General features: G+C 40.4%; 11 protein-coding genes and 4 long non-coding RNA genes across 28 annotated transcripts in view; 6 read left to right on the top strand and 9 right to left on the bottom strand.

The window, feature by feature from the left end:
• Positions 1-34,304, bottom strand: part of HDAC7 (histone deacetylase 7) — a 229,515-nt gene extending 195,211 nt beyond the window's left edge. The window contains exons 1-2 of one of the 6 annotated variants that reach the window (XM_087886649.1): positions 34,107-34,304; positions 33,708-33,842 (exon numbers count right to left, since the gene is read on the bottom strand). In XM_087886649.1, coding sequence (XP_087742775.1) covers positions 33,708-33,726 — 19 coding nt within the window. In that variant the 5' untranslated portion in view covers positions 33,727-33,842; positions 34,107-34,304. The other 5 variants (XM_034419318.3, XM_034419321.3, XM_087886650.1 and 2 more) reach the window with 5 other exon arrangements.
• A 36,454-nt stretch (positions 34,305-70,758) lies between these two features.
• Positions 70,759-83,404, bottom strand: LOC117666569 (uncharacterized). The gene is made up of 3 exons (XR_015732372.1): positions 83,351-83,404; positions 74,759-74,835; positions 70,759-71,027 (listed from the first exon to the last, which is right to left on the bottom strand). It is a non-coding gene; the product is annotated as an uncharacterized LOC117666569 (long non-coding RNA).
• Positions 83,395-86,565, bottom strand: LOC117666568 (histone H2B 5). The gene is made up of 2 exons (XM_087886648.1): positions 85,104-86,565; positions 83,395-83,446 (listed from the first exon to the last, which is right to left on the bottom strand). The coding sequence occupies exon 1, from the start codon at positions 86,491-86,493 to the stop codon at positions 86,113-86,115; it is 381 nt and encodes a 126-aa protein (XP_087742774.1). The 5' UTR covers positions 86,494-86,565; the 3' UTR covers positions 83,395-83,446; positions 85,104-86,112.
• A 299-nt stretch (positions 86,566-86,864) lies between these two features.
• Positions 86,865-87,393, top strand: LOC117666570 (histone H2A type 2-C-like). Its single transcript, XM_034419323.3, has one exon. The coding sequence runs from the start codon at positions 86,934-86,936 to the stop codon at positions 87,321-87,323; it is 390 nt and encodes a 129-aa protein (XP_034275214.1). The 5' UTR covers positions 86,865-86,933; the 3' UTR covers positions 87,324-87,393.
• Positions 87,394-87,572: 179 nt separating this feature from the next.
• LOC117666578 (histone H4) lies at positions 87,573-87,964 on the bottom strand. The gene has a single exon (XM_034419333.3). It carries the CDS (start codon positions 87,893-87,895, stop codon positions 87,584-87,586), a length of 312 nt encoding a protein of 103 aa, XP_034275224.1. The 5' UTR covers positions 87,896-87,964; the 3' UTR covers positions 87,573-87,583.
• A 1,409-nt stretch (positions 87,965-89,373) lies between these two features.
• LOC117666575 (histone H2A type 2-C-like) lies at positions 89,374-93,482 on the top strand. Its single transcript, XM_087886647.1, has one exon. It carries the CDS (start codon positions 89,452-89,454, stop codon positions 89,833-89,835), a length of 384 nt encoding a protein of 127 aa, XP_087742773.1. The 5' UTR covers positions 89,374-89,451; the 3' UTR covers positions 89,836-93,482.
• Positions 93,483-95,914: 2,432 nt separating this feature from the next.
• Positions 95,915-97,489, bottom strand: LOC117666573 (histone H3). The gene has a single exon (XM_034419327.2). It carries the CDS (start codon positions 96,556-96,558, stop codon positions 96,148-96,150), a length of 411 nt encoding a protein of 136 aa, XP_034275218.1. The 5' UTR covers positions 96,559-97,489; the 3' UTR covers positions 95,915-96,147.
• Positions 97,490-97,804: 315 nt separating this feature from the next.
• LOC117666574 (histone H2A type 2-C) lies at positions 97,805-98,689 on the bottom strand. Its single transcript, XM_034419328.3, has one exon. It carries the CDS (start codon positions 98,632-98,634, stop codon positions 98,245-98,247), a length of 390 nt encoding a protein of 129 aa, XP_034275219.1. The 5' UTR covers positions 98,635-98,689; the 3' UTR covers positions 97,805-98,244.
• Positions 98,690-98,998: 309 nt separating this feature from the next.
• On the top strand, positions 98,999-101,717 carry LOC117666576 (histone H2B 8). The gene has a single exon (XM_034419331.3). The coding sequence runs from the start codon at positions 99,106-99,108 to the stop codon at positions 99,484-99,486; it is 381 nt and encodes a 126-aa protein (XP_034275222.1). The 5' UTR covers positions 98,999-99,105; the 3' UTR covers positions 99,487-101,717.
• A 1,850-nt stretch (positions 101,718-103,567) lies between these two features.
• On the top strand, positions 103,568-103,963 carry LOC117666577 (histone H4). The gene has a single exon (XM_034419332.3). It carries the CDS (start codon positions 103,601-103,603, stop codon positions 103,910-103,912), a length of 312 nt encoding a protein of 103 aa, XP_034275223.1. The 5' UTR covers positions 103,568-103,600; the 3' UTR covers positions 103,913-103,963.
• Positions 103,964-106,474: 2,511 nt separating this feature from the next.
• On the bottom strand, positions 106,475-123,979 carry RDH8 (retinol dehydrogenase 8). 2 transcript variants are annotated; one of them, XM_034419325.3, is made up of 6 exons: positions 123,752-123,979; positions 119,446-119,607; positions 115,017-115,196; positions 113,945-114,038; positions 108,012-108,195; positions 106,475-107,215 (listed from the first exon to the last, which is right to left on the bottom strand). In XM_034419325.3, exons 1-6 carry the CDS (start codon positions 123,855-123,857, stop codon positions 106,991-106,993), a joined length of 951 nt encoding a protein of 316 aa, XP_034275216.2. In that variant the 5' UTR covers positions 123,858-123,979; the 3' UTR covers positions 106,475-106,990. The 2 variants fall into 2 exon arrangements, with proteins under 2 accessions (XP_034275216.2, XP_034275217.2); XM_034419326.3 differs by lacking the exon at positions 123,752-123,979 and adding an exon at positions 123,150-123,240.
• LOC117666579 (uncharacterized) lies at positions 113,878-121,990 on the top strand. Its single transcript, XR_015732377.1, has 2 exons — positions 113,878-114,073; positions 116,266-121,990. It is a non-coding gene; the product is annotated as an uncharacterized LOC117666579 (long non-coding RNA).
• Positions 123,980-141,523: 17,544 nt separating the features above from the next.
• COL5A3 (collagen type V alpha 3 chain) lies at positions 141,524-287,899 on the top strand. 8 transcript variants are annotated; one of them, XR_015732374.1, is made up of 67 exons: positions 141,532-141,823; positions 170,950-171,117; positions 171,533-171,746; positions 174,438-174,600; positions 182,457-182,579; positions 185,478-185,609; positions 191,909-192,040; positions 194,726-194,911; positions 197,324-197,374; positions 198,134-198,175; positions 201,864-201,926; positions 202,150-202,224; positions 203,461-203,544; positions 211,859-211,915; positions 213,910-213,963; positions 217,751-217,804; positions 217,899-217,952; positions 219,521-219,574; positions 219,656-219,709; positions 223,402-223,446; positions 223,642-223,695; positions 224,808-224,852; positions 228,311-228,364; positions 231,348-231,392; positions 231,846-231,899; positions 232,200-232,244; positions 232,604-232,657; positions 235,059-235,103; positions 236,006-236,059; positions 245,470-245,577; positions 245,861-245,914; positions 246,003-246,056; positions 247,034-247,078; positions 248,560-248,613; positions 249,487-249,531; positions 249,912-249,965; positions 253,899-253,952; positions 254,490-254,543; positions 255,570-255,677; positions 256,989-257,078; positions 257,494-257,547; positions 257,819-257,926; positions 259,249-259,356; positions 259,611-259,664; positions 259,860-259,913; positions 260,297-260,404; positions 261,355-261,408; positions 261,508-261,561; positions 262,887-262,940; positions 264,565-264,618; positions 264,827-264,934; positions 265,813-265,866; positions 266,763-266,816; positions 270,044-270,097; positions 274,779-274,832; positions 275,452-275,559; positions 278,095-278,148; positions 279,704-279,757; positions 280,568-280,675; positions 280,753-280,806; positions 281,129-281,204; positions 281,950-282,003; positions 282,582-282,840; positions 283,049-283,161; positions 283,308-283,376; positions 284,552-284,788; positions 285,315-287,899. XR_015732374.1 is itself a non-coding variant. In XM_034419334.2 (67 exons), the coding sequence occupies exons 1-67, from the start codon at positions 141,739-141,741 to the stop codon at positions 285,459-285,461; spliced, it is 5,379 nt and encodes a 1,792-aa protein (XP_034275225.2). In that variant the 5' UTR covers positions 141,532-141,738; the 3' UTR covers positions 285,462-287,899. The 8 variants fall into 8 exon arrangements, 6 of the variants coding, with proteins under 6 accessions (XP_034275226.2, XP_034275225.2, XP_087742786.1 ...); XM_034419334.2 differs by having other exon boundaries at positions 281,169-281,204; XM_087886660.1 differs by having other exon boundaries at positions 141,603-141,823; positions 197,327-197,374; positions 281,169-281,204.
• LOC148115309 (uncharacterized) lies at positions 196,058-228,193 on the bottom strand. The gene is made up of 2 exons (XR_015732376.1): positions 228,107-228,193; positions 196,058-197,600 (listed from the first exon to the last, which is right to left on the bottom strand). It is a non-coding gene; the product is annotated as an uncharacterized LOC148115309 (long non-coding RNA).
• LOC117666582 (uncharacterized) lies at positions 246,742-257,064 on the bottom strand. The gene is made up of 3 exons (XR_004591847.2): positions 256,983-257,064; positions 249,325-249,517; positions 246,742-248,279 (listed from the first exon to the last, which is right to left on the bottom strand). It is a non-coding gene; the product is annotated as an uncharacterized LOC117666582 (long non-coding RNA).
• Positions 287,900-288,358: the final 459 nt, after the last annotated feature.

The following is a 288,358-nucleotide window of genomic DNA, read 5'->3' as shown; positions in this document are numbered from 1 at the left end:
ACCAAGAATACTCCAATTAAGATCCGCAGGTAAGCAATGCATTTATTATTTGACACTTTGCTATTACCTCCATCACATCTTACTGGTTTTGTGGTAGGTTTCAAGTGCACTTGAATACAGTAATGTGGTGGGGAGCAATTAGAGGCAATGCACAAACCCCATTGGGGAAAAAAAAACCCACCTGCCAGCACACCATGATCTTCTGTATTTGCACATATGGAACTTTTACAATGTTTTAAGTAAGCGATGATTTTCTTTTTCCTTGCAAGACTGAAAGAGCCACTCTGCGTAAGGCAGCCCACATTGCAAAACCTTATCTACAACTAGGTTAGATGAGTGCAATATCACAGACTAATTTAGGAATAAGCCCTTTCGAAGTAGGTGGAACATTTTAGTAGACGTATGCAGAACACACTGTTATTCACAAGGACTGTTTAAGTTACACGGGGACATACTGTACCAAAATAAGGCATGAACCACTTTTGACTGTACTCAGGTGTCTGGGTCAGTGTGTGCATTGATTATTCATCCCAAGTATGCTGAATAAAGAAAATGAAAAAAAAAGTATTCAAAAGTATACACATTCCTTCCCTGATCCTGTCCTTTCAGTGATGCAAAGAGGAACAAAGATCCTGCATTAATAATCGTATACAAAAGCAAATTTCCTAGATAAAAATTCTGATCCTGCCTCTTTTTCTGCTTCTGGCTATTCATCTCTCTCCATTCACTTTGCTGGTGATTTCTCTAAGGTAACCTCTCTTACCCACCTGTTGTACAATTAATTCTGGTAGCATCAAGGTCAGGTCCAAAGAGCATTAGTATTTCTGGCTCCATCATGGCAATTTCATAAGTTAATCAAGGTGAAGGGATCAAGGCAGACCTTGGTATCTCAGGGCAATCAGGTGGCTGATCCATGATAACGAGACATTCCTCAGTAATAAGATAGAATCGTTTTTCACAGTCATAATTCACAATAGAGGCTATCAGTAACTGTCAGGCACACAGAAACATGTACCAACCACAAAATCAGGTTTGGACCCTGATTCAAAAACAGAGCAATATGATTCAGCCTCTATCTCTTTGAAGATCATAGCACCCAATGAAAAAAAAGAGAGACAGAGTAAAACAGTCTTTATAATATCTAATTAAAAGCCCTATCTGTAAGCAATAATAGACACAAGGGACCTACGCCAGATGGCAAACCTTTAACACTCTGTTCATGGTTCCACACCTGATCTAAATGAGTCCTCATCTCGCGAGAGAGGGGGTGTGGCCAGCATCGCAGCAAGACGAGTTCCTCCGCTCTTGGGGGAACCGTTAATATCTCAGCTGTTTGGGGGTCTTTATTGACCTAAGCCGACTCGTAGGGTTGGCGAACAAGAGAGGCAAGGGCAGACTAACACAGAGATTCCGCAAAGTCCCTGGTTAGTCGGATACAGCCTCTCACACCGAGCGACTGAGAAAGCAGCCATACTGTTCCGCTAAGAATCTGGGGCGGCCACAACTGGAGAAAGGAGCTAAAGACAAAGTGCATCATCTGGATGAGAAATTGGCTCTTTATACTAAAGTTTCTTTTCATACCCACTTGGAATAAATAGAAAGTGAAAAAGTGAAACGGAGCAAAGAGGGGAGGTATTAGAGCAGCAAGGAAAGCAAGGAAATCTAAAGAAAAGAATGAATTACAGAATGAACTGAAAGAAAGGATTTGATTTGAAAATAAGAGAAGATAGAGAACCCGATTGAGTATTTTTTTTTTTTTGTATGAAGTCCTCATCTCGCCTCTATCTCCACTGCAAGAAAAGCTCTAATTTTAATAAATGGATTCTCCCCCCCCCACCGTCCCCCATATTGTATGAAGCAGGGTGGTGTACATGTGGTGATTTTGGTTATAACAGCTAACGTTCTCCTATCACGCTCTCAAGGATCCTAATCCAGATCAGAGTTTCTGCTTTGGCTCTCATTTGTACACAATACAGGAAGTCCTCATTTAGCAACCATTCACAGTTACGATGGTGATGAAAAAGTAACTTTACAACCAAGCCTCATATTTTTCTTCACAGATCTGTAAGGGAAAGGAAAAACTGAAATGACATTATAAGGACACTCAGAGTTTCACTTAATGACCAAAGTTGCAAGTCCCATTTAAGGTTGCTAAACAAGGACAGCTTGTACAAAGAAATGATTAAAGTTAGACCTCCTAGATCTGGGCTGCAAAAAATTTGGACAACCATTAGATGGCAACAAAGTGAAACAGAAAAATGTTACCTCTTTGCTGCCCTCTGGTGATCATATAGATTTCTGAAGGTCATTTTTGATTATCCTAATTAACGGAAGCATGCCGTGTACGGGTCAGACTCAGCAGCTTTCAAACTATTTTTTAAGGAACTTTGGGGGTTCCTCAAAGCAAGGCTGACCTTGAAATGAAGTTCAAAGGGAACCCCATTTTTTTATTTTATTATTTTATTTTTTTGCAAAGCAGCTCTTTCAAAGTCATGCTGCCTTTCTTTAACCCTGCCTTCTGTTCTGGGCCAGCAGCACCCTCTATGCCACACCCTGCCCCAGGAAGCTAGTTTGTACAGCTTAGCTCTGGGAGTCTCTTCTCATTCATGTTTATTTAGTTTTTGTTCTGCTGGAGTTATTTTTAGGCAGTGGTGCCTAGGGTATTTTGATGAAGGATATCCGGTCTAAGCCACTTTCTGGGAAGTCCATGTACTTTAATTACTAACAGCCTCATTCAGTTGTTGCAAACAAACACAGAGAGAGGCCTTTTCGGTGGGCTTGTTGAGTCAAACAGGAAGCCTCTTTACTGCAGCAAAGAGGGAAAGAGGCTAAGTAAAGAACATACATGCCCAGGCAACTGTTATAGCACTGGATCTGTTAAATGCTAGAGGGCAAATACTGTCCAATAATCTGTCAGGAGATACTTTGGAGACTTGGAAGAAAATGATTTAAAACTCGCTGGGACATACTGGCCTAATTCGGTTTTAAATCATGCGGGTCTCCTACAGGCAAACAACATCCATGAGTGTATTGTCAGCTCATATGGCTTCCAAAGCTGACATGTATGTTCTCACAACCTGCCTATCGAGATCAGATCGACGCTTGATCTATACCAGAGGGAGGAACCTGTTTTCTGTTTAGAAAATAATGTTAAGTTGGAATGTAGCAATTGTGGCTTATTCTGGAAACCATGGTTAAAACAACACATGGTTTAGGGCAGGGGTCTGCAAACTTGCAACTTTATGACTTGTGGACTTCAACTCCCAGTGCATGCTGGCTGAGGAATTCTGGGAGATGAAGTCCACAAGTTGTAAAGTTGCCAAAGTTGCAGACCCCTGGTTTAGGGTGACATGTGAAAATATTCAATGCCTTTGAACATATGGGGGCTATTTTCCCTCACTCTTGCCTGTTTAGGTAAGAGTTTCCCAACCCTGAACCTCTGAACAATTCCCAGAATTCCTCAGCAAAATAATTGTTGCTGAGAATTCTAGAGCTTGAAATCCATACATCTACAAGTTGCCATGATTGGGGAAACACTGGTTTAAATGAAGGTGGGGAACCCGAGATTTTACGGATGTTGCTGAATTCTAAATACTCTTCATGTCTCTCCATTGCACTGGTGGGTTGCCCCCGGTTCACACCGGTTCTATAGAACCGATAGTAAAACCGGCGGGAGGCTCCGCCCACCAACCCTGACGTCACCAAAACACTTCTGCACATATGCAGAAGAGCGCGCACACACACGAGCTAAGCTAGTGCGCGCACACGGCTCTGCTGCAAATTGGTAGTAAAGTTAAGTATAACCCACCCCTGCTCCATTGGTTATGCTGGTGGAGTTGTAGTTTGGCTACAAGTCCCTCAATGGATATTGAATATCCACACAAAATAATCTTCTTACCCTATAAAACATGTGTGGGATTCATTGTTAATTTCAGAGGAAGGGGGAAAAAAAAGCAGTGGTGGGATTTATAGCACTTAGGTGATTTAAAATGGCAGGACAGAAAATTGGTCCTGATGAATGACCAAATGCAAAATCAGATGAGGCTCCTGTATGCCTTATCTAAAATGCAGACCTGTTTAAAAAAATTCTCTTCTGTCCACTAGTGAAAAGGACAAAGATCTCAACATACCTCTCCATCACTTTATCCACGGGGTATAATCTTCCTCCACAGGCCCACTGAAATACACAGGAGCTCTACCCCAGCATGATATCAATATACCTTGCTCAGGGGAAGGGGGACAAGGCGCCTCTGACACATTATGACCCTTAAAAATATATATTTTTAGGCTCCCATAAGCCTGGCTCATAACGAAATGACTATAGTACCGCTGTGTCCCAAGACTGAAACACAACACGTAGGCAAGCACACAATTACGCTCTCCACTAATCTGACTAATTTCTGTGTCTCTGGGGGGAACTGCTGGGACTGATAAACAGCGCTCTGTTTTCCCTCCTCCACATTTGCTAACGGGGGAAAAAAAAAAGAAATTTAAAGATCTGGCGTCTATTTTTAACCCTCAAACGCCCACGCTATGGTGCGCCTTGCGGTGGAGAATACAGGCTGGTTACCTTCTCTGCCCTCTCTTGGGAACCTGCCAGTCTCCCAGCTACAGCTGGCACAGTCCAGGAGAACTTGTAAGCAAAGTGGAACAGGATGGGTGGTGAAGGTGAAACTGCAGCCAGATAGGAGTATCCCAAGTGTTTGGAGCCTCAGTACTCTTCCTTCCTTCCCATCACCCAAGAGCTTCCACATGTTCCTCAAGGATATTACTGTAAATGGATGAGTGAATGATCATAATTTTGGTCATGTTCACAGACTTAACCCGGTTATAGAATTGACTGGTGTGTGTGTGTGTGTGTGTGTGTGTGTGTGTTTTCACTTATTGTTCTGGGTTTGCCCATTGGATTAATGCACACAAAAATTTACCAATTCAGTATGTTTGCAAAAATGCAACTGCTAGGTTTGTAAGTGACCTGCTATCTATCGACAGGCAAGAAAACAGGGACACTCTGAGCAGCACTGGGTTTCTAAGTCTATTTACCATTTCAGTTTCTCAGTGTAATGGGCAGAACAAGGGATAACCTTCGGGAACAGGAGGAACAGCTACAATCAAGGCAATGTCAGATAAAAGAAACCTGGGTCCAGGAAAGAAATGTAATTTGAAAAAGCCTCTCAAATGTGACAGTCTCTAGTTCTCATGAAGATAAAAGGAGGGAGAAGGCAAGCCCATTCAAACTTGCATGATTCTGCTTCTATTAATTTATAATAAAAATAGAATTAGCCTGCGTGTCTTTGGTTTCCAAGTTTAGTCTACCTTGGAGGGCCGACACTCAGCCAAGGTAGCCCAACCATTAGGTAGAAGAAGATAATAACTAAGGTTGCAGATGCCTATAGTAGAGATAGCTTCCTTGTATCCCAAATCCACTTTTGAATCTCAGCTGCAGTGGGCAAGGCTTTTGCTCTTTGCACTGAGATCCACACCAGGACTCCCATCTGTTTTTGGACAAGGACTAAGAGGAAGGGTGCCATCTTCTCTTTTGCTTCAATTGACAACATGTCCGGAGCTGTCTCTGCTGCCTTTCCAACATCCTTGCCAGGACTTTCTTGAAAAACATCCCATATCCCATCTTTGGATGGCAATGGGATTTGAGTCAGGGGAGGGGAAGAATGCTAGGGATGCAGGAGAGGGGGGCATTGCAATGAACTCTGAGGAATGCTGCCTAATTTATGCTTAAATACCTGGTTTATTTTAATCTGACAGTGAGACGAAAAACATGCTATAAAACTAGCTGATAATTTTTATGATGCTACAATCTGTGTAGATCATGTACTACTCATGGAAATATGAGTGTGTTATCCAAGCGAACCCTTAATTTTAAAGGGTTTTAAAGGTTTTAAAGAGGTAACTGAGTTACGAATAGTGTTATTTGTTGGGACCACAAGTCTTTTTCTTTCTGTTAACGTTAGACTTTATTGGAAGGGAAATGCCATAAAGCCAATGACAATGAACAGTCCCCTGGAATGCTCTGGATTTTCCAGATGACTTCTTAGAATACATTGGGATCATCTACAATTCTGCATTCTCTTCCAAAGCTCTACACAGCAAAACCAAATCAATAACTTTGAGTTCAGATACGGAAATTCTGATCCTGAATCCTGACCTGCATTATCCACAGCAGTTCTGCATACGGCCATCGAAACGGAGGGATACAATTCTGTTCATATAGTTGACACGCTGGTCATAGGTTTGCTTACCTAGAAACCCCACATTTCAAAGGGGTTAATTTCTGTTAAATCTGTGCTGGAAGCTGGAAGCACAAGAAGTTTTCCTTCCTTTTACTGGGTGCCTCACAAGAAGTCTACAAAGACAGAAGACCGAGGTCTCAGAGAAGTAGCTCAAATGAGCTCTGCATTGTTTTATCCACCGAAGACCTTCTGCTTGAAATCTCCATACTTCAGCTAATGTCCTTGGTCAACTTCTTACTATCTGAGGTGCTTGAACAGAACAGAACACATCCTTCCCAGATATAATGGTGGGTGGGGTGAGGGAAGCAGGAAATCTTTCCTTTGAAATAAAAGCAAAAAGTCTTATCATCATTTGTTGATGATGAAATCTTCAGACTACCCCAGCCTAACCTTTTTATTACAAGCAAGAGGATTGGCCCGTGATAAGACAGTCTGAAAGGACTTTCCTGGGTTGTACTGCTGGAGGGACAATAAAAGCAGGAGAAATACCTTATAGAAAAGGTCCAGGCCAGCTTGCACCCAGACGAGAGAAGAGATTCACATCATCCAGATATTCTTAGGTTATTAACCATGGCTACTGGCTCTGTCGGCTGGAGCTTTTGGAACATTTGGAAAATGCTTTGATTTCCCATCTTCATCTAAAGATTTCATACCAACTAGCCATCTGCTAAGTAAAGGAAAAACAATGGCATCTGTTTACTGATGCCTGGATTTGTAAAACAAAGACTGACCTTGATCAACAAGGGCAGCAAGAACATACAGCATGTTACTGTGTCATACAGAAGGGTCAACATGATGGTTAAGTCTATGTGCTATCAAGCTCTTGGGCATCTGCCTGAAGTGAAAACAACTCATTTCCGAACACGAGTCTCGCTGAATCTCTTCAGCAAGATTTCTTAGAGAATTTAGGCAACTGAACTGTTTTCTATATATATATATAAAAAATCAAGACGTCTATATTTTCTAACTAACTCTCTTCCTGTGAACTGATAGGTCTCTGATAACAGAAAAGCTTGTCACTAATTGTTTACAAAATCATTTCCTGAAACTTTACTAGTCTGAGAAATAACCATGAGATCACAATGGCATCCTGCCTGAGCTCAAGTGCCGTCTAAATGTGTGCATTCCCACTTCTAGAATTACCTAGTCTTCATGGCCACTGTTGAGAATTATGGAATTGCTACCTGGGGAAGGCTGTGTAAGAGAAGGGACCCATCTCTATGGGCTGATTAACTTCAAAGAACATCATCTCCATGATGTGTAGACATGGCCTATGGCAGTGATGGCTAACCTTTTTGCCATTGCATGCCAAAAGCGAGGGGAACGCGGGGAGGGGTGTGTGTCACATGCACATGTTCCCACATCCATAATTCTATGCGCCCCACACCCCCTCCGTGCATGCGATGGCACGGTCGGCCCGGTAGGCCCATTTTTCGCTCTTCCCAGGCTCCAGAGCCTTTCTAGGAGCCTGGGGAGGGCAAAAACAGCCTTCCCCACCCTCCCCTAGAGGCCCTCCGGAGGCGGGAAACTGCGTGTTTCCTGATTTCTGGTGGGCCCAGAAGGCCCGAAAATCAACTGGCCGGCGCACACATGCGTGCCGGAGCTGAGCTCGCGTGCCCACCAATATGGCTCCACGTGCCACCTGTGGCACGTGTGCCATAGGTTCACCATCATGGGCCTATGGCAATGGTTCTCAACCTATGGTCCACGGACCACTGGGGGACTGCAATATCATTATGTAAGGTATTCAAAGGCTTGATGAAATGTTATGATTTAAATCTTGAGTTAAGTCTTGGGGGTCCGTGCCCATGGTCCATGGCCAAAAAAGGGTTAGGGTTAGGGTTAGGGTAGATGGCCATGAGTCCTGTCCAGATGGTGCTACTGATCCTATCCAGTGTGACACAGATGTCTCTGTCTTCACAGGATCTACTTAGGAACAATTACTGTCCTGCCCACTTTTGGACGCAGCATTCAGGTGCTTTGTAAAGTATTCACTGAGTAGCAAGGAGGTGCCAGAAAACAAACTGTGTGCTTTACAAACTATCCAGAGCCATCAAAATTATATTTTTGTTGCTAAGAACAGAGGAAAATACACCTCAGGGTAAGAGTCAATCACCACAAAAATAACAGGAGACAGAAATAAATATCAATAAATTAGAAAGCTTGAGAAGTGTTGCTACAAAACCTGGAAATGGTGGTTCCTTAGCCAAGAAATTTCCAAGCCAAAAGGATTATTGGGTCCTTCTGGACAGGAAGAAGTATAAAGAGTTTTTTTTTTCTTCTATTCAATCACGTCTGATTCTCACAGACAGCCTGGAGAAGTCCCTGCAGTTTTTTTGGCCAGGTTTTTCAGAAGTAGCCATTGCCTCCTTCCTAGGGCTGAGAGAAAGTGACCGTCCCAAAGACACGAAGCTGACTACGTAGCTAAGGTGGGAATAGAATTAATTCTCCCAGTTTCTAGCCTGATGCCTTAACCACTACACCAAAGCGGCCTAACTGATATCCCAGTTAATTTTAGGTAGCACTGCTCACTGGATCCACATTTTTAGTTCTCCATCTCTTGGTCCAGCTCTGATATCTGCTTGTCTCTATCTCTGAATTCTCCCGCTTTCCCCCATCTCTCTCACCTGGAAGCTTTTTTTTTTTTTTTCAGTTATATGCAGTGGTGGGTTTCAAAATTTTTTACTACCGGTTCTGTGGGCATGGCTTGGTGGGTGTGGTGTGGCTTGGTGGGCATGGCTTGGTGGGTGTGGCTTGGTGGGCGTGGCAGGGGAAGGATACTATAAAATCTCCATTCCCACTCCACTCCAGGGGAAGGATACTGCAAAATCCCCATTTCCTCCCGATCAGCTGGGACTTGGGAGGCAGAGAATAGATGGGGGTGGAGCCAGTCAGAATTTTTACTACCGGTTCTTCAAACTACACAAAATTTCCGTTACCGATTCTCCAGAACTGGTCAGAACCTGCTGAAACCCACCTTTGGTTATATGAATAGCATGCAGGGACACTGTTAACATTCATTTCTACCTGGCTCAGAATATCATTTTGTTCAGTTCATAAAGCTTCACTGCATTACAAGTCATGCACCATTTCTCATAAGATTTCATGTTTGGCTTGAAATCTAAACTCTTTTCTTTTGCACACATTTCTGAATGTTGCAGGGACTTTGGGAAATGCCATTTCACAGAGCACTCAAGTTCTCCATGCTTCCAAGTCTCCTTTGTACCACAGCGCCGCCGAGTATGGTATACGGTGTGATTAGAATCATTGGGAATATAATAGGATAGGATAGGATAGGATAGGATAGGATAGGATAGGATAGGATAAGATAGAATAGAATAGAATAGAATAGAATAGAATAGAATAGAATAGAATAGAATAGAATAGAATAGAATAGAACAGAACAGAATAGAACAGAATAGAATAGAATTTTTTATTGGCCAAGTGTGATTGGACACACAAGGAATTTGTCTTGGTGCATATGCTCTCAATGTACATAAAAGAAAAGATACATTCATCAAGAATCATAAGGTACAACACTTAATGATAGTCATAGGGTACAAATAAGCAATCAGGAAACAATATCAATATAAATCATAGGATACTTGCAACAAAGTTACAGTCATACAGTCATAAGTGGAAGGAGATGGGTGATGGGAATGATGAGAAGATGAGAAAATGAATATTAGCGCAGACTTAGGACATAGTTTGACAGTGTTGAGGGAAATATTTGTTTAGCAGAGTGATGGCGTTCGGGGAAAAACTGTCCTTGTGTCTAGTTGTTCTGGTGTGCAGTGCTCTATAGCATCATTTTGAGGGTAGGAGTTGAAACAGTTTATGTCCAGGATGCGAGGGATCCAAATAGCAGAGAACAAAAGGTGTGTTTTGTTGTTTTGGAAGGCACAGCTGGATCTGCAGAGCCAAATGTCAAATGAAACTACTTGGGAAAGTCACCTATCCCCAGAGCCATAAACTCAAGTTCAGGGACTCAGAAACATGCCACAAATATTTAGCTCACATGTCCCTTATGGGAGTCCTGGGGTCTGTCACATTCCAACCTTGACATGCCATAGCTTCATGCTCCAACTTTAACTTTACGCTGTCAGAAAACACTCTATAGAGAAACTTTCTTTTTTGTGTGTGCTTTTGAAGTGAACTCCAGAGCACGGCTATCACTGGGGGCTCCATTTGATCCACTGCAAGGGGAGATTCAGAAATGAGCGCTGAGGGATGAGAGCAAGAAAGGGATCAGACTTTCCCTGAAAATGTCACAAGCATGAAAAAATGCAATGTGGGAGTTATCTTTCCCCCCTCCCTTTGGACAGCTTGAACATGGGGGGAGCCCAGGCCCCATATCCTGCTCAGGCGAAAAAAATAAAAAATCACCCGGACTCTTGGTGAGACAGGTTCCAGCAATTCAAAGCAGAGATGATGCAAAACATCTCAGGTTTCAGGTTTCAAGGCTCTTGACTCATGGCGATTACAACGAGTCAGCGGAATTTGCTCTCAACCTCACATTTGGCTCTGGAGCATCTTGCCTGGGGAGGGGAGGGGGGCGGGACACACCTCTATTTCCACTGAAAAGTAAAGATCCTGGTTTAGATCTGAAGCTTTCACTCATGCCGGAGTTTGGCAGAGAACCTTCTTGTCTAACTCTGTAGGAAGAAAGTCGTGGGAGGGGAGAATCTCATTCTTGTAGGCAATACAGAAGGATGAGGAAATGTTTGCTATTGCAGGGAGTGGGGTGGGGTGGGGGAGAAGAAATTAAGAAGGCTTAATTTAAAAATATATGTGTGTCCATGTGGTCAGTAAGAGTTGGCACCAACTTGAGGGCATGCAACCCATCAAAAATATCCATCAACGTATCTCAAACATGCAAACCGGCATTTACTTGGTCATATGCAGGATAGGAGAATAGTTTTAAAGTACAAGAAAGATTTATACAAAATGGTTCTTCCCCCACCCCACCTACCAGCTCTCGTGCCACAAATGTCTAATGTGAATATTTGGGGGGCAGACAAGGAAGTTATTTATCTGTTCTGGTGCACTAGCAATTTTGCAGAGTTATTTTTAAGCATCGCTCTGTTGAAAATCCACCTATGTGAAATGCAAAAGGAAATGTTACTCTAGTCTTTGGGACTGAATTCTCTGGGTTGACAATCAATTAAATCACGTTTATCCTTAAACAAGTATTTTTCTTTTATAGGTTTGCACAATCAAAGTGGAGGCACCATCAAAGTTTGCTCTGGGTGTCCTCATTTTAATTGTGTGAGCATACAGTAGGCAGTTGCCGAATTGCAAACTCCCTCCTATTTTTTTCTTTCTTCACAGCATTTTCTGCTTTTATGGATGATGTTGTGGGCTAAAAGAGGGTGACTGTGATATATATAAATTAATCTGTAATCTGTAGCTATTTTATTTCTTGCCCATTTCTAAAACCAAAGAAATTAAGAAATTACTACTTTCATTAACAGTGAGATCACATAAATTGATTGAGCATTTTAGAGACTGCAAAGTTTGAGAATCACTGTCTTGTCCTTCTTTTTCTTGTGTAGAAACACTGACCAGGATTTACAAATTTGCTATTAATGCTTCAGAAATGCTAGCCTCAAACTATATTCACATAAACATACCCTAATGATTCAACATTATATAAGAGCTGAAGAAGCTTCTTGAATGAGAAGCGAAACATCTTCAAAGAAAAACCAGAAAGTCCAGTTGCCTCTTTGGGACAACCATGGCCTAGATGACTGAGAATATCCATAGACATTAAATAAGAAGTTTATTCAGATTGTTTTCAACTATGATTGTTTGCTTAGTGACCATCTGAAGTTACAATGGTTGCTTTTCCCCATGGTCATGTGACCAAACTTTGGGTACTCAGCAAACTGGGCCACATTTACGGCTATTTGCAGTATCCCACAGTTACATGACTGTATTTTGCGATGGTTTTGACAAACTGGCATTTATTTCTGAGTTTTGGCAAACTATGCCCATAGCAAGCCATTGGTTTATTATTTATTATTTATTTATTAATCAAATTTCTATACCGCCCTACTCCCGAAGGACTCAGGGTGGTGAACAGCCAAGATAAAATACAGATAATACAAATATTAAAAATCCCTTAAAATTATTAAATATTTTGGCCGAAACACAGATTAAAACACTCAATTTATAAAATCACGAATTAAAAATTTAAAAGAGGAGAGTTAGGCCAGGCCAGCCTGCTGAAATAGAGAAGTTTTGAGAGCACGGCGAAACGTGCGCAGGTCCGGGATCCTCCGTATCTCTGGGGGGAGCTCGTTCCAGATGGTAGGTGCCCCCACAGAGAAGGCTCTCCCCCTGGGGGCCGCCAGTCGACACTGTTTGGCCGACGGCACCCTGGGGAGCCCCTTCTATGGGAGCGTACTGGTCGGTGAGAGGCTATTGGTAGCAGAAGGCGGTCTCGTAAATACCCCGGTCCGATGCCATGGAGCACTCTAAAGGTGGTAACCAAAACCTTGAAGCGCACCCGGAAGACCACCGGGAGCCAGTGCAGCTCGCGCAGGAGGGGGGGTCACATGGGAGCGCCACGTCGCTCCCATAACCACCCGCGCGGCCGCATTCTGGACCAGCTGGAGCCTCCGGGTGCTCCTCAAGGGGAGCCCCATGTAGAGAGCATTGCAGTAGTCCAAGCGGGAAGTAATGAGAGCATGAGTGACCGTATTTAACGAGTCCTGATCCAGAAAGGGACGCAACTGGAGAATCAGGCGGACCTGATAAAAAGTCCCCCTGGCCACGGCCGTCATATGCTCTTCTAAAGACAGCCGTGAGTTCAGGAGGACACCCAAGTTGCGAACCCTCTCCGTAGTGGCCAATGACTCGCCCCCAATAGTCAGTGATGGCACCAACTGACTATATCGGGATGTCGGAAACCACAGCCACTCGGTCTTGGATGGGTTGAGCCTGAGTCTGTTCTCTTAATGACCACTGCAAAAAGGCTGTAAAAGCAGGTGGGTCATGTGACCAATCTATTTTATGACCATCACGACTGACAATCGTGATGGGCACGTTTCCTTACAGTCATAAATCAGGGATTACCTGTATCTGCAAAAGACCAATTGCAACTCAAATAGTGCCACACTGAATTAATTCTGTGAAACAGACTACATATTCAAACTGAAGGCCAGCAATTTGAGCAACCAAGAAACTGAGAACATAAGCAAAGGGCTTGATAGACCCCTTACACAATTATTATACAAATTCCCCCCAGAAACAGAAGTTTAGTTTCACAACTGGCTCCAGTTAGAAGCTGATATTTTGATTAACCTCCCAAATGGCAGTGGTGCCTTCAAGGTAAATTGAAAATAATATCTACTTCAGTGGTGGGTTGCCCCCGGTTCAGACCGGTTTGCAAGAACCGATAATAAAACTGGTGGGAGACTCTGCCCACCACCCCGGATGTCTTCATAGATGATCTGCGCAACGCGCAATCCCGTTGCGAACCGGTAGTAAAGGTAAGTAGAACCCACCCCTGATCTACTTGCTCAAAGGCAATCTTTTAAATTTCATGTACTGCTGGCATTAAAAACTATTCTCAAGGCATGCTCCTCTGGCTCCATTGCATAAGATGGTCTGTACTCTGGAAATTTGATGCTGAAAAATATTGCCTGGGCCATTTCATCAAGAAAAAGTGAGCGCCCCAGCTACACAGGTAATTCAAGTCAGGACTGTGATCTGTAACAGACTTCGCAAAACCCTAAAGTCAAACACAACACTATCTGTCCATGTAAAAGAATCACTCACTTTTCACTGAAAATCTACAGATCCATCAAGTAGGGATTTCCCAATTTGCATGCAATCACTTTGACAATATTGTGTTACAATAAATTGAGACAATGTTCCATCAATATTCTATTCCCAAACTTAGGCCAGCAGGTGCTTGAGACTTGAGCATCTGAAATCATTCAATGTCTCCATCTGCTGCAAATGGCTGTTCTGGAACAGGCTGCCTCTGATGACAGAGCCTTAGGACTGAAAACATGGCACCTTCCACCCCCCCCCCCAAAAAAAAACCTCCCTAGAAATCTCCTTTTTTCAAAGGAGTGTATTGGTTGTGAATAACAAACTTGTTGGGTTTTTTTCCCCTGCGCTTTTGTGGAATTGCATGATTTACTTAGCAGGTATGACACTCGCAGCCTGAGTATCATTAAAACCTGCCTTTAGTGAGTCCAAATATTACTTACTTTCTGCCAATCTAGTTTTATTTTAATTCATCAAGGCCACAATGCAGAGATATTGGATGTGGCGGCAAGGGGACCTGGAGAGGAAGAGGCCATTACAAATTTGAGACCTCTTGCCTTTCCTGACTGCCAGACACATAAATCTCAGGTGGATGTTTCCAGAGGGACAGTAAATATTGGGAGGGGGTGTTTATGACCCCCTGAAGACTCTTGAATGCCATTTGGTTGCTGTCACTAGCTGCTTATCATCCCCTGAGGGAGCCTAACAATGCAAAATCAAGTTCATGGTGCACCAAAGAGAAAACAAAACATCTTATATACAAACAGAAAGAGCTTTTTTTCTGAAGAGGAGAGGTGGGGTTTATTTGAAAAGTGAACACTCAGCACTGCCCTGGCTTCCTGCAAAGGGAAGAGTGGACAGGAAGTCCCTGTTTCCTGCCTGTACAGCTTGGCTCCTATCTGATCAGAAAACAAACATTGTTTTGATTAAACAAACAAAAAGGGCCAAAAATTCACCTCGTAGGTCAACACAAGCATGAGGGAAATTAGGCCAAAAAAAGGGGGGGGGGAAAGACCAACTGAAAAGGAAAACAAAAAAAACAAGCTTATTTTTTTAAAAAAAATATATTTTCTTTTATTGTTGTCTCTCACGCCTTAGGAACTAAAATTCCACATGGATTCAAGATAGCCTCCTTTGTCCTATTTCAAAGGGATGGTCATCTTAGTCTGTTGCTGAAAAATCCAGAATCTTGGTTGTGAAAGTCTAATATTTTTACCACAGCTTAGCTTTTTTTCCCCTAGAAAACCGCTCCCTTCTTTCCCCAATGCATATCCTGAGATGAGAGTATATAGACATACTGTACATGGTGGATTAGGAATCAGCGTAAGCAGTAATGTCAGAGAGAAATGAATTGCACCAGAGATAGAAAGTGATAATGACCTACTGATACTACTAATTCACAAAACATCCTGACATTGTTGGGGGTTTTTTTCCCCTTGGTGGGCTGATGAAAACATCTAGTACGATAAGACATTTCAATCTATGAGTTTAAGCCTCCAGGAACACTCATCTTTTAAATTCTTTACTTAGTGACATCCACATGCTCGTAACTGCCAAAATAATTTCATGTTCCACTAAAAGAGGTTCTATTTTTTAAAAATCCCATTTTTGTCAAAAGAAGCATAGGCCCAAATTAGATTATTGGTTCATTTAATTTAATTCTATCAACAATGTTGGACTGCAGCCTTCTAAAAGTTATTGGAACTTGTGGTGGAATGTCTAACAGAGTCTGGGGACATGGGGGAAGGAATAATGGAAGGGGCCATTATAGAAGGTAGTTGCATCATTATAGAAAAAATAGCTTGGTCTAGGACCAAGGAGAGAAACGTGAGAAAGAGAGGTTTAAGGTGATCTAAAGAATTGCTTTGGCAGGTTTACAGAGAGCCACAGAGATGAATGCCAGCCCTTTGAGGCAAGGCAGGAAACAGGGTCTGCAAATCTGACTGAGACTACTTTATTGATACAGGCAATAGTAACAGAATCTTAAAATCAGAATCTGACTAGGTACTCCCCTCCCTATCTCTTATAATAAAAGTAAATTAGGGAGAGGTCAACCTGAGCTTTTGAGCTTTGTTTTCATGCTTTAGCTGTGGCCTGAGCTTAAACATGCTTTTATTTATGTAACTGCTGCTGTCTCTGCCTAGCTTCCGAAGGTCATCTCCATAGCTCTCTACACACCCTATGAACAATAAAGATCTTTCTCAAAATACAAGTGGATTTTGCTTCCTGAGCTTCCCAGCCCCACAGGGCTTGATTCAAAAGGGTGTCCAGGCAAAGTTCCACCTAGAGATGTAGAGATGGGATGATTTAGGTATCTCACATGTCTACTACTGTGGTTCTGCTTGGACATTACATTTGAGTTATTTTAAGCTATGGCCATACATTCTAAACATGATGACTCAAAATAAGTCCAGATGGATTCAATGGTACATATGTTTGTCTATATAATTGCAGTTTTGTTTGCCTCACTGTAATCTTTCCTTTCCTTTCCTTTCCTTTCCTTTCCTTCTTTCCTTTCCTTTCCTTCCGCCTTTCCATTCCAGTTCACTGTCCACTCCACTCCATTCCATTCCATTGTAGGATACAAAATTTTCTCTCTTCCATTCAAGAGAATTACCAATGGCTTTGGATATTTTTTCTCTCTTCTTGGAGGAAGAGGCAGAAGTTGAAACCATTTTAACTATATATATATATATATTCTAAGACTGTAGATGCATCTGCCACAACACTGCAGCAGCAGCAGCCACAGTCATCCCGTCATTTACATATGATAATTTGCACAATTTGCTCCAACTATTCTTAGCTTAAACTTATTTTTAACACCAGCCTGGTGCCAGCTGTAGTAGAAAGCAGCACCCATGAAATTTAGGCTTGGCTGAGAAGGCTGCCTTCTACTGTAAGGTTTGGAGGTAGAATAAGTATGATGGGGTGGGGGAGTGAACAGTTAATGGCAAACAGACAAGAGAAAGCTGGGAATGAGAAAATACAGGTCTGTGCAGAATTAAGCAGAAGAAACTCTAAAAGAGTGGAAAAGAAATATTAGCAGCAGGAGCCATGTTTTTTTTTTAAGTAGAAAATCTGGGGGTCCACCTATGTGACTTCTAGCTAGATAAACAAGCATAAAGTAATTGCTGAAACACCTTCTCTGCCAGGCTAAGCAGAACAGCTTGGTTTAATATAGTTTCTGATGCTGTTCTGAGTGAACAGCCTTACTTTTAACAAAAAAAGGATAAATAACCCACAATATATTCCTCCAGCTAGTCCTAAACTGCTGCATCCTGGACATACCCCATCACTTTCCCTTTTTGGAGTTAATAATATTATGCAAACTTCAGAAAGAGAGTAAAAATAGGAAAGTAGAGAAAGTCAGGAGGAGATAAGTAAAAGAAAAGGAAATATAGCCCCATCTAGTTCCCACTGACAGCGTGCACTACATCTCTCTATACCATTTTGTCTTTGTGAACGATCCTTGTTTCAACCACACCCATACACAGCTTCATTTGTTCTCACTTTTGCTCTTTGTTCTCACCTCTTTCTTTTTCAGAATTCTTTCAGCTATACCAGGTCACAATTTAGTTAGCCTTCCCTTTCCTCGTGACCTATTCACTTTTTCTAACGTGAATTTGTTTTGAAAATTTGATGGTTTTCATTCCATCTCACTATATGACCACCTCAGTTTACTGGTGTCATGCTGGTCACTGATATTCAAGTCACATTCATTCATCCTACATTCATCCTTGACTCTCTTTCTTCTTGCTTTATCACACAAACATACAGGTTCATTTGCACTGTATTTTACTTACATTTATGTTCCTCTAAGCCAGGGATGTCAAACTGAATTTCTTTGAGGGGCGGATCAGCATTGTAGTTCTCCTCCATGGGCCGGCGGGGGGGGGGGGGAACAGATGCCTCCTGCAGCCCCTGCTGGCCAAAACGGGGCATGGGGGTCTGCGTGCGGCCCCCCATGAGCCTCGTTTTCACCCTCCATGGCCTCCTGCAGCACTATGCCGCCCATTTTCGGCCCTGTTTTCAGCCGGCAGAGTGCTGCAGGAGGCCATGGAAGGTGAAAACGAGGTGGGGGAGGCGCACGCAGCCCGTTTTAGCCGCCAGAGGCACCATGGGCCAGTCCTTCGATATCTCCAGTCCAGCCTCTCAGGCTGGATTTAAGCACCCCGTGGGCTGGATCCAGCCCAAAGGCCTTGAGTTTGACACCCCTGCTCTAAACATATCCAATTTTTAGTCCCACAGTGGGCAAAAAAATGCTCTTATACAAAGCCATTTTCTTCTTTTCCTCCTCCTCCTCCTCTTTCTTCTTCTTTTCTTTTTTTCGGACATACCCTCATTCCTTGCAAAAGGCATTTTGCTACTTTAGTGTTGTTTAAGTCTTAACATTTCCATCTTTAGTATACATTCTACCAAGGTACACAAAGTTATCTACTTGCTTTAGTTTTTCACTATTGATGCATAACTTTTAATTGTTGAAATTACAGCTCATGTCCTACTATATTGTATCCTCTATATAAGGACTCATGAACTCAATTTATAACACCTCACCTAATAAAACATCCGGGAAATACTGATCTCTTTTACATTCAGTTACTATTATCAGATCAGTACAAAATAGTTTCTCTGAATGAGGCTAAATTCTTTTAGGCTGTATGCAAAATTAGGCAGACTAACTGCTCACTGATAATCCACCACCAATCATAACATTATTTTGTCTGTGTTTTTTGCTTTTTACTATTATTGTTTTTTAAAACTTTTACCTATTTGTAATGCTGGTCTGTGACCATAATAAAGATTGATTAATTTATTGCAATCATTCACTTCGTTTACTCTGTCAAACACAACTATGTCGGTCTTTTAACAATTTTCAGATTATAATTTAATTTTTAATTTTCAGGTTATATTCCTTGTTGCTGCAAATCATTTCAAGTTATATCCATGAAGACATTCAACAAATGAGAGGACACCACACATCCAGGGGTGAAATTCAGCAGGTTCTGACAGGTTCTGGAGAACCGGTAGTGGAAATTTTAAGTAGTTTGGAGAACCGGCAAATACCACCTCTGCCTGGCCCCAGAGTGGGGTGGGAATGGAGATTTTGCAATATCCTTCCCCCAGGAGTGGGGTGGGAATGGAGATTTTGCAGTGTCCTTCCCCCTGCCACGGCCACCAAGCCATGGCCACCAAACCACACCACGGCCACCAAGCCACGGCCACAGAACCGGTAGTAAAAAAGAATTGAATTCCATCACTGCATACATCCCTAATCAATGCTGAACTATATATTCAGCATTCCATACTTTACTTCCCTCATAAAACCACCCTGCACTTTCCAAAGTTGTTTACTGTTACCTTTCATACTGTTTCTATCAAAACTGTCCCAAACACCTTTGCAGGCTTATTTAACAAATAAATATTCCTGTAGATTTTGCTTTCAAGCCTTCGGTCCTCTCCCTTGCTACATTTCCACAGTCATTCTAGAAATAAATAATATCTGTATTTTAGCATTTCTCCAGTTGTACCAACTAGTCCTTCAGTTTTATTTTTTTTTTAACATTTATGCAGTATTTATTACATTTTTTTAAATTAATGTTTTGTCTCCAACATTCTCATTTTTCTTTACAATCTATTAAATATGCCTTCCAGCATTCTCTCACTTCATCCCAAAACTTCTCCTTTTAATTCCATTCATGATCCAGGGAGATCCTTGTTCAATCTTCTTCTCTTACATGCAATTGTTTCTCACCTCCAGCCTTTTTCATTTCATCATTCTCTAGATGTTTTCCTATTTTTGTTTCAAAGCTTTTTCATACTTCCCATTAACTTAACTTCAACCACGTCTACAACACTATTTATATTTTGTTCCAATCAGCTGCCATGTTCTCTTTCCTTATGTCCATATTCAATGTGTTATATTGGAAGAGTAATTGATCGCCTAATACTTTTTCATAAAAGGGCCTCAGTTTTCTTTGCATTCCTTCTATGTTCATTCTTGTCTTTTTCACTACTTTCATTTCCTTCCATGCCTATTGTCCCCAAGATCCATTACTGACTTGACAAAATAATGGTGTCTTCCACATTTTTATATTCTTATTGTGTATTCTGCACTCATTCTCATCATGTTCAACTCATTTAGTCATTTCATCTAACACAATAATTTTCTTCATTTCAACAGTAGCAATTTAGAAAGTTTTACAATTTATTCTCAAAGACTTTCCTGGTTCTACTATTACACTATCTCCATTCACTGGGGCATCCTATCACCAATCTATGAATTCCTAGTTTCATCCACATTCACAATAACTTAATTGAGCCCTTTCATTCATAATGAAGGTATAAGCTTATACCTTCATTCAGAGTCTCTGGAAATCAGGTGGCATATAGATTTAATAAATTACTATATATTCATATTATTATTGTACATGTAATCATCCACTCCACAAAAAATTCATTCAGATCTTACATTTCTCTCCTTTTTCTTAGTTTCACAGAACATCATCGTATTTATTTTTCTTTCATTTCATCTGTTAATTCATACCCTTTATCATTTACTCCTCACATTCCAAACCACAATGCTCCATATGTTATGGTAATCGCCAGATGGATCCACAATTGCAAATTTCTACTGCCCACCATAATTGTGGTCAATCAATTCTTCTTGGTAAAATAGAGAAGGAACTAGCTAGCTTGCCAGCCTCAATTGCACCCATGTCACAGATGGGATTCCCATATGCTTCCCAGCTAATGGTAAGTACAGCACTGTTCGGTTTTGGAACTTTTTGGCCAGGATGCCATAAGCACAACCAAAGCTCATTTTTCCCCCCTAAACATGCTCATATTATAGTAGACAAACTAGGATTTCTAGTCTGGCAGTTGGCTGAGGAATGTTCTCCTGTATCAAAGCTATGGATGCAAGGTTCTATTAGATGAGTGGATTTCTTGTTAATGTGCTACATTTCTAAGTGTGTAAGAAGTTTATTAGACACAGTCACACAGTTTGATGTTTTGTATTCTTGGGGGATTGCACTGGGTGATATTTCTTAACAGATCTGAGTTACAAGTAACATAGAAACATACATAGGTTTGCCATGCCTTGCAGAAAGTCATTGGGGCAAGCCTACGGTTCCGCCATATTTTTCTGCTGACTTCAGATATATCCAGATTGGCAACTAAAATGGCGTAGGCTTCAAGTGGCTGTTGAAGATGGGTTGCTGCTTTTAAGAAAGAGCGATATGAGTTGGTGAACCAACCTGCACTCTAAGCAGTATTTATACTGATCAGGAGAGCTGCTGGATGCAAGCCAAAGAACCATGGTGAAGACCAGGAGAGGATGAAAAGCAACAAGGGACAATAACTAACCAATGCAGAAAGCATGGTGGGTGCCAGAAGATGATGAAAGAGAAGATCAAAGGTTTCATCAAGCAGAAAAAAAGCCAGCTGCTGTTTTGACTGAGGCAACAAGGAAACTGCCACCGTTCTCTGTAAGCCTCTTCCTAACTCTAAATTAGGAAACAGGCAGAGTTAGAAATAGAATAGTGTACACATGTTAAACTCGCTTCATAATCTGCAACCATATGCTTAGTGAGGCTGCGGATGCTCTGTCTTGAATACAGAAACAAAAGTGCTCTTAGCAAGGCAAGTTTAAATCTCAAGCCCTGGACAGAGATGAAGAAATGAAATGACCATGGCAAATAATATTTATTTTATTACTTTTCTATCATTTATTAAGAAATGTTACTGGGAAACTGAAACCAACAATGTTGACCAAAAAAAAAAAAATCCCCAGCAATTTGGTTGCTTGGTTGCCTAATTGTTGAGGAAAGAGAGTAAAAAGAAGTGGAGTCTTGTGCTGAATATCAATGAAATCCTCATAATTCATTCACACACCCCGTGATGAATCAAAACTTGGCACTGTTAGTTAGAAGACACAAGTGACATTTCATGCAACGAGTGACAGAAAACGATGGTTTATTGCTAAATATACTCATAATGTTCTTATCAATGGTGCACTCCCAGCCTCTTCTCAGCTATACATGCACTTTTAACATCATTTTAGGTAAATACTTTTAAATGTTCTTTGTGGATTTGAGTGGATGGCAATCACTATTCCTTTCCTCCTCTTCCTCCTCCTCCCATCTTCTTGCTTCTTTGCTGTTCTAATCCAGTCTTTTTCTGGTGATATATTTACAAAACCATAGGGAAAGTGCAACACAATCATATGCTCTGATTGCCAAACTTCTTCAACACCCAGAATTTCTACAGTCATGTAAGTCTGTTTCAGGCTATTCTCTTCAGCACAACTACCACTGACATTAAGTGGTGTAGGGTTTCCTGCCTAAGTAGGGAGTTGGACTAGAAGACCTCCAAGATCCCTTCCAACTCTGTTATTTTGTTTTAACTTCTGTCTGTTTAATTAGTAGCAGTCTGTTTTTCCCCTTCTCTAACATAAGAAGTTTCAAGGTAGCCTCTTCAGTATGAATGATACAGTAATTACTCTCTAATTAATCTCCCCTACAGGTTGTCAGTCCTATTTCATATACGTAAAAAACAGCTCATCTTTCTTTTTCCATAGTGTGGGCAATAGGCTTCCGAATTAGCTGTTTCCATGCTAATACTTGATGGTACAACAGGAGAGTGCTCTTTTTGAAAATAATGAGAAAATTTCTGTATTCAAGTAGTATAAAATATAAGTAAAACAGAATAAGTAGATCAGAGGCATACTAGTAAAATGTATAAATAACAACACTAAAGTCGCTATTTTGTGCAATACCCAAGTTGAGCAATTAACTTTACATTTTTGAAAAACAGAAAGAAAAAAAATGTGTTGAAACACATGCTTTCCTCCTGAAAAATCCAAATGTGGACACTTAACCTCCCGGCCTCTTGTTTTTTAAAAAATGCTGCTGCTTCTCTTTCAAATTATACTTGTACTTTATTTTAGAGGAGAAAAAAAATACCAAAAAACCAGAGCAGGAATATTGCCAAAGGGTAGTTTCTTGTTTACAAAAGACTCTGTCTTTCAGGAAAAAAAAGTTCTGGAATATCCTTAATTTCTATCCCCCCTCCCCAATTTTTGTGTAAATCCCACTCCTTGTGATTTATTGGCAAAGCCATGATTAAGATTTATTGATGGCACTCTTTCACATTTTTAAACGGAGATCTAGATCACATTCTTAAATAGAGATCTAGATCACAGGATTCTAGAGCAGATTTACCCATGACAGGACAATGCACAACAATTCTGGCACCTAGTTACTGATGAACTACAACTCCCAGTATTCCTCACCACTGGCTGTCAAGCTCGTTGCTGCGTTAAACATGGCAGAAGCTATTCAGCATGTGAAAAATCTTTAATGCACACCAGATTGAGGCCACATAAATCAGCTGATTGCCATCTGTCAAATCGAAGGAGGCAGCCCAATGTTATGCCTTCTGCCATTTGAATGTGTTGTCCCACCTTTTCCATGGTTAACAGATGCTTTGTTTTATTTTTTTTATCCAATGTAATCTGGCAATTCGCTATTGTCTTCTTGGGCATTTCTACCCTAAGAAATCTTAACTCCCAGTGTTGCTACTGTGCTGGCCAGTTATGCGAAAAGTCAATTGAGTCATTTGTATCCTATCTGATACAACTTTTTAAAAGGGGGTTCGTGTCCATCTTTTTACATTATCAAGTTTCTTACTTTAATAAGTTAGATTTTAAAGACATGAATTAGTTGGAAGGAGGAGAAAAATTGTGCCTTTCAACAGTTCAGGTTATTTGGCAGTGCAGTATTATCTTTATTATCACCTTCAAGGTTGTTTTTCAAAAATACATGAAAAGTCATTGATGGCTTTACAATAGATTTTCCGCAACATTCTGCAAATTTTATTTCTCATATAGCTGTTCTCTTCCCACACACTTTTTCCTCCTGTATCGGCATATCTGCTTCTTACCCAAAGGTTTGGGTACCTATATCCAAATATAAAATGCATGCATGCCATCAGCTATGAAAAGCCCACGCAAGAAAGAAAGAAAAAGAAATGTTCACCTTTTCCATTAACTCCCACCCACAATAACAATAATAAAAGTTCTTTTGCCTTTCCCCACTGAATGGTCACAGACATTTTAATCAGCGCAAAAAGCGATTTAAATATGGGAATATCCAATGGTGGGATTCTGCCGGTTCTAGGTGGTTCGGTCGAACTGTTTGTTAAATTCAACTTCTCTATAGTTTTCCCTGCCCTTTCGGACACCTTTCCCCAGAGATCTGGCAGATCCCTCCTTGCTTTCTGGAAGGCTTCAGAAAGCTGGCTCTTGCGCACAAGCCTTGAGACAGGCAGAGTCCGGAGCCAATTAAAATGGTGTACCGATCTATGGGAGAGTGCTGCCATGGGGTATCATGAGTTTTATATGAGTTTTTTTATTTGGATTTTTTTTTTTTTTTGGTTAGTTTTAAGGTAAAAGTAAAGGTTCCCCTCACACATATGTACAAGTCGTTCCCGACTCTAGAGGGCGGTGCTCATCTCCGTTTCAAAGCCGAAGAGCCAGCACTGTCCGAAGACATCTCCGTGGTCATGTGGCCGGCATGACTAAGCGCCAAAGGTATATGGAATGCTGTTACCTTCCCATTAAAGGTGGTCCCTATTTTTTCTACTTGCATTTTTTACGTGCTTTCGAACTGCTAGGTTGGCAGAAGCTGGGACAAGTAATGGGAGCTCACCCCGTTACGTGGCACTAGGGATTCGAACCACTGAACTGCCAACCTTTTGATCAACAAGCTCAGTGTCTTAGCCAATGAGTCACTCTTTAGTTTTACTATTTTGTATATGCTGCCCAGAGTTCTTATTACAAAATGGGCAGCCATATAGCACAGCTCCCCACTTGGGTTGAGGAGAGGTGAATGGGCTCCCCAAATAACTTGTCATCACAGCCCCTATTTTCCTCTAGAGCTTCAGGTAGTTCTTGATTTAAGATTACAATTTTACAGCACATTTGCCATAGTTGTTAAGCAAATCACTGCAGTAGTTAAGTGATCATTAAGCAGTCATTAAGTGAATCTGGATTTCCCTATTGACTCTGCTTATCAGAAGCCAGCTGGAAGGTCACATGATCCCGGGACAATGCAACTGTCATAAATATATGCCAGCTGACAACCATCCAAATTTTGATCATGTGACCATGGGGATGTTGCAATGGTTATAAGTTTGAGAACTGGTCATAAGTCACTTTTTTCACTGTGTTGTAATTTCAAAAGGTCACTAAACGAACGCTTGTAAGTAGTACTAGGGCAGATTCTGTGGTACCTCCATGGGACTTACCTGATTTGAGACCTGAACTACACATTATTTCCTTTTAGCATATACAGCATATTTGCTTGAAACAGTTTGTTGATTGTGATGTAAAATAAATTGGCTTTATTATCAGTACTTGAATGATACAAAGACCCTCAAACTGGGGGGATTGCTTCTTTGTATCAGTCATTAAAACGTACAGCAACGAACAATAAAAAGGCAGATTACAAAAGTAGATTTGTTTGGAAAGATCCACTGCAGCCTAATCACATATTAATTTATTGGGGTTTTTAAAGGATTAGAAAAAGAATCATGGAAAATCTGATCCTGTAGATTCTAGGGATGCCACACGGGATAGGGTTTTCCAAATCTAAAGAGCTACCACAAAAAGGCAATTTAAAGACAGCCCTTTCCCACATTTCAGTCCAGGAGGGCAACCAGGATTAGCCTTTGATAATGATCTTAGAATTTAGGAATATGACAAACCTACAGATGAACTGAGAAGCCAGTGAAGACTGCAACAATGGTTCTAATCAATAATGATGTTTTTGGACTGTCTTCAAGGGCAGCCCCACAAATACTATACTGGAATTTATTTATTTGTATCCCACTTTTATTATTTTTACAAATAACTCAAGGCAGTGAGCATATCCATACACTTTCCTCCTCATAATTTCCCCACAACAACCCTGTGGGGTGGATTGGGCTGAGGGAGAGTGACTGGCCCAAATTCACCCAGCTGTCTGGCTTTCATAGCTAAGACCAGTCTTGAACTCATGGTCTCCCACTTTCTAGCCTGGTGCCTTAATCACTAGACAAAACTGGCTCTGTTGAAGCTCAGCCAGGTGCTTACCTGCACAAATTAACCATTACCTCTGTTTTGTCAGGACTGAGCTTCAGGTTACTGGCCCTTATCCAGTCCATTACCACACCCAGGAACTGATTAAGCAGCACTTCCACTCCCTTACCTATATTTGATGAAAAAGAGAGATAGGAGTTCTGTGTCATCAGCATATTGATAGCACTTTCCTCTACATCTCTGAATTAATCTCAGGCAGCAGCTTCATGCAGATATAGAAAAATATGGGGAAATCAAGAAGAACACCAAAGATCCTCACAGTGTAAACAATAGAGTTAGAAGTCATCCAGTGCCACCTTTTGGAGACAGCAAAGCAGCAGGGATGAAATCCAGCAGGTTCTGACAGGTTCTGGAGAACCGGTAGTGGAATTTTGAATAGTTCGGAGAACCGGCAAATACCACCTCTGGCTGGCCCCAGAGTGGGCTGGGAATGGAGATTTTGCAATATCCTTCCCCCAGGAGTGGGGAGGAAATGGGGATTTTGCAGTTAGCTAATTTTGCAAATTGTTTCCTGGATGAGATTATCCTACAGAGTGATCACAAATTTCTATACCAAAATCAGACCTCTGAGCAGATTTGAGAAATCAGTTTAACCCAAACATGATAGACTGCAATCTCTGATCTGTTATCACCGACTTAAACACATTGACCAGCGACAGAATTTCAGGAATGGTATTTCAGACCAAATGAATCCAATTGTTACTTTTCAGAAGTGGTCTCAATGATACATCTTTCAACCAAGGTGAAACTGATCCTTTTACTAAGAAGGATTAATAATCTTCTGGACCCAGATCCAATAAGCCATGAGGAGGTTGAGAATTGAGTAAATACATGGTTAGTTGCAATCTACCAAGCCTATTGGCAACATTTTTAGTTCTTTACAAGCAACAGTGATCTTTCAAAATTGTGTCAAATAATGTTTACAAACATAATCATCAAAACTACAGAATGTAAGCTGTGAGGAATATATTTCCTACTGAGTTCAGAACTCAGAAGCTACAATTTATTTTTTGCCTCTGGGGTCATGATTGAGTAACTCCATGGAAGTTGGGGTTGGCTCAGAGACTGTCAACTGGTGGCCTTTGGAGAGCTTTTGCCTAAGATGAAGTCATTGTGACTTTAGAAAGCTGATCTGAAGACATTTTTAAAAAGTATATTACTAAATATACCCTTAGTTTTCCACTATATTACTAGTTTAACACTTAGTTAAATAGCACTGGGTGATTCTAATATGTTTGCCTGCTTTTCTATTTTAAAAGTCAAGAAGAATTTTGCTAAAACCCCATTATTTTTGCAAAGAATTGTTTCAATACTAAAAAAAAAAAGGAGTCAAGAAATGCTCCTCCCTTATGACCAACCCCCATCAAAGGCCTTTTGACACTTCACTTATGAGATTCTCATATGTCTCTATTCAGTTCTCAATAACAGGGTTTTGGAACGTCAGCATTTCCTGTAGTTTGGGTTTCCATCCTAACATGGAGCATGGCTGGAATAAATATTTGGCACTGGGCACCATCTTATCAACAGGCAGATAAATTGACGGAAGTTCAGAGAGGAGCAGGAGAAGCAATCAAGCAGCTGGAAGGGCTGAGATAGGAGTAGAGATTAAAGAGCTGGATACTTAAGGGGGGAACAGCTTTCAGAGGGGTGGCCATGCTATCCTGCTGCTGTACAAGACAATAAAAAATACGGGCATTTTAAAGACCAATTAGTATGCAAAGTTGATCTTTCATAGCCTAGATTTCACTTCTTCACGTGAAGTTCACAGAAATTTCTTCTACTACCAGTCCACACGTCTTTAACATGCCATAACACTTTTCCTTATTTTGAATTGACAGGGTGGCTATGAAGTGCTTTGCTAACAAAGAAATTTGTCTTAAAACCAGGCAGTCGCTACTTGAAGTCAAGGCTACTATACATACAGCTCCTGAATTCTCTGGTATTTCCTCCAAGATATCTCCCAAATGTAATAGAAAGGGATTATTAGTGACAGCAATCCTATTAAATGTTCTGAATAAATATAAATGAAATCTAACAGAAATTAAATTATTTCATATTTTGACCTTAGTAACATTGTGCCCTCTACTGTTAGAGAAAATAGTTGTATCTTTCTTGCTTTTAAAATGCAACAAAATAAAATTTCAAATCGATAAAAGAAATTAAAAACTTTATAACATGTGGGAACAGAGGTATAACTGGATAGAACAGAGATATATTGAAGTTATTAAGTACAAGTAATTGATAAAATAAGAATGTAAATACACACAATTTAATTTTTGTAAATAATGCACCAATTATTGTCACAAGAAAAACACCCACAATTAGCTGTTGTTGAGTGAAATAATTTTTTATGTTTTTAATGTAATAAAAGTTTAATAAAGTGTTTATTAAAAAAAAAGAAATTAAAAACTCTCTCTCCCTCACTCACTCCCTCCCTTTCTCTCTCTCTCTCACACACACACAACTTTAGGTTCTGGATTTGCCAATATTCAAATGCATTTTATTTCAGGCCAAGACCAGCATAAGGCAACATTTAAAACTGAACAAAGAATCCTTCCAAATACAACAGTTGATGTATACAAACTTTCAGCAAGATAAATTGAACCTTCAACTTATAGGAATGAATTTTAAAATCCTTATGGGACAAATTCAATTATGATTAATTTTATGTGGAAAGTATTAAAGTGATTGCTTCTATGAGGTTTGGGATCCATCCTCCAGGGTTAAAGAAGCAGCCTTCCAGTTACCATAAAAAAAAAAAAAAAATAGCCCACGTGGACCTTAGGCTGACTGAAGGTGCACCTTCATGACCTAGCCAGTCAGGTGACATGTTTCATGATCCCTCCAGGTCAAATTGTAAATGTTAACACAAAAGCTGTGGTTTGGCTAAACCACTCAAAACTCAGCTCTGCACAGGCTAGCTCTACTAAGCCTGAGCAACTCTTCAGGTTGGAAGGCCAAAGATGCTTCAGAGTATAAATTACATCAATGCTGCACACAACCAGCTCAGTTTAGGGCATCTTCGCCTTTTCTAATTAAAACCATCATTGGACTCAATCATTATCAGATAGATGGATGGATGGAAAGATGCTTAATTGTCATCCTCTAAAAGAGGCCACTGGCTTGTATTGGGTAGAATGCCTCTTAGGCTGCACACAAAAAGGGGAGAGGAGAGAGATTGATGAGGAAGATATCTTCATGTTTGGACAAGACCAAGTAATCAGGATGTTGCCGAACACCTTGTCAGACCACGTACAGACAATAGGTATACACAGAGAAAGCGGTTTCTGGATTCTACCCCAGCCTCGTAAAAGTTCTGTACATATTTGGAAGAAACCCATTGTTGAATCATCAGGAACAGCTTATCTGAACAGAATTTGGAATGCTATCAGCAGTATCTTTAGAAGTTCGCTCTCTTTTTTTAAACTAGTTTTTGATGTTATCAACCACTCTGCAGAAGCATAAGAAATGGACAGCTTATTAGTAACCTTGACTATCACTAAGTGTTGTATCTTTTTATTCTCGATGAATGTATTTTATTCTCCTTATGTACACGGAGAGCATATACACCAAAGACAAATTCCTTGTGTGTCCAATCACACTTGGCCAATAAAGAATTCTATCTGTCTTAGACCAAGGCAGCCCTGTTCCCTTCAGTCTCCTTAACTCCGTTTTATCAACATAAAGCACATTAAGGCAGCTCACGAGGGTTTCAGGGAAGTCTCCTTCCCAGCCCTACCTAGAATTATGGAGCACCGTAGTAGGGATTTTCATCTGGAAAGAGGATTATAGAACATCTGGAGGAATGGCACAAGTTCGGGGAAGGCAGCTTTAGTGATGTCTAAAGGACTGTAGCTTCCTCTTTGCCCCCACTTTCTTTTCTGTGCTAAGAACACTTTTACACCAAACATCCACTACCAAACAGCAGTAAGAAAGTACATTGTGTATACCGTAAATAGCATTTGTTTTGTTTGTTCTCAACTAGCCATACAATCTATTTATAAGATAGAGGAAAGAGAAGATTGTGACCATAACTAAAGTTCCTTTTTTTCTGAATATTGCTTTCTTTGTAGCATTGCTTCCCCTGTAAGCAATTCTGTCTGTTCCCCCACCCCGCCAACAACTTCAGGAACACAACAAGAACAAGCCTTTCTGGAGCCCACCAGGAAACACACAGTCAAGAGAGAAGTAAACACCATTCTCTTTTTGTCCTGTTTCCTTTCCACAGAGCTGATCTCACCCCTACCCCCGAATCTGCTAAATTGCTGGAATGTCAAGCAAACGTCTTTGTTGCATGCAGCTCATCCATATCTCTCCAACCTGTAATTCTTATTCATCTGATGCCTGGAGGAAAGCAAGCTGTCTGAAAGACGGGCAACCACAGCTGACTTCCTCCATCAAGTTGCATTAAATTTGCTGTATTTTCTCTTAGCTTAAAAACAAGGTAACAAAAATAATCAGACAACACCTTTCCTTCTTGATTTTTATAGCAAAGGCTTTCTGGTTCACCTTGAAAAAAAAAATGGTTTTACATTGATTACAGTGGTTTTAGATATTATAGTTTTTATTATTAATCTTTAATTTACAATATTCTGGTTTCAGTTTAGAATTTTAGACACTAGACTTAAAATGAATGCTTGATATTGACTGCGCACCATCCTATAAAAACATTTCATTTGAGGGCAGCATGTGACATTCTTAAAATGAAAAAAATGTGCAAAATGCTTTCAATAGTTTAGCTCAATACTACTTAGTTTTGTGTATGCGTGTCTATATTCACATTTACACACACACACATTCGGGAATACAGTTCAGTTCAGAGGAGATTCCTTCTTCTCGGCATACAGAGGCAAGTTGCAACCTGGCTGGATCTCCTGCTGAATTCAGGGGAAGTTACTGCTGATCAGGTGTGCGAAGTTTGCCCTATACTGAATTAAGCAAAACTTCAAACTACTTATAAGCAGCCCTGGATTTGAAAAGGCGTTTATGAAATGTGAATAGCGGCAAACCTATCCATACCTGGTGCAATCCCATAGCTGGGGCTAGATGGCATCCATGTGCAAGAAGATCAATTCAGGTAAAACGGAATGACTGCATGATACGGATGACAGGGACTGCACACACACACACACACACACACACACACACACACACAAACTCTATTCTGGGGGACAAAGTATTTATAGATTTACCTTCTATGTGTGCTAGAAGGTCTAATTATCTTCCATGGGCATGAGGTTCTGAAAACTGATCTGCCTTTCCAACTCCCTTGGATTCAACCAAAGTGATTTAGAATAGAGCAGAGAGGGGAAACAGACCATTCAGAAGATACAGTGGGTATCTATTCTCCAGAAAGACTTGTATATGTGAATGTGTGCGCTGGGATTAACTTTTGCTAAAGATGAATGTGTCACTTATTTCTTCCAGGCGATTTTGCCAAACTATCCATCTTCATAAAAGTATGTTAGCTGCAAATGCTGGGGATTGTAGTCCCATCACCCAGGGATGGTGCTTTTTTAGGTAAGTCTGATATTGAAAGATATCAAAGCTCCATCATTAAGTGACTGTTAAGTGCATACTGTAGTAGTTTGGTATCTGGTCATTTGTATTTACCCTATGTAGTACATGCGCCATTAGGGGGGAAATATATTGAGGAAAAAGTCTTGGTAAATGTTTAAAAAAAAACAAAGGAAAAAATCTGCATTCATCAAATTCAGTTCCCTCCCTCCTCTATTTTCAAACAGTAGTTTAGAATTTTTAGATTAATAACAAAAACAAGCATGTATGTTCCATGTCAACTAACCAACAATCAATCTGTTAATATTTGATCAAAAAACTTCTCAAACTTAATTTTAAAAAGTGAAAGTTTCAAAACTTAGCATTCATACATTTTTCCTCCCTACTCCCAATGTCTGAATTTGCACATTCGTTACAGTTCGGCCACGATTCTTCCAGCTCCAATACACAGGAATAAATTGGGCCCAGCAGCCAATCCAACGGGAAACTTAATTGTTTTAACCAGTCCAACCCCTCCTTATGTTCACCAAAATGTAAACAAAGGACGCCTTCCTTTTTTTCCCCCCCACTCGCTTATTGAGCAGTGCTTTTTAGCAACCAAAGAACCCAAACTTCTGACCCTCTCAATCTTCACTCAGAATCTCGTTTACCAACTGAAATTTTTAAAAACCTCAAAAAAAGAAAAAACAAAAACAAAAACAAAAAAACCCCGAAGCTTTTTCTTCAGCCACACGATCAAAATAAGAATACGAGTTATCGCTTGGTCGCGAGCAGCCGATGAAGAGATTAGTTTACGGGATGTCACAAAGTCTTTAAACTCTTTTTGAGGAAAGGAGGTCGCAACGGAGGAGGGAAGAAAGACGCGATGCCAAAACGAGAGTCGATTTTGCTGCAAAAACAAAGCACGGCCCTCCTCCGTCCACCCAACCCTGATACAAATGATAAAAGCGCAGCAGCCCCTGGTTGCAATCTTAGACACGCTTAACGCCGGGGGGGGGGGAGGCGGTGGAAACCCCCCCCCCAGGGAGTGCAGTGGGTTTACTTCGGAGTAAGCATTACATAGCAGAGCCAGACACTTACTGGGTCACCTTCCGAAGTTAGGGACTTCCTGCCTTTCAGCCCGAGGTCCTCTCTGCTAAAAGGTTTTCTTTCTTGGGGAAAGCCCGTTTGCGAATTCCACCTCTGATTGCCTCTTATCTCGCAAAAGGGCGTCCATCCGGCTCTCCAGCGCCTCTTGCGATTGGGCAAATAAAAGGAAAAGGAGGCGCGGGGGGGGCGCAGGACCTATTTAACAGACCGTTCCACTGAGGCGCGGAAGCGAAGCCGGCCGGTTCCCAAAGGGGAAGGGAAGGGAAGGAGAGGGACACTCTCCGGCCGCGGTGCGCCTGTCACATCTCAGGTGAAAAAGCAGCGGCCACTTCAAGGAGCGCTGGTGAAGCGGAAGCGGAACCCTGAGCTAAACGGCCCTTTCTTTCCTGTGTGCGGCAGCCCTCAGGGTGCTCCTCAATGCCGAAGGAGGCACAGACTACAGCCAGGGACCTTACATTACATTCCCCGGAGCCAATGTATATTGGCACTGCCGGTTTTAAGCAATCCCAGGAGGGGGGCGGGATTAAAGGCAGAAACCCTCCTGGATAATAATTGGCCCTGAACTAGGCTAAGGCGATGGGATCGGCAGGATCCTCCCCACTCCCCGCACGGGCCACGCTGCTTTCCTTCTCGCTTAGGGGGTGCTAAGCGAGCGGCTTTCCACCGCCGATCCTTTTTTTTTTTTTTTTTTTTTGCATGTCTGTTTGTCTGTCTGTCTGTCTGCGGCCGGGGAGAAAACGAGGAAGCCGCAAAGAAAGAAACCCCAAGAGCGATCGTCGTCGTTTCCCCCCTCCCCACCCCGCCTCAAATGACACCGACGCGCACACACGCGCCTTTTGGGGGGGGGGGGAAGAAGAAGAAGGAGCGGCCGCCTGAGCTTCGCCCAATCGGCTCCGACGCGCGTGAATCCCGCGCGCGCGATCCTAACTCACCGCGGTTGCGCCCATTCATCCAGGGCTCTTCAGGCGAACCCTCGAGGAGCGCGTCGCATCGCTCGCTCGCTCCGGCGCTTCCTTCTTTCCTCCTCGCCCTTCGTTTGTTGTGTGCGTGCGCGCGTGTGTGCTTTTCTTTTGAGAGAGAGAGAGAGAGAGAGAGGTTAAAAAAAAAAAAAAAAAAGAGGCAGTTGCTTTCTTAAGCCGCAAGTCTGGCTGTGAAAATGTGGGTGTGAGAGAGAGAGAGGGTGGGGGGGTGGCGATGGGGAGGGGGGGGGAGTGAAAGCAGGAGGGGAAGGGCCGCGAGAAAGAAAGGCCCCGAGGCCGTGCGGAATGACAATAGAAGGAAACGCTTTTATCAAACTTCGAAAGAGCAGCCTGCCAGCTAACCGAGCCTACCCTGGGAACAAGGGGGCGGAGGGCTGCCGCTTAAGAGCCAGCGAGGGGAGGGAGACGTCCCGCAGGAGGCAGAAAAGAGAGCCAAGGTGCTGGGGTTCCCTCCCTTGGCAGCGGATCGCCGTCTCTTCCCTCCCCCCCCTCCCTCCTTCCCTCCCGCGCAAAGCCCGTGTCACCCACCCGCCGGCCAACTTTTGTGTTGAGAAATCTCCTCGCAATCCTGCCTTTCTTCCCCCCCCCCCAAAAAAAAAACCCCACCCCATCTCAATTAAAATAAATAAATAAATACGAACAAACGGCTGGGCTCGTTTCTTTGAAAAGTAGGGCGATGGAACAGTGGGAGAGCATCAGAATTTAAGCGGCTTTTCTCCCAGACGCCCTCCTCCCCCCCACCCCACCACTTCTATTCCATCCTTCCAAGATCTTGTGAGTCAAGCATTAGCAATGTGTTACCGTAATGTTACCAATCTGGTATGTAGACCTGGAGAGGGTTTAGCTAATGAAACACATGCGCTCAGCCTATGCTGGGGGGGTGGGGGAGAGATGAGTGGGGAGGGGGATGAAATGTTCGGTAAGGGCAGTCAAGATCTATGGGAGAGAGGAGCGGGGTTCACCCAAGACCCTAGGCAAAACTAGAAAGATGCATAGTTTATGTCTGCAATACTTCGTGGAATAAGCAAATGGATATGCTTATCCATTGCAGGCCAGCCGCTGCCTTCAGAAGTTGTGGGTGCGTCATCGCTGGAGGTTTTTAAAAAGAGACTGGACGGTCACTTGTCTGAAATGGTTTAGGGGCTCCTGTTTGAGCAGAGGGTTGGACTAGAAAACCTCCAAGGTCCCTTCCAGCTCTATTCTGATTCTGATTGAAAACCTTAGCCTGTGAAACTATAGGTTTCTATAGTGTGTGTGTACGTACATACATACATACATACATACATACATACATACATACATACATACATACTTGAAACTATATAGTGCCTTAAACTATATTGTGAGTGATTTACTTGGGCATTACCTGGGATGTGAAACAGTCACTTGCATTGTCTTCTCCTGAGATTAGCATGTTGGGGGGGGCGGCGGCGGGGGCTACAGCCAGGGATGGGATCAGAATGAATCTGAATTCTTGTCTCTTCAGAATGGGATGGGGTGGGTAGGGGGGAGGGTTTGCAGCTTTCCAAACAGCATATCGTTCAATAGGATACCATGAACCTGCAACGTCCAGGGCATAAAACTTGTACAACTAATCCCTCCATTTGGCAGGAAATTCTAAGGTCTGTCCCAATAGATTTTGTCTATAAATATTCCATCTCTGGTGAAGTGACAGGAACAGGAGGAATGGTACTGAGTCCTGTAGTATGAGTCCATCAACTCTACATATTATCTTGTTGAAGCACTGTACCTTCTACCTCAGGTGAACAAGGTATTTGTCCTCTCCTCTCCCTCAAAACTCTCATGGGTATCTTTGATTTAAAAAAAACAAAAACAAAAACCCACAAGGGAGAAGTATCCCAGAATTCTTGCTTCTACAAATATAAACAAATCTATTTATAATTCATTATAGCTCACATTTTTGACATATCTACAAAATGTTTTTCTATCATTACTCACTTCCCAAAATATTCTGGGAAAGATAATCCCATGGAATGACACATTTGACAAAAATGGGAAAACTACTAGTCTCTGGGGAAACATGACTAGTCCATAGGCAAGAGTTTTAGAGATGCAATCACTGAAGCTAGATTGGCAGTCTTTATCATTCAATAAAAAAAAATGTTTTGATTCTCATATTGTTTTCATCAACTGGGGATATTCAAGTTTTGTGGAGCTAGAATTTGGGTCAGGGCTTAATAGCGGAAGATACCTTTTGTAACACTTAAAATAATTTCACACTAAGTAACACTGCTGAATACTGGGGTTATGTATTTTGTGTGGTTTGTTAGATTCACTATCTTGTTCTTTTCCTCCCTCTTGTAGTGTGGTTCTTATTTTCTCAGAGTGGTTCATATATATAAATAAATATATATATAAAGTGTTAACAACAATAATAAGAACTAATACAAATGAAATAGAGAAAATGACAAGAGAAATAAAAGAAAAAGCTAAAAGGGTAATAAGATAAAAAGAAGAAACCAAGAAAAAAAGAGAACAATATAAAGAAAAACGTAAAAATATAAAGAAGTGGCTTCCGATATTCTTTGTGGCAGTTCAAATATATTTTAACCTGTCTCTAAAGTTAAAGTACATCATGACTTTCTTATTTCCATAATCTATCTTGCATAATCATCAAAACCATAAATCACAAGGTTTTTTTATTTTTACACAAAAAGTTCCATTAGGGGTTTCTAGTCACCAATAAATATATTGTTCTTTCTGTAGTAAAAAAATAACTTCGTCCCCACCTCAACACGTTCTGTCAATTTCATCAAGCATTCTTCCATGGTGGATAATACTGAATCTTTCCACCTTTCAGTATTGTTCTTAAGTCAGGTGGCACCAAATTCAATAAATTTGGCCTTTATTTTCTAGTTTCCAGGATTGTATCTCTTGCAGAGCTACATTATCACTAACCTTCTCTGTATACATCAGCTACATACCGTATAAGGGGGGAATATAATACATATAACCATCAGCTACATATAAGGGGGGAAACCCTGTGTATAAAACTTTAAAGAATAACCACAATCCATGTGGTTTGTGTAAAGCCTCTGCTGGGAGTTTATTTGCATCAACTCTCTTCAACTCCAAATAGTCCATACATTTCAGTAATATCATCATGTGACTGGTCCATCCTTTAAAAACCCTCAAAGATTTTTTTTTTTAATGCAAATGTAGTCTTCAGCAACAAAAAGGTTAACTTCTGGATTAGATCATTCTGTGTGTGTCTAAGTTTAGGCTGTAAAAATAAAGACCACTCAAATCAAGCTGAATTCCTGATGATTTTTGGATGATATCCATGTTCTTTTCTTGATGGACTTTGCTGTTGTCTTTTCAACAATGTTCTTTCGACTTCCCACCCTAGCTTAAATCCCTGGGGTTTCCTAGTGGTCTCCCATCCAAAGACTACAGTAAAAAAAAAAAAAAAAATCTAAAATGGTGCTGGAAACAAAATTACAGCCAGCATGATCATTTCAGGAGTATCACAATGAGTCTCATCTCACCAGTCCCAGTTCATAGTACATCCACAATATTGTAGCTATCTTTGTGTAAACTCTAACACACATGAAACCATGGCTTGCAGATGAGCCCAATTATAACACACATTATGTGTATGTTGTGTGTGTATTTTCCTGGCCTAGGTAATTATAACTAGCCAACCACATTTTAGTCTAGTGTTTATGGCAATGCTGACCTCAAAGCAGTCTTCAAAGACAATCCTACATACAATAAATGTCAGTGATCTAATCTGGAGGTTATCAGAGTCTGGGTAATAGCAGACTCGCTCTTCTCTGGAAGGGTTTTGCAGCTGACTCAGCAGCAGGAGTTGATGAAAAGATGCTTGGTGCCGCAGATGTCACTTGTTGAGAAAGTCCGTTGGAAGTGAGACAGAGACAGTTAGTGATAAGTCAGAGAGAGCTGCAGAGTTAGGGATGGGAGTCCAAAGGTAGTTATTTACTGAGAACAAAGAGCAATTAGTGGAATCAGAAGAGCAGGGATAAGGAAAGGATTGAGGGGTAAAATAGATTTGGAATACTACGCAACATGGGAGAAGTGGTACAATTGGATTGAGAACAGAAAAAAAGGAAAAGAAATAGACAAAATAGAAGTAGAATTAAAATGTATAGTAAAAATGTATAGAGTGTATTTGAATTGGAATGTTATGGTATGTAAATGGTCGCAGTTATGCATAAGATGTAAGATTTGTTTATTTGTAAAAACGCAATAAAAATATTAATTAAAAAAAAGGACAGGGCTGAGGATAAGATGAAGAGGAGTGATGTTAAACCAGACGATTGGATTAAATTCCTATTTATTATTTTGCCATTGTGATTCAAATAGTCCTTTGTTCTCCAATCTCTCTGCATGTGCATGCATTTATCTGGTCTAGGTGGATTACAAGATTTGTCAATCGCACCACACAAACGGGGTGGGATATCCACTGTTAAAGATAATAAAAAAAGGATCCTGCCATTCACAGTAAATGCATGAGTTATTTTGAAAGATTTTAGAGGACTTTCTCCCATGTTGTGGGGAAAAGGAGCTTTGTTAGGACAGACAGACAGACAGACAGACAGACAGACAGACAGACAGATAGATAGATAGATGATAGATAGATAGATAGATTGATGGAATTTATATTGCCGCCCATCTGCACATGGCGATTCAAGGCAGTTTACAGATTATAAAACCCCATATAAAAACAATAAGACTAATAAAAGAAGTCATATAATAAATTAATATACTAAAATCACACACACACACACACACACACACACAAGCCCTGGCGACAGCACCTCACACAAGCCATTTAATGGGCTCCATCGTGCTCTGGGTTCCCCAGGCCCGCTGGCAGAACCAGGTCTTCAGTGCCTTCCGGAAGAGTGCTAGAGTGGGGGCCATTCTGATCTCTGTGGGGATGATGTTCCAGAGAGAGGGAGCCACCACAGAGAAGGCCGTCCTTGATATGTCATAACCAGGTTGACAGAGCTTTCTGTACTATACCTGATGGGACCAGAGGATGGGATTCTTAACCTGGAATTCCTGTCTCCCTCAGGGATCGTTCAGGAAGGAAGGAAGTGTGTAAACTAGGCAGTTTAGGTTCTCACAGGGCACTCCGCCACGTGGGTGAGGGAGGAAGATGGTGACTTGTGGGAAATGAAAGGAGTCACCTTCCACTGCCAGGCAACCCACTGACCTCACAGTGGGCCCACTAGGAAGCATTTTGCCAAGATCACATCCTCCGATGCCCCTAATGTTGGCCAGGAACTGGATGCCTCCAGGAAGAGGACCACAAGCAGTGCTTCAGATGAAAGCAGTGGGGTTCTCTTTCTTGTTCCCCATCAATTGGCACTCAATGCTATACCGCCCCAACCATGGAGGTTCCATTTAGTCACCCCAAAGCCATTGTTCCTGTTGAGTCTTTTGCTAAGAGCCTTGAAGGGTGAGGGGGTTTTTATATCCCCCCTCCCCAAGCAGGTCAGAGCTTCTCGTGGGAAAAGGGCACTGGAGAAAAGCCTATTCAGGCACAGAAGCTCCAGTGCTAAATATGGAGCCTCCCGTCCTCCCCCTCCTTTGCTCTGCTCTGCCCTCCTGCTCAGGCTGCCTTAACATAGATGAATGAGGCTTTGAGCATCCGTATGAATGCAGCATGGAAGAAGCTGTATATTGCTTTTCACCCCAGGGGGATTCCCTTATCAAGAGCCTTTTTTTTTTCTTTCTGTTGTTGTTGTCAGAACATTGGGAGAGAAAGAGGACCGAACAAAGCTGCCATTTGCTTCTGCTGGGGTGAAGATGAAACCTTTCCCCAGCCTTTCATTGCCTGTCTTTTCCCACTCCTGCTTATCTTACCTTCCCCAGGATCAGGTGCCCCGTAGCATCAAAAAAGGAATTGTGTGTTTGGAAGCAGGGATTTAACTCCTCCTGCTCCCAAACCCCTCCCCCCCTTATTTAGTCTCCTCAACTAAAGGGTAAGGTAAAAGGCTGAGATAGAACTTTCTTTTAAAAATGCAAGCCACTGTAGAACAGAACAGAACAGAACAGAACAGAATAGAATTTTTTATTGGCCAAATGTGATTGGACACACAAGGAATTTGTCTTGGTGCATATGCTCTCACTGTACCTAAAAAGAAAAGATACATTCGTCAAGAATCATAAGGTACAACACTTAATGATAGTCGTAGGGCACAAATAAGCAATCAGGAAACAATATCAATATAAATCGTAAGGATACAAGCAACAAAATTACAGTCATACAGTCATAAGTGGAAGGAGATGGGTGGTGGGAACGATGAGAAGATTAATAGTAGTGCAGACTTAGTAAATGGTTTGACAATGTTGAGGGAATTATTTGTTTAGCAGAGTGATGGCGTTTGGGGAAAAACTGTTCTTGTGTCTAGTACTGAGTCCTTCGGGAGAAGGGCGGTATAGAAATAAATAAATAAATAAATAAATAAATAAATAAATAAATAAATAAATAAATAGTTGTTCTGTTGTGCAGTGCTCTATAGCGTCGTTTTGAGGGTAGGAATTGAAACAATTTATGTCCAGGATGTGAGGGGTCTGTAAATATTTTCACAGCCCTCTTTTTGACTCATGCAGTATACAGCTCCTCAATGGAAGGCAGGTTGGTAGCAATTTTTTTTTTTTTTTTGGCAGTTCTAATTATCCTCTGAAGTCTGTGTCTGTCTTGTTGGGTTGCAGAGCCAAACCAGAGTTATAGAGGTGCAGATGACAGACTCAATAATTCCTCTGTAGAACTGTATCAGCAGCTCCTTGCGCAGTTTGAGCTTTCTGAGTTGGCGCAGAAAGAATATTCTTTGTTGTGCTTTTTTGATGACGTTTTTGATGTTAGCTGTCCATTTTAGATCTTGCACTATGGTAGAACCTAGAAATTTGAAGGTCTCTACTGTTTAGCTTTACTGTTTAGTATGTTAAAGTGAGAAGATGCTGGAGTACCACCTTAGCTGGGACTGGGCAGAAGGGGCAAGCAGAGAGAAAAAGCATGTTGGAGAAAATGAAGCTTTGGAAGTCACATTGTGGTAGAATAATGCCATTGTGCATTGTGCTAACTGATTCAACTCTGTTTGTGACCAAGCCTTTTAGGCTACCAGGTGCATCTAGCAGGGTGCCATCAGGAATGGGCATTAAATATATAGGTAGTCTTCATTTAGCAACCACAATTGAGAGGGCAACGTGGTTGTTAAGTGAAGTGTTTGCTTAGTGAAAACTCACCTGCGCTTACAATATTACTTCAGCTTTCCTTTGTTTTATATACCTGCAAAGTAGGGGTGGGTTCTATTTACCTTTAGTACCGGTTCACAATGGGGCCACGCACGCACTCTTCTGTGCATGCACAGAAGCGTTTTCATGATGTTAGGGTCAGTGGGCGGAGCCTCCTGCCGGTTTTACTACCGGTTCTATAGAACCGGTGCGAACTGGGGGCAACCCACCACTGCTGCAAAGGTTGTAAATGCGAGGATTGGACACAAAATTACTTCTCCATCACTGTTATAACTGTTGGTCACTGGATGAGGCTGTCGCTAAACGAGGACAGCATGTAATTATTAGTTATGATATAAACTCTGCTAAAGGAGCAGTTATGGACAATTAGTAGCAACAGTACCAGAATGCAGTGATAGCAACATATGCAAAATGTTCAAAAAATCTCCAGGGACATTATTGTGGCCTGAACGCTACAAATAACCATAGTTCGGGCCAGTAGAGTGTAACTGTGGTTCTACTTATAGCAACTAAAGTAGGAGCATGGGGCCTATAACGGTTGTAAAGCTATTTGCAATAGTGGGAATGAAACACATTCATATCACAATGTAAGAACGGTACATGTGTATTGGTATAATGGGCAAGTGCCCCAACACAAACTCTGTCTCTTAATGTTTAGTGCAACAGTGCAACAGTGCAACGCAAGAACGAAAGGCATGAGTTTGCACTGTGACATCACAACACTCATTTTTGCATCATCAAGGCGACCTGTAGATGACTCTACAATGGTGAAGAAGGCAGCAGAAAACCACCATATACAGTAGTATTTTGTTAAGAAAATGGTCAATGGTCAAAGATATGTATTTAATGTTTCTCCATCTTCGGCAGGACTTAGATAGTCAGTGAGGACATAAAAATCTCCTGATCAGACTTGAAAATTGTAACTTAGAACAGTACAACTTTATACAAAGTAGAAAGACTTGCAAATCTCTGAAAGAAATCAAGAGATTATTAACTGAATTATACAAAGAAACTTTCAAGAGAAATTCAGCACTTGGAGACAACACTTACCCTGGCTGAAAAATCTCTGTAAATAGTTTAGCAAAAAATCAATGTCCTTGTTTTAAACATAACATCAAATGAACACATATAATTGATGGGTCACTAACCAGTGGTGGGTTTCAAAAATTTTTACTACTGGTTCTGTGGGTGTGGCTTGGTGGGCGTGGCATGGCTTGGTGGGCGTGGCAGAAGAAGGATACTGTAAAATCTCCATTCTCTCCCCAATCCAGGGGAAGGATACTGCAAAATCCCCATTTCCTCCCGATCATCTGGGACTTGGGAGGCAGAGAATAGATGGGGGCGGGGCCAGTCAGAATTTTTACTACAGTTCTCCACGGTTGTCCAGAACTGGTCAGAACCTGCTGAAACCCACCTCTGTCACCAACCCTTAGGAGGGGCCAGCACTTAAAAAATAAAATCCATGGTTTATAGGATTGGCAATTTGTTTGCAGCCTCCAAAATTTACATATTCTTTGTTTCTGCCTCCAGGGGCCATGGAGAACAAAAGTCATCACAGGGTAATATTTTTAGAGATGGTGGGATGCAACATTTGAATTTCTTTTGCATTTTGGAGCTTTAGCTTTTCTAAAATGTAAAAGAGGAAATATAAGCCCAATATAGGTAGTCCTCAACTTACGACCACAATGGAGCCCAACATTTCTGTTGCTAAGTGAGACAGTTGTTAATTGAGTTTTGCCCCATTTTTATGACCTTTCTTGCCACAGTTGTTAAGTGAATCCATGCAACTGTTAAATTAGTAACATGGTTGTTAAGTGAGTCTGGCTTCCCCATTGACACTGCTTGTCAGACAGTCGCAAAAGGGGATCACGTGATCCCAGGACACTGCATCCATCATAAATATGAGTCAGTTGCCAAGCATCTGAATTTTGATCATGTGACCATGGGGATGCTGCAAAGGTGTGAAAAATGGCCATAAGCCACTTTTTTCAATGCCGTTGTAACTTTGAACGATCACTAAACGTATTGTACATTGAAGATTACCTATAGTCCTGAACAAACTACTTTTTTAACCTTTATATTAAGAAATGCACATACTCATCCCACTAATATTGAGAGATTTCCCAGTAAATTTCAAGAGTGCAGTTCTAGAGACCACAAAACTGATGCTGGGAAGCCACATGTATTCACACAGCATACAGTAGATTTAGCCATATAGTATGCTGTGCAAAATCCAACCACTGTGGATTATTTAATAAACCGTGGCTAAATAAATCTGTGGTTGAAAGCAATAAACAACAGCTAGCCAACCAGCCAGCCAGCCTGAAACAACACAGTTTTCTCTCCTTCTTCTACCAAGGGCCTTATTTCCTCAGAAGGAATCTGCCAATATTTGTCAACTGTGGACACAGATGAAATAAGCAGTGTGTGAGACCCAGCTACCTCCACTTTACTTCAGTCAGATCATTAGAGTAAGGTAAAGGTAAAGATTCCCCTTGCACATATGTGCTAGTTGTTCCTGACTCTAGGGGGCAGTGCTCATCTCTGTTTCAAAGCCGAAGAGGCAGTGCTGTCCGAAGACGTCTCTGTGGTCATGTGGCTGGCATGACTAAATGCCAAAGGCTCATGGATCGCTGTTACCTTCCCACCAAAAGTGGTCTCTATTTTTCTATTTGCATTTTTTACGTGCTTTCAAACTGCTAGGTTGGCAGAAGCTGGGACAAGTAATGGGAGCTCACCCCGTTATGCGGCACTAGGGATTCAAACCACTGAACTGCCGACCTTTTGATTGACAAGCTCAGTGTCTTAGCCACTGAGCCACCGCGTCCATTTTTAGAGTATAAGTCCCTAAATCCACGAGAAGCAAAGTAGAATAGCAAAGAATGAAACATATTACTGGTTATATCCAGCAAACGAACAATGCCTCTTTTCTAGTCCATACATGGGAAGTTCTGTCTGAAAATGTCTTGATAGAACAATCATTTTGAGCCAGGTCTTCATTGAAATAAAAATGAAAACAAAATGGCTGGCCAACTTGCATGTACTAAAATATTACTATAATATGGCAATGATATCATTTGAATCTGAAAAAAAAAAAATGAGAGAACCGAGATGGAGCAGTCCCAGAGAAATCAATGTGCATCAATTCACCATAGATGGTGGCAGATAATCAACATTTTGGGATGTTTTTCAGGCAAAGTGTAGTATCGTATATGGGCTCCCAAGCAAAATGTGATGGATTGTGCACACGAAGGAGCAGTGGGGGAGAGTTTTGGCAGCAGCCAGGATTAAGAGACTGAGCAGTCCTGAACGGGATGAGGAAGTGGTTCAGGATAGCCATACCCTAGAATCTCTCAGGATGTATCTAGTAAAAGGTTGTAGCCTTAGTTTGACAAGTTTCTCTCCATGAAGTGTATGCGAATAAAGGACTGAACTCAATTTGACTTTGCTATGTTGTCTCTGGGCTTCAGCCAGACATAAAGGTAGAATTCAAACCAATAAAAGTTGAGAATTTATTAATGTCTGAAAGGCGAGGTGTAGATGATTGGCAGGCAGGCCAAAGGTAGGTCTTAAACAAACTTTTCTGCAATATTTCCCACACAATTGAAGTGTCAGGTATAAATGCTCTGCCCATGCCAGGGATCAGCTATAGCTCAGTAGTGCAAGGGTTAACCCAGACACCCACCTGGTCAGCTCCTCCCATAGGCCCCTCCTTACCTGAATCCCCGCCCACAGGTATAAAAGGTGGGCACACTCCTCCATGTTGCAGATCCTAATGTAACCAAGTGATGATATGATGAACCTGCAAATAAAAGAGAGATATTTTATTTGATGACTCAAGTCTCTTTATTGGGCCTGATCCACCAATCCTCGTAACAATATGGTAGCAGAGGATGGTTAGTAAGGCCCAGAGATCCCAAGCCACAAGACAAGGACCCATACCTACCTGCAGAATGGCGACACCCCCGAAGCAACGGGAAAGCAACCCATCGGACTCGCCAGGGAAGGCAGGAACCTCAACCACCCCCAAAGCCACCGCGACGGAAGAAAGGGGGGAGATCGAGAAAGGGAAAAGGGCCCACCACTACGACCAAGAAGAAGAGAAGCTGCGACTCGACGTCCTGCAGCTGTTGAAAGAGCGAGCCGGCGACAAGAACCTCCTTGCCGACCTGCGGAGCTTCATAATCGACCGCGAGGTGGCAAGGAGCGAAGAAGGCTCGGACTCCGAACTCGAGCAGCTGGACTCGGTGAGTGGATCGCCCAAAAGGGCACTTCCAACGGCCACCGAGCCCCAAAGCCCCGCTCTAAATTTGAAACGGTGGCCATCTTTGTCCACGTGGTCGGACAAGATGGCCGACCCCCAACCAATCAGCAAACAGAATTCAAAATGGCCGGCGCGCGAAAAATGCCGGACCATGAGCCATGATGGAAGTGACCGGGGAGAGGGGACTGAATCCGACTCCGACCCCTGGTACACCCCCAGCGAGCGGCAAGTGGATAGGGCCATGAAGACCCTTGCCGCCGCCTTCGGCCCAGGCCTCAAAATCACTAAAGAGAAGCCGGAGAGGCCAAAACAAAAGGGAAGACGAGGAGAGGGGCAACGAAGCACCCACCCGAGAGCCACCGACGCCCGTGACAGCTCGCCAGCCCACCTTCGCACCCCAGGGACACCGCGCCTCCGATCGCCCAGGCCGCACACCCCGGACCTCATGGATTGGGGCAGCTACTTACAGCCATCACCGGAGCCCCAGCGCCGCCAGGATCTTCGTTCCGGAGAAGCAGCTGCTGGACGACGCCTTCCGGAGCACACCTGGACCCCCAAGGCCGAAGCCGAGGCCTACCCGACCGGCAGAGGCCTCTACAGCGGAGCAGCGATGAACAGGTCCTTCCACGACGACGGCGGAGCTGAAATGGACTTCGCGCATGCGCTCTTCCGCCTAGAGGAAGAAAAAAGAAAAAAATTACAAAGCGGGACTTTTAAACTACCAGCAAGCGTTCCCATGCCTTACTGCTGCTATAGGCACATAAGGAACCATGGACAGCAGCCAGCAGTAAGTAATTTTACTAATAGTGCTGGGAACTTACCTGTTGACTTTCCCAAGTTGAGGATGGATGGGGGCAATATCCTAGAGTGGTCACAGCAGCTCCAGGTGGTATTCCTAAAGGAAAATATGTCTCATTTTATTACTGACCCCCCAGAGAGACCATGGACTTTAGAGCTGGATTGCATGCACCATAGGGCATTCTATCTTTTGATTGCCAGCATATCCCCCACAATTTACCACTGTATAGGCCATAACCTCACAGTATCAGAAATTATAGGAAAAATGTTTGGGTTGTTTTACAGTGAGAGTGTGTCCACCACCACCCAAATTTCCAAAGACTTCTTTTCTGCCAGACTTAAGCCAGGGACCCCCATGAGTGAGCACCTAGTGTCCTTGAGCGGTACCAGAGCAGAGCTACACCTTAGGGGGGAAGTTATTTCCGACCAGATCATGAAGAGCGTGATAATCAACTCTTTAGATCACTCATGGAATAACTTCTTGACACACTTAGACACCGTTAGTCTAGGAATGCTATCCGTGGAGAAGCTATCCAACAAGCTTATCGCGGAAGATAATCTGAGGAGGAGCCGCCCCGGCCCTCCCAGAGAACATAAGAGTGAGAAGAGAGTAGTCTTCCAAGAGAAACAACACAACACGCCAGAGTGCTACATCTGCGGGTCGAGGGGACACATCAAAAGGGACTGCCCCAAGAACTATAGGGAGAGAGGCAGGCCAGAGCATAGGCACAGACAAACGGAAAGGCACACATCCGAAGAAAGGTATAGGCGTAGAGACTTGCCCATTCCCAGGGATAAGAGGGGGAACAGAGACAGCTCACGCGACAGCAGGACAGGGTCTCTATATGGGATAGGGGAGCACACACACACCACACACCAAGACAAAGACACCAGCTCATGGCTCCTGGACTCGGGAGCCTCCAATCACACCACCTACAATCAGAAACTACTCTCATCATTCAAGAGGGAGGACTTTTCGATCAAAGTTGCGGACCAAAACCAGGTTAGAGTAACGGGCAAAGGGACAGTTACATTACCAGGCGTAGGGAAAATAGAGGGGGTACTGCTAGTCCCGGAGATACCCCACAACATCCTGGCCGCAGTAAAGCTTAGCAAGGAATCAGGGGTTGAGGTGACCTTCACAAAAGGCAATGTCAAAGTTAGCAAGGATGGGGAAGATGTAGGAAGAGTAACCGTTAACCAAGGGTTACCTTACATAACTTTCTATGAGGATAACACCCACAGCGTAAACACCAGTTCAGAGAACGCAGAGGACACTGACCAAGACAGGACTGAGGGTGAACAGGTAGACGGGAGAGAGAGAGATAGCGATGATAACACGACACAAGAAACACAACACAACAAACACACCCAAAAGAGGCCCTCAATAGGCAAACCAATGCATGATGACTGTGCCTATCTGCTGCGCCGGAAGCTAGGACACGCCAGTTTTCCCATGGTACAGAAAATGGCCAATTGTACCGAGGGTGTCAAAATAAAAAACTGTGAAAACTACCTCGAGTGCTCGGTGTGCAAGTGTTCAAAACTAAAGGTAAAACCCAGACCCAAGAAGTCGTTACGTGCCGCCAAACAAATATTCGACTTAGTACACATGGACCTGGTAGGGCCCCTAAGGCCATCCATAAACTATAAGAAAAGGTACTTCCTCACTATAATGGATGACTATAGTCGATATGGCTTCGTCTACACCTTAAGAAAAAAGGATGAGGCCTTCCAAAAATTCAAAGAGTTTTATAAAAGAGTAGAAACCCAAAACAACAAACAAATCAAACAAATCATGACTGACAGAGGGTCTGAGTTTCTATCTAAAGACTTCTCCCATTGGCTCAGGTCCAAAGGCGTGATTCACTTTACGTCGTCCCCGTTTTCCGCCTTTCAGAACGGGGTCGTAGAACGACGGAACTCCACGCTGCAAACGATGGTCAGGTGCACCTTAGAGGACACGGGCATTGGCCAACACTTCTGGTCTGAAGCCCTGGTCTACTCCAACTACACACTTAATAGAACATGGTCCAGTGTGATAGACAAAACACCATACGAGATCATGTATAACAAGAAGCCACAGATAGTACACCTACATGTGTTCGGTGTAACTGCTGATGTACACATACCCAAGCAGTTGCGCAAGAAAGGGGATAAGGTATCCAGAAGGCTGAGGTTTATGGGATACGAGCCAGGAACCAAGGGCTTCAGGTTTGTGGACAGCAATAATAGGTTTGTGGTCTCTAGGACAGCGGCATTCCATGAGCAAGCCAACTGGTCCAGAATACACTTAAACGAGGAACCCACCAAGCGAGAGGATAGTCCGATTGAGCAAGCTCAAAGCAAAGGCGAGACAGTGAATGAACAGGAAGAGAGCAGGCCCAAGCCCGATCTCCAAGGTGTTAGGGTTGAGGGATGGAAAGAGAATCATCCCAAGATAAATATAGACTCACTGACACAAAGAGAGGCTAGATACCTACATGATGCTGAATAGACAGTAGACAGACCGGTCAGGTCAACCAGAAATCAGCTACCAAGGAGGCTAAATGATTACGTGATGCACGTGCACACGAATCACATTACACCAAACTCCTACGAAGAGGTATTGAGGCTACCCCAGGAAGAGAGGACAAAGTGGGAGCTAGCCATGGCCAAAGAACTGGATAGCCTGAGGAAGCTAAAGGTCTACACCCCATCCAAAGTCCCAGAGGGCAAGAGCGCAATAGGCACCCGATGGATCTTCAAGGTCAAGAACTTAGAGGGTGGCCAAAGCCTATACAAAGCAAGATTAGTCGCCCAGGGGTTTGCCCAAAGGTTTCCAGAGGACTACACTGACACATATTCACCCACCGTAAGGACAGAAAGCGTCAAAAGTGCCTTGGTCATTGCATCCCTGCTAGGGCTGGAGGTGCACCAGTTTGACGTGCAGACCGCCTACTTGCACGCCAACCTAGATAAAGAAATATACATCAGAGCGCCCCACAGCAAAGAAACCAGCAGGGGGGACACCTGGTTACTTCACAAGAGCCTGTACGGGCTAAAGCAATCGGGCAAACGCTGGTACGAATGCCTGGTAGAAGCCCTGAAGTCTATGGGATTCACGGCGACCATAGCTGACAACTGTTTCTTTACCAAGAAAGAGGGAGACTCACCAGAATACATCCTAGTTTACGTGGATGACATACTATATATCAGTAAACACGAAGGAAACCGCGACACCTTCGCCAGCAGACTGGGCAAACACTTCACCCTAAAATACCTTGGGAAGATAAATCGGTACCTGGGGGTACAGGTCAACCAAACACCAAAAGGTTTCCAACTGTCACAGAAAGAGAAAATAGAAGAATTACTCCATAAGTGCAACATGGCAGACGCCAAGGGATGTGATTCACCCATGCAGATGGACTTTCTAAAAAACATGCATGATGAATCACCCGGATTTGAAGACAACACACTGTACAGGTCAGTCATAGGCTCCCTCCTATATATCGCTAACTGGACAAGACCGGACATTGCTCTTTCAGTTAATTTATTGTCCAGGCACGTAAGCAAACCCACCACATACCACTGGGACGCGGTGAAAAGAGTGCTAAGATACCTCAAACAAAGTGCCAATGCATGTCTAACCCTAGAACCTGAAAAATCCGACGAACCCATCCTCTCCTGCTACGCCGATGCCGACTGGGCCGGAGATACCAAAGGCCGGAAAAGCATGTCTGGGTACATATTCTACCTAAATAACAGTCCGGTGCATTGGTACACAGGTAAACAAATTTTGGTGGCAACCTCGACTACTGAAGCTGAATACATATGCCTCTCCAAAGCGGCCAACAATCTCATCTGGTTCGACGACCTACTCGCCAGCGTGTGGAGAGAACCAGCTTACCCAATAAATATCTATGAAGATAACAAAGCCGCCATAGAGATATCCATGTCCGACGCTGTAGGGCAAAGGTCAAGGCACATAGACATAAAGTATAAGCACGTTAGACAGCTCTCCAGAATCGGTTTCATAAAGGCCATACACTGCGATATAGAAGAACAGACCACAGACATACTCACGAAACCCCTACAGGGCAAACAACACTCACACTTAGTTTCCAAGCTCAACATCCACCCCAGGGTACCAACCAGTCAGTCAGGCCTACAAACATGGGTCAGGCATTTAGAGGGGGATTTGTCAGGTATAAATGCTCTGCCCGTGCCAGGGATCAGCTATAGCTCAGTAGTGCAAGGGTTAACCCAGACACCCACCTGGTCAGCTCCTCCCATAGGCCCCTCCTTACCTGAATCCCCGCCCACAGGTATAAAAGGTGGGCACACTCCTCCATGTTGCAGATCCTAATGTAACCAAGTGATGATATGATGAACCTGCAAATAAAAGAGAGATATTTTATTTGATGACTCAAGTCTCTTTATTGGGCCTGATCCACCAATCCTCGTAACATGAAGAGCAAGAAAATACATGCTAGGTTTATCTACAACTTGGCCTGCTAAACCCTAAATACAAGCAGGCAAAGCAGCTCAGAGGTCTAGCCCTCAGAATTTCTGTAGAAAGAGTACAAACTCTGTGGTTAATCCTCCAAACTCTGTTGTCTGCAATTGTCCCTTCTCCAATGGTAGGAGATGGGACAAAAAGATGTAGAAGATGTGAGGGTCCCACAAATAAGGCTGAAGGGTGAACGCTGTCCATGTTTTTCCAACAGCAAAGAAAAAAGATGGAGAAATACGCTGCAAATAAATATACATTTACACTTAGAAGTATATGCTGGCCTGTTTCTGGCAATTTTTCCTGGGCAAATATATGTGCAAGGTCAAGAGGATGCTTGGGAGAGAAGGCTCTTTCCACCAACATTAGATTTAAGTGTTATGTACAGTATATTCACATGAATAGAGCATGAGCACTTCTCTTCTCAAGCTGCTTTCTTGGGCTCCTCTGTGTCCACATAAAATTGCAAATCAATAGCATCTTTGTTTGATACAAAGACCTACATGCCAGATTTACATATTAAGCATCAGCTTCCCATTCTTTTCAACAACTTTAGAAATACAGGAATTTTGTCTTCAGAGCAGCATGAATTTACACTTTTCCTTTGGTGTTGGGTTTGAGCTGGGGATGAAAATCAAACAACAAGTAGCTGTCACACACTCAGAAAAGTCACAGAAACATCGATTCCCTAAATTGCTTGAGAGCTATACAGGTAAATGAATATTAAAGAATAAAGAATGCTATAAAGAATGAGGCATTTTATAAAGAATTCTAAAGAATAAAGAATTCTATTTGCATCAATACCTTTTCCAAAAGCAAATAAAAACAAAATGAAAAAAAAACCTCTGCAAGAAAGTTTTATTACACAAATTCAAAGTGAAAGTATTTATATTTCAAAAGTAAGCAAATTCCAGATGTATTTTTTATATATATTAAAAAATCCTGGCAAGATATAAATTTTAGGACAGAAAAAGAAGACACATCAGAGTAAAATCAGGCAATTTAGCCTGATTCACTCACATTCTTAAATATAGTGATGCTATTTATGACAAGTTATTTTTTTCTAATAGTATACATTATTTTTGTTCTCTTATGTAGTAAAAAACATATACGAAATAACTCTTCAGTTTACTGTGTTTTGATAGAGACTTGGGAAAGTTGCAAAAATTCTGTGGGTGGGGGAGAAACTGTTACTGAAAATTGGAAGATTCGTTTCATCACAGTATGTAAAATGTCATTTAAAGCCAGAAGAGCAACACTTTTAAATAGGGATATGTCACATGCATTAATCAACGCTTAACCCACTTTAAATTGCTTTTAAAGGAGAGAAGCACATCATTTCCCAAGGTGGGATATCTAAGCGAAACTTTGGAATCTGCCACTCAAAAAATAGGTGTGGCCAGGACTGAATAAACTATGCTCTATTAGTATGATTATTTTCTGTGTATTTAAGAATTTCTCTGTTCTGCCACTTTAAATGTTATAATTTATGGTAACTTAGATATGTGATCTCAGAGACAAATTTGTAATCCTTGGTTTAAAAAAAAAACACATTTCCTCCTATATTTCCAGCTTACTGTTAAACAAAATGTTCTAAACTGCTTAGTAAAATTAAGATGAACAGGATGTCAAGTCACAATACCCATTTCTATTTTAATAATGAATACTATAGTAAGAAGTGGTACATCCGTATGTTAGATAACAATCCAAATTTTAATGGCTTATGATTTAATATGGAATTTTGCTGGCATACTAGAGAGGATTTATTTACAGTCATATGTGCTGTTAGTTTTGTTTTTCTTCTTTAACAGGGCTTCTTTGTTTTAACAGGTGGATTTCAAAAAATGAAGTTTCCCTCTCTCGTTTTATTTTCCTTCCAAACAAAACCCATTAAGAAGGAAAACATGGAATAGTTATCTAACACTTTGGGGCCGTTTAAACTAAAAATGGGCAGAAAGACAATGAAATACAGGACTAATACAATCACTTTTTTTAAAACAACAGACAGGTAAACTATGGAATCATAGTTTTCAGGTCAGCATTTCTTAACCGTGGCAACTTGAAGAAGTATGGACTTCAACTCCCAGAATTCCCTGGCCAGCTGGCCAGGGAATTCTGGGAGTAGAAGTCCACACATCTTAAACCTTGGCCAAGGTTGAGAAACACTGATACTGATGCAGTTGTAGCAAACAATTTAGGTGATTTTGAAAAGGATTCTATAAATAAGGATTGGTCTGTTCTCTCGATGGTTTCCTACTATTTCTAGAACCACAGAGCTTCCCTTAAATCTAAGCTATAGAGAGAAATGGTGGACTACAGTTATCTTGCCCATGCTTGAAATCTTCTCAAATGTATTTGTTTGGAACGCTGGACCAGATAGATCAGGGGTGTCCAAACTTGGCAACTTTAAGACTTGTGGACTTCAACTCCCAGAATTCCTCAGCCAGCAAAGCTGGGCATTCTGGGAGTTGAAGTCCACAAGTCTTAAAGTTGCCAAGTTTGGAGACCCCTGAGATAAATAGTTGACCAGATCTAGCAGGACTCTTCCTATATAGCTATGACTCCTGTCCCACCACTAAGATGTCCACCTCGCAAAATCTGATCTTATTTTTGAGTTTAGTTAGGTTACTCCCAAGGAAGGGAGAATACAAAACACAGCGTGAAAGGCCAAAAAATGAAAAAAAGGGCATTCTGTGTTTCTCACTTAGGTCATATCTGAGAAGTTTCCAACTGATTTTATCAACTCATAGTTATTCTTCCACTCAAAACAAAGAACCAAAAAAGCAGGGGGAAGCATCTTCTTCTTCCACAATCACTCCTTGGCGCTAGTGCACAAGGGAGGCATTTGCTTGGCATCTTTGGCACCCACTGCCAAGTCACAGCTTGGCTCTGAAGCAGCTGCAGTGGCAGGAAGAACAGCTGAGCTCCATTTTCTGGCTATTAACCCCAGTCTCAATCCATAATTTTTTGGTCTGCCTGGAGCTATTTATAGCTGTTCCAAATAGCAAAGGGAGGGGGGGGGCGGGAAGCCATGTGCAGCTGTTTGCTTCTCTATCCCTTCCCAATCCCTAGAGGGTGGAGAAGATTTAAATATTCCAAAGAAACAGGAAAACTGTATGGTTTGAGGGAGGAGAATGAATGAGGAACAGCTGGTAATGGGAAGGAATAAAATGCGTTCTCTTGGGGCTTTAGGAAAGAGACAAGAGTTCACAGATGCTTTCTTTCTTTCTTTCTTTCTTTCTTTCTTTCTTTCTTTCTTTCTTTCTTTCTTTCTTTCTTTCTTTCTTTCTTCCTCTCTCTCTCCCTCCCTCCCTCCCTCCCTTTCCCCTGTTCTGCAAGGCATAGATAGTAATACAATATAAAGAGGCAGCTTGGCTTTAATAAACCAGTCTTCTATATTCATATATAAACATTAGTCTACTTTGGATGAGAAAGGAAAAAAAAAAAACAATGCTTCCATAAAATAAGGTTCATTTCAAAAACTCAAAATGTTAGTGATGAATGAACAAAAGGGCAGAAGAGGATATTGATTTGTTCCTTGGGTTTGAATAGGTGAACAGTCCCAGAATTGACTTTAATATTGCTGGGTTCACACACTATGCTAAGTCAGAACATACTACATTCACACACACATTACACATTGCAATAAATGAACTACAATTGATACAATACTGAACCAAACCTATGATTTACACAGATAGTGGGTTTTTATACCACACACTCTCCTATCAATGAAGGAAGGAGAGTGATAGCATTGAGAGCAGAATGTGTTGTATAAAAACCCACTATCTTTGTAAATCATAGGTTTGGTTCAGTATTGTATCAACTGTAGTTCATTTATTGCAATGTGTAATATGTGAATCTAATCATGGTGAAGCAATTGCCTTCAGTAAGATTGGTTTAATTTAGCATTATTTACAGTTACAATCAATACCAGCGAGTCAAAGTTTACAATACAAATATCTACAAGAAATAATATTATCAGTATATCATAGATGATAGAAATATAATCATTCTCTTTAAAGCAGTGGAGCACCCATCCTTAGCTTATTGCCATAGGAAAGAATGTAGCAACATTCTATAAAACATTTTCATCCTGAACTGAAAGTATGCAAAAGTTACACATTGCTCTTCCAGCTTATTTGACCCTTTGGTAAAATGGATGAATATGGGTCTCCCTAATTATCCCCACAGAGTACCGAAGCACATTTCCAACTGTTTGTTTGCACCCAAACTTCATGGAGGTCCCTGTTCCGTGGAAAGGATTTTTTGATAGCTGCCTTCCAGAAGGGATAAGCCAAAGCATCAGACTATATGATAAGAAGTTGTTGTTGTTCAGTTGGTAAGTTGTATCCAACTCTTTGCAACCCCATGGACCATAGCGAACCAGCAACCCCCCCACCCCCATCCTCCACTGCCTCCCTGAATCTGTCCAAATTCATGTTCATTGCAACAATGACATTATTTAACCATCTCATCCTCTGTCCCCACCTTTCCTTTTGCCTTCAATCTTTCCTGCATCAGAGTCTTTTCCAATGAGTCCTCTCTTCTCATTTGCTAGCCAAAGGATTTGAGTTTCAGCTTTGGTATCTGTCCTTCCAAAGAACAGTCAGTGTTGAATTCCTTTAGGACTGATTGATTTAGGACTCCTTGCAGATCAAGGGACTCTCAAGAACCTTCTCCAACACCACAATTCGAAAACAGTGATAAGATGTACAGTACCAAGTTCTTTACTGCTGCTGATCAGGATCAGCCTTTCCCAGATGGATGCTCTCCAGATGTTTTGGATTATAGCCCCCCCATCCCACTAACAGCTACATTGGCTGGGAATCAGTGGTGAAATCCAATTTTTTTTTACTACCGGTTCTGTGGGCGTGGCTCGTTGGGCATGGTGTGGAGGGCGTGGCAGGGGAAGGATACTGCAAATCCCCATTCCCTCCCCACTCCTGGGGGAAGGATATTGCAAAATCTCCATTCCCACCCCACTCTGGGGCCAGCCTGAGGTAGTATTTGCCAGTTCTCCGAACTACTCAAAATTTCCGCTACCAGTTCTCCAGAACCTGTCAGAACCTGCTGGATTTTACCCCTGCTGGGAATGACGGCATTCCTATAACTGCATGGCACCAGAATGAGAATTCTGATATTAGGAAGGAGTATAAATGTATGATGTCTTCAGATTCAGCTTTGGTGGAAGGTGCAGGAGCAATCTAGTTCAGTTTCATTAGCAATATTATCCTGCTGAAAGGTTTGGCAATGTTAGGAACATAAGAAGCTGTCTTACATGGAATCACATCATCTAAATCAGTCCTGTCCAATATGACTGGTAGCAACTCTGGAGGATTTCAAGGAAGGAGTTTTCTGGCTCTGATTGGAGAAAACAGAGATGAGAAACGGGACTCCCCCCCCCTCCTTCAGGGTCTTGTCTTCTTCCATGGTGGATGCTTCCACAGGGATGTCTTTGCAATTCTCCGGAATCTGTTTCACATCATTGTGATCCCATGCCATGGTCAGCAACTGTATGGATTTATTTATTTTTTAAAAACTCAGTGTATGAGCAATTCCACGGCACCCTCGTTTCCCCTCCCTGCTCCTTCAGTCCATATTTGCATGAGTGGCACATGATCTGAGGATTATAGCATCATAAAAATTATCAGCTAGTTTTATGGCATGTTTTTCTTCTCCCTGTCAGATTTATATAAACCAGGTGTTTAAGAGTAAACTATGCGGCATTCTTCAGAGTTTATTGCAATGCCGCCCCCTTTCCCCTGCATCCTTAACATTCCCCCTCTCCCCCAACCTAGGTCCCATTGCAGGCCAAAGAAGGTCCCGGCATGTGGGATATTTTCAAAGAAAGGTCCAGAGATAGCAAATAAAAGAGAAGTCCTGGCAAGGATGTTGGAAAGACAGTAGAGCCAGTCCCAGACATGTTTTGTCGGTTGAGGCAAAGGAGAAGATGGCACCTTTCTCTGTTATACCTTGTCTAAAAACAATAACCGTAACAGAGTTGGAAGGGACCTTGGAGGTCATCTAGTCCAACCCGTTGCTCACCCAGGAGACCTGTACTGGGGATTTGAACTGCCGACCTTTCTGATCGACAAGCTCAGCCACTGAGCCACCTAGTCAGGAAACAGATGGGAGTCCTGGTGTGGATCTCAGTGTAATGAGGAAAAGCCTTGCCCACTGAAGCTGAGGTCCACAAGTGGGCTTGGGATACAGGGAAGCTATCTTTACTCTGGGCATCTGCCACAAATTTAAAAGATTTTTTTAAAAAATATTAATGAGCCACGGTGGTGCAGTGGTTAGAGTGCAGTACTGCAGGCTACTTCTGCTGACTGCCGGCTGACTGCAATTTGGCAGTTCAAATCTCACCAGGCTCAAGGTTGACTCAGCCTTCCATCCTTCTGAGGTGGGTAAAATGAGGACCCAAATTGTTAGGGGTAATAGGCTTAGAGAAGGCTGTAAAGCACTGTGAAGCAGAATATAAGTCTAAGTGCTATTGCTAATACAAGTGAGCTCTCAAAATAGGATAGAAAGTGCTCCATTTCAATTTCAACTAATAAAATAAATATCGGATGAGTTAAAGTTCTTCAGATGAAATTGCTATAGAATTTTTTTAAAAAAAGTTTTTATTTGGTATTGAAAAGGGGGGCGAGGAAATCCTGTAACAGTCTATAAAATTGGATATCTGACGATGAAGGCAGCCCTCTTGGAAGGAGTGTCAATGTTCCTTTAATGGTTGATCAGTGGAGGCTTTGTGCAACAATCAGGTTGGCCTATGCTAAAAGGATGCTGTTGAACTCATAGACTAGGTTTACCATTCTAGTAAACCATGGGTTGTTTACTCATGTGTTGCCAAATAAGTCATATTGTCTGGTTCACACTGCAGTTCACGTTGCGTACGAAGCTATATAAACCATGATTTGCACTAAACCAAAAGGAAGCAAACACCATGATGGATTTTACCCAATAGTTAAGCCCAGATGCAGCCTGATTTGGCAGGGCTCTTTTCAGATATTTGAAGCCACCAATAAACCATGGAGGGACACGCTGTGTCTTTTCCCCCTTCTTCGTACTCTACAGGCTAATGGAAGACCCGGAAGCAGGAAACTGTAAACTAGAAGAGAAAGTGCTCCTGCCCTAAGTCGGTAACTCACTTTCTCTGCGCAGCACCTGCAGCTGAGGTGCTTATCAGATCAAAAAGGCTAAACCACAATGCCAAACCACATTTGCAGGTGCAGAAAGTGCCTACTGCTTTTCGCAAGGGCCCTTCTTCTTTCCTACCATGGTCTTTTCCTCCAGGCAGAAAGAAGGGGCAACAACTGTTTCACCTCTCCTTTCAGAGATGGCAGTCGAGGAAGGATTGTATAGCGTGGGTTGAGGAGCCAATGTATGTCTTAAATGGGGAGCTGTCAGGAGGTTATGCTCTAGTACGGGGTCTCCAACCTTGGCAACTTTAAGACTTGTGGACTTCAACTCCCAGAGTACCTCAGCCGGTAAGGAACTGCTCTAGTCTAGGTAGAAGCAGGATTCTTATCTTTCAGGCAGGAACAATCCTGCCTAAGAGTCTGGTATCTACCAGACATGGTCTGGAGTAGGGGTTCGATGCAGGGGTGAAATGCCTGATCTGGTAGCGATCTTGGCTGATGGTTCGGCGATCCGGTAGCAATGGCAGAGCATAGCTCCGCCCACCCGGCCAGGTGTCATTACTTCCTGGTTTTAACCTGGAAGTAATGTGTTTTTTACCTTCTGTGCATGCACAGAAGGTTTTGCACATATGCAGAAGGTCTGTGCGTGCCTGTGATGCACGGGCATGGCGTGTGCGCTTCCGAACCGGTAAGGAAGGTAAATAGATTTCACCCCTGGTTCGATGGCTTGGGGGAAGCAGAGTTTAGAGCCATGTATTTTCACCAGGTGGCAGAACAAATGAGTACAAAGGCCTTCTTGCCCTGGGAAACTCATCGGGCAGTTCTGCCATCTCGCCTGCAACCATCTTGTCTGTAAGAGAACAAAGAGACGATGTTCGTAATGGAGGCTGCCTTGCCTTGCATTCCTTGGAAGAACAGCAAGATACAAGGAAATAATATCTTGATAAGGTGGTGGTGGAAGAAGGTGCTTTAAAATCAGACTGTTTACTGAAAGTGCAGAAAGAAAGCAATAGCAACCACAGCATTTGGAATAATAATGAGCCAATTTATCATGGCAGGAACTTGTAGTCTGCCGTTCCAATATTATTTTCCTGCTGAAATGCTATTATCTAGATGGAGATTGGTGATGAGGCTTGAAGGGCACACAAAATATTTTGGTGTTTTTTTGCAACGAGAACCTAGCAACTCTCTCGCCACCCCCCCCACCCCCACCCCCACCCCCACACGGAAAAAGGAAGAAGACAGCAGAAGCACTTTCCCATTCTATGTTATTCTGAATTCCATATCCTAAACAAACAATTAGCTAAGCGAGGAGAGTTTTGTTTTCTAAGACAGCTGTCAATGCTTTCTAGGAGGCTGATGGATCTAGCTAATTGCCTGTTTAACTGATGTGTTCCAGATGCCCATTCCGATTGTAACTGGGGGGAAGCCAGTTTGGTATAAGTGGTAAGACATCAGGCTAGAAATAGGGAGAGTGTGCATTCAAGTCACCCCTTAGGTACCATGTTTTCCTGAAAATAAGACCCTGTCTTATATTATTTTGAACCCCGAAATAAATGCTTGGCCTTATTTTCGCGGTGATCTTATTATTATGGGGCGCGTGGAGCAAGATGGGGCTCCTCTTTCCATCTTAACTGATTTCCAGCTCTGCATTTAAATATTTTCAGGGAGGGCTTATTTTCGGGGGAGACTTATTTTAGTGCATGCGCTCAAAAGCCTGATTGGGCTTATTATCAGGGAATGTCTTATTTTTGGGGAAACAGGGTACAAAGCCTGCTTGGTTACCTTGGGTCACTCCCTCTTTTTCAGGCCTATGAGGAAGCAAGGACAAACCACTGAAAACCTTGCCAAAAAAAACCAGCAAAATAAAGCATTAATCATTTCTTTTCTGCCCAGGCAGTCTCCAGGAGTTAACGCTGACTCAATGGCAGAAACATATTGTAACTTACCTATGCAACCTTGTGAAATGCAGTTCGTCTTGGCATTTCAAATCCTGCGCTGAAGGTTGATTCTCCTGTAGGAGAGGACTAGGCTGAGCCCAAGAGTGGGTTCAAACGCATCATCGGTCTTGAGTGCCTTTGCGCCCACAAGAGATGTAAGTCCAGCCCAACTTTAATTCCACTGACTCTTATCCACCGCCAATTTGCTTTGACCGTTAGTAGTTGTAGAGAGCTGAAGCTTGTAATAAACCTTTACGTTCATTTGAACGGCCCGGATTTCCTGTGCTTGACATCTTCTCTCTTAATGGATCAAAAGAGAGAGGTAGGGAGAAAGAAGAAGGAGAGAGGGGCACGCTAGTTAGCTTTCTTGGATCTTTGATAGGAATTATGCCTTATAATGAATTGTCGGGAGTCAATCAAGAACAAACTGGGTCGTTTGAGAAAATGCAAAAACTTTGCGGCCAAAAATTCACATTGTCCAAGCCCATCATTTTTACTTAGCTTAGTTTCCCCCCCCCCCCAATTCTAATCCAGACTTTCTGTTTTCCCCCATTCAATGTCCTCTAAATGAAACTGAACTAAGCTAACATGGCCAATTGCTATGTTTACTTCAAGTTGTGTAAGGGAAGGCCAATTCATCTGTAAGTATTAGCCTGGGAAAGACTACTCTGGATCATAAAATAGAGGTGGGAAATCTTCAGCCTTCCAGATGTTGCTGAGCCATCATTCCCAGCCTTTCTCAATACTGGCTAACACGGAGCTGTTGGCAGTTGTAGTTCAACCACATCTAAAAAGCCACAGGTTCCCTAGTCCTCGCATATAGGAAATGCAACACTTTTTAAAACTTATCATAATATTTGTATGCCATCATTTGTGTGCCACTAGATGAACTCTGAATGATTTATATAAAATCACAACTAAAATTACTGGCCAGTTTTGCACTGGCTATAAAAGATATTCCTGAAACCAGTTGAGACGGAGGGGGAAAAAGGACACCTGTAGTTCCAGTTCTTGCAATGGGCAAAGAGGGTGAAAATCTGTTTGGACCAGTCAAAATTGAATAGAGTGGCAGCAAAAGTAGTAGACTCATCTTAGCAGCCTTTTATTCTTCTATTGAGTTAGGGAAGTTTTATTCCATTGAACTTGAAGATCCAATGATTTCGGAGGTAGGATTGGAGCAACAGTGCTGTTGTTTGCAATGATAAAAGTTGGAACTAATGCATGTGGGATTATGGGGAACATATCAGATGGCAAGAAGGACAATAGGTACATGCATGTTTTTTTTTTGAGAGAGAGAGAGAGAGTGCACAGTGTTAAATGTATTTCCACTTTTAGGTTTGAAGCTGGCAAAGCAAAAGAAAAAAGAAAAGACACTGAAATTTGTAGCAGAATGAATGCATGCTTTGCATAGCCTGCGGTTTTAGGCTGATGTTAATTATTATTCCATGTGCATGTACAGAAGTCAATCCAGAAAAGAAATGGGATGGAGCTAAACCAGGGGCTGTTGTTTGATTCTTGGGCCATAAGGGAAAATCAGATGAACTGTCAACACAAAGAGCATTTCCCTTTTCTGGATTGGGCTCTGGCCAAACCAAACCAAACTTTTTCCAGCAGGATACAAGTTTTGCTCAAAGGCCTTTGTCATGACCGAGTGTAGACAGATTACAGAGGGGAGGGGGGATGCCATTTGGGAAGAATTATCTCTGCAAACAATTCCTTGTGCTGGCAGGACAGTTTCAGCTGTTTGAATGAAAAGAAGGGTCTACTGTTTATAAGCAGATTGGGTTATGGACCTCAGTGATATACAGTCATTGCTTTTTTGTGTGGAAACTCCCTGCTTCAGTCTTTGTCATCATCATAAAGAAGGATTAGGTAGTAAATGATGGAAAAGATGCTGAATGGAAACCTCCTGAGCTCTGGGGATCAGCAAGCTTCCAAACTCCCAAGTCCTCTCTATTAAATATTGTGGGAACTAGGAAGTGTGCCTTCTCCATCGCAGCTCCCGTGCCCTGGAACAGTATCCCCCCGCCCCCCAAAATACAGATGGCACCCACCCTCCTTGGGTTCTGAAAAGCCCTTAAAATCTGGGGTTCCTGTGTTTGGAAAGAGGCCGCTGCCTTTCTGTGTTTCATTTTGTTTGTTTTTAATCAAGGCAATCTGATTTTGTCAATGTTTTAATTGTTTTTGCATTAGGTTTTTGCCAACAGCCCTTTAATGAAGCCTCAGTTTAATGAAATAAATAAACACTGCCTTTTAAACTTTACCTTTAATGGTCATGTGATTGGCATTTTTGCATTAAAAAAAATAAACATTTTGGGATTTTTCTTTTAAAAAAATGCAACTTCTGTTGGATCCTCTTGGGATTTAGTTTCCCACCCAAGAAGAATGATGAATGTTAAACAGGTTTCATTTCTGTTACTATTTGTCCTGCCAAAGCCACTAGGAGTGTAACACTCCAATTAATCCAGGATCTGAAATACCTTTCATTTTAAACATTAAAGGAACAGATTCTTTAAAAGAAACAAACAAGTAAATAAAGAATCATTGTTGATTCCAGTTGTGAGTTTTATCTGTATTGCTTATGGCACTTAAGTGACTACTAAATTACATAAGGTATGAGGATCACATATTTAGTCCTAGAATATTAGTGCCATTGTTAATAACTGCTTGGTTAAAGATCATTATAGATTATTCTCATTATCTGCCGTTTCCCATTTTGACATTTCCATACTAGCTTCTTCATTTCCCTCTTTCCTATTGTAAGAAGAAATGTCCATCTGGGTTCAATTCCAAGTGGGGAGAAAGACACTGGAAACATGGAGGCTGCTTGGAGGGATGGTTTAATGGTGAACAGGACCACATGGGTTTGAAGTCCTGGGTAGCTAACACCGCCGCCCCCCCCCCCCATATATATATATATATATATATATATATATATATATATATATATATGTATATGTATATGTATATGTATATGTATATGTATATGTATATGTATATGTATATGTATATGTATATAAATATATATATATATATATATATATATATGTATATGTATATGTATATGTATATGTATATGTATATGTATATGTATATGTATATATATATATATGCCCTCTCTTGGACCTTGCCTTTGAGCTTCCTCTTTCTGTGCAAGAAATGTATCCTATTGGCTGTCAGACTACCAGGGGGCAGGTGTCTTAGCTAACTTTGTAGGCTGTCTGTGTCCCAGGCTTGGTTGAATCTTGCTGGGTGATGCAATGAAGGGCAATTTCCTATTGTGGCTGAATGGCTTTGCTCTGAAGGATAATCCCATCATCCTGGAGCTGAGGTCTTTTGTTTTGTAGGTAGACTGGCCCACTCTTTTGTCTTGTAGATAAACTGGCACCAAAATATCTGCTGGGGGCAGGGAGCTGGGGTCTTTTGTTTCTATTCCCTTTAAGATTTTTATTTCTCTTTTAGGGGAAATATTCTGCCTTTTTAATATTTCCTAGAATATTTCATTCTTCTGGGAGAGGGGTGGGTACTAACTTTCTACGCTGTCAAAAATTATTTTCAAGGGAACACTCTATTTATCCAATTTAATTTAATGTAATCTGCAGAAATGTCTGTGCTAGTAAAATGTCGATACCGCAAAACCCTGCTTTCATTTCAAATGCCTCTCTGGCAATTCTAAATAGATGTTATAGGCCTGTGATGGCGAACCCATGGCATGTGTGGCAGAGGTGGCACAGCCCTCTCTGTGGGCATGCACGCCATCGCCAGCTGTTCTTCCGGGTTCCATTGTGTTCATGCGCGCTGGCCAGCTGGTCCGGTGTGCATGCACATCAGCCAACTGTTCTTTTTTTTTTTTTTTAATTAGATTTATATGCCGCCCTTCTCCGGAGACTCAGGGCGGCTTACAATGCGTTAAGCAATAGCCTTCATTCTTTTGTATATTTATATACAAAGTCAGCTTATTGCCCCCACAAACTGGGTCCTCATTTCACCTACCTTAGAAAGGATGGAAGGCTGAGTCAACCTTGAGCCTTGGAGAGATTCGAACCAGCAGAAATTGCAGGCAGCTGTGTTAATGACAGGGTGCACTAAGCCACTGTACTATCAAGGCTCTTCTGGGTTCTCTTCTGGGTTCCAGCGTGCAGAACCCGGAAGAGAACAGCTGGCTGGTGCGCATATGCATAGTGGCTAGTTGCTCTTTTCTGGATTCTGGTGCTCAGGTGTGCGCACACACTCCACTTCAGCACTTAGTGCCGAAAAGGTTAACTATCATTGTTATAGGCAATATAGAGCTTAATCCAGAGGTGGGTTTCAGCAGGTTCTGACCAGTTCTGGAGAACTGGTAGCGGAAATTTTAAGTAGTTGGGAGACCCGGTAGTAAAAATTCTGACTGGCTCCGCCCCCATCTATTCTCTGCCTCCCAGCTGATCGGGAGGAAATGGGGATTTTGCAGTAACCTTCCCCTGGAATGGGGAGGGAATGGAGATTTTATAGTATCCTTCCCCTGCCATGCCCACCAAGCCACACCCATAGAACCGGTAATAAAAAAGTTTGAAACCGACCACTGGCTTAATCTCATGCAGGCCTCAGGCCTCTAACTGGGAGAATTGCCTTCTTTCTTCTCTCTGGTCTAAGTCTTTCTATTTTGAATTCAAAATTTGCATTCTAGGGGAAAAGGCATATTGCATATCATAAAAACAGAACACACTTGATCATGTGACTGTGATGCTACAAAGAGTCTTGGAAATAAACCTGTGCATCACAATGGTTAAATATTTCTGAGGCTGGATTGGACTCAACATTTTCAGTTGGCAAAGGATTCCAAAAATGTCAAATGGGACTTTGCTGTTGTAAATGTTCAACAGTATTGTATCTCATTAATCATACTAACATCCAGCATTACTTTAATACAAAAGAAAATATTGAACGGGTAATACTACAGAGCTCAAAACCAACGTGAAAGGGGATTTTGTATACAGTCTAAATTTGTTTCTTTTCTAGAGCATCCTGGATAAGTGGAGAAAGGCCAATAATGCACATAAAACTGGCTATGCGCAATGTTGACTGGCCTGTGGTAACATGAGACTCCAGTATCTGGAATAGTTTAGTTAAAAAGAATGCAAAAACCCATGCAAAATCTATTGGTGGATGGGGGCGGGCAAGGGAACGACAGCAAAAAGCATGAAATATATTGAAATTAAATATAAATATGTTGAAACCCAACATTTAAAAGGGAAAGTCAATTTGAACAGTATGGAACATTCAAATTTTAGTTGAGATTGTTGCCAAATCAGTATCATTATGAAGAAATGGTTCAGCTAAGTTACTACCGGTACTACTTCATAACATACAAAGCAGTGGTGGGTTGCTCCTGGTTCTGCCCGGTTCTTGCAAACCGGTAGTAAAAATGGTGGGAGGCTCAACCCACCTGCCCGGACCTCATAATGGATGATCTGCGCATGCGCAGAAGTGTGCGCTCCCCTTGCGAACCGGTAGTAAAGGTAAGTAGAACCCACCCCTGGTACAAAGTAACAAATGAACATGTAAACTAACATATTAGCTTTTTTGAAAAACAAATATCCCTGAATTATGTTGAAAGAATAAAGAAGATAAGAAAGGATGATTGCAAGCAAGCGCAGAAGATTGTGGATCTTTGCAGCTGGGAGAGAGGAAGTGGTTTGCTTTCTAGGCTGCTTGAAGGTGACAGAGGACAATGACAACTATCAGTTTACACAGTTCTGGTGGCGGATGTGTGTGTGAACTCGAAAAATAATTTGGGTATCATGTAAATGGACATTTATATGTATGTATATTTAAACAACACAAATTAATTTCCATAAAGAAATACTGTGAACGGTGTATATAATGACACCTGGGCAGTGATCGCTACCAGATTGCTGAACCATTGGCCAAGATCGCTACTGGACCGGGCGATCCGGTCCAATCCGGGAGCATTTCACCCCTGGTCCATTCCAACTCTATTATGCTATGCTATGCTATGCTATGCTATGCTATGCTATGCTATGCTATTCTATTCTAATTAAATCCCATGGACAACAGTAAAAAGAGTTTGGTATGTTTAATCTAAAGAAGAAAAGGCTAAGAGAAGACATCATAGCAGTCTTCCTATATGTGAAGGGATGTCACAGGGAAGTGATGTAGATTTATTCTCAATAACATTAGGGCTTAAGACTAGAACCAATGGGTGGAATCTTAACAGAGATAGAATCACATTTAAAGTAAGGACGAATTTCTTGACTGTGAATGCTATTAAGCAATGGAATAACTTGCCTCCTGAATTCATGGATGTTCCATTACTGGAGATTTTCATGAAAAGATTGAAAATCCATTTGTCCAGAATGGTATGAAGATTTCTGCAATGGGCAATGGATTGGGCTAGATGGCTTCCCACTTTTCTTCCAACCCTATGATTCTATGTTTCTGTGTTAGATGAAACAGTTATGTCTTGATAATTTTCCTAAAGCCTAGGAGTAATGGAGCGGACTATACCTCTGCAGGAGGAAATTCCAAGATGTGAAGATGGACATTGAAAAAATCCCCTTCCAGGTTGCAAGGCCCTATCAGCAGAGACTTGGAGGAATTTAACCCTATTTGAGCAGACTGAAATTGCAAACAGGTTCAGGAGAAGTTATCTCTTCAATAACCAGGTCCATAGTTCTGTAGAGCCTTAAACGTGGCCACTAGTGCCTTCATTCATACCCCAAAACCCATTGCCAACTATTATGGCTCTTGAAGCAACAGAAACCTGGCTACCCAGTTATAACAGGTTATACCCATCCCTTCTTGACCCACTGTATTCTAAACCAGCTGTAGCTGCTAAATGCTCTTCAAGGCAGCCCCATAGGAGGTGACTAGGACAGGAGTGACTGTGAATATATAAAAAAATACTCCCTGCATGCTTACAATGGCACATATATCAATGGAAAGAGTAAATGGGGGAGCAAGGCTTCCTTGAAAACTCGGTACAGTGCCTCACGTGATTCTTTTTGTAGTATAGCATATGCACTAAAATAATTAACTTTTCAATTTTTTTTTTCATAATTGAGTAATTGCAGAGTTCTTTTTTATTTCCTAAAAGTAGACTTAAATTATCACCTTCAAGGCAAGCTACGCACTTGCTTATTCCGGTATATTTCTGGCTGTTTTCTTGGCAACAATACAAAATGAGTTTTTAAAAACTTCTTGATTTAACCTGGAACCCTGGGTTTTTATGCTATTCCCCCCTCCAAGTATTAACCAGTTAGCTTTTGAGATGAGCCTAAGATAGTTAGAAGTTGCCACTTTTAAGAAAAATGCCTCCTTTTTTTCCCCCAAGCTAATTACAATTAGGTTAATTGCTGCAATTACTATAAAAATTATTTTATAATTATCTGATTTACTACAAGAGCTAAAACACACAGTCACAAGATGCCTAACAAGATATCCCACTCATGCTTACATTGGTAGACAGTAACTGCTTACTCATATCTCAATTCATGGTGTCTCATTGTATGAGGATATATTTGGTTTACAAGCATGGTGTAATTTGCAGCTCTCTTTGCATTGAACAGATGATAGCCAATTGCCCAGAAAACCTGGAGAGATCTGGTTTCTAGCTATGCCTCGAGTGTGATTAGCCAGTCACAACCTTTACAAATCCTCATGCACCTTCCCACAAAACTAGCACTATACTACAGCTTGGCTTTGTTATCTGCAGTAGAACTCCGTTCTTCCGGGAAACAGGGAAAAACCCCAAAGAATGCAATATCGAAAAACAGAAGGGAGAAAGTGGGGACACCAAGATCCAAGACATAAAGCAGACAACTTAGAAGAAAAGAAGAACACACACACACCCCCCACGGAGAAGAGAGAAGGAAAAAGGAGCATGTGTCTATATCTGGTTGTTCCAAAATAAGGGAAGTTATATACAACATGATTATAACTTTAGAATAAGGATAATCCGGGAGTTTCCCCAGAAGGAATTTGTGCAGTTCTGGATCAATGGATCTCAGGACTTCAGTGCTGAAGGGCTTCCAGGTTCAACTCCTACATATTGCACCTACAGCAATTATTTCTTTTTCTTTTTGAGAAACAATGGGTCCATTTCCTCACTGAATTCTTGCCTCATCTCTCCTCTAGGCTCCTCAGCTTCAGGTTCTGAGAGGGAAAGGCTATCCTGATGTTTTACAGTTCCTTCTTAGTGATCCAACAAAAAGACCAGGGGTGTAGCCAAGAAGAATGTTATCAGCATTCCCTCCTCTCCATCATGGGTCTCCTTGCATGCGAAGCCTCAGAAGATTCCTTCCTTCCTTCCTTCCCTTAATAAAATCAATCCTTCCTTCCTTCCCTTAGTAAAATGATTCATCCTTCCTTCCTTCCTTCGTTAGTAAAATGATCCTTCCTTGTTTTCAGCATTTCAGGCTGCAGAAGTGAATGTAATTCACAGATCACTACCAACAATTTCTTTGGATTTCCAGAGTGAAAACGGCAATAGCGTGAAGATGCTGTCTGGTTCATCAGGGAGATTGCTAAATACATGAAACTTTATTTACAAAGAATCTGACCAATACTCATCTTCCACTCTGATATCCTTAAGTGCAAGATTTCAATATCTGCCAAAGTTCAGTTCAACAAAAACAGTTTTAAAGGAAGTTTTATAAATTTGGAAGCACCAGCTTGACAACAATTGGGCTGAGCTAATGGAGTTCCAAAGATCTCCCTAAATTGGAACCTGATGTACTGACACACTGAGAAGTGGACAGAGGTACATTATGTGCAACTACTCCCTGACACAGAGTCTGATATCTCATGATGCTCTAAGCCAGGTTTTTTTTCAAACTGTGGTTCACAAAACCTGGCTATTCTGTGAGAATTTGATTCAGAGTTCTACAAAAGCCTAGGAAAATAAAATAAAACCATTCAAACACCATTTTAGCACTAAGCTTTACCTCTTGGTCAGGCATTGTGGGCATTTTATTTTTAACTAACTAAAGTTTCCTTGGCCTGAATTTTTTTGAAAATTCCTGCTCTAATTTCCTAAGAGGAAATTGACTACTCATTGACTACATTCTTCATATAGCAATAGCATTTAGACTTATATACCACTTCACAGTGTTTTACAGCCCTCTCTAAGTGGTTTACAGAGTCAGCATATTGCCCCCAACAATCTGGCTCCTCCTTTTACAGACCTTGGCAGGATGGAAGGCTGAGTCAACCTTGAGCCTGGTGAGATTCAAACTGCCAAATTGCAGGCACGGCTGACAGCAGAAGTAGCCTGCAGTGCTGCATTCTAACCACTGCGTCACCATGGCTCTATATATTTAAACAGGTGCTAATATATACCAATGGCTGTATTTGCACAACATGATAAGTTGATTAATGCTAACCTTGATTCATTTTTGTCTGGTCTGAGTCATGCAAATCTTGTTTTGAATTAGTTTATGGTTCAGTGCATTATGCAAACTTTGAAAATGGATAACTATTTAAGGATGTTGTGGGAACACATCCACTGAAGCTGTTCATCAGCTCTGGTTCTGAGTAAGATAATCACATGACACTTGTTTAATGAATAATTAATATATTATCTGTTTAATGGACAATGAACTGATTTATTATTCCAAGAAAAAGGAAGGACATACATCTAAAATAATCTGAACATGAAAGCTACATGGAAGCATCTCTAATATCACTTTTGCTGTATCTCTCAGTAAAATGAGGTGTGTTGTGTGGTAACCCCATTGCATGGTATGTATATGCAAACTGTAGCTATCTTATGCGTGGCCAGTTATGTTACCTTATGCTATCTGGTATTGATCCAATGCAGTGGTGAAATGTAAAATTTGTTACTACCGGTTCTGTGGGCATGGCTTGGTGGTGGTGGTGTAATGTGACTGGGTGGGCTTTACTTTTAAAACCATTTTTTCTACAACCTCTTCGGCTAAAGAGGTTGTAAAAAAATGCTTTTAAAAGCCTCTGAAGTTCCCAGCTGAGTTGCCTGATCGTCAGAGGCTTTTTTTTTCTTTTAAAAACATTTTTTCTATACCCTTTTTGGCCAAAGAGGTTGTAGAAGAAATGCTTTTAAAAGCCTCTGAAGATCCCATCTGAGTTGCCTGATCATCAGAGGCTTTTTTTTTCTTTTACAAACATTTTTTCTGCAACCTCTTTGGCCGAAGAGGTTGTAGAAAAAATGCTTTTAAAAGCCTCTGAAGTTCCCAGCTGAGTTGCCTGATCGTCAGAGGCTTTTTTTTTCTTTTAAAAACATTTTTTCTATACCCTTTTTGGCCAAAGAGGTTGTAGAAGAAATGCTTTTAAAAGCCTCTGAAGATCCCATCTGAGTTGCCTGATCATCAGAGGCTTTTTTTTTCTTTTACAAACATTTTTTCTGCAACCTCTTTGGCCGAAGAGGTTGTAGAAAAAATGCTTTTAAAAGCCTCTGATGATCCCAGCTGAGTTGCCTGATCGTCAGAGGATTTTTTTTCTTTTAAAAATATTTTTTCTGCAATCTCTTTGGCTGAAGAGGTTGTAGAAAAAATACTTTTAAAAGCCTCTGACGATCCCAGCTGAGTCGCGTGATCATCAGAGGCATTTTTTTTTTTACTTTTAAAAGCATTTTTTTCAGCCAAAGAGGTTGTAGAAAAAATGCTTTTAAAAATAATTTTAAAAAGCCTCTGACGATTGCATGGCTCAGCTGGCCTTGTGGGTGGGTGGGGGGGGCAGGGATTTTTGCTACCGGTTCTCCAAACCACCTGCTGCCATCGCTACTGGATCGGGTGATTCAGTCCAAACCGGGAGCATTCCACCCCTGGTCCAGTGCTCCATAACCTCAAATTTCACTGAAAACACCAAACGTGGAGCCAAAGATTCAGAACCAAGGGCAAATAAAATTAAAATGTGTTTCTCAAAACACATCTTGCCAAGTAACAAGGCTGATAAGTAACAAGTTACAAAGTTTGCAGCCAGAGTGGGATAGGATTAAGGACACTTGGATGGGAAACTACTACCGTAGCAAATACCTGGATGTAGGCTAGACTACCCAAAATACCATGCCAGAGGAAACCCTTCCTTAGAATTTCCCAGGAAACCCCCAAGGATGTGCCCCCTGTAGTCATTAGGAGACAAATTCACCTCGAAGGATAGTATTTTTACTTTTAATTTGTAACAGGTGAAAAATGCACCCTCTGTTTTTAGCATTTGTGGTGTAAAAGCCTCAGCAGGTATCAAGTACAATTTGGAAGAGGCTTTGTCTTCACTTTCAATGGTTGAGAAAAGGCTCACCCAAAAACTTCCTATGGGGCCAGGAGTGCCGGCCCAGCCTAAGGAAGCCCAGTGCCACTTTCATACAATTTAATTAATCTGTTCCACAGGGAATGGATCCATATGTCCCAGGCGCTGCAAAGAAAACAAGACAAGCAATGGGTGAGCCAACTCGAGAAGGGGGAAATTTTGCCAATTCAAAGCAGCATATCTGCCATTACAAACGGAAGGGAAGAGAGGGGTCACACCGAGCCACCCCCAGCATCTTAGAGCTTCGTGGCCAGGTTCTTTATCACTGCAGTTGGAAGACAGTTGAATGTCTTTCTAATCACAGAGGGTGGGGAAGCCTTTGCTGGCACAGATAAGGAACCAGGACCTTTTGGAGTCCCTTCTAAGCTTGCATATGGGTGTGCAAGATGCGGGGAGACTGTGGGCCTGATAGATGCAAACTTAGCCAGATAGTCAGGAGCACTGTTTTTGTGGTTAGTTCCAGAGAGCATCTCTGCATTTTCATATCTGCCTTGGGATTCATTCTGTTGCTTTGGGGAAGCTCATCAACCGTACCAGCTTTGTGTTTACCTCACTAGCTTTGATGGAGAAGAGCGTATTGTGGTTAAACTTAAAAGTGACAAAATGGTTGCCCTGAGAATATGTGATCAAGCCTCTTAGGTTTCTTCTTGGTTTCCGAGAAAGGAAAAAGAACCAGACTTAAAAGAAGTCTTGCAAGATGATTATTGAAAACAGATGCATCCAGGTGTGGCTCCTTGCATCTTTCAAGCTAATTTCTTTCTCATTTTTTCCCCCACCAGTGCCTTAAAAAATCCTCAAGAGGCACGAGAAGATTCAGTGGGCTTCTTTGGGGTTTTCTGTTTGTGTGTGCTGTATTTTTCCCATCTGTCTGACTCTGTCCAAGGCCAGTTTCAATGTATATTACATCTTTTAGACTTCGTCATCTGATACTATGGAAGAACGTCAAGGGGAATGACTGAAGAATGACTACCTGAGGAACCATCTCACTCCAATGGGATTGGCCCACCCCATCTGTGCCAGCAGAAGGGGCACGCTGCAGGCTCCATCAATCAAGGAATGTTGGCTGGTGGGGCCAGGAGAAGAGCCCTTTCTACCATGGCACTTGTCCTTTAGAACATCTTGCCCTTGAGGTGAGATCTGCTCCCACCTTTCTAACCCTCCCATAAGTGCCAGAGACCTGGCTCTTCTAGTTGGCCTGAGGCCCCAACAGGAGTATATTATGCTGGAGGTGGTTGACAGATTAGAATGGACTGGATTAGACTGGATTGGACTAGAAAAGAAGAGGAGAGGAGAGGAGAGGAGAGGAGAGGAGAGAAGAGTTGGAAGACAGCTTGGAGATCTTCTAGTCTCCAATCTTGGCAACTTTAAGACTTGTGGACTTCAACTCCCATAATTCCTCAACCAGCAGCTGGCTGAGGAATTATGCGAGTTGAAGTCCACAAGTCTTAAAGTTGCTAAGGTTGGAGACCCCTGTTCCAGTCCAACTGCCTGCTCAGGCAGGAAACCCTATACCATTTCAGACAAATGGTTGTCCAATTAAGAGGCGATCCCATCTCCCATCCTGTGCATCTCACTCCCTCCCTCCCCATCTTTTAAATTGTTACTAGAAATAATTATTTTGTTGTGGCTTTATTGGCTTTTAATGTCGTAAGCCAGCCAAAGGTGCCTTGCAGCGAGATCTAATCTAATAAATCTAATCAAATAAATAAATTGAATAAATAAAAATAAATAAAAGAGAGGTAGGATATGGACCGGATATGGGGAAGGGCAAAGGGGATCAGCATGACATACTGTAAGCAATGTCAGGGGCTTGTGATGCATCAGGGAATTGTGATACAAGCATTTGTCATGATGTTGCACGCCTGTTCAAAAGAGGTGGAGCTCGTGCCATAATGCTGTTTTCTTCATACTTACAAAAACAGCAGTGAACCTATGAAGTCAGAACATTTCATACCAGTGTAGTTTTATGCCAGCTCGAGGATGGGTGGATAGTTCTACAACTCAGCAGTGGGAAAAGATCCATTGTACTGCCCCCACTTTGGGCTTGCAGGTACGTGCCAAAGGAGTTTCCAGGTTTAAGGGACACTGTCAAGGCCAAGAAAATTGGCTGGAGGTATCCAATATACTGCCAATCCTAACCAAAATGTATTTAGCATTGTCTCAAAATCCCAGATAACAGTAAGAGCAACAGAAGCAAAGCAAAGTATGCCTTCATATTTTTTAACAATCTCATTCAGGTTATGAAGTTTTATATATATAATAACTGCCCTGTCTCCCTAAGAGCAGGACATTTTGGAATATTCACCTTTACTTAGGGGAGTGAATAGGCTCAATCTGGAGCGTTTAAATCATACAAAATGACATTTATGATGAAGTTAAACAGCAAGTATGACTGTCTATCCATGGTTATCCATAACTCTGAGTGGGCACTCTCCTGAAACCCAGTATTAGAATAAAATGCATTAGCAGAAAGCCAAAAATTCCTAATTTCTTCTTCTCCTTCTATCCAAGGTTCTGTCTTAATTTTCTCTGATGCCTTAAGTAATGAATTGAGCGTTACACAGAATTTACAGCACCGTCCTATGTAGAGTTAAGTTCCTCTGCCTTCAGTTGATTTAACTTCCAGTAATTGTCTGGCACAATCTTACAGCAAGACACAAAAGAAGAGGGGGGGGGAGGGATGACCCTGCCTCATGTAAAGGCACGTTTTGCTCTTTAGAACAAACAGACAATTTTTAAAAGGCAGTGGAATAATACCATTTCTAAAAACAAAATTCCAAGACCACTTCAAGTTGTTCCTCAGCTTCCTCTGCAATTTTAGTGACTATTCTGGGAGAAGCATGAGGGAGCCAGCTACATATGAGGGCCAACTTATTTTTTAAAAAGCAAAAGGGGGAAAAGAATGTTAATTTACCAATAAAGGAGAAGGCCCCCTCAATGTTAATTTACTTGATCAAGAATCAGTTTGATGACATAGTATACAATTAGATCATCCTTGGGCGGAGTGGCTCTATGGGATTATGCGATCACCGCTCCTGCCTGCATCCAGGACCCTCACTGTGGGAGCTCTAAACTTTTTCCACAAGGCAGCCTGAGCTGTTTTCACAATGTGGAGAAAGGCGTGTTAGAGGTTTCTTTACACCATCTGTTTTAGCACTGAACGGAACCCCAACCAAGGAGAGCCAACTGGCATCTTCCAGACAGTTTGAACCAGGGGTGAAATGCTCCCGGTTCGGACCGGATCAGCTGATCCGGTAGCGATGGTGGCGGGTGGTTCAGGGAACCGGTAGCAGAAATCCCTGGGCCCCCCGCCCATCCCCACCCAATCGGCTGGTCACCTGCTTGCCGCTTCTTTTAAAAAATGCTTTTAAAAGGTTAAAAAAAAGGCTCTAATGATCACAGCTGAGCCGCGCAATCGTCAGAGCCTTTTTTTTCCTTTTAAAAGCATTTTTTTTACAACCTATTCGGCCGAATAGGTTGTAAAAAAAATGCTTTTAAAAGGAAAAAAAAAGATCGCGGGCCACAGCTGATTACCCCCCCCCCCCCCGCGCTGTTCTACTTACCTCATGCTTCCTTTTGGTGTGTACTGTGTGCGCGCACTTCACATTTGGTGCATGCCTAAATAGCACGACTTCGAGCCCGGGTGGGGCGGGTGGGCCCACCCGCGATTGCCGCTACTGGTTTGCCTGAACCGACAGAATACCACCTCAGGCCTCAGCTAACAAAGCCAGTGGCAAACTCCCAGTGTTCTGGGAGTTGAAGTTCAAAGCATCTGGTGCCCAGCCAGTCACCTACCTTTAAACATTGCCCAATCCTGAGAGGAAATCCAGAGTTACCTTTGTCTGCCACAGCATTCATCAAAACTTGGCTGCTTCTCGACTTGCTGACCGGTTTGGCAACATTTTGCCCAGGACTGAAAGAAGAAGCAATATTCCAAGACTGTACCCTGATTGAGCTGCTTTTTTTTTTTCATTTAACTCAGAATTATCCATTCTGTCTATGAAAGGTTTCCTTAGTATATGAAACAGAATTTAGTTGCTCATGTCATCTCTAACCTTTTGCAGCTAGCAACATGAGGAATGGAACACAAGGCCTTTTGCTAGGGAAGCTGGAGGGCTCTCCCTAAATTTTATTATATTTATTTATTAGAAAAGACTTATATGCAAGGGTGGGATTCAAAAACTTTAGCAACTGGTTCTCTGCCTGGTTGTTGGGTGGGTGCAGCATGGTGGGTGTGGCCTACTTGGCCTCCTGCACTGTGGTGGGGGGTGGGTGGGCTTTTCGCCTCTCCAAGCTCTGAAGGCTTTCTTTGAGCCTCCAGGAGGGTGAAAATGGCCTTCCCCGGGCTCCAGAGACCCTCAGGAGGGCGGAAATGGGCCCATTTCCGGACTTCCGGAAGGCCTATTTTTCAGCCTCCCCAGGTTCTGGAGGTTTTCCTCAAGCCTCCGGGAGGGCGAAAACAGTCTTCCCCAGGTTCCAGAGGCCGGAAATGGGCCCGTTTCCAGACTTCCAGAATGTTTTTTGCCCTCCCAGAGCCTCCACGTGGACGCTGCACGTACCTGGCATCCAAAACAGGCGGCGTGGAGACTCCTGGGAGGGGAGGGGCATGGTGGGTAGGGCCAGCCAGTCCTTGCAACTACCGGTTCAGCAAACCAGATGTAAAATTAGCATCTGGTTTGCTCAAATTGGTTGGAACCGGCTGAATCCCACCCCCACTTATATGGCCGTCTATCTTATACTTTGACTGCAGGTGGCTCACAACAATCCATAAAACATATAGTTTCCTTTGGTGTGGCTCTTTTACCGGAGCCTGTGTCATCGTCAGGAGAGGACTCCGAGAGTGAAGGGGAGGAGTTGGCAAGGCCTCCCTCTCCAGGACCCTCCTTTCTGGCAATGCCTTCGGTGTCCACCGAAGGGCAAGAGATAGGGTCAGGGCCAAGCACCTCCACACAGCCACAGATGGACAGTGATGAGGGTAATGAGTCTTGGCTGGACCCACGCCAGCGTCCCAGAGATAAGCGCACGCAACAGAAGAAAGGGGGTGCCCGAGATTAGGCTGAGTCACTGGACCACACCCCACAGGATATAAAAGGGAGTGTGGTGGCCAGTCAAACCTTGTGACGAACAAAGCTGAAAGCTTCCACGCCATTCTGCATTGCCGGACTTTTGCTTTAAGACTTTGCTGGAGTATCTCTGGACTTGATTTAATTCCGTAATTATTGAGCTGCTTTCCTTTGATGTATCAGAAGTGGGGAGAAGTTATCTCTCCTCTTTGTAAATAATAAACTTTTGGCAGGCAGCCACTAGGTTGTTGCCAAGTTCCGTTATCATAAGGAAAAGGATTTTGCCGGTTGGTTTGGTCTTTAACTCCTGAACGTCTGTTGGTGTGTGTGCGTGGGGTTGGGGACAGAACATCCCTTAGGTGCCAGACCAAACATCCTCCCAGTTCAACTCCCCATCCTAGCTCATGCTTGGAGTAAAAAAATGGTCTTCATAGCCCTCTGGAAAGCTAAAAAGATTGGGGGTCCCTCTGATCTCTGCGGAAGGCTGTTCCAAATTATGGAGTTGGCCCTCCCCGTCACTCAAACCACCACAGTTAGAATGACAATGCAAGATAGATGACATTGGGATTTTTCCCTGGATTTGGAGCTGGAAGTTTTCTTTGCTTTTCTGCAATTATACAAGGTTACTTTAGGATTCATGTTATCGTTTTTTATCTCGAAATATTTCCCATCTCAAGTTGCCAAGGAAAAATGGCATCAATTTTCACCAACTGTGATCAGTTCAAAAATAAACTGGGGCCAGACAAGGCTGAACATGTCCTGGACCTTCTACTTCCCTATTCTTTGCTTCCTGAGAAATTGCTCAGAATGGCATGCAAGAAGAAGGACTGCTCTGGAGAGGCATCTGTCACGGTACAGGTAGTCCTCGACTTAAAACAGTTCGCTTAGTGACCGTTCATAGCAGTGGTGGGTTGCCCCCGGTTCTATAGAACTGGTAGTAAAACCGGCGGGAGGCTCCGCCCACCGACCCCTACGTCATCAGGAAGCTTCTGCACATGCACAGAAGCGCGAATGGCCCCGTTGTGAACCGGTAGTAAAGGTAAGTAGAACCCACCCCTGGTTCATAGTTACTGTAAAATGGGACTGGAAAAAAGTGACTTATAATCATTTTTCACACTCACGACTGTTGCGGTTTCCCCATGGTCACGTGATCAAAATTCAGATGCTTGGCAACTGACTCATATTTATGACGGTTGTAGTGCCTTGGGGGTCATGCGGTCTCCTTTTGTGACCTTCTGACAAGCAAAGTTAACAGGGAAACCAGATTAACTTCACAACCATGTTACTAACTTGACTGCAGTGATACACTTAACCACTGAGGCAAGAAAAGTGGGGCAAAATTCACTTAACAATGTCTCACTTAGCAACAGAAATTTTGGGCTCAATCATGGTCGTATGTTGAGGAGTACCTGTACTGGGCTGAATTACACTAACTATACCTGGGGTGAAAAACTCTGGACCACTAGAGGTTAGCAGTTATAATCTATGTCTGTTTCTCCACCTTGGCAACTTTAAGATGGGTGGACTTCATCTCCCAGCATTCCCCAGCCCACATTGGTCTATGTATATCCTGTGTTACCATCTTGTGGTCGTCCAGAATTTTGCAAGCACTGGTGGTGGTCAATGGTACTGCAAAGTCAATAGTGCCAGGAGCCACGAATTTAATAGTAGCAAAAAGCCATGTGCCACAAAGCAGAGTTAATAGCAGGAACTAAATGAAGCTCATTTCGTCATCTCCTCACCTTTTGGGCCATACATTATTTTAGGCCAAAGTCTGTTTGAAAAACTGTGCTTTAAGATAACCATAACATGACATGATTAGCACTCTCAAGCACTGATACTTAGTTCAGAATAAATACCACTGGACTTCCATTGCATCTTTGTCTTTGCAAGCTGCTAGCAATTACTACACACACCCCTCATGCATCCCATGACAGGGGGAAGCTTTTGCGTATAAACACGGAGCAAACCCCACACCTACTTCCACTGATGATGTTATCTAGTTGGGTAATGAGACATGAAAATAAATAACCAGTTCAGGGAACATCAACAACTCCATCGCAAATGTTCTGGCTGAGGTTACAGCAAATTTCTGTGTATTCCTGGAACAAGAGATGGGATGCATGAGGTGGTCACACCAGGAGTCAACAATGCCTCAAAGACAACAAACAACATACACGATACTAACTGTATCACAGCTGAAACTATGGTTGAGTCTGTCCATGTGTTGTGAGATTAAGACATTTTGGTCTTGTCTTCTGACTTCAGTTTTCAGCCTGCCTGTCCTACATGGTATGTTGTAGGTTCCCTCCCCCCTCTTTAACTACTGAGTTTGCTTAAAATGCTTTTGAGGGCTGGATGGTGAGGCACATTTTGATAAAGTTGAGTGGGTATTTGTTTCATTGGACTATGTTACCTAGGTGTTTTCCCCCCTTTTTTGCTGCTGTGCATTTGTACCTCCTCTTGTGGGAGGTTGGGTTGCTATTTTGGTAGTGGAACACTTAAGTTAGTGCGAGTTGTTTTCCAATAGACTTGGGTTTTTAATTCGCTGTTGTTTCTTTTGCTGATGAGGATATCCAGGAAAGGTCGTGTGTTGTTGTTTTCTTCTTCCCCTGTGAATTGTATCCCTTTGAAGAAGTTGTTGATTGTCTCATTTGCTTTCTATTTCAATCCTTCTTAAGAAACGGAGGGTTTCGGGAGGTTTTTTTTTTTTTTAGCCAATCCTCCTGGAAATGCCAGAGAGCCAAACAGGACTTCCTGTAGGCCAAGGATATCCTGCTCCCCAGCTCTGACATCCTTAGCTTCTCTTGAGAGCAAAACAAGAGTCCCTATTCAACGGCTCATATTCAGAAGAGCAGGAAAGTCAATATGCAACATGCAGCTCCACTAATTCATTAAACATTTACTTCCTTCTCTCTCTCTGTCTCTCTCTCTCCCTCTCTCTCTCCCTCTCACTCCCTCTCCCTCTTGTCCATGGGCCCTCAAGCCAGGGATGAAATTCAGCAGGTTCTGGAGAACTGGTAGCGGAAATTTTGAGTAGTTCAGAGAATTGGCAAATACCATCTCTGGCTGGCCCCAGAGTGGGGTGGGAATGGAGATTTTGCAATATCCTTCCCCCAGGAGTGGGGTGGGAATGGGGATTTTGCAGTATCCTTCCCCCAGGAGTCGAGAGAGAATGGGGATTTTGCAGTATCCTTCCCCCAGGAGTGGAGAGGGAATGGGGATTTTGCAGTATCCTTTCCCCAGGAGTGGGGAGGAAATGGGGATTTTGCAGTATCCTTCCCCCAGGAGCAGGGTGGGAATGGAGATTTTGCCACGCCCACCAAGCCACGGCCACAGAACCGGTAGTAAAAAAAAAAAATGATTTTACCACTCCCTCAAGCATACCTTGAAATCATAAAGATTAAAAACTCAGGAACAGCACGTGAAAAAAGAACTTCCCAAAGAGCTGAAAAGAAGTGCTGGATGATTTCCCTCCTTGCACAGATGGTGGCAGGTGTCTCAGTCCAACTTTCAATTGATTTGCTGCTCAAACTGACTCAACCTCATTGGAGGCATAAAGCCTTTAGCTGTTTCAGTTGGCTAAAATCAGGACCGGGACTTCTGGATGTTGTGAAGTCTCCGTCCTTCTCACCTTTCTTGCACTCAACAATTAATCAGTGGAACAACTTGCCTCCAGAAGTTGTGAATGCTCCAACACTGGAAGTTTTTAAGAAGATGTTGGATAACCATTTGCCTGAAATGGTGTAGGGTTTCTTTCCTAAGCAGGGGGTTAGACTAGAAGACCTCCAAGGTCCCTTCCAACTCTGTTATTCTATTCTATCTAAGCAAGGGAACTATGAGGAGGAAAATAGATTCAGGAATGGGATAATTTTTATATGTTTGTTACTCAAAAATCACCAGCCAATCCCCAGTTCCAACTCGGTATCATCCGATTTGATACGGATTGTTTAATTATTCAGAATATTTAAAAAAGAGAGATTTGACTCCGCTGAACCTTAAGATATAATAAGTAGCATGAGACTCCAGCAGTTTTCTCAGAAAAAAACCCAACATTCTTAAAATATATTTGGTTAAAAATAAGGCAGCTCTGCATAAAGCTATTTTAACAAGATCACTTCTCCCACTTCCTATTTTCTAAATTAGCTGTTCCCACTTCCCATTTTCTAAATTTCTAATTCAAGTACACATGTGCAAAAAAAGAATGGGATGCCTGCACTTTTCACAATTGTGCTGAAGAGGCTAGCTGAGCAGGTGTGGCTTGCGTGGCAAAGTAGACCAGCATTTCTTTTCTAGGAAAAATACAGGAGCTTTGGAGCTTCTGCCATCAGCAACCAGACTCAGATCATTTGCCAATATCCTAAATCCTAACTTTAGAACCAAGGGTCTTATATCAAATACAGAAGTCTTTTGCAAATGGTTGACTTCGTGTTATGGAAATGATACCTTAACTCATCTAACAGCAGGAGGTGGAAAAGTTGATTGAGAAAAAGACTTCTATTGATTTGAAAAAAAGCCAGTTTGATAGAGTGGTAAAGATACGAGGTTACACAGAGCATGGATTCTAATTTGAATTTAGGCACAGAGTCAGCGGAGTGATTTTGAGCCAGTCACTCTCTCTGAGCCCTAGGAATGAGGCAATGGCAAACCACTTCCAAAAACTTGCCAAGAAAACTGCAGGGGCTTGTTGTCATTTGCAACAATGACTCAAAGGCGAGAGAAAAAGAGAAAGAGAGAGAATTGAGATGGATCAAAAAGAGTCACAAGAAGGAGTTGTAGAATACATTTTTAGACTGCGGATCTATGCACGCTTTCCTTGGAATTTATTCCCATAAAATGTACATGAAATAATTTAAGATGGCAGTATTAGGATTTAAGTCAAAATCAATGCCACTTCTCATGAATTTAATTCCACTCAATTTTGTTTTCGCCATGGGTGCTGTAATTGCAGTTCTACGCAGGCCTTCTGTACCCAAATTTTGAAAAAGCTAAGAACTTTTAAAAAACTATCCAGAGTATGATAACTGGCATGAGTTGAAAGTTTGTTAACAATGCCATATGAAACCTCAAAAGTAACTTATACTGAATAAAATTTCCAGTCACATATGTATGAAAATTTGAGCAATGCATGCCCATCTCATTTTACACACACACACACACACAGACACACACACACACACACACACACACACACACACACACGGGTGGGGGTGGGGTGAGCAGTTTTGTTGACATTCCTTCAAAAATAATACTTTGTGAAGAATTAGAATGGGACATTTGCTAAACTAATTAATTTCTTTGCAAAATCTGCCCACCATGAGGCTTCCCTTCAGGACAGCAGTAACTATTTCTAGAGATATAAGAATGTTTAGGATTTCAAAAGGGGCACTCTGCCCTCTACTGGGAAACTACTGAATTGAATCAGACAAATGCTTGGAACATAACAGTTTGGTTGATTCTTTTTCCCTTGACTTGCTTTTCTCAACAAATTGATCCCTCAGAGTCCTCCCATCTGATCTTAAATGTAATACATGTTCCCACAGGACCACAAATGTTCGCTAAGGAACAGCCTTCCCTGACCTGGTGCCCTCCAGATTCATTGGATTAGAGGTAGTCCACAACTACCACAAATGAGCCCAGAAATACAATCGTAAGTTGTGCCAATCATTAAGTGGGTCATCATGTGACCCCACCCTAATTTTACAACCTTTTTTTTTTGCAGTATTCAATTAGCAAATCCATTTTTCTGCAATGGGTACCCGGTTTCCCCCAAAATAAGACATCCCCTGATAATAAGCCCAATCAGGCTTTTGAGCACATGGCAATAAGGTCAAGCGCTTATTTCAGGGTTCAAAAAAAATATAAGACAGGGTCTTATTTTTGGGGAAATACGGTATTTTTTTTGCTGGAAATTTGAAGTAAACACCAGTTTCCAGCAAAAATAAATTAAAAAAAAAGTAAATCACAATCATTTGATGCTACAAATGGTCGTTTTGTAAATATGGGCCAGATCTGAGAGTCCAAATTTCAACCATGGCTGGGGGTGGGGTTGTTGGGACTTTAAATCTGTGTTGTACCTTTCTGAGGGTCTGTCATTACTTTGAATGGTCACTGATTGACTATATATAACTTTCATTACTTCTTGCAAGTATATTGTGTTGATTTGGCATAATGGCATTGTAGTCCAGTACATCAGAAAGGTACCAGGTTGTGAGACACTACTATAGCAGTTGAAAGATATATATAGATCTAGCTCAGGGGTGATTTCTACTTACCTTTACTACTGGTTCGCCTGTGCATGCGCAGAAACTTCCTGATGACGTCTGGGTCGGTGGGCGGAGCTTCCTGCCAGTTTTACTACCGGTTCTTGTGAACTGGTCTGAACCGGGAGCAACCCACCACTGATCTAGCTGTAGGGGAGTCCTTTTCCTGCCCTGCCAAATCTCCCCAAGGAAACCATGCATCCCAAGGCTTCAGCTGTGTTCTGTGATAAGCAACTCAAAAACTGCAAAACCCAGCCGGAGTGCTTGTTTCAAAAGCTGGCCAGGCTTGACCCAGTTGGATCATCCAATTTAAAGGTTTCCCCACAGCTGTGGCGGCGCAGTGGTTAAAATGCAGTATTGCAGGTTAATTCTGCTGACTGCCAGAAGTTCGATCCCCACCAGCTCAAAGTTGACTCAGCCTCCCATTCTTCAGAGGTTGGTAAAATGAGGACCTAGATTGTTGGGGAGAATAGGCTGATTTAGGGAGGGCTGTAAAACACTGTGGAAGCGGTATATAAGTCCAAGTGCTACTACTAAGGAGCCTCTATAATGTGAGAGCCTAATCAACAAGTTTAGGCCTAGGGAGGAAAGAAGAGGGGAAACTCTTAAGTTTTCAGTTTTTATATGCAGAGGCTGTGGTATTATATCTGTGCTGCAAAAATCCAGAATACCACTAGATGGCAGCAGATAATTCCTTTATCTCTTTGTTGCCATCTGGTCCAATGCTTAACTGACATAGATAATAAAAGATTGACAGAGGCTTGTTCCTCTAGTCTAGCATATTTAAATGTCCTGTGGGAACACTAAAAAGAATTGACTTAGTCAACTAACAATGGGGGTTATATTTAGCTCTAAAGAGACCCACTCATGGCTAAACTAAGTTTATTCAGTCGCTCCTGTCATGGAACACCTAAGCCTAATCAACTGACTGGTACATACTTTGTCTTCCAAGAAAAATAGTTGGCAAAGAAAGAATGGCTGATAAAACCAGTTCCCTTTTCTTACAATTTTGCAATGACTCATTGATTACAGCAAACAAGTAACAGTTACGGTTGGCCAACAGGCCAACGGGGAAGGTGCTAGAGTTCTTACTTAGCCTTACCAGTACATTGCTGATACATGGGTTCATGAAATACTGCACACTTCCTTCCTTCCTTCCTCTCCTTTCCATTACTTTTTCATTGATCGTTGATCAATCCTGTTGAGAAAGAGAGAAAAAGAAAAGAAAAAGGAGACAATTGTGGAACAAAAATGATTTCTTTTGCATTACACTAATTCTTTGATTTACAGTAACTTTGATGGGCTCTAAAGCAGGGGTAAAATTTGTTTCTACCGGTTCTGTGGGCGTGGCTTGGTGGGGAGGGGGTAATGTGACTGGGTGGATGTGGCCAACTTTTTTTTTTTTTACCTTTTCAAAGCATTTTTTCTAATGCTTTGAAAAGCCTCTGCCGATCAGGCAACTCAGCTGGGATCGTCAAAGACTTTTCAAAGCATTTTTTTTTACCACCTCTTCGGCCAAGAGGTTGCAGAAAAAAATGCTTTGACAAGCCTCTGACAATCCCAGCTGAGCAGCATGATCATCAGAGGCTTTTTTTAAAAAAAAAACTTTTAAAAGCATTTTTTCATCGGAAGAGGTTGTAGAAAAAATGCTTTTAAAAGTAAAAAAAAAAAAAAAGCCTCTGATGATCGTGCGGCTCAGCTGGGCATGGTGGGGGTGGGCGCAGGGATTTTTGCTACTGGTTCTCCGAACCATCCGCTGCCATCGCTACTGGATCGGGCGATCCGGTCCAAACCGGGAGCATTTCACCCCTGCTCTAAAGACGTTCCAGTCAGTCTAAAATTAGCATGAAAGGTAGACCTTGACATGCATTTAGTGACTGTTCCGAGTTACAACAGCACTAAAACCAGCCCTCATACTTACATACTTACTTATTTGCAACCAGCTCTCATACTTACAACCATCACAGCATCGTCACAGTCACATGATCAACGTTTGGGCACTTGGCAACCAGCATGTATTTCTGATGATTGCAGCATCCTGGGGTCATGTGATTGCTATTTGTGAACTTCCCAGCCTTCTTTTGATAGGCAAAGTTGGTAGGGGAAGCCAGATTGGCTTAATGACTGAAAGTTTCACTTAACAGCTGCAGTGAACAACCATGACAAAAAAGTTGCAAAGTTGGGATCAATTCACTTACCAATCATCTCGCTTAGAAATGGATATTCTGATCTCAATTGTGGACATAAGTAGAGAAGTACCTGTACACTTCTTTGACGCAGCGCTTGTCACTCCCTGCCCAGATGCAGAGCTCTGGCCTTTATTCCAAGAATTCTGCTCAAATTCCAGAACTTCTGGAAGAGCATTAATGTATTCATAATAGTCCTATGTGGTTTTTTTTTCTTTTCTGTGACACAGAAAAGAACCTCCTCATCATAGGACACCCCAAAGATGCTTTTTTTCAAGAGGCAACTGGACTTTCTGGTTTTTCTTTGAAGACATTTCACTTCTCATCTAAGAAGCTTCCAAGCTTTCTTGGATGAAAAGCGAAAAGTCTTCAAAGAAAAACCAGAAAGTCCAGTTGCCTCTTGAAGAAAAAAAGACCTTTGGAACAGGGGTGGGTTCTACTTACCTTTACTACCGGTTCTAAAGAACCGGACAGAACTTGGAGCAACTCACCACTGCTTTGGGACAACCGTGACCAGATGACTGAGAATCTCCATAGACATCCATCATAGGACACTAACTCCCCTATAAAACATACGATCCACCTCAATGCTCTAACTAGAATCTAGATCAAGGAATGTCTGAAGGCTGCAGAAGTGAGTTAAGAGACTTTCTCCAAGGGTTGATTTACCTTCTCCTGGCTGGATAGATTTGCTTGTTTTGGTCAGAGATCTGACTGCCTTTCAGATGTGGAAGGACAAACAAGGGAGAGGAAAGCCAACAGTGGCAATGCCTAGAGGCCGGAAAACTAGTTCCGATGGCCACCACTAGGTGGCAATAAAAAGAAGCTGCATACTGTACATTAAGCTGTTAGCTCAACATCGGTGAAGCGTGTTTTATGGGGACTAAAGGCAGCTTATACAACTTGCTATATTGTTCTTTCCGCTCAGCCGGCTGTCATTCCTCCAGAAATGGGGAGTATGCAGAATCGCAGATCGGCTCCTTTCTTCTTCGACACAGCCACCCGTTTGGCTCTGGTCTTTCAACTTCAAGGACATCACCCAAATAGCCCTCCGTTGCATGATTTAAAAAGCGCTCGTTATTTTGAGATCATTTCGCAACCCGGCTGACCAGACAGTAGATTTCTTCTGTCAGGCGAACTTTTTTGAAATTGGGTATATAAACGTGGAAGAAGTTAATTGCGCTCAAATTTTCGAGAATGCCGTTTTCTCTCGTCCCAAGGACGCGGATGCGAATTAGAAAACGGCAGTTCGCTGGCTTTCGGTCGCCCCAAACCCCAGTGAACGGTGAAGTTAACTCGAAAAAGAATATTAACATAATCTCGCGTCCAATATTTTAATCGGGACGGGAACAGCACTGATACAACGGGAACAGAACGAAGTAAACGTCCCATAAAATCACCGCATTGATAGGAAAACGTGCAATAGCATGTAAGCACAGTGTATGTGGACTTCGTTTCCCGATGTTGGAAAAGAAATACATTTATGTGTTGATGGGAGGAAGGGGGATATTAGGATTCTCCGCTTTAGAGTTATTTATAAAAATAATCAGGGCGGGATGAATAAATTAATAAAAGACAACAGTAGTTTTGAGACCAAGCTCTTTCACGAGGAAGTGGGATGGCTCTTAAAAGAGCCTTTTGGGTTTTCTCGATCGCCTTACTGCGCAGCGCAGCCGCCTCACTTGGAGCTGGTGTATTTGGTGACGGCCTTGGTGCCTTCCGACACGGCGTGTTTGGCCAATTCGCCCGGCAGCAGGAGGCGCACGGCCGTCTGGATCTCCCGGGAGGTGATGGTGGAGCGCTTGTTGTAGTGGGCCAGGCGGGACGCCTCCCCCGCGATGCGCTCGAAGATGTCGTTGACGAAGGAGTTCATGATGCTCATGGCCTTGGAGGAGATACCAGTGTCGGGGTGGACCTGCTTCAGCACCTTGTAGACGTAGATGGAGTAGCTCTCCTTCCTACTCTTGCGCCGCTTCTTGTCGCCCTTCTTTTGGGTTTTGGTCACGGCTTTCTTCGAGCCCTTCTTGGGCGCGGGAGCAGATTTCGCCGGCTCAGGCATTCTGAATAACCGATCACTGTTTCTTCGCACGGCAAACAAAATTAAAAAAAGTCCAGAAGTCAGTCTGAAGAAGGGGAACCGATCGCGTCGCTTTATTTATAGTCTCTCTATGCAAATGAGAGGATCCAAAGCATCACGATGTCATTGGCCGAAGGAGCTTTGATATCATCGCTCCTGCGCACGCACATGCAAATGAGAGCCCTGCAAAATGCCCGGATTTCTATTGGGTTAGAACACTGGCCCTGCCCTTCCTTACTGGTCGCCTTGAGAGCTTGCCGTCTTATTGGTTCTAAAATCCTGGTAACAGGTTTGGCCCAATCAGGAATGGCGCTGGCGTATGCTAGGAGGGCATAAAAGGAGTCGGGGGTTCTCTTTCTTGAATTGCAATTTTATTTTTTTTCCCTTCTGTGTTTGGAGCCGAGAGCTGAGTCAGTGTCGCAATGTCTGGCCGTGGCAAGCAGGGGGGGAAAGCTAGAGCTAAAGCGAAATCCCGCTCGTCTCGTGCTGGGCTCCAATTTCCCGTAGGTCGAGTTCACCGCCTCCTTCGCAAAGGAAACTATGCCGAGAGGGTTGGCGCTGGAGCCCCCGTTTACCTTGCTGCAGTGTTGGAATATCTGACAGCTGAAATTCTGGAGCTGGCTGGCAACGCTGCCCGGGATAACAAGAAAACTAGAATAATCCCTCGCCACCTCCAGTTGGCCGTCCGTAACGACGAGGAGCTCAATAAACTACTGGGAGGCGTCACTATTGCCCAGGGAGGAGTCTTGCCCAATATCCAAGCTGTGCTACTGCCCAAGAAGACCGAGAGCCACAAGGCCAAAGGCAAATGAAGACGCTATCCCTGTAACATCAGTGTAAAAAACACAAAAGGCTCTTTTAAGAGCCACCCACAACATCAAAAAAAAGAGCCGTTACTTTTGTGTTCTGGGTTTTTTGTCTATAGGTGTATAGGTTCCCTCTTTGTTAAGTTCCAAGTATTTTACAACACATGGCACTATTGTAACAGTGATTGCAGCTCTCTACTGAGGCAGTGGGTGGCCCTTAAAAGGGCCTTTTGATTTACTTTGAAAAATCTCAAGTTGCGCAATATTTAACCACCGAATCCGTACAGGGTACGGCCTTGGCGTTTCAAAGCATAGACCACGTCCATGGCTGTCACGGTCTTTCTCTTGGCGTGTTCGGTGTAAGTCACGGCATCGCGGATGACGTTTTCCAGAAAGACCTTCAGCACCCCGCGAGTCTCCTCGTAGATCAAGCCAGAGATACGCTTCACTCCGCCACGACGAGCCAAACGGCGGATAGCAGGCTTGGTAATGCCTTGGATGTTATCTCGCAAGACTTTGCGGTGGCGCTTAGCGCCCCCTTTTCCCAAACCCTTTCCGCCTTTTCCACGGCCAGACATCTCGCCGAGTGATAAAACCTGAACTCTACGAACTGTTCGCCTGCTAGCCCACGTTTATATTGGTTGCTTTCCGACCAAAAGGAAAACTGTCGCGAAGAAAGGCGAGGACAGCCCACTCGTCCAATTAGAGTATGATTTGATAGGGCGATGCCATAGAGTCTTATCCAATAAGATTCGACTTTATTTTAAAACAGCGAATGACTAATGGTTAACTCGATGCGTTTCAAATTGCAAAGGTTTATATGTTTCCAAGTAGTTTCATAGGCTGTAAAATAATATCCAAATTGTCAACTAGCTTTTATGGAAGTACAATATTTCAGGCATTTAGCCTTCCTCCTTAAACGCCACTAGAAATGGCTGTTTTGTTTTGAAACATATCTTGTATGTGCAATAGAAACACATAAGTGACGACTGAATAATAATAAAAAAAACTTTGTTGGGATTCTTAAAAATAGTTTTAACAGTTAATAGTTAATAGTTTTAACAGTTTTGCTTGTGATGTTTCTCTTCAGAAAAATCATAGGCGGGATGTAGAAGCATTTCAAACAAGCCGCTGATAAGGTAACAATCTGACAAACTATTGATCGGGAGCCAATTACAGCATGAGGCAGTTTGTTACAAAAGAATTGCAAAGCAAATATGTATCTATTGCCATGGCTCGACAGAATCAAGTGTATTTTTCTTAGATTATTTTGAAATTTATAGATAAAAAAAAAATAAGCAGGAAAGAAGGAAGTACAAGCGCACACATTGCAGAGCCTAGGGTAGGAAACACTTGTATATAGTCTTATCTGGAATGCAATTACTTTCGAAGTGAAGGACAGCAACCATAAGAATCTATTTCAGCACTATCCCAAAGGTGCTTTTTCTCCCCTTCAAGAACCAACTGGACTTTCTGGTTTTTCTTTGAAGACGTTGCGCTTCTCATCCAAGAAGCTTCTTCAGCTTCTTGGATGAGAAACGAAACGTCTTCAAAGAAAAACCAGAAAGTCCAGTTGGTTCTTGGGGGGGAAAAAAAAGCACCTTTTTGACCTGGTATGATTGAGAATCTCTATAGACATTTCAGAACTAGTAATATCCAAAGGGAAAGAATCGGCCAAGCTTGGCTTTACACATTATAAAGGCAACAATAGGGTTTGTGCATGAGCCGGCAGCTCTCCCTCGCATACCAGAAAAGGGAGCTCCAGCAGTTGCACAACTCTAACATTCGCAGCTGCCCTGAATAATAGTTCCTAATCGGCAGCCTTTCCTGTTACAGCAGCATTCCGAGATCACCTCTGGCGAAGGTGTGCATGCAAATCGCGGCCTCTCGCTTCCTCTTTCCTACTGGAGGAAAGACAATATTTCTCTGTTCAATTGGTCTTGCTGAGAAACCACTTTTGCATTGGCTGAAGCGCATTGACATCACAGCCGGCCAATCAGAAGTGCCGCTTTCAAACGGCGAGGCAGGCATAAATTGGGCCCCCTGTCATTCTCATCATTTTAGGCCCTAAAGTGAAGGAAATAGCTTTGAGATCGACACACACAGAGAGAGAGAGAGCAACTCGTTTGAAAGCATGTCTGGTCGCGGCAAGCAAGGGGGCAAGGCGAGAGCCAAGGCCAAGTCTCGTTCTTCCCGTGCCGGACTCCAGTTCCCGGTCGGTCGTGTTCACCGCCTGCTGCGCAAAGGTAACTACGCCGAGCGGGTGGGCGCCGGCGCTCCCGTCTACCTGGCGGCGGTGCTGGAATATCTGACGGCGGAAATCCTGGAGTTGGCCGGCAACGCTGCTCGGGATAACAAGAAGACCCGCATTATCCCTCGTCACCTGCAGCTGGCCATTCGCAACGACGAAGAGCTCAACAAACTCCTGGGCAAAGTGACGATCGCTCAAGGGGGCGTGTTGCCCAATATCCAAGCGGTCCTCTTGCCCAAGAAGGCGGAAAGCCATAAAGGCAAGTGAACTGCTGTTGCCCGACCGGGCAAGCGCTTCGGAACTCAACCCAAAGGCTCTTATTAGAGCCACCTACATCCTTTAAGAAAGAGTTGGACGTCTCTTCCTCTCCTAGAAATAACATCTTTTTATTTGCTTGCTCCAGCATTTCGAATAATCGTCTAGTCCTCATACGGCTTTTAATAATGTGATCGTGTTTTTTTTTTAAGTGTTTTTCCACGATCGTTGATTTGTATCTGGTCTACAGGAGTTATAATCTGTCCACATCGTAGCCCTTTCTTCCCCAAAGTGGGATTAATTAGAGGGAGAAACTCCTAACGCGAAATTATGCATGACTGAAGGCCGACTTGAATCTGGGTCACCGAGGGATTTCAGTGTTGTTGGGTAGAACTGATTATTTAACTACCCAGTTTTTTTAACATTTGGTTCAGTGATGAAATCCAATTTTTTTTACTACCACTTCTGTGGGCATGGTGTGGCTTGGTGGGCATGGCAGGGGAAGGATACTGCAAAATCTCCATCCCCACCGCACTCTGGGGCCAGCCAGAGGTGGTATTTGCCAGTTCTCCCAACTGCTCAAAATTTCCGCTACTGGTTCTCCGGAACCTGTCAGAACCTGCTGGATTTCACCCCTGGTTTGATTTCTTTGAGGATGGGGAAGGCCGCGTGTGCTGAGAAGTTTCGGTAACTGGTGGCAACATTACCATATGGCTCAAAGCTGTGGAAATCGGGTGTCCAAAATGTGGGAAAAACATGTACGTACATTCAACAAGATCAGGCATACACAGTCCAAACAGGAAAACAAAACAAAACAAAATCCTTCAGTTAATTCTGTATGTCTCCAAAGCAGCTCTGAGTTCAGAAAAACAAGAGTGGTGGTTATTCTCCATGGGGAAAAGTTAAGTGGGTGTCTTCACTTTATCATCAGGCCAAATATATATAGTGGTTGTTTTTCAGCTCAGGATATATATATATCCTGAGCTGAAAAACAACCACTACAAAGTCTCCTAAGGTGTTTTTCACCTCCTGCACTAGTGATGTGTGTGTTTAGTTGCAGGAATCAAATCAGATTGTTAGTTGAATTACTATCCTCAGAGCTGTGTTTCCTTCAAGCCTATGACTTTGGGTGTAGTTTGGCAGCAAGCCATTACCTGGTTTTTGGTCTGTTTCCATGGAAATGGTACACTTCAACACCCCAACAGATTTGGATATTTGGATATTACTGGAGTGGAAAAGGGAAAGTTCCAAAGCTAATGGAAAGCTCTTCCGCCTTCCTCCCCTCCCCCATCCATAATAATTGGTCTTCAGAGGGATTTTTCTTCTCTATTAATCAAAGGCAGGCAGACTAGGTTAAGGTTGGAAAGCACCATAACAGCACTCCTGGGAATGTACAAGTCGCATTGTCCCCCAGCTTAAGCCTATTTTTGGAGCTGTCTGGTAAATAAAACAGAGTATTATTGAAGAGTGTTGAAATGGCCTAAATGGGATTAAATCAAATAAACTCAAATTCACTAGAAAAGGTTTACCTTCCATCAGGCAATTCATTCTTCAGAATGAACAAAAAGCAGGTATCTCCATAGCCAACCATGAAAAGTTAGAGCCCACTCAGCCCCCCTTTTTAAAAAGGGGGATGGTTGTGGGATAAAAATTGGAGGATGGAGAGATAAGTGCAGTATATCTCCCAGTGCCCTGCCCTCTTGGAACTCAGATCACTGTGACTGTCTCGGTCAGTTCTTGAGGGCAGTGAGTTTTACAATATAAATGTAAATTTTATAGGTTATATCTTTGTGCACTCTCTTGACTAAGCTTTTAAGTAATGAAAAGTACTTTGAAAGATGTATGGGAAAAAAAATGAAAACAAGTTTGCAAAAATCATCTTAAGATGGAGGATGCTTGCCTGTAAAGCCATCTGTGATAGATAGACTTGTCTTGGTAAGCAACATAAATCCAATCAAATTTAATTACTGAGCAACCTCCTGCCACCCCAAATTTATCAGATGAAAATACAAGTTCTTCTTGTTTAGTGGTCACAGTTGGAACCAGCCACTTGGTTGTTAAGAAAAGCAGTCTCTAAGCGAACCTACATTTGTGCTGTGGATCTTCATTTACAGCCCTCTGAAAGTTGCAAATGTGAGGACAGGTCTTGTGGGGTATGATTTTAGGATTAAAGAATTTAATGTTGTTGAGATGTTGTTGAAACTGAATGAAGGTCTTACACTCTCAAATTTGCTCTTTTCTATGCCAAGTTTCTTTCCACTATTGTGAAATGAATTAGGAGCGATGGATGGTAAATCAGTTCAGCACAGCTATTACTAGGAATGCAATAGAGCAAGATTTGGCAAAACAAGGTTGATCCTTCCATCCCAACACAGCTTCTGATTAAGCCTTGGGAAACTCCAGGCCCGTGCAACATAGAGTAAAAGGAAGTGAATCATTTCTGACATCAGGAAAATAATATATCAATAGGCTTGAAACATTTCCATTTGTAACTTAATGTTTAGAGTCTGGATTGTAGAGAATTGTGGTCGAGAATATAATCATGAATTTGAGATATGCTGGTGATAGGAATAGATCTAACAAAATAGAGGCTGCATTTTTCTTCTCTGTCTGCCATGACCAGGACAAACTAATTCCTCTTTTTACCTAATCTTATCAGACCCAGATTGACTCTTCCTGCCCCTCCAAACAAAGCTCCCTGCAATCCCATCTGCACCAAAGAATAGAAGCCTCCTCACCAACTCACAGCACAGTCCAAGGGCAGCCCTAACAAAGGAGTTACAACATAGTAAGGAGTTGGGTGAGACTCCCTAATCTTCCCTCCTCCTTCATCAGATGACCTCCGCATTCCATCTCCTTTATCAATGGATTTGCTCAGTTCAGTTGTTGCTTCTGAAAGGGCTGCTTTGCCTAACAATAGAAATTAATAAGTAGATGGACAAACATCTATGTAAGCTTCCTCATAACTAGCCCAAATCACAATAGGATTTCCTGCATTGTAGTTCTATACAAATATATAGTTGATTTGTCTGGGGTCCTCTTTTGCTCTGGACTGCTGAATTGCCCACTACAATCTCCTGCAGTATTGGTTTAAGAAATGCACCCCAGACAAGAACAGGGTGTGAATATCTCTCGCTGCCTTTTTTCAAAGCAAAGATAAATCATGAACAGTACCTCAATGGATGTCTGCTGAAGACAAGCAATAGTAATTTTCTGGGATACATGAGACAGTAACACCACCACAGGAGATGCATTAAATTCCTTTCACTTTGTATATAGAAAGAGGGGTTTATACACAACAAGCTGGGCTGGCAGCTCTTCCTATTTACATTTCCTTTTGTAGAAAGTTAGTACCCCACCCCAGAAGAATGAAATCTTTTGAGAAATATTTAAAAGGCAGAATATATTCCCCTAAATATGACCTTTGCTCGTTTTGCCGTGATTTGAAGACCTGGTTATTTCGTAGCCTGGACTGATGGGGGGGGGGGGTGTTGGGGTTTCTTAATAGTTTTTAAACTGATTTTAAATTGTTTAATTCGGACTTTTTAATTTAATAGTGTATTAATGTTTTTGTGTATTTTACTGTTGTGAGCCGCCCTGAGTCCCTTGGAGATAGGGCGGCATATAAATCACATTAAGCTTGAAACTTAAATGAGAAATGAAGAAACTTTTTTTTTTTAGAGGCAGGAAACAGACTTTCTTAATAGCCCCAAAGATACTGAGGAGGCCACCTTTTAAAAAAAAGCAGATTTGGTAATCCACTCAAGACAGGATTAAAACCCCAAGGAAGCCAGAATCTAGGATTAATCACATTTGTTAAACAAGATTAAAAATCCAAGGAAGCCAGCCCTTTAGACTCATTGCTTTCAGGAGACAAACTAATTAAAATAAAATAACAAAATACACAAAACAAGCCTCTAAATTACAAAATGCTGTAGGGAAAAAAAAATGCATGTACTCTTCAAACCAATTGGTTAGATGACCCAGGACAGCTGGTGGTTCTGTTCATCATTAAACCATCTTTCCTATCAGCCACCATATTTCCAGTGCTTTTCTCCCAGCTTGGAACTGAACCAGATGGATATTTCTTCCCACACTTTCAAAACAGTCCTCCTGTCCTAGCCTGTAATTATAGAGTCCCTTATAGTGTTCTCGTTATTTCAATGTGAAACCCTCAAGGGAAGATAGAAGAAGGGGTTTAGAAGCTCTCCCATTCTTTCAAGCAGATCCTCTGAACATGCTGAAATGCTTTAGTCTTCTGAAGGAGGAGGGGTGGGGTGGGGGAAAGCTGCTTCAAAGGCCTTATGTTCCATGTGCCAAAGTTGCATCCAAAAGATGGCTCCAAATTTTCTGTCCGCCTGCATAATCTCCTGTTTTGAGAGTCCCAAAAGTCCATTAAATAAAAAGCAAGTGCTTCTAAAAAGCAGGCCAGCTTTGCAACAAATTCATTGATGGTAGACTGCCAATTTGCCCATATTTTTCAATCGAGGCTGTTAAGCGCAGCCAGCATGGACGGAATAGCGCTATAGAAACAAGAATGCCAGGCTGCACATTGTCTGCCTTTGAGCTAAGCAGCAACTTATTAGTCACTGATAAAAGAACAAATACTGGACAAGGTGGATATTTGATGTGAAAAAGCTTCTGTCTGAGGTGGACATTCTGGCGTCTGTGGATATAAATCACTTACATAATGCTCCATAATCAGGGTCATCCTGATTTGTTTTTCTTTTTAAATTATCATTTTAATTAAAAAAAAAAAGGAAACACTCTACAAGGAAAAGTATCATCACACATATAGCTCCTATTGAAAATAGTAGAGATCATCCCGGAAAAGTGATTCCTATGAATTTTATTTTATCTAAGTATATGGCGTATCTACAGAGGTCATGCAATCACATATACAAATATAAATTTAATTCCTGTGAATATATGTATATATTTAATGAGCTTTGCCCATCAAGTTATTTTGGGGAAAAGAAAATCTCCCACAGTAGCCGTCTCGGCAGAATACATGTCAAAATTCAAACAGTATCCCGTGTCAAATAGACTGCCCAAATAAAAAGCCAGTTATTTAAAACCTGCTGCTTACAAACATTTTAATTGCAACTGGTGTATGCTATTGAAATATGGGACTCAAATTAAAACCTTTACAAACCTGACCTAAAGAAGCAAAACTATAATAGTCATATACGTACTTATCAAGATGTCTTTCATTTGAAAAGCTTTTCTTCCTTCTAACTACAAAATTATATGCACACACCCCCCCCCATGTCTTCCTACAATGAAATCTCTGGGTATTCTTTCCTTAGAGAAAGAATTGGGTATCGTTGCGACTGATCCAGGTGAATTTACAAAATTCCCATTTTAATTTTACAGCCAAGCTAATGCCCCAGGTATTAGAATGCAGACATTTCACTGCCAGATAATTAAATGTCCAAATACGAAACCTTTATAGTATTAAGGTGGCCTAACAAACACACACAGAAAGCCTATTGAAAAAATTCTGAATTCATGAGCCTTTTAACCAGATTTAAAAAAAAAAAAAATCTGAATCAAGCACTTGCACTAAGAGCCTTGGTAGTACAGTGGTCTAAGGCACCCTGTTATTAAGACCAGCTGTCTGCAATTACTGCAGGTTCGAATCTCGCCAAGGCTCAAGGTTGACTCAGCCTTCCATCCTTTCTAAGGTAGGTAAATTGAGGACCCAGTTGTGGGGGCAATAAGCTGACTTTGTATAAATATACAAAAGAATGAAGGCTATTGCTTAACGCATTGTAAGCCGCCCTGAGTCTCCGGAGAAGGGCGGCATATAAATCAAATTAAAAAGAAAAAAAAAAGAAAGAAAAGAAATTCTTTTAAAGGTATCGCCAGTGGCACTGTAGCATATAAACATTCTTTCATCGAGATATTACTGTGTGAACCATTGCAACGTTACTCAATTATTTGAACGTTCCATTGGCTTAAGGCATGAAAAATGCCACTCCCCATTGAAAAAAAAAATACCCATAGCCACCCCCTCCCAGGTCTCTTTCCATAACCCAGTTAAAACTTAAGTAATGTGGGTGTAGAGAATGCTGTAGACGACTCCGTGGGCCACTAAGAATCCCTTGCCATGTTGAATACACATTTGCAAATGTGGGAGAGCTGTTGGGAGTAGTGACGGTAGTGCTATAGCTCTAATAGTATAGCCCTAACAGATCCATGTGTATTGCAAAACGCGTTGACGTTTTCAGCAAAAGCAAAGCAGCAGCCCTTTCCTTGATATACGTGGGTGGCCCTTAAAAGAGCCTTTTGGATTGCTTTGCGCAACCGGCGAGAGGACACTTAAGCCCTCTCCCCGCGGATGCGGCGCGCCAGCTGGATATCTTTCGGCATAATCGTCACCCTCTTGGCGTGGATGGCGCACAGGTTGGTATCTTCGAAGAGGCCCACGAGGTAAGCCTCGCTGGCTTCCTGCAGGGCCATAACAGCGGAGCTCTGGAAACGGAGATCGGTCTTGAAATCTTGGGCGATTTCTCTAACCAAGCGCTGGAAGGGGAGCTTACGGATGAGCAGCTCGGTAGATTTCTGGTAACGACGAATTTCTCTTAAGGCGACAGTGCCGGGACGGTAACGATGAGGCTTTTTCACCCCACCGGTGGCTGGAGCGCTTTTTCGGGCAGCCTTGGTAGCCAACTGCTTGCGAGGAGCTTTTCCTCCAGTAGACTTCCGAGCAGTCTGCTTAGTACGGGCCATTGCTCGCCTATAGAGTAACCGATCCCAATGAAGTCGAAGCCAGAAAACAGGCTAGTCTCTTGAAGGCTGAATATTTATAGCGGAGTCCTCCTCTTTTGATTGGCTGAGAAGGTTCGAATTTCCCGGGCTTGGAAGGGATTGGCTACAATGTTGCACTCTTTCATCTCTTGCCTCTTTTGTACTCGAGTGGTTTCGTCATCAATAGGACAGTCAAATTCTTTCAGCTATGGGTAATAGTGCTCTTACAAATAATATTTTGCTGATAAAGGGTCCCTTTCTGCGCTGCAAAAATCCGGACCGCCGATAGATACAAGGAATTGGAGGATTTTTAAAAATGTCTCACTATAGGCCAGTTCTCCATATTTTTGCAACCCAGATTTTAAATACCTCCAAGGTATTTTTTGTATATTCATCTACTTAGCGCGGACGCATATCATTTGCAAAAGTGTTGTTCTAATTTTGAATTGGTGAAAATGTTTTTAGCAGTTGTGGATGATAACCAGCGTGTGGGACAAATGAGACCCCGGAACTAATCCCTCAGCCACAGAAATGTATGAGATTGGGATCAACCCGATCTACCTCGCAGGGTTGTTGTAGGGAGAACACTACAAACTTTTTTTGTGTGTGTATTGAGTTTCTACACCAAGATATTTAATAAACACACGCCACCATTAAGCCCAATGTGCATTCCTATATTGCCTAAACAATGGGAGAGCATCTAAAGTTGTATTGCAGGAGTTTATTCCTAGTTTATTCCACTTAACATTTTTTCCGTTTTATTTTTCACTCATTTTAAGCACTTGTTATGTAGAGTAAATGGTTTAGTAGTTGATTAGTCGCGACCTTGTTATATAGTTTTTCATTATTCTCCGCTGGCATACAGTATACGCTACTTTGGCTGGTCTCTAAAAATCAATCAAGATCGGCGGCTAGAAGATAGTATAATAGTATACTATCTACAATATCTACAGTATCTACAATAGTAGAAACTGGAAAGAAAGCGACTATTTCCGCGTTGTTCCCAAAATCTGCATGGACGCGCCCATGAAAGCTCCAACGCAAATCGATCGGGCTCTCCTGGAAGTGGGGCGCTCCAGGAAGTGGGGCGCTCCATGTTTGCTTTTTCCAAGTATAATAAAATTGTACTATTATGAAGCCATGAGATCACTCTTCTAGGTCTGTACGATTAATTAATTATAGAGACACACACACACACACAAACCTTTCTGATCGCATCAACAGCTGCTTATTTTTAAAAATTGATTTATTACTGAAGAAAAGGGGTCCTACGGTTAAGTGCCCTTGGGCGAGTGTTATGGGATCGTACTTTTAGATTAAACATGGAAAAAACAGTTTGAATAATCCCGCCGGACACGGCGATTTGTTAAGATTGCCTCCCCATCCTCACACGCTTTTATAATAAGAGGTAGGTGTTTGGAATGTTAACAGCTGAAGCCTTATGTATAGTAACAGGTGGGTTTTTCTAAATCTGTTCGATAAGGCAATATTCGCGATCATATGCAAGCCCATGGCTAGGGAAGTGCCAGCTCCGATACGCTTTGGATCTGCGAAGGAAACGACTCATTCGATACCCTAAAAGACTCAGCTCCTTACTTGAAATTGTAGGTGGCTCTGAAAAGAGCCTTTGGGTTTTAAATTCAATGTTCCTTTTCTTCAGAGCAACTCCTATTTTCCTTTCGCTTTGTGGCTTTCCGTCTTCTTGGGCAAGAGGACCGCTTGGATATTGGGCAACACGCCCCCTTGAGCGATCGTCACTTTGCCCAGGAGTTTGTTGAGCTCTTCGTCGTTGCGAATGGCCAGCTGCAGGTGACGAGGGATAATGCGGGTCTTCTTGTTATCCCGAGCAGCGTTGCCGGCCAACTCCAGGATTTCCGCCGTCAGATATTCCAGCACCGCCGCCAGGTAGACGGGAGCGCCGGCGCCCACCCGCTCGGCGTAGTTACCTTTGCGCAGCAGGCGGTGAACACGACCGACCGGGAACTGGAGTCCGGCACGGGAAGAACGAGACTTGGCCTTGGCTCTCGCCTTGCCCCCTTGCTTTCCGCGACCAGACATGACGTCGTTCCTGAGTCAAATACAACACACCAAACGCCCCACACAAACCGGCAGTGATTGGAAAGGAGCGAACCGGGGGCCTTTTATGCCTTTGCAAGGTCTGAGATTGCACTGTTTGATTGGCTGCTCGGGCGTCAGGCTTTCTTAGCCAATGCGACGGCAGGTTTGTCAACCGAACCAATCCGAAGGAGCTGCAATCGACCCCTTCCAATAGGAACCATGGTATCGCAGCCCTGTTAATTTGCATCTGCGCGCGCAGAGCGAAAGCGAGCGGCGGCCCGCCAGCCAATGAGAATGTTGGAGTGCAGCTACCCTCATTTGCATAGGAGCCCTTTAAATAGTGGGAAGACGGAGGCTGAACTTGTTTCAGTTGTGTTTGAGATACGAGGAGCGTCCAGCTTTTCCGACGAGAAGAAACTCGAGGGAAGTTGCTGTTCCTACTAGCATTTGTTAAGGACTGACTTATTCGCAATGCCTGAGCCGGCGAAATCTGCCCCCGCGCCCAAGAAGGGCTCGAAGAAAGCGGTGACCAAGACCCAAAAGAAGGGCGACAAGAAGCGGCGCAAGACCAGGAAGGAGAGTTATTCCATCTACGTCTACAAGGTGCTGAAGCAGGTCCACCCCGACACTGGTATCTCCTCCAAGGCCATGAGCATCATGAACTCCTTCGTCAACGACATCTTCGAGCGCATCGCGGGGGAGGCGTCCCGCCTGGCCCACTACAACAAGCGCTCCACCATCACCTCCCGGGAGATCCAGACGGCCGTGCGCCTCCTGCTGCCCGGCGAACTGGCCAAGCACGCCGTGTCGGAAGGCACCAAGGCCGTCACCAAATACACCAGCTCCAAGTGAGGCGGCTGCGCTGCGCAGTAAGACGATCGAGAAACCCAAAAGGCTCTTTTAAGAGCCATCCCACTTCCTCGTGAAAGAGTTTTAAGTCGCTGCTTTGTTGTGTCCTTGCTAACTTAAAGCTTACAACTTGGGTCTGTCTCGTTAATAAAATGCAAATATAGGGCTCTGTTAAAAAACGTGGAAGATGCTGTGGCTTAGGAGAAGAAATTTATATACTACAGTATAGGTCGAACTGTTAGATCAGTGAAGCTGTACAGCACACATGTTTAATAACGATACCTTTTAAAGTAAGATTACCTTCTGAATTTAAGTGCAAATAAAAGTACAAAAGGGATCATGGATTGGCAGCATGGCTTCCAGATCTGATCTTGCAGGTGCTGAGTTTTTGATATTTTTTTTAGATCCTGCCTATAGCAATTTTATAAATAAAGCTGTGAATACACATAATACAGTTCTTGACTAATAATTTGTTTAGTGGCCATGGCACTGAAAAGAGTGACTTAATGGCTGCTTTTCAAATTTGGGACCTTTGCCACATCCTGGTGGTCATGTGATCAAAATTCAAACCCTTGTTAAATGGCTCAGACATTATGATGGTTACAATGTCCTGGGGTCTTGATCATTTTTTTTTTGACCTTCTGACAAGCCAAGTCAATGGGGAAGCCAGATTCAGTTAACCGTATTACTAACAACAATTGCAGTGATTCACTTAATTGTGGCAAGAAACATTATAAAACAGGGCAAAACTCACTTAACACAGGTCTCCCTTAGCAAAAGAAATAAATTTTGGGGTCAATTGTTGTAAATCAAGGACTACATTTACTTCTGTTCTATTTTCAACACAACACTCCTGTGAGATGGGTTGGGCTGAAATTGAGTGACTGATCCAAAGTCACCCAGCTAGATTACACTCTTAAAACAAGAGTAAAACTCAGATTCCTGGTTTCTAGCCTGATGCCTTAGCTTCTAGACCAAACTGGATTTTCTACTCTTGGATAAACTGTACTGAGTTGGTGACCTGAATTCAATAAATCTAAAGACTAAGAAATGGAGAGATGCCTTCCTCTGCGTTTCAGTTATTAAATTTAATGCTCAGGAGCTCACTATGGTTTGGTTATGAGCTTGCCAAGTCAGTGTTTTCCCTCATCCATGTGGATGAGAGGTCCTGCCTCCTCAAGGCTTCCAACAGTGAACCTCCATCCATGGCATCCTGAGGAATCTGCTCTCTAACACCAAAGTTCAAAAGCATTACTAGTCTTTCTACCCTGCTTGTCCAATTTACAGTATCACATGGAAAACCACTACATGCAAGCTTCTGATTTTCTAACTATAGATGCATTATGGGAACTGAGTGTTTTTTTCCAAGACCTTCATTGCTACCTATCAAATGCTACCCTGAGGCATATTTCTTGATTACTGGTTCCATTGCTGTTGACAGACTATCCTAAAAGGCAGGAGCAATCTATTACTCCAGTGTTTCCATTGTCAGTTCCAAAACTGATGGCTAATCTGTTACTAGTTTAGTCTTCTTTTAATGTAATCCTAGTCCAAGCATGTTGCAGCAATCCAAATGGGCAGTGATGGGGATCATGAGTTTATGATCAATTCAGGAGAAAAAGTACTTCATCCATTTAACTTACATGCCTCCCCCTATCTCACCATAGCAACTTTGGACAGTTAATACCAATATGAAATATAAAACAGAACAATATAAAAAACCTATAATAGCAACAGGAGACAAAATTCAATCAACAATAAATTAATATCTCACAGGTTTCGACCCATTTCCTGACCTTCCTACCCAGATCAACATCCAGAGCTTTCAAGTTTAAAAAACAAAACAAAATAAAGGTACCTTGAAGTATGTTTCTTTTCCATTCATCCCACTGCATATAATTAATTCAAATATATTTTGGTCTAACAGGCTAGCGGGAAAGTAAAGTGCAAAAAGAAAATGTTGATGGGATGACTGCTATAGAACTCATGGAATCTCTATTTTGCCATAGTATTAATCTTCATATAAAATGTACTATGTTGCTGTATCCTTACAATTATATTGTTTCCTAGTATGATTTGATTGCTTATCTGTACCCTGTGACTATCATTAAGTGTTGTACCTTATGATTCTTAATGAACATATCTTTTATGTACACTGAGAGCATATGCACCAAAGACAAATTCCTTGTGTGTCCAATCACACTTGGCCAATAAAGAATTCTAATCTAATCTAATCTCTAAATTTCAAGCATTCAGATTTGCACTTTATGATAGGCTGGGATGAAGCCATGTTCTGAGATGAGGATATAAATATGGTGTTAATAAAGCTATAGGTAACATTTGGTGGCATTCTTTACAGTAGGCGAATCAAACCTCTATATAAATTACATAATTAAATAAATAATAAATAAACCTAGGTGGGTGATTTGGTCTAATGTATGTGAAGGAGATGTTGTTTCAGAAATTAGCATAAATCATCTTCCTAAAATATTTGAGCATCTGTAGCACTAGTATTCAGATCATTACATTGCTACATTTGCTTTCTTCTCTCAGAACCTACCAGACTCCTTGACAGATAGTAACCAATCCAAAAAAATCATTTCCTCCCAAGAAAAATAAGGTTAACACCATCTTTACCAGCAGTGCACTTTTGCCATGTGTTGTTACCACATGGTATGCTTAAGCATAGTTCACACTATGGTTCATACTATAATAGGACTGCACTGAATAAAGTTTTCTGCATTTAGATGCTCTGAATTAAGCTGGTTCTTATTAATAATATGGCAACAAGAATGGCATTAGGATTTAAAAAAAATGTTTCTGTGTTATGTGTCTGCATAGTTCTCCCTTGATCCAGTTTAGGAAAATGGATTGGCTTTAAGAAATATCGAGTGAATTTTAATCCAAAATTTAATCTTGGTTTTTCAGTCCAAAACTGACGTTATTACCCCTCCCCAGAGGGTGAGAGTGCTGATGACTGCATTTAGGAAGACTGTCATGCTCCAACATTTAAACTAAAGAGAGAAGCAGACTCAATAATGAATACAGTACTAGGATTAAACAGTACAAATTTAGTATCTCCAGTCCATTCTAGAGCACATTAGGTCTTAAATTCATTGCAATGAAAAATTCAAAATAAAAACTGTTCTACTTTTCTGTCTAGATATCTCATTTTAGAAAATCTATTTTATGCTGGCAGCATTTCCATTTCAGATAGGAAATAATGGGTCTGGCTGATAAAGTGGCTCTGAATCAACTGATCATTTAGTCCAGCATCTCTAGAGGTTAAGATTTTCAACCAAGAGTTGGCAGAAACTAGGTATTTTTGTCTGTCAAGGTTACATTGGAGGGTTGCTGCTATTGTAAACACATCATGCATAGAAAGAGAAAAAAAGGGGAAACATAAATCTAGCTAATAATATTCCACAGTAGCCTAGCTATAGTTAAAATAGTTTCTGTGATACATCATAGATTATAATTCTGAGTAACGTGCAGAATAATTTTTGAATTGAATGTACACAAACTTCAGTCAATTCCCATTCTCTTTATTTACTGTAGTGTTACAGAAACAACAGCATTTCTTTAAAAAAAAAGTGGGTTTTGTTTTTTGGCAGACTTGTAATTTTTTCATGTTACAAAGTAATAGAAACTCCTAGGAACAGCAACGGATTCCGATATAATTTTGTATCAATTTTTACCCAGTTAAGTTTGTGGCAATTTTAGACCTGATCGGTCTTCTTATGCAAAAATATATTTTCATCCCACCAAAACAGGTTTTTTTTTCCCCAGAAGGTGGACAGGAGTATAATTATTCAACTCAACCCTTGGGCAATAAGGAATTTCCTTATACGTAAAACCAGAAAAAAAAGAAAGGCGCCAACATTTTAGTTTCAAACGGTGGCTTGTCATTGGTGCTTTCGAACTACTTTCCTTTCTCATTGGACAAACCCGAAGGGCAGAAATTTATGGCGGGATAGGCTCAGCGGAGTAAAGTAACCGCCCTTCAAGGGAAGTTTTCTTTCTGGTCGGGTTCTAGAGAATATAAATTCGCTGTGTCTCAGTTTACAGCACATTTTCTCGCGGTTCTGTGAGCTGAAAGGTTGAAGAAGGCTGAAGGATGTCTGGACGAGGAAAAGGCGGAAAGGGTTTGGGAAAAGGGGGCGCTAAGCGTCACCGCAAAGTCTTGCGAGATAACATCCAAGGCATTACCAAGCCTGCTATCCGCCGTTTGGCTCGTCGTGGCGGAGTGAAGCGTATCTCTGGCTTGATTTACGAGGAGACTCGCGGGGTGCTGAAGGTCTTTCTGGAAAACGTCATCCGCGATGCCGTGACTTACACCGAGCACGCCAAGAGAAAGACAGTGACAGCCATGGACGTGGTCTATGCCTTAAAACGCCAAGGCCGTACCCTGTACGGATTCGGTGGTTAAATACTACGAGCTTTTCAAAATAAAACAAAAGGCCCTTTTAAGGGCCACCCACGGTTTCCTAAAAAAAGCTGAGTTGCCCATGAGTACCTTTCCTATGGTTCGCAACGGAACTTATAATGTTCGGTATGAACTACGAAATGAATGCATTTTGGGTAGTAATTGGCAGGGCTGTACAGGGTGGCGGAAGTAAATAAAATTACTCAGTGAAGCGGGAGGAGCTAAAAGCAAAAAAAAAAAACCTTTCAAGAATTGGCTTAAATGATTTTTCATTTTTTTCATCGCGTTAAAGTATGCTCGGTTTTCGTTAGTAACTTCAAAATCGGATGCAATTGTTACCCAGATAAAGTCAGCAGGTTTGTTAGGGGGGAATGAGATTTTGGTCCCTATTAAAAATGGGGTTCCTATGAGGCATAACCGCATAATACGGGGTTTCCTATCAAACAATGGATCTTTCTCCACCGCCGGCAACTAGGAAGGCGTATTTCCCAGCAGTCTTTGTATTAAATCCTTTGTTTGCTCAATTGTGATGCAATATCAGAGGTGGCCAATAAGAATCCGGGGGCTGCTTCCGAGTAATAGCGGTCGCTTAGATACGGAGTTTGGTGGCTTCTGTACTTCCCAAGGAGCGAAGGCAGCGGGGATCTTTATTAAAATGTTTCCTCTTAGGAGCAGAGAAAAGAAAGCGATGACACGTGTCCTTAGATTCCAGATCTAAATATTTGAGGCAAATAGGGATTGGGTTTGATGTGGCTCCCGTTTTCAAAACTCATTTTTCTTTTGTTGGCTTCCCCCCACCCCCCTCCTTTCAAACTTTGCCCGTTCTTTTTCGACTTCTGGAGACAGTTAGCTTGCTGTCAGATGAACAGACTCCAGGGACTCTTTACAAAATTTATTTCCAATATGCTGTTGCATTGGGAAAAACAGCGCTTAGCTTAGATTGCTACTCTCTTATCCTTGATTTCGTTCTGAATTTCAGCTTCAGCTACCGTAGCAGAGCCTGCCTAGATCCCTGAGGAGGTACAGCGGCAAAAAGGAAGAGGAGGAAGAACAGGAGAAGGACCTAGAACTGCTTCTGGGGTTACCCGATGGAGGCGACAAGAAAAAGGAGGAAGAAAAGCACCTCCCCTCCCACAGGTAAGTGTACTGTGTAGCAGTGAAGGAGAGGAGAGCAAGGGAGTTAAAGAAAAATATAGTGCTGTAGCTGCTAAAGGCACCTTTTTGGTTCCTTGGACAGGAGTAGTCAAATGTAGGAGCTGCCACCTAGTGGCCCAGGAGAAGAAGGTTTTAAATTTGTTTCTGTATAAAATACGGTAAGTCTGCCCTCCTCCTTTATTCCATGTAGTATGTGTGTGCAAGTCTGAGTGTTCGCAGTGACTGCTCTTCTGGAGACAATCCAAAGAAAAACCTGAAACTAGCCCTGTAACAGTAATGCAGTTAGCCCCATCTTGGAAGGCACCTTACCAGCAGAGAGAGATTTGTGCACCCAAAAAGACTAAAACGCTACTTGGTTAATATTTTGGTTAGGGCCAATCAATATGACACAAAATTGTATGTAGGCTTTCAAACACTCCACACCCCTCTTCCAAGTGAGGCAGAGCATAAATCAAGGACAGTTTCTATCTGATTGGTTGTCCCTTTCAAAAGACTTCTAGAGTAGGGCTCTCCAACCTTGGCAACTTTAAGATTTCTGGACTTCAACTCCCAGAATTCCTCAGCCAGCTTTGCTGGCTGAGGAATTCTGGGAGTTGAAGTCCAGAAGTCTTAAAGTTGCCAAGGTTGAGAGCCCTGTTCTTGAGAACTCAAAACAGCACCTCCTGGTGGACCTATTAAAAGTAATTCAAATGGCCACCTTCCTATTCCAAAAAATAAGTTTATCAGACACGTATGTCATCCTTACCTTACCTCTCTACTTTGTTTCTGTATAAAAACTCAGAATGATGGACAGTCGCTGGTATTAAAATTGATAACATCCACTTGTGGAATGGTATCAGCTCTGCTCATAATAGCTATTTCAAAAAAAAAAAAAAAAAAATCACAAGAGGTCTGGAAAAAGAGTAGCATGATTTTCCTTATATCCATATAAAGATCACCAGGGAGGATAAGAATCAAGTGAACATGTCACTGCGTTATTTTATAGAGTGAAGAACAATAGAGTGAAGAACTTTGCACATTATCAGCAACTTTTCTATCAGCTAGATCAGGGGTCGGCAATCTTAAACACTCAAAGAGCCATAAAGGTCCTAACCGGAAGCCCCCCCCCCCCCCCCCCCCCGGTTCAATTCTGGAGCCAACTGGAAATCCAGTTCCACCACCATAGAGTCTCTTAGCGCAGAGTCCTTTTTCCTTTTACCAACCAGCAGCAGAGGGATGAAAGAGCCACATGCGGCTCCAGAGCTACGAGTTGCCAACCCTTGAGCTAGATTCTAACCCAGAGATGGGCAAATGCAGTTCCCTTGCAAACTCTTCCAAAGGTTTTTTTTTTTTTTTTTTTTTTTTAAAGTTGGGCTAAAGAATGTCATGTCATCCAGTGATTTTGCCAACTAGCAATTTTTTTCTGTTGGAAAAGTTGAATTGGGGGATTTAATCTGAAAAAAAATATTGCTCATCCCAGTGACCATTTTAGTCATTAAAAATAGGAATGCCAAAACTGGTAAAGGGACCACAGAAGAAATTGTGACTGCTGGACCATCCAGGATTTCCAGTCAAGGCATTACATAGCTTTTGCTTTCCTATTTGTGTTAATAAGTTGCATTTAAAATGGAGGTGACATGATTTACCATTGCAAGAATATACCCTGATAAATTGTGAGCTTCTGCTCTTGCCGGTGTTTGTCCCGACGAGTAGGATATTTGGACTTCTGATTTTGCTGTGAAATAAACCTGCTGGTTCTGGAGAACTTGCTTGATCTGCCATCTCCCACTACACAATCACCAGGACTTACTATCCTTAAGACAAAAATGGGTTTTGTCCCTAGTAAAATCTCTTATACACATATTTGAATCTAGTTAGTTGTTGTGGTTTAGCAAGACATTTGAGGAGTGAGCATACACCACCATCAAGGCCATTCTCCACCTGGCCTCAGGTAGGTGTGATCTGGCGCCGAAAACACCGACATGTGATGCATTTGAGGAAGCTTGTGCTGATGTAGAAAAGTCTGGTGAAGCGAAAAAGTAGGTTGTAATAGGCACTGACGGACAGTTCACCGGAGGTGTCGGCGTACTTTAGGGCCACCAATGGTGTGTACAGAGGATTTGTCTGGTACCGGAATGGTGGGCGTTCTTTTGCAATGATGTTGACAACAGCCTGTTGAAAGGCAAGATGGAAAGAGATTGATGGGTTGAGATATTTTTAAAAAGTATTCATTTAAATAATTTCTCCTCCGCTTTATCATTAAAACCATCCTCCCCCCCACCCAGTGGAGCAGATTCCCCTTCATCGACCTCCTTTCTTCTGCTTCCTCCTTGCTGTTAGAACCATGGTTCCCGAAATGTGAGATTGACTTTAAAATGTGTATTTTTCTCTTCTGGAATCAGAAAGCCAAAACTCAAAAGGTGTAGAGCATATTGTGATATATCCAGGATAGTCTCTTGAATTTCTAATTAAAAAGGTCTTAGGTTAATAGGACTTGGAAAGATATCCTTTGGCTGAGCCCTTGGACAGCCTGAGCCAATCAAAACAGACATGAAAGTGGAGTGAGACATAAGAGTCTGGACAGGTCATTCAGGAAGATCAGGTAAAAAGCTGATCAGAAGCAGCTTGCTCTCTACTCACCTATTGCTACTATTCACGGAATACTAGATGCATAACAGGGTAGGCAGATGAGAATGGGAAGGGAGAAACTGCTGCCAATACCAATCACTGGAAGAGGATGGATTCTGCTTTCTATGATGGCCACAGACTTTGATAAGCATGATTATCTATCTAGAACAGGGGTCTACAAACTTGGCAACTTTAAGACTTGTGGACTTTAATTCCCAGAATTTCTCAGCTTGGCTGAGTCGAAGTCCAGATGTTTTAATGTTGCCAAGTTTGGAGACCTCTGATCGAGAAGAACTTTCCTTCTGTAGGACCCTCACATCACTTGTGAGACTGCTCCTACCTTAGCCACAAATTCAGGGGACTGGCCCATGGTGGTGAATATTTCATGTGAGGCTGGTAGATAGATGTCCTTGAAGCTGTGCACAGTGGTGGCGTCAACTCCTGGAAACTGAGACTTGGCCACTTCCTCCATCAGTTTCATCTCAAATTCGGTGTTTATAGGGCCGGGCTCTACCAGAGAGATGCTGTGTAGGAAAAACATCCAAAAAAGCAGTTAGCATTTGGACCCAGAGGCCATCACATCAGAATTGGCCAATATTTTATTTTCACAGCCTTTCAGCCTTTTCCCCTGTTCTTTATCCACTATCCTCACTCCTAGAAATCCCTCCCATAAAAGGCCTGTTTTCTTTGTGCACTTCCAAAGCTTTTAACTTGTATAAAAATTATACATCTAGAACAGGGGTGTCAAACTCACGTCGTCACGTCACGTATCAGGACTTTTTTCCTCTTCACTAACCCAGGCTGTGAGTTTGACAGCCCTGATTTAGAACATCTATCCCATTCTTCCTATTGAGTTATCATCCTAGGTGACCTCTTCAGTCAGGCTCTTCACTGTTGTTATCTTTTTCACAGGACATATTTGGGTCATTCTGTCTCATTTCATTGCATAGTGAGTCCATTGCCAGTGTTGCAAGTTGGGCCATGACCCACTGAAAACCTCTGGACGTCTTTTATGAACAAACACACAGAGGATCCCATGAGTCTTTGAATTATGAATTTATCAAAAGCATATAATGGACTTCTAAGACATGAACTGGCATAGAATTTCTGGTGAATGAAGCAACATTTTTTAGACAAATGGGTAAGTCCTGTTTTGTTCTGAGACAAACCCCTCCCCTCCCCCACAAATCCCCCCCCCCTTACTTGCAAATATTTTCCTAAAGCTGTGTTCTTTTCGAAGGACTTTTTTCTCAGAAAGGAGGGATAGAAGGAGATGTCTCCAGATAATGCTCTGTTATCCTGAGTATGCATTGCAAGGATTTGAGTTAAATTCATCGTTTGTTCAAGATCCAGGAGATTGGTCTTGGGAACCAAAAGGTACTGTCTCTCTGCTGTGTTGGATGAAAGAACTACAGATGAGTCCAGGTTAATCTAACAATTTGTGATCAGTGATAGCTTTAGGGGACAATGCTGGATGGCCAATCTGGCCCCAGGTTTGCAGACCTGCTGATTTCTGGATGCCTTGGGCCTTGCCTACCCTTCTAGGCTACCACTCAATTGCCCTATTTTTTCAGTCCCAGCCTGCTTGCTTCTGAAGTTGACTCTTCAGATGTGCATGCTTTTTGCCCTCAGAATTGGCCATTCCATTCCATTCTATTGGTTTGTTTTTGGCTTTAAATTTTGGCTTCCTAGGATGGAAACGAGCCTGTGGTTTGTCCCAAGCCAGATATTATGTTAAAGACCGAAAGGAGAGCCCAAGTTTCTTAGCGCTTCTGGCTGGTTGGAGGAATCAAATGGGCTTAATTTAACAGCAATGCACCAGGCTACGGCTCATTCATACTGAGCCAGAATTCTGAATAATTCCAGGTTGATGGGATATCTGATTATGGCCAAAACCTAGCGTGAATAAGGGTATTGTGGCTATAGTAATATGCATTTGCATGATTGTACAACCATCCCCCAACTCACTGACTTCCAGATGTGCAGGACAAGAGCTATTATCCCCAACTAGTGCAGCCATTGATTGCTGGCTCGGTGTATAAGATTTAACTCTCCCTTGCTTTGTTTTAGCTGGTTCGTGCCAGAAATAACATATATACACCTCCTTAGGAGGGTTGTTTTTCTTTTTTTCCCTCCTTCACACATTGATAATGTTTTGAAATTCAGATTTAGAACATGGCATTATAATAATAGTAATTAAGACTAACGTTTTCTCAGCTTTATTTTTCTTGCCGGCTGCAACAGGCTTAACCCCAAATGACTCCTTTAGACTCATAACAATACTCATGCCAACGTTTGTACTTTACTACATCGTCTCCAATTCTTCCAGCTTTGGCTTTGGATGTGAAAAAGAAATATGGTGACTCTGAATGTGATTAAAACACAGATTTTCGTTTTTAAATTATTAACAAATGTTGGCTTGCAACGGCAGTGCAAAATTTGTATTTCATACTAAAAACATCCAACACGGTCTTGTTTCAAGGCACATTGTGTATACTACCATGATTTGCAATGCAGATGTTAAATCCACCAGATTCTGGGGGATGATAATTCATGGGTTTTATGATCCATGGAGCAATCTGCATAACTAATGTTTACTTTTGAGATGGTATGCAGGATGTATGCATCTTATCTTGTGAGAGGGTGGGATTTTGCTAGCTTTAGTATGTCAGTTTTTCCCCGTCTTTGCTCTCTTCAGCCTAGTAATCCCAGAATTCCTAACTAACATGGCCCAAAGCAAAGAATCCTGGGAGCAGGAACTATGGAAGGTAGCCTAAAATTATCATTTGCCTTCATCATGGGTTTCCTAGAGCTGCCTTTCAAAAATGCTTGGTGTTACAGAACTTAGAGCTGATCTTTGGGAAGAAATGAGTGAGCTAATGAAGGGCTCTTGCAGGAAACCTTACACAAGCGAGCTCAGAGAGCACCAAAGACCCCCTCTCATTTCAACCCTGAGCTACAAATATTGGGTCTATGACAATTCTCAACAGTCAACTCACCATGGCCAACTAATTACAGGACAACTCACTGCAGGACAAGAGTTACACTCATTTCAAAGAAATGGTGGAATAGAATCATCAAAGAAAGGATGCAGAAGGAGGGACAGAATGAAATGTGAATGGCACAAATTAAAATATTTAAAAATGTATTTTAAATAATTAAATAGAATTGTTAAATTGTCCCATGGCGAGTTGTCCAGCAGCAAGTTGGCTGTGGTGAATTGGCTGCAGTGAGTTGGCCGTGGCAAGTTGTCCCATTCCAACAAATATTCCCCTTTATTGACTTCACATCTATTTTGACTTCACATCTTGTGGTTCCCCCTCATCACTGTGTAGTAATTACACAGTAATGAGATGGAACCACAAGATGTGAAGTCAAAATATTCTTGAATTTGTTTAGTAGTAAAATGGGGCAGAGGGAAACTTGAATAGGCTTTTAAAATTTTATCACGCTATCTTACTACAGCTGAGGATGGTGGTTAAAGGCTGGAAATCAAGGGACAAGTTCAGTTCATGCCTTAGGCCAGTGTTTCCCAAACTTGACCCTTTGAAGATGTATGGACTTCAACTCCCAGAATTCCTCAACCAGGCATACTGGCTGGGGAATTCTGGGAGTTGAAGTCCATGCATCTTAAAATAGCCAAGTTTGGGAAACACTGCCTTAGGCAGAAGCAGAGAAGATCGCCACTTGCAAGCAGACAAGCAGAGATAGAGAGTGTACGCTGCGCTGTGAGAAAAATGAGAGGCCCTGTTTTCCCGGAGAGCCTCCTGTTGTTTGAGTGGGAGGGGAGGGGGCAAGGAGAACGGCGAGACTCAGGGAGTAGGTCAGGTGGAGCTGGCTGACTCAGGGCTGCTCAGAAGCCACCCCTGCCACTGCCAGATGTTTGGGTGCCTCGGCTTCAGATCGCTCCCTCACTCTCTCTCACACACACACAAACAGAGGTTGGATAGCTCTCTTGCTCTCTCTCTCTCTCCAAGCACCCCATGCACAGCCCATTTGTGGAAAGGGCATGCATGGCTGGGTCTGTTTGGCTGCAGGAGGAAGCACGGCGCAATGGGGTTGTTTTGTTCACCACAGTGGTGCTTCGGGAGGGCAGGCGGATGTCTGCAGCTGACAACTAATGAATACATCCACCTGCCCTTCTGAAGCACCACTGCCGCCATTTGCTTTCGTTTCACAGCGGGAGAAGGAAGGAAGCGTGGTGCTCCAGGAGGGCAGGCAGATGTCTGCAGCCAGGCAGGGAGGGAGGGCAGCGAGAGTGGCGGTGGCCCCTTCCAAGCACACAGAGGTGGTGGGCAAGGCAGCCCCGGCATGCCTGTTAAGCAGGCAACCAGGCGGGAGCGGGGCCACCAGGGATGATTGCTATCAGTTTGGCGAACTGATGCCAATCATCACTACTGGTTCGCCCAAACCAGTAGGATTTCACCCCTGGTGGGACTTCAACTACATAGTCATGGCTCCCATCTTGACAAGTTCTTCCCCTTTCCCTTAGGGTTTTGTTATGTTCCGCCAGGGAGAAACAGGATTTTCCACAGCTGTGAAAATCCTCCTTGGTTATCATATTTTGCAGAATGGCAAAGGCTTTTATTAAAAAGAAAATGTTTGCCTTGGTTATGAGGTTATTAATCATGTTTTGTGCTGTTTAGAATGTGCTAATCAGTGCTAGCATGTTTTCTGCTGCTATTTTATAGATTGCACTTAAGGCTGTTTAATTTTCAATTACATTATTGGTTAAATTGTCTATTAGCCTCCTTAGTTATTTTTAAGAAATATGTACCTTATTAGGAATATCAGATATGGAATGTCAGCGTCAGAATTGGGACATCAGTAAAACAATTTAAAAGTGTCATTACTGCTAATGCTACTAGTCAGGAACATTGAATGCTTTAATATCTGATTGCCTGAAATAAACAAATCTTCTCCTTTGCTTATATTTGAGAACATAAAAATAGAGGTGTGGGTTCAATTTCTTTTACAAATAGTGTCTAGTATCCTGTTTCCCCGAAAATAAGACATCCCCTAATAATAAGTCCAATTGGGCTTTTGAGCGCATGCGCTAAAATAAGCCTCCCCCCAAAAATAAGCCCTCCCCAAAAATATTTAAACACAGAGCTGGAAATCAGGTAAGACGGCAAGAGGAGCCCCATCTTGCTCCATGTGCCCCAAAATAATAAGACCTCCCCAAAAATAAGGCCAAGCGCTTACTTCGGGGTTCAAAAAAGTATAAGACAGGATCTTATTTTCAGGGAAACACGGTATATGTACCTATGTTTACTTACAGCAACAAGGAATCCATGTCATCCCTTGATGATTCCCCCCACTTCAAAAACACTAATTTTTTTTTTAAAAAAAGACTAACTTTCAGAAGCACGTCTCTTCTTGAAAGATCTCCATCCTATCACAAGAGATCTCGAGAGTCTTTATTGATTTTTCATTTTTCCTTCTTTTGTGTTTTTGTGCTATTTCTGCTGAACCTGAAAATGTTGCTGAGCATGAATATAAGAACTCAGATGCACATGAGGCTAAATAACATGCAGTTGCCCTTCTAATGTTTGCTTAATGGTAATGTAAAGCGCCTGGAGACGGGTTCTGATAAAGACTCTAAAGTTAAATTGACTCTTTGTCTGCATGTTGTACAAGATTCTCCCCCCTCCCTTAATATTTAGAGTAGAAAATAAAAGACTCCTTCCTTGAATTCAGAACCCAAAGCCCCCTCCTCTCTCAATTCTGTTTATATATGGGGAACCTGACTTCATTTCAGAAGATGCTTAGTAGTTTCCATCACTGCGTCTGATAGCAAATGACTCTAGGACAGGGGTGTCAGACTCAAGGCCCAGGGGCCAGATCCTGGAAACAGTGAAGGACTGGTCCATGGCACCTCTGCCAGGCGGCTCTCCCGAGTTCTATTTTTGCTGGCAGAGTGTTTCAGGAGGCTGTCACAGCCAAAGACAGAGCTCAGGAGCCCATTTTCTCTGGCAGAGCACTTGAGCCACCACAGGTGCCCCCCGACACGAGTGACGTTGAACTGGCCATGTCCCCCTGGCCACATCCACTCTGCTCCCCCTCCAAATCAAACACAACCCTGATGCGGCCCTCAATGAAATTGAGTTTGACACCCGTGCTCTAGGGGTACAGAGGTTCGGAGGCCCCTGCAACTCTGCCTGCCCTCCAGGATCTTGCTGACATCTCCCTTTCCCTGTCCTCAGTTCCGATTTTTGATTGCCACCCTCACCCTCCTCTGCGAAGTGACTGAGTTGGTTCCATTTCACTCACAAGATATTGAATTTGAGGAGCTGCACAGCAAGGCTTTCACAGAAACCCTCAATGGCAAACTTGGAGGCAGCATAGACATCATTGAAAGGGATACCTGGCAAAGAAGCAGAAGGGGTGTAAGTTTTCAAGGTTTGTTCCATCTATTCTTATATTTTTCAAAGGTCCTTCATTGCTTTAGAAAAGTGGACGGAATTGAGAAAATGTCATGGGCCTGCTCAGAAAATGATGGGAGTAGCTGGTTACTAAGCATCTTTTTACCAATGGCAAATAGGAGGTAGGGCCCCTCTAATTTCCAGATTGCTTCAATTTGCCATTTTATTTTAAGAGCAAATGGGCACATATTTAGACAAAGGGCTAATTTTCAGCCATCATTTTTTCCCCCCAGAGAGTGCTTCTGAAATCAATATAGAACCCAGGGGTATCCTTGGAAATCAAGATGAACCTTGAAGTTAGTGCTTTGGTTTGTAGCATGTTAGGTTTCCACTGAATTGTTTAAAAATCAGTCCGGTGTCTTCCAGAAGTGATGAACTTCCACTTCCATTCAATGTGATAAGTCTGTATGTATGGAGGGAAATTAGAAAGCTGAAGTCCAATATGCCAAAATGGGGGAATATTGAGGCTGTTAAACAAGAATTTTGCACTCAAATTGAAATGTGAGGACTTATTGGATGGTTGGCCACTGAGACACTGAAATGGGAGGTATACATTACAGCCTATATAAATCAGGTATTTTGTAATGAGGGACAGGAGACTTATAGTAAAGCCCGAATTGTGCATTATCTCGGCACATGCAGAGCCTCATTTGCCAACGTAAGATGAGCTGCAAATGTGAAAATTGGAGTGGTTCAGAATATTTTTAATGAATGTATTCTATCTTTGATGTTGAAAGTTGGGACGTGTGAGGAATATGATCTCATAAGAGGCCATGAAATCTGTATATCCATAATAATCTTTATACCCATAACGTCTAAGGAGCTAGGACAAGGCTTTATAGAGGCATTGATTTAGAATAAGGGCTCTGCTTCCTCTCTACCCCCCACTCCCTCCCCCCCGCCAGGAATACGGTTCATACCTTGCAATCCCATGACACTGCTGATGACCACAATGTGCCCTTTCTGACGCTGCTTCATTGCAGGGAGCACAGCCTTGATCATGCGGATGGCACCAAAGAAGTTGGTCTCAAAGATGTGCTTCATGGTATCGATGCTGATGGTTTCCAGGGGCCCAATGAGCCCCACACCAGCATTGTTCACTGAGAAGCACAAATCCCACAGTTTAAAACATTACCCTCTACTAATCCTCCTTAACTCTGTAGTTTCTTGCACCCCTGCAGCAATGTCCTCTATGGAGACCGCCATTTTGTTTCTGCTTTAGGTTCTGTTGCTCTTTACCTGCATCTCTGTTTCTTCTTCTTCTTCTTTCAAGTGTTCTAGCAACAGCTCTCATTTCCTTGATAAGAGGGATGGATCTGCTCTTCCTAGGAAAAGGGTGGTGTTTTCCTCAACAGCATTGTCATGGGACATTTTTGTAATCAAAGCTCACGTGTGGCCACTAAGGACCGGACTTCCTTAAGGAGAAGCAAAGAGACTGCTACGTAGAAGCAACTCGGTGGTTGGGCTTAGCCAATGCAACAGAAGACTAGTTATCACAAGCATGGCCAAAGTGCTGGGTGAGGACTCAAATACTCAGCCCTTTGAGATACGTAGGTCAAGAAGCTACATTGCAGGGATTCCATAAATGCTTCTTTATTGCTGTAGGGCATCCCTGCAATGTTAATATTAAGTCTTGAAAATGTTCTCTGCTCCATTTTATACGAACAAAATCAAAATGGGGTTATTTTGACTATCTTTCTGACATGTCATTTTATCAGTGGGCTATGTAATCCCTTCTCTAAGTCCCTCTAATGCAGTGGTTCTCAACCTGTGGGTCGGGACCCCTTTGGGGGTCGAACAACCCTTTCACAGGGGTCGCCTAAAACCATTGGAAAACACATATTTTAAATGGTTTTAGGAATACTTTTATGGTTGGGGGTCACCACAACATGAGGAACTGTATTAAAGGGTCGCGGCATTAGGAAGGTTGAGACCCTCTGCTCTAATGGCTCCTACCTACCTACCTACCTACCTACCTACCTACCTACCTACCTACCTGGCTTTCTCATACCTTCCCCAAGATCAATTCTGAATGTTTTTACAAATTATACATCTAGAAAAATGAAAACGTAATTTTTCACTTCACAATGTGAATTTTCTCATCTCAGTGCCTGGATGTGGAATCGCTCAACTGAAATCCCCCCGCCCACATCTCTTTTTTTCCTCTAGACACATTTTTACCTCATTTGAAAGAAGTATGTCTGCTTTTAAATTATGTTTCTTTTCAAATAATGGAAAATGTCAACCATGCAACATTGAATAAAAACTAATTAAAAAAAACCAGAATGAGAATTGCCTAGACATTCCCCCAAAGAAGAGGAGAGATCTGTTTCAGTTAATTTAGTAGGTAATTGAGTTTTTTTAAAATAATGTTGGATATATTTCCTGACTTTTCTCCAGGAGCTTAAGAAGGAGCATACTAATGCTTTTCCCCCTCCCCCAATTTATGACTGACTGTGTTTCCTGTCTGCAATCTAACCATGGACCATACTGCTCTACTACTTGGGGGAAGGCTGTTTCTAGAGATTGAGTGTTTTAAGGCCTTTCCAGGCCAACACCTTATAGACGCATTGGCGTACAATTTGCATTGGCCATGTTGGATGTTGGGATTTGTGGTCCACATGTCCGAAAGGCATCCAATTATAGAAAGTTATTCAATTATTTGGAACTTGATATTAATTCTGGGGTTTTATTCTTTCTACCCCCAGCAAAATATTACATTATGTAAAGGAGCCCGAGACTGCCCCATCTGTGCACATCATCTGCCCATTATTGTTTTTTACAGGTAGTCCTCAACTAATGACCATTTTCATAGTTACAACAGCACTGAAAAAAATCGACTTACAATCAGTCTTCACACTTATGACCAATCACCACAGTCATGCGATCACAATTTGGGCACTTGGCAAATAGTATAGATTTATGACTGTGACTTCCCAGGTGGCTTCCAACGGGCAAAGTTAAAGGGAGAAACCAAGGTCACTTAATGAGCATGGTACAAAAGTCATCAAATCAGGTAAAGTCGCATGAAGTCTCACTTAATGACCATATTGCTTAGCAACAGAGGTTGTGGTAATAAGTTGAGCCTGTATTGTATCAATGTGTTTTTAGCCTCCCAAGGCTAAAATTCATGAAATGGACAAATATAAAATGAGTAAATGAATACATGAATCATTAAACAATAGTTCTCTGAAAACTGAACAGGGCAGACAAGGGTGAAGAGAGGGTGGGAGTGGGCGGGGGAGAAGTTGTCAAAAGAAAAAAAAAGATAATGTTTGAAAATAAGTTCAAGGTGGGAGCTGCAGAGGGAAAAAAAATCCAGAAAAACTGTCCATATAAGAGATATAATTAGACACTGATTTGGAATGTTGCTGACAGCTCCTTTTAAAACTCCCTCCCTTCTTCACCTCGGTACGGAACACATGTTACCCTCCCTGGGTTTCCCTGTGCACATGCACACACAAGTACATAGAACTAGTCAAGGGGAGCGCAGAAATGTGCACAGGCACACAAACACATGCAACTATATTAAAGAGAAAGAAATAGCCTTCAGTAGGCCCATATGATACAGGGTTTTGAAAGAATTCCAGAACCAAGGAGAAGCAAAGAAGGAGGCATGGTTAAATCGACTCTTTTATCCAAAGAAGAGAATACATTTTAATTTTGTTTCTATTTGAAAATTGATTTTTGTGCTGGCAATAGGAAAAAGAAAAAAGAAGCTTTGATTTTGTTTTTGCTGATTAGACAGATTTGTTGCTATAGAAATGGCTAGTATATACTGTTGTGTAAAAGTAAAAAGTTAAGGTTGTAATGTTATTTTCTATTGTGCTAAAGAGAGTTGGAAGACAGTGACTTTTTCTTTCTTTTTGTCTCTTTACTCCATATTTTCTCTTTTTTTTTCTTTTTTCCTCCCCCCATTTTCCACTATTTAAAATTTTATACATTGATAAACAATAAAAATGTATTATATAAAAAAAGAAAGAATTCCAGGACCCATGCTCTTTTCCTTACTTTGTTTTTTAGGATGTTCTATTAACTATTTTACGTGCAGTAATTTGGTTGTCGGGATGAGCATACTTTGGATCATATTTATGTACAATCTATGTTGATTGGTGATAAAAAATAATATGGCTTTAATTCTGACGCCCAAAGACATTATTCCTACAGTCAATTGGAAATATGCAATGCTAGTAATTTAGTGCACACATTGTATCTCAAGAGTTCACTCCCAGTGTGGAACTCAGTTGGAATTTGGCAATTTGTTTGCATGCATGCATGCACGCAATAAAATCTGCTTTGTGTATTTGGAAAGTTAATATTGTCTTGGCCATAAACCATCACAATCTCGAAAAGCAGGTGAAGAAAAAAAAGATGTTTTGAAACATCTGTTTTTAAGTTATTACAGGATTCTGGGCCCTCTACTGAATATCACATAGTGAATATGTAAAAGACTTGGAATAAATTATCAGAAATATATAACAGCTGATGTTATCTAACACCACTTCCATCTCACCTTGGAGCCAAGAGGCTCATGTGACCCTGGGAAGAGGCCAATTCTCAAGGACAGAAGGGGGAACAAGAATTAGGGATCAGGTTTAGCCTTAGAGGAAGGGGGAATTATGAAATTTCCAATCCAGCACTCCCTTCACTCAAGCCCAATAAGGAAAGCTCCAGGATTTGAGTCTGAGCTACGATTATGAAAGACAGAAATGCAAAACCCATCAAATAAACATTTGGGGATGCTGTTTAGTTTGAAGGAATTTGGGGCAGAGCCTACTCCAGCTTTCCTTCCTCGTGAGAACTGGTGTAGTGCAGTGCAATACTCAAAGCAATCTTTCTCAATCTCAGCAACTTTTAAGATGTGGGGATTTCAACTCCCAGAACACGTACTGGGTGGGGAATTCTGGGAGTTGAAGTCCACATGTCTTAAAGTTGCTCAGGTTGAGAAACACTGATTTAGAACAGACTTTCTCAACCTGGCAACCTACAGATTGCATTTCTGATCATCAGTATAGTTGTGACCAGTGGTGGGATTCAGCCGGTTCGCACCACTTCGGGAGAACTGGTTGTTAACTTTCTGAGCAGTTTGGCAAACTGGTTGTTAGAAGAAATCATTAGGGCAGAGAACCAGTTGTTAAATTACTTGAATCCCACCACTGATTGTGACATATTGTCAGCCCTTCACACACATAGCATATGAGTGCTATATAGCACAGTCATGCTGAAATTATGGTACTTGCATGCATCAGAATAATTTATTATAAAGTACAATTCCCCTTAGCTTTATATCATAAATATGAGCCACCTGCAGTCTATTTAAAAAAAAAAACTTTCTTCCAGATCACCTACCTAACACATCCAGCTGTTTCTCAGGAAGGCTGTTAATGCATTCAGCTACAGATTCATCACTACAGACATCCAGGCGCTGAATGGTGAGGGTCTGGTTGAGAGTGTCCCCCGCTGCTGCCTCCAGCTTGTCCTTTTTGCGCAGGTCACGCATTGTGGCAATGACTAGAAGGAAGAAAGAGCTTAAATGCAAGTTGCTCATTCTATGGATGGGGGGGCTGAGACGTTAAAAAGTGGACGACAAGAAACTTTTATACAAGGAAGGTTAGAATTACTTATTAAGATATCTAAAATAACTTGAAGAACATAGTAACAATGAAGTGAAGGCGATGATGAAAAAATTGTCCCAGTATCCTTGCATATATTAGTCATTGCACTGGAAACCTGGAACAGGTTTATCTTTGACTTGAAAACATGCGTGGAATGCAGCATTGGCAATTTTCTTAGGTGTCCGTAGTTATATAGTCTAAACTAAAAAAAGCTGACTGAGATTGTGTGTCGGTAGGTTTTCTGCCTACTTACCAGGATGCATGGTTTACAAATTACACTGTCTTGGTATTTGGAAGTCCAAAAGAGAGTTTCAGTGCAATTATTACAAATACAGGTAACCCTTGATTTACAGCAGTTTGTTTAGTGACCGTTCAAAGTTACAATGGCACTGAAAAAAGTGACTTATGACCATTTTTCACATTTATGACTGTTGCAGCATCCCTATGGTCATGCGATCAAATTCAGATGCTTGGCAACTGGTTCATATTTATTGATTTGATTTGATTTGATTTGATTTGATTTGATTTGATTTGATTTGATTTGATTTATATGCCGCCCTTCTCCGGAGACTCAGGGCGGCTTACAATGCGCTAAGCAATGGCCTTCATCCTTTTGTATATTTATACAAAGTCATCTTATTGCCCCCACAAACTGGGTCCTCAATTTACCCACCTTAGAAAGGATGGAAGCCTGAGTCAACCTTGAGCCTGGTGAGATTCGAACCTGCAGTAATTGCAGGCAGCTGGTCTTAATAACAGGGTGCTTTAGACCACTGTACTACCAAGGCTCTATTTATGACGGTTGCAGTGTCCCAGGGTCATGTGATCCCCTTTTGTGACCTTCTGACCAACAGAATCAATGGAGAAACCAGATTCAGTTAACTAACTTAACAACTCTGTCAAGAAAGGTTGTAAAATGAAGCAAAGCTCACTTAACGAATGTGTCACTTAATAATATAAATTTTGGGCTCAATTGTGGATTACCTGTAATAATCCATCTGAGTACAATATTGTAAGTTACACCTCCTGAATACTTTCTTGGGGGGATGGCGACAAAGAACTGGAAGCCACAAGGAGCTGAAAGGCTGGGATGCTGGTATTCAGGGAGCTCTCCCTCCCAGACAGTCTCTTCTGTTGTGCAACAGACTGTATCAGCCATCCAAAGTCCAGAAGGGCTGCTCAAAGGAGGGAATGCTGGCTCTTGGCCAGGGTTCAGCAGGGTAATTGAGGATTCATGCGCTGTAAGCTTCTTAAGGGCCATGATGCCAAATCCCTCTGTGTCTAATCTCTTCTTTGAGGGTGAACTCTGTACATGTGGTGTATGTGTGTGTGTGGTAGGCAGAGGAGAGATAATTTGTTGTGAAATATTATGGACAGTATAAGATCCATTCTTCCTTCCTCTCCTGTTTCTCCAGATTTTCTGCATAAACTTATCTGCATGCCCTCTTTTCAGACAATAATTATAAGAATATATGTTCAAGTATTTATTTTATTTATTTACCAAGAACGTATTAGGTAATATATGTAAGTATAAGCATGAATTGAATACATAAAATAGATACGAATAGAGGAAACATTAGGACAGGAACGGTAGGCAGTATAACAAATTATGAAAAAATTAACTTTCTGTACATGATTTACTTGAACATATAGAGCGAGGTGGGGGGGAGGGTGATACCCATTGTAAAATAGCCCTAGGGTGTCTGCTGATGTCTCGTTTACTTTGAATTTTTAAGTATTTAACTGAAAAATACTGAATAACTGGAAAGAAGTAATTACAGGAAGTTCAGCCCATTCATATAGGCTGAAGAGGCATTTTGGGAAAACAGAAAGAATAGGTATTTGCAAGCAGCCAGAAAGGACATCTATCTTTCAAGAAAAAAAGGACAAAGAAGGGATCATCCTTCAACTAGAGGTGGCAACTGGGGCATCTTTCCTAGTTTGCATTTTCAATGTCTTTCTGGGATACTTCTTGTGTTTTTCTGGGAACTGCTAAGCACAAATGAGCTAAAAGGTCTAACCAACTATGTTATATTTCCATTCCATGTTGATGGTAAAAGGTGAGGCTGATTAGACTCAATGCCTAAAGCCAGTCAGAGAGTCCCTCTGGAAGTGAGATTAATTGTATATGTTTTGATTCACATTCCTCTGGATTTTAAATAATAGTTGTTATATCTTTGTAGTCTAGTCTTCACAATGTACCCAATTCCAAAATGTAGATTCTGATTTATTATCACGCAACAGGACCCTAGCATTCTAAGGCTCCTTTTTTTTTTTTTTTGGAAAAAAAAATTAAATTTAGTTTCTAGTTCTCATATGAAGAAAAATGGCTTTAAATATTACAATAAGCTTTCTTTTACTGTCTTTGCTCTGACATTACCTTTCACTCTTATTCATGCACCCAACCAATAACTTGCCTCTTTGATATCCCATTAAGCCCCCTTCCCCCTTCTTTTTCTCATTACAAAAGAACTAACATCTCCTCCCATATAATTTAATGGAACAGAAATGGATTATCTGCCAGGGGAATGTAAATGAGAGAGAGGGCGGGGGGGGGGGGGGAGAGAGAGAGAGAGAGAAAGATTAATGGGAAATTCTAAATTCTTCTAGCAATGGTATTTGTAATTATGTGAAGGCTTCAGAAGTTGCTTGGCTTTGGGAAACAAGCCCAGAAATGAATTTTATATATAAGTTTGTGTGAATGTGTGTATATCATGTGCTGACTCCACATAATACCAGTATTGTAATATCCCTTGTGCATATAACAGGGATATAAGCTGTGAAAATTACTTGCTAAGCATCTTAATAAAGACTCATATAACAATTACAGAGGATTGGTAGTTTTGTCTAGTGGTTAAGCCAGCAGGCTAGAACCCAAGAGACTGTGAGTTCTAATCCTATTTTAAGTATGAAAGCTACCTGGACAACTTTCAGCCCAGCCCATCTTGCAGGGTGGTTGTTCTAGGGAAAATGGGAGGAGGAAGGAATATTAGATATGTACACCACCTTGAGTTATAAAAATAAGGTGAAAAATTAATAAATAAATAATTTCACCAGTAGCTATTTTCGTATTAAAAAAATAGCCCTTCCACGAAATCCTTGAGACATTTGTCCATGTAGCATGTACTTCTATCCAGCATGCTCTCTGTTGTTATGCATTCAACTTTTCTGTCACTGCACACTTTTGGGGTACTTAAGGTACAAATATAACTTCTCCAAGGAATCCTTGTGTTAGGCTTATAGCCTTTTATCCCTGATGCCCTTTGGACTCGGTGTGTCCGTGATCACCCAGTTACTTGTCAATAGCACTTTGTTTCCTTTTTTTTTTTTTTTTTTTTTGCTAAAAGGCCACCTCCTATGGCAGACGGAGAAAGAAAGGCAGAACCGGAATGGAAGGTTGGAGGAGAGAGAATTGTTGGCGTTGATTGACATTCTTACCATTCCTGAGTCTCCTGGCATCTGAGCTCGGTTACACAAGCAGCCTTTGGAGATAGTCTGCATCCACACCCAGCCAGTTTGCTGAGCAAAGGGCAGTTAGTGTGACAGGATGGAGACAGAGAAAAGAATGGGGAAATGAAGAGGATGCAGCCCATGAAGCCAGAGACCCAACAGCATGCAAAGTAGTCAAAAAGGCAAGGATGCAAAACCCAAAAGTAGACAGAATATAATATTGGGATTTAAGTGGCCTCCTGACTTTGGGGGGTGACTTGTCAACTGAGTTGACAAGGAAGAGCTGAAAGCTGACTGGATGCAAAGGTGCCATGATGGGTATTGGGGAAATAAACCAGATGTTACACAGAACCCTGTGTAAGAAAGCTTAGTGAGTCAAGGGAACTGATAGGGCCAGGTTGCATTCTTTTAATTTTCCCAGATAGCTATCACCCCCAACCTCTAGTTCTAGAATCCCATTCGGAAAAATCTTTCATGTCTTTTATCCCACTTTTCCTTTAACTTACCCCATCTAGAAAGACCAGAGCGTCCAGTCCTCTGAGTTATCACGTCTCAGTTATCCCACCCCCTTTCAGATACCCTGATCTCACCATGAAATCGCCTTCCTGGATCCCGTGCTAGTTGCACAGCCATGCACAGTCCGATGCCTGAAGAGCAGCCGGTGATCAGCACAGTGCGTGGAGCTGCCTTGGCCATGGCTGAGCTGCAGTGAAGTGTGCTCGAAAGGATCAGGCTGGAAAGCAACAGTAAAATCCAGCATGTGATCCAGGGATCAGCTGAAGGCTTGAGAGGGTGACAAGGTGGAGGCAGTGCCTAACTCCTGTAGGCAGATGATTAACTCTCCAAACCTGTATCGGCCTTTCACAAAGCTTCTCTACTTCCTTCCTTTCAACCATTCTATCTTTGCTCAGCACTGGTGGGCCACGGATGCAGCCTACTCTCATGGATTAATACTTGCGAAATGCTATAAAAACTAAAGAGAAAAAAAAAATGAAATGAATTATAAACTTTGCCACAATGTGGACTGTTAATCATTAAGTTTTAAACAAACAACCACCCTCAGATTGTAATGTATGTGTTAGATGTAAATGCCTTATTCTCTAATGTGTAAATAGTGTATATAAGAACATCAAGAGTTAATTTATTCTATGGTCCCTAATGTTTTCATGACTCATAACCCATCTTCATGACTCCACCCCCTATGTATATAAGGAGCTCCTCTCCACAAGCTCCCTGCTTCTATCTATGAATATTCAGCGAATATAGAATGCCTTTGTGTAAATAAAAGGAGTTATATTTGAACTCTTAATTCTTTAATAATTTATTGAGTCTGATCCAGAAAATATCGCAACAATCTGGTAGCAGAGGATGGTTGGATTGACTCAATAAGAACTTAAACATGTCTAAAAAAGATAGGCCCAACACCAGGGCATACAGCAAAGAAATGGAAGAAGATCAAGAAATAATAGATGAACAAAAAGAAAAGGAATTGAAAAGCAGTCCTCTCGGGTCTGAGATATTAAAACTGCTAAGACTCAAAGCAAAAATCAAAAACGTCATAAAAAGCGAAGGAATGACAAAAGGAAAAGAAATTCACACAAATGAAAATAAGGACTCGAAAACGGTGAGCGATTTACCTAAAAATAAAATTACAACGAAAGAGAGAAACGCTGATCCCGCGCAAAATTTTGAATGGCAGCCATCTTGTTCTCAACAAACTTCCAAGATGAGCGAAACTGAACCAATCAAAGGACAAAATTCAAAATCTCTGGCGCGAAAAGATCCTCTCGATGCTGAAAACGAAAAGGAAAGACTTTATAACTCAGAAAAACCAAACACGGAAATTGAAGAAACACCAACAGAGATACAAATAGAATCAGCAATAAAAACACTCTTTACTATATTTGGGCCAAAACTAAAAATCACCAGGGAATCGCCGAAGAAGCAAGCGAACGAACCGATGCCTCGGGACCTGCACACCTCCACCCCAACTTCAAGAGCGACGACACCAGAGCCCAGGGAACCTTGCCGATTTCTTCCTACTCCAAAAACAGAAGCAAGCGACATATCCAGAAAGAGAAAGAAAAGGACGATCGCAGTTACCAGGACACCAAAAACCGAGCCAGAGACCGACTCATCGGGAGAGGAGCCGAACGAGCAAGCGGCAATGGAGAGAACCTTCCACGACGGAGTCAAGGGCAGAATGAGCAGTGCGCATGCGCGAAGTCAGGAAAACAATCCGGGAAGATTTGAATTCGTAAAGGAACCACACAGACTCGTTGCTGACATCCCTACACCATTCTGCGAATTTCTACACTTGCAAGACCACGAACTGCCTCAGATTGTAAGTAATGGTCAAAATAACACAGGAAACTTGCCTAGTGACTTCCCAAAGTTAAGAATTGATGGTATTAATCTACAAGAATGGTACCAGCAGCTTCAAGTTATTTTCATGAAAGAGAACTTATTATTTTTTATCACTAATCCTCCAAGAAGACCTTGGACTTTAAAAATAGATAGGTTACACCATAGAGCCTTTTTTCTAATAATAGCCAGCATATCTCCTGCAATGTATTATAGCATCAAATCTAATCTGACTGTTTCAGAAATTGTTCAATATATGTTTAATTTATTCCACAGTGACAGTGTAGCCACTACAACAAGGATGTCCAAGGAATTCTTTTCATCTAGAGTAAAACCAGGGGTTTCTATAAGTGAGCATTTAATATGTTTAAACAAAATAAGGGCTGAACTGCATTTAAGGGGAGAAGTTATTTCAGACCAAACAATGAAAAGTGTTATTATTAACTCTCTTGACCCATCATGGGATAATTTCATGTCACATCTTGATACCATTAACTTAGGATATTTGTCAATAGAAAGTTTATCCAACAAATTGATAGCTGAAGACAATTCGAGAAAAAATCGATCTAACAATCACTCAGAACTTAGACCTGTTAGGAAAGTAGCTTTCCAAGAAAAATATAATGAAACATATAGATGCCATAATTGTGGGTCCAAAGAACATAACAGAAGAGATTGTCCCAGATTCTCAAAAGAAAGGCACAGACCAGAATACATGAACAAACACAATCATAGACAGTCTTCTATAGAAAGGCATAGATATAGAAGCCCACCAAATTATAGAGAAAATAGAGGGGGCAGAGAAAACTTAAGAGATAAAAAATCTGGTTCACTAAATGGATTAAATAAACATGACAATACAAAATCCCAACAAAATGAAAATAATAATTGGCTCATCGATTCTGGGGCTACAAATCATACCACTAACAATAAAGATATACTGTCTTCTTTTACAGAAGATAAATTTGTAATAAAAGTAGCCAATCAAGAAAAGGTTCAAGTACTAGGCAGAGGAAATGTGATTTTATCTGGTTTAGGAAAAATAGAGGGGGTATTGTTAATACCCGAAATACCTCATAACATATTGAGTGCCATAAAACTAAGTAAAGACTCTGATATCAATATAACTTTCTCAAAGGGAGAAGCATTCCTAGAGAAAAATAAAAATAAAATAGGCACTGTGATAATTAAAGGGGGCTTGCCCTACCTCATAACAAAAGAAGAATGGTTACATAATATTGATTCAAATGTTAAAGAATGTATGGAAATAGATGATGAAAATGTTAGCAATAGTGACAATGATGATTGTATGATACCACATGATCAGAATGACGTACCCAACATAAAGAAACCAAAGATAGGTAAACCAATCCATGATGAGTGTGCTCACATCTTACATAGGAAGTTAGGCCATGCCAGTTTTCCTGTAGTACAAAAAATGACTGAACACGCAGAAGGTGTCAAAATAAAAAATTGTGAAAATTATTTGGAATGCTCAGTATGTAAGTCTACAAAACTAAAAACTAGCCCTAGACCAAAAAAATCTGCCAGATCAACTAACAAAATTTTTGATTTAGTACACATGGACCTAGTAGGACCACTTACTCCATCAATCACATATAGGAAACGTTATTTTCTAACAATAGTGGATGATTATAGTCGTTATGGTTTTGTTTACACATTGAAACATAAAGATGAGACCTTTCAAAAATTTAAGGAATTTTATAAGCGCATAGAAACACAGCATAATATTAGAATAAAGCAAATTATGACAGATAGAGGATGTGAATTTATGTCTAGAGAATTCTCTCAATGGCTAAAGGATAGAGGAATGCTACATTACACTTCCAGTCCATTTTCTGCATTCCAGAACGGAATTGCAGAGAGGAAAAATTCCACACTACAAACTATGATTAGATGTACATTAGAGGATGCTGGCTTAAGTAAACAATTTTGGTCAGAGGCATTACACTATTCAAATTATACACAAAATAGAACCTGGTCCAGTATTATAAATAAAACACCATACGAAGTAATGTATAATAGAAAACCAAAATTAGCACATATGCATATTTTTGGGGTCACTGCAGACGTACACATACCCAAACAATTGAGAAGAAAGGGAGAAAATGTATCCAGGAGACTTAGATTCATGGGATACGAAACTGGTACAAAAGGATATAGATTCATTGATGGCAATAATAAATTTATAGTTTCCAGAACAGCCGTGTTCCATGAACAGGCCAACTGGTCTAAATTACATTTAAATGAAATATTTCCTAATCAACACATAGAAACAAAATATCACAAGGAAGGAACTGTAGATAAACAAAGTACAAATAAACATGAAAATAAGACCAAAACCTGGACAAATAGCCAATACAAAATAAAAACTGATACACTAACAAAAAAGGAAGCAAGATACATGCATGACAACAATAGTAAACCAGAAAGAACAATTAGGAACAACAGGAACAAAATGCCAGACAAATATAAAGATTACGTAATGAATGTAAATAATGAACCAATAACACCCAATACATACGAAGAAGTACTAAAACTTCCTCGTGAAGAAAAAGAGAAATGGGAACTAGCCATGAAAAAGGAAATGGAAAGTTTAAAAGGATTAAATGTATTCACTCCCACAATCGCACCTAAAGACAAAACTGTTATTGGTACTAGGTGGATATATAAAATTAAAAATTTGGAAGGAGGCAATAATCTGTACAAAGCTAGATTAGTTGCCCAAGGCTACGCACAAAAATACCCAGAGGACTATACAGACACATATTCTCCTACTGTGAGGACAGAGAGTGTCAAAACAGCTTTGGTGGTAGCATCAGCACTTAACCTTGATGTATTTCAATATGATATACAAACTGCATACCTACATGCAGAGTTAGATAAAGAAATCTATGTTAGGGCCCCTCACAGCCAATACACAAATAAAAATGAAACTTGGTTGTTAAACAAAAGCTTATATGGATTGAAACAATCCGGTAAAAGATGGTATGATTGTTTGGTAAAGGTGCTCAAGACTATGGGTTTTAGCGCCACATCTGCTGATAATTGTTTTTTTTGTCAAAAGGGATAATGACTGTATAGAATTTGTATTAATTTATGTAGACGATATTTTATATATTGGAAAACACAAAGAAAGTAGAGAAATCTTTGTGAACAAGTTGAATGAACACTTTTCCCTAAAGTCTTTGGGTAAGGTAAATAAATATCTTGGTGTACAGATCAGCAAAACAAAAAAGGGTTTCCAACTTACTCAAAAAGATAAAATTGTAGAACTTCTAAACAAATGTAATTTAAATAATGCTAAGACATGTGATACTCCCATGCAGACTGACTTCCTCAGAAATACTAATGAATCATCTCCTGAATTTAAGGACAACACATTTTATAGATCAATCATAGGTTCACTTCTTTACATATCTAATTGGACTAGGCCAGATATAGCTTTACCACTTAATTTACTGTCCAGATATGTCAGTAAACCAACAATGTATCATTGGGAAGCTGTCAAAAGGATTTTGAGATACCTGAAAGGCACTTTAGATTTTTGTCTTATGTTAGAACCAAATGATAACAAGGAACCAAAACTCATATGTTATGCAGATGCGGATTGGGCAGGAGACACATCTTGCAGAAAAAGTACATCAGGTTATATTTTCTTTTTAAATGATTGTCCAATTTATTGGTATACCGGCAAACAAGAACTGGTATCTACTTCAACTACAGAAGCAGAATATGTCTGTTTATCCAAATCTGCTAATAACCTTGTGTGGTTTAATGACTTAATTTCAGAAGTTTGGAAGAAACCTATTTTACCTTTTATCATAAATGAGGATAACAAAGCAGCTATTGAAATCTCCAGATCTGATGCTATTGGACAAAGGTCCAGACATATAGATATTAAGTTTAAACATGTAAGACAATTATCCCAAGACGGTTTTATAAAAGCTGTGCATTGTGATACTTCTGAACAGATAGCTGATATTTTAACAAAGCCTTTACCATCCAAACAACATAAATATTTAACTTCTAAATTGCATGTATTGTATTGTCCTGAATCTGAATGTAATTGATATTGTATAAATAATCGGCATTTAGAGGGGGATTTGTTAGATGTAAATGCCTTATTCTCTAATGTGTAAATAGTGTATATAAGAACATCAAGAGTTAATTTATTCTATGGTCCCTAATGTTTTCATGACTCATAACCCATCTTCATGACTCCACCCCCTATGTATATAAGGAGCTCCTCTCCACAAGCTCCCTGCTTCTATCTATGAATATTCAGCGAATATAGAATGCCTTTGTGTAAATAAAAGGAGTTATATTTGAACTCTTAATTCTTTAATAATTTATTGAGTCTGATCCAGAAAATATCGCAACAGTATGTAGGAAAGACCACAAGAGACAGGGTCAAGAGACTCTGGGAATAGTTAGATAAGAGACTGCATAGCCCACAACTGGATAGTGGGTGGGGTATCACGTTGTGAGCTATGCACTCTCTTATCTGACCATACCCTAGGTGGCCTTATCTTCCCAAAGTCTTTCCCACATATCATTATATCAATTGAAAAATTGCTTTAGGTCAGGGGTATCAAACTCATGTCACGGAGGCGTCATGTGACGTATCGGGACTTTCCCCCCTTTGCTAAACCGGGTGTGGGCGTGGCCAGTGCGTGATACATCTGGCCCACGGGCTGGGATTTTGACAGCCCTGCTTTAGGTTAATATGATAGTCAAGACAACATTTGGACAACGGTAACAACAAAAACAGAAAAAATTAGGTCGAAGTTCCAGTAACCTGCCTAGAGTTCAATGGCCTCTAGGAGGCAACAGTTTCTCAACTATATAATTCCTTCCATGTGCCATCTGGGGATAATAATACTGATCTGCCTTACTGGGTGGGGTGTTAGGCTTTTTTTGCTTCACCTGGGAAATCTTGCTTACATGGATATTACATAGGAATTCTGTAGTAGAGTTCTGAATGCAAGCCTAGAAGATTGCCAATGATTAAATTGGATGCACAAAGGAGATGGAACTGCTTGAATCAAGTGCTACATTTTAACCATCTCCTAATTCATATACATGTTTGGTACCAAGTTCATTAGATTGATACGTTAAATTGTGGGAAATATTGGATCTGGCTCAGATTGCATCTCAGTCTTTGGAAATGTAGGGTGGTGGCACTATTCTCCCTATTTAAAACAAGATTAAGCCTTGCAAGTGTATGATTGTATACACTGTAGTGTTTCAGCTCTGTGCTGCAAAAATCCAGGTAGCTATCGTGTTTCCCTGAAAATAAGACCCTGTCTTATATATATTTTTTTTACCCTGAAATAATCGCTTGGCCTTATTGCCATGCACTCAAAAGTCTAATTGGGCTTATTATCAGGGGATGTCTTATTTTGGGGGAAACAGGGTACTAAGTGACAGCAAGGAGTTAAGAGTTTTCTGTTACATTGCTCTTTTGGCATATGCTGTAGCAGTCATCTGGATTTTGGTGCCAGTAATAAGTAAACATAATCCAGAAGATAAACAATTTCTTCTTAGCATTAGTATTATCCAACAGATCATAACAGGAACAGACCAAACATACAAGTTACTCAACCAGTTGTGTTCATATTTGAAGTGGCTGCATTAATATTTTTAGTGGAAGAATGAAAGTGTATTTGAAGCAATGGAGCGATTGAGATATTGCTGCAATTTGCAAAATATTAGGGATCTAGCCAGAAGTGGTTAAATTCTGAGGGAATCACAGATTACTAATCAGCCCTGGGACTTTTAGGGGGGGAGGGGTCCAGGTAGCTATCTAGTGACACTAGGACATTCTCAGAAGGGTGTGGCCAAAAATGTTCACACTGCTTTGGGGTGTCTTTTAAGGGCCGAAACAAGAGAAACAGCCTGAAATTATACCAGTGTAAGTTGATTATTTTATTGCCAAATTGGTGTAGTGGCTAAGGCATCAGGCTAGAAACCAGGAGACTGAGTTCTAGTCACACTCTTTCAGCCCAGGAAGCGGGCAATGGCTCAGCTGGGGGAAGGAGACAAGGGCAAAGAACTTCTGAAATCTTGTCAAGAAAACTGCAGAGACTAATTTTTGTGTTGAATTTATGCTCCGTCCCATAATTGGGTAAACCAGATTGCCCCGATAGATCAGTCTCACTGGAAAAAAAAAAAAAACACTGTAGACACAGGCAAAAAACAGTAATCCAGGCAATTGCCAGGAGTCAAAGGCACAACTTTATATCTTGAAGTGCCAGACAGCCATACACAGAGTATGGGTTTCTCTCTCCTGTTGTAACAAAAATCTAAACAGTTTGGGTGAGAGTCATCTCAGCAATTCTCTTGAAACAGATCCCAGCATTTGGGTGGAGGGTGCTGCTTTCTTCTTTGGGTAGAACAGCTCCTTCCAGTTGCTTCTTGGTTTTCTCAGGCCAGTCTCCCAAATTGATACCACCATTTCCTTGCTTTTCTTCCCACCCTGGTCTCATTGTTCCAAAAGGCCTAGTTGTTCTGATGAGCCAAAACCAATCCCAGTGTATATTAACATTTGTTTCCTTTCTTGCTCCTTCAGAACTGTAGTCACCCCAGGTCAGTGGTTTGTGATTCACCTCACTCCCGTGTTTACCTGACCTGACATTCCTAGCCAAATAAAAAGAGCTGCCTGAACCCTTATATTCTCTCTTCCTTGCCTGTTTAGGAAAATGACCCTGAAAGGAGCAACCCTAAACTGTGAGAGTTCAAGGCAAGGAGAGAAAGGCAGAGAGAAATACTCTGACCTTTCCTCACACAGAGTTGCTTTCTGCTCCTGAAGGCCAAGCATCTGGACTTCCTTCTGGAGGCTTATGAAGGCCTGATAGGATAGAAATGAAGAGAAGCTTCAGTGCGAAAGCCAAATTATAGCAGGCTGGGTCCAGCCAAGAAATGAGAAAAAGGGACCCAGGGTTTTATTTTGCTTTTTTTTTTTTTTTTTTTTTTGCTGGCCTTGTTCCAAGTCCTTGTTGTGCTTCAGCTCGTTTTTGACTGGTCCAGTGAGACTTTACTATGAATAAACTTTTGAACCCCTCTTCTTCTTCTTTCTGTGAAGGATTTTTGTTTTTTAGACTGGCGTCTCCCTAAATATCACCTAATCCCCTTGATGTGCATTTCTATACTTGCATTGCTTTTTTTTTCTTCTATTTTTAATTCTCTTTCTTTTCTCTGCCAAATGCTCTCTCATAGAAGGAAACAAGCTTCTGCAGAGCCATCAGGATCTCCCTCTCTTTTTTTTTGGATCCGTATATCATTTTTACCATTATTGTTAACTCTTTTTTCTTTCTTCAGTTCTGTTCAAAGTTAATGAATTGCAAGCAAATCCAACTTCCCCATCAGTTAAAAGAAGTTGGATTTGAACGGATAGGCTACCCGGGCCAAAAAAAAATAAATCTGAGACTAAGCCCTATTGAATCCCACCATGCAATATTTAATTGATATTTTGTTGTAATTTGTATTGCTGATATTTTGTGCATTGTTTTATTTGCACTTTACTCTTAATTCTACAGTTTAATTGGATTGTTACTTTTACTTACTAAAGCCATCATAATGTTAGCCATATTTTAAGAACTCTGTAATAGTTAAATATTGAATATAACTTTGATTCTAGAGCCTTTATACTGGGTCAATAAAATCAGGAGAGTTTCTTATATGTGGGTAAATGGATTTAATTAACCAAGGACTGACATTATTTAAAAATCCTTTGGTGGACATGCTTTATGTGATGATGTAAAATTTGAGTCCTTAATTCCTAAGCAACATTTCCATTTATCCTTTCTCAAAATTGTATATTTTTTTCCTGATCCAAGGTATCTGAGAAACCATCTTACTCTAATAGTACTAGCCCATTGCACTCGTGCTAGAAATAAGAGGCCTGCTACAGACTCTATCTACTAAGAAATTCCGGTGGCCAGGGTCAAGGAGAAGAGTCTTCTTTGCTGTGGAACACTCTACCACTAGAGTTCAGAACTGCTCTCATGCTTCTGACCTTCTGGAAGGGTAGTAAAACTTGGTTTTGTGGGTTGGTTTGGGGCCCTAGAGATGATTGTTTGGGTAAGAAGACCTCATCTTCATGCCATTCATCTCTTGGTTCTATTTTTTTTTTTTTTGCATAGTTTTACAATTTTAATTGATTTTCTGTTTATTTGTTTATGATCTGTAAGTCACCCAAAATCGCTATATCAGGGAGATGGGTAGCATATAAATTTAATAAATAATAAATTTGAATAGATAGGCACCTCCACCAGACTTACCAACTGTTGATAAGGAAAATAAAAAAAGTCTGGATAATAGATGTGGCAGTACCTGGAGACAACAGAATAGAAGAGAAAGAACTGGAGAAGTTAACAAAATACAAATATCTGCAAATAGAAATAGAATGACTATGCAAAATAAAACAAAAGTATTTCCAATAGTAATAGGCACCTTGGGCGCAATCCCAAAACAACCGGAGCACCACTTGAACACCATCAGCATTGACAAAATTGCCATCAGCCAATTGCCAAAGGCAGCTTTACTCAGAATAGCTTACATCCTCTGATGATACCTTTAACACATTCACATCTGTCTATTATAGGTCCTTGGGAAGTACTCAATATGTGGACAAAAATGCCAGATCCAGTCAGAACATCTGGCTGACTGTGCGATGAACCAAAATAATGCTGCTACTTTGTCATCCTCTTGATGAGGATGGTTACATAATTGTTTTGAGAAAAATGCATTCTTTAAAAATCCACTGATTAAAAATCTGGTTGATTTAATATTTACTTTTATTTTTCAGAGATAGGTTCACATGCACATATGGTACAGACATGCATGTCTGTCTCTCTGTCTGTCTGTCTCTCTGTCTGTACAGAAATGTAGTCCAACTATGCTTTCACTCCCTCTTGACTATGGACTGAGAAAAGGATTATTGGATCAGCAACTGAACTGGAGGTGATTTGGAAATTCTAACTATGACAGCTTGTTCTTCAGATACACACACAGAGAGTTAAAGTGCTTAAAGATGTAAAGGGAGTATGCTCAATTCATATTTGAGACTGAAATGCAGAAAGATTTCACATAAAATATGGATTGCCATAAACGATAAAAGATAAATATTCAACTTGCAGGGATGGTTGACCCTTTCAGAAGACATTGCCCTTGAAAAGATTTAGGCAGGTAGCTTTAAAAATTTCAGATTGGGCTGAACCAATGCAGAAAATGTTCTACTCACGTTCAAAAATTGTTTAAAAGCTCAACAGTTTAAAATCTAGTGGATCGCACAAACTACATATCGGGTTCACTAAGGTGATATATTACATGAGGTAAGTTGGTAGCGGTAAGTACCTCACAGGCACTACTTCTTAATTGCAGCACCTATTTGTGGAAGAGTGTCCCAAAGGCTGACCCCTCCCCACTTCTCTCTCAGTTTAGGAATTGGGTTGGCCCCTAATAATTCTTGAAACCTTAGTTGTTTTAGAAGGCCTGTGGTGAGGAGACATCCAATTATATTTTTATGCTCTTTATAGTTTATATATTTTTGTTCCTACCATGAACTTTATTTAAATAACTTGTGTTGCTTGCAGCTATTATAAATGGTCAAGAGTAACAAAATTGTGGAAGATATAAACAAACAAATAAAATCCAAGTGGGTATTTATGCCAGTTTCATCATACCATTTTATTATCCCCACCTCCTCCCCAATGTTATTTATCAAATCCTGAAAAGCCAGCCAATCTCCAAATTAACCCTAAATTTCTTTGGGCTGTTTCCGAGGTAGCTGATTGAACGAGAGGCCCTCAAACTGATTTGATCTGAGGATTTCATTCAAAGGGTTGACCTGGATATATTTTCTTTGAACTGAAACACCCATTGGAGTCATCAAGAATCATCTCCTTGAACGGTTTTCAGGAGCACATAGGAGTGCTTATCTTCTAGTGTTTCTTCAAAGCACTTTTCTCCTCACTAGATGGCAATATATACCAATAATGATTCTAGCTTCCTTGCCAGAGGTTTAACTGACCCTCTTGGCTGCAATCAGATTCTGTCAGAGTTGGAAAAATCAATCAGTTGGGAGGAGGACTGTTAAATGCCATTATTTAAAATCTGCAAGTCTTCCCTTTCTCCCCAAATCCAAATTCTGAAGAGTTTATGTCTTGGCTTGGGTAATTCTATTCACTAAACTCTCATTCTTTGACTCTCATGTCCTCTTTGGCTTTCTTGGAAGATTGCCTCATTGAAATAAAAGTCTGTTTTGATCTGTCCAGGGGAAAATAAATAACATACTTAATAAATATATGGCCCAAGTTATGTTTACTTTCCTTTACCCTGCTATCTTGCATGTCTGCTGTAATGAGAGGGGAATTTCACTGAATTGAGTGATGTTGATTCCCAAACATATAGTTGCCGAAGTGCAGCCTCAGCAGGCCGTTGCAGAGTTCCTTCAATCTCTCCAGGACAATTGTAGCCAAGAATATGGACAGTCCTTTTGACCAAGTGCCTTAAGGAACAGTCTGTACATAGATCGCATCAATTGTGACAACCACAGGGTAGACTAGGCTCCAATGGAGCTGGATAGCTTGTGGATCAACGGGATGTGAGAAGCCAGCCATCACCCTAATATGTCATATGAATATGGTTCATCTGCTTGACTGTATTACAGTACTCTGTGAGAGAGAAGATCATGGAATCAGCTGTAGCAACCTGCATTTTTATTTCATTCAAATTTTATTCCATTCCTTTTCCTCTGGCATATGTTTACTCAAAGATCAGAGTAACCAAATAAACCAAGAGAGACTTAATCTAGTCCATACTTTTTCTAATTTTTCAAGTATTACATATGTACCCACCTTCCTACTCAGCTTATAGTGTGATTCCGTCTTTTAAAAAACAGGTATCTCTCTCACTTCTTTTCCTCTTTCCCCCGTTTTCTTAGATGAGTGACAAAGTGTTTTGCCATGATTATTGTAATGGGCTTGATTCTGATTAGCCAGGCTGTTGCTGTTCCTTACCCCAATCCCATCCATTTCGTACACAAGGTACAATCTAGTGAGAAATCATTCCCTTCACTTTTGCAATCTTTCATTTTGGCGAGAGCCGCTTTAGCAGCGACCAGAGGACCAGATTTCCCATCCTGTCATAGGGGTTTGTTTAACTATCATAAATTATGTTGGTTGGTTCCCATGTGTCATTCTTAGGGTGCCCACCACTTACTGCTTGAAGTGGAAACTTTGCCATATGGTATGGTTTCCATGGTCCCTTCTTTAGGATGCTGGTTTTTTTTTTCCAACAGTGACCATACTCACATCTCTTATAGAGTTGTAGAACTCCATAAAGAATCAAGTTCTCAGAGAAGTACCTAACTTCAGTCAGGATGGAGAAAGGATGAGGGGTTACTCTCTAGGGTTCATTGTGGCTGTCCTTCTCCCCTTCTCCGCTCCACTCCCACCCCTAAATCCTTGGGGCTCTAGCCTGAGTCACCCTGTTGCCTCAGGGTATGAGTCACTGGCTCAACTCTGAAATTGTTGACCCAGATTTTAGGTTCCCAGCAAATATTTACAGCTGTAGCTGGAGTAACATCCCACAGCCCCCGGGCTGGAACCAACCCAGCCTTCCTGCTGGCCTGGACTTTATAGCTGCTTTTCTGTGCAAAAAACTGAGTGGGGCCTCTGACTGGGAAGGGAACACGGCTCTGTCAAGCAGACTCCATTTGAAAATAGGCTGCCATGATCTTTGGATCAGATCAGGTATCATAAAAATGGGAGCATCTTGCCTCAAATTGCCCAACCCGGAATGGCAAAGGTGAAGTCTGTAGAGAGCCTAGCTTTCTCTGTTGTCTTCAGCAAGTGTACCTAGGAAAACAGTGACTAGAATAGATTGCAACTATCCATCTGGAGATGTTCTCTCTGATCAGAAGAAAGTTCATTCATCGGTGGTCCTGCTTTGCAAGAGGAATGTTGGACAGATGTTTGGCCTTCAGGGCTTCCCTTTTCTTTTCCTGTGGCCCTGATCTTGGGCTTCAACTATCTGACCTATAAATATCAAGCTGGAAAAGCTTGAAATGCTTTAGGAATAAGGGATGAAAAAAGTGTAAATGTTGATATTATAGGGTATTATAGGATACAGGAATAGTGTCACTATATCTATCATCTCTCTCTGCTTATTACAGGATCTCCAGTAGTAATTTGTAACATTTTCTAGAGCTGCCAAACTATTGGGCCAATGTAAATATAATAACAATAGGTTTCAGATCTCTTCAAAACATTACCGAACAAAATTGGTATTTCTATGTGTACAATATGTATTTGTGCTTCTGTCCAATTGTGTGAATAAGATCACACAATTTGGACAGAAGCACATCTGGTCATGTTTTGTGTAAGATCACACAATTTCTGGTTTTAGTGGCTTATGGCAGTGGTGAAATCTGAACCGGTTTACTATCAGTTCACTGGCTGCGCATGCGCAGTGCGCACCATGCATCAAATGCGAGGTGCGCATGCACAGTGCACACCAAAAGGAGGCATGTGGTAAGTAGAATAGCACGCGAGGAGGGGAGGTGATAAACTGTGGTGTGCAATCTTTTTTTTTTTACTTTTAAAAGCATTGCTTTTAAAAGTAAAAAAAAAAAGCCTCTGACGATCACGCTGCTCAGCTGGGATCGTCAGAGCCTTTTTTTTTCTTTTAAAAGCATTTTTTCTACAACCTCTTCAGCCGAAGAGGTTGTAGAAAAAATGCTTTTAAAAGGCTCTGACGGTCCCAGCTGAGCCGTGTGATCATCAGAGGCTTTTTTTTAACTTTTAAAAGTATTTTTTTGGCCAAAGAGGTTGTAGAAAAAAAATGCTTTTAAAAGTAAAAAAAAAGCCTCTGATGATCGCGCGGCTCAGCTGGGCATGGGCAGGGGGGTAGGGATTTTTGCTACCAGTTCTCCGAACTACCGCCACCATCACTACCAGATTGCGCAATCCGGTCTGAACCGGGAACACTTCACCCCTGGTTTATGGTCACAAATTTCATCCCATGTGAACCTTAATTGTAAAGCATGTAAGAGTTTGTTGTGTCTTGGGATAGGTTAACAAGAAGCTTGTGCTGAGGAAACCCTCAAAACTGAATGAACGCTCCAAAGTTTAAAAACTTTTAACCTTAGGAAGAAATCTGGAGTGTGCTTTCAAAAAGTGATATCAAAAATGTTGGTTGATGGAAGCATCTAAAAAAGCACGAAGGGGTAAAAAGATTTGGCCAACTGAGAGACTGATAGAGATAATCTTGGTGATCTCTGGAATAGTCTCTGAAGCTCAGCATGGCTGAGTGGTGCCGGGTGCTTCAGCCCTTTATTTATTTATTTATTATTTATTTTATTTATTTATTATTCGAATTTCTATACCGCCCTTCTCCTTTCGGACTCAGGGCGGTGAACAGCCAAAATAAAAAACATTTATACATAAGTACGATTAAAAAATAGATTTAAAATAATTAAATTTGGCCCATAGTTTAAAATTTATCAATTTAAAATCCATATCAAAATTTAAAACCAACCATAAAATCATAAAATCAAGAGAGACCGGCTAACTGAAAGAGATGAGTTTTTAGGGCCCGATGAAAGGTCCGGAGGTCGGAGATCACTTGTATCTCTGGGGGTAGATTGTTCCAAAGGGTAGGTGCCACCACAGAGAAGGCTCTCCTCCTGGGGGTCGCCAGCCGGCATTGTCTAGCCGACGGTACCCTGAGGAGGCCCTCTCTGTGGGAGCGAACTGGCCGGTGGGAGGCTATTGGTGGCAGAAGGCGGTCCCGTAAGTACCCTGGCCCTAAGCCATGGAGCGCTTTAAAGGTGATCACCAACACCTTGAAGCACACCCGGAAGTCCACCGGAAGCCAATGCAGCTCGCGCAGGAGAGGAGTCACATGGGAGCGCCCAGTCGCTCCCATAATCCCCCGCGCGGCCACATTCTGCACCAGTTGGAGCCTCCGGGTGTACCCCAAGGGGAGCCCCATGTAGAGAGCGTTGCCTTCTGACAGATGTTCCATCCAGAGGAAACACAGAAGCACAGAGGCTGAGTAAAGAGCAGCATTGCATAGCTTTCATTCCCCTGCTTTCTTAAATCCTGTGTCCCAACATGCCTGGATTCCCTGGGGGCCTTTCTTGGTCTGCAAGGCTGAATACTAATTAACGTTCCATTTCTTCTGTTGAATCCAAGCATTGGGGGAGCCCTTCAGAAAAAGTACACTTATTCCCTACCCCTCTTCAAAACTTTGGTATGCATATCCTTGAGTACTGCAGGCACACTGAAAATCAGTTCTGCTGCTCTGATGGCCTTGTAGCTGTAGCTGTCACCCTCTGCAGTCTGTGAAATCTCCATTAATACATAGCCTGAAGCTGAAATCTGTGCTCATGAATACAACTTGATGTCCTATCTCTGCCCTGGAACTTAATCACTACTGTCCAGCTGAGTGGGAAGCATTTACACCACATTAGCCTTACTGAGCAAAGGAAGTGCCTTAGGTCAAGTTGGGCCATTGGAGCATCTAGGTCAGGGTTCTCTGTGTAAAATTTCTGAACAGAAGAAATAGATGTATTTCTTAGACTGAGACTTCTGCACATAAAACACAATCTCCCGATTGTGGGAAGACTATGAGGATTGGGAGAGTGCTGCTCTGGGCATCCATGCATCTTCAGAGAAAAAAATGAGTCTCTGAATTTATTGTGGAGGGCTCCGGATAGGTCAACACTCTGAGAAATGTTATTCAATGGTAAATAGGAAAAATCTTTGGCCTGCCAGATCTTGCTGAAATATCAGAGCCAGTCCCTTCAATTAGGAGGAATGCTATGAATTGGGGGGTGGGTGGGTGGGGTGGGGGGTGGACTGTTTGAGCATGGTTGTATATGGGATGGGATGGAAGGGATAGAGAGGGGCAAAGGAATAAAGAAGGAAATTTAGAATTTGAAAGGTCTTGTACAGATTAAACATGGGGTAGTTTTTTCAGTGATTGAGGGGTTTATCCCAGAATCTGGTTTTTGAGGCCATGGCATACAGATAAGAGGTATTTTAGTAAAGGGCTAAATGCATTTTAGAATATGACAAAATGAAATGAGAAAGGGGAGAGGAGAGGAGGATGAAGGAGAAAAAAAAAAACCCTTCACACACGAACTCATGAATTTTGATTCTGGGGATGCCGAATGGCAGAACACTCAAGGCCTTGGAGCAGCCTTAAGGCCTCCTTTCACCAAAGAGGTGCTCTTAATACCGGAAAAGGAGAAGCGAGGCTTGCAATGGGCCACAATGACTTCCCCGCAGCTGTATAGCACAGGTAGTCCTCAACTTGCAACAGTTTGTTTAGGGACCATTCAAAGTTACAACGGCACTGAAAAGAGTAACTTACGACCTTTGCATCATCCCCACGATCACGTGATCAAAAGTTGGCAACTGGTTCCTATTTATTATTGTTGCTGTTTTCCCAAGGTCATGTGATCCCCTTTGGCGACCCTTCTGACAAGCAAACTCAGCGGGGAAGCCAGATCCACTTAACAACCTAGTGTGACTCACTTATTGACTGCAGCGATTCACTTAACAACTGGGGGGCAAGAGAGGTCGTAAAACGGGGGGGGAAAGCTCACCTAATCAACCTCTCACCCAGCAACAGAAACGTTGAGCTCTGTTGTGGTCGTAAATCGAGGACTACCTGCAATCTGTTAAACGGAGAATCCCTTCAGCTGCCAAGAATCGCTTCATAAGAACTAAGCCGACCCAGCGCGCGTGCGGGATCTTGACCCGGGACTGCGTGCGGGGGGCCCTGCATGGTACCGAAGGGTGTTCGGATCCGGGAAAGGGCGGAACCTGAACTTCCAGAACGGGCCCGCTTCTCCCTCGTCACAAGCTCGCCTCAGTCCGGGCACTGAGGGAAGTGAGTGAGTGAGTAAGTGGGGTGGGGGGGGGAGCTGTCTGCGGGGCCCGTTCTCGTTCCGGAAAGTCGCTTCGCCGCCTGCCCGAGGCTGCCTGAGCGACTTGCCTGAGCGTGCGAAGGGGGGTGGGGGGGGGGCGAAACGGGAGGGGGGAGGAGCAAGGCGGGGCCAGGCGGCTTTCTCGGCTCGCGCTGGCTGCCGCCTCTGCCCCCCCCCCCCCCAGCTAGATTTTGAGGGAGAGAGAGAACGCGCGCGAGAGAGGCAGAGCCCAGGCGCGGATTGAGGATGGCGGCGAGCCCCGCGGGACTGCGGGGCCACCTGGTTTGCTTCCTGGCCCTCCTGTTGCGAGAACTTCCCCGGGCGAGGGCAGGTAACGCCGGCTGGTGTCCGAAGAGGGGGCAGCTCTGGGGAGGGTGTGCTCTGGGACGGGGTCGACCGTCTGAAGCGCCCTCCAGACAGCGCCTAGCACAGAGGGCGGAGGCTTAGCGGACTAAACAAACAAACAAACAAACAGCCACGGTTCCTTGGGCAGCCCAGATGTTTTCTGTGGGTTTTTTTTTGGGGGGGGGGAGACGAGAGGCGAGGGGTCCTACTTGCTGCTGCTTAGAAGCGATTCTCAAACCTGGTGAGCGACCTCGCTTGGTATTTCACCTCTCCCCGCCCGACCAGCACCTGCTCCACAGGTAAAGCTCAAAGTAGCCTTCCGAACTTAATTGCCACAAGAAGTTGAGCGCAGGAATAAACACCGAACCTCTCCAAGTCCCAGAGGTGCTTTCCCACCCCCACCCCCAAGAGGCGACTGGACTTTCTAGTTTTTCTTCGAAGACGTTTCGCTTCTCATCCAGGATGCTTCTTCAGAGCTGAAGAAGAAGAAGCTCCTTGGATGAGAAGCGAAGAAAAACTAGAAAGTCCAGTCGCCTCTTGGTGTGTGTGTGTGTGTGGAAAAAAGTACCTTTGGGACAACCAGGACCTGGATGACTGAGAAGCTCCATAGACATGAACCTCCCCCAAGGTTAACATGAACTGAGCCCGGCTTGTTAGGCGAATGTATCTGCAAAGAAGAAGCAGGGCCGGGAGGAAGGAATTTCTTCACGAAGCGACGGAGTGGAGGGTTTTTGGCGTTCCTCTCTCACAAATTCATTGCGAGCCAAGAAGTAGTTTCATCTTCTCTCGGGGGATGTTTCACACGTCCGTGGCTTGTTTAGGACAAGGAAGGAGGCACCACCTGCTTTAGGAGCCCCCCCCTCGCTCGATTATGCGCACCTTTTGCAGGCTTCTGTTACCTCCATCCGCTTCAAAGAAAGGCTCTGTCGCTTAGTGATAACGGGTGATAAGAGTGATACAAGACTACAAATATTTTTTTTTTAAATCAGAGATATTGTTTATTAATCCTTTTTTAAACAACTAAAGCTACGGTGATTAGAAGGATATTATTCTTAACGCGAATGCCTCTCCGAGCAGCTGGGAGCAATCCCTGACTTTCAATTTTAACACCCCACCCCCATTTTTTTTTTTTTTTTAAAGATGATGTTTCCTGGGAAGTGGGAGTAAGGAACATTTAAAGACAAACAAAATATACTGTACTTCTTGTTGCAGTGATATTTTTTATTCATTTACAAAGTTGTGTGGCACATTGATTAATTGGCAGGGTTAAATTATAATGTAAACAATGTGTAGTCCTAATATTGCAGTATCTCAATTTGCCAATGTCTACTCCTCCATAAGATCACATACTGAAACGTATTATCATATGTTACTCAGTCTATGATAGTTTTAAGTTAGGTTTTTTTTCTTAACAGCGAATAGAAGAAATGGCAGTAGTCTTACCATAAATAAAAAGTTGTCATCTTGCATATGCCTGTGTGTTTGTAATGGGGGTAGCTTGTAATTCTTTGCCTGTACTGAAGGCTAAAATGAGACTTCTGTGTGGTTTATCCTGTTCCTGACACCAACTTATCCGTCATGTCATCTTCTAAAATATTCTGTTCATTATCTTCTATCAGTCAATTGCCATAGATTATTTTGATACTACTGAGTTCATTGGACTAATTTAAGAACTTTCTCTCTTCCTGGTGCTTTTGTTTTTCGGCAAATCTAGAGTCCCCCATGTTTAGATATACACTTCTCTTTTTACTGGCATTATAAAAGAATCTACGGTTGCAGAATAAGTTTACAATTAAGATATTATGTTACAGATCCTGGTTTTAAAAAGCAGCCCCAGATTAAAACTTCTCTAAAACTATTTCTCAGAAGAAGGCAACTTCAGATAAAATCATTTCAGAAAAAAGGTTTTTGAATTAACAATTACATATTTATTTACCCAGAAGCAGAAAATCTTGGATAAAGTGTTAGATATATCAGGCACATATATCCACATAAATTTAAAAAATCCTTTTATAAGGAGCTTTTATAGAATGGTACTGCTTCCCCACACCATATTTCTAATCAACCTTTAATAAGACTGCTGTGAGCTATAGGTTTAAAGGCTGCTTTTACATTATATTGTTTCGGAGCTACTGGCTCTTACAGTCTTATTTGTGGCACTTTAAAGACATATTTAAAATTGCTGTTTGTGCAGAAATATGCCTTGGAGAACTTTAAATGGGTGTCTTGCAGTATTTTACTGGGGAGAGGAACTTTCTAAATCTTCCAGTTCTCCAAACAAAGACTTGCAATTGACTGCTATAACTTAAGAGTGTTCTGGTTTTAGAAATCCAAGAATCTAGGGAAAAGGGCATGGTTGGTTGAAATGCCAATAGACCATGTCCTTTTCCCGTGATTCTTCATTTAGTTTTCTGTACTTCTAGCAAAAGTAAAATTTCCTTCTAATGAAGCTCAAATACCAGTGATTGCATGGACACATTTCTGTAGTTTACTTGGCAAGTGTAGAAGAAGTTTGCCTTAGTTATCTTCTGCTTTTACCTCTTAGTCCTGAAATTCCCAGGGAAACCTCCCACCCCAATCCAATTACTGACCAGGGCTGATCCTAATTAGGTTCTGAAATCAGCAGAATACTGGCTAAATGCTATCTTCTCCAGAACCAGTACCCCATGGTTACTGAACCTGCTAGGTTCTTAAATAGCTTGTTAAAAGTTCCCCCCAAACCTTCTGTTTCATTGCTGTTGTGGGTGTTCTTTTGACTATGTAAGGATTTACACACAAACAGCTGAACTGGTTGAATTTCCATATGAAACTCTATTCTAGCAGAGTAACTGTTTTTGTCTATTCCACAAATTGGCATTGTTTATTGTACTGGATACCTTTAGTGGACTACAGCCCACTTCTTCTGGAATTATGCTATCACTTTCTAGCATTTAATTTTCTTCCTCTCCCTGTCTCTATCTTTGAACTACTTTATCCTCTATGAGGCCTTCCTCTAGATATCATTGCTATTATAAGTAAGGAAGGTACCGGTAGTTACTAGCAGCAGAATCTTCTTGACTAGGAAGAAGGGCAGGATGTTATGCCCCTTGAACCCCTTCAAGCTTCAAGTCCTCAGTAAATCCAAAGCATCATTGCCATCTCCCTGGAGTTTTGATCCAGTGTTGCTTCTCTGCCAGTCATTCATCCCATCCATTCAGGCATATTTTCTGGATGAGGAATGATTATGGGATAGATGGGGAACAGACCTGCTAGTCTTTAATCCTTAATAAACTTCTGTATTAAATTCTGACTAAGAAAATCTGAGAAAGGGATCTTTGCAATGAATCAGAAGCAAATAGTGGCTGAGTTCCTGTCCAAGAGTGTTGCTGTTCATTGAATAAAGAACTCCAAGGAGATAAAAGATGCCTGATGACAGCAGCAAGCTGGGAATCCAGTTTGATGGGACAATTATGCTGATGCAGCTCTACTAAAGCTGGATATAGCATCTTGCAGAATGCGCCCCCCCCCCCCAACCTCAGTCTTCATCTGTTCCCTGGAAGCATCATCTTAAATCTGTATTGTTTACAATGGTATCTGAAGAAAAGTCATAAGGGAATTGTTATCCTGCCTTCTTAGTTTTAATCCTCTGCTTTAATCCTCTGCTTACAGTGGTCTGTAAGTTTATTTTAATTCATTGTTGGTTTTTTTTCTCCTTAAATGTGGTATCTGTTTTTTTCTTTTCTTTCTGAGTTGCGTTTTTCTCTATTCCCACATCAGCTGCTTTGTTTGGAGAAGCAGGGAAGAACCATGGTTTCAGCAAAATACAGTAAATTGGTAACAGGGAACAAAGTTATAAAAATCCCATACTTTTCCTTAGATCTTACTTCCAGGTGGCTGATGAGAAGGCTTGCACAGAAGGGAAGTATAAAAGCTGGTGTGTGTGTGGGGAGGGGGGTTTGGTAGCTGCCCATGAAACTATGGTAAATAATCCTACTGAGCATCCCAGTGAAATACCTGAACAGAACCATTTAAAAATATATAGATGTATATATGTTTGTTTTCTTCGATTTCAATATAATTTTAGTGTTATATCAACTGAATCTTGTTTCAAATAAGTATAAAATAAGATTGGAAAAAAATGCTATATTGTTACAATGGCCTTCAAGAATGAATGCCTCCTGTTATGGGCGCTTCTTTCCATCATGCTACTTAAGAATTCTCTCTTTATGTTATTTCTTATTTTTTAAACATTTTGCCTGGTTGGCTTATGTTAGTAGCTCAGAAGCATTGACAATAATATACTAGAGAGGGGTAGATAATCTATAACTTCCATGATCCCTGACCAAGCCTGGACTCTTGGACATTCAATCTCTTCCTTAAAATCTTGTAAACAGGAAACTACAAAAGTGCAAATCAAACAAATGTGCACATTTTAACTTCTTCTTTCCATTGCTGCTTCATCTCTTCCAAAGTTTAATTCTTTTTTATTGTCTACTGCCTGTGCACACACCCATTCACAATAGGATATTCCTGGCAGGAATGCTTTTCAGGGAAGCTAGCAAAACAACATCAACAGCAAAAATAATTTGATTTGAAAACAAATGAAATGGGGAGAGATGCCAACTCGGGATCCCTGGTCTCTGTCATTCTCTAATAATGTATTGCTTCCCCTTTCCCTCAGGATTTAAAAGGATTGTACTTTGCCAGCTGTTCTTTTCTTTAATCCAAAATTATCTAATCCTGGATCAGGTGCAAAACAATGGCTCCAGAAGAAAATATAGGATTAAAGGACAAACTGCCTCTGAGCATGTATTCAGCCCAGGAATTGTTTTTCAGCTTTGGAGCTGAAAATCAAATGTTATTGAAATACTTATAGATTCATTTATATCTTGTTTTCTGCATTACATATCCTGATGAAAAACTCTGGAAAACTTTAAAACTTAAATTCCCCATTATATAGTTTCTTTCCATCATGCTACTCAAGAACTGTCTCTTATGTTGTTTCTTATTTTTCAAAGATTTTGCCATGTTTGATTTTCAGCTGCAAGTAAACAAGAATATATTCCTTATCAAAAAGAAAATACATACATTTTCCTTGTGGACCAGATTATGTTTGCTTGACATGTATTGCTTCTATTTTATGTTGAGCTTTTTGATTTCAACAATTAGATTTGGAAGGGAGGAGCAGGTTCTTTGTTGTTCAAATCAGCTGACACTGCAAATCATTATAGCAAATCAGCCTGTTCTGTCTCTCCATTCCTGTATTAATCCATGAACTTCCCCATTATGCTTGCTAAAAGTGGGGATCTCATCCTATAATAATTGTCTGGGTGGGAAAAGGCAGTGGGAGATGAAGAATGACTTTAATGTCATTGAAGTTTTGGATGGCTTGGTCCTAATCAGAATGGGACAATCCCTCACACACCATCCTTTTTATATTTAACCCAAAGCTAAGAGTATCAGTAGAACAGGGGCCCCAAATGCAGAAGCCCAAGGCAGTTCTTCAACTTCATTCCAGGTTGCCAGATACTTGTTCAGGCATGATTGAGAGAAATACAAGGGCCCTTTCAGGCAGATGAACTCGGTGTCTGCACCTGAAATGCCACAGGGAAAAGAGATGACAGCTACCATGAGATGTGCTTTATGTACATATACATAAACCCAACATCAAATAATGGTCAAAATCAGAGTCCTGTATCTTCATGTGCTGCTCTTTTCTCTTGCTGAGGGATGTCTCTCACTATCATTATTAATTCAGTTAATTGAGTAAAACTTGGTTGAAATGCTCATGGGTTTATATCCTGTGTGAGCATAATAACTTTCACCAACTTAATATTTGGCTGGGCTTTAAGTCCCATCATTCCTAGCCAATATGTTCAATGACATATAGGAATTGCAGGCCAAGAAATAGAGGGCATCGATTTAATGAAGAGTGATTATACAAACACTATGCAGTAAGTATCCAGTTCTCTGGAGTTCAGTTCTGGAGTTCTCAGGTGCAACAGAAAAAAAAAAATTACCTGTCCCAAAGCAGGGGACAAAATCTACTGTTTCAAACAATACAGATCATTGACATGATTTAGCAATTTGCATCATTATTTAATTGATGTTTTTATGTCCTTTGTGTCCATTGATTCAAATAATATAAAAGCATAATTCATCTACATTTGGATTTAATGACCATCCCCCAAATGGTCTGTTAAGTGCAGGGTTTACTGTATAGAGTTCTAAAGGAATGACTGTCCATGTTTAGATGTCACAATCCACCTGTTCAAAAAAGCAGTGCAGGGATGATTTACTTTAATGAGCTAGAACACTTCTGGCACAGGGTTGAGATGGGAGAGGACAGAGGATACATTGTCTTAGGTAACTTCAAAGATAGTTAAAAACCCTCACCCATCATCCACAGGATATCTTTTTAATTACACATTCCAATTTCGGGGGAAGCATTATATTGAACACTGAGATTTGGGAACAATCAAAGCCTTTCAGTGCAATTTTTTTTTATTTGATTTATATGCCACCCTTCTCCGGAGACTCAGGGTGGCTTACAATGCGTTAAGCAATGGCTTTCATACTTTTGTATATTTTATACAAAGTCAGCTTATTGCCCCCTCAATCTGGGTCCTCATTTTACCTACCTTAGAAAGGATGGAAGGCTGAGTCAACCTTGAGCCTGGTGAGATTTGAACTTGCAGTAATTGCAGACAGCTGATGTTAATAACAGTGCTTTAGTCTGCTGCGCTACCAGGGCTCCATTTATATGTTTGTGTGTATGGTTATATGTTTGTTCAATTTATATGTTTGTGTGTATGTATGCTATTTTACATTTACTTGCCTGAATGTTGCAGTGAGATTTTGTATGGCTATCTGTTCCAATTAGGGTACATACTCTCACCCACATTACTTTTTTTTAAAAAAAAACCCAACTATGATCTATTTGTGGAGAAATAATCTGTCAATATGGTGAGCTCATCTGTTCAGAATGAATTAGGTGATACAAATCTCTGATTTAAGATTTACAGAATGCAGTGTCTGATCCCTCCAACATAAAAATGCAGATTGATTAAACTGCCTAATTTTTTTTAAAGATGTATGTTAATGTTATTGTGGTAACTTCCTGTTTGGTTCACTGTGTGCATTTGTTTTTTTGGTTTTCTATAACTGATTCTTTATGAAAGCAAAAACAAAAAAAGTTCTTGTTCTTGTTCTTGCAACCCACGAGTTACTAATACTGGACTCCTATCCAATGGAACATTTCCACAAATGTTGTCTCTAAGAAGGGAATGAACTAATCTTTCATATGATTGTTGCTAATCCACATGGATTAGCTTGATTGTTGGAGAGGGGGAAAGGAATTATTATATTTCCTTAATATTTATTTTATAGAAGTTTATAATTCTCTTTCATGTGCACAAGAATCGACAACTCATGGAATATGAAGTACCGTCAGTTCAATTTTTGCAAACCTGTGGATCTCTCAAGATTACACTATTAATATTTGCTATCAAATGGTATTGTACAATGTCAGTATAATTTCCATTGATTTTAAATGGGTATTAAAGGAAAATAAGTGCACTAATGCAGTGTGCATTAATACAGTAACACTTTAAAATCCCATCCATAAACCCTGAAGGGGAGGGCTGAAATATCCCCTGCCCCCCACATCTCTTTCTTCGCCACTTGTGGCTTCATAGCATGAATGTTCTACTCACTCCAGTTTTTGGCAGCCAATTAAAAAAAAATTGTAGCCCCTGATTGCAAGCAAAAAAGGATGCTTTCCTTTGACTTTAAGGTTAGTTTGCAAGACATTAAAAACATTAAAATAGTATTGACAGCAATTACAAATCAAACAGCAACAAACCAGCATTTAACAATGAAAGCAATGAAAAGCAAAGGTTGTTGCCAAATATAATTTTCTAAAAAGCCTGAGAGAATTAAAAACACACCCACTCACTAAAATTTTGCTTCAGAAAGATTTGCCCAAGACAAGCAAAATAATAAAAAAAAATTAGCAGGGGAGGACACTGTTCCTGCTTTTAGAAGAAAAACTTTTAAAAGATTTTAAAAATCTGGTTAATGGGCCCAGTGTTATCATTGGAGTCCTGGGGTTAAATTTTTCCGCTTGTTCAGTTTTTAAGGATTTCAGGTTTTTTTTATTGTGGGTTTTTTGTTGTTTTTTACAGAAATACTTTATTGTGCAATCTCTCTCTCTGTGAGTGTTTGTGAAAGATTGTTTTATTAAGCATTAACATTTTGGCAACATGATCCTGAAGAGCTCGCAGAAGCTATAAGAAGGGGCTGGAAGCCAGGAAAATTCATTCTACGAATTTTCTGCTTTAGAAGTCATCACCTTTGTAACACAGTAAAGTTGATAGAACCACTTTCCTATATTACATGTGGAAAGTTGAAAGAAAGTGCGAAGTGGCTACACGGTGAAGTGCTTTGTGTTCTGGGAGCTGTGCAGATTTTACTCCCTGCAACTTCAGTGTGAATTCAGTTTGTCTCATCAAGGTGCTTCTTGTTGCTTTAGAGTTGCATCTGGCAGCTGCATTGCAAACAAATAACCAGATGAGACTCCTGCTCACATATTGAATGTGCAGAGAATCTTCTTCTGACTCACAGACCTGTTGGTGGAAGCAGTCCGATCAAGCAAAATAAAAATATCCAATAATTTTGTCTTCAGAAGCTGGGGAGGAGACCTTTGCATAGGCCTATTATATAATAGACAAAGTTTCCAATACATAATATTGCATAGTAATGATATGTAATGTTATCTAATAGGAATTATTCTGTAGGCTTGCCAATTGTATTGGAAAGCATTAGCAAAGATCTGTATAGCGATGGGGAAGCAGCAACTAGGGGGCTGTTGCTCAGATTCATTCATTTACATATATGAAGCACAAATTAAAATAGGAATGTTATTACACTTCAACTCTGAGATCATTGTGACTCATGGAAAGAAATCTGGAAGCCTTCAAATGTGTATAAAAAGAATTTAATGTAGAATTTAACATCTTGAATATGTGTGTTTTCAATTAAATAAAGCAAATTTCTAGCTGTTCTGATTGTAAAGAAAAGTTTGCAAATACATAGGCAGCAGTTCCTAAAAGCCCCAAAACTGGAAGGGAGAGAAGGAGGGGGAGAAAGAGAGAGGGAGGGAGGGAGGGAGAGAGACCATGAAGGGATTTTGGTGAGATTGATTGATTGTGCCCTCGAGTTTTTTTTTTATCTCCTAGTGACCACATAGGTACATTTATTTCACCTCCTCTCTGCTGAGAACTAATGGGGAAAGTGAACTGGGAAATCAAAGTTCATTTCATTTCTGATCTCTGATGTAGTTTCTTTGCTCTAAGCAGACTACTTTCTCTCAGTCTGTCTTGCCACATCTGTAAATGATAGTAGTAATAGGGATTCTATGCATGCAAGGTATTATGAAACAATAAGGATTTACAGCCAATATTTCCTCCAAAGAACTCAAGGTGCTGCATGATTAACCTTGCTTCTCTTCAATCTAACAAGAACCCTTTTAAGTCAGGCTGAGGAGTAATGCTTGGTCCAATGTCAAGATTATTTTTTAAGGAAATTTGAAGTATGCTTTCTCTAGTCCTATTAGTGTAACTCTTTATGCCATAATATTATTGTTTTGGTTTGCTTTGACTCTGCTAGGAGAAGTGTTTTGGCCCTTCAGCATGACTTTCATGGGAGGATATGTATTTGTTTCACATTTGCAAGCCTTTTATGTCTGGAGCATTTCTCAAATTTTGACAACTGCAAAAAATTAACTTCTCTCCAAAAATCTTTAAAATGTTTCAGGCCTTACTGTTGGCAGAAGACTTGTCCAAAATATCAGCTGAGATTTAATCTGAGCAGGGTTCTTTTGAGGGGCAAATTATTAAGTACTCAGTTCATTAACATTTCCTTTACCATCCCCTATTTGCGCTGTTTTCCTGGCTCCTCTGCTTTTTCATCATCCAGCTGTTTCCTCTTCTCCTTCTATATTTTTTTTTATTGTTACCAACATTTCAGTCATTTGGAAAAGAGAAGAAATATACATTAGGAAAGATGTAAGGTAGTACATTGCATGATTGACTCCTTTTTCCCTTCCTTTACCCCTTCTTCCTTGAAATATATTTCTGTGTTTGTTTTGGTTCATTGTATACAAAGCTGTGGTCAAGAACAAGGGTTGGGCAAGCAGCTTGGAATCAAAAATTTACACAGCTGTTTGCCTTCTGTTATTTGGCCTAATTCTGGGATAGCTATTACTAATAAACATGCCTTCAGCTGCAATTTTCGCTGAATATGAAGTAATTAGGACATCAAGCCATATGTTCTAGCTGCATTTTCATGCCACATAGGATAACAAGGCAGGCATATCTTGGTAAATCAGACTGTAAACTTAACATGGCAATATCATCTCTGGCCTAAACTGCTCAGATCACCGGCTCAAGATGACCTGTGCATGTTTGGAGTGAAGGTTAGACTCAGCATTAGATAACATCTGTCAGGCATGAAAGACCAGGTCCACATGTGAAGGTTCAATTAAACTGATTTATTGCTAAAATTTCTCCAAAAATAAGACATTCCCTGATAATAAGCCCAATTGGGCTTTTGAACGCATGCGCTAAAATAAGCCCCCCCTGAAAATAAGCCCTCCCTGAAAATATTTAAATGCATGTGCAGCCGGTCCCCGTTTCTTCCTCTGGTTAGGGTTAGGGAGACAGAGCTGGAAATCAGGTAAGATGGCAAGAGGAGCCCCGTCTTACTCCACACACCCCAAAATAATAAAACCTCCCTGAAAATAAGGCCAAGCACTTATTTTGGGGTTCAAAAAATATAAGACAGTGTCTTATTTTCAGGGAAACACAGTATATGCATAGGAATCTTCTCAACTAACAGACCTGCTTGGAGGGTCAATAGAATTCAAGGCAGGTTGGACTTAGTTCACTTGTGGCTATGTAACGATTATAGGCTGATCCCTCTTTTAACTCTGCTGCAGGTTCTGCTACTCCTTCTCCTACAACATCCCAGTTATGAACTCCAGAAGATTAGTAGGGTCAGACAAAATGTAATTTAATATGAAGCTTAAATATGTTCAAAACAAATATAATTATTTGTTGTATATTTAATGCATTTTTGCTTTAATCACATTAAAAATACAATTTATTGATAACTTTTGTGAGGTTGTGGTGGCTAAGGTTAGATTGAGGGAAGATTAAAATGTAATTATGCTCTTCTGTGTAACAGCAGATTTTTCAAAAAAATTTTTGGCATACCAGGAAGTTCAGGGGACTGAATTTGGAATATCTAATCTGTAAGATATATGCTGTGCAATATTTTCTTCCAATTATCTACCACTTGAAATTAAGTCATGAAGTGATCTGAATATAAAGTTCTGGTGGAAGGAAAACACATTTTGTAGTCCTAGGTGAAATATTTTGCATTTGAAAAATGCTAATGTGATTTTCATACTTTATCACACTCAAATACCTGCCTACGTTGTGCTTCCAAGCATCTGCAGAAAACAAATCTGCTTTCTCTGTCAGTATTCCACCTGCTTCAGATTTAGTAATGATTCCCGTGGGCTGCACTGCATATGATTCAGCACCATGGACAGGTCACCTGGGAAGTCACCTATACTTCAGGACCACAATTCAGTGCTGTAGAACAATAGGTGGTGCTTTCAGTTTTGACATCATTGGCTCAGGGTTGCCCTGGAATTTCTTATTTGCAGCTGCGAATGGAAAATCCAGATTTTGGCAGGTAGCGTCAATGAGTCAAGGGTGACATACTCCCAGCTGTGAACATCTGGCAGGCAAGTGGTTTGGCTAGATCTCTATGGCCCATACATCCGGTGGCGGAAGGCCTGGCTGCTTTTTCCTGCTTCCTTTTCAATAAACCAGTTGCTATCCTGACTGGCAGTTAGTATCCTAATAGTCCCTGAAGCAAAACAATTGACATTCCTTGCCTGGGCCAGGAATCTACTAAAAAAATCATCTATATGCTGAACATTAATTTTATCAGCTGAATTTTGTTTAAGTGCCTGCAAGTGCCTGTTATTATATTTGACTTTTGCTTCTTGGAAGAGGAATTAGGAGAGGTGATTTAAGGCTTAATGCAACTCAAAAGAGACATCAAGCTTTCTTCCATTTACCTACCCGGTTTGACAGCCAAGTATGGCTCTTTTCATTTTGGACTCCAAGCAGAAACCAGCTATTCTGTATAAAAAGGAAACAAGAAGAGATTCTACTATTGTACTGTTACACATTGGATATTTATTTTGCTATTTTTAAAAAGCTAGATAAAATAAAGTACCAATAGCTCCAATTGTGAAAATGGTCAAAAACAGACTGGGACACTCAAAGAGATTACCATAAAATCCATCTCTCTCTCTCTATCCTTCTCCTTCTATTATCCAAATACTTTAAGTAGTCAACTTCTGTATCTGGGAAGTACAGTGTACAAACAGCCCGAGAGTGGTATCTGCTCCCATTTTCTGATTTCTCTATATGGTTGGGATCAGAGCTGGGTTTCAGCAGGTTCTGACCAATTCTGGAGAACCAGTAGCGGAAATTTTGAACTGGTAGTAAAACTGTTTGACTGGCCCCTCCCCCATCTATTCTATGCCTCCCAAATCCCAGCTGATCGAGAGGAAATGGGGATTTTGCAGTAATCTTTCCATGCCATGCCCACCAAGCCACGCCCACCAAGCAATGCGATGCTCACCAAGCCATGCCTACATAACCGGTAGTAAAAAAATTTGAAACCCACCACTGGTTGGGATCTCCACCACCGCAAAGCTGGCATGTTGGGAACAGAAACTCAGGTTTGATTACTTTCATTCAAGTTTAGTTTTAACTGAGACCTGGCAGTGTATGCACAGGCTTCACTACTTCATGTGGTTTTATGCCTCTTCATCTCCCCAAGACCATTTGTGATTACGTTAAAGAGATAGCTATGTGAGAATGATCCTCCTCCTTTGCTTTTCACAGAGGAAGCTTAAATTATGCTGACCATATAAAGTAGCACCACCCAGGAGTAAACGGGTTTACCAATGAGAAGGAGGCTCTATCTTGCAGCATGGTTTTCATTATTGCTTTTGTTTTGCCCTCCATTCTTCTGAACCAGCACATTCAGTTCTCAAGAATGAGACCTTGCCTTTATGGGGTGGGACCTGGGCCTGGCTCAACCTGGGTCAGAACAGGTCAAGTCTGGAACCTAAAAGCATCCAGAGACCACCCACGGTGCATTTTTCCAAGTCATTTGTGGTTCAGCATTTCCTTCTCTGCTCCCAAGCCATAGCTTTGTGAATAAATCTCTCCTGCTCTTTTTTTCCAGCCTTTCGGACCCATATGCTGTTAGTTTAGCCCAGCCCCTTTTCCCTCCTCCATCATTTAGCCAACATCAAGGTCAAACTACAGATGGTACCAAAAGATCTGTGATTAAATCTTAAAATAAAGACACCCCCCCCCCCCCCATTCAAGCACACACGGTCACACATTTAGCATAGCACTGAGTACAATGGAGAGGAAATAGTGCTATGCTTTCTCTCCCATATACACACATCCCTTTCCTGATTTAAGTTTTGTTCCTCCTATTGCCCCACAGAAGCACTGAGATCTTATTTTCCTTTTTCTGGTCAGTCTGATAGCAGCTTTGTGGAACAAATGTGATGAAGGAAATGACAATGTTATTTTTCTCTGTGTGTGCAATTAAGTCACCTTTCTCTTCAGCCATGGTCCTGATCTAAATTTTCCATTTTCCAGTGGCTGTTTTTCAGCTTTTTTTCTCCCCTCATTTAATTGGCTGGAGAGTTAATCTCCTGTGGTATACAACTCCAAGTGAAATCTTCACTGAGCAGCAGGTAGAATTATTTTCTATTTCATCTTCCATAGTCAAGAATTTCATGTTGCATCTAATGGCTACTTAGTTCTCTCTGCTTCTGAGGAATTTCCTTGTGATGAGTTTTTTTTTGTACTTCTGCAAATCTGCAAATCTGAATATCCTTCCTTACTGTGTATTTTGCTAGTTTGAGTAGTTCAGGCTTAATGCTCAGAGAATTCATTCTGTGTTGAATTTGTCTTTTGCCCTTCTTTCAGGGATCTCAGATTTGCATTGGCGTGCTTAATTCCTCACTGATAAAAATACAGCATTTACCTAGTGCCAGAATGTGATGCTTGATTTCTTGAATCCATATCAAGTATAATTTCTGGCTCTCTAACAATTCCCATAATTTTGGGGATATAGTATACCTCTGCAAAGGACTGTATTTTGAATGTATGCTTCTTGCATCTCAATTTAATAGGGCCGTGAGATAGCAAAAATTCCACACATGCAGAAAATTGCTGCAGTCACAATAGATAATAGTGGGCTCAATGAACCGATTCTGAGCAGATTGGAGACAACTTTCTATATTCCTAGTAACCATTGCTGTTTTTATCTATGTGGCAATATTTCATTCCTTTTTTTCAATTTCTGTGCATCCTTCTCTCAAGAGCTTTTGTCATATCTTATTTTTTAACAATTCTGCAAGTCAGTTCTTACTGCAAGGAGAAATATGTCTTTGTCTTACACTTTCTGCTGATATTACAGTTGTAACACTAACATAACTTAAAAGTGCTTCAGTTACATGATCATCAGGGGTGAAATCCAGCAGGTTCTGACAGGTTCTAGAGAACCAGTAGCGGAAATTTTGAGTAGTTCGGAGAACTGGCAAATACCACCTCTGGCTGGCCCAGAGTGGGGTGGGTATGGAGATTTTGCAATATCCTTCCCCTGCCACGCCCACCAAGCCACACCACGCCCACCAAGCCACGCCTACAGAACCGGTAGTAAAAAAATTTGAATTTCACCACTGATGATCATTCTGAGTTAGCCATTATGTCACGTCAATCCCTAATATATATTTTCAGAACTTGTTACTATACCACATACGTCTCTTGATTGCAATAAGGGGTGGGTCTCTTATTCATTGAAAAGAACAAGAATGCTGCAAACCAATGTATGAGCAGTTACTGGATCTGCATTCTAATCATCTAGAACAATCCAAACACTATGAATGAAATAACATAATTAAAATCAAGACTAAATCAGAATAAATTTAATTAACAATTAAAAGCTTAGTGAAAAAAATGGGGTTTGACCATTTTCTTAAATGCTGTGTAAATTGGGGCCAGGCACATGTAGACTGATTGCATTCATAGATTGGGGGTCACAAAAAAGAAAGACCCAAAGGTGCTTTTTGAAGAGGCAACTGGACTCCAGAAAGTCAAGTTGCCTCTTGAAAAAGCACCTTTGGGACAACCATGACCTGGATGACTGAGAATCTCCATAGATAAAAGAGAATCCTACATTCTCAATGTGTGAACTTCTGGCAGCTAGGATATGTGTGTGTATATGTGTTTAAAAATGACTTTCCTGCGGATGTAAGTATGTTGAAGTAATCAAGACAAGAAGTACCAAAGCTGTGAATTGCCATTACTACGTTAGACTACTCCAGATAGAGTCTCCAAGAGATTCAAAAGAACATGTAATTATGCAACTTCCAAATACTGTAAACATGTATATAGAAGACAAGATTTTAACATTCTGAAAAAGCATCCATTATCAAGAGTAGATGGAATGGCCAATGACATATAGGAACAGAAGAAAAGAAGATGCTTATTACATTGAGTCTTAACTCCCCACCCTTCCATGAGACTGTTAGCTTACTAACCAGTGGATGGGTGGTTGCAGAAAATCATATATTTACTGCACATCTCATTTGATCAGTCAAGCCTGAGTGCAATGGACAGCAAGTACTATGAATGGATTGGTCCTCGTATGGATTTTTTCTTCCTGAAAAGAAGAGGAGATGTGGAGATGTTCAAACTGTGCACAGCAGAATTGCTTATGTATATATGTATATAACAGTGAATTGGTCTGGTGTGTGCTTGATTGCATCTGCTGGTTTTCTACTTGACTTCCATATATTTAGAAACATTTATGGGCAGCCACTTAAGATATGTAAACTAGATAAGTAAACATGAACACACACAGGGAACCAGTTGTGCTATCTGTGACTTATAGGTGACTTATACATTACAGAGCTAAGTTCCTGATGGAGATGGAAATTTGCATGGATGGAGGTCATAGGGAAGGCCACAGAGTTGTGTGGTTTATTTAGTATTCTTTCAGCATGCAGTCCATGTCAAAGGCTTCCTAATCTCTGCCCTTCAAATACTAACTATTGTTCCAGTTCTCTAAAAGCCTGCTTCCTCAGCCTCTCAATCTGTCAGGCTTCACAGCAGGACACAGCAGGAAATCTCAGCTCTTCACACACTTTCACCCTTGTTCTGCAATTGGCTTAGCTTTGTGGACAGGTCTCATACACAGCTGTGTAAAATTAAGCTCTTTAGCAAAAATGAAGCTATATGCACACAGATGTTTTAACCTCTGCAGTGCAAAGATCTTCAGTCTATACTCCATAGTTAATATCTAGATTCCCCCCCCACCTTTCCAAATTAACGATTTCCAAGTAATTATCTTGATAGTCTTAAGCAACTCAGACATATTTATGTAACTATTTTCTCTACCTTGGGAACAGCTGGTTGATAGCTTGCCAGATTCAGCCATTAAAGAGCACAAAGAAGTGCAAATTTCTGAAATATTTTTCACCAAATATAATTTGTTGTACATTTGTCTGATATGAGTAATTACAACAGCCGTTTCTTCTTTTCTTTGTTCTAGAATTGGATTTTTTTAAAAAAGTTTAGAATTCCTAACATTCTCAAAAAGCATGCTCAATCTATTCAGGATGAAAACAACTTGGTATTTGTGGTTTCAGTTTTCCACCAGTAATCTCTAAATCGCCTTATTTAAATGGCAGCGTCTTCTGTTATGTTATTTCTCTTATATGCATTTTCCCCCTCACATGTGACCATTTCTCTCAGGATTTTGGTGCACATTTGGATGAGAAATTGTGCAATCTAAGTAAAGAACTCCTACATCTTTACTATGACATCATCCTTAATGTGAGAAGCTGAAAAATATGTGCTTTTAAGATTGAAGATGTTCTTGCCACCAGAATCTATAAACACTTGTCTTTCATGACTTGTTGCTTCTGTGAACATACATCCTGGAAAGCTAATCTACCCTTTTAGATTTGCTCCTCTTTAGCTTCTGATATGAAATGTGCAATTCTTGTTGAGATGGAAAATAAATTCTCTTCACTCTCTTTGCTTGGAATACTGTCACATAATGCCTCCATCTCCATTTATTTTCCCATTAGTAGAGTCAAACCACATTAAGAATTAATTTGGCATGCATGAAAGATTCAAGCAGAATTCCATTTTGATTTCTTGGCTCAAGCAGTGGATTTCTGTGGGAAATCAATCTGCCTAGTCAAATTTTGGTTAGAAACATCAACACTGTCATTTTATCAATATTTTCATGGATTTGTTTGAACCATCTCTTGCTTCTTAATTGCCCTCTGCAGGTGTGATTCATATGCAGTCTCAAATAATGGCTTCTGTATTCTCAATGTTGAAGAAACAGATGATTTCACTCATGCCAGGTTGCCAGGATCAATGGCAACTATAGCATGCCATTTTGATTTTGAGTTCTATTTTTTAGGATATTAGTTGTCTCTCATCTGCTATTGTGGTAGCTGCAAGTTCCTTCTATTTTGTTATCCAAATAATTAATAATTAATAAAAGCTTTGAAGAATACAGGAGGCCCAGGGCTGAATCTTATGGCATCTTGCCGTGGTGGCACAGTGGTTGGAATGCCGTACTGCAGGCTGCTACTGCTGACTGCTGACTGCCAGCAGTTTGGCAGTTCAATTCCCACCAGATCAAGGTTGACTCAGCCTTCCATCCTTCCCAGGTTAGTAAAATGAGGACCCAGATTGAAGGAGGCAATATGCTGACTCTGTAAACCTCTTAGAGAGAGCTGTGAAGCACTGTGAAGCGGTATATAAATCTAATTCTATTACTATCTTGTATGATGCTTCATTTTAACTAGATAAGTGAGAATTGATGAGCACTCTGAATAAAGTTTGTAGGATAGTAGTAATAGTAGGATGCTAGTACCGATAGTAGTAGTAGTAGTAGTAGTAGTAGTAGTAGTAGTAGGATGTGCTCAAGGGAACAACAGTTAAGTAACTTGCTCATCAAGAAGTAATGGGATATTTCATCAAATGTTTGCTAAAATAAAGATATATTTTGTGTTAATGGAGTTTTCAATAAAATAATGAATTTAATTTAGTTATCAATAAAAGAATGAATTTAATCTGGCAAGACCTGTTCTTAACAAATCCACACAAATTCTGGTAATTACCACACTGTTTTCAAAGTGTTTTCAGATTTATCTCTGATCAATACAGAGTTTAAGCTCACCTTATTTATTTCCCATATTGTGAGTATTAGCGTTTTCACAACAAAGCCCATGAATTTTATGAACTAATGTTCTTCCTGATTTTTCATTAAGGAGAGTAATAGGCTCCATTAGAGAAGCACACTCCTCTTTCTTCAGTGCTCAAATATTTATTTAAAGTCTTTAGTTCAGGGTTTGCATCTCCAGTGCTCATGAAAGTTACTTAAAGCTTCTTGGTAAAGCTTATTATGGTTCAGCAAATACATGTTTCTCCATTGCTGAATCATACGTGCTATCATGTAGAGCAGGGGTGTCAAATTCAAGGCCTGGGGGCCAGATCCAGCCCACGGGGTGCTTAGATCTGGCCTGTGGGGCTGCCCTGGAAACAGTGAAGGACCAACCCATTGTGCCTCTGCCAGAGAAAATGGAGCTTGGGAGGGCCACGGGCGCCACTCCCAAGCTCCGTTTTATCTGGCAGATGGTTGCAGAAGGCTGTCGCAGCCGAAAACGGAGCTTGGGAGTTGGTTTTTGCTGGCAGAGCGCTCGGGCCCCTACAGGTGCCCCTGACACAAGTGACATTGAGCTGGCCATGCTCACTCCAGCCATCCCACCCTGGCCACCCAGGTCAAACACAACCCTGATGCGGCCCTCAATGAAATCAAGTTTGACACCCCTGATGTAGAGCTTAGAGTTTTCTAAACAATTCCATAATTGTTTCCCATCAGTATGTATTCTATGACCAGGCAGGGCTCTCACCAACTCTTTCTGTTTGTCTGTGATCCCCACAATTTTATCATAAATTTAATTTAATTTTGATAATAGTTCACTCTTTTTTCAGAACTCCATAGGGCACTTGGTTTTCAGGTTGCAGGGCTTTAGCCTTTAGCATTATGACCTGAAAGGCCTTGTTTTTCAAGTATCAGCATTGTTGGAACATCCATAGATGTGGTATCTTCATACACTTTTCAGTTACAAATACAAGCCAGCTTTTTTTCTTTATTTACCCTTGTCTACCCATCAGATTAGACCAGGTCAAGAAACAGTCACCATAAAGATTTCTGAAATGCTACCTAATTGTAGGATATATTAACAGAATCTTGAATGTCTGTTCATAATCTTCACTGCTCAATTTTAAAGGCAACAAGATCAAGGCAGGACTATTTAGAGTCTCTTTCTTTCTCATGCTTTCAACTTTATCAAGGCTGAACAATCATCTCAAGGCCAGAGCTAAATTCCTGCATCAAATAACCATTGTATTGGTAGTTGATTTCAAAGAATCTCCCCAGAGATGTGTCCTCCCAAATGAAACCATGTTCGGAAGACTTGTTTCTGAGCTTCCTGCATCTCGAGCAGTGGTGAAATCCAAATTTTTTTACTGCCAGTTCTGTGGGCGTGGCTTGGTGGGCGTGGCAGGGAAAGGATACTGCAAAATCTCCATTCCCACCCCACTCTGGGGCCAGCCAAAGGTGGTATTTGTCGGTTCTCCGAACTACTCAAAATTTCTGCTACTGGTTCTCCAGAACCTGTCAGAACCTGCTGGATTTCACCCCTGATCTTGGGTTGATTCAGCCATGAGTGTTTCAGTTGGAAGGCATCAAAAACCTTCTCAAATGATGTATATGGCAAAACTGTCCACGTTATACTGAGCAAATCCATCACAGTCTAATAAATAATCAAGGTAATGATTGTTATGCATCACATTCCTATTGCAAAAATGGCACTAATATGTCTCTCTTCATCCTGGCAATCCCGTTTCCAGGAAGTGGCAATATCCTCATTCATGAAAGCCATATTGGAAAAGGCTTGAATAGAATACATGACTAGAAACAATAAGCCCTGTGAGGTAGTTGAGTCAAGAAACAAAAACCATGAGTACAAATATTATGTTTATTGTAAGATTACAGTAACAGAATCTTGCAGGTCTGAAACCACTTTTCCCCTTGCCTTGCCTTTTCCGAGAACTAAGGAGGGTCCCTTCTGAGACACTTTTCTCTCCTCCTCATTCCTTCACTTCCCTCTGGGCTGATTTATCTCTTGTGTGATCTTTGCCTTGGCTGTGGCTTTTCCTTCTGTTTCCCAAGGTTATTCACACCATTACAGTTGATGATGACAATCCTCAACTCCCACTTGGCAACCCCAAGGTCAATCTGTTTGCATCATGGGACAAAGGCAAGGCTTAATTGTTTGTAACAGGGGTCACCTAAACTTCAAATCTCCCAACAAAATCTTCCTTTTTTCTAAGAGTCAGTATCTTTCTGTCCATTATCCTATTAATAAAAGTCATGGCAAAGATCAATAGGAACTCAGCCAATTGCATTATCATCACATCTTGCTGGACTGAACAGCTGTGGTTTGCTCAATCATATTTATCAGTCCTCTGCTTTTCTAGCTGACAAAGCCTCCTCTCTAGCCATCATTTTACAGCACAGATGATTTAATTCCACATTATGGATTAAAGTAAAGCAGAAGATTTCCAAAAAGACTATGCCACTAAATGGAACTCCTTTACAGAAAAAAGGATGAAACAAGGAGGAATTTAGAGAGGCAATTGCACAGGTCAGACATTGAAGCAAGCATGAGAAAGAAACTTAAAATAATTCTGCCTTGAATTTGTGTACTATGAGACAAGCCTGGACAGGCTTTTAAGATTCTCTTACTAAGGACCAGAACAATAAAGTAGTGTTACTGGAATTCCTCCATTGTGTCTTTCTTGACTTAGCCTTCCTCAGAGGGCTGAGGGAAACAGAACTTTAATCCCATGCAATGTTAGATCTATCACAATTTAGCCCTTGATTTATTTTTCAACAAGAGTATATTTTGCAATCATATTCTCTTTTTTTCTTCTTCACTAACAATTTTCTGTTAGGTCACTTTATGATTTGCTATGTGAAAAATAGGTGCTTAGATTTATTCTACAGTATGCAGGAAACATTCATCAATCTATGAACAATCAGCACTTTATAGGAGATACCTAAAACATTCACATTTTCTAGGTTACAGCAGATAAATGACCGTCCATAAATAGGGCAAGACGCAGCCATCAGTTTTATTGGCATGTAAACACTGTTATTTGGTAAGAATGATGGGATGGAAGCAAGAAATAAATTGTTGTGGAATAAAAGCCTGCATAAAATAATTTAACCATCCACTTTATTTTTGCATAAATGGCCTCCATGTGAGAGTTGTAATCATTTATTCTTTCAATAAACAAAAGTGTTCCCTGTGGAATTAAAGATTCTCTTCCTAAAAGTAAGGCAGCTGACTTCATCTAGGAGTTCAGAGTTGAAATGCTGGCCATTGAACTCTCAGCAAGCTTAGGCTACTTAGGCATGTACACTCATTGCTGTATCCATTTGGGAGCCAGAAATCTGAACAAGAAGCTTTCCTGATGCTTTCTCTTTGTGAGGAGTGACTACAAATCATATCATTCAAAATTATATTCTCCATATGGAATCTGAAGTGCAGTTACATGACAAACAGATCAACACATGTAATCTGCTATATTAGCCAGTGGTGGGATTCAAATTTTGTTACTACCAGTTCTGTGGGTGTGGCTTGGTGGGCGTGGCAGGGGAAAGGTACTGCAAAATCCACATTTCCTCCTGATCAGCTGGGACTCGGGAGGCAGAGAATAGATGGGAGCGGGGCCAGTCAGAGGTGGTATTTAATAGTTCTCCGAACTACTCAAAATTTCCACTACCAGTTCTCCAGAACTGGTCAGAATCTGCTGAAACCCACTTCTGATACTAGCCCATCCTGTTTCATGTGCAAATCCAGTACTCCCTACCATGCTGAAGGGGATTTTGTGTTGATTTTGCATGTTTAACAGTGGCAGTATTTTAAATTGTGCTGTGTGTTGATGATAACCATTCGGTGATGCCTTCCTGGTTCATTGTTCCTGCTTTCTAAAGAGAGTATTTGCTCTAAATATCCCAACAATGATAACAGGTAACTAGTAACATTTTTAGAAGGATATCTGGCAGAATCTCAATTCTCAACTTCATGTTTGCCAAGCAGTTCTCCATTTCTGTGCACAAAGTGATAACAGGGAAAAAAGAGAGCCTCTTCTATGTGCCATGCCCAGCTGCCATCTCAGCATTTGAATGAAGAGCATGAAGAAGGTAATGTGAAAACGCCATTGAATGCTCTGCTTGGATCGAGGCATGAGGTTGGGGAATGAGATAATGGGTCCAGTGGGACTATCTTCAGCTGGAAATAGATTGTAGAACTAGGTCAAAAGAGCATGAGAGATGGGAAGGAGATGGAACTTTTCTGAGGACAGTAATTCTATATTCCCATCTCTCTGTTGGGACCAGAAAGAATTTAATGGAAAAGATTGAATGACAGCTACATACTGTGGTCTGCTAGATAGCCAGTATGATCTTACTCCCTTCCTTTCTTTTCCATTACTTGCAAAGAATACAACACTTTCTTCAATACCCCCATTCCCCACCCCCAACCTTCTACCATGAGTCAGGACATATTGCAGTTTGTTGCCAGACACGGAGGGAAATAACTTGCTGCAGCTTTTTCCCAGTATTCTCAAGGGTGGCAGGCACAAGTGTGGGATGTCTTCTGATCTGTTCCAGTTAAGTTCTGAGTGCAGGCTACAACTAGAGGTCAATCATTTAAGAAAAGGTTTTGTCAAGTAAAACAAAACAGCTAACAATCAGTTACTCTCCAGATCTAATTCTGGGATGTGGGAGATTTTCCTAACAATCTGCCATTGATTGTTCTTTTTAATCACATTGAGTGATCAAGAAACCAACATACGAAATGTGTAGGATGTAGAAGCTCTTCTGTTTGTATCTATCCTAAGAAAAATGTATGGTAGGCTGATCCAAACTGAGTTTATTGAGTGCAGAGTGGAGGAGGGTAATCTGATCTTCTCCCAACAGCTCCAACATTTGTTTGTTTGTTGGCTGCCGATCTTTCCATAGGGTAACTATGTTTATGTAACTGTTACATATACAGTGAAAATATAAAAAGTTTTGTGTACATAAAACATATATAAATTCTACCAGTGAGTGAATACGGAAACTTTTAAAAACAAATTTGGTACCAGTGGATCTCTTTTAAAATGCGGCTGCATGTATGTGCATGAAAGAGGGAAGGTGCTTTATTATGTTTTTAGACATCCTATTTTAAATAATGTTCCTTAAATTTTAGTTTTCCAAAGTGTTACCTTTTAGCTTGTTGAAGCTAAGAGCTTAGGACCCGGGTACTTGCGGGACCGCCTACTACCACCAATAGCCTCCCACCGGCCGGTACGCTCCCATAGAGAGGGGCTCCTCCGGGTGCCGTCAGCCAAACAATGCCGACTGGCGGCCCCCAGGGGGAGAGCCTTCTCTGTCGGGGCACCTACTATCTGGAACGAGCTCCCCCCAGAGATACGAAGGATCCCGGATCTGCGCACCTTCCGCCGCGCCTTAAAGACCTTACTATTTCACCAGGCCGGCCTGGCCTAATTTTCCCCCTCTTTTATAAAAGATTTTTAAAATTTTAAATATCTTTTAGTATTTTATATATTCAATTTTAAATTGGTTTTAAAAGTCTGGGGTTTTAAATCTGTCGGGGCCAAAATTATTTAATTTGATTTTATTCTATTTTAAATTTTGTATTGTATGTGTTTTATTGTTTGGCTGTGCACCGCCCTGAGTCCTTCGGGAGTAGGGCGGTATAGAAATCTAATAAAATAAAATAAAATAAATAAATAAACACATCCTGACCGGTTCGAAGTTGACTCAGCCTTCCATCCTTCAGTAAAATGAGGACCCATTGTTGGGGGCAATAGGCTGACCTTTATAAACCACCCAGAGTGTGCTATAAAGCAGGAGTCACCAACCTTTCGGGCCCCAGGGACCACTAAATTCATAATTTTAAATCCCACGGACCACTAATATGATCTGCCTAATGACTGGCTGGGTGGGTGTGGCAAGGTGGTCATGTGACTGGGTGGGCATGGCCAACTCAATGTCATTCATGTCAAAGGGCACCTTGCCAGCCTCTACTTGCCACTCCTTGCCTGCCTGCCCAGGCTCCTTAGGGCCCCAACAGGAAGCAGTTGCTGGAGCTAAGCAGCCACCATGAGAAAGAATTGGCAAAACAGCTGGCTCAGTTCAAATTGGATCTGACTGAGAAGGAGGCTCAGCAGAAGCACCGCACTGAGGACTACGAGCATAGGCTTTCCAAGCAGAGGAAAGACCTGCAGGAGTCCAAGGCCAGGTGCCAGCGCCTGGAGGCTCAGCAGGCTGAGATGGTCAGCCAGTTCCAGACCATGATGCAGTCCCACTGGAACAAGGCCCTCCAGCTCTTTGCCACCAGCGACACTTCCCTCCAGCCTTTGCCCAAAGCCCCGCACCAGGAGGCTGAAGCAGACTCCAAGTTGGAATTTTTGCCCCCCTCTGACCCGCACAAAAAGACACAGAAGGGGGAGACTCTCTGCAGCAACACAAATGTTCAAGTGTAGGATAAAGGGAAAAAGAAAAGCATTGACTTCTGGCTCCTTTTGGTGCAGTGGAATAAGGTAATAACATAAAACCACAATGTTTTACTTTTATATGCTAATATATATCATATTTTTCGGAGTATAAGACGCACCTTAGTTTTTGGGGAGGAAAATAGCTGATTGGAGGTGGATCGGCCTTCTGGAATAACCCCAATCAGCTGTTCCCAGAGGTGAACTTTAGCAACAGGTTCGTTGGTTGTGAGCTCTGCGCCTTGCTTTTTTTTCAGCCTCTGAAACCTCCATTTGAGAGGCTTTTGTTTCAGCCTCTCAAACGGAGGTTTCAGAGGCTTTTTTCAGCCTCTGAAACAGTGGTGAAATCCAAGTTTTTTTATTACTGGTTCTGTGGGCATGGTTTGGTGGGCGTGGCAGGGGAAGGATACTGCAAAATCCCCATTCCCACCCCACTCTGGAGCCAGCTAGAGATGGTATTTGCCGGTTCTCTGAACTACTCAAAATTTCTGCTGCCAGTTCTCTGAACTGCTCAAAATTTCCGCTACCGGTTCTCCAGAACCTGCTGGATTTCACCCCTGCTCTGAAACCTCTGTTTCAGAGGTTGGGCGGGGCTACATTCAGACTATAAGATGCCCCCAAATTTTCACCTTCTTTTGGGGGGTAAAAAGGTGTGTCTTATACTCTGAAAAATATGGTACTAGCCATTTCTAGAATAGAAGAATTAAAATAGAATTTTTTTTAATTGGCCAAGTGTGATTGGACACACAAGGAATTTGTCTTGGTGCATATGCTCTCAGTATACATAAAAAGAAAAGATACAAGAATCATAAGGTACAACACTTAATGATAGTCATAGGGTACAAATAAGCAATCAGGAAACAATATCAATATAAATCGTAAGGATACAAGCAACAAAATTACAGTCATACAGTCATAAGGGGAAGGAGATGGGTGGTGGGAACGATGAGAAGATTAATAGTAATGTAGCCCTATAACAACAAACCTATCTAATCAGCAACCAAACATCAAAGTTTCATTCCCCCCCACTTCAAGCACAAAGTCCCTTCACTCTTCATTAGACAGTGGAGCTGATTTTAAATTCTGTACAAGCAACTCAGTGTGAGGCTGATCATTCAAAATGTTCTGCATCTGGAAGATGGCAATGTATTTAAGGCCCCAAGTTTGCTGAAGTATTCTGTCACATAGGCAGGGCCGGATTTTCCTATAGGCTAACTAGGCTTCAGCCTAGGGCCTCAAGATCAAGAGGGGCCTACATTCAAATTGTTAGCAAAATTAAAATTACACTTTCACTATAGGTGAAAGGGCCTCATAAGTGGAATAGCCTAGGGCCTCTTTTCATCTAAATCCGGCCCTGCATATAGGGGAAGGGAAATACTGTACTTTTGATGGAGAGTCGTTGATAAAATGTCATCCATCATCTAAGAAAGGAAAGGATTTTGCAGCCAAAGTCAGAAACCAAGAGCATTCTTGGCTTTAATTATATTTTTAGAGAGAAAGAAGCAAGAAACAACTGGTAAACAATGAGCTTTACTTGTCGCTAGATAATTTTTCTTGGAATTTATTAGTGGAGGAATATATAAGAAAGATGTAACATATACATACAAATGAACAAATAGTCTGAGATATGAATGTACCAGGGTGGACAATATGATGCCTATGGCAAGAATGTGCCTGCAAATCACACCCTTGGTGCCCAATAAACTCTGTGGCCTATCTGACTTTTATTTTTTAGGTTCTTTAATATTTTTTTTTAAAAAAGTGGGAAGCTATCAAGCATCAAACCAAAGCACCAGCCTTCAGCACTACTGGGATTCTTAGAAATAATAATTAAAAAACAAACAAACGATGGATGGTTGAAGTTTAGTGATTCAGGAAGAAGGAGGAGGTGCAACAGTGGCAGCAGTGAAAGGGATTTTTGGAATGTTAAATGAGAAGATGGAGAGCAACCTTAAATGTCTATCTTCTAGTAAATGCATGTCCCTAATTGGTCACATACCTCTGGCAACCACTTTATGAATGATCAAATCCTCAATTGCTAATTTTTAATGAGAGTGCCCAGAACATTATCTCAGAATTACAAATGTTGCCATCAGCTCTTAAAGATTCTCTGTCCATGCTTTATAGAAATAGGCATGAAACTTTCTGGTCACAGTCTATTAGTAATACTTAATATATAGAATGGGATGTTTTCACTAACTAGCCTACTCATTGACAGATTCCTAATTATTAGCATGTGTGGCTGAAATTTGCACTCCTAGAAGATGTTTGCTATTCAATTAAGTGTGCTTCATTGGACACCTAGAAATGAAGGCAAACAGCCAGAGGATTTGAGACCAGTTGCCAGTAGCATTGGGGAAGTCTTATTTAACTGTGTTTTACTTAGCATTCCTTTCATTCTACATCTGCAATGGGGTAGCCATATGGATCGGGCAAAAGGGGAGTGGGGTAGAATGAAGGGGGTGGGCCAGGGCCAGGGCCAGGAATGCTGGTTGGGATGATGCTTAGACTAGCAATATGTTGTTTTTATATTCCACACTGCAATCAGTGCTGGGGATGCCTACAGATTGGGGTCACAGCCAAAGCTTGAAAGAATTAATTTGGCAAAATATGATAATGATTCCTAGGCTGGTTTTGACTTCACAAGACATGAGAGGATGTGCTACCATTCATTGGATCAGGCCAGAATACAAGCTGCTGTATATCATCCTTGGCAAGACAAGGATGGAAAGCTTGTGTTCCCAAGGCAAGGGTCAATCTATGTAGTTGGGCTGCACATTTTTAAGTATATAGTGGTTAGTGACCACATAGAGCTGGATAGTGTTATCACTCTAATGGGAAAATTAATTGTTTGGGTTTCAAAAATATCTGGGATTTGCATTTTTCAGGTATCAAATATACCTGGGTTTTGCAGATTATTATATATTGACTCATTGAAGATCTTAGCACATCTTTAAAAACCTTTGTGCTGAAAAGACAGGAAGGAGACGTGTTGATTTCCCCCCCACCCCATCCGTTCCATGTATATTTTAAGGTGTTCTTACAGAGTATGATTATTTGTCATGAAATAAAATATAGTGACAGTGACAATCTGAATTTTAAGGGGCATAAATTCAGCTTCCATTTCTTAGAAACTAGTTTAGTTTAGTTTAGTTTTATTAAATTTGTATACCGCCCTACTCCTGAAGGACTCAGGATGGTGAACAGGCACAAGATAAAATACAGAAATACAAAAGTTAAAAACAATTTAAAACCAAATTAAATAATATTGGCCCACGACAATTAAAATCCCAATAAATTTAAAACAAATTAAAATTTCAATTTAAAATTTAAAAGAAAGGGGAGAAAAATTAGGCCAGGCCGGCTTGCTGGAATAAGAGGGTCTTAAGAGCACGGCGGAAGGTGCGCAGATCCAGGATCCTCCGTATCTCCGGGGGGATCTTGTTCCAGATAGTGGGTGCCCCCACAGAGAAGGCCCTCCCCCTGGGGGTCGCCAGTTGACACTGCTTGGCTGATGGCACCCGGAGGAGACCCTCTCTATGAGAGCGTACCGGCCGGTGGGAGGCTATTTGTGGTAGTAGGCGGTCCCGTAAATAACCAGGTCCTAAGCCATGGAGCGCTTTAAAGGTGGTAACTAAGGGCATGTGGCATTGTTTAAATACCAGAAACATTTTCCCCCCTTATCTGGCAAACTGATATGCCCTGAGCTGAGCCTATACAAGACATCAACCCATCTTTGGTTTGGAAGGATTTTGGAAGAATTCAGGTGAGGCTATGATAACTGTTGTTCGAAGCAACTAATTGGCTGTCTCATTAATCTTTTCCAGCAGATCTGGCTATTGATAGAATTGATTTCCCTTGAATGTCTGCACCTGAGCAAATAAATAAAAAATATTTCAAAGACTTTGTATTCAGCGGATAAATTTACATTATTTCAGGATATGCTTCACTGCTATCTTCTGCCTTGGAAAGACTGCACTGAATATACCTGCTTGGGGAAACAGGGAAAAGCATACAAAAACGTTATACAGTATATAACGGCAACATAGTTATGCCTTATAGGCACCTCTTGTGATTTTCCTTTCAGTGTCTATTTTTTGCCCAGGCAATTTGCGTTCAACTGTGTCTTAATAATGATGAGAGATAGTAGTTCTATTAGAGCTGATAGGGATTTGAGACACGTTTCCCATTATTTTCAAACACATCTTGTTGCCTTGGGTAAAACAGGCTTCGCATGAGCCGTCCTTATTTTTCTTTGCTGTGAGGCTGAGATGGACCGTGTCCTGCGCTTCTCTTCCAGATGGCCTTGTGGATGTGCTCCAGGCGTTTGGTGTGCGCGAGGGCAAGAATGGGGTCACCATCGCTGCTGGGATCTGCACTCAGAGGGATGGATCGGAGGAAACAGACCTGGCCTTCCGCCTGGAGAATCAGACTCATTTCATCACCCCCACCAGGCAGCTCTTCCCTGGTAATGTAAAGCAATCTATCTATGTGGATCTGCATAGTTAGCCGAAACCCCAAAGCCGGTTTACATACATATCGGAGGGCCTCATGACTTGCACCTGTTCAAAATGATTTCTCAAAGTGCAGAAGACAGATGTGTTCCAAAACTTGCTTCCTAAAATTGCAAAAAAAGCTGAGTACAAATGCATGCATTGTATGTGGCCATATGGGAAACTAGGACTGGCTTGAAATGAAATGGGAAGCTTTTTTTGAATTCTGCACTTATTCTGCACTAAATACTTCAGGGATTCAGGACTACTAGGAAATGTGTAGAGTGCTCAAGTTGGTGAAAGGGGGGAGCATTTGGGGATGGGTTAAAATGCTTGTTTGGTTCCTGGTTCTGTTTATTTCTCAGGATGCATTATCTCCTCCTCTTGCAGATGGCCACTTCCCAGTGGACTTTTCAATATTAGCCACAATGAGAGCACTCAAAGGCAGCCAATCTTTTTTGTTTTCCCTGTATGATGAACGTGGCGTACAGCAGCTTGGTGTAGAGATTGGACGTTCCCCCGTCTTTCTCTATGAAGACCAGCTGGGTTTCCCAGCACCTGAGGACTATCCTCATTTTCACAGAGTCAACTTGGCTGATGGCAAGTGAGTTGGGATATTGGGGTAGGGAAAATAAAATAGAAGGAACCATTTAGAAATGGTTATCTTATCACACAAATGTGGACATGACTTAAATATTATTTAGTTTGAGTGTTTTTTTTTTAATCGGATTACTTTTGCAGTGGTCTTTAAAGGAATGCATAACAGGTTCTTTGTTGTGACAGATTGAGTGAGGCAATATTTACACACATACACATACACATTCAAACGCACATAAATCAACACTTTTGATTTTAGTCCCAGGATTAAAGATGCCAAAAACTCAACAATTGTGGTTTGCAAAAGCTACTCCCGTAAAGTACATCTTCTTCGGTAATTAAGAAAGAGCAACTACTAAACAAAGTTGAAACTATAATGTCTCAGATGGTTTAATAGAACTAAAATTGTGTGACCAAAGCATAACTTTTCCCTTCTTACATGCATTCATGTTCATCGAACTGATGTCACTGTTAAATATATTATCTTGATGATCAAAGCACTACTGGTACTTTTTCTTTAAAAAAAAAAACATTTTCGGTGCCTGTAATATAATGCTCAGAACAGCTCTCTTGTTCTGGCACCTTCTAGATATGTTAAGCACAATTTCCTTGTTCCTCAGTCAGCATGAGAATTGTAGCCTTACATAGCCGTAGAGTAGAGGTAGGAAAATGGGATAGACTAGTGGGGTCAGAACTGTTTTCAAACACCCACTCACTCCCAGGCAGGAATTATATTGGGTAACTTTAGCAAATTATTTTCCTCATCCAGTTCTCAGCCCACACATGGGGTAATTGTGACAATATATTAATGAAAACCTACTAAAAATTGCAGAAAAGTTTAATGACTGGCTTCTTCCTCTACAGCATGGGTGTCAAACTCGCGGCATCACATTGCTGTCACATGACATTTCACAACGTTTTTCCCATTCACGGAGCTGGGTGGGTGTGGCCTGCATGTGACGCATTCACCTTGCGGGCCGCCAGTTTGTCACACCTGCTTACAGCTATTATCTTTTTTTCTTAGTGACTAGATCTGTAGTTAACCTTAACCCTTGCTCCTGCTTTCAGTTTAATTTAATTTAATTTAATTTCCAATTTATATACCGCCCTTCTCCCTGAGGACTCAGGGCGGTGTACAGCCAAGATAAAAAACATAGAATACAAATATTAAAACATTTAAAAATATATATAAATTTTGGCCCGAAAGTTAAGAATCACAAACTAATTAAAAGAATTTAAAAATTTCTTCTAAGCCAACCCGGCTTGCTGAAAAAGATGGGTTTTCAGGGAACGACGGAAGGCATTGAGGTCATGGATTCTTCTTATCTCCGGGGGCAACTGATTCCAGAGGGTGGGAGCCCCCACAGAGAAGGCCCTCCCCCTGGGGGCCACCAGCCTACATTGTTTGGCTGATGGCACCCTGAGGAGGCCCTCTCTGTGAGAGCTCACGGGTCGATGGGAGGTCATCGGTAGCAGCAGGCAGTCTCGGAGATAACTAGGCCCTATGCCATGGAGCGCTTTAAAGGTGATAACCAACACCTTGAAGCGCACCCGGAAGACCACCGGGAGCCAGTGCAGCTCGATATGTAAAATAGTTTATAGGAAAAATATTATAGGCTAATATTATAGACTAATAAAAATATCATTCTCTAAAACTCTCAAGTTCCACTGGGAAGAGTAAAATGTTGTGACTTTTGGTCATAAGATTTTCAGACACTTTTTAAAAGCTGTTAAGCTAAGCCTTAGTAAGACCACACCTAGAGTACTGCATCCAGTTTTGGTCACCACATTATAAAAAAAATTTTGAGACTAGAAAAAGTGCAGAGAAGAGCAACCAGGAGGATTAGGGGACTGGAGGCTAAAACATAAGAAAAACGTTTACAGGAACTGGGCATGGCTAGTCTAGTGAAGAGACGGACCAGGGGAGACATGATAGCAGTGTTCCAATATTTGAGGGGCTGCCACAGAGAGGAGGGGGTCAAGCTATTTTCCAAGGCACCTGAAGGCCAGACAAAGAATAATGGATGGAAACTGACCAAGGAGAGATTCAACCTAGAAATGAGAAGGAACTTTCTGACAGTGAGAACAATCAACCAATGGAACAGCTTGCCTTCGGAAGTTGTGGGAGCTTCATCACTTGAGACTTTCAAGAAGAGATTGGACTGCTATTTGTCAGAAATGGTGTAGGGTCTCCTGCTTGAGCGGGGGGTTGGACTAGATGACCTACAAGGTCCCTTCCAAGTCTGTTAATCTGTAATCAGTTGGAGGTGGGTTCATGTATTCTGTATTGTCCCAAAGCACTACAGTGCCAATCCTTGGCTTTTCATGAAATCTAGTGGTTCACATAAAGGAAAAGGATGGAACCTGTAAAGCATATTTGGCAGTTTAGCATGTTAGCAAAACTCACTGAGCTGCCAGCTGAAAGTAAGATTTATCTGTGATTCCAAATGGAAGGTTTATTGCACTATTAATGGAAAGGCATTCTGCAGTTATTCTCTTCTATAAGAATGAATGAATGAATGAATGCAGTAAGAAAGTAAAGAGTTCTTGGGTGAGTTACAACTGGAAGATACAATTTATTTTGTGAATAAGGCAGAAGGATTGCACAATAATAAACTCTTCTGGATCTATCTCTGAAGTTCCCAAGCTAAAGCTGCCTTGTCCCACTAAGTTGCTTAACTCTTCTGTTTTTTACCAGATGGCACCGCATTGCTCTAAGTGTGAAAGGTGAAAGTGTATCTTTGAGCATTGACTGTGAAGATGCTATAACGTTACCCCTGAAGCGAAGCAAGCAGCCAGTTGTTAGAACTGATGGGGTCACCTTGCTTGGGGCACGTCGGCCAGATGAAGACATTTTTGAGGTAGGAAAAATTATTCAGAAATCTCAAATCATTTTTCCCATTCCAAAGAAAATATCAATCAGTTACACTGCTGAAACTAACTTATACACATCTCCTTGCTGAGTCTAATGATGTTAGAGTACAAATTTTCCCCACCCAGAGGTGGGCTGCAGCTGGTTCGGACCGGTTCAGGTGAACCAGTTTTTAAGATTCTGTGCAGTTTGACAAACTGGGAAATCCCACTAATGGCTGGCCCTGCTCCGCTCACTCCGCCCCAGCCCACCCAGTCACTCCTCATCTTGCCCACTCAGCTGGCATAGCTGCTGCTGCTCTCTGTCTGGCTCTCTCATTGGCCTCGACCACATGGTCTCTGTGGGCCAGCCAGCTTGCCTGCCTTCGTTGTTGCGGCTGCATCCCATGCAGAGCTCTCCCCATGGCCCAGTTGAGCGGCCCTCATTCTGCCTGCGTGAGCCTGCGAGCAAGGCCCAAATCCCGGCCTAGCTGCCTCCCATGTGGCCCAGCCAGCTTGCCTGCCTTCTGCCGCTGCCTACCATGTGGCGGCCGTGGCCCAACTCTCTGCCTCAACTGCCTTCCTTCACTGATCTCCGCTCCTCCTCGCTCACCTAGACTAGACTCATCCACCTGCCTTCTGCTGCTCCTGCCCACTCCAGCAGCAGAAGCCTCGAGGCAGATGGGCAGGTGCCCCCTTGGGGAAGTGGGGCTGGGAAGGGTGCTCATCTCCAAAGCCTCTCTCGCCCTCTGCCTCCTACTGCTTCTCTCAGCCTTAATTTGTTTTTCTCCCTCTGCTTCCTATTGTTTCTCTCCCTCTGCCTCCTACCACTTCACAAGACCCGAGACAAAGCACCTGGTCTGGGCACACAGCCCTCCACGACAGAGCCCTTCCTGGGGAGAAAAGCCTTGGACAACCTGATCTGTCCCGAAGGCCTTGAGGATCTCCACACTTTCCACGCTGGCCCAAGTGCCTGAGTGCCCTGGCCTTCACAGATCCCAATGGGGCCAGCGCCCAGCAGCAGTGGCACTCTAGGAGGGCAGACGGATGTCCCATGGCTGCACGCATGCACCACAGTAGAGCAGCAGTTGCGGACCCAGCATGGCATCTCCCCCAAGGGCTGCCCGTCATCAGCCTTACCTTTGCGGGCAGCTGCGTGCTGGCCTCGTTGGGATCTGAAGGGCAGGGCGTTCAGGCTGGCAGAGGCATGTGGAAGCTCTGGAAGGTAAGGCTGATGCAGACAGTGGGGGAGGGAGACCTGCTGCGCTTGGCCAAAGAGCTGCCTTTTGGGCCTGGAACATTCAGCTTCCACGGGTCTGCCGGATAACTTCCACCTGCTCGCCTTCGCCTTGGGTCCTGCATCCAGCCCATGACGGTGGACGCACCACTTCTGGGTCTTGCTGGCCAGCAGGTGGGCAGGCGGCCCTCGGGAGAGATGGCGTGCTGGGGCCAAGACTGCTGCTCTGCTGCGGTGCGCATGTGCAGCCCTGGGACATCTGCCCACCCTCCCGGAGCACCGTCTCTGCTGCCACTCTGGAGCTCCACTTCTGCCTTCTGCCACCACCACTTTGGAGCTCGCCTTCTGCCGCCGCCGCCCTGAAGCTCCGCTTCTGCCTTCTGACACTGCCACCACTACTCTGAAGCTCACCTGCCACCGCTGCTCTGGAGCTCGCCTTCAGGATGGATCAGTTTGTCCAAGCCATGCTTTGCTCCCCGGGAAGGGCTTCATCATGGAGGGCTGTGTGCCCAAATCAGGCACTTTCTCTCGGGCCTCCCACCTTGCATGGGGCAGTGGGAGGAGGAAGTGAGTGGCCGGGAAGGCTCCTTGCAGGTCTTATAGCCAAAGTCAGGTTGAACTATAAGACCTCCAAGGTACTTTCTTCTAGTCTATGTTTCTAAAGTCTCCAAGACAAGGGAATTTGCTTAAATTGAGTGTGTGTGTGTGTATGTGTGAGAGAGACAGAGACAGAGAGAGACAGAGACACACAGAGAGAGGGAGAGACGGGAGATGTGGCTTCTTGGAGCTGCATTTTGGAGAAGTATCAAGAGAAATGCCAAAAGGGCAATCAGTTTGGGATTAAATTCCAAATGAAATTGGGTCTTCAGGGTAAGTAGACATGAAGAACTTTCAGCTGCAGGTTTCTAAGTATCTTATTAAAATGAATGTCTAGAGGCAGCTCTTTAACTCATTAGTCCAGAGGGAGCAAAAGAGATAGGATCCCAATCAGGATCTTAGCTATTTAGTTCAGGAATAACAGAATAACAGAGTTGAAAGAAACTTTGGAGGTCTTCTGCTCAGGCAGGAAAACTGAGGATGCCAAAATCTGAGTGGAGGGCTTGGGAAAGGTGTCAGAATAACAGAATAACACTTAGAAGGGACCTTGGGCCGGGACCCTATACCATTTCAGAGAAATGGCTGTCCAATCTTTTCTTAAAAACTTCCAGTGATCGAGCACCCAGAACCTCTGGAGACAAGCAGTCCCACTGGTTAATTGTTCTCACTGTCAGGAATTTTCTCCTTAGTTTTAGGTTGCTTTCTCTCTTTGTTCAGTTTCCATCCATTGCTTCTTGTCTTGCCTTCTTGTGCGTTGGAAAATACATTGCCCCCCCTTCTTTGTGGCAGCCCCTCAAAAGCTTGTTTTGTGACTTGCCTATCACACTCTTGGGCAAAACATGTGAGCTATTTCCTCTTTTCAGTGGTCCATGAAAGTACATCTGTATGTAGATGCAGATAATAAAGTCGAAAAAAGGTGAACAACATTTTTACAGAACTGTAGATATGTTGAGGCTGGGTGTGACAAAGAGTGGCTGGGAGGGGAGGGGCCGGGTGAGGCACCCTTTGAAGTGAGTGACATTGAATTAGCCACACCCACCCAGTCACATGACCACCCAGTCATGCCCACCCAGCCAGTCATTAGGGCAGAGAACTGGTTGTTAAAATTTTGCAGCCCACCACTGCCCCCACCTTATTTTTTCACGCAACCATCTTAGCATCTCCTGATTCTAGATCTTTCTCCCTCCGTGCCAGTTGTGCCACCTCTTTCACTGTGCCTGGCAAGGTTACAGGAGGCTGGTAGGGGTCTGGTATTGACAAATTGCACCAGCATTTATTTTGTAGAGCTACAAAGCTTCACAGAATATAGATGACCTTTTCTGCTCTATCCCTGCTCTGCTGCCATGGGGAAAAACACACTGATTTCCAAGCATGGAAATCCAGCGACCTGTGTACGGTGTCATCTTCCCATTGCTTCCTTCCCTCTTCAGCACTTGCTGCCTGCCTGGTTGAGAATGCACAGCAGAGTCTGACTTTGTATGCTTATACTGGATGATTTATGTGGAGGCCTTTTTTTTTTTATTGAAATAATCCCCACTTTGTGGCAGGCATGATCAGCAGACATGGGAATTTTGGGGAGGGGGCCTTCCAAAATGACAGTGCTGATATTTGGGACCCGTTCATTTTTATTTTTATTTTTTTGTGGCAAGGAAATGAGCTCATTGATAGCATACACTATAGATAATAGTTGAAATCTTCTTCAACTTCCCAAGGAATGAGACTGTTGCAAGGCTTTCAGTTAAATATCTGTGAAGGAGGGGAATCTTAACAGTTTGGATTAAAGGCTGGGTGGTAAATTTTTAAAAAAATCGTAAAAGATAGAAAACCTACGGAGCAAGGAACTCAAAAGACAATATGAATAATGAAAGAGAGTCAAGAAACAGAAACAAAAGAAAGGTTAGAAAAGAAAAAGTCAGAGGATTCTGTATGCCACTAGCATTCTAGAATAGGCATACCCTTCTTTTAAGTGGCATCAGACTTTTCAGGAAGACAACTTAGGGATTTTTCATTTACAAAGGATATTATTAGTTTCAATAGCCCTGGAAGCAGAGAAAAGCCTCATCCCCCCCCTCCCCCCTCCAATGCATTCTTTCGCCAGGCATAAAATGTCAGAGGGCACAAGATTTTTGAAGGCGTCTAGGCTGTTGTTGGCTTGGGGGTGGCCAAGAACAAGCATTCCTTGTTGCAATGCTTGGAAAACCTTGGCTTAGGGCCATCTGCCTCTGGTAATTTGGGCAGTGACTAAGGGAATGCCTAGAAATGTCAGCCTAGCAGTGGGTGGTTGCTGAGGGGCAACTCCCTTTTGTAATGAAGATGGTGGCAGAGATCTCTGCAATGGAGTGGGGGACAGGTGGAGTGGAATCCAGAGGAATGTTCCCAAGCTAGGCTAGATGCCTTTTTCCATAGAGTTTGTAATCTTCTCTTTTATTTCCAGCAAAAAACATGCATTCAAAAGAATTGGGAATCAGTGGATGTGGGATTCAAGATAAAACTAATAGATGTGGGATTCAAGATGAAGCAGTTCTTGCAGGAAGAACTGAATAATTTTTTAAATTATCATTTATGAATTAATTATAAATTATAATTAGGTGAAAGGGCCTTGTGAAGCTCTCTTCCATTCTTCCAGTTCTGTGAAATCTCTGTGTATGCTGCAGTCATGTTCATTGTGGCATGAGGTGTAAGCTTAAATGTGTGAAGGACATTTCTTTAAATAACCAATAGACACAGACATTCAGTCCTTTGAAACTCTTCAGTATGTTCATTGCATATTTATGGATTCACATCCACTCTTCCCTCCCTTGGGTCCTGTTGTGTTGCCTCATCATGGGTGAGAGGAAGGGTGTTTCTGGAAAGGAGGAACGAAGAACTCCAGAGTTCTTGCCAGGGCTGTATATTCCAAGTAGAGCCACTCAAGGCATAAAGGCTAAAGCAAGTAGGCACCTACATTGGGCAACAACAATATAGGAAGATTTTGTAGAGATTATTACATTAGTGACAATTTCAAAGGCATCATTTCAAAATAAATGGGTGAAAGTCAGGGATGAAATGCTCCCGGTTCAGACCAGATCGCCCGATCTGGTAGCGATGGTGGCGGGTGGTTCGGCGAACCAGTAGCAAAAATCTCTGCCCCCCACCATGCCCAGCTGAGCCGTGCTATCATCAGAGGCGTCTTTTTTAACTTTTAAAAGCATTTTTTCTACAACCTCTTCTGCCGTGCGGCTCAGCTAGGATCGTCAGGTTTTTAAAAGCATTTTTTTTTTACAACCTCTTTGGCCAAAGAGGTTGTAAAAAAAATGCTTTTAAAAGGCTCTGACGATCCCAACTGAGTTGCCTGATCGTCAGAGGCTTTTAAAAGCATTTTTAAAACAACCTCTTCATCCAAAGAGGTTGTAAAAAAAATGCTTTTAAAAGTTTTTTTTTTAAAAAAAGTTGGCCATGCCCACCCAGTCACATTACCCCCCACCAAGCCACGCCCACAGAACCGGTAGTAACAAATTTTACATTTCACCACTGATGAAAGTAATAGTACACAACTAGGAGTTTTTATCAAGAAAACCACCTGGATAAATCATATGTGCCTAGGAAAAATGGGAATCCCAGAGTAACTCATTGCTGTTGTGCAAAATTTTTATACAAACCAGGAAGTCACAGTATGGATGGAACATGGTGAAGCATACTGACTTCAGGCTGGCAAAGTACAACAAGACGGCATACTCTCCTGTTATTTATTCAACTGATATGCTGAATATGTTGATGGAAGCTGGATTGGAAAATGATGACTTTGGTTTTAAAACTGGAGGAAGAAATACCAAAAAAAAAAAAACCTACCACCCTGATGGTACTACTCTAACAGCTGAAAATGCAAAAGATTTAACAGTTCTAATAATGAAAATTAAGAAACATAAAAACAAGATTGAGACACAGATTGTTGTGTACTTCCAAATGTTGGATATGATTTAGAAGAAATAATGAATGGTAATATTGGAAGCAGCTAAGAGATCAAACATGATTGGGAAGGAAGGAAGGATTGGGAAGGATGCAATATCTCAATCCTGGTTCTTTTGATCACTATCAAAAGCCATCAGTGTCATGTGCATGTTGAATGCAGGGTTGAAACCAGACTGAAACAGGTTCAGATAATCTGCTTCCACCAGGGACCTCTGCAGTTGCAGCCCAGCCACTTTTTCTACGCAAGGAGTATGTGAATGCTTAATGTCCTCAGGAACTAACAAATATGATCTAGCCATGAGTATATTGTAATGTTTAAAGGAATAAAGGCAAGCTCTGAACCATGCTGTATACCTGACTACCATGTGCTGTTGTCATCTATATATCAACTGGGTTCTTCAGTGTTTGGTTTTCTTGCATGTGTATATAGTTGGAATTTGCAGTTGCTTGGGTTCATATATGCTTCTCTGTGTTTATTTTTGAACTGTGGGAATGTTGACATTTTCCCAATTCTGGCTGCTTTGCTCCTTCCCCTGTGATTTCCTTTTTTAACCACAGGGCTTCCTTTGCCTTGATATAGCCCTCTCTGTCCCTATCTGACCTCATGCCTTGGACTCTGACTCACTGTAGCCCGCCCTCCATCTTGCTTCTTAATTTCTCTTCCTTTCCATCACCTCAAGAATGTTGGGAGCAGTTTAACTGTGGGTCCCAACTGAGCAGGTGGGAACAGCGATTTTGTGAGCTCTTCTGGAAGTAGGCCCACTGGCCATATTTTGGTAGATGATTAATTGGGAGCAAATGTTCTCTGTGCATCAGGACTGCTAGGGTCACCCTGGCTGAGCAAGAGGAGCTGGGGCATGTTCAGCTGCATAAGAGAGTGTGCTTGTGTACACATGCAGTCATAAAAATTAAATATAGCTATTGTTGGCATTCTGATTCCAAACCATAAAGAGAGGGAGAGGACAGAAACGAGCGAGTGAACATTCTTTGTCATACTAAATGTGGTTAATATACAAATATCCAAGTTTTCGAATTGCACAGAGTTATTTGCAAACTTCATAATGCAGGAGGTATTTGTATTTGGCTTTCTTGAGCAAGGTTAAAAGACCATAAAATTCAGAGTGACTAACAGATCAGCTGGTTTGTTCCACTCGTATTGAATCAAGTAAGTAGTGAGATGAGATCTGCACACAGTGGAATGAGACTGAAGTACATCCAGGGCCATGGCTAAATTGATTTGGATACATGAGGCAATTTAAAACTTAAGCAACTGAGGACCAATCAAGGCCAAACTGAGCCACAGCAATGAGGTTTATCCAGTTTTAAGCAAATGATTGTAATAATCTTGGGAAACAGGAAGAAGAACGGCAGCTAGAGCAATGGTCAGATGAGAACTATCTCACCTCTCATCAGAAATACAGTTGGAGAAAGTGTTGGAGAAGGGACCTTTATTAGTTCTCTCAAAATTACAGGCAAAGGAGGGAAAAGGTGTTTTGAGCCTTGCAAGATTGGTGTCAATCTTTTGAGGCAGTCCAGAGAGGAAACCAAACCATGAATATTAGTACTCATGGTTTGGTTTCCTATCCGGACTACCTCAAAGGATTGACAGATTTACAAGATTATAAGTAGCATGCTACTATAACCTTGTAAGTCTGAAAGCACTTCTCCCCTCCTCTGCCTTTACTTCCCAGAGGATTAGAGAGGTTCCCTTCTGAGATGCTTTTTTCACCCCATTCTTTCTGTGGGTTGAGGTATCTCTTGTCTGGTCATTGCTCTGGCTGTGGCTCCTCATCCTGTCTCCCAGGGTTATTCTCACAGCCCATTAAATTGGTAGAGGAAGGCTAACTGGTTAAGCTCTGGATAATAACAATCTGAGTTAATATTCTGTATGAGTCAACAACAAAAATATGTATTTTTTTTTTTTTTTTTTTGATGGACATGTTGTCATTTCATTAGAATTGTTCTTAAGAGTGTAAAATATACAGGAGATTTTCTACACAATAAAGTCTTGGATTGAAAATGCATAAGCATGTTGTATGTTCATGAAAGATTCTGAATGGTTGTACTGTGCTTCTTCCTCTTTAGGGTGATCTCCAACAATTACTGCTTGTGCCAGACCCAGCAGCTGCTGCCCAATATTGCCAGGATTACATGCCTGATTGCAACAGACAACTCATCTACAAATTGCAGACCCAGGATGCAGAAGAGGTAGGTAGGCAACCAAAAGGCAGGAGCTGTTAATAGCCAGGTTCCTGGCCAAGATCCCTGGGATAACCTTCTGTGCCAAAGTTCCCTGCAGACACACAAAGAAAGACATCTGCTTGTGAGAATGAAACTAGCATCCGGTTGATTAGCACTATGCAGTCCGTGCTCTCTGGTCTTAAATAATAAAAGCATCTCTTTCTCCATGTTACTCCAAATAACTATGGGTTGAGATATCATTAATATGCTGGTATTAAATTTAGATCTCTACATCTGGTGGCTTGAGTGTTGCTGTCGCTCCCTCCCATGGTGCCTGGAGGCTATCGGGGCCTGGATGCGGGACAGTGGGCTACGACTGAATCCAGGCAAGACTGAGTGGCTTTGGGTGCATGGAGCTTCAAGATCAGGGTCTTTGTCATCTTTGGTTTCAGATGGGGTTGCACTACCCCATTTGGATCCAGTCCTCAATTTAGAGGTTCTCCTAGACTTGCAGCTCCTGCTCAAAGATCAGTGATGGTCATGACTAGGAGAGCCTTTGCACAGCTTTGGCTTGTGCACCAGCTGCAGCCTTTTCTAGATCAAGACTCCCTACTTTCGGTCACTCAAGCCCTAGTCATCTCTCCTCTGGATTACTGCAGTTTGCTTTACATGGGGCCACCCTTGAAATGCATTCAGAAACTTCAACTGGTACAAAGTGCAGCAGCACAAGCAGTCCTTGGGGTCTGTAAAATATCCCATGTTACACTGCTGCTTTGCAAGCTGCACCGGCTGCCAGTTTGCTTCTGGGTGCAGTTATTGACTATGACCTTTAAAGCCCTCTATGACATAGGTCCAGATTATTGGATGAACTGTCTCATCCCACTAAGACAAGCCTGGCCTACTCATGCCAGCAGAGGAGGCCTGCTGAGAATCCCTTTGGTCAAGGAACTCTGACTGAAAAGCCTTCTCTGCTGTAGCGCCAGCCACTGGAACATCCTGCACCCTGGGGTGAGGTTTGCACCCTTCCTATCCTTCTGTAAGAGCTTGAAGACCTGGCTCTGCTGGTTGGCCTGGAGACCCAATGGGGGAATGTATCACTGGAGGTGGCTACTGGACTAATTAGCTGACCCCACCTCACCTCTGCCCTTCCTGTTTCCCATCCACCTTTTTAATTTCATATTATTGTACTTCCATTGTTTATTTTTAATTGTTTTATTCTTTTGTGATTGTTATGTTTACATTTTAATCATCTCAAACCCCCCCCCCCCATTTTATTGTTGTAAACTGCCCAGCATAGCCCCATGGTGAGATGGGTGGCAAATAAATTTAACAGACAAACAAACAAACAAACAAACGAATGAATCTCTCTCCCCTTCTAAAGATTTGACATAGATTTTAGAACTTTATACCAGGCAGGTATTTCCCTTTTCAGTAGTTTACGGTCATTGAGAGGTGTGTTAGTCTATGATGACAAACAAACAAACAAACAAACAAACAGGAGGAGTCTGGTAGCATCTTTTCCCATTAAAATTTGTATTAAAAGGCATATGTTTTTGTGAAATGCAGCTCATCAGATGCATCTGATGAAGTAAGCTGTATCTCATGATAATTTATGCCTTTTGAGAGTTTTTCATTGGTTAACTCCTCCTGATATTTTTAAAGACTCCGTCTTCTTAGGGTGAATGGGGTAGAATCTGATAGCTGACAGTGCTGAATTAGTAAAATCAAGAAGTAGCTATTGGGAGCGAGAGAATTTCAGGGGCATTAAGCTACCAGGGAAAATCCTTATAAAAGAATATAAATGCCCCTCTAAACACCATTGGCCTTACATTTTTATAGATATCCTCCTTCTCCCATCACTCAAGGTTTTGTCAATTGCAGTCCTCCTGTAGCTATTTTAACCATGTGTTTTCCAATTTCCTTGGGGGAAGAGTGGTTAAAAGAATAACTTGTTGAAAAAATGAAAGTCTGTCTATTTGTTAGATCTTGCCCCTACCTCTAAGAAATTTGGGCGTGTTAAATGTGGCTTCCTCAGAAGTACACAATCACAGCATCTACATGATGATGTCATCACATACTTGCCATCATTTTAGTGTTGTAATTGTTTGTTGTGTCTAGGACTTTTTCACTGTAGGCAATAGTAATCTGGTGGATGGTGGAAATACTTGAGACACCATCCTGTGTTACTTTAGCTGTATCCATTCCAGGGGTGGGTTCTACTTACCTTTACTACCAGTTTGCAGTGGGGCTGCGTGTGTACTCTTCTGTGCATGCGCAGAAGTATTTTGATGACGTCGGAGTTGGTGGTGGAGCCTCCCGCTGGTTGTACTATCGGTTCTATAGAACCAGTGTGAACCAGGGGCAACCCACCACTGATCCATTCCACCATTTGTGGAAATCTTCACACCTCTTTTAGATCCATAATCTGCCCCTGGACTTGTCTCCTAAAGATAAGGCTCATAAATTGCTCAGATTACTTCTCCTTGCGATTCATGGGAATGGCTTTTTAGGTCTCTTAGTTGATTAACCCACAGGTGAAAAAGAAATAAGGGTTGCTCCCTAGGACCCCGAGAAGGATAGAATTGGGGCAATTTTGGAGCATGTGGATAAAAAGAAACAGATACATTCTTACTTTCCAAATCTGTCTTCTCCAGAAAGTCATATTGAACCACAAATAAATCTGTTGTGTGATGTCTTTCCTCTGTGTACTCCAAGGGGTTGGTGCCATGTTCATGTCTGTCTCTTGTGAATGGTTTCCTGGTGGCTGAGCCTGGACGTATGGATGGTGACTTTTGGTGTTCTAAGGAAATGGGAAAGTGTTTTTTTTTCTTTCTCAAGTATCTGTTGTCTCTTTTTCTCTTTCCCTCCCTTTCTCTTTTTTCTCCCCTTCTCTATCCTATCTGCTCCCCTCCCCACTTTGTGCAGAACATTCCAAAGAGGAAGGGCAAGAAGGGCAAAGGCAAAGGAAGGGGCAAGGGCAGGAAGAAAGGTAGAGGCAAGAAGAAGAGAAACAAAGAGTCCCTCGAGAAGTCCTCACTCAGTCCAACCTCAGGCGAGGTAGAGAGTGCAACTAACTGCTCTCTGCTGATCTAATAACTTCTGGTCCCTGCCAGCCTAACCCATTGCCTCCTAACATGCCTAACCCACCTAATTAGCAGCTTCCTCTTGCTTTATCATCAATGGTTCTTCAGGCAGAACTGCCCGCAGAGTGTCTAGCCTTTCTGCCCTTATGGCTGCCCTTTGACTGCCTTGCATGAGGGCTGATGGTGCCATATGCAATAGCCTCTGGCTAGGGAGCTCAAGGACTCCACTTCCATTAGTCCTGATTGGCTGCAAAGTTCCAAACACAGGTGAGTTTGAATGCCTGAAGACATGTTCTTCTCCATCAAGTACCAGGCCAATGCATTTTAAATTTTCCTTCTGATGTTCGGTCAAAATCAAGAGAGCTCATGGTCGCTCCAGAAAAAGGGCTACAGAGGAATTTCTATGTGGATGGGCAGCTGAAAGAATTCATGATATGTCTCAGAAAAATATCTGTGTAGACTTTTGCTGGCTCCTTCCTGGTACTATGACATCAGCCTCTCACAGTACAGGTTTTTCAAAAGTGAAATTTAAAAAAATTAATTAACTATTAATTGTTAATTACTTTTTAATTAAAATCTATGTGGGACACAAAATTCCATTGAGCCATATTATTACTGAATCATTAATTCTGAAACTGATGGCATGGCATCTTCCATTGATGTAATATTCAATTATATGAATAAGGATCAGTTACAATGACCAACAGTAAGCACTGTGTTACTGGTTTTATCCTTATCGGAAATCTTCAGGGGCAGATAGCCTGATGTTATTCTATTGGGGCCAAATAGAATAAGTGAACTCTGGGAAGCTCAATCTATTTGGCCCCAATAGAATAACATCAGGCTAGTAACACAGTGTTTACTGATGGTCATTGTAACTGATCCTTATTCATATAATTGAATATTACATCAATGGAAGATGCCATGCCATCAGTTTCAGAATTAATGATTCAATAATAATATGGCTCAATGGAAGTACCTTAGCATCAGGATCTTTGGACCATTATAAACAATACATTAGCTTTAGGAGCTATGTAGATCCTGGTGCTAAGCAGTTGCAGGAGGGAATATCTTAAAGCACTACCAGAATGATACTAAAGGTAGTCTTCATTTATCAACCACAATTGGGGCTGGCAACTCAGTCATTAATTGAATTACAGTCTTCATCTTTCCTTTGTTTTATAGATCTGTGAAATTTGTAGGTGCAAGAATTGGTCACAAAGTTACTTCTTCCTCACTGTGATAACTGCAAACAGTAGCTAAACAAGGACTACCTGTATAAAGTCCATCTTTTGGAAATGGCTTATAATTAAAACACTGCAGGGTTCTTTAGCTACCATATGCAGAGCTTATTGTCTTTGAATAACAAAGCTGGAGTAACAGCTATTGATCTGGACTATTAAGTGACTTTTCAAAAAATTACATTGTAAATATATGCCTCAACATCATGGAAACACTTCCATCTTCTTATCAGGCTTTGAATTTTGCTATTCCTAAATGAAAACATATTTTTGTTTAGCACATGGAAGAAATACAGAATATGGCCACTCTGAGAATTCAGAGAATTCATGTTGAAACATGATATAATAGAATGTAAGTGTTAAAAGGGATCTTGGAGATCATTTAGTTGAATCCTGTTCACTGCACATCTCTAGCAGATGTCCATGTAGCATTTATGTCAACACTTCCAATAAAGGAGAATCTATCATCTTCTGAGGCAGTTGTCTCTTTATGGAATAGCTTGTATCTGAGGAAATTTCTCCATATGAAATAATTTAAATTCTCTGTTATTTATTCCTGTTTTCTGCACCAATTGTAAATAGTTCAATTCTTCCTTCTATGTGACAGCCCTTCAGATACATGAAGTCAGCTATCATGTCTCCCTGAAGTCTTCTGTTCTTCAGGCTAAATAAATTGAAGTGCTCTTCATATTTTTTCCCCCTTCCAGATCCTTAATCATTTTGGCTGCTCTCTTCTGGATACACTCCGTTTCTTGATTCCTTCTCAAAATGTGATGCCCAGAGCTAAAAATATTCTAGGCACTGCATAGCCAACATAGGATTGAGAGAAACAATAACATGCATAAAAACTATGTGCATACAAATGTTTTCTTTTAATGTATATATTTTGTACATAACTTTCCTATTCCAAATTCATGTAACTGATTTTTAAAATTGCAACTTGTCTACATATTCAGAAAATGGATTCCCGTGTTAGGACATTAATGATGCATCATCAATTATAGGCCCTAGTTTGGGTCTGCCATGGAAGCTACAAATATGACATTGGAACTTTAAGGTATCGTGGCTTGAAGAGGTTAATTCAAGAGAAACTGTTACTGATTAATCAGCACTCTCTTCCACAAAAATAGTTCGTTCCAGTTTGCTTTCCTAGTGATAATAGGTTTCATATCTCTCCTTTTATTCACTTTATTCTCTATTTTACATGTTCCTGCCCCTGTTTTCTCTACTTGGGTGATTTTGAAATGAAAATAGCAAAAGCTATATCCGTGATAGTGAACCTATGGCACGCGTGCCACAGGTGGCATGTGGAGCCATATCGGTGGGCACATAAGCATTGCCTTAGCTCAGCTCCGGCACGCATGCGCACGCTGGCCAGCTGTTTTTGGGGCCTTTTGGGCCCACCAGAAGTCAGAAACAGGCCATTTCCAGCCTCTGGAGGGCCTCCGGGTGGATGGGTAAGGCCGTTTTTGCCCTCCCCAGGCTCCAGAGGCTTTCTAGGAGCCCAGGAAGAGCAAAAAACGGACCTACTGGGCCCACCATGTCATCACATGCCAAAAGTGGGAGGAGCAGGGAGGGTCATGCGCTCATGCATGGAGGGGCATTGAATTATGGGTGTGAGCATATGCGCGTGCAACCCCCCACGCTCCCCACGCTTTTGGCCCGCGACGGCAAAAAGGTTAGCCATCACTGCTCTATATGCTTTGCAATACAGGCAGCATAGAACTCCCCAACTATTTTTCTTCCCTTATCCTAAAATATCAAGGAGCAGTATGTGGCAAAGAGACTGTGAAGATTTGAGTAAAGATTTTACTCAATTACAAGCAGGTTAAACCTATAGAAGATCAACTGTATGCTTTTTTTAAAAAAAAATCCTAAAGGTTGTTAGGAGACTCTCCTAATTTCCCACTGGTATTAGCTATGCAGCAAAAAGGGATGTTAAAAATGGTACTAAATAGTTCACGGCTACTGTATAATAACAGGTTTAGACTCAACCATTATTCTTGTTTATGTGTCTAAGTTGACCACAAGTTATAGGTTTATGGCAGTTGAATACAGTGCATGCTCTTGTTTAATTTTGCTGGCACAACTAGGTTTAGTAGATTTGTAATTTTATAGTAGAATCTGGACATTATCTTAAGAGTTTTAATGGAATTTCCTTTGTGATTGTTGATTCTTTTGTTTTGATTGTTTTAGCTTATGATCAAGCAAATATATTTGCATTTTGTTTTCCTCTTGTCTTCCACTAATGACCTTTGTATGTCAGGGAAGCATCCCCAAATGTGTGAAATACAGGACAGGGGGATGCTGAGCTCATCCTGCCAGTGAATCATTCTTGCCTTGGCCAAGGGGAACCTTTTCCCCGCCAAATGGAGCAGCTGGCAGAGTTCCTTTTTCTAGAATCAGAATTACAGCTGTTTGGCTGTTTAGTATTGGCAACAACAAAGCATTTCTCTTTTCCTTTTCTAATCTCTTCTCAGGAAGAATTTGCCACCCACTTATCCTTTTCTCTCTCTCCTAACGTAGGCACACTTCATTTCATCTAGTTCTGCAAATACTTGTCTAGCAATAAAGTTCAGGTTTGTTGTGCATTTGATCAGGTAAACATCCATAGCACCCGTTTTATATAGATTCCTATTGTATGTGAGTGAAATTGCAGACCACAAAGTTAATTCTTTGGTTAGTTTTTTGCTTAGTCAGTCCATTTTTGCAATCATGCTTTACTGCATCCTGAGATACCTTTGCAATGCTAAAAGTTCTAGAAGAATTTACTAGTCTGATTGGCCTTTTCAAAAGAAGTTCCTTCAGGATTAAAAGTTGCCCATGGAGATTTATGCACAAGTTTGAGGAGGTGGCTTTCTCTGCAGTCTTAGGAGTCTGTAAAGAAGCTATTTCAGGGGCAGTTTAGCCCAGTAGTAAATAGATGGAAGATAGAGTTACTAATATATATTTGTCTGTCATAGGCACACCAACTGTTGCCAAAAAAACTTTATGATAGCTTTGATGTAAACATTGGAATTTCAGCTTTACCTGAGGGCATCTTCAGGCAAGGTTGGCAGTAGTTTTGAAAGTGATTTGTCATTCTTCCTGCATCCATGCTAAGCCTTGCCTTGCTTAGTTTTCAATCCTTGACAAGTTCATCCAGATTCAGATCCCACTTTGGGAAATACTTGAGATTAAACTGAAGAATTTTGTTGCATTCAAGGACATACGCAAAATTTTCATTGTGAGAGGAAATACATGACTACTTAAGATCTGTTGTCTTTGCACCTTTCCTGCTCCTGCAGCCTATTGGAATCATCAGAGTACAGATAGTCCTTGATTTACAACCACAATTGAGCCCAAAGTTTCTTTTGCTAAGTGAGAAAGTTGGTAAGTGAATTTTTGCCCATTTTACAACTTTTCTTGCCACAGAAACTCATTGCAGTTGTTAAGTTAGTAACACAGTTGTTAAGTGAATCTGGCTTCCCCGTTGACTTTGCTTGTCAGAAGGTCTCAAAAGATGATCACATGACCCTGGGACATCGCAATGGTCATAAATATGAGTCAGTTGGCAAGCGTCAGAATTTTGATCACGTAACCATGGGATGCTACAGCAGTTGTAAGTGTGAAAACAGTTGTAAGTTCATTTTTTCAGTGCTGTTCTAATTTTGAATGGTCACTAAATGAACTGTTGTAAGTCAAGGACTATCCCTAATCAAAAGGATTATATGATTTCCTGACATAGCATCTTTTTCCCCAGTAACTTTGAGTTTCAAAATTAGCAATGTACAAACCTTATTTCTTTCTTAGAACATCGAGTGATGTTCCTTCTGCAGTTACAGTACATATATTCATCCACCCCCTTTTTTCTTCTAAGTCCCAATGCAAGGGAACTTTCCCTATGTGTAGAAGTCACCTGCAATAAGAAAATAATACTCTTTCCAAGATGCTATTTTGCCTTGCCTCAGGATCTGCTGGATGTTCACAGGAACATAACACTTGGGATATGTCAGGCGTGCTATTCAGCAGGTTCTGACAGGTTCTGGAGAACCAGTAGTGGAACTTTTGAGTAGTTCAGAGAACCGGCAAATACCACCTCTGGCCTCAGAGTGGGGTGGGAATGGAGATTTTGAAATATCCTTCCCCCGGGAGTGGGGAGGGAATGGGGATTTTGCAGTATCTTTCCCCTGCCACACCCACCAAGCCACCCTGGCAGAACCAGTAGTAAAAAAACATTGAATTCCACCATTGGGATACATAAATTGGATGCCGACTTTAAATGAATGGCTATGAGCTCACATAGATATCAGAAAATAACAGTGCAGCATGGAACAAAATTCACTGACCTTCAGGCACATCAGTCCTAGAAAATGACATACCCAGCACATAGATGTCCAACAATCCATATAGGTTTACTCACATATTGTTGATGGGCTGGGGCAAATTGGCAGAAGAAACTATTTTCCTCGTATAGATTTTGCTGTCTCTTTACAGATTTCCAGATAAATGAATGGCACCAAATGTGAATTTTCATACCAGGTGTTCTGAGTTTCGTAAGTCTCAGAGTGAAAGACTGTACTATTTAATGTGCTTGAAAGCTCAGCTGCATTTCTGCCTCTTTCCCAATATGGCACAGCCTCTGATCCACTGGAGCTTTTGCCCTTTCTTACCAAACTCCACTCCTAGATCTGCTAGCAAACATGGTTTAAATAGTAGGTGCTGCCAAATGTATTTCAGTGTTTAAACCCTCAGGGAACTTGGCAGATACGATGCCAGGAGATTTTACACTGAAAGATTAATTTTTTATAATAAGTTCCAAACACATCTCCTAGGCATGGAGGTATGAAAGGCTGTTTCTAACCTCAAGGTACTAGATTTTATTGGCCTGAATTTCTTTTATATCATGACCACTTTAGTTGGCTTTTGGCTGCTGGCATATTTCTAACCCCTAAAGAATTTGTACAAATCTATGTGCACATTGCTAAATGTATGTTGCCAAATAAGTTATATAGATTCCTTTAACATCTTATGTCTCCCCACCACCCTCAAGAATGAGACTCCAACTGATATTAGTCCGATGAAAGCAACTACTGAATTCTGGGGAAAGGATCCCAATGAAGAGCTTGGCATTCTCACTTCTACCAATATGACAGCCAACTTCAACCTGACAAACAATTATGAGGTAAGATACACATTGTTTCCAAGGCCCCCGGGGTACTTCTTTCACTCTCAGAGTCTAAAGAAAGCAGGGAAGGGGTGAAATGTGGTTGGGGTAGATATAAAGATGGGAAAGTCTAGGTGCAATACTTTTTTTATACTGAAAACTCTGTTTTGGTTTTGGAGCCAGCCAAAGCCCCACTCCAAAATGTAGTGAACAGGCCTGGAAACAGCTGAAGTTAATTTGATTGAATTTACTTCCCAGTCATGTATTTAATAATTTAATTCATATGCTTCACTGAAAGTATAATTTGGCATCAAATTTTGAAGGTCTTTAGAGGCTGCTTTGAGGGCCACATGAAACTCTGGGATGTCAGTTAATTCATCTGTGGTCTGTGGCCTGTCAAAATCCATGAATCTTATAATCATTTTAAACCATAAGATGTCTTCAGACCATGCATATGGTCTCACTTTCCTAGGACTTTATCACTCCAAAATGCAAAATCAGAATAACATCTAAAGAATCTCTGTTGCCAATTCTATCTTTAGATACAATGAGGTAGTCTACTCAGATCAGGGAAGGATTTGGATTTGAACCAAGTCCCTACCGATTGTCTTCCCAAGATATTGCCTATAGTAGAACGTGCAATGTTTTGTTTGTTCTGGCAGATTTTCACAATACAATATTAGGCTAAGAGTTTAGCATTTGCAAAAGGTTTGCCTTCTCTAGCACCTTCCTTTTCAGAGTCCTCATACGAGGCATCATGATGGACAGACAGCCACTCTCAAAAGCTGCCCCAACGGCTTCAATATTTTCCTTTGAATGATATTTGGAGAAAAGCATTGGGGGTTCCAAGTTCTTCAGAAGAGTTGGTGTCCCTGAAGAAAGCCCAGAGTAAAATCTATGGCAGTCTGCCTTACCAGAAAGCTGCACCCATCCTGAAACCTGATTAGTGTGGCTCTTCAGGGCACCAACTGGGACCCATAGCTGATTTTAATGGGAGGAGTGACAGTAGCAATCAGTGAAGGATGGAGCTAGCATGATGTATAAAAAAGGCAGATAGGATAACCCACTAGGTGGCAGATGTTTCTGAGACAGCCAAAATCATCCTATTTTTTACTTCAGTTTGGTTGCATCATTTGTATGTAAAGTGAGGATGTGATTTGGGTGTGTTCAGTTGTATCCACTCCTAATAAGAGGTGCCATAGTCCCAGAAAAACTATGCCACGTTTTTTTGCCTAACATTACAATTGTTTTTTATTAAAATCTTGGAGATGGAAGCTGTCTTGTCTCCAGCCAGTGACCCCATCCACCATATGGATTCTCCATCCAACATATAGTTTCAATTCTAACTTTTTCATTAAAATCCTAAAAAGAGAGTTTATAATAACCCTTGTTAGACTATTGAAAATGCTGAATGGAATGTGCTTTCAGGACCTCACTGTTGAAAGAGTAACTGGACATACTTTTATCTCAATAGGGGTTGCACATAACTAGTAGCAATTTGGTGATTAAATTACTGCTGGGAAAATCCAACTGTATGCCACAGTAATTTCCCGTGGGATAATTGTAAGAAATAATGTAGATATTTCTAGGGTACAGTGTAAGTATTACTGTCTGGGACAGAAATCACCGAACTGCCTTTTCCCTCTCAGTGTGTGGCCAAAACAAAGAAGTAAAAGAGTAATTTAATTGTTATCCGGTGGAAGTGTAAACCTAGTTTAGGATAGAGCAGAAATGGGAAGATAATAGTTTGGGATATACTGGTTAGATCTTTATATGATTTGAATTTAAGATAGCGAACTTTTAATAGTTTATCCACACTTCTTCAGAATTATGAAATCTACTTGAAATTTACCTCCAATCTCTGTTTGGGAGAGACCTTACTTACTAGGCTTTTAAAATTGGATTAAGATTTTAGGTATGATCTTGATTGTCACTTAAACAACTTAAGGAATTATTCATAAATATACAGCATAGCTAAACTGATGAAAATGGGAAAGAAATAACAAAAAGTAGATTTTTTTTGTAGGACTTGGTTTCATTTCTGGGATACCAAGGAAAGTTGCTTTAATTAATTAAAGCTACTTTAATTCCATGTGTATATATTCTTGTTTCAGTTGGTGGATATTGAGGTTCTAGTAAACAAAGCAAAGCAACAATAAATGAAATGATGTAAAATAAAAACAAAGTTCCCCAAAGTCTACATTTTGCTATTATCTCTTATAAATTAAAATGGGAATAAAATACTACTTCCCTTATCATTTAACATTACTGTCACGCAAATCCATAACTTTTTCAGTTGTACTCCAACTGTTTAATACTGGTTCATGTTCCTCATCCCACTTAATCAGAAGCTATACATAACCATTTCCATAACTTGTTAGATCCAGTAGTCTGTATTTGCAAATATGTATACATGTAAACATCTGAAAGTCTATTGGTGTATTCAGGATAGGAACATGTATATTAGAGGCTGTATCCCACACAAAACCATGTACCTAGATTCTAGAATATGTATATCTGCAGAACCTGAACAGGATTCAATGAACAAAGTTTCTTTTCTTTTAAAGGAAAACTGTCAGGTTTCCAAGAATGTAATGGTGGGAGAAAGAGTTGCATATAGGAAGAGTCTAATAGTGAGTGTGCAAAGTAATTATCATTAAATACGTCTACTGTACTTCATATCTCCTTTCCTAATCCCAACAGGACCTTCTTGGAGAAGAGTATTTAATCAGTGAAAATAGAGACATGAATGCCAATGTCACTTACAGAGCATTCGATGAGAGACTTGACAATAAAGATTATGAGGACTACTATGACCGACGAGGGGCCAGTGAAGCAGAGCACTATGATCCAGCTGAGCATGTTGAAGCCACCATCCTATTTCCCGAGGTAGCAACTCTACAAACATTTCTCTAAGCAATGAGTAACAATCTGAACACTGCAGAAAATAATCTCATTTCATTTAAATAATGCATTCCTTATTTGGAACTAAGCTCAATTTTACTCAGTGGTGCTTGTTTTTGATTGTATAAGTTCAAAAACATACTGAGGCTTAACCAGTTGGAATGCAAGTATTACAATTCTAATTGAAAGCTAATCTTGCAAACAAGACATACCAGTTAAACACTTTAATCTTTGAAATAAGGGAGGAAAGGACTAATCTCTCTTTTATTAAAAATACTGATTGTACAGTCTTTTGAAAAATAATAGTAAAATCTTTGAGCCAACTTAACACTCTTCCCGTTGCTAGAGCAAAGAGAATCTTATCAATGAGGCTAGCATTCCTTCACATAAATTGTTCCTGATTTACACTCCCTCATAAGCTCCTTCTGTTGTTTTATTGTTAGGCCATGACCCTCTGTTGCACTGATTGTTGTGGGTCAAAACCGAAAGTCTCATCTGAAATCCATGAGAAGATGGAATAGCAAAAGGTGGTAGTTCATCAACGGAGCTACAATGTGTTTATAATCTGCCTCTCATGTAACCCACCTGCATGACCACGCTGTCTTGCCTCCTCCTCACCCCAGTTTAAATCCCACATCAATCTAGCCAGTTTGTGCATCTGATAAAATGAGATGCAGCACATGAAAGCTTATGCCGTTGAATAAAATGTGTTAATCTGAAAAGGAGCTCCTAGGCTCCTGATTTTCATCATCAACATTGTGAGTCCATTAAAGAAACTAAATCCACTTTCAGTCATGCTTCCATTGTGCATCAGGTTGGGTTTGTTAATTCCCTATATATACCTACAACCACAACCTCTCTTTATATTATATTAAAAAAAAAGGTCACAAATATATTTTAATGAGTAGAATGGAGATGAGGAGATGTGTTGGTGCCCAAGACATATTTTCAGTTGTGTCTCATGTCCAAGATGCTCCAAACGTGCCAAACTATTTCCCATGGAACCTATTATAGATGATTTTAAAAAGAGAATGTTATGTGTTTAAAGAGAAGAAATTCTAAATACTGGGCTCTGCTGCTTCTCAAAAGGATATGTCTATCTCCACCTAGATATTTGCCAAGAGTGCCCTATTTTTATTTTGGATTTAGGAGCACTGAAACGCCTATGACATTAATCATAAATATTTATGAATGTCTTGTTGCCCCTATGCCTCACCCACTCTTTTCCCAATAGCTAATTGCCACCAGGCTGGGATGGAAACTTGGCATTTAAACCAAGGTTGACTTGCCCTCTCCTGAGTCTTCTGACTCAGCCCAGAACCTGCTGTGCATCACATATTCCCACGGTGTGTTATTTCTCATGGCAAGGATTTCAGTCCCACCTTCTGGGCTAAGAAATTGCTTTTGAGTAACATTTATCAAGCATTTCTTTCAAGTCAAACCTAACTTTCAGCACTTACATGGACATGAAGAAAGAAAACATGTTTGCTGCTGCCTTTTTCTGGGATTCTTTGAGGGACTTTCCAGCCCAGCCAATAACCCTGATAATTCCTATTGGGTACTAATCACATCCAGCCTGGCTCAGCTTCTTAAAATCAGTCAAAATTGCCTCAGTGCTGCCACCTAGTTTGGATCAAAACTAGAAACCATTGTAAATTAAAACACAATAAATGGGTTGTTTTTTAAAAAAAATCCAATCTTCTAGGATCTTTTTGCTCAGGGTTGTTGGTGATAAAAGAAAACTCAGTAAGATTTAATTCATAGATGCTCAGAATTAATTGTAATTAATTTTATCCCTTTGTTTGATTTGATGCTATTTTGCCTTTCTGTTGCCCTGTGCCTTCGGAGTTGAGTTTGCTCTAGGGTGCAAATGGAAACTCATGGAAACTTAGTTCTCAAATTTGTATCTAATGTCTGGAGATGTTAAGTCATTTATCTGCTTCTATTTCACTCACCATGCATTAAGTCCGGAGAAGTGTGGGATAGCTCACTTTACAGGAGAGATCACTGGAGATCGCTTTCTATCTAAGCAACAGCTAGCCCAGCCTCCAGTACCAGTTCTCACAATCAAATCTAAGTTGATTTTTCTAAGTTGAAAAGTCTAACTTTTCTAAGTTAGACTTTTCAACTTAGAAAAATCAACTTAGAAAAATCCCACACTTCTTTCCAACAACTCACATAGTCCAGAATCAAATCCACCTTCATTTAAGGTACAGTAACTTGTTTCTGTTTGAATAGTAGGCGGCATAAGATTTGTGGTTCAGTAAATCAGATTGAAGAAACAGTCATCTTGAATATCTTCTCTACTTTAGGAGGTCGTGTCCATCTACATTGCAGATTCTCACATTATCATAATTACTGGTCCTCATGGTGGTTATTTATTCTCTTTGTGTGTAGCAGCAACCAAATCTGAAGGGACAGAAAGGGGAGGCAGCGGTCATTGAACCTGTGAGTAAGATACGTTTTCTGTTCTGGCTTTGCCAAAACCCATCAGCCTGGTTGGAGACTTAATTTCACCACAAAGTGGTGGCTTGGGGTTTGTGGTCAATTCCATTTTGATTCTTGAAGGATAAATATCCAAAACCCTAGTGGTTTCCATACAGTTGAGAGATACTAGGAATATGCTCTGGAAACTTGAGATGGAGCAATTGGGTCTTGGATGAGGACAAAAGTCCTGCAGACAAATACAAAAACAAACACTTACTAATATATGAGTGTGGGAAATCTGTTCCTTTATTGCATTCGCAGAGTGGTTTCTGGATCTTAGTTGAATGTTTTGTAAGTTTTATTATTGGCTGTGATATGCTGGGTTTTCCCTCTGATAAGTATAGATCACAATATAGTTTTCCCTTCTGAGGATAGTTAGCTTAATTGTGCCCAAGAATCACAGGCATATATCATGATAATATCTCATGGGTACAGATGATCTAATTATGCAACAATTAGCTATCTCTTTTTTTATACATCCAACAAGCTTGTTACTTGTGCAGATCATTCAACAATAAGCATGCAAGTGGTTTATTCCACAGATATTGAAGAATCGTTAGCATTTCTCTTATCCTTCTTGCAAGTGTGTGAACTTATTTCAGTGCTTAGAAACAACTAAATTCACGTCATATAACTTTGTGAATATTCACAGGCCACAAAGGCAGCCTTTCCCTTCAGAACTGGTTCAGGGTTGTTAAATATTTCTCCTTTCTCTTGCAGGGTATGATTTTTGAAGGGCCAACTGGATATCGAGGTCCACAGGTAAGAGACATAATAAGTAAAATGGCATCAGTTTTCCTAGCCACTTTAAAGTTGTTTTGGAGGTGGTCACCTCCTTCCTGGCTCCTGGCTTTTTTTCCCCCTTCTAGGGAGGGAAAGAGGATTTGCAACAGCACAATCCAGGTTGGTGCCATTTTAAACAGGAGTGGGGATAGACCTATCTCCATACCTTTCTGCTCCCTTTTTCTGCCTTTCCCCTATGTGTCCTTAGATGGGAGAAATACAGGAATGTCTCGAGAGAGTTGAATGCCCCTTCTCTGTAGGATTTTGTCTCAATTATAGATGTATTTAATATATGGGAAACCTGCTTGCATGGCATGGGATAAGTAGTTTAAGTCCCAAACACAAACAGGGAGTTTGCAGGCAAAAAGATAAATGTAAACTTCATACAGCATGATTAATGCCATGAACATGACCCACTGAAGTGTGCAGTCCGTGCATGATCATTGATTTGCCCCCAAACTCCCAGTAGATTTCATGGGAATGTGAATATCTCTGTGATTTCACCCACCCCAATATTTTAGCATGAAAGTAATAGTACTCTTCTCTCTGTTTTGTTTTGCCAGGCAGTTGCAAGAAAACATTAAAAAATTACAGAACAGGGTATCTCTGAGCACATTTGGAAATTAGATACCAACTTCTTGAACTTGAACTGAGTTACAGCGCTCAAGCTGTTGACTCCTGCAAACTTAAGAAACCTTCATTTCAGCAGCCTCATGAGGGAGCTGGGGGTCTTTTTATCAGTCTATCAAAGATCAGCCAGTTGTCAAGCCTGATGGGTGCATTACTTGGAACCTGACACCAGTATTCTGATCATTGATCTTTTAAACACTTCTTAATTTACTTCCCCAATATTGCCTTCCTATAACCAATTATCAATGGAATGAAAAGACCATCTGTCCCTCCATTTAAACTCATTAACAGATAGTCCTCGACTTATGACTACAGTTGAACCCAAAATTTCTGTTGTTAAGTGAGACATCTGTTAAGTGAGTTTTGCTCCATTTTACGACATCTCTTGCCACAGTTAAGTGAAACACTGCAGTTGGTAAGTTAGTAACGTATCTGTTGAGTGAATCGGGCTTCCCCATTGACTTTGCCTGTCAGAAGGTCACAAAAGGTCACTGTTCTTCGGTGGTTCTCCTCCTTCCTCTCTGACCGTTCGCAGTTTGTGTTGGCAGGGGGGCAGAGGTCAACCTCGAGGCACCTTATTTGTGGGGTGCCGCAAGGGTCAGTCCTCTCACCCCTTCTGTTCAACATTTATGTAAAACCGCTAGGTGAGATCATCCGTGGTTTTGGGGTGAGTGTTCATCAGTATGCTGATGACACACAGCTATACATCTCCACCTCAGACCACCCCAATGATGCCCTTGCTGTGATGTCCCGTTGCCTGGAGGCCGTATGGATCTGGATGGGGAGAAACAAGCTCAGACTCAACCCCTCCAAGACCGAGTGGCTATGGCTTCCGGCGTCCCGGTAAAGTCAGCTGGTACCATCACTGACAATAGGGGATGAGATCTTGCTCCCCACAGAGAGGGCCCGCAACTTGGGTGTCCTCCTGGATCCACGGTTATCTTTAGAAGATCATTTGACGGCCGTGGCCAGGGGTGCCTTTTATCAGGTTCGCCTGATCCGCCAGTTGCGTCCCTTTCTGGATCAGGACGCCTTGCGCACGGTCACTCATGCCCTAGTTACCTCCCGTATGGACTACTGTAATGCTCTCTACATGGGGCTCCCCTTGAAAAGCACCCGGAAGCTCCAACTGGTCCAGAACGTAGCCACACGGGTGATTATGGGCGCAGCTCATTACGCCCATGTAACACCTCTCCTACGCGAGCTGCACTGGCTCCCGGTGGTCTTCCGGGTGCGATTCAAGGTGTTAGTTATCACCTTTAAAGCGTTCCATGGCTTAGGACCTGGGTACCTACGAGACGGTCTTTTGCCACCAATAGCCTCCCACCGACCAGTTCGTTCTCACAGGGAGGGACTACTCAGGGTACCGTCAGTCAAATTATGTCGACTGGCGACTGCCAGGGGGAGGGCCTTCTCTGTGGGGGCTCCAACCCTTTGGAATGAACTGCCCCCGGAGATACGGAATATCCCTGATCTCCGTGCTTTCCGCCGTGCCCTCAAGACCCTGATGTTCCAACAGGCAGGGCTAAACATACAAACATTCAAATGATTTTTAAAATGTTATCTAATTCTGGGTTTTATTTAATTGACCAAACTAAGTAACAATTTTAATTAGCAATTTTATGATGTTTGTGTGTCTATATTTTTCTTGACTGTACACCGCCTTGAGTCCTACGGGAGAAAGGCGGTATAGAAATATAATAAATAAATAAATAAATAAATAAATAAATAAATAAATAAATAAATAAATAAAAGGGGATCACATGACCTTGGGACACTGCAAGCATCATAAATAGGAACCTGTTGCCAAACATCTGAATTTTGATCACGTGACCATGGGGATGCTGCAAAGGTCGTAACTGTGAAAAACGGTCATAAGTCACATTTCTCAGTACTGTTGTAACTTTGAACAGTCACTAAATGAACTGTTCTAAGTTGAGGACTACCTGTATAAGGAAGTAAGCAAATGGGAGTACCTGTTTGATGAGATGGAATTTGAGGAATTAGAATTAAGAACTTCTTTCTTCAATAAGGATCTGTTAATGTTTGTTGCTTATTGGTAGACTTCCTATAAAACATGCCATATGTATCCGACACTTTAGTTAAGAAGTACTGTTCTGTCCCCATCCCATACACTCACACACCAACAGACGTCCAAGAGTTAAAAACCAAACCAGCCGACAAAATCCTTTTCCTTATGATAACGGAACTTGGCAGCAACCTAGTGGCTGCCTGCCAAGAGTTTATTACTCACGAAGAGATAACTTTTCTCCGCTTCTGGTACATCAAAGTAAAATGTTCAATAATTACAGAGTAACTTAAGTCCAAATATAATCCAGCAAAGTCTATAGCAAAAATCCGGCAATGCAGAATGGCGTGGAAGCTTTCAGCTTTGTTCGTCACAAGGCTTGACTGGCCACCACGCTCCCTTTTATACCCTGTGGGGTGTGGTCCAGTGACTCAGCCTAATCTCTGGCACGCCTTTTCTTCTGTTGCGCGCGCTTATCTCTGCAACACTGTCGAGGATCCAGCCAAGACTCATTACTCTCATCACTGTCCACCTGTGGCTGCGTGGACATGCTTGGCCCCGGCCCTATCTCTTGCCCTTCGGCGGAGACCAAAGGCATTGCCAAAGTGGAGGGTCCTGGAGAGGGAGGCCTTGCCAACTCCTCTCCTTCACTCTCGGAGTCCTCTCCTGCCGATGACACAGGCTCAGGTAACGGAGCCACAACAAGTACAGAGTTTTGCAAAAAGTATAATCCAAGTACATCTGCAGAAGGAGACTAATGATTGATGTTTGTATCTAGGTGCATTGTGCTGTCTTTTCCTGTTACTCATAGGGAGGAAAAGGAAACTATGCATAATTTTCAAACTTTGTTGTCGGGAGCCTGATTTTTGGAACAGTCAGGCATAATAGATACATTTGATGCAATGCTGGGCTTGGATATTACTATGTCATGATGTTTCTACTTTAAAAGAAGAATTGCCTGTGAGATTTTCTTCATCTATCTTAATTTTCTGCTGTATTATTTCCCAGGGAGAGATGGGTCCAATGGGATCACCAGGGCCACCGGGATTTTCAGGAGATCCTGGCGAGCAGGTAAAGAAATCATTATGTGGTTTGAAGGAATGATAGTCTCTTCGATCTTTCCCCCTGGCGATTTTTCATCTTTCTGAAAATGATGGGTGTGGGGAATAAGGAATTGCTGGCATGCGCCCCTTCCGTGTATCTCTTTGACAAGCCCCAGCTTGATATTGCTTTCTTTTAGTCCAATGATTCTCAAGAATGATTGACAAAGGTATCTTAACTCACTTTTGCACAGGGACCACCAGGCCTCCCAGGCCTTCCAGGAGCTGATGGGCTACGTGGACCTCCTGGGACAATGCTCATGTTGCCAGTAGGTGATGCAGGGAAATGGATCAGTTTGAGAATATGAGATATACTGGCAGGAAACGACATCATACAGTCCCTTTGAGAAGCAGACTCTAGAGGGATGTTGTTTTCAGTTTTAGTGAATATTTGATGTAAAACGAGAATCCTTTTTTAGTTTCCAGGGGTATTATTTTGAGTATATTCCAGATGCAAAAATGTGTTGACATTGATTATAAAATAAGATCCCAGAAGATAGGTTAGGTAAGCAATGGGTCAAGAGGAACTCACCTTTATGTGGCCAAGTATCTAGGAGGGGAGGTTTGGGGTTTTTTTGTTATGGAAAGGATTTTGATATGGAAAGTTTGAAGACCAAGGAGCTAAATTCAAATATACTACTCATCCCTCTCTAAGAACAGGAAAGTTGATAATCTTCAAAACCAAAACATTTTGAGTTTTCAACAGTTGAACCCATTTTATACCCTCCTGGCACCAAATACACATCAATATTTCAATTACTACATGCGGGTGATGCTTTCACTTAAAGATGCTAGATGTGAAGATTTGCTTTTTTAGTGGAAGCATCATAATGATGTCATATTGCCATCTAGTTTATTTATTTATTTATTTTGCGCATTTCTATGCCCCCAACTCCCAAGGGACTCTGGGCGGCTTACAACAGAGAATAAAACAATGCAACAATATCTCATACAAAAGTTAAAAGAAGACATTAAAACATTAAAACGTTAAAACACATACACTCCAATTTGTGGCTGGGTCTCGCAAGATCACTATAACGAGATCAACGGACCCAAGCCTGCCGGAAGAGCCAGGTCTTCACCGCTTTCCGGAAGGCCAATAGGTGGGGGCGGTCCGGACTTCAGGAGGTAGTTGGTTCCAGAGAGCCGGGATAGCCACAGAGAAGGCCCTCCCCTGCGGGCCCGCCAGCCGACATTGTTTAGCTGACGGGACCCGGAGAAGACCGACTCTGTGGGATCTTACCGGTCGCTGGGAGCTATGTGGTAGAAGGCGGTCTCAAAGATAGCCTAGTCCTGAGCCACGTAGGGCTTTAAAGATAATAACCAACACATCGAATTGCACCCGGAGACCGATAGGGCGCCAATGCAGCTCGCGGAGAATTGGTGTAATGTGGGTGTATCTAGGTGCACCCACTATAACTCGCGCAGCTGCATAGTTTATTTAGCCTTAGCCTCAATATTCTATTATTCTCTTCCTTGACTTTGTGCTACCGATCTATTTCCAGTTCCAGTTTCGTGGTGATTTACTTAAAGGACCTTCAGTATCTTTCCAGGAGGCCCAGGCCCAAGCTATTTTACAGCAAGCCAAGGTAAGCATTGTGGGCAAATGTATGAATATACGTGCATATGTTAAGCTTCTTTGTTTTAAATCTTGATTTCTCTAAGTAGTCAACTTATTTTGCTCCAGCATTTAACACTTCTCTCTCTGTCTCCCTCCCACTCCCTCCCTCCCTCCCCCCCCTCTTCCTCTCTCTCTCCCTTCCCCCCCCCATTTTTTTATTTCTGTTCTGGTTAATGTTTTATATTCTTTTCAAATTCTTACTGCCACCCAGAGGTGTTGAGATATTTGACCTTGGAAAAGTGAATTATAGGTGAATAAATTGAAATAATAATATTGCAGGTTTTCAAGTGATTTCTAAATCATGTGGCTCATCACAAAATGTCAGCTAATCAAATTACTAAAATCACTCTCTTATTCATTTGCCATTAAATTACAGCCTCCCAATTCCCTCAGTGAGGTTATATTTGCTTCAGCAAGTCATAGTCAGAATTACTGACTGAACAATAGTATATTGTATAAAACAGAGAGCCAGCTTGGCATAAGGGGTGAGGCACCAGGCTGGGAGATTATGAGTTTTAGTCCCAGTTTAGGCACAAAGCCTGCTGAGTGACTCAGGAAATGACTTTGGGTCACTTCTCAGGAAGGAGGCAATGGCAAACCACTTCTGAAATCTTGCCAAGAAAATAGCAGGAACATGTCCAAACTGGCTCAAAACAAACAAACAAACAATAAACAATTAAATTTAGTTAACTGTGGGTTCAGCAGAGTTTTTATCCCTTTTTTTTTTTTTATTTTATTTGCTTTTTATTATAACATATACTCATACAATCGGTACATTTTCGGTTCATTGGTGCAATTATATACATTTATACATCTACGTACATTTTTGCTTGTCTTTTCGTTTAGTATTGTTTCTTAAAGCTAGATTTAATTTCAAAGCACTTCAAGATAGTAGTACTCAACTCTCCAAGGCTAAATATAATACAATTCACATAGATTCTATTGATTAATTGATATTTAACCTCTATTTCCTTCTTTATTTCTTTTCCCCATCCATTCGTACCACATGTCCCACACGCTATAAAATTCCGAATCTTCTCTGTCATTAATTTCTAAGGTCAATTTGTTCATTTCGGCGCACTCCAATATTTTTCCAATAACATGTTCTTGAGGTGGTATTTGTTTTTCTTTCCAATACTGGGCAAAGGAAATTCTAGCGGCTGTCAGAATATGTATAATTAAATACTTTTTCTTTTTTGCATATTCAGTTTTCAAAATTCCCAGGAGAAAGGCTTTTGGGTCGAAATCAAAATTTTCTTTTATTATTTCTCTAATCCATATCCATATCATCCTCCAGAATTTTTGTGCCTGATTACATGTCCACCAGCAATGGTAGAAAGTACCCTGCTGATGGTCACATTTCCAACATTTAGGGCTCGAGTTGGGGTAGATCTTCGCTATCCTGGCTGGGGCCATATGCCATCTATAAAACAGCTTGTATTGGTTTTCCTTGTAAGCTGTCGCCTTTGTCATTTTAAGATTATTATTCCATATCGAATCCCATTCGTTCAAATTTATATTCTGTCCTATGTTTTTGGCCCATGCTAACATCGGTTCTTTAACTATTTCCTCTGCCATATCATACTCCAATAAGTAATTATACAATTTAGCTAGAATTTTGTCGTCCGTACCCATCCATATCCTGTCCAATCCATTTGTGCTCGTTTCAATGCCAAATTCCTCCTTATCTTTTTTATATCTAGATTTAATTTGATTATATGGCCACCAGTCTATAGAAATACCTTTTTCCATCAATTCTTCTCTTGTTTTAAGGTTCCCTCCCCCATCTAATAGTTCATTGTATCTAACCGTTTTACCTATTTCTAAAACATTTGGATATATTATAGCCTCCATGGTGGAGAGCCATCTCGGAATTTCCCTATAGTGCTTCTGTCTCATCTCTCCCCATGTTTGTATCAATATCTCCCTTATTTTATGTCTATGGAAATAAGTTTTTATCTTCTTCCCAGTATCCCAGAGGTATGCATGCCAACCCTTCTGGAGATCATACCCTTCTAAAGTTAACAATCTTTTATTTCTCAGGGTTGCCCATTCTTTCAGCCATACTAGGTTTGCAGCTTTTTGATATAACTCCCATTTAGGTAATCCAAAGCCCCCTCTTTCCTTCTTGTCCTGTAAATTCCTAATTGCAATCCTTGGTTTCTTTCCCTCCCAGATAAATTTCCTGATAATACTGTTGAGCTCCAAAAAAAATTTTTTATCTAATTTAACAGGGACTGTTCGGAATAAATACAATAACTTAGGTAAAGTGCTCATTTTTATTGTCGCGATTCTGCCTAATAATGATATCTGTAGTCTTCCCCACTTTTCCAGATCCTGTTTAATATTTCTAATCAATGGTAAATAATTATCCTCTCTAAGGGCCGAGCACTTTGATGAGATCCAGACCCTCAGGTATTTTACCTTCTTGGCAGTTTTGATCTCCATTAATTCTTCCAGTTCTCTTTTCCTTACCTCCGTCATATTTTTTGTTAACAATTTAGTTTTGGATTTATTTAATTTAAGGCCTGCTACCTCCCCATACTTGCCCAATTCTTCCAGAATTTTAGTGCCTGATTCTAATGGTTCTTCCATGATTAACACCACATCATCTGCAAATGCCTGTGTCTTATATATCTCTTTTCTGATTGTCAAACCCTTTATTTCATTATTGTTCCTAATCTTTCTCAAGAATACTTCTAATGCTAGAATAAATAGGAGTGGGGATAGAGGGCACCCTTGTCGTACCCCTTTTCTAATTTGAAAAGCCTTAGTTAGTTCTCCATTCAGTAATATGTTGGCCTTTTGTTTTTGATAGATTGTGGATATCGTATTGACAAAATTTGATCCGAATTCCATTTGGATAATTTGTTGTTTCATGAATTGCCAATTAAGATTGTCGAATGCCTTTTGGGCGTCGACAAAGACCAATGCCATTTCTTTATTCGGGTGTTCCTCATAGTATTCCAATATGTCTATTATCATCCTTGTATTATTCCTGATTTGCCTCCCAGGAAGGAATCCATTTTGATCACTGTGTATTAATTTATTCAAAATTATTTTTAACCTTCCTGCTAAAATACCCATATAGATTTTGTAGTCCGTATTCAGGAGGGAGATCGGTCTATAATTTTTAATTAATTTTGGGTCTTCTCCTTCTTTTGGGAGAAGAGTAATATACGCCTCTCTCCATGATTCTGGAATTTTGGATTCTGTTAGGGCCTCATTATAAATTTCTAACAGCTTTGGTAACAAAATTTCCTCCAAGTCCGAATTTTTGTAGAATTCCCCTGGAAGTCCATCTGGACCTGGGGATTTGTTCTTTTTAAGTTTTGATATTACCGTCCTTAATTCTGTCATCGTTATTTCTTTATTAAGTATTTCTTTATCCTCTTCCCCGATTTTTGGAAGACTTTCTTTTGACAAGTATTGGACCACCTTTTCATTAGGGATTTGTTCTTCCATATACAGAGCCGCATAATACTCTCGGGCAATCTCCAATTTATCTTCCTGTTTATTGTTAAGGTGGCCTTCCGGGTTCTCCAATTGATGGATTATGCCTTTCTCTTTTTCTTTTTTCAGCCTATATGACAGCCACCTGCCCGGTTTGTTTGCATTTTCAAAATAATATTGTTTGGTTCGTTTCATTTTGTATGCCAATTCCTCTTGATCCATAACATTTAATTTGTGCCGTACAACCATCCAATTTTCTTTAGCCGCCTTATTATCTGGTTTATATTGTAGTTCCCTCTCGGCTTTCCCTAATTCATCTATCAGTGCCTTCTGCCTCTCTCTTCTTTCCTTATTCCTATGTGCACTGTACGATATTGCTAGTCCTCTTATATACGCTTTCATTGTATCCCATATGATACCTCGGGATGTTACTTCCTTTCCATTTACTTCAAAAAATAGATTTAATTCTTTTTTTACTTTCTCAACATTTTGCTTGTCCTTTAGAAATTGATTATTTAATCTCCATCTTGTATTTCTTCTCTTATGCATACATTCCCATTTAACCTCTAATGGATTATGATCTGCCCAAATATTGGGCATGATTTCTATTGACTTGATATCTAACCCTATATCTCTGCTAATCCACATCATGTCAATCCTAGACCAAGATTTCTTAGGATTAGAATAATATGTATACTGCCTCTGATACGGGTGCAGAACCCGCCAAATATCCACTAGATTAAGTTCTTCTACCATATCAAAAAATGGTTTTGGTAAATTTTTTCTCTTTTTCTTTTTACCTTTAATCCCCTTATAATCTCTATTCGAATCTATTACCCCATTAAAATCACCAATTATGCAAATCTTGCTCTTATCCATCATGCTTAATCTCTCTCCTAATTTTTTATAAAAGTCTCCTAAGTTTTCATTCGGGGCATAAATTGCTGTTAATAAAATTGGATAATTGCCTCTTTTGACTTCCACCATTAATACCCTTCCCTTCGGGTCTGCATATTTTAGTTCAGCTTTTATTTCCTTCTTGATATACAATGCTACTCCCCTTTTCTTTTTATCAGCTAGGGATGTATAAAGATTCCCCAATTTCTTATATTCCAAATATTTTTGATTTTCCTTTTTAATATGGACCTCTTGAAGGCACACTATATCCATATTTTGTTTAGCTAATTTTGTAAAAAAGATTTTCCTCTTTTTGTTATCGTTTAGACCATTTACGTTAACCGATATCAATTTCCAATCATCCATATCTTAGTTTTTGTGTACTATCCTAATACTTCTTGGCGCGTGTGACTCTTTGTGGGCTTTGGTCTTTCTTTGTCTCCTTACTATCCTTATCTTCCTCCTCCTTTCCCTTCGATGTCCCTTCTTTCTCTCTTTTCTGCTGGGTTGCTTCTTCTTTCGATGTTTCCACCTCTAACTCCTCTTTACTGCTTTGATCCTCTTCAGATGCTCGTAATTGATCTAAAAACTCTTGAGCTACTACTAAGCTATCTATCTTAACTTTATTCCCTTGCCATGTGATCAACATGCCTTCGGGTAAAATCCACCTGAAGAGGATATTCCTTTTATTTAATTGGGTAGCCAAAAACCTATAATCTCTCCTTATCTCCCTTACCCTCCTTGGAATTTGCTTCAATATGATCACCTCCTTTCCCTTATGCATTACTGGGTCCTCTCTTGCCATCCTATAGAGGATATCTTTTACCTTCTTCCTTGCAAATCTTATATGCACCTCCCTTGGCAATTTATTTCTTCGTGCATAATTTGTCTGGACCCTATACGCCTCGTCAATTTCCTTTATAATGTCCAATTTATCCTGTTGTAGCACCTCCGCAATTAATTCTGCCATCACCTGGCACAAATCTTCTTCCTTATCTTCCGCAACGTTTTGGAAACGGAGATAATAGGAGGCTCGATCCATTTCCAATTGGGTAATTGAGTCTGCCAATTCCCTGTTCTGTTCCATCAGTTTTTGGTCAACCGCATCTAAATTTTTTTCCTGTTGTTCCATTTTAACTTCCATCTTTTTAATCTTCTGTGTATTAGTTTGTATCGATTCCTGTATACCAATCATTTTTTGATCTAATGCCCTAATATCTGTCTTCAATTCAGTATGATTACTAGACATTTTTTCTTGCAACATAATCATCGTGTCCTGTATTGCTGTCAATGTTGATTGCATTGCTTGCATTGTGGGCAGCATTCCTGATTTCTCCATTTTAGAGGGACCTTCAGTCAATTTCTGTGTAGCAGGTGATGTCGTTGTAATCGTGGGATTTGAGGATGTTTTCTTTCCTGTTTTTGTCACCGTGGATGAGAAACTCATCATCTCTTTTAATATCTTTTTCTGTTTTCTTGTTATATTTTCGATATTTTTCCAGATTGTCATCCACCAATATTTAGCTACCTCTATCAAATAAATTTATATTAGATCGTTCCCTTCCGTTCCACTATTCAATATTATTTAGTAATACAATAATTCAATAATTCAAATTTTTATCTGTTACATAAATCTATCCTGTAATAAGTCACTTATTAATCAATTAATAGTTAAGCTAATTGGAATTAAGGTAACCTTCTCACCTGCTACCACTACTTAAGCAAATTATCTTTCCTTATTTAACACTTAAACACTAATGACTTTCTAATATATCTTAAGTAATCTAAATACAAATATAAATAATTGATTATGCAATCTCAATATTCAATAATTTAAGTTATAAAAAGCTAATCAAAATTAAGAATCAGTAATTGTAAGAAGGAGAAAGAAGAAGAAGAAAGGGAAAAAACCAATTATAAGATGTATAAGATATATAAGATTATAGCATATATAAATTCCTTGATAAAAAAAAAAATCTAAAAGGCACTTAATAAATTTTAAATAAATTCACAGTTAATTTAGATTATCTAAAATGAAATATGTAATGTATATAATATTAATGTAGATATATACTTGTAAATAAATAAATTTCCTGATGGTTTTTTTTTTTGTTGTTGTTGTTATTTACCCAACTCGTTGATTAATTAATTGCTCAATAACTTCTCTCAGTCATAAAAGAGCAAAAGGGAAAAGAGACCAAAAATATGAAAAAGTTCTTTTACAGTGATGCAGCAGGCACGCTTTGCTGTACGATCCGCTTCGCGTTGCACTTAAGTTCAATCACTCTCCATTTGCAATGTCATTCAGATTTCATCAGCCATGTTATCTTCCCCAAGTGCTCCTTCTCAGTCTCTCAGCTCAAAACAGTCTTATTATTAGTCCTGACATCAACCACACTTCCAAGATCCAGTTCCTTTATTCAATTAGTCTATTCCACACTCTTAACTTTCAAAGTTTTTTTGCTCGAAACAAAGTATCAATCCAATCCACTGAAGGCTCCGTCTCCCTTTCTAAAAGTGTCCTCAATCTCACCGGCACGTCTGCGATTTCATCTCCTACTCATCTCCTCCAACCTCACAATCGCCGCCAATTCCTACCAGGATCCTTCTTATCCGACGCAGCCAGCACAATCCAATTGAACTCACTCCGAGCGTGTTCAGGGGAGAGTAGTACGAATGATCACAGGCACCAATTTCACCGAATTCTTCTTGCTTCCTATCTTTGTTGGCTATCACAGCTTCAAGTCTGCCATTTAAAGCAGACGCGCCGCGTTAGTTTGACAGCGGTAATCAGTCCAGCAGAGAGTGCTTGCTCCTCACCGCTCTGCCTGCCGACACCCCGCTATCGTCCGCGGAGCTCTCCGAGCTCCCACGCCTCGAGGGGACCCCAAAACGCGGCAGAAAAGTGGCGCTGTAGGCAGCGGTCGCTGTCACAACGCCATGTCGCTGGGATTCACCAACCGGAAGTCTCCAGAGTTTTTATCCCAAAGATTCTGCATTTCTTTGCACTTAAATTAATCTGATTATCCATTTCAAGCAGTCTTAAAAGAGAACAAACGAATTTGGGAGAGAGGAATCATCGAGGGTTAGCATCGTCTTTTGCAGCTAATATAAAGCAAGAGCTTAAAACAGCACCCACAAAAATGAACCTCTCTAGGAACTCCTGTTCGCTGATTATTTCACACTTTTGAAATGTGAAATAACAACAGTTCTCCCCCCACCTTAGAAGATATAAAATTGCAGGAAGTGAGTCCAGCCAACTTTAAAGTGATAATGGTCTTTCTCCATTTGATCATGTCATCTATGTTGCCAGTTGTCATTCATGGCAGTGCATGTTTACCTCAGGATATCACTCGTGTGTCATGCAAACCCATTCTAACACTAAAGGTTTCCCATATAGATTATTCACATTCTGTTGCAAGGAATAGCTTAGTAAGTCATCATACTATACAGAAGAGAAACAAAATATTCACCCGTCCCAATGGGGAACTGATTTGATTGATGTAAGATTTTTTTAAAAAATAGTCCTAAATTAAATCTGCACCTGGGTTTAGAGTTCATTTAAAGAGCAGAAGATCTTTTCAATAATTAATTTAGGCTAATGATGTAATCATGCCCTACAATAAGATGAATAGCATGCCTTTTTCATTGATTTGAATCAGATAGAAATTGGCTTAGTGAAAGCCAAGCAAAAGCAAAATCATTTCAGAGCCCAGTTTGTCCACTTCTCCATGTATAGTGTTACAAACAGAAGAAAGAAAATGCATGAAACCACTGCCACCCAAACATTACTTTTTGTCCCATTTTCACCCATACCTCAAGCCAGCATCTTCTTGCCCCTTCTTGCTTACAATTACTCAATTACTCAGTTACAACTTCTCCCTAGTTCCTTTTGATATTACTACAACTCATCATTTTCTTTCTCTTTTCAGCTTTCCATGAAAGGGCCCCCTGGCCCAATGGGACTCACGGGAAGGCCAGGACCACTAGTGAGTAAATGTGATTGTTCAAAACTGACCCATAAATAGGAACATCAATATCCAGGAAGATATTGGAAAACATAATAAAAAAACAGATCTGCCAACACCTAGAAACGAGTAAACTAATAACTAGCAGGCCTCACAGGTTTGTTAAAAACAGATTATGCCAAACCAATCTTATTTCATTCTTCAACATAGTGACTAAATTAGTAGACCAGCAAAATACTGTCAACATAATATATGTAGACTTCAGCAAGGCATTCAACAAAGTAGACCACAACCTACTTCTTCATAAGCTAGGAAAAAGTGGGATAGATAGCTTCACCACCTGATGGATTTGCAACTGGCTGACAAACCGTACTCAACAAGTAGTCCTTAATGTGTCTAAGTCTACATGGAGAGAAGTAAGCAGTGGGGTGCCACAAGGTTCCGTCTTAGGCCCAGTACTCTTCAATATCTTCATAAATGACTTAGATGAGGGAATAGAAGGGGAATTCACCAAATTTGCAGATGATACTAAGCTGGCAGGAACAGCTAACACTCTAGAAGATAGGCTCAAGATCCAGATGGATCTTGATAGACTTGAACTCTGGGCTCTATCTAACAAAATGAAATTCAATGTAGAGAAAAGTAAAGTCTTACACTTACGTAAGAAAAACCAAAAGCACACATATAAACTGGGGGAAACCAGGCTTAATAGCAGTGACTGTGAGACGGATCTTGGAGTCTTAGTGAACAATCAGCTAAATATGAGCCAGCAGTGTGCAGCCAACCAATGGAACAGCTTGCCTTCGGAAGTTGTGGGAGCTTCATCACTTGAGACTTTCAAGAAAAAATTGGACTGCCATTTGTAAAAAATGGTATAGGGTCTCCTGCTTGAGCGGGGGGTTGGACTAGATGACCTATAAGATCCCTTCCAACTCTGTAAATCTGTTAAAGGAAAGTTTTGAGTTTCATACTCATCTCAGTGCTGTGAATCATGGTTAACTTACAGTAGTATTGTCCATGTATTGTATTTGGGCTGAAATGAAATATTCTTCAGCATGTAACAGATTTCATAGAAAAAAAAATACTACATGGCCCACAAGCACTTTTCTTTCATAGACTTTGAAAAGAACTTTAATCTCTTGAAATTGTCTAAACTTATTTATGGGCCAAGCTAGAAATGATCTTAACAATGTCATATCTGTGAATATACAAAATTCAGGGACTGAGGACCGAAATGTTTCAGAAAACTGCAAGATATTTTATTTCCTCTCCAGACCATGAAGTCTCAGGATAATGCTATTCTGGGGAGAGTTTTGCAATTTCCAGAATTTCTGTCCCCTTGTTGGATCATGCTATACCTTCCTAAAATAGCATAGCCCAGGGAAGAATTTGTATGTCTGGAAGGAGAAATTATTGAGTTTTCTGAAACATGTTGTTCCTGAATTGCTACATTTTGCATATTTCTACATTGCCCTTAGGCATGGGATTTTTTCCACACACAGAGATGGGGGGAGAAAATCATATTGGGGTATAATGTCTTTAACTGATTTCCCTCTATATTACATTGCTGCTGATATCAGATAATAGCAGTTATCTGCTTTCTATATTAATATAGAAAATGAATCAGCTTGGGCAAATGTGAAGCTACCACGGATATAGTTGATTGCATCTTTAGTTTTTATTTCCTGCTCCAGACCATTCTCCCAAATTTACTTTAGGCTGTGAAACCACAACTCCCCATACTTCTCTATTGATGAATAGGTGTAGAGTGGGCAAACAAGATCTTAACATGTATCACTTTCTGTTAGAGGAGAAATTAATATTTTCAGGAGAAGAATGCCTGAATTTTCCCTCATATGCTCATATGTATTACTTTGCTGATTTTTTTTTTAAGAATTAATAGTTAGAATAGTTGTCCTGCTTCATCAATTTCTGGATGTATTCACTCTGATTGGATTATTCATTTTTGTAATATTCTAGAACAAATTAATCTATTTTTAATATGATTTCTACAGGGTCTACCAGGAAAATCAGGACAAAAAGGGGATTCGGGTGACTCCGGACCCCAGGTTTGTTGCTGAAGATGGACAGGAGGGGCTTGGGCTATGCTGGTAGGGAATTCTGGGAGTGGAAATCTTAACACCTCTGGAGGAAAGAAGGTTGGTAAAGTGTGAAGTATAAAAATGCCAGGCTGATGTCCAGCCTCTTTTCCATTCAGGCTTTCTTATCCTTTCCTCTCTTTGTGCCTTCAAGTCAGTCTTGACTGCTGTTGACTGCCTGGACTAATCCCCACAGTTTTCTTGTCAAAATACTATCAATGGCTTGCCATTGCTTTTTTCTTCAATGAATGACTCAAGGTCAAGAAGCTGAGTTTGTGCCCAAGGTAGGAGGAGAACTCCATCTCCTGTTTCTAGCCTGGTACTTGACTGTTACACCAGAGGTGGGGAACTATAGCCCTTTTATGACTTGTGGATTTCAACTCCCAGAATTCATGAGCTCAAGAATTCTGGGAGTTGAAGTCCACAAGTCATAAAAGGGCCATAATTCCTCACCCTTGCATTACATCAAAGTGGCTCTGCTTCATTATTCTTGCACTTGTTTATCTCCTGCCCATTTTATAGTTTTGTACCATATACATATCTTTCACATTAGAATTTCTCTAGCCTGATAGATTTACTTTGCCTTATTATATTGTACTCTTCCTTATTCAACTGCATAAAAATTGAAACTGAATATGAAATAAGCAGTTTTGCAATACAGATAATAATTCATCCTTTCCCCCAAATTTGGAAGGTGCACTGTAGCCATTTTAAGCATGCTGATCTTTTCTCCTGGCATGCTCAAATGAGAAGGCTTTTAGGTTATCCTTAGCAGACAGAATTCTGGCATTGGTAGTAAAATAAGTTAAGGAATCTTTTTTCCATCAATTTCTTTTTTCCTCCCCTCCCCTTATCATAAGCATTTATCATTCATGGAATAAAAATACATTCCTAGGGTACAAAATTATTGAAAAAAATACAGGTCTTTTGCAAGATTTTCCTGGTATTTTATCTATTATACCCTCATCCTACCTCTGAGAAAATTATTTGTGATATATTTATTTATATTTGTACCCTATTTCAGCCCCATCCTGCCCTTTGATACATGCAAAGAAATGTATCATAAAATGCATTTAGAGAAAAAGAAATGAACTAAGATTAAACATATAGTAATTTCAAATCTTTGACCACCACTTGTCCCAGGATAAGTAATCCGTAACTCTCCAAAACAGTTCTCAGGATCCCTAATCCATGGACGTATCTTATAAATGGAAATTGAGAATTAAAGGAAGGGACAATGTTTGGAAGGTCTCCAAGTTCTCTTCTTCTGATCTAACATCAGAGAAGGAATTAATTAGCTTAGTCTTTCTCAGGAATATGCTCCAAATATTAGAATTCCCAGTGAGGAAGATTCCACCTTCCTGAATCAAAAGACACATGAAGCCTTTCTTATGGGTTGGAAGAGATAGGCATTTATAGGAATAGGCTTCAAAATCTTCTCTTTTTCTGGAATAATTTTATTATGCAATAACAAATTTAATGTAATTGGTCATAAAATACTTTAAATGTTGCATTCTGGAGTCCTCCAGGAATTGGCATACTGAGTGGCAGGATGAATTTTTCTCCTGCCAACAAACAGCTGACTTTGCTGCCAAAACTGGCTCTTTGGCAGCACACTTCCTAGATATGAATGGGAGCAACTAGGAATGACTCAAGTCTATGCTCAGTTGACCATGTACTTGAATAGGAAGAGGAATCTAGACGATTGTGATTCTTGATAAGAGCGATTGGAGGGTCGGGTCTCCATCTTTTCCTGTCAGTATTTGTTTTTTTTAAGCCTAGTTTTTAAACATCGTGTTTTGATTTTGATATTTTTTTTTGCTTTTGACTTACATCTTTAACAAAGTATATGGTTGAATGCTGATTTATTTTTTATACCCCTTTGCTGTACTGTGAACTTTTTACCTTTTCTTGTTGCTGTGCTTTGGAGTTAAGACACACTTGTTTTTGCTGCATGGAAACCAACAGCATAAATGTTTTCTCTTTGGTAGTGAAAGTGATGAGATTTGATTTACATCTGCACCAGACTACTGCAAGGCTTTTGTATTTTACTATTTTTAAAAAGAACTTTCCTTTTTTAATTTGCTTTTGTATATATTTCTGGTCTCTTATCTATTTTTCTCTCTGATTAGATGGAAATTTTCTCTTTTGTTTCTATCATGTGAAATATTATCTTAATTTTTCCTGTGGACATTTTGTTATGGAATATCAACTTCTTTTGTCCTTGAGAGGAATTGCCTATGTTTTGTTGTGAAAGTCCAGCTACAGTATAAAAAAATTAGATTATATTAAAAATGGAAGTAACAATAAGGCCATATCAACTTAATCTCCAAGCCTTCTTGGAAGCTTTTGAAAAAAATGCTTTTCAATTTACAAGCTGTGAGTGAAAATATAGACAAAATGTTTAATGATTTAACAACAGTCATAAATCAACCTAAGGATGATACTCAGATGCAACTAATAGCAGCTAAATCAGACTTCCAATTGGGTGGATTGGAAGTTAATTTGTTGCTGACAGAACTGAAGAAGAAAGAGCTTTGTTTGAGAATTGCAAGTCCGTTGGAGAAGGCTGAAAAGGGGTATGAATTTAAAAGGCTTAGAAATGGCAATATGAATCAGTGGTGAACTGGACTTTCTTAGGAAAACTGTTGGAGACTATGGAGTAGACTTAGTATATTCAGTCAGAAAGACAACTGTTAAAGAGATGTTGTGATTCAGCTGCCTCAAAAAACTTCTAAACAAGTGCTGTGGAAATACAACAGAAAATTATGACTTTGGGGAATGAGATGGAATTGTTGGGAAATATCCCAATTATAATTTAAGTAAAAAAAGTTTATTACTAAGAATCACTCAAAGATAGAGACAGATTAGAGATTAGAGATGATGATTGCAGTGGTCTATGGAAGTTTAGAAGCCAGAAGTGGACTTTTTGCACGTGAAATACAATAATAGATTGTTAACAGAGGACTTTGGAGTTTAGTTTTGTTAACTTTACCTGTTAATTGATTTTTTTTTTCAGTAAATAAATGGTAGGTCAAATTAGTTGGGCAACTAATGGTGTAGAAGCTTATAGATTGTAGACCTGTTTTGCAAACTATTATTGTTGACATATATTTATCAGTATTCGATTAGGGGGGCAATATATGTGTATGTTTTTATGAACATTTTTGGTCTTGTTTAGTTTTTGCTTTGTTTGTTGTTTTTGGGTTTTTAAAGTTTGTAGTTTTAACTTTGGAAATAAATTTGAAATTTATCAAACAAAAAAGATGTTGCATTCTGGATCAGTAATTGTTTTGGATTTTAACATAGCAGTAATAATAGCACTTAGTCTTATATACCACTCCATACAGCAGCCACTCTTTACATATACCACTCTTTACAGCAATCTTTTACAGTGTCAAGCTCTTGCCCCCAGCAATCTGGGTCCTCATTTTACCAACTTTGGAAAGATGTAAGGCTGAGTCAACCTCGAGCCATCAAGATCGAACTCCAGACTATGGGCAGAGTTAGCCTGCAATGCTGCATTCTAACCACCACCTGGGCTCCTTACAAGTTTCTTCTTATCAGTAGATTAGGGCATCTATAAGACATTCCTTCTGATACATCTTATATTGATGTTAAAGTAAAATATGTATTGCCATTAATGGCTAAAGATGAGATTTAAGTCAAAGCAGATCATTTTCCCAATGGAGATAAATTTTCATATGAAAACAAATATTTAGAGCAACAATCTCATTTATTTCAATTCTCCTTACAGGGTTTCCCTGGGATACAGGGACCAATTGGACCCCCAGGGAAAATTGGCAAGCGGGTAAGCATCAGATACATGGATGGGTGCCAAGCTGTAGGAATGCTTTTCGTTGCCCCCTTTTCTCACTCTTTTTCTCCTTTTCATTTTCTTTAAGGGTCGTTCAGGAGCTGATGGCGGCAGAGGACTCCCAGGAGAAACAGGACCCAAGGTTTTCTAACCTTAATTGTAGGGTGGAATTCACACAAAGGAGGGGAAGAGGGATTTGAGATTCCCACTCCCATGGTAGTTTGGTCTTTCCTGCAATAGCAACACAATAGTGGGGTGCAAATAGAGCTGAATGAAATGTTGTTTCCACTTTCATGTTGAATTTGGCACATTCAGGAGAAATTTTCACCCATGTGGTATGAATGCCACATGAAAAATCAACTTTTTCCCCCTCGTATTTTGTGATTGTGGTCTTGGAACCCATTCAAAACTCAGAGGAACTCATGTGGGAAATTAAGAGGAGTCCCACTGAATACGAAGCAGGCCCATCTAAGCCATATAGTTTCCAACATTTGGCCAGCCAGGCAGTTCCACAGATACACAAACAGGGTAGGAAACCACAATATTTCCCCGTTGTTGGTTCCTAGGATCTGGTATTCAAATATATTGTTCCTCCCTGAACATGAATAATGTTTGAACTAGCTCATTGGCAACACATCTCCTTCACTGCCAAAGCCTTTAAAGATAAGAATATAGAAAACTGCGCAATTTGCCAAACTAGCTTGTGATTTGTCAGCAGCTGTCCTGGATTTTGGTCTCAAGATACAGGAGACTGAAAAATGGAGCTTTTTGCATATTAGTTTGTGATTTATCATTAAGTCATCGAATTCTCCTGTGTAGCCTTAAATGTGATAATAAAGGAGTGAATGTAGAGGATTCAGTGTGTGTGAGTTTTGTGTGCACAACTTCCTCTGAGCAATTATTAAGTACTGGGATAAAAGAATCAAAAGCTTTAGAAAATATAAATATTTTTAGTATTTATGAACATGAAATTTTATATAGAAGTTGTGAGGCCAAATTACACATAACCATAACCTATTTCTGAAGGTGACATGTACCCCCATATACAGAGAGAGGGAGGGAGGGAGGGAAGTATTCTAATATGTGGAATAAGATGTCTTCAAACTTTTTCCCCATAATGATTGACCTTATAGAATGGGGTCAATGGAAGTTGTAGTTCAACAACTGCAGATTCTCACTGCTAACAAAGTAAGTAAATACTACATTTAATTTCCTGCATATTGCAAAAAGGGAGATGTGAGTGAAACTGATGTAGTTCATCTGAATTGAAAGTCAAACCAAGAATTCCTGAATCTTATTCATCTCAGCTGTTAGACTCCAAGACATACATAGTCACAAAAATAGCAAATCCTTGCCTCTGGTTTATAATCCAGCAAATTTAAACTTCTTTTTAAATTTTCAAGTTTTGCTTTCTTGCAAATTCTGAAGCACCAATGTTGCCTATCAAAACATGCCAAATTGATCATCAAGACAACATTGTCCTCCCCTTACTGTGCCACATCATTCTGTGCACCTATTTCTTGGGTATAATTTAAAATTTATGTTCTTCAGAATGTATTTATCTTGTAGGATTGCGCTAAGGACAAAGAGCATTGTTGTAGTAAAATTAGGCATGCAAAACTGTCTATCTACTTATCTATTTCCTAGCTGAAAAACTGGTCTATGCTTGTCAATTCAGTACTCATCTGTTTTTCCCCCCCTTTCTTATAGGGTGACAGGGGCTTTGATGGTCTCCCAGGACTCCCTGGAGTAAAGGGAAACAGAGTAAGACTACCCTAATATCTATACTACTGTCCTCTATTTAAGCTATCACCAACATTCACTCCCCACTTTATTGCTTTGCAGGGTGATATAGGGAAGCCAGGCCTACCTGGACCCCCTGGAAATGATGGTTCTAAGGTACGCATTATTTCTGATAGAATATTTGTAGCTTAGGGTTGAATTGTAGAATCGTTAGTACTCTCTGAGCTTTGTTGTTTTCTTGCAGATGTTTCATTAAGAAACTAGGTAACATTATTAGTTGTAGTAAGGGAGTAGAGTTTGCTTTCATTTTATATACTACTGACTTGCCTTGTTGGTGTTGGTGGGAGTGGGCTTGGTAGTTCCTTGATTGGGCTATTGTTTACTGATAGCTTGTTTGGCTGTGTTGGTAGTTTCTTGATTGGGATATTGTTTGCTTCTTGATTGTTGGGCTAGCGTTAATCTCGGTGTTAATTTCTGCTCATGTGAGTGTTGACTGCTGATGAAGAGGTGTTTAGATCTTTTTGTTTCCTTTTTGGCTTTTTGATTTTCTCTTTTAAAGCGTATGTAAATGTGGATCTCTGTGTGCTTCTTAATGGCTAATTTGTCTTGAGAGCCAGGCTTCCAGGAATTCTCTATCATTTTTGGACTGGTCTTGGTCTAGGATGCTCACAGTTTCCCAGTTAAAACTATGGTTAAGTCTGTTGATGAGTTGTGAAATTAAGGAGTTTTCATCATGTCTTCTGACTGCTAATTGATGTTCCATTTGGTGGTCCCTGTGACTGTTTCAGTCCTTACAATATTATGTTGTAAATAACTCCTTTTTTTCTTCCTGTGGCTGCTGGGTCTTTTGGTTTACTTAGGATGTTTTGGAGGGTTTTGATGGTTTGTGAGCTACGGTGATGGCATGTGGTTGCAATAGTCAGTTGGTGGTTTCTGAGAGGTTTTTGATGTATGGCAGTGTTGTGCTTTTCATGGCTTGTATTAGTTGTGCTGTACTGGGTTGGGGGGTCAGTCACTTTTTGATAAAGTTGCATGGGTATCTATTTTGTTGCAAGACATTGATAGGTCTTCCTTTTTCTGATGTTCAGAATTGCTGCACTGTTTGCCTTACTAGCACTGATGATGTTAAGTAGTTTGGTAATGAGACATCCGCAATAAAACAATCAAGCTCAGTAACCATAGATTGAAAGTGGGGGTGAACTTTTAGATAAGGGGGCCATTGTTTTGTAGAATAGCGTAGAACCTTTTTCTTGTAAAACTTTTAGGGATAGGACTATTATTTTCTTGTACAACAGTATAGCATTCTTATCTTGAGGGGCCCTTGGTGCAAGGTTAATGAATTCATATACATCAAAAAAGTATCAACAAGCACAATGTTTTTAAATAAATTATAATTGATAATTGAAATATTCCCATCTGACTGCATAATCATTCTGTCTTCCCCTTCCCCTTCCTTTCCCCTTTTCCACTTCATCATAATTTCAATCCTACAACAATTTAGCCACCGATGCATGTGATAAAATGAACTGCTTTTAGGAAAGCTTATATTTTTTCATGAAATTTGTCACTCTGGAAAGTTACTATCACACTTCTGGTTTTGAATAGTAGACAGTCGTTAGCAGGCAGATCCTTTGGACAAAAAGTCTACATACATTACAATGAAAGAAGAGTTGAAAACAATCATGTTTTATATATAAATTCTTTTTTTTATTAAGTAGTCTGAAAATATTAAGCATGTAATGGCACTTGAAACAGAATATGAATTGTTTACATATGCTGATGTTATTATGACTATTTTTGATAATTATGTGATGTCATTATCTACAGTATGTTTATTGAAGTCATATACAATATGCTTTTACTGGTTACACTATTAATTGGAGGATATATTATTAGCTGCCTTTGGGATCTACTATGCCTCTAGATTATTGCAATAGATTAAAATTTTACAATTCATACCAACTCCACAAAATACTTGGGTTTATATCTTTTTTTGAAATACATCCTAGGATCTTGAACTGAATATATCTAAATATGTAGATGCAGTTTCTGTTGATGGTTAAAACCATTGCATTAAGTGTTTGAGGCAAGATTACACTAAAATGAATATTACATTGAAATTAATATATATATATATATATATATATATATATATATATATATATATATATATATATATATATAGGACTCCAATGTTAATTACTAATAGATATTTTATACAGAGAAGATAATAAGAACATTTTGTTATGGACAGCTAAAGCTTCATGACTATCCTTACCAAACTGAGGTTACAATAACAGCAGCTTCAAACGTCCAGATTTTCAACTATATTGCATCAATTGGCTTTAGTTTAAATATTTTTTTCGAATGTGGGTTTTTATGATTATTCATCTCTTTGGGCCTATTTTGAGCACAAGCATATAACATTACTGAAATCTTGGCATGTTTTGGGGTCCAGGTATTGTAAACAAGGATATTGGTTTTTAGCTTTGAAAGCTATTAGACACATTTGGTCATTAATAAGTAAACAATTAAGTTCTTATTCCAAATCACTTGATAAATTGATGTTATGGAATAACCCACACTCTAAAATAGAGGAAGATATACTTTATTGTAATGCTTGGGCCAAACAAAGAATCAACAATAAACTGGATGGTTTTTAAAGATTTGAGAGATAGCATGTTCTATATGACTCACCTCTAACGTTTATTGGAATATATACAATTGAAATATGTGTTAATGAAAGAATATGGCACAGATGCAACATTGAAGTGTTGCAATAATGAGATTCTTGAGTGATTCACAGCTTGGAAACTAACAACTCAATTTAATAAGTAATTAAATAGTAAGTTGAAAATATTAACCATACATCTGAAGAATTCTTATGAAGGATGTGGTCCCATCTAACTTGGGACATGATAAAGATGATCTCTTTATATAACTAAAAAATACTTAAAATTTCTGATTTTAAGGAATGGATCAAGGATACATGTTTCCTATCTATTTTTGCTAAATCTTTGTATTCTGAATGATGAAAGATGATTCATAGTGCTTATATATGTTCTAGATATAATGGTAAGTTGAGGTTCAAATAAATTTTATATTGCTATCTATAGTTATATGGATCTTTTGTTAGTTTTTGGGAACAGTTACTGTGGTTTATTTTAATCATTATAACAAATTTACCTTTTTAAACCTTTTTTTCTCCTGATGCTACAGTTTTTTGTATTTCTTCAATTTATAAAAAGAAACATACAGATTTAAATGTTTTAGAGGAATACACGTAAGTGTATTTCAAGATAGCTATATTCAATCCTCAGTAAAGCTGGAGTATTGTAGATAGTCCTGCCTTAGGCATGAAATCTGGCTGTGTGACTTTAGGCCGGTCACTCTCACTCTCAGCCTAATGCACCTCAAAGGGTTGCTATTGTGGGGACAATATGAGGAGAAAGAGTATTAGATATGTTTGCTGCCTTGAGTTATTGATAAAAATATTAAAGGCAGGATACAAATTAAATAAATAAGAACTACAACCACACAATATTTTAGCTGACCATGGCCCTTTGGAAATGTAATGCCAACCTTTATCTTTGAGTTGCAGTAAGCTTAAATCACTCAAAATACCTTCCTAGGACTATAGAAAGAATGCTAGGCATTCTAGATTAAAAAGTAGTGATTATATTTCCCACTTACAGTTGAATTTTCTATGATGGATTTCTCAAAGCAGCCTTAGGAGTTTACCCATTTGGTATCCAGTATGAATTATGTATCATAACCGGGGGTTTGTGGGTGTGTGGAAAGAGCCTACTCTAATACCTCAGTTTCTCATTTCCTCCTTGTTTTCAAAGGGTTCTGAAGGTGTGCAAGGGCCCAGAGGACAGCCTGGGGAAGCTGTGAGTATCTGTCTACCTACCAGGAATAAATACATTGGGTTTTCTGAGATGGCATCACTCTAAGCCCTTTTAATGGGGAGTAACAGGTGTACTGCTCTCATGCCTTTCTTCTTCAATGGAACCAAGTTTCTGGCAAGTGTGTTTGATTGAACAATGTTCATCAAAGTCTTCTAATATAACCATCTTTTCTCCTAGGGTGTTCGTGGTTTGCCAGGCTCGCGAGGTAATCCTGGTTCTTTCGGCCAGACGGTATGAATTTCCTTCCATATCCCCTTTTGTTCACAAGAAGGATTGAGCAGGCAATAGGTTCAAGGAATGGGACAAATTTTAATAGGAAAAATGTTTATAAGTCTAAGTTCTGTTAAAGTTTTGGAATTTAATCTGGACATAACATTTAACTTTTGATCTCTTAGTTTTTGAATTTGCAATTAGGTTTTGAGTTCTGTTTATGATATTGCAGTATGTAATGGTGAAAGCCCAGAGCAGATATATTGTCTGGGTTCATATGTTACACTAAGATATATTTTCATTGAACCATTGGTTGGTTTGATTCATATACATTGATAAAGCATCAATGCATGCTTTACAAATTAGCAGCTGGGTTTGCACATCATACAAAAATGAACCTAAACAAATCATATGAGTTAGAATTATCCATCACATTAAACTATATTCATTTCATTTTTATGTTAGTATTCTAGTTTATTTAGTGAATAAATGACAAATTTTGAATTTGCATAGTACTCAAAGCTAATATCAAAGGGCACACATTTAATTTAACCCAAGTCATGAACTAATATAGGCTAGTGTGAACTGTTAACCTACATGTCTGATCTTTTAATAATAGTTAGTATATTAAAAATATATGGCAGACACCTTCTCATCCTTATTTTCCTCTCTTTCATATGAAAACCTTTAACATTTTAACCATGATGTAAAAAAATGTATCTCAATAAGTATCAATCACAATTTTCCAAATTCAAATTTGCCTATTCATTTACGGTAGTTTGCAAGCTTTACTCTTAAATATAATCTCAGTGCAGTCATAACATACATCATTAAGGTAAAACATGGAAGAGAGGGGAAATTTATGAAGAAATGTTCCTAAAGCGAGAACTAGATTAGGAAATAGAAAACATTAATAACTGTGAAGGAACTAAGAGTCAGAACTCAATTTGACAAAGTAGATGTCACATTCAGTTTTATCTATCCCTTCATATTTTCCAAAATGGAGACAGAATAATTAGAATTAGAATTTTAGTTTTCCAATTTGGACTTACAAAATAGTTTCATTTGATATTGTTCTGTACAAAAAAAAATCTCCCTTTGAGTTTCATGATCTTGTTGTTTATCTCTTGTAGGGTATTACTGGTATTGATGGTGCTCCTGGACCTAAGGGCAACATGGTAGGTAAACAAGAAATGGGGACTTTCCTTAGTATATGGTAAAAGGGTTGTTTGTGTATAGCAGACAGATATGAATAACAAATGAGATTTAGGGAGGTGATGAACATTGTTAAGTTATAAGGCTAGAAACGGCTGAGCACATGCGGTAGAAGGCTGAAGGTCTCACACCTGAATTCCTTGCAGCCTTGTATATCTTCAGATCTTGCCTGTCTGGGGTCAAAGTTTTGGTATTTCCTGCTGTAACTATCTATCTTTTGAGGGGTGCCTCATCTGATACCCTTCCCTTCAACCCAGTGTAAATGAGATATGAGATCCTCATATTTTATATTGTCTTTCTGATGTCTAAAAGATAAAAAGTATTTAAAAAATAGAGGCTTTAGCCTTCCCTTCACCTGTTTCATAGGACAGTAATCAATCTCATAGGATTTAAATAAAAAGAATTAAAATAAAAACATAAAGTAAAATGTAACAAAAAACAACCTCTTTTGAACTTTAAGATTGAAACTACAACAATTAATCAGTGGAACAACTTGCCTCCAGAAGTTGTAAATGCTCCAACATTGAAAGTTTTTAAGAAGATGTTGGATAACCATTTGTCTGAAATGGTATAGGATTTTCTGCCTAAGCAGGGAGTTGGGCTAGAAGACCTCCAAGGTCCCTTCCAACCCTATCCTATCCTATCCTATCCTATCCTATCCTATCCTATCCTATCCTATCCTATCCTATCCTATCCTATTGGAAATACATACTGCTTTGTTAGAAAATAGAGTATGAAAGACAATAGAGTACTCCAGGTGAATGATAGATGGTGTTGGTTTTCTACAAATATTATTTTTTGTCAGAAAGTTATTGATCTCAGAAAACCTATGAAATAAAGATTTCAAAGAAGAAAATTTGAATAGTGCCTAAAGAATGAAGGCTGAATTGCACACAATTCTTTAGCTTGTACAGAGAAGCAAAATCATTAAATTTGGTGTAATATTACAGTGAGAAAAAGAAAAGAACAATTTAATGTAAAGATGAAAGAAACAATTGAATGAACTTATTTCTACAGAAAAAGCCATTTCTTGGCCATTTCTAGCCAAATCCCTTTTATGTAGTCTGCCAAGTTTGAATCTGAGGCTGGTGGGTGAAGATATTAGCTCTTTCTACTCTCTGCCTTGGTTCATAGCTTTTCCATCTGGCCTGCCTGAAAATTTTAAAACACCTAATAAAGAGTCTATCTTTCTCAAAAATATGGGGTGAGCAATTAAGCCTGTCTAGCAAGCAAGGATGATGTATTCACAATAGAAGAGAATATATGTTGCTCAGAGTTGAATTGTGGAGTCCTTGGTGCTCTCTGAGCATAGGAGTTTGCTTGCAGATGTTTTATTACCCAACTAGGCAACATCATCAGTGCACTCACAATATATAAATATTAAACACCAAACTCGTATCCATTTTGATTTCCTGCTGTAATACTATATGTTAATCTAATCTATATACTACTAAATCTCTCATGCCTGTAACCTTTAACTGGGTGGGGCAAGCTGTGCACCATGGGGGCAGTCATTTTTGAACCAAGATGCCTCCAAAACCCATGACTCATGGCTCCCGTGAGAATGAAAATTGGCAAATTAGAGGTGGCAACACTGCCACATCACCACCCAAAGGTTAAGTAAACTGATCCTGCTGTAGCCCTCCAGAGCCCAGTAGACTGGAGTGCAGTCAGCCATGGTCAAGACTATAAGAAGTAAAAAGTTGCTCCTACTCCCACTACTTTTTTGTCCTTGGTCATTCTGTTTCTGTGTTTATGTAAAGAAATATCTCTGAAATGATGACACGACAGGTCACGGGTTGCCTAGTTCATTCTAAGAATCTTGTGAGAAGATTCTTCTAGAGCAGAATCTGATAATATATCAATCTTCAAACCAGCCATTAAAGTTTGATTTAGTAGGGAGGATGGGACTAAATTTTGATTTAAAGGGGACAGATGGAGTTCCAGTCTGGCTAGACGGTTACTGTCTGGATCCAATGTTGTTTTTTTAAAAAATAAATTGCTTTAATTGAAGAATGCAGCTCATCCTATTTTCTTTTACTATACTGCATATAGATGCATCTTGTAGAAATATGAGGGAAGGGGCTGTATTCTAACAGTGGAAATGTGATGTGGCAATTGTGGCATATATAGGGTGGATTTTTTAAAAAAAACAATTAAGCATGGCAATTTAATTCATGAAGAAAAAAAAGATATAATTTAAATATTCCATGTTATAATGGAAAATTATATGTTTCCAAATATTACTAGGTATTAACTGGTTGCTATAACAATTAGCATAAATTAGCCTTCAATTAAATAGAATCTTCCTACAGCTATGTTTTGCTCGTATCATCCAATTCTTTTCCAGTACAAAACTATGTCTACTTAAAATCAAGACAATCAATTTTATAATGATGGGTTTCTCTTTTATTTTCAGTGTCCTTGAAAGGACATTTTTAAGTACTGTCATTTGTTCTGAAGATGAAGTTATGTTTGTTCCTTCAGCAATTTAAATCTTTTGCTGGATTTTCCATGTGACCAGAATACTTGAAATGTTAAAACTGATCTTTTCCTCCCTTTTATTTTAACTAAAGGAGAAATAAAAGAATATGGTGAAGAAAAATTAAAAATGCAGTAGATTGTAATAAGCCCACATGTTTTTGAAATATCCTAAAAACAATATACTTCCAAACTTTAGGCCTATGCTATGTATGTCTGGCTTTATATTTCTCATATTTATTTTTTCAGTGCAACAAAAAATACAGGAAAGAAATTATGTAATGGGTCTCAAGTTTCTGCCAGTATGTCTGTCCATTTTTCCATTATTAGGACCTAGAAAGAATCAAACAGGGCAAAAAATCAAACAGAAAATTTGAATTGAACAATGGATTATATGGGGGGATCTTTAATATATCCTTATGGGAGGGGCAGTTGGCCAGCAGCTTAGAATGTTGCCAGTTCCCAATTCTAAGCCTGATGTGGAAGTCTAACAATTACTGTGGAATAGAATGATAATAAATGTTAATGCTTTTTCTTCCATACTGAATCATGAACATTAGTTTTCCACAACTAATGGATTTGTGCAGTCTATATGCACATAGAAAAGAGGATTTGTTTGTTACAATAATAATACCATCCTACTTCTAATGATTCGCAGCCAAACTTTTAATCCTAGGAAATGTACTGCAAACAAACTCTAGCCCCCAATGAACAATTAGGAAGTAAGACACAATACCTTAGCATCACAGCACTGGTTTCCCAAAAGCTTTAGAAACTGGATCCTGACCTTCTCCAGATGTTTCATTCTTCAAGTCCCTGCCCTTTCTACCTTAGTAATTTTAGTCATTGTGTCACAGCTGTTGTTGTCTCTTCCATTATGACATATGTAAGTATGTATATGCACTGAATGTTGGCTGACTTCAGTGTTCTCTACCTTCAGGGTATTCCAGGTGAACCAGGCCCACCTGGGCAACAAGGAAACCCTGGATCTCACGTGTGTATTTTGTTTGAATGTACATGGGGAAGGCTGGGATGTAGAGGGCGGGGAATAAACATGAGCAGGTCATTTGCTGGTGAGTCTGTTAAAAAAACAACAGGGAGGAGAGTATTACATGCATTAGAAAGGTTTTTGTTACTTTAGTGAAATGTGTGAGTTAACCTTTTTTTCAATCAGCATTATATTGTTAATATTCTCCAATCTCTATGTGGGCTATTATTAACCCCAGGAGGACAATTCCCACTGGTGTCTAATTTGATTCTGACTGTGAAGTTTATTAGCAACTAGGTTCATAGAGTGAGGACAGGTATAATATAAAAACAGTTCAGAAAATATTAAAGTGCTAATTTCATCTGGCTGTGATAGGGATGCAGATCAGCACATTGAATATTCATGTTACTGGTTTCGTCTATATAAATGCAGGGTAAAGTGCACCTAGTTAATTTTAATTATGCCATCCAAATAGACCCATATTCCTGCATTTGATCATCAACCTTAACATGGAAACCTTAAAAAAAAACTGGAACATTAATAGAGAGGCTAGTGCTGTGCAGTTCTTTGAAGAGGTGCTTCACTTTCTTGATAATGGAAGTGAAACACTCCCTCAAAATTGCCTAAAGAAACAATATCGTTCACTTGCATCTAAGAACCAATGAGGTAGCCATGTTGTCTTCTCTTGCTGTCCTTCAGAACCCATTTCTGCCATCTCCTCCAGAGCTTATCCAATGGGAGAAGACTAAAAGAAGTCTTCTTCAAAAAAAAAACTGAAAGAAAAGGCTAAGGAGTTATCTCCTACTATCGTGGACTAAGTGCTTCTGAGCTACATACCTTCAGCAAATAATATAGGATTTCCTGCACCAAGAGCTGAAGGTGACTAGCTTAGAATGTCCTTGGTGTACAGATAGTCTTCAATTAATGTTGGCATTTAATAATTGGGATCAGCAACTCCATCGCTAAGCAACATGGTTGCAAAGCATGAACATTACACGACTGCACTAACTTAACAACAGCAGTTCCATCTCTAGACAAATCCCCCATCTTTATTAAACACAGTGTCACTTGTTATCTTTTGCAATTTCCTGCCAGTTTCCCCACTGATTTTGCTTATCAGAAGCCAGTGGTGAAGGTCTCAAGGAGTGATCATTTGACCACAGGATACTGCAACATCATAACTATGAACCAGGTACCAAATACCTGATGTGACTATGGGGGCACTATAACAGTTACAACTATAAGGAACCATTGTAAGACTCCTCATTCAGTGCCATCAGAACTGTGAAGGGTCACTGAATGAGGGCTGCCTGTATGCAAAAGGACTTCTGGATTGGCTAGGTTTGAGAGAATTTCAGGCAATCCTAAAGCATTTACTCTGGGTCACTTGCCAAAAACTTTGGTTAGCGGTTTAGAGGAAGCAAGCAGCATGTTCTCTGCAGCACTCATCAGAGGAGAATGTAGCAAGCTTTAGGTTCTTCAGAATGTTTAGCAAAAAATTTATATATATATATATATATATATATATATATATATATATATATATATATATGTAGGTCTTTGGTTATTCGGGTCTTCTGCCACGTAAAATTGGAAGTGTCTTGGCGACGTTTCGACGAAGTCTCATTCGTCATCTTCAGGCTGGTGTTCTCGGCTTCGTGCTTCCAGGAGCAATGTGAGATCGCAGCTGTCTCTTCCTTTTAACTGCTAGTGGGGGTGTGAGCTGATTGGGTGGGAACTTGGCTGTGTTCTGATTGGGTGGAGGTGTGTTCTGATTGGTTAGGGGCTTGGCTGTGCTCTGATTGGATGGGGGGTTGGTTGTGCTCTGATTGGCTGGGGGTGTGTGAGCTGCGTTGTTGTTGTTTGGCTTCGTGTTTGTGGCCGTGCGAGCTCTTCATGATGGGTGTCAGTCTGCTTCATGTATGGATTGGAGCTCGCACGGCCACAAACACGAAGCCAAACAACAACAACGCAGCTCACCAGCTCAAATCCCCCTGCAACTCAGACTAAACTGAGCACAACCAAGCCCCCACCTAAACAGAACACACCCCCAGCCAATCAGAGCACAACCAACCCCCCATCCAATCAGAGCACAGCCAAGCCCCTAACCAATCAGAACACACCTCCACCCAATCAGAACACAGCCAAGTTCCCACCCAATCAGCTCACACCCCCACTAGCAGTTAAAAGGAAGAGGCAGCTGCGATCTCACATTGCTCCTGGAAGCACGAAGCCGAGAACACCAGCCTGAAGATGACGAATGAGACTTCGTCGAAACGTCGCCAAGACACTTCCAATTTTACGTGGGAGAAGACCCGAATAACCAAAGACCTACATACAAACACCCCTTTCAGCTCCAATCCAGGAGCCCTCAAGCAGTCGCATTCATGACAAACCATTTTATACCAAATTTATATTTGCTGATAAAGAAATAAAGGGAGACTAGTATAGATCTATTTCAAGCTATTTAGCTCTCATCAGCTAGGCATACTCTTACTCGGATTCATACTTGGGCTGCCTGCATGTTAGGCAGTTGTATTAACCTCTTTATCAGCAAATATAAATAATATAAATATATAAATATAAATATAAATCTGGAGCAGGCATCCAACCCGGAAGACCTTCAGCCAATGCTGGGAGAGATGGCTAAAAGTAACTTTCTATTTTTTTCTACTGTAAATTGATTCAAGACACCCAAATTGCTATAGCAAAGTGAATTACATTGCCTTTGCAGCGAAAACTATTTCATCAGGGAAAGAAACTAATCAATGTGAATTTCTGTACAAAATATTTGGGAAGGGTGTGTGTGTGTTCCATTAAGAATTTATCCTTGTAGGGGAATAAATATATTTGAACTGAAAGGACATTTCCTGGATAGTCCCAGGGCTTTGAAAACATTAAGTAAGCCTTATCCCTACAAAATAATAATAATAAAAATTCTTCTTGTAAATTGTCACATTTCTCACTCTGTTTGGTTTTTCTCCCATAGGGCTTGCCTGGTCCTCAGGGCCCCATTGGACTTCCAGGAGAAAAGGTGAGTTGGAATTAGGGAATGTCTAGCTGAGGCGTAGAATCAGAACTAGGCTGAAAATCCCAATTTTCAAGGTAGCTATAGCAGCGGGCATCAGAATTCTACCACTGGGATCTAATGCAAAAGACTGCTGTGCACAGAATTTTGTTAAGCATCAATAATGCTCCAAGATTTCTTTATTTCAGCTGTGTAATATATGATGAGAGAGGATTACATTTTGTTGCTGATTTTATTTCTGTAGTTTGGAAGAAAATGCGCAACTTAAATCTGTTACAAATTCCTCAGAAATTTGCCAGTGGCTCTCCATCTATATTCCCGTTATGTCAGCATACACTTAGCCATGTATTTGATGGGGGAGATATGAGAACTGATAGGACTATGTCACTTAATCCATTGTCACAATTCAGATTGTCCCACCCAGCTTTCTGAATATCTCCCTGCACTTTTTTCTCACAGGGTCCACCAGGAAAACCGGGAATACCAGGACTGGCTGGAATGGATGGACCTCTGGTAAATGTCAACATTAATAAAATCTTCATGAACATGGTACTCAAAGATGAAACCCAGACACCTTCCTTCTTTTGCAGTAGCACTAGTATCTGAGGAGAGGTGAATGATGTAAACATATAGAGATCTACACTTGCAATATTACATTATGCCCAGAAAAAAACTTAGCTCCATGCCTTCTCTTTCTTTTCTATTGACCTAATATACTTTCCCAGGACACCGGTTTCATTGTGGTGTAGTACCTTTAAGCAAGCATTCATAATACAGTTACTTCACAACACTGTATCTTCTATTGCTTTTCAGGGTCATCCTGGAAGAGAAGGGCCAGCTGGAGAGAAAGGAACTCAGGTAAAAAGAAAAAAAAAAGCCTGCTTCTGAGAGGCAGAAGTAAAGCTTGCTATAGAGCATAGGTCTTCAAACTTGGCAGCTTTAAGACTTGTGGACTTCAACTCCCAGAATTCTCCAGCCAATTATGGGAGTTGAAGTCCACAAGTCTTAAAGCTGTCAAGTTTGAAGACCTCTGCTATAGAGGCATCTAAAGTCCATAATTTAGAAAAGGGAGGTTTTTTTCCCCCAGTCCTCCATCTTCTTCCCAAATGCAAAAAAATCCAAAACTTCAGAAACGGGGATTTAGGGTCTTTAAGATTGCAGCAAGGGTGGGGAGGGAGGCTGCCTGACAGACTTGTTTAAATGTCTTTCTCCTTCAGGGTCCATCTGGTGCAGCAGGACCAGTTGGTTACCCAGGTCCACGAGGAGTAAAGGTAAAGTGATACCACTTCTATCATTTTTCAAGAATGCACATTTCTACTGAAATTTCATCCCCTTTTCTTTCCCCCCCCCTCTCTTTTGTTAGAGCCTCCTTTTATTGCCAGTCTATTTTTTATTATTTATATATTTATGAAATCAACATACATAGCTACCCAACTGACGTGTGACCAGGGTGGGGTATATACTTAGAAACAGCAAATAACAACAACTACAAAAATACACTACAAGGTAGTAAAATATGTTGCACCTGAGGCTATGTGAAACAAAAACAAAAACAATCAAGATGGGTACAAAATCTTCCTATTCTGTCCCAGGGAAGAAAAACAGGTATTTGTAAAGTATCTGAAAAGAAGATAGGGCCAGAGCCACCTGGATCTCAAGGAGACGGTGTTCCATAGGCATAGTGACAGAGAAAGGATGTCTCCTCAATCCTGCTAGATGACACTAGTTAGGTGAGGGGACCTGGAGCTCCATTGGATTTAGAGCCCTGACACATACTCCATTCAGTCAGATATTATCAGACAGGAAAAAGTAATTGGAGACAGACAGTTCCACAATCAGACTCTGTTTCACTGAGAACTGTATAAACAGCAACCAGAATCTTGAAATTGTACTTGGAACCCTACTGGTTACCAACACAGCTTGCAAATACTATACAAGTAGTCCTTGATTTACGACCACAATTGACCCCCCAAATTTCTGTTGTTAAGTGAAGCATTTGTTGAGTGAATTTTGCCCCATTTTATGACCTTTCTTGCCTCAATTGTTAAGTGAATCACTGCAGTTGATAGGTTAGTAACACAGTTGTTAAGTGAATCTGGCTTCCCCATTGACTTTGCTTGTCAGAAGGTCACAAAAGGTGATCACATGACCTTGGAACACAGCAGCAGTCATAAATATGCACTAGTTGCCAAGCATCTGAATTTTGATCACGTGACCATGGGGATGCTGGAAACGTCGCAACTAAAAAATGGTTGTAAGTCACCTTTTTTCAGTGCCGTTGTAACTTTGAATAGTCACTAAATGAACTGTTGTAAGTCAAGGGCTACCTGTACTTGCAGTGTTAATGGATGCACTGAGATGTGCCCATAACTACTCATGCATTTGCGTTCTTTGAGTCAACTTCAAGGGCAGCTGCATGTAGATGTATTGCAACAATTCATACATGAGATGACTAAAATGCACAAGATGAATTTATGCAAAGACCCTCCAAGCCATGGTTGCTACCTGCTCTTAACATAAATGTCTAGGGAGATTCTCAGTCATCCAGGTCATAGGTGTTCCAAAGGTGCTTTTTTCCAGATATTTCACTTCTCATCTAAGAAGCTTGATCTGATGAAGCTTCTTGAATGAGAAACAAAATGTCTTCAAGGAAAAACAAAGTCCAGTTGCCTTTTGAGAAAAGGACCTTTGGCATGCTCTTAATATACCAGCCTGAGTCTAGGAGAACCCCGCCCCCCACATAACTGAACAAGAACTCTGTTTGAGCTAGTGCAATCCCATCCAGAGGGATGCGGTGGCTCAGTGGCTAAGATGCTGAGCTCATTGATCGAAAGGTTGGCAGTTCAGCGGTTTGAATCCCTAGTGCCACGTAAGGGTGTGAGCTCCTGTTACTTGTCCCAGCTTCTGCCAACCTAGCAGTTTGAAAGCACGTAAAAAATGCAAGTAGAAAAATAGGGACCACCTTTGATGGGAAGGTAACAGTGTTCCGTGTGCCTTTGGCATTTAGTCATGTCGGCCACATGACCACGGAGACGTCTGCAGTCAGCACTGTCTCTTTGGCTTTGAAACGGAGATGAACACCGCCCCCTAGAGTCAGGAACGACTAGCACATATGTGCGAGGGGAACCTTTACCTTTAATCCCATCCAGAACCAAAGGTGGAAACTCTTATGATTAAGGTAAAATCCACAGTCACTTGGGCTGGCTAAGGTTTGTTTTGAGTCTGTTCTCCTCCATCCAGACCTCCCCAGCTTCCAGATATTGAGACAGAAATTCAGTGGCACTGCTTGGCCAGCCAAGAGTTGAGATGTGTAATGATATTCAACCCTATGCCAATGAATGATTTCAGTGAACAACCTCAGGCAGAGGCTAAGCCGAGGCAGGAAGGTCAACAGGAGGTGTGCTAAAAGTCAGATGATGGCTGCGGTCATGCAATCAAAGCTTGCCCTGTCCTGAAGTCTTTGTTCAATGCTTTTGTTCAGGGCAAAGAACTGGACTGCCAACCTTCAGAATTTGGTAGTCATTGCTCAGATCTACCTTGGTATCTTTCTGTGTGATGCCATTCACAGCTTGTAGCTTTCTGCCTGTAATCATGGCTTCTATACCAAAGTGAATGTTTAAAGATGGTTTTTATATATAAAAAAAATACTATCATTGTTTTCCTTTTCCATAGGGGGCATTTGGAATAAGGGGCCTGAAAGGCAGCAAAGGTGAGAAGGTAAGTCTCTGAAGAGAGTACAAGGCAATATCAGAGAAAGAGTTCCACAGATTTCATCAAATTTAAGAGAGCTTTTCACTGCTCTTGCTTTCTCTGTGTTGCTAATGTGCTATTCTAGAACAGATCACGGACATTTATCAGGAGTAAGTGGAATAAGTATTATTTTTTTGACCTTCTTCCAATGCAGTAATTATTTGATGTGTGCTTGATACGAGTGTTGAGGTTCCATCTGGGTATAAACCCTTGAAAAGTAGTACTTTTGGATTTTTATGTTAGTTTCCAGATTGCAACAAATTAGATTGTACCTTTGGGTAATACAGTAACTTTGCTAGGATCAATTCACACACACACCAAAAAAACAAAAATCAAAACCTTGCAAAGGAGCAGGAAAATGTTTTGGTTGTCATCTAGAGGTAGCCTGGAAAATATTTTATAGCAGTTAAAAAATTGTCCATATCTGAAATTCATCCAAATTTTAGAATCTCCTTTCCTAATATAAATCAATATGTTCATATTTGGTTTTTGAAAAATTTCTTTTCAGTATTATCTTTGAAATTCTGACTAACAAATTATTTCTTCATAGTTTAAAATCTTTATATTCAGAGAGTAAGCAATAACGGACAAGGTTGACAGTCAGGTAGGAGAATATAATTTCAGGTTCAGGCAGAGACATTTTAAATAGCAAGTCTACTAGCCAAGTATTCCTGTCTTTAGAAATATATATGTTCTCTTTCTTTGGGGTGTGTGTGTGTGTGATAAGAACAAAAATTACAACTGTAGATTCGAAGTAAAATGAATTTTGCACACCATTAAAACCATATGATTCTTTCTTTGTATTTCAGCATTAAAATAAGATTGACATTTTTATTATTCTCATGTTTTGACCTTTTATGGGTTCCTAGGGTGAAGATGGATTCCCTGGCTTCAAAGGTGATATGGGGCCAAAAGGCGATTGGGTGAGCAATATTCCCAGTATGAAATATGTGTGGAGGCTTTTAAAAGAAGGCATGAACCACCACTGAGGCTTTAGAAATTCATTCCTTACTGTTAGCATTTGTAGTAGATTTTATTAACAGTTTTAAATAGAAGATAAAACATTATAAAGAAAAAGGAAAATGACAAAAGTACAAAAGTACAAAAAGAAAAGATATAAACCTCCCAGTTCCTTTGCAGCAAATACAAGTATGATTACATAATTATCCCTTCCTCTACATATATAAAAAGAAAAGTTCTCTTTTTAATATAACATAGTTATTTTCTAATCATAAAAATCATAAATCATTTTTTCTGTCTGTAAGTCTGTAAGGGGTTTCCAGTCAGCCATAAATATAGATATTTTCTTTTCTCTAAACAAAAAAGTTAATTTAGGTATCTCTGCAGGTTCCACCATCTTCATCAACCATTCCTATGTTGTGGGTAGTGTCAGATCTTTCCACTTTTGAGCATATAATAATCTTGTTGCATTTGTCATATATAAAAACCAAATTTATATGACTTTTTTTCTAGTTACCTGTCCATTAATCTCAAAGACAAGCATCTGGTTGCAATGTTACTTTACTCTTTAAAATTTCTGAATTAATATATGTAGTGTGTGTGTGTGTGTGTGTGTGTGTGTGTGTGTGTGTAGTATTGTGCTGTGCTGTGCTATGCTATGCTATGCTATGCTATGCTATGCTATGCTATGCTATGCTATGCTATGCTATTTTTACATGTTCACCATAAAATGTCCCTGCTTCATGATATTCTCATTTCCAACAAAGATTCAAAATAGCTTTATACACTCTAGACAATTTCTCTGGTGACAAATATCAATGAGACATGATTTTATAAAAAATCCTTTTTAAGATTAGAACACAGTGTAAATTTCAATCCCAGCATAACTCCCCTTGTATTAACGGCAGTAAAACTCCCTATTTTCAGTAGCATAATTTTTTGTGGAAAAGTAAGTGCATTAAACATGCAAGCATTAGGGTACCAATTTTACTTTTTAATGCTTATTTGGCAGCCACATCCCTCAAAATAAAATGGGTCATATGCCCATAACCCTCTTGGTCTTGAGACTAAACATTTTTCTAAAAGGAAAAAAAATGAAGTCTGCACTTATTTTAAAAAGTTGTCAATGCCATTTTTAGTACAAGGACAGTCTTTCTATATTCAAGTAGGAGGAGGATTGCCTTGCTGAGATCAGATAATAACATAACAAATGATGTTAAGTGATAAAATAAATGTTATGTGATAAAATGATGAAATAACAAATCCTACTGTTAACTTTCCAAGTACTGAGAGGCACAAAGGGATTAGGCCAGTTCATGTCATGTTTTTCAGGGCACAGAAGACTTGCCAAAGGTTGGTTTGGGGTGAGGAGGTTAAGATTCAGAGAAGAATTTTTCATTCCAATTTTAGAAATCCAGAAAGGATTTTTCTTTGGGGAGAAATTTTGTAAAACAGGACAGGGATTCTCCATCTCTGTGTTAGATACTGTTGCAATATTTTAGGATCAGACTCAATAATATTATTATGAGTTAAAGGTTTAAATATATATCCTTTTATTTACAATAGGCATTCTATATTCACTGAATATTCACAGATAGAAGCAAGGAAAAAGGGGAAGGTAGCTCCTTATATATACAATGGGTGGAGCTATAAGTGGGAGTGGTGAGTCATGAATACATTAAGAATTAAAGAATAAGTTAACCCCTGATATCCTATATATATACTATTTACACATTAGAGAATGAGGCATTTACATCTAACAAATCCCCCTCTAAATGCCGATTAGTTGTACAACACCAATTACATTCAGATTCGGAACAATACAATACATGTAGCTTGGAAGTTAAATATTTGTGCTGTTTAGAAGGTAAAGGCTTTGTCAATATGTCAGCCACTTGTTCTGAAGTATCACAATGTACTGCTTTTATAAATCCGTCCTGAGACAATTGTCTCACATGTTTAAACTTTATATCTATGTGTCTGGACCTTTGTCCAATAGCATCGGATCTAGATATTTCAATAGCTGCTTTGTTGTCCTCATTCATAACAAAAGGTAGAGTAGGTTTTTTCCAAACATCTGAAATTAAATCATTAAACCATACAAGGTTATTTGCAGCTTTGGATAAACAAACGTATTCTGCTTCAGTTGTTGAAGTGGCTACTAGTTCTTGTTTACCGGTATACCAGTAAACTGGACAGTCATTTAAGAAAAAAATATAACCTGATGTACTTTTTCTGCAAGATGTGTCTCCGGCCCAATCCGCATCTGCGTAACATACAAGTCTTGGTTCCATGCTATCACTAGGTTCTAATATTAGACAAAAATCTAATGTGCTTTTCAGATATCTTAAAATTCTTTTGACAGCTTCCCAGTGATACATTGTTGGTTTGCTGACATATCTGGATAGCAAATTAAGTGGTAAGGCTATATCTGGCCTAGTCCAATTAGATATATAAAGAAGTGAACCTATGATTGATCTATAAAATGTGTTATCCTTAAATTCAGGAGATGATTCATCATTATTTCTGAGAAAATCAGTTTGCATAGGAGTATCACAGGGTTTAGCATTGATTAAATTACATTTGTTTAAAAGTTCCATAATCTTATCTTTTTGAGTAAGTTTGAATCCTTTTTTAGTTTTGTTAATTTGTACACCAAGATATTTGTTCACTTTACCTAATGATTTCAGTGAGAAATGTTCATTTAATTTGTTTACAAAAATTTCTCTTCTTTCTTTGTGTTTTCCAATATATAAAATGTCATCTACGTAAATTAATACAAATTCAATATGATCATTACTTTTTTTGACAAAAAAACAGTTATCAGCAGAGGTAGCATTAAAATCCATGGTCTTGAGTACCTTTACTAGACAATCATACCATCTTTTACCGGATTGTTTTAATCCATATAAACTTTTGTTTAACAACCAAATTTCATTTTTGTTGGTGTATTGACTGTGAGGGGCCCTTACATATATTTCTTTGTCTAGCTTTGCGTGTAGGTACGCAGTCTGTATGTCATATTGAAATACATCAAGATTGAGTGCTGATGCTACCACAAGAGCTGTTTTGACACTCTCTGTCCTTACAGTGGGGGAATATGTGTCAGTATAGTCCTCTGGATATTTTTGTGCATAACCTTGAGCAACTAATCTAGCTTTGTATAAGGTATTACCTTCTTCTAAGTTTTTAATTTTATATATCCACCTGGTACCAATAATTGTTTTGTCCTTAGGTGCAGTTGCAGGTGTAAATACATTTAATCCTTGCAAACTTTCCATTTCTTTTTTCATGGCTAGTTCCCATTTTTCCTTTTCTTCACGAGGAAGTTTTAGTACTTCTTCGTATGTATTAGGTGTTACTGGTTCGCCATCCATATGCATTACGTAATCTTTATATTTATTTGGCATCTTATTCCTGTTGTTCCTAATAATTCTTTCAGGTTTGCTGTTGTTATCATGCATATATCTTGCCTCCTTTTTTGTTAGTGTATCAGTCTTTATTTTGTGTTGGCTATTTGTCCAGGTTTTTGTTTTATTGATATTTTGTTTATCTACAGTCCCTTCCTCATGATATTTTGTTTCTTTGTGTTTATTTGGAAATATTTCATTAAGATGTAATTTAGACCAGTTGGCCTGTTCATGGAACACGGCTGTTCTGGAAACTATAAATTTATTGTTGCTATCAATGAATCTATATCCTTTAGTACCAGTTTCATATCCCATGAATCTAAGTCTTCTGGATACATTTTCTCCCTTTCTTCTCAACTGTTTAGGTATGTGTACGTCTGCAGTGACTCCAAAAATGTGCATATGTGCCAATTTTGGTTTTCTATTATACATCACTTCGTATGGTGTTTTATTTATAATACTGGACCATGTCCTATTTTGTGTGTAATTTGAGTAATGTAAGGCTTCTGACCAAAATTGTTTGCTTAAGCCGGCATCCTCTAATGTACATCTAATCATGGTTTGTAACGTGGAATTTTTCCTTTCTGCAATTCCGTTTTGGAACGCAGAAAATGGACTGGACGTATAATGTAGCATTCCCCTATCTTTTAACCATTGGGAGAATTCTTTGGACATGAATTCACATCCCCTATCTGTCATAATTTGTTTTATTCTGATATTATGTTGTGTTTCTATGCGTTTATAAAATTCCTTAAATTTTTGAAATGTTTCATCCTTATGTTTTAACGTGTAAACAAAACCATAACGACTGTAATCATCTACTATTGTCAGAAAATAACGTTTCCTATATGTGATTGATGGAGTTAGTGGGCCTACTAGGTCCATGTGTACTAAGTCAAAAATTTTGTTAGTTGATCTAGTAGATTTTTTTGGTCTGGGACTAGTTCTCAGTTTTGTAGATTTACATACTGAGCATTCCAAATAGTTTTCACAATTTTTTATTTTGACACCTTCTGCGTGTTCAGTCATTTTTTGTACTACAGGAAAGCTAGCATGTCCTAACTTCCTATGTAAGATGTGAGCACACTCATCATGGATTGGTTTACCTATTTTTGGTTTTTCTATATTGCGTGTCTCAGTATGATCATGAGATATTTTACATTCATCATTGTCACTGTTGCTAACATTTCCATTATCTACTTCTACACAGTCTTCTACATTTGAATCAATGTTATGCAACCACTCTTCCTTTGTTATTAGGTAAGGTAGGCCTCCTTTAATCATTACAGTACCTATATTATTTTTATTTTTCTCCAAAGTCGCTTTTCCCTTTGAGAAAGTTATATTAATGTCAGAGTCTCTACTTAGTTTTATGGCACTTAATATGTTATGAGGTATTTCAGGTATTAACAATACCCCCTCTATTTTTCCTAGTCCAGGCAAAGTTACATTCCCTCTGCCTAATACTTGAACCTTTTCTTGGTTAGCTACCTTTATTACAAATTTATCTTCTGTAAAAGAAGACAATATATTTTTGTTATTAGTGGTGTGATTTGTTGCTCCAGAATCAATAAGCCAATTATTGTTCTCATTTTGTTGTAGTTTTGTGTTGTCTTGTTTATTTAGTCCATTCAGTGAACCAGATTTTCTATCTCTTGAATTTTCTCTGCCCCCTCTATTTTCTCTATAATTTGGTGGGCTTCTATACATATGTCTATCTATGGAAGACTGTCTATAATTGTGTCTGTTCATGTGTTCTGATCTATGTTTTTCTCTTGAGAATCTGGGGCAATCTCTTCTATTGTGTTCCTTGGATCCACAATTATGGCATCTATATGTTTCATTATATTTTTCTTGGAAAGCTATTTTCCTAAAAGGTTTGTGTTCTGTGTGATTGCTAGAACGATTTTTTCTTGAATTATCTTCTGCTATCAATTTGTTGGATAGATTTTCTATGGATAAATATCCTAGGTTAATAGTGTCTAAATGTGACATAAAATTGTCCCATGATGAATCAAGTGAGTTGATAATAACACTTTTCATTGTTTGGTCTGAAATCACTTCCCCCCTTAAATGCAGTTCAGCCCTTATTTTGTTTAAAGATATTAAATGCTCACTTATAGAAACCCCTGGTTTTACTCTAGATGAAAAGAAATCCTTAGACATTCTTGCGGTAGTAGCTACACTGTCGCTGTGAAACAAACTAAACATACATTAAATAATTTCTGAAACAGTCAGATTTGGTTTGATGCTATAATACATTGCAGGAGACACACTAGCTATTATTAAGAAAAAAGCTCTATGGTGTAAACAGTCTATTTTTAAAGTCCAAGGTCTTCTTGGGGGACTAGTGATAAAGAATAGCAAGTTCTCTTTCATAAAAATAACCTGGAGCTGCTGGTACCATTCTTGCAAATTAATACCATCAACCCTTAGCTTTGGGAAGTCATTGGGTAAATTTCCTACATTATTTTGTTCGTTACTTACAACCTGAGGCAGTCCGTGGTCTCGTAAGTGCAGGAAATTGCAAAACGGCGTGGGGATGTCTGCAATGAGTCTGCGCGGTTCTCTCATTATTTCAAATCTTCCCGGATCATCTGCGTGGCTTCGCGCATGCGCGTTGTTCATTTCTTCTTTGACGCCGTCGTGAAAGGTTCTCTCCATCGTGGCTCGCTCGTTCTGCTCCTCTTCAGACGAGTCGGTCTCTGGCTCGGTCTTTGGAGTCCTGGTGACGGCGGCTGCTCTTCTCCTTCTTTTGTGAGCGTTGTCGCTTGTTTCGGTCTTAGGTGTAGGGCGGAATCGGCAAGGCTCTCTGGGTTCTGGTGTCGTCGCTCTCGAAGTTAGGGTGGAGGCGTGCAGGTCCCGAGGCATCGGTTTGCTCGCTTGCTTCTTTGGTGACTCTTTTGTAATTTTTAGTTTTGGCCCAAATGCAGCAAAAAGCGTTTTCATCGCTGATTTTATTTGGGACTTTGTTGAGTCATCTTCACTTTCTGATTCTGACTCTTCCGAGGATTTTGAATCTTCCTTTTCATTTTCGTTGTCTGATAACGTATTTCGCGCCAGAAATTTTGAACTGAGCATTTTGATTGGCTCTGCTTCGCTCACCTTGGAGGCCTGTTGAAACCAAGATGGCTGCCATTCAAAATTTCGCGCGGGATCACATTTCTTCTTCTTTTTAACGATCTTTTCTGTAGTCATATTACTCACTATTTTTGGTTCTTTAGACTTCTCATTAGTGATGATTTTTTCTCTCGCTGCTCCGCTGTTCTTCAGCATTTCTTGGAGGTTCACGATGAGGTTTTCATCATTCTTTTGGCTTTTTAATAGTTTTAATATTTCTGACCTGAGTTCGTTATTCTCTATTTCTATTTCCTTCTGGTCATCATTTTCATCTGTATGGGTTCCTTTTCTTTTTGTCGTTTCTTTGTTTTTTATAGCGTTTTTGATTTTTGTGTTGATTTTTAGTAGCTTCAATAGTTCTGATCCGAGAGGACTGCTTTTCAATTCGTTTTCCTTTTGTTCATCAATTCCATCTATTATTTCTTCATCTTCAGTGGTGTATTCTTCGGATTCTCTTGAGATTGCGTTTGTCGATTCGTTGATTATTTCTTGTTCTGTTTCCATTTCTTTGCTGTAGGCCCTGGTGTTGGGTCTATCTTTTTTGGACATTTTTAAGTTTTTTCTTTTATTGAGTCAATTAACCATCCTCTGCTACCAGATTGTTGCAATATTTTAGGATCAGACTCAATAATATTATTATGAGTTAAAGGTTTAAATATATATCCTTTTATTTACAATAGGCATTCTATATTCACTGAATATTCACAGATAGAAGCAAGGAAAAAGGGGAAGGTAGCTCCTTATATATACAATGGGTGGAGCTATAAGTGGGAGTGGTGAGTCATGAATACATTAAGAATTAAAGAATAAGTTAACCCCTGATATCCTATATATATACTATTTACACATTAGAGAATGAGGCATTTACATCTAACAGATACTATGATCTCTGTGAATCCCAAAATGTTTTGCCTGGGATGCATTGGGATGTTGTCATCCTAGAATGTAATGCTTGATACATTTTTATTAGTTGCATCTCAGGTTTGTTGCTGTGTCAATTATGGTACTCCTTACTCACTTTAAATATAAGTTTAAGAATCTTAAAGGTTTTTTTTTTCTTTTCAAATAAAAAGCAAAATGGTGGTTAGAACTTTGATTTTGTAAAGTTATAAATGGACTGTGATTTAGATGGAACTGAAATAAAATTTTGGAATTAATTACAATCCTTCCCATGGGAAAATAGCAATAGCACTTAGACTTATATACCGCTTCACAGTGCTTTACAGCCCTCTCCAAGCAGTTTACAGAGTGAGCCTATTGCCCCCAACAATCTGGGTCCTCATTTTACCCACCTCGGAACGATGAAAGGCTGAGTTAACCTTGAACCTGGTGAGATTCGATCTGCCAAACTGCTGGCAAATGGTGATCAGCAGAAGTAGCCTGCAGTACTGCACTCTAACCACTGCGCCACGGTGGCAAACAAAATGCTTTTGTTTTGAATTCTTTAAAAATATCATAGGATGAGACTTTGAAGGTTAGATACTAAAGGGAGCCAGAGGGAACTGAAGATTATAGTACAATTAAAGCAGAAAAACACTTAAATTTGACTTACTAATGCAGCATGGAGCAATAGTTTAATATTAGAGGATATCTGTGAATAATGGACTAAAAATGCAATTTTAAGACTCTCTGCCAATTATAGATAGTTAAGATTGTGTTTAAAAGATTATGTGGAAGATGAACCTATTTAACCAGAGAAGACTGAGACTGATCTGAAGGTGGATTTAAAAATGACAGGTTACACGAATGATATGGAAAAAGATGCTACACAGGATATACAAATGCAATTGGTTGATGTCTTAATAATTAAGAGGCAAATACAAAGAACAAATCAAAAGAATGACCTGCATAACTTTTCCATATTGAATTCACAAAGGAGATTTGTTAAAGCTTTGAAAAATTTTATGAGACGAGACAAAGAAAAAAGTGGCAAGAAATCAAACCTGAGGATATCATTAAGGGATTAAATACTAAGATTGTTAAAAGTAAAAGGCAAGAATATTAAAGGTTTCTTTGATCAAAATAGATATGTTGTTATCTCTGGTAACCCTGAATGGACTTTTGCTGATCAGGATTGAACAATGAGGCTTTAAGGATATGTTATTATAAATGAGATGAGATATGGGAAAAAGAGATCTTTCTTTGTTTTCACAGAGACAGTGATGAGTTACTAAAATTGTTCATACTCATTGGGATGAAGGTGGCAGTTGTTTATATATTTGTTTTCTTTACTATATTCTATTTCTGCTTACTTTCCTATTTTTTCTTTCCATTTTGTTTTCTTAATTTGTATTAATTTTATACTTTTTAATTGTAATACTTAATAAAATAGCTGCATAAAAAGGAAGAAAAATTGATGGGTGGGTAAAGGGTCATTCACAATATTCCCATTGATTGATGTTTCCTTGCCAATGGCTTGTGTGACTAAATTCCTTCTATATAGCCTTGTTCATGTTCATTACCATGCATTGGCTGAACTTTCCTGTAAAGTATCTCTTTTTTTCTCTGAAACCTGTGTACACACACACACTACACTACATTACACTACACTACACTACACTACACTACACTACACTACACTATACACACACACACACACACACAAATCCCAGACTTCCTGTGATTCATTTCCCTCTCTCCCCATCTGAAATGATGGATAAAATTATGATTTATGATAAGTGCAGCTTATTTTAGTGTCAATAGCTGATATATACACTCCATTGTATCATTCTCAGAAATGATGGCAGTCACAATACATGAGTGTCTCTGAAGTACTGAGAACATGCTTTGAAACTAGAATTTTATAGCTGTGATTGGCACAATTCTTTTAATTCTTTCAACAGGGTGATGCTGGCCCACTGGGCATACGGGGTGAGGATGGCCCCGAGGGGTTGAAAGGACAGTTGGGACCTACTGGGGAAGCAGGTCCTTCTGGCCTGGCTGGTGAGAAGGTGAGCTTTTGGAAAATAGGAAGCTATTTGTCCACTTATTGATCACCCTGGCATTCAACAACTCTCCGGGTATCAGGCAGAGGTCTGTCTCATTATGACCTGATCATAAAAGAAGAAAGAAATCAAACTTGGGATACTTTAAGGCCTTTGCTCTATTATTATGTTGTGGTCCCACTGATTAATTGCAACAGGAATTTGTTTAATTCTTTCTCCACTCGCCAGGGATTGTTTAATTTCATCCCTGGGCACATGTAGGCTCTGATCATCTCCTTTTTTCCTGCAGGGCAAATTGGGTGTGCCAGGGTTGCCAGGTTATCCTGGCCGTCAAGGACCCAAGGTAAGCCAGAGGGAAGAACCGAAGGAAAGGAAGAAACCTTGTCCCAACCTATCCCGCCCTGCCCTCAGATTGGATTATTTTTCCACAGGGTTCGACCGGATTCCCAGGGCCCCTAGGCCTCATTGGAGAAAAAGGCAAACGAGTGAGTGAAACTGGGAGAGAAATGGGAAATATCCCTTGAAAAAAACCATGAGAAGTTTTTTGCAGATTACAAGGATGGGAGAGGATATGGGAAGAGAGAAAATTCAACAAAAGGGACTGCATTGGAAAAGGAAGTAGGCAAGCCTTTTTTTGAAGGTGCCAACTACGGTTTAAGCAAAATGGTTCTCATCTCTTAGAAACTATTTTGCAGTCTCTTCATGAGGAGGAATTGTCAGGAGCACTTGTGGGCAAACTTGAGTTCTCTCCTTGTCCAGAAATGAACAAATGGGACTGCATTGCAGCCTGGATCTTGCTTCCAGTTACAAAATGTAACTGCATCAGGATTTGGAGGACTGTCTGTCCTCTATCCCTTGACACATTTTATTGATTCATTTTATTTGCTACAGCAGTGCTTTTATTTGCTAATGCTCACACTTCAGCATGGATCACAGCAAGGGAGCACAGTCTGAGAAGCAGGATTACCCAATTACCAGCTGTTTTCACTGAAATGAATCTGAGAGAGAAATGGTTCTCTACTTTCAAATATTCCTGTCGAACGTGACTTTCTAGTTTAGATTTAAAAAAATAATCCGGTTTTGTATTTTTTTAAAAAATCTCATGGCATGCTTGTTAGGAAAAATGCTAGCAACCATAACCAAGGGATATAAAATAGACATTTTCCTTAATTTTAGGCAAATTTAATTGAACTTTATAGTTTAAGTGTCCAAATGTTTAGTATTTGGCAGATATGTTTATAACAGTGCTCAGCATTTTATTGTACATTTTAAATTTAGACATACATTGGTTCTTCTGTTAATGGACAATGGTGGACATTTAAGTCTAAACTAGGGGTGACATGTGAGATAAGGGGACGTCTGAGCATCTCTCTGTAATGTCCCATTTAAGCCTGGTAACTCTGTGTGTGTTGGCTCACTGAACTCCACCTTACCCTCCTTTTCTGTTTTCCTTCTTTTCAAGGGAAAAGCTGGCCAGGCAGGACAGACTGGACAGCGTGGTCCTCCGGTGAGCTTTCATAGAATAGATGCTTATAAAGTCCCAAGGTTTCTCCAAAGAGACTTTATTTAATGCTTATCAACCAATATGTATGCTGGCTAGAAGAGGTCCTGTGTTAAAATTTCACATTATCTCTCTCCACTTCCCGTAACTGAAGAACAAATTACAAGGATGCAAACATCCTGATGAGAATATTGAGACAGTGAAAAAGGGATATAATGAAAGTGCAGCACTCTAAGCCCATCATATTCCTTATATGATGTAGTGAGTAGTCCTGGGGAGCTGCAGCATCTTTTATGTCTTTCACAGGTTATATTAAGTGTTTGTAATGTTGTTCTTGGCTCTGAATAGAGTAAAGGAGGTCTTATATTTTCTGGAAACCCATTCTAAGGACACTGCTTCCTGTGAATCCAGTTATTGTAAAAAATACTTCTGATTATCACAAGATACTAACGGCTTAAGTGAAAGGCAAAGAGAAGGAGCATCACCTTCATTTTGAAAAGTAATATGTGACTGACTCAATTAAAAATCATAGTTGTTAAACCACCCATGTTTGTGTGTCTGAAGGATGGGAGAAGTATCTCTTTGAATTTCACATATCTGGAGAGTGCATTTTGTTGCAACTACCCTACCCTTTGCAAAAATATGATGGTTAAACTGAATTTTCATTAATATTTCTATCTCTTCCCTTTCTCCCATAATATGCCAATGAATATAGTAACCACTTGGGGCATATCCATTACAAAGCTCAAATTAATTCAATTAAATTAAATCTTAATTCAAATCTTCCAAATTTGAATTTGCTTGCAGAGATTTGAATGTATATTCTGATTTGTATGCCCTCACTTAGAGTTCTAATTATATTATTAATATTTCTATAGATGGAAAAATCAGGGAGAGGGGAGAAAGCAGAAGAATGTGTTAAGGTTAAATGGACTATCCCAATGGGCTGCTCAAGCCAGAAAGCAGCAAAAGAAAACTTCATAGATATAAAAGTCATTGAAATATCACACACATCCCCCTCACATTAAATTTGGGGTTTAAACCCTTAATTTTCTTCCTTTTTGCACTGCATGTTTCACTGGAATGAAATGAACCAGATGGTAGTTGTGAAAAAGTAAAACCTTGCCTTTAAACTGGGTCATCTGTCTTCAGTCCATAGATAATTTCTCCAGACTTGAATTTGTTTCCTTTTCCTTATTGGTTCATTCTGTAGGTAGATGACATGTGCATGTGGCTGAATCATTGCAAAAAACAGAGATGTTACTTATAGTGTTATCGCTCTCCACTCTACTTCTACTTGGAACACAATTGCTGAAGTAAGAGTGAAGGGATGCTGAATTCTGGAAAGCACCCAGGGCTTAACTGCTTAATAAATAACACATATACTAACGATAATCCATTTTTGTTCTGGGATCTAGGAAGCCTGGTTCAGCTCCAGACTTCAGTTTATAAACACAATCTGAAACTAATATCCTTTCCCATTTTAGGGTATTCCTGGTGAACGTGGTTTGCCAGGACCTACAGGGAAACCGGGATCAAAGGTATGCCTGTTTTCTGTATGATGTATATGGCCTTCTACATTTCTCCATGCACAGTGCAGGATATGTGTAATCAGCTGTGGCCAGTGCACTCTCAAAAATGCACAGCCCTCTTCATCGTTTGCTGTCTCAAAAAAATATTTTTAAAATTTGCTTATTCTTGGATTATATCAAATGTATTATTAAACTATACTCTTGGGCATATATTGTAGGTCTAGCTGTCTTCATCCTTACTTATCATTTTTTATAAAATTATATCACTCCATTAGAACTGAAGTTGTCATTATGCATTAAATCAATCTAGATAAGCCGCTATAGGTAACTAAATTATATTATACAAAAACATTGTGTAGATTGCTCAGATTGTGCACTTTTCATCCATAGTTGCATGATTTCATTCTTAAATGGTCCCACACATTAAGACTAACACTATTGGCAAAACCATCCTAAAACCTCCACAAACAGAACTAATAAAACACAAATTTATTTGTCTGTTGGAATTTTAGAATATTATCCCATACTAATGCTAATATTAGAATATTAGCATTAGTATGGGAGAGGCTGATAGATGTATCTTATTTATAAAATCTATCATCTACTGTCATCTACTTTCTAAGTACTTTCAACTTTCCTATAAACAGAAATTTTTGCAGTGTAACTTTACCCGATACTGTCCAAAATGTTATTTTAGGAACTCTGCATCATGTGATTTACCTGACTTTGTAGATGAATAGTAAAACTCCTAGGCTATTTGCATTTGTGTTGTGCTGGTTTTTGTTCCTGCTGCTTTGTCAGCCCTTGATGTTAACTGTAATCAAAATCTGGAGAGGAGTGTTTTTTTGGTTGTTGTTCTTTAACTAATGTTTCTTCCTCCAGGGTGACTCTGGCCATGATGGTCCCCCAGGGACTATAGGAGAAAAGGTAAGATGAATGATCAAATCCCTGCCAATGAAGGACATCTGTCGTCAGCAATCTTTGCTCTTCCTCTGGTAAAAGTGTGTCTCAAGAAGAGAAGCTATGACATCATAAAGGCCATGATATCTCTGAGGCTGTTGAAACCATGGGGATGTCTTCATGAACCCAACAGTCCTAGAAATAGCATAGCTTTTATGATGTCACAGGTTCTTTTCCTGAGATACACTTTTGCCAAAGCAAAAATCTCCGCATAAATGGTTCCTTTATAGTCTATGGGAAGAAGAACTAACTTCAGAAATTTAAATACTTGACAAAATAAAATGTGAGAATGGGGAAAGCAGAATAGGAAGCTAAAATATATCAAAGTATTTTTTCTTTTCCCACAGGGTCCCACTGGGCCACAGGGGTCCAATGGATTCCCAGGATCAAAGGGACCACCAGTAAGTAACCCACTGTTCCTTTTGCAAAAATTTCTGTTTTAACTATATGTAGGAAGAGGTAAAGATCAATATCCCATAAAATAGTTGTGTATGAGAGAGTGGATTGTATTTTTATTATTACAATCTAGTTAATAAAAATTTATTGTTTGAATTATGCATGGGGAGAATGCAAAGCCCAAGTTAAAAATAGATTGTGTATTCAAAGACTTAAGTAATCAATAGACTTGCTGTTCATTACAGGACACCTATAAGTAAATATACTGGTAGGTGCAGAATTTCAGTCTTGGTGGTATTATATTTTTACTTGCAAAATGGAAGAGCTTGGGTCTACTTTGCTGCAAAATGGTGGTTTGGATAATTGGTTGTTGACATAGTTGGGATTATAAGGTTCGATATCTGCCTGTCTGGGACTAGAATTGCTTTTGTAAGGTATACAGGATACGTACAACTTCAGATACCTAAAAGATTACCATCACTCTCAGATTTTGCAGAATCCAAAGAATGGCATTTGAGTTAAGGAAACATGTTTGAATCCTGTTCCTTTATTATTTTGTTGCCAGGGGCACTCATTTTGACCAAATTAGTTTTACCTAAAACATGTTAATTGCATAAAGGAGATGAAATAGCATAAAAATGTGGGGCATATTTCTATCATAACAGTTTAATAGCTTGACATATTCTTTTAAAGCTGCCTGGAGGGGACCAGGTGGCAGAATTTATTATTAGATCTTCTTTAATCTTCTCTTCTTTTCAGAGCTATCTTATTCCCATCTCAGTCCCAGTAGGGGAGCTCTGGAAGGCAGTCGTCATATTTCAATTTCTTCTCCCATGTTCATGATCAGAACACTTCAAAAAATGTAATCCTTGTTTGCTTTTTGAGCACATGCAATATAGATTTCACAAGCCCAAATTTCCGAACCTTTTTTTATTATATTGAAATCTTAAAACAATTTTATTAGGTCTAGCTCAGCATGGTTATCCATCTATACTGCATTGTGAAATACATTTATTTAAACAGTAGCACAATAGATTTTACAGAGCCTTTGCAATTTTAAGACAGACCAAGTCTTCATCCATAAACCCAATACAGATTTTCGTTCAAAGGGTACAGTGTATGTATGTATATGTATATTGTATTTGTGTGTGTGTGTGTGTGTGTGTGTGTGTGTGTGTGTGTGTGTGTGTGTAGGTCTTTGGTTATTCGGGTTTTCTCCTGCGTAAAATTGGATTTTTTTACATGGGAGAAAACCCGAATAACCAAAGACCTACATACAAATACCCGCGAAAACCTCAGAAAACAAATATCTTACCTCTATGGGGAGGAAATCCACCATTTCACTAGGACCTATGAAAAACTTGAAATCCAAAGAGTTTCCATTTTATGTGACCTCACATTCCTATGCAACTGCCGAGATCAAAATTTAATCCCCACTTGCTTCCAATTGAAATTCCACTCCAACTCTGCAGCCACCAAATGCATCCTGAAAAAAGCTGAATTGGCCCTAATCAGAAATGAACTTCTCCAATTTTACGCAGGAGAAAACCCGAATAACCAAAGACCTACATACAAACACCCGCGAAAACCTCAGAAAACAATATTTTTATATATATATAACAATATATATATATATATATATATATATATATATATATATATATATATATATTCTCAGGTTTTTGTGGGTGTTTGTATGTAGGTCTTTGGTTATTCGGGTTTTCTCCCACGTAAAATTGGAAGTGTCTTGGCGACGTTTCGACGAAGTCTCATTCGTCATCTTCAGGCTGGTGTTCTCGGCTTCATGCTTCCAGGAGCAATGTGAAATCGCAGCTGTCTCTTCCTTTTAACTGCTAGTGGGGGTGTGAGCTGATTGGGTGGGAACTTGGCTGTGTTCTGATTGGGTGGAGGTGTGTTCTGATTGGTTAGGGGCTTGGCTGTGCTCTGATTGGATGGGGGGTTGGTTGTGCTCTGATTGGCTGGGGGGGTGTTCTATTTGGGTGGGGGCTTGGTTGTGCTCAGCTTAGTCTGAGTTGCAGGGGGATTTGAGCTGGTGAGCTGCGTTGTTGTTGTTTGGCTTCGTGTTTGTGGCCGTGCGAGCTCTTCATGGTGGGTGTCAGTCTGCTTCATGTATGGATTGGAGGGGTTTAAAGTGGCTAATGATGCAGCTGCGGTCTGGCTTCTGGTCCTTGGTCGTGGCTCATTATCAGTGTGGGTTTGAGTCTGCTTTCTGCGTGGATGTGTGGTGGTGACATCCTGTGTGGCTCTCGTGAGTGTGGGTCTGGTGTCATTCGTCGTGTTAGGGACTCGTTTGTCAATAAGGGTGGGTTTCCAAATGGCTGGTAGGCGGGAGGTATCGCCTCGTTTGTTCATGCTGTGTGGGCGTTTTTCTATCTTGATTTCTCTGATTATTCTGTTGTTCAGTTTTGGCGATAGTTCTGGTCTTTTTAAAGTCAATATCATATCCTGTGGCTTTAAGGTGTTGGACCAGGGAAGAAGTTGGTTCCTCTTTTCTGACTGAGTTCTTGTGTTCTTCTATGCGTGCACTTATTCGTCTGTTGGTTTGTCCGATGTATGTGGTGGGGCAGGCGGTGCATGGGATTTCATATACTCCTTGATTTTCTAACTCAATTTTGTCTTTGGGGTTCCTTAGGATGGTGGATATTTTTCGGTTTGTGCAGAATGTTGTCTTGATGTTATGTTTGTGGAGGATTTTGCTTATTCTGTCTGTGGTGCCTTTTATGTATGGGAGGAGGGCTTTGCCATTTTCTTGTTCTCTGTCTTGGATTTTAGTGGGGGTTTCTTTTTGGATTAGGTTGGTGATCTTATTTCTTTGGAATCCATTGGATGTTAGTACGTTAGTGAGAGTACGTAGTTCGGTTTTTAGGTGTTGTTCGTCAGCTAAGCGTTTTGTTCTGGAAATGAGTGTCTTGGCTACAGAGTTGATCTGGGCAGGGTGGTGGTGTGAGAGTGCATGCAGATAGCGGTTTGTGTGTGTTTTCTTCTGGTAGATAGTGTGTCCTAGGGAGCCATTGGATTTTCTGTAGACTAAGACATCCAGGAAGGGAAGTTGGTTGTTCGCTTCTGTTTCCATGGTGAACTGTGAGACCTGAACTGCCAAACTGCTGGCAGCCGGTGATCAGCGGAAGTAGCCTGCAGTACTGCATTCTAACCACTGCTCCATCGCAGCTGAAGTCATACAATTACATGCTTGGGATAGACAAATGTAATAGACAGAAATGCAAACAAAGATAGCAGTGGTTCTACCTCCTAATTTTGCCCATGCTAAAAGAATCTGACAGTTTTTAATGGGAAATCTTCACCACACCCTCATTCTCCTGCAAGACTTCCTGCCATCCAATCTTATCTTTGTCCTTTTTTTTTAAGGCAACTGGTGAACCTCTAAACATACTGCTGAGCTGCAGTCATCCTCCATTTACATTTTCTAGAACTATGTTTGGGAGTCAGTTATATTCTTGTAAATAAAGATGATATTTGAAACAAGGAAAATTAAAAAAAACAAGCACCTCTTGCATTTCTGGAAAGAGAAATTATTGAAAGCCTGTCAGAACAGTTCTTTAAAGTCTAGCGAAGTGTTAGTTACTTTGAGCCTGTTAGTCTTTCTCCTGTTCTCCCCTCTCTGGGTCAAGGAATCTTTTCAATAATGGCCCAAGTCCCTCTTCCTTCCACAGAAAAGAAAGAAGGTCTGCTTCCTTTTCTGTGTTCCAGGGCCTATTGAATATTTCCTTATAAAAGCTGCCATTTCCTTTATAGTATGCCAGTTTTCCCATTGATTAATTGGTTTAGAAGTAGAAGAGTTACAAATAAATAAATAATGAAGTTAAGTGAGGGAAGGATCCTGACAAGCACCTTATTTAGTGCTTGAACAACTACCACAATCTTTTAAAAAAACCCACACAATTATTTCTGTTTGTAAGGGTCCTGTAGGAAAAGATGGTCTACCAGGACATCCAGGCCAGCGTGGTGAGCCAGTAAGTATTAATATAAACTTCTCTCAAAGTTGGTTGTTGCCATGTGGTCTGTGGATAACTGCCTCCTTTTTTGTCTTGTTCTCCTTTACTGATTTCTTGCCTTGGTAATTTGGCTGCTTTCTCTATATTTCCTTAATGGGCTCAGCATTCTATTGTTGACTCTCAAAAATGATTTTTGTTTCTCCATGAGTTGACGGAAAAAATGTCAGTCACACCATTTTGTCTACAAGTTCTAAGGTGATCAGTCCTCAAAACTAAAATAGTCAACTGAGTTTCAGCTGTTGAGCATTGCATTTTGAGCATCCCTAATGCTGAGCATTGCATTTTACTTGTCTTATCTGATACAACTCTTCATATACATTGGACCAATGCTTGAAATTTCCCAATGAATTTGGTTCATGGTCCCACTTGATGGAATCCTGAAACTAATCATCCAATATCTGTTTGGGCTCCTGGACGAATGGACCACGAGGGAGATCTCCATTGGAGGAAAATATCTTCATTTTAGATAGTAATCTTTCTTTTTCTTTTCTATAGGGATTTCATGGCAAAACTGGCCCACCGGGGCCAACAGGAGTTGTGGGGCCACAGGTAAAGAGGTTCTTTAGTTTATGTATTCATAATTAAAATATGAATTCATAATTAAAACTGGCCAACCTTGGCTGAGATACTATCCATATTGCTAAGGTAGCAATAAAACCGATGTGCAAACCTGATGTAGAAAATTAATGATATCTGTTTGAATTTAGTAGATACCATGCATGAAAGATATTTCAGAGTTTCTAGCTACCACAGTAGGACATGCAACATTTCTTAAACAGAGGGCCATATTTGATCTCTGAGTGGGGACCCACTAGTGAAAATTGCATGATTATGTTATTGTATGCTTGTTGTCTTGTTGACATCATTTGTTACAGATGCTGCAAAATTAAAGTTAATTAAGTACAATGATTATTTCCTATGTATTTAATATTTAATGCCCCCTCCCCCTTTTCTTACATTAAAAATTACTGAGGATATAATATCCATGTGTTCATCCTCTCCTTCCCAATTCTAAGAATTAAAATAAGTTCTGAACTAGAATTTGGGAAGTAGTAAACATAAGAAAGTAAGTATTAGCCAAACATTAGTTAGTACTTCATAGTAATACAGCTAGCAGTAGTGAAATAGGCTGCTTTGGCAGATAGCTTTTTCCTTCACTGCTGCTTATCTGGCTGGCTTTCTGTCAAGGACATCCTCCACTGAGATCTTTTATTAGCTTCAATGATATTAAGTTTTCTTTCAACTCTTACGAGTTAGTAAATACATGGATACAATAGCTACCTGTTATATATAAAATCATCAGATAGCTTAGTGTGCTTGTGTCAAGCCTTCAAGTCAGTGGTGTTGAAGTAGTAATATATATACAGTATAGTCCATGTATATAGGAAGAAGAAAAGATTATCTTCATTATGTTCTTCTTCGATCAATAAGAAGATGCAATGGAAATATCAGTTGAATTCCTTCAAATGCAAAATGAATGATCTGAAAGATGACCCAGCACAGTACTAATACTTTTATAGTTGTGTCTTATTATAAATTTAACCTGCTCTCAAAAGCATTGTATCTTCTCTACAGGGAAACACGGGAGAAACTGGTCCTATGGGGGAGAGAGGCCACCCAGGCTCCCCTGGTCCTCCTGGAGAACAAGGCCTGCCCGGTATTGCTGGTAGGGAAGGTGCCAAGGTGAGCACTTACAGGTACTGTAGTCATAAAGGATGAGAGCAGGTGAAAAGGAATGGATTTTCCTAAATGCTGCCAAGTGCCCCTAAACCAGAATCAGCATTATCTTAAATGTATTGCCACATGTACATCTCAGAAGAGCTGCATTTCAGTCCTAAGGCAATAAACATTCTGTATTTTTGTCATGTTCAATACAAGGATTAAGAGCTTGCTCATGCAACCTTCATTCTACAAAATCCTTTGCAGTGGGACCATAGCAAAGCCACATGCTGATCCATATATTGACTTTGTGTCGGAATGGACAAAAAATTGGCAACTCCAAATCTCAACCAACAAATGCTCTGTCTTGCACATTGGCAACAAGAATCAGAACACTAAATACAAGCTAAGTGGACATGACCTTGTTGATGACTCTGACTCTGTCAAGGACCTTGGAGTGATGTTCTACAAATGATCTAAGTGCCAAAGCCCACTGTAACAACAACACCAAAAAGGCATTAAGGGTTGTAAACCTAATCTTGCGTAGCTTCTTCTCCAGTATTATTACACTACTAACCAGAGCATACAAAACATTTGCTAGACCAATTCTCGAATACAGCCCATCTGTCTGGAACCTGCACTTCATATCGGACATTAATACAATTGAACACGTCCAGAAATATTTCACAAGAAGACTCCTCCACTCCTCTGCTCGTAACAAAATACCCTATGCCACCAGACTTGAGATTCTGGGTTTAGAAAATTTAGAACTATGCCGCCTTCGGTATGACCTAAGCATAGCTCATAAAATCATCTGCTACAATATCCTTCCTGTCAATGACTATTTCAGCTTCAACCACAACAATACATGAGCACACAATAGATACAAACTTAAAGTGAACCGTTCCAAACTCGACTGCAGAAAATATGACTTCAGTAACAGAGTTGTTAATGCCTGGAATGCACTACCAGACGCTGTGGTCTCATCCCAAACCCCCCAAAACTTTAACCTAAGACTGTCTACTGTTGACCTCACCCCATTTCTAAGAAGTCTGTAAGGGGCGTGCATAAGAGCACCAGCGTGCCTATCGTCCCTGTCCTAATGTTCCCTTTAATTGTATTCATTTTATGTATTCAATTCATGCTTATACTATATACTTATTATACTTATTATCTAATACGTACTCGACAAAATAAATAAATAAATAAGTAAATAAAAATAAATATCTGGGTCTGGTAACTATAGAAAACTATAGTATGGCAGGACAAATGAAATCAGTTCACATCAAAATTGTTAGAAGTAACTGCATAGTAAAACTAGATCTTTACTTCTAGGGTGATCCTGGACCTAGTGGCATCCCAGGCATTCCAGGTCCTACTGGAATTAGAGGCTTCACAGGAGCCCGTGGTCCTGTTGGAGAGAAAGTAAGTGTTCAAGAAGATGGACAGGAAATAATGTGGAACTTAATAGTTATGATAGGTATAGAATAAAATAAAGGTCTATGCTGTACCAGGCTAATTTAATTTAACTGGGTTATTTGGCTGCAACCACCATGGACCTCTAATTGCAACTTGCTTGAAATAAGTAACATAAGGGTGCTGTGTTGCTATGTCTTGGGTAAAAGATTCCATGGATCAATTTCCTTACTGTTATTGGAAACATCATGCTAGGATAAATGAGCCTTTGGTCTCTTCAACCACAGTGAAGTTCTCCTGTTCCTGCCTGCATGTTTGTGATCTAAAAGATCCAATAGAAAAGGAGAAAGAGAATAAGAAGGGAACATGAAATGATGGCACCTCCGTGGAAAATCATCTTATTGTGTTTTACTTTCTATCACAGGGACCAATTGGGCTGAAAGGAGCAGAAGGGCCCCTTGGTCCAGCAGGCTCCATGGTAAGTAAACTAGTATATTCCCTTAACATCAAAAGGAAGAGCAGACTTTTGTTGCACAATGGAGAGAGAGTATGTGCAAATAATACTCATTATCAGTGAAGTGATACTTCACTGCAGCTTACTGCAGCAAGATAGTCTGGGAGTCAAATTCTTGGTAGTGATGTTGCAGCCTGAATTAATTAATAGCGAACATTAATCAAAAGAGAGGTTTGCATTAAAGATAACTTCAGATCAAAGAGATGGGGTCCATAGATTTATTCCCTCCTGATAGGGTCCTCCTGGGGAGCGAGGTCCCTCTGGAGCAGCTGGAGGCATTGGACTACCTGGAAGAGGGGGTAATCTTGGACCACCTGGACCTGCAGGGGAGAAAGGATCACCGGTATGTACAAGGCACCGTCTTGCCATTAATGATCAATTTTAGAAATAGACATTCACAGCTTAAGTAATATGCAAGATGATCTTACCCTAAAGACTGGGTGAACTAGAAGCTTCAATAAAGGAAAGTCATCTAATGAATGCTTATTATAGCCTTTCCCAACTTCCAGAAGTGTTAGCCTACAATTCCTTCTCTGTGATGGGAATGTATCCCAGCTTGTTGAAAAACATCAGAGAAAATTTTAAGATGAAACCATAAGATGTAGGAGTTGAGTAATAATAAATCCTTAAGTTCTCATTCTTTTACTTCCAATGCAAAGAGATTCTTTGCTCAGATCCATAGGTGGCATCACTTGCGCCATCCTGGGTCTGGTTCTATCCATTATAAGATAGTATAAATTCAGCTTTGCAACTGCTTTGGACGTTGTGCATAAAACCATGGCTTCCTCTCATTTCATCACTTTATATTTTAATCTTTTTGATGGGGAACAAGACTTTGCATTTCTAAATGTAATATGCAAAATTTTGCACTTAGCCAAGTTTTAATTAAAATCTAAAAGAGTGTCACTGTCAGATTAAAATACTAATAGGAAAAAGAAAAGTGTTGTAGATAAAAATGGATTTAGGGAAGCCAAACAGAAAGAATGAATAATAGTAATAAAAAGTTTTCAAGATGCCCACTCTTATTATTAAGAAGTAGTATTGTTACGTTAATACTTGCCTTATAAATTGCCAAGTGCAGCACTTTAAGAAGCAAACTGTCCATCAGAACAGGATGACACATGAAACATAAGTGGCACTTATACAAGATTTTGTCTGTAATTTCCTAGTATAAATAATGTCAAAGTCAAATTTCAAGATTTGTTAGACTCAAACGTGCTCATTAGGTCATAGGCTGATTTGTAAAAATTACTACAAGTAAAATTAAAAGGAAGAAAACTTGCCATTATTGGCCGGTGCTAATTATTTATCTTTTATTCCTAACATAAATTGGGACTATTAATTGACTGGTTGCCAGCAACCTAATTTTTATGTAGCTTTGTGGCCGCTTTGAGAATTTTGTATCAGCATCCTCAGTGTGACATAACTCAAATGTAAATTTATATGTCTATACTTTGTATATAACTTGTAATGGATCTTTGAGTGCCAGTATATAGTTAGTTTGAGAATTTAGAATTAAGAATTCTAAAGAAAGTTTATTCCCAAAGTGTGTCTAATTAAGGTATCCGTTAAACCACCGCAACCACTTTTCTATGCGTAGTGAAAATTCTTTTTCCATAACAGTCATCTTTATTTGACCCCGTTCTTATGTTTTCTTTTCCACAGGGTGATCGAGGACCAATTGGTCCATCTGGTCGTGATGGAATCCCCGGTCCAGTGGGGCTTCCAGGGCCAGCTGGGCCTCCAGGACTTGCTGGAGAAGACGGTGACAAAGTAAGGGATCTGCATTTTGGAGGAAATAGGAGGTGTACTGGGTCCATTTGATTACATAGACCCATTTTTGTTTCCTTGGCAACACATGGCTTGGCAACAACTTCATTGAGATTTTCCTAGCAATTATTTCTATAGCTGGCTTGCTCAGCCAAGACTTTAGTCGGTGGGAGAAATGTTCCTGATAATAATTGCTGTAATGATGTTTTCTCTATTTTTTTTTCCTGTCCTCTATCTCTTAATGTATGTGTGTATAGGGAGAAATGGGTGGTCCAGGACAGAAGGGAAGCAAGGGCGACAAAGGAGATGCGGTGAGTTTGAAGGAGATTGCTCAAAGGCTTTGGTGAAACTTATAACAATTGCCCTTTAAAACTACTCCCACATTTGCTTGCTATTTCTTTAAGGTTGCACTACCGAGATTTCTTTAAAAGATTGGACGACCAGAAATTCAGCACCAGGAACAGAGAACTAAGTGTCACTGTTTCACTTACTTTCTCTTTCAACAGGGTCCCCCAGGACCAACTGGGATCCAGGGTCCTATTGGGCATCCAGGATCTGCTGTGAGTCTTACTTCACCCCAACACTTTTTGCTGAAACAATATGAATTTAAGAAGTTTAGTGAAGGAAAAAAAAAGCCTTCCTCTTACTATATTTTCAGTAAATCCAAAATGTCCTAAGATTCCCACCCCCCTGAAATGTTTGTCTTTCTTTCAAGTAAATATATACATCATTTCCCTTCAAACTGTTTCTCTCCTCTATGCACAGTTCAGCTCCTTTCCCTTATCCTTATTTTCTTTAACTATTTAGACGTTCCTTCTCACAGTAATGTTTAAGATCCTGCTTGATTAAAATGCTTTCCATTATGTCACATTCATCTCAGACTTTTGGCTCACTTAAAGCAAGTGAAGAATCGTTGATCTCTAACATTATATTTTGCTATTAGGGAGTAGATGGGGAGCCTGGGCGCCGAGGGCAGCAGGGTATGTTTGGCCAAAAAGGAGATGAAGGAACCCGTGGTTTGCCAGGTGTCAGTGGCCCACCTGGTTTACAGGTGGGTATGAGACCAACAAACAATCTTTAGAAGGTTCATTAATTTGATTGAAAGCAGCCCGGAAAAAAAACAGGTTTCAATTCATTTTATTCCTCTACCCAGTTAAATCATGTTCTTTCTTTGGGAATTCAAAACAGCTCATACCAGGATCACCCATTTTATCTTCATAACACTAGCATTGTGAAGTAAGCTTGGCTAAGAGATAGTGTCTGTTAACTCACCTAATGAACTCAGTATTTGAGTAGAGACTTGGACCTGGTTTCTCCAATCCCAGACTAATTCCTTAATTCATTAGATATTATTCACTGACTATGTTTGCACAACATGTTTAAGCAAATCTGCTAAAGACATAATAGCTACATTTATACAAGACATTAAACTTGAATGATTTACAACTTGGGTAGCTTTGTTTTGGTTTAGTGTTATACAATCACAGTTACGTTTAGCTGGTTCATTGTACAAATGAGCTATTGAATTAAAAGCCAAACATCCAAACACATGAAGTTCAAATATTAAAAAACCTTTGGTTTATGATTCTAGCTGAAACCAATCTTTGGCAAAATTTTGATATGCTAAAATTTGATATTTTGGGAATATCTTGTTTCTCCAAATATTAATTTAAAAAGGATTGACATTTATCATAGTTTGTTGAAGTCTTGAATGCTGCAAAGATGTCACGGTAAAAATGAAAACGGTTCATCCGATTATTCAAGATTTTGGTGCAATTACACAATCATGTCATTTTCATGACTATGCCTACATCGAACTCCCTACTAAATCTGAAGTTCATTCACAAATATTTAAAAAAGAAGAAGAGAGGAAAAAATAACCCTACCTAAATTTCAAATATGCTCTTTTAAATCTGAGCATTGTCCAGAATCAGGAAATGAATGGAATGCTTTCTACTGCTCAACTGTAGTCTGCTATATACATGTGTGTTTCCCTCACAGGGAATGCCAGGGCTCCCAGGTGAAAAGGGCGAAAATGGTGAAACTGGGCTAATGGTAAGAGTCAGTCATTTCCCCTCTGGCTTCACCCTTGACCCTGGGCTTGATTTTATTACCAGGATCACTTATGAATCATTCCCTTTCTATTTTCTCTAGGGCCCACCTGGAGCTCCAGGGGCCCGAGGCCCACAAGGTCCCAGTGGTGGAGATGTGAGCAACATTTTTTTTTAATGTAAAGCAAAGAGGGAGAAGAGTGATTTCAGACACTTTAGTATCCTGGATAACTCAAAACTATATTCCCATCTTCCTCCTGGGGAAGATGGAGACATCATTTGTACAGCAGTATTAGACTGATAGATTTGAGTAATCCTTGAAGATAAATTGCGTGAAGTTGCAACACATTATATGAATGAGTAGTGCAAGTGTAGTTGGACTATTGAGAAGATATGCTATAAAGTGTTGCTAGTTGAATATGAAAATATGGCAGATGAGAAAATTCCAAATATCTGTATAGCTCCAATTTACCACACTGAACCATATTCCAGATATGTTCCAAGTCATAGAGCAGCACATTTATTCATAGTGCTGAGCTCACATCTTCATTTTATATAAAAGCTGTTGTGTAATATATACAGTACATTGCACATTGAGCAATCTCCTAAATGGAAATGATCTGCATCCATTGACTTTATAACAACAGTTTCAAAACAATTACGGTTACGGTGACCACATTTTTTTTTTCATTTATTGATTGGGTTTTGTGCCATTACTCATTCTAATAGTTTTAGATGCAATATAATCAGAACCATAAAGCCTGGATGCTCCCAGGGATCCTTGCAGATCGAAAGACAGAATAGAAAATTAAGAAGTAAATTAAACAGGCTAATGGCTATTGAAATAAACCTAGCATATAGATTAAACTGATAGAGACAGAAAAAATTAATACAGTCATAAAACAAATTCAGCCTTCCCTTTATCAATAGAAGCTCCAAGACAGGCCCATGGAAATAGAACAACTGCTAAGCATAGCTTCATGTGTCTCCATGGTGTGCTAATTTGATGGATGAATGGTCCCACCAGGAAAGCATCCCCAAGAGACTTCAATAGCTGTAGCTATTGAGCAGGTAGATAGATGCCTAGGTAATGCAGCATATCAAGTAATCATATGAGGACCCTTGAAAATCAATTTAAGTAAGTGCCTGGGCTCAGCAGCATCCATTAATTTGTAGGGCCTTCTGATATGCATGAAGCTCCCTGCATGCGAAGAGAGAAACATAGTTTGGTGTCAGGAAATGCTTTGGGTATTAAATCACAGAGTCCAAAGATGATAAATGTCAGTGAGTTATACAGTCTGGAGCTGTGGCATAAGGCAAAAGGGGATGAGTTAAAAACAACAAGGCTTCAAATATTAAACACATGTAATATTAGTTGGAGGGAACAGAATGCTCTGAACTGGTTAAGTAATCGGTTTAGCAGTTAACACTCAGGACTGAGTGATTTCTCTGAACTAGTTGTTGTGCATCTTTTTATTTCAGGGCCCACAAGGACAGCGTGGTGGGGTAGGCCAGCCTGGTGCTGTTGGTGAAAAGGTGAGGCCTGAGAGGATATTTCAGGTGAAGGGGTAACCCCTGTGATATATTGATGACTTCACCCAACAGGGTCTAAGGGATGTGAAGTATTTGGTGTCAGCATTGGGGGAATTTGGGATTTTTCCTGAAGGGAGGCAGTTGCCGTGCAGAAAGAGAGAATCTATGAAGCTAGATTGTGTTTCTAATTCTTTCTATCCAATTTCTATATTAGTTTGTGATCTCTTTTCACTCCCACCTCCCAAAATATGCATGAAAATTCATATGCCTTTCTCATGACAGATGCATGCGGGTAAGCATTTTAATCCGGTGCATTTTGAAATGCTACTTCCATTCTATCCACATTTTGGGCTGCATTTTTGTTTCAATATATTATCTTTTATTTGGAAATGGCATAGCAATATTTGAAAAAGAGTGTACCATGAAGGAGATTTGTGTTTTAATTCTTATGCTATCTTAGAAAATGCAAATGAGATAAGTTTGCATAAAAATACAAAGCCAATGAATTAATGGCCTGTCACTATGTGATGGTATTGGAACCAACACCATGGGCCTCAGCATTTTCCTCAGTACATCCACATCTCTGCAAGGGAACAGAAGGTTGTAATTTCCCTGTAAAATTTGCATACAGACTCTTTTCCCTGGCAGCCTAGAATTTAGCTAGCAGCAGATACATGGTGCTTTGAGTTATTCAAGAGGAAACAAATTCAGTGTGGTAACAAATAGAAAGGGAAGAGAGTATGATGGAAGCTGGAAATATCGAGAAATTAGTGTATGTCCATTGTGGACATGTGCTTTGGCTATCAACAGGTAGAGGAAGAATGATAAAGAACATTTAACTTGCAGAACATGTCCATAGATAGGAGGATAACAAAATTCTGCATAATATACATTTGCTTTAGATAAGCATGAAACAAAAGAATGTTGTTTCATATAGGAAATCTAGATCCAATGACTTCTAGGCCCTCCTGGAGTTTCTGGATATATCAGAACCTGAATCTTGTCTCAGGGGACAATTTCTAACTAGAAAAGTCTTCTCTTGATTAGAAACTTTCATCCTCATTCTGTGATTTGGAGAATGTCGAGAATGTATTACAAGTTTTTACATTAAAAAATTAATAGTCTGTATGGCTAATAAAAAATGTTCACTCCAAAGCAAATTGACAAGGATGCCTGTCACCATCTATTTGAACTTCACAGATTCTTCTGTCTACCTTACCTTTATTTTTTATTTTCTCTCTTTCCCTCCCTCTCCCACGCTCTCTGTGTAGAGTTTTCTAGACAGATGATATACTTCCAAATAAAGCTCTGGGCTGTTTTCAGATGCTATCTTTGTTCTAAAAGTGCTTGTAAGAACCAACAGTGTTAATGGAAATAAAAATCATACTGAAGTTATTTTTTCAAATATTTTTTTTAAAAAAGAAAAATGGCAGGCAGCATGGCAGAGATCAATGAAGTAGTTCATGGGTACTGAGAAAGTCCAGTTTTTAAAAATAGATGGGTACATTTTAGTACTGTATGTGTCAATGTACATATCTGAAAACTAGTTCAAATAAGAACTGGAAATGCAACATTAGCTAGAGATTGGTTAAAGATTCCCTCTTTATTTTTTTTCTCTATCTTCTAGGGTGAGCCAGGTGAAGCAGGGGATCCTGGACCACCAGGGGAACCAGGCCAACAAGTAAGTTTCTAAGTTTTGAGAAGAGATCCTTCCCCATTCTTAGTAGGGCCTGCTAATGTCTCTCTATAATACATCATTCTCTGAAGTATAGGGTCACTTGATTAATTGATCCTTCCCTCTCTTTGATTAAGTGAGCAGTTTAATGCTAAGGATGATTTAATGAACAATGGTGGGGGACTCTAGGTTATATCTGTCTATGGATTCACAGGGAGTGAAAGGCGATGTTGGTGAAAAAGGAGATTCTGGCCAGTCTGGAGCAGCAGGGCCACCTGGAAAAAAAGGCCCCCCAGGAGAAGATGGATCCAAAGGGAACATGGTGAGCTAATGATTTCTGAATGTCAAAGTGGCAACAGCTATTTGGTCCTACCTCTTTTATGGAAAAATATGTCAGATCCATCTAAAATGATAGATAAAATAATTCTACAGCCTTATTGACTACCCACTTCTATAGCAACTTCCAGGAAAGATTTCACAGCTGCTTTGAATGGATAGTTGAGTGAGCACCAAGGGTGAAATCCAACAGGTTCTGACAGGTTCTGGAGAACCGGTAGCAGAAATTTTGAGTAGTTCGGAGAACCGGTAGCGGAAATTTTGAGTAGTTCAGAGAACTGGCAAATGCCACCTCTGGCTGGCCCCAGAGTGGGGTGGGAATGGAGATTTTGCAATATCCTTCCCCCAGGAGTGGGGAGGGAATGGGGATTTTGCAGTATCCTTCCCCTGGTGCAGGGTGGGAATGGAGATTTTGCAGTATCCTTCCCCTGCCATGCCCACCAAGCCACACCACACCCACCAAGCCACACCCACAGAACTGGTAGTAAAAAAAATTGGATTTCACCACTGGTGAGCACTCTCATTTTGCAGTGAAGTAAAGTTAACTGCATCTTTTCAAGATGCAGTCAGTATCAATTGATATCAATCAATTACTATTAATTGATTAATATCAATTAATTGATAAAACTGGAAAGGACCACATGGCTGTCAGTTGCAATCCTCTAACATAGTTGGCATAATTCAAGATGGTGTTCTCTCAATTCAGATCTTAAATTCAGGAGATCTAGAAATCTATAAACAAGACCAACTAACGTAATCTGCAATTGATACTATTTTCACTTAGGCTTGTGAGGCATTTCCTTTCACCTTTGGAGAAACTGGTGCTTTTTGATATTTATGGCTTATTGCATTTCTCCATCACAGGGTCCGATAGGATTCCCTGGTGACCCAGGTCCAACTGGAGATCCTGGTCCTCCTGTAAGTATCAGCTTTGAACTGAGTCACAACATTGTCACATTTCATTTCCATCTTTGGGAAAGAATTTAGTGGGGGTAAGGAGTAGGAAAAAAGTTTGAAAGCTACAGCTTTTTTTTTGTTTTGTTTTTAGAGAAAAGAGGAATCTCATACTGAGATCCTACTCAGATCTTGTCTTTCATAACTTTAATTACATGAAAGTTGTACTACTGTTTGCTCTTTTTCTTGAGAGAGTTAGGGTTAGGGACTGCCCCAACTCTACCCTGAATTCATTGTTAGGCACTCAGTTCAGCATCTAGGAATTGTTTGTTTAACTTTCCAACACCTAGGAGCTGCTGTTTTTAGATTTATAATCAATCATAGCTTTAGTTGGATGCAAGGAGAGACAAGAACTTGGCTCCTTTTTAGGTTGGGGTGAATAATCACATAGAAGAGGGATACAGAACCTGTGGCCTTCTGGGTGTCACTAAACTAATGCTAACAGCAACTGAATCCGGCAGATCCAGTGATTAATTTTTCTGGGAATTATAACTCAGCAAAATCTGCAGAGGTTTCTTGATGTGAATAATAAAGAGGTTTTAATTATATTCCTGATATATATGAATAAGGGTTTTGGAGCTAGAACTTCACCTGGATTGGGTATGAAATTAATAAATAGTTTAGGAAAAAGATCTATGGGCTCCCTAAATATCCTGATCAGGTCTGAGCATATTCAGTGACTAGAGAAGCTTGTTTCAAGTTGGAATTGGGAAAACACAATGTGGTGCATAGAAGGAAGAAGGTATGACAAAGAAACTCTGAATCGTAGCCCTCCATGTTACAACATTTTGTTGCAGGCCTCATTTGTATTCTCTGTACTCAGAATCTGATTTGCTTTGTTCCTGTCTACTTTTGTGCAGGGCCTAGATGGAATTTCTGGTGAGAAGGGTGATGTGGGTGATCCAGGACTTCCAGTAAGTATAGAAAACATTCTTGGTGGAGAAACTATACCTTCTACTCTGTAACAATATTTTTCTTCATTTTTGCAACAACAACAACAAAAAGTCCATATCGTACCTCAATAACAACAATATATATTGAAGCTTTATTTATGAATTTATTTACTTATGTATTTACTTTTCCCAAAGGTGCTTTTACAAGTGGCAACTGAACTTTCTGGTTTTTCTTTGAAGACGTTTTGCTTCTCATCCAAGAAACTTCTTCAAAACTTCTTGGATGAGAAGCGAAACGTCTTCAAAGAAAAAACAGGAAGTCCAGTTGCCTCTTGAAGAAGCATCTTTGGGACAACCATGGCCTAGATGACTGAGAATCTCCGTAGATATGTATTTACTTATTTTTCATATTTTTCAACTGCCCATCTCCCTTGGAGAAGGGCTCTGGGCAGTCTACTGTACAATAAAATGTAAAAATGTAAAAACTGTATAAAAGTAAAAAACTTAAAAGGCAAGGATGACTAAACACTGTTAAAATTAATTAGAAGATGAAGAAAGGCTTTCAGGGCACTAGCCAGCCCCATGACTATGTGCTCCTCTGAGCTCCCCACGTGAAGCCACAGAGCAATGTTTTAATTCCTTTACAGAAGGCCAGGAGAGTGAAGGCCTGCCTAATCTCTCAGGGGGAGTTGGGGGGAGAATATTCCTTCAGGTTTGGGGGCGGAATGGCAGAGAAACCTCTCTTCCTAGTCTCCACCAGTCAGACTTTCTTAACCAAAGGGGTCGACAACATACCTTCCCTGCCTGTTTGGGTGGGGAAGAATCTATGTAATGGGATGAAGGTGGTTCGTAAGGCAGCCTGGTCCCATGCCATGTAAGGATTTATAGGTCACAATCAACACCGTGAATTAGATCTGGAAGCAAACTGGAACCCAATGTAGTTTGCAAAGCAAAGGTTTTTACATGTGCCCGTCTTTGGGCACCCAAAATTACTCATGTGGCTGCATTCTGCAGCAGCTGAAGTTTCTGGATACTTTTCAAGGGTAGCCATAGGTAGAGTGCATTGTGATAGCCCAAACAGGACATGACCAAGGCATGGCTGAGCAAGATATACATAGGCTTTTTCATAGGAGTATGATTGTTAAGAAAAAAAAATAGAAAAATACAAAGCAATTTTGAAACAAATGAAAATGTGATTTGAAGTGGGTGAAAAGAATTAAACAAGGAGTCTCCAGCAGAGTAAGTAGAATTAAGAATAAAACTAATGAAATTGTTTGGAATGAAAATGAAATAAGGGAAAGAGGGAAAGAGGATGTTAAGGATTTGTAAGGGAATGAAAGTAATAAGTCAAAAAATGCTTTGAATGTTACTATGAAAAATGTTAAAATATTGATGTGATTTACTTATGGTGAAGCTGCCTGTGAAGATTTCCAAGCCAAGATGATTGTATTTGACAGATAAAATGGAGCAAAACATTGCACATTTTTCATAAATCGGGGAAAAATGGTGAAGAGAGATGAATATGTGTGTCTTGTAGGTGAAATATTCATTAAAAATGCCAAAATGGATGGAGAAGTGTTCAGATATTAAGAAAAGTAATGGATAGCATGTGATCTGTCGTGAGGAATATTTCTTTGTCAAAAGAAGTGGAAATGTTTTTAAGACTCTGCTTCTATCCACTTTGATCTATGGAAGAAAGAGTTAGGAATGTCAGAAGAAACACAAAACTAAGAAGAATGCTGAGGGGAAGAAGGCAAAAAGAGAGAGGGTCAAGAACAAATGAGTGCTCAATAAACGTGATTTGAATACAAAAGTGGATGACTGATACGGGAGACGCGCACTGAGTCTGTTTGAACATACAGAGAAAATCAGTGAGGATTGAACTGCAAAATGAATATATAATGTTCCATGGAGTTGACAAGACCCTCAAAAATAGAGAGATGAGGTCTAAACAACAAAAGTGTGTAGGGATTGGGGATATGGTTGAAACAAGAACAGAAGAGTGTAAAGAATGTATGATGTGAATTAAATTTAGCTTTATTTCCCTTTGTTTTGTTCTTATTTTATATCCTTAAGTTTCTTTTCCATTCTATTTCTTATATATTTTCTGTGCTTCACATATTGCTGTTCATCTTGAAAATGAATAGTGGGTTAGGTTCATATATATGAAAGTCCACTTTCTCCATAGCATGCATGGTTTTATATATCCTGACCATATTTTCCTCATTATCCTTCTTTGCCAAACTAAATAATCTCAAATTATAATGTTTTCACATATGAAAAGTATTTACCCGGTCTCTCTCACACAGAGAAGATTGCTTTTTTCTGTACTTTTTCCATCTCTATTACCATTTTTCAAAATTGGTGACCAGAATGACACATTATTCTAGATTTGGATGTAATACATAAAGACATTACAGTTATTGGCAGTTTTATTTTCCATTCCTTTTCAAAGATTGCCTGGTATGAATTTGCTTTTTTCACAGTTGATACTCATTGGTGGAATCTTCACCAATTCTCAATGTTTTTTTCTGGTTAGTTACAGTCAGATCCCCTCCTTATATATGGGATGTGCATCTACATGTTCACTGTATATGCAAATGAAGTTGATTATTTTGTTTCCTGAATTTACAATTTTTTAAATTTGTAAAGTGGGATTTGGGAGTCAGGGAGATGTCTAAATTTAATAAAATAAATTAATGAAGCCTGAGAATTGAAGTTCTCTGAAGGAGACATAAGGAAATCCAAATACATTATGTTAACTGAAATTTCTAGGATTTGAAGACAAATCAAAGGGGAAACCATGATAAATCAATGTCACCAGTGTTATTTTACTGCTATTACTGTGATGAATAATATGGGAAACCTAAAATAAAAACAGTTGAAACCCATCAAAATATTAAAAGCATTTTGATGGAGAATGTTGCATACTATACAGTTGTCTCTTAAAATATTAATATTGATGTATACTTAAAAGTCACATCCACTGATCCAAATAATGTTTGTCACAAATAGAAACACTGCATTCATGTGTAGTGGCATATTTATACATAGCCGGAATCTTATATCAATCCAATCAAGGATAATTAAGTTTCATTGCACTCAGGGAGATTTTTTTGTGTGTGATTGATCTATATCAGACCATGTTATAGGATCAGGAAAATTTCTCTGTACACTACAACACGTGACTTCCCAAATGATGTCCTTAGAAATAATACTTTTTGTTTTATTTTTCTAATTTTGTTTAGGGTCCACCTGGAGCTTTTGGGGAACCAGGTCCTCCTGGGCCACCAGGGAAGAGGGTAAGTTGGGACTTACATAGGCAAACCTCCAAGGCACAACTGTTCTTTCTGTAGGAATGCCATGACAGCATGCTCTGTCCACCAGTATCAGATACAAATCACCAATGAACAGCACAACTGGATGGAAAGTAGCTCAACAAAATGGCCAAAAAGTGATGCAGCTAAGGATCATGGATGTTCGCCTCAGACTAAACAAATGCCAGCACTCCTTAAATAATCTCAAGAACAACTGGATCAAACGATGAAACCAGAACACACAAAAATGCTGACAACCACAATCAAGACTACATCTCTTAAGACAAGCTGAAAAAAGGAAAACAAAACTCAAAAACAAACTGCTCAAGCTAATCCTCAGGAAACAAAGAACCTAAATGAGTAGTCAATATGTTCAGTCCTCCACAGTCCACTGCAGAACAATTTCAAGCAAAAATCAATCCATCTATCTAGCTATCTTATTTATTCGGAAAAGACGCCTGGAGAACACCTGAAAAGCGGTTGGAAGGCCAGCCGGTCTGAATCTGACCGAACACTGGTAAGGTCTCATATTAAGACTTACGTAGTGGCGATAAAAGTGGCAAAATGTAACTATTTTTCTGCTCTTATTGCGTCATCAGATAATCGCCCGGCTGCCCTGTTTAGGGTGACCCGCTCCCTGCTCCTTCAGGAAGCGCGGGAGGACCCCTTGGAGGGTAGAGCCGAGCATTTTTTTTTAATTGAAAAGTTTTATAAGAAATACAAACATTTTCTCCCCCCCCCACCCTTCCCCCCCTCCCCGCCACCCCCCTCCTTAGACTTCCCAGAACAAGCACAGGTTAAAGATATTCACAAACGTAAAACTAAAATATGCTAACAAATTATTGCATTCATATTTTCCCTAGATCTTTAACTCCTTATAACTCAAAAAACGATAAACATAAACTACTTAAAAATATTTCATTCATAAGCTATATGAATCTTCTTATTCGGATACTTCTTTTGTATATAGAGCCGAGGATTTTGTACAGTATCTGTATGATAAAATCGCTCAGATTCGGGAACAGTTGGACCCTGATGGGGTAGATTCAGGGGGGAGGATGGAGGCAGGTCTTGAGAATATTATCTGGGAAGAGTTTGACTCTGTGACTCCTGAAGACATGGACAGGATGGGGAGAAACAGACTCAGGCTCAACCCATCCAAGACCGAGTGGCTGTGGTTTCCAACATCCCGATATAGTCAGTTGGTGCCATCACTGACTATTGGGGGCGAGTCGTTGGCCCCCACAGAGAGGGCTCGCAACTTGGGTGTCCTCCTGGACTCACAGCTGTCTTTAGAAGAGCACTTAACGGCTGTGGCCAGGAGGGCATTTTATCAGGTTTGCCTGATTTGCCAGTTGCATCCCTTTCTGGATTGGGACTTGTTAAATATGGTCACTCATGCCCTCGTCACTTCCTGCCTGGACTACTGCAATGCTCTCTACATGGGGCTCCCCTTGAGGAGCACCCGGAGGCTCCAGCTGGTCCAGAATGCGGCCGCGCGGGTGGTTATGGGAGCGACGTGGCGCTCCCATGTGACCCCCCTTCTGCGCGAGCTGCACTGGCTCCGGGTGGTCTTCCGGGTGCGCTTCAAGGTTTTGGTTACCACCTTTAGAGCGCTCCATGGCTTAGGACCGGGGTATCTACGAGACCGCCTTCTGCCACCAGTAGCCTCTCACCGACCAGTACGCTCCCATAGAGAGGGGCTTCTTAGGGTGCCGTCAGTCAAACAGTGTTGACTGGTGGCCCCCAGGGGAAGAGCCTTCTCTGTGGGGGCACCCGCCATCTGGAACGAGCTCCCCCCGGAGATACGGAGGATCCCGGATCTGCGCGCTTTCCGCCATGCCCTCAAAACATTCCTTTTCCAGCAGGCCGGCCTGGCCTAACCTCTCTTTTAAACTGTTTTTAAATTTTTTAAATTTTAAATTTGTCTTGTAAATGTGGGGTATTTTAAATTTTGTTCTCTGGGCCAATTTATTTAATTGTATTTTAATGGTTTTTTAACATTTGTATTATATGTATTTTATCTTTTGGCTGCTCACCGCCCTGAGTCCTTTGGGAGTAGGGCGGTATACAAATTCAATTAATAATAATAATAATAATAATAATAATAATAATAATAATAATAATAATATCATCATCATCATCATCATTATTATTCATTCACTCATTCATTCATTCTGCCCATCTCCCCTCCAAGGTGACTCTAGGTGTTTTACAGGTTATAAAACAAGTGAAAAACAGTTAAAAGATTAAAACAACACAAAGTTAAAATATTATTAAGAACTAAATATACTGAAACCAAACTAAGATAGTTAAGGTCTTTTTACCTCATCAGCCACTTCTAGCAGTGAGCACCCCTCTTGGGGCCCAGGCAGCTGGCAAAACCAGAGGAGGCATTTCTCACCTCCAGTGAAAGGTATAGACATAGCATAAACAATGCTAATCAATTCGAATTCTTTACAACCTTAGAAACAGGATTTAAAGGGACAGGTCCTGCCACAGAGACTCAAAACATAAAACAGACAATAATACCCACAGATCAGAACACAGAATCAGAAGCAACTCAAAGCAGAGGACTGAGCAGCCCTCAAAAATCTAAAGAAGGATCAAACCATCACCATCAGCAGACAAACATTGAACTACAGTTACCATAGATAGCACACAGTATATTCAAAAACCCAAAGCCATGGAAGACAAAGAAATCTACATTCCAGAAAGCACCAACCCAATAGAGAAACTAGATGACCCGGTCAAGAGAACCCTTAATGACATAACCAAAAGAAAAAAAAAGAATTCACAAAAGAAGAACAGTGATGGATGAAAAACAGTAGACACATCTCTCCCATGCTTCTATAGATGTTCCAAAATACACAAGCCCGACACATCTTTTCATCCAGTTGTATCATTATCAGGGACCCCAACATGCAACATAGCTAAAGAACAAAAAAGCTCAGACATCTCACAGGGGGGAGTGAATACTCTATCAACTTCCCACTACGGTACCTCCCAAAAAATCAAAGGCCTAAAAAATAGAAGAAAATGAAAGTATGGTTTCATTTGATGTCACAGCACTTTTTATATCCATAAATCCGAAGGTAGTGAAAAAATTGATGTACTACACAACACACTCGACCTAACCAAATACACTAAGATTGAAATACCCATATTCATGCACCTCATCAATCTCTACTTCACTGTCTACTTTCAATTTGATGACAAATAAACCAAAATAACAAGAGGAACACCCATGGAATCGCCCCTCTCATGATTCAAAGTAAAGGACTGCAAAGCACAACCCACAGTAACCAAACACAGGGAAATGCTATGTTTATACATTGCTTGAAAGTCTTATTAACTACTTTCTTGATGGGCCATAAAGCAGCTAAAAGAAAATTGGGCATAGATTAAAGATGTGATATTTCTGGCACAAGAGCCCTCTTAGCCAAAACATAGTAATTTGATTTGTTTAAAAAAATATATGGGGAAGCATCCTTTCAAAAAAGCCTGCATCTGGATAATTATGCAATAAAGGAAAACATCAAGGTAATTTGCAAAAATAAAACAAAATGAAGTTCTTGGGGAATTTATATTGAAAACCCACTTTATGAGAAGCTATATACAAAGGCTCCTTATATTAAAAAAGTCATGAAAAAAAATTCCACAATGTTTTTTTAAAGGATTAAAAAAAAATCTGCCAGAATAAAATGATGTGCCCAAATATAGCCCTATGATGCAGCCAGTAAAACAGAATGGATGCTTCCATGAAAATTCTGTTTGATCAACTTCCCTCCCAGCCCTACTCCCTCTTCCATAAATGGAATATATTTCTTGTAAACAAGCTGAACCAATATTAAAATGCATCTATGGCCCCTTAAAGGAAATCATGCATTTGCAATTTCACACCAGAAACTCACCTGAAAATAAATGTTATCTTCTCTCCTTTGGCAGAAATTCCAGAATGAGGGACATGCTCTCCGATTTAACTTCTTCTGATACTGGTCCTTCTGATAAAAAACATTGACTCTGTGCAGGCTGGTTTTATAATTTTAGGTTAGTTTTATTTAGATTCCAGAATATGGCATATAATTTATAATTACATATATGCCATGTTAGATGAAATTGAAAATATGTAACTTTCTTTTCCTGGTCCTGATATAAAATAAAGATTGTATTTCTGAGCTGTTTAAATGAAAAGAATCCTTCAAAAAAAGGCATACTGATGTCCTGCTTACAAAGAAGGTTGAGGTTGACTTGGAAAATCATATTTTTTTTTATTGGCTTTGCTTAAAATTAAGCAAATGTATATGAATTCTCAACTTATCTTTAATTGTCTGAATAATATTCATAACAATCCATGTGTACTTTTTAGATATATTTTATTTCTGTCTTGTGAATTATTTATGTATATATTTCCACTCCTTGGGGATGGCTCCTCTCTAATATGCTGTACATTTTATTATGTGTGATTTGCCTGATTTTTTTCAAACTGATAACAAGTTTTTTAATTTTTGTATAAGCTTATGGTTAGAACAAAATTTTACATGTTTGTTTAATAAAATTGAGAGTATAAATAGAACTAAGTGTTCTCTAGAGGAAGGGCAGAAATGTTAAACCACAAGATCTTAATCCAAATGATTTATGCAGGGACTTCATTTTTCTGTTCCAGGGACCTTTTGGGCCAGCTGGACGTGAAGGTCGACAGGGTGAGAAAGGGACCAAGGTGATAGAAACCAAACTAATTTTATTCTGGTATCCAATAATGGAATGCTAGTTTCTCTTTTGTTTTGTTTGTTTTTCTTCCACCTATTCCACTATCAGAGTTCCCTGCAGGGTTGTATTGAGGCAAGACAAATATCTCAGACAGAAGATTCTGAAAAGTAGCAATGGCTTCTCTGTGTTGGAAGACACCTATCTTGTTTCTCAATCTTAGCAACTTTAAGATGCGTGGACTTTGTCAACTCCCAAATCTGGAAGTTGAAGTCCATACATCTTAAAATTGCTAAGATTGAGAAACACCATGTTACAGCCTCTTGCCACAAAGTACAGTATATTGGAGGAAGTAACATTCAACTGTCAATCTAATTAATTTCTGTACATATATATGCATAGGAAAAAGACTTCTTGTTCTCGAAAGCAAAACATACTATACAAGAAATCATTCTACAATAGCCACCTCTATCCTTCATCTCAAAAAGCAAAGTGAATCAAATTAACTTAATATTCTTTAAAGCCATCTTCTCCTTGAAAATAGTGTATAATCTTGGACAATCTTGAAATAATTAAATATTTCTATGATAAATGGATATTTTTCCTGTCTCTCTTTCCCACTTTGACCGTAGGGTGAATCTGGTACAGAAGGTCCCTCAGGGAAAATGGGACCTGTGGGCCCACAAGGACCTCCAGGCCAACCTGGTTCAGAAGGTCTGCGTGGAATTCCTGGTGCAGCAGTAAGTATCTTCAGTTCTTGGCAAACAGTTGACAGAGGGATGACAGAGAATAGGCTGCAAATTAATGGAATATCATGTTTCATGGAGAAAAATGCAAACATTAGCAATAAAGTTCCAAGGCAGAAAATCAAGTTTCTTTATAATGTGAAAAGAGTTTGCGGAGAAGGTGAGTCTCTGTTCTTCAGTCTAAAAATAGACGACCAGAAGCAATGAACTTTGAACTATTAGCAGGTGGATTTAGTTGAAAAATTAGAAAATGTCTTTCTAATGCTAGGAATAATAAGGTTGGAAAGGTGGTGGAAAAATATTCTATTCTTTGGAACAAACTCCAGTTTAAGGAATAAATGGACTAACTCCAGGGTCATTTATTAGATCCCTTTCAAATGTGTGACTGTAGTTCAAAAGAGCTTTTGGTGCATCAGAAGGGAGGCACACAGCATTTTAAAGTTGTTCACATTGTCAGCTGAGGGAAATGAAGCGGTGAAGACATCAAAGAAAGCTCCAGCTGAGCATGGAGTTCCCTTAGATGCACGCATACTATTCCTTTAGTTTATAGGCCATTTATTTTATATGGCTTAGTGAGTAATGATTGAAGAATTTCCTCTTAGCAAATTCCGATCCAGCTTTACAGTACATCATGATCTGCACCTCTTAGTTAAGAAAACTTTCATTTATTAATTGTTCACTTCTTTGTTTATTTTAAAAGAAAAGAGAGGAAAAAGACAAAAATCATAAAGTACAGATGTTACATGGAAAAGTTTGCAGAGTAACATAAAGATAAAATTAAAAGACACCAACTATTCCACTGGAAGAAACATCTTACTTTTATCTTGATATATTAACTTGGATTAAAACAAATATGAAGATAGTCTTGTGACCCTTTTACCATTCTAGTACTTTCATAACTTGTATTTAACTATTATTGAAATCAAAATTTAAATTAGATAAGAAACCTATATTATAAAAATAATGAAAAGTGTTTAGAATCTGTATTTTAAGAGAACCTAAAACTCAGATGTAATGGCAGGGCATGTACAGAGTTTCTAAGTTAAACTGAAACTAACATCTGACTTTTTTTTTCAAATGTAATGTACTTTAGAATATGTTACATTCTCCCAGAATATAAACTGTCATTTTTAAAGGAATTAAGTGTGATTTTGAGTAAAAAGCATAAAGAATCCCTGTATAAATATACAAATATATATAAAACCAGCTCAGTAATTGGTAGAAAAGGAAAGTTAGCATTCGGGACATGTTTCATCTTCCAGCTGAGTTGAGCTTTATGACATTTCCACCAAATATATGTCTCTTAAATTCTATACTTCCTCAATGGCTCATGCTATTATCAGATTTTTTAAAAAATGAAAAGGAGTATATTAAGAGAAAACAAATGTTTCAAGAGCATCTTTCTAAACATTTGTAGGGGAATGTTCACAGCTGTAAAAAATTTCACAAGTTGATTTCTGTTCTAATAAACCCAGAAGTAGCACGAACTAGAACAGGATTGGACAAAATCCTAGATTTAATCATTTTATGTGAACCTGGTAGTTATACTTTGTCTAAGCCATTTTTTAAAACCAATTCTCAGTTTGGATCAGAATTATGCAGCAAAGCTTCTATTGGATAGTTCAGAGCTATCATGCCACTTGATGGAGTTCACAAGGAGAAGGAAAGGAACAGTTATTTTGCAAGGAATTCTTTCTTTCTTTCTTTCCCCTTCCCCAATAAGAGCAGGGGAAAATAGCTTTCCAACTTAATATATTTTGAGAGATTAACTAAACACATAATGGTAAGTGACCACATAATATTGCACACAGCTTCTTATTTGTGAAAAAAATATTACAAGGTGATTGAAAACTTACTCTTTCTCCACATATACCTTACCATGTAAATTTGCTTTTACTCCACATATATCCATAGCCTTGTTGAGATTTTTTTAAAAAAATGAAAGACACATTAAAAGTATTTCTAAAGGATTATTTATTTTTAAGATCTTAAGATTTAAGATTATTGTAAAAGTGAATACAAAAGTTTAATATGCAAGGCAGTCAAGTTTTCTTTTGATAAGATATTTCAAGACAACTGGTGCAGTTCCCTTTACTGATTTTTTGTTGTGTGGCCTCAAAGCTTCTTTTATCAATTCCATTAATTCTAATATACTTTTGCACATGCTGCCCTCCTCTTGGAACTGCTGGAGAGGCAAGTGGAATGAAGCAACACGGCTGTTTGGCTTTTAGAGGTAGGGCAAATGACTTTGAGTTTGGGCAGACTCAGGGAGATAATGGATGGGAGGGCTGTGTGTTATGATCCGTGGGGTTGTGAAGAGTCATGACTTATCAACTAAAACAATAACTAAAATTATTTTGGCAAACCACTTCAAGGTTACCTCCTCAAAGCTTTGCATGGGAACAGATCAAAGACTTTTTCATGGAGAGGGGATGATGTAGAAAATGGGAGACTTTGCCAAGATGTACTTTTTAGTTCCAAAAGTCTTTTAATTCTTGTAGCTAATGTTGCAAGTTCTTTCTTCTCTAGGGTGAACCTGGTCTACTGGGAGCTCCAGGACAGGCAGGGCCCCCGGGTCCCCTGGTAAGCAAAAAGAAATGGTCTCTGCACAACAGCTGGTCTTGTCCTGAGATTGTCAGTTAACAATGCTGAGACCCTTTCACAATCACTTTTACCTTTCCCCTCTACTTAGTGTTGGCCTTACATGGGTATTTATTGTTGGGGGCAATGTTAGGAGGACCTTCTAACAACAAAAAACAAAAGAGTCCAGCAGTGAAATGAAGTAGGCTTTCCGAATTATTTTTCAAAGAAAAGTGAGGGAAGCAGCTGCTTATTCTGATTCATTGAGCAGTTATTATATCAAAATTCATGGTTGATTAAGGCTCAATTCCCAGAGGGAAGTACTAGTTATGATTGCAATGAATTAGCCAAGATTAAATTATAAATTGATGGCACACCAAAGAATAGATGAACCTATATGAAGGAAACAGTCGTCATAATAGGGGAGGACAGATGAGTAACAGTCCTACTGGATTGTGGCTTGCTATTGACTCCAGCTCTAAATGACCATTTATTGCAAGAGTTCTCAATTCCTGTTGGCCCAAAGACCATATTCAGCCTTACACAGTATATTACACAGCAATGCACCCAAAGTGGATGAGACCATTACTCATCTGGAGCGGGGAAGACTGGAATGAATGTCTAAGGCATGGGTGTCAAACTCCCCGCGTCATGTCTTCACATGACATATCACGACGTTTTTTCCCTTCACGGAGCTGGGGTGGGTGTGGCCTGTGCGTGACACATCTGGCTTGCGGGCCACCAGTTTGACACCCCTGGTCTAAGCCTCTGCAAAGAATAATGTAGCCCTTTAAACTTTCGCAAACTTCAAAACCAAGAGAAAGACCCAAATGCTGAAAATGTTGAGTATACCTACTCTGGAGGTATACTGGTTGATCATGCTGGTAAGACCACACTTGGTCATCACAATATAAAAAACACATTGAGACTCTAGAAAGAGTGCAGAGAAGAGCAAAAAAGATGATTAGGAGACTGAAGGCTAAAACATGAACGGTTGCAGGAATTGTGCATGCCTAGTTTAATTAAAATAAGGACTAGAGGTGACACAATAGCAGTGTTCCAATATCTAAGGGGCTGCCAGAAAGAAGAGGGGATCAATTTATTTTCCAAAGCACCTGAAGGCAGGATAAGAAGCAATGGATGAAAATTAATCAAGGAGAACTAACGAGAAATTTAGCAATAGCACTTAGATTTATATACCGCTTCATAGTGCTTTTACATCCCTCTAAGCAGTTTACAGAGTCAGCATATTGCCCCCAACAACCTGGCCCTCATTTTACCCACCTCGGAAGGATAGAAGGCTGAGTCAACCTTCCTGACAATTAGAACAATTAATCAATGGAATGACTCCAGAAGTTGTGGGGCTCCAACATTGGAGGTTTTAAAGACGAGATTGGACAACCATTTGTTTGAAATGATATAGGGTTTCCTGCCTGAGCAGAGGGCTGGACTAGAAGACCCCCAAGGTCCCTTCCAATTTTGTTATTCTGTTATCATGAGGCTTCCAGGCAGTGCTTCTTGAACTCCATTCTTAATGCAGCTATTCTCCTCTTCATAGGGTCCTACAGGGCTCCCTGGTCTCAAAGGTGATCCTGGCTACAAGGGAGAGAAGGTAAACATAAATAGACTATTGCCTGGGTAGAAAGTGAAAGATATTACAATCTTCAATTGAATCATCTCTTGTCCTAGAAATGCTTCTTCTTTCTGCAGCTACCTTGTTAAATCGTGAACCTTCCTTTTCAATTGTTGTAACTGTTAGATGGGGTCTTGCATAATTTATGACCCAGGAAGCTGATGAGCCTTAGATAGTAGCTCAACAAGAATTTTATATTTGCCTCCCTGCCCAGAACTGCTATAATTCAGCTAGGTTAAAGAGGAGATTGTTAGCACATCTGGAGGTATTCAGTGCTACATGTACTTGAGGGGAGCTCACAACTATTAAACGGGATTGCTTTAGGTTGTTGTTAACTCATATAAGACCCACAGAACAATGCACTGTTGTGTATAGATTTTAGCTCAAGTTATTATTATTCTTTTAAAAAATGAATCGATGTTGAATGGTTCATAAGAAAAGAGAACAAGACAGTTTCAAGCAGCAATAGATGAGTATGAGCTCCTTACTAAATGACCATGCAGTCCTTGCAGGACTGCTGGAACCACTGTCACTAACTGGTATGGTCACGTGATGTTTTGTTTAATGGCTACTTTGCTTAGTAATGGAAATTCCAATTCCAATTAGGGTTGTGACCGGATTTGTAGAGGTCAGTTTTAGCCACAAACAACCTAAACTCCTCTTGTTCAGCAGTATTGTTCAAAAAAAAGGTAAGGCAGTTGATAGAAACCCAACTAGGTTTCCACCTAGGTCAACTGAGACATTAGCAATTGTGCATTAGGCCACAATTTATGCCCTTTTTCCTTCTAGGGTCATGCAGGACTCATTGGGTTGATTGGCCCTCCAGGTGAGATGGGTGAAAAAGGTGACCAAGGGCTGCCAGGGAACCAGGGGACACCAGGCACTAAAGGCGACCCTGTGAGTAGATGGAGGCTGGTTGAGATGGGACTTCTCAGTCAGGCACACAATACTGATACTTTTTTCCTCCTCCTAAGGGCAATATAGGACCTCATGGTCCTCCTGGCCCACCTGGATCTCCTGGCCTCTCAGTAAGTATTTCATGCAAGATTCTAAGTAGCTTCCAAAATAATTCCTCAAAAGCTCCCACTCGGTAATGCCCAGGATATGAGAACTTCTCTGGAACTCTGCAACTTTTGTCTCCCTCTTCCATACCTTAGTTATTTTTCTTTTTATGTGGCTGTGCCTCTCTCATCTGTTCTTCTCCAGTTATCTAAAAACATTTATTCTTGCAGTATTTCATCACTATTTCGTTGCCTATCCATGCTTTCTGACATTGTCTTTATTTCTTTAATTTCCCTGCAAAAGAATATTATCTCTTACGCTATTTTGCTATCTTCTTCTTACATCCAGGAGCTCCTTTCGACTGTTGACCCTTTCTGTCTTTCCGTAGGGCCCTCTGGGACAAAAAGGCAACAAAGGGTCTTTGGTAAGTCCCAACCAATACTGCAGGGCTCATGAAGAGGAAGAGATTAAACCAGAGTTGTCTGCATACAAGTGGTTATTCTTAGGGCTTTAATTTTGAAAGTCTGTATCAAAAGAACTTAAATTCTGGGTCAATGAAAGGTAATAGCTGTAATCCAGAGGGTAACCAATGTACCACAAATTGTACATTTGGTTGATATATAATGTATTATTATTATTATTATTATTATTATTATTATTATTATTATCACCATCACCATCATCATCATCATCATCTTGGGGAGAGATGTGTACTTAAGGGAGGCTCTGAATCAGGGGTGAAATCCGGTTCGGACTGGATTAGGTGATCCAGTAGCGATTGTGGCAGGTGGTTCGGAGAACCAGTAGCGATGGCGGTGCAAGGCTCTGCCCACCTGCCCGGGTGTCGTTACTTTCTAGTTTTAACCAGGAAGTAATGTGTTTTTTACCCTCTGCACATGCATAGAAGGTTTTGTGCATGCGCAGAGGGACTGCACGCACAAGTGACACGCATGAGCAGCACATGCACTTCCGAACCGGTAAGGAGGGTAAATAGATTTCATCCCTGCTCTGAATAGTGCTTATGATGCTTAGCTCCTAACACCAGCTACACAAACAGAGTTGGGCTCTGCAGATATTGATAAACTGCTACTCCCAGAATCTCCAGATATGAGCAGTGGTAAAAAGGTGTATGTGCATTGGTACCAAGTTATCGATCCATCTTCCTGCAGGGACCTGTTGGGCCAAAGGGTGATCCAGGACCACAAGGGACACCAGGACCACCAGTAAGTGAATGGTTTACTACAGCGTCTACACAAAATTCACCTATGTTCTATATAGCTTTCTCTAGGATACGGTATGTCTGTTGTATCGGTATGCATTTTTCTAGCCATCTTCTCCCATTGCATGCATTTTTACTACATTTTCTCTTAATAATACATGTTATGGTTATAAAGATATACAGAAATTCCCACATTGGTAGAGATAGATATTAAAATGCATACAACTTTGTGTAAATTTCTAGCAATGTAAATACTGCATGAATCCACATTTTTACACATTACAAAATTCAAAAAAATGTTAAAAATGAAGGGTTTGCTTTGAGTTTTGGCAACATAAATTTAAAAGGTCTCCTTTCATTTATGTCTGATTCCTGAGATTTTCTGGACGTGTACATAACAGTTCAGAAGCGGTTTATGATTTCTTTCTTCCATTTTTTAGTTTTAAACATTTTCTGCCTGGCTGAAGCCTTGGAATTCTCTGGTGACCCCCCACCCAAGATACTTAATCAGGTCTAACTTTATGTCATGTGTGTACACTAAATTTTGCGTCTTCTTTCTGTTTTTCGTTTTCCTGCTTCTAGGGCCGCCCTGCTGAATTGCATTATCCAATGCCCATGGAAAGTGGACGCACAAGCCGCCAAGACTGGGAGATTGGAGAACAGGGGGATGCTCCGGGGGAAGGGGATATTGATCCTGATGCTGATGGACTGGCAGAAGTCTTGGCAGCCCTGAGCTCTCTACATGATGAGGTGGAGCAAATGCGATGCCCACTGGGCACTCTGGATAGTCCAGCCAGGGTCTGCAAGGAGCTTCAGTTTTGTCATGCTCATCTCAAAGATGGTGAGTTTGAAGTTGAAACTCCAAACAGTAGGTTCAGAATAGAATGTGCCATCTACCCTAATTCTGAGAACCAAAGGGATTTGCGTGTTGCATTTGGTAACTGGGGAAGAGGGAGAGTCTCAAAACTCGCAACTTTCTGATTGTGAGAGGCTTACTTCCTCATGGTTTCCCTAACCCTTTCTGCACTGATCCACATACTATTCTTTAGGTGAATACTGGATTGATCCAAACCAGGGATGCAGCCGAGATGCCTTCAAAGTTTACTGTAATTTCACAGCTGGTGGAGAAACCTGCTTATTCCCTGACAAGAAATTTGAGGCTGTAAGTAGCTCACTTGACCACTAAAAAGATCAGAAAAAAGATCAGATGCTATGTAAATTGCCCTAGTACCTCAAACAGGCTACTTGGCTCAGGAACCTGAATTTAAAACCCTAAGATGAGCAACAATATGAAATTTATGCCTTTAGGTACGACTTGCCGCCTGGAACAAGGAGCAACCAGGAAGTTGGTTCAGCACTTTCAAAAGAGGCAAAAAGGTAACCTTTTCCATTCTGTCAAGCTTGCTTTTATATCTAGAGGAAATCTGGAAAGGGAATACAGTACTATTTCCCATTTTCTGTTAATCAAAGTCCTGGCCAATGCAAATCCATATGCAAAACCAAGCCGTCTTTCTTCGGATATGATTTATAACTGATTGACTAACAGAATAACAGAGTTGGAAGGGATCTTGGAGGTCTTCTAGTCCAACCCCACTGCTCAAGCAGGAAACCAATGGTGAAATCCAATTTTTTTACTACTAGTTCTGTGGGCGTGGCTTGGTGGGCGTGACTTGGTGGGTGTGGCAGGGGAAGGATACTGCAAAATCTCCATTCCCACTGCACTCCAGGGGAAGGATACTGCAAAATCCCCATTCCCTTCCCACTCCTGGGGAAAGGATATTGCAAAATCTCCATTCCCACCCCACTCTGGGACCAGCCAGAGGTGGCATTTGCCGGTTCTCTGAACTACGCAAAATTTCCGCTACCGGTTCAGAACCTGCTGGATTTCACCCCTGCAGGAAACCCTATATCATTTCAGGAAAATGGTTGTCCAAACTCTTCTATCAGAAAATTTCTCCTTAGTTCTAGGTTACTTTTCTCCTTGATCAGTTTCCATCTGTTGCTTCTTGTCCTGCCTTCAGGTACTTTGTTTGTGGCAGCCCTTCTAATACTGGAACACTGCTCTCATGTCACCCCCAGACCTTCTTTTCATTAAACTAGACATACCCAGTTCCTGCAACCATTCTTCATATGTTTTAGCCCTCAGTCCCCTAATTATCTTTGTTGCTCTTCTCTGCACTCTTTCTACAGTCTGAAATTTTTTTTTAATATTATGATGCCCAAAACTGGATATAATATTCCAAGTGTGGCCTTACCAAGGCATTATAAAGTGGTATTAACACTTCACGTGATCTTGATTCTATCCCTCTGTTAATGCAGCCTAGGACTGTGTTGGCTCTTTTGGCAGCTGCCAGGTTCAGACAATGCACCCAAACCGTTGTTTATGAAGTATAATTGCTGGATTCCAAGCCAAATGGATCATAAAAGGCTTAGTGTGTAGTGTAATTATAGCCACTCTGTGTTTTTATTTGTGAGGAGGTTGCAGTGTAGACTGGAAGGAACGTAGTGGTTTTCTGTTAACCCACCATTTCTCTTCTCCTTCTCCTTCCCAGTTCTCCTATGTGGATGCAGATGGCAACCCTGTGCTAGTCACTCAACTCACATTCCTACGTCTGCTGAGTGCTGTTGCCCGGCAGAACTTCACCCTCCTCTGCCAAAATATGGCTGCTTGGTATGAAGCTGACACCAGCAGCCACATGAAGGCTCTGCATTTTCGGGCTTTCAATGATGTGGAGTTGATGCACAACAGCACAGAAACTCCCATCCATGCCTTGTATGATGGCTGCCAGGTGAGAGAGCATTCTTCCAACTTTTGTATCTCTTGACCATTTCAGTATTGCTTGATCTTCATCCCCACAACATGAAATGACTCTGTGAATTGCAGATCACAGTGATTACACCTGGATCTTAAAGTGAAGGTGACCTGTGAGATCACCATCACAGGATGGAACTTTGAGTATTCCAAAATTATCATGAAAGAAAATCATCTGCTCTAAATGACTTCTTCTCTTTCATTCATCTTTCTTTTCAGCATTTTCCAACTCTCATATGAGCCGTAATAGGGGAGACATGTTAAAAGACCAGAATAAAATATTCCTCTCTATTCCACTTTGAGAAAAATATCCATACTTTTCTGAATTTAGAGCCATTGCCTCCTTGGTCCATGCTTGCCAAATTAAGGGATACTATGCTTTCTCAACCATGTTTGATCTACTGTTTTGCTGAAACTCCTGATGAAACATTTGCAAACCCTGATGCAACCATTATTTCACATCTTCAAGATTTTGCTTTTGAAGTTATCTCCTCTACTTTCAGGTACGCAAAGGTCAGGAGCGGACAGTTCTACAAATTGTGACGCAACATGTGGAGCATCTACCATTGGTTGATGTGGCTGTTCAGGATTTTGGAGATACCAATCAAAAATTTGGCTTTGAGCTCGGCCCAGTCTGCTTCAGTGGCTGAGCCCTCCAAAGATGGACACTCCCTCTAGACCACGTTGGACCACCTCTAGAAAAGAGAGAACTAAAAGCCCTTTCTCTCTGCACTGGTGGGTGGGGGGGTGGAGGGGTGGAGGAATAGAGTCAGCCTTGCAAAGACCTGCCGTTGTATTTAACCTGATGACAGCCTCCTATTTATGCGGCCAAGGTCCCTCAGGGTGTGACTCTTGGGGAGTTGCACAGGGTTCAGACTGAGCCAGGACCCTCTCTTGTTGCAGCTCCATTATTGGTGCTATTATGCCGTCTTAGTGAAGCACTGGACTGACTGGTCAATCTTGGCCACCTGTAGCGATGGAGCTAATGGAGACTACATGCTCCATAGTTGAACTTCACTGCAAAAAGGACACGGGGATGTCAAGATTATGCCTGAAGCATGTTGGGAACTAGAAATTCAGGACCAATCCACTGGCACAGCCAATCCACAGTATGCTGAGGCATGGGCAATGGGAAAGGATGGAGAAGTAGAGCAATGGTTTTGGGACTAACAGACAACCACAGAAAAACAAGATACTGTACTGATACAAAATTTAGGGAAAAAGCATAGGATATCCATATTTTTATGTATTGTATTGAATTCAACTCAATTGATAAGTGTTTTGGCATGACAATGGAATGCAATTTGGGGTAGTCTGTATAGGACTTTTCCATCTCTTCCTTCCAATTACCATGGAGATTAATTGGCATATACTTCTCTACAACAACCAAAAACTATCCACATACTATGCTTAGAGTCTGCATCTTCTTGGGAAAAATAATCATTATCTTCTTTTTGTATCTTAAGATCAAATGGTGCTTGTGTAGCAAGACATACAAAGTCTTACTCTTAGAATGCTGAGCATGTCTCCCATTCTTTATATTTACTACAATAACTTCACCATAACCCTGTAAGCCCACCATCATTTTCATGTTGAAAAGCATAACCACAAGCCATACTCACTTGTCTCTCATCATCTTATCTATCATACTATTCATGCTCAGCAGATTCCTATAAGGCATTCTTCCCCAACTTAGCAACCACCATTAGTTTTGGGAGGGAAAACTTGACTGGAAATTTTGAGAGCTGTAGACTGAACACAGCTATAGGGCACTAGGTTGGGGAAGACTGTTGTAAAGTATGGCTAGTGATTCTGACATGTTTTCTCCTTATGGAGGAAAGAAGGTACAATAAAGCTTGATTCTCTGCTAGCAAGACACTTAACAGAGTCCTTGAAGCCCAACAGCCTATTCAGAGATGGAGCTTGTACCTTGTGTTGTGCCTTCTGCACTGTGCCATGTTCATTTATCTCTGAATTTTCCTCACATTCTGGTGCTAAGTGCCCCTATTTTTATGCTTCCATGTATCTCAGGCTGTGGCACAAACTGGGTATATATGTGTCCACACATGTATGATGGTTACTGTATTCACCTAACAACCCTCATTAAACCACAAAACGTGACTGCCCACCATTTCTGTATCAACTGGATTGGAAAGACTCCCTAACCCAGGATTTTAGGGCCAGTGTCTGATAGGAGAACTGCTGGGTTGGGTTTCAGCTGTTCTGAATTTGTAGTTGCATACCAAATGTCATATGTGCAGGATAGGCTTCCTCTTCGTTCTTTTGAGTGATAATCAGAATTCTGCCTGATTGTTAGACAACGAGTATTTTTCCTCCTGAAGCAGAGGTAGCCTTAAGCAGAGTGAAGCCTAACTGTGGGAAGACATCAACTTGATAGTTATTGCATTTTCACTGCTGAGACTGGAGAGAACCACATGTGAAATTTTCTATCAATAATCTCTTGCGTATTTGACAAAAAAAGAGACATGTTTTGTTATTTTGCTTCAGTGAGGAGAATATCTCTGGAATTTTCTGGAACTGCGGCTTTCACTCCCAACCTGTGCTACTCACCAACAGCATCACTCTTGGCATCAGACAGATTTAATTATGTGTTAAAAACTGTGTTTCAGGGACCAGTGCTGAGCTGAAATGTGAAAGAATACATTTAAGGAATATTATCACCCCCACAAATGTGTCCATGAACCATTGGTTCATTTACAATGTTTATATGAGAAGATCATGGTGTTTATACCAACTGTGCTCTTATTCCTGTCTAAAACTAAAAGGTCTTGGCATGAAATAGTAGTACATATTTGTGGGTGTGACAATCAGTAGATATTAGGAACTACTTGGCACAAAAAGGTTGTATACTATTTTTCCTCTCCAATCAGTGGGAGTTTGAACATTCCTCTGTGATCTCAACATAACCCTATTGTGCTATGTAGACGGAACTGTGACATCATATTAAGTTTTCTGATTGGCTAGGATTGCAGGGTTTTATTTTAAAGTCATGTTCAAGAAAGAATGATATACTTCCATCAGAGCCTGTGTCATATAGTTACTTTAATAAAGGTTCAGGATGTGTGTATGGGAAGATTTCCTTTTTCCTACATTAACTTTCACAGAAAAACGAGAGAGTGTTTTTATAGATTGATATTATCTTTAGCAGCAAATGGGCTGCTAAATAGAGCAAATGGACTCTTAAATTCAAATATTATCTGTCTCATCCCATACTTTTTTGAGCTGTTCATTTTATTCATTCTGGGACTTAATTATCAGGGATTTGGTAGAGACCACTTCCTAATTAATACAAGAGCCTGACCTTACACAGTAATATTTTAAAAGGGAGTGCGTGGAGGAAGAGAAGAGGACAGTTCCTCTGATCATCAGCAGAATACCAGTCCTTCTTTTCAAAGTAACAACACATCCCACTTGCATCATGAGTTATACCAAACAACATTTTCATACACACAGCCTTCAAAGAAAATGTAATTTTGAATACAAAGACTTTAAGCACTATCTAGAGCAAGGACAACAGCTAATGTTT

This window comes from Pantherophis guttatus, chromosome 2 (assembly GCF_059756535.1).
Source record: "Pantherophis guttatus breed Tessera chromosome 2, ASM5975653v1, whole genome shotgun sequence".
Taxonomy (NCBI): Eukaryota; Metazoa; Chordata; class Lepidosauria; order Squamata; family Colubridae; genus Pantherophis; species Pantherophis guttatus.
Note: the sequence above shows the minus strand (reverse complement) of the source record. Positions and strands in the feature narration are given on the sequence as shown.

Coding starts and splice junctions, on each gene's coding strand:
- LOC117666568 (XM_087886648.1), bottom strand. CDS start 86,493: ATGCCTGAGCCGGCGAAATCTGCTCCCGCGCCCAAGAAGGGCTCGAAG.
- LOC117666570 (XM_034419323.3), top strand. CDS start 86,934: ATGTCTGGCCGTGGCAAGCAGGGGGGGAAAGCTAGAGCTAAAGCGAAA.
- LOC117666578 (XM_034419333.3), bottom strand. CDS start 87,895: ATGTCTGGCCGTGGAAAAGGCGGAAAGGGTTTGGGAAAAGGGGGCGCT.
- LOC117666575 (XM_087886647.1), top strand. CDS start 89,452: ATGTCTGGTCGCGGCAAGCAAGGGGGCAAGGCGAGAGCCAAGGCCAAG.
- LOC117666573 (XM_034419327.2), bottom strand. CDS start 96,558: ATGGCCCGTACTAAGCAGACTGCTCGGAAGTCTACTGGAGGAAAAGCT.
- LOC117666574 (XM_034419328.3), bottom strand. CDS start 98,634: ATGTCTGGTCGCGGAAAGCAAGGGGGCAAGGCGAGAGCCAAGGCCAAG.
- LOC117666576 (XM_034419331.3), top strand. CDS start 99,106: ATGCCTGAGCCGGCGAAATCTGCCCCCGCGCCCAAGAAGGGCTCGAAG.
- LOC117666577 (XM_034419332.3), top strand. CDS start 103,601: ATGTCTGGACGAGGAAAAGGCGGAAAGGGTTTGGGAAAAGGGGGCGCT.
- RDH8 (XM_034419325.3), bottom strand. CDS start 123,857: ATGGCCAAGGCAGCTCCACGCACTGTGCTGATCACCGGCTGCTCTTCA. Junction 119,608..123,751: donor TCCAGGAAGGCGATTTCATG/GTGAGATCAGGG, acceptor TCTTCCTTCTAG/TCATTGCCACAATGCGTGAC. Junction 114,039..115,016: donor CAGTGTCATGGGATTGCAAG/GTATGAACCGTA, acceptor CTTCTTTGCCAG/GTATCCCTTTCAATGATGTC.
- COL5A3 (XM_034419334.2), top strand. CDS start 141,739: ATGGCGGCGAGCCCCGCGGGACTGCGGGGCCACCTGGTTTGCTTCCTG. Junction 171,747..174,437: donor GTCAACTTGGCTGATGGCAA/GTGAGTTGGGAT, acceptor GTTTTTTACCAG/ATGGCACCGCATTGCTCTAA. Junction 261,562..262,886: donor AAGGTCCCAGTGGTGGAGAT/GTGAGCAACATT, acceptor TTTTTATTTCAG/GGCCCACAAGGACAGCGTGG.